Genomic DNA, 243,793 nt, shown 5'->3' on the forward strand with positions numbered 1-243,793 from the left:
AGCATCAACAACTGCAGCCCCAACTACACCTGGACCAACACCAGCAGCAACAACAACTGCAGCCCCAACTACACCTGGACCAACACCAGCAGCAACAACAACTGCAGCCCCAACTACACCTGGACCAACACCAGCAGCATCAACAACACCTGGACCAACACCAGCAGCAACAACAACTGCAGCCCCAACTACACCTGGACCAACACCAGCAGCAACAACAACTGCAGCCCCAACTACACCTGGAACAACACCAGCAGCAACAACAACTGCAGCCCCAACTACACCTGGACCATCACCAACAGCACCAACAACTACTGCCCCAACTACACCTGGACCAACACCAGCAGCATCAACAACTGCAGCCCCAACTACACCTGGACCAACACCAGCAGCATCAACAACTGCAGCCCCAACTACACCTGGACCAACACCAGCAGCAACAACAACTGCAGCTCCAACTACACCTGGACCAACACCAGCAGCAACAACAACTGCAGCCCCAACTACACCTGGACCAACACCAGCAGCATCAACAACTGCAGCCCCAACTACACCTGGACCAACACCAGCAGCAACAACAACTGCAGCCCCAACTACACCTGGACCAACACCAGCAGCAACAACAACTGCAGCCCCAACTACACCTGGACCAACACCAGCAGCAACAACAACTGCAGCCCCAACTACACCTGGACCAACACCAGCAGCATCAACAACACCTGGACCAACACCAGCAGCAACAACAACTGCAGCCCCAACTACACCTGGACCAACACCAGCAGCAACAACAACTGCAGCCCCAAATACACCTGGACCAACACCAGCAGCATCAACAACACCTGGACCAACACCAGCAGCAACAACAACTGCAGCCCCAACTACACCTGGACCAACACCAGCAGCAACAACAACTGCAGCCCCAACTACACCTGGACCAACACCAACAGCACCAACAACTACTGCCCTAACTACACCTGGACCAACACCAGCAGCAACAACAACTGCAGCCCCAACTACACCTGGACCAACACCAGCAGCAACAACAACTGCAGCCCCAACCACACCTGGACCAACACCAACAGCACCAACAACTACTGCCCTAACTACACCTGGACCAACAACAACAGCATCAACAACTGCAGCCCCAACCACACCTGGACCAACACCAACAACACCAACAACTACTGCCCTAACTACACCTGGACCAACACCAGCAGCATCAACAACACCTGGACCAACCACACCTGGACCAACACCAACAGCACCAACAACTACCGCCCCAACTACACCTGGACCAACACCAGCAGCATCAACAACACCTGTACCAACAACGACAGTACCAACAACTGCAGCACCAATTACATCTGGACCAACACCAACAGCATCAACAACTGCAGCCCCAACCACACCTGGACCAACACCTGCAGCATCAACAACTGCAGCCCCAACTACACCTGGACCAACAACAACAGCATCAACAACTGCAGCCCCAACTACACCTGGACCAACACCAGCAGCATCAACAACTGCAGCCCCAACTACACCTGGACCAACACCAGCAGCAACAACAACTGCAGCCCCAACTACACCTGGACCGACACCAACAACATCAACCACACCTGGACCAACAACAGCAGGACCGATAACTGTACTCCCATCCACAGCTGGACCAACAACTGCAGCACCAACAACTGCAGCTCCTACCATACTTGAACCAACAATAACTCCAGCCCCAACGATACGTGAACCAACAACTACCGCAGTTCCAACCACACATGGTTTAACAACAACTGCAGCTCCAACAACACCTGGACTAACAACTGCAGCACCAACTACACATGGTTTAACAACAACTGCAGCTCCAACAACACCTGGACTAACAACTGCCGCACCGATAACTGTACTCCCAACCACACCAGCTCCAACAACACTTGGACCAACAACAGCAGCACCAACAACTGCAGCTCCTACCATACCTGAACCAACAACAACTCCAGCCCCAACGATACCTGAACCAACAACTACCGCAGCTCCAACCACACATGGTTTAACAACAACTGCAGCTCCAACCACACATGGTTTAACAACAACTGCGGCTCCAACAACTGCAGCTCCTACCATACTTGAACCAACAACAACTCCAGCCCCAACGATACCTGAACCAACAACTACCGCAGCTCCAACCACACATGGTTTAACAACAACTGCAGCTCCAACCACACATGGTTTAACAACAACTGCAGCTCCAACCACACATGGTTTAACAACAACTGCAGCTCCAACAACTGCAGCTCCTACCATACTTGAACCAACAACAACTCCAGCCCCAACGATACCTGAACCAACAACTACCGCAGCTCCAACCACACATGGTTTAACAACAACTGCAGCTCCAACCACACATGGTTTAACAACAACTGCAGCACCAACTACACATGGTTTAACAACAACTGCAGCTCCAACAACACCTGGACTAACAACAGCAGCACCAACAACTGCAGCTCCTACCATACTTGAACCAACAACAACTCCAGCCCCAACGATACCTGAACAAACAACTACCGCAGCTCCAACCACACATGGTTTAACAACAACTGCATTCCCCCCCAGATCAACTCCATCGCCATTAACAGCAGCATCCACATCAACAGCAGCACTAATCACAGCATCAAGCCCACCTCCAACAACATCAACAGATATAACCACAATCTCCAACATCTCTTCAATCACACAACCAATTAGCTCTTCTATTACGATCCAAACAAACAGAACCACAATTTCCCCCCTTAACACTACTTGTGGTGGTTGTCCGACAACACCCCCTCTGACTACTACCACTACACCGACTAACACAACTACTACTCCACTACCTGTTGTAATTACCAATACTGCAACAACACCTAACACTACTAATTCAACAACCCCTCCTACTATTACTTCAACAACACCTACTACTATTACCACAACAACACCTACTACTATTACCACAACAACACCTACTACTATTACTACAACAACACCTACTACTAATACTACAACAACACCTACTACTAATACTTCAACAACACCTACTACTAATACTTCAACAACACCTACTACTATTACTACAACAACACCTACTACTAATACTACAACACCTACTACTAATACTTCAACAACACCTACTACTATTACTACAACAACACCTACTACTAATACAACAACACCTACTACTAATACTACAACAACACCTACTACTATTACTACAACAACACCTACTACTAATACTACAACAACACCTACTACTAATACTACAACAACACCTACTACTATTGCTACAACAACACCTACTACTAATACTACAACAACACCTACTACTATTACTTCAACAACACATACTACTAATACTACAACAACACCTACTACTAATACTTCAACTACTACAACGACAAAATCGCTGTCAACCACAACTAAAGTCGTGGTTCAAGGTATGAAACGGTCCATACAAATGCATCCCATTAGAGTATGTGTAGTTCCCATTGGCCATATCGACAATTGATCATTCTGTAAAAAGCAACACCAAATCATTGGCATGGCCTTGCTGTGTGTTTGCAGCTCATGTGCTTGCATCGTCATTAGAAATTCACAAACTACAATTCTGACTATAATTCTAATTATTTTGGCAAGAATCAATTTGAGTTGTTTGTTACCAACAATACTGGCATTTTCCTCCAATATACACGAAGTTAACCAGGAGAGCCTCCCTGAGCCTCAGCACTGTTTCAGGAGAGCCCCTGCAAGTTCGCGGTCAGGGGCGATGTTGCTGCTGTGTGTAATCCCAATTGAGTAATTTTTCAGCATCTGAATGTTTGGCCAAATACCAATTGTTGTGTTGCTGAATTTACTTCCACAACGTTTGCCCACAGTGGAGAACGAACTGCTTTCCTATGCAAATGACACAAAACTTACTGTGTCCGCGTCCCCGACGTTTAACGTGCTCTACGGCTTTCCGCTGGGACCAACATTCTACAACAACGTCTACGTGAGTGTTCCCCTAGTCCTGTCATGGATTCTATCACCACCAACAAAATGGTTGTGCATTTTTAGTTTCAGGAAAGTCTGTTTTATTAAGAATGCAACAAGAGCTTATAGGAATACAGTTGTATCGAGAGATTCGTAGAGATCATTACAACAGTGTATTGCTCGTCGAAAAATATCATACAAAACAACCGCAAAAATCTACATTACAAGATACTTAATTGGGCCATCCTTGAGTCAGTCTTTCATTCATAGAACTCGCGTAATGTTCATCATAGGGTCAATTTAGGACTTAATCTGTCTAGGACAAGATTACGATGGATAAGCTTTAACTCTAATCTTCACAATCTGTACCAGTTGTATACTCTCCGAACCTCGTGGGTTTACATGCCTTCATAATCTACCGTCACATAGCTGCAATATTTAAGTTGACAGTTTGGGACAGTTACATCAAATGAAGAAAAATCCAAGTAACTTGACCTGTGGTTTTGTCCGAATGGTCCTACTGTATATGGATATATTAGTCACTTGACAGTTTTTAAATGAAAGACATGGAGAAGTGCTTTGTTAAATGTAGTCACACACACTATGCATGAAACTTGACAACCTCGGTACTGATTAGCTTATGAGTGATTTTCATATAGTAAAACCTGGGACCACTTAGGCAACATCTAGTAATGCATCAGAATATATGAATATCTTCAATCTAAGTTTTACCCACAATGTGATAGTTAAAATTAAGTATTTCTATTACTATGTTTCTGCAAAGTCTAAATGAATATTCCTTGGTGTGGTTGTTCTCTTTTTGACCCCCTTGTTTCGGCAGTTCACCAAGAATGGAGTGTTCGTGTTTTCTACTAATCAGTACGCGCCAAAGTTTCCATTTCCTTACCCGCCATCCATTGGCTTCCAAAGTGGCAGTGCCAATGCAATTGTGGCAACGTTTTGGGACGACGTAGACATCTCCGCAGGAATTGGAAACATTTACTTCAAGGTGCGGCAGACATATATAAACGATAGCATCACATACACCATCCCAGCAGTCCAAACAAGATCCATGTACAGTACATGACCTTCAATTAATTATCATCAGCTATCTTGAATCCACTGTTGAATTAAGTCTTCCCGAAGCCGTCGAAATCTATCACAGTCTCATGATGCAATAATCCATCTGTCACTTGCACGTGAACTGAATTAATTCCTCCATCAGCTGTCACTCCATCACTATTCTCAACCACCTGCCATTATCGACGTCCTGTTTAATTGACAGGAATTGCATGTATTATCTGAGCAATACAAGCCACATTATGTGCAATCATTACCTCTACCAATGGAATTAATAGTGTTTCCATCTTATTTAAATATATTTCTTCTATTTTTCACTTGTCATTGTGTATTGTTTTCTCAGGAATACATTGATGGAATTGATGCGGATATTAAGACAAAAACCAAAAATCTCATTAAAAAGGTATACGCTAACATGGGAAACTTTGAGCCTTCGTGGATGTTGAAAGTCACTTGGGAGGGAGTCCCTGCTTCGTTTGAAAACAACAATAGAGATCACGTGAGTAATAATCTTAACATGCAAAGGTGTGCATTAAATGAACCTTACGACGGTACCCCGGGGTCCCATAGTACCCCGGCTCTCGCATAATGTCCGTGATGCAGTCATTTTTAGTCTGTTGATGGTCGTCGATGCGGCAATCGACTCATCTCAACGAACTGTACACAATGCACGATTCAAAGTTGAATTTTTCGATAACGGATTTTTTATGCTGATGTTTGGCGTTTCGACATCGCGGACGCGGAGTAGCACTGATTTCGGATTGATTGGTACCCCAGTCGCGGAGTTAAGTACACCCCTGGAAAAATGTGTCCCAGAAACTAAATATTTAATTGTCTCGGCCATTTAGTATTATTTAGTACCCTGGGGTACCGCCATAAAATGTGCAAAAGCACATTTACCCTGTCCACCAGCTCAAAAGAGCTGAATGTGTGGCCATTACTGGCTTTTAGAACCACCAACTGAACATGAAGCAGTGAAACAAAGACACAACTGTAGAGCAGTTCCTTCCTCGTTAGGACTCATCAGTATAATGCAGTCATCAATGTTTGCTGCTGCCATACGCCTCTGGGAACTCTATATACCGAGATAACTCTGTAACCTTTATGCTATGGGGACCCCATTAGCACTTGCCTAACGCCAAACTAAATTCAAATCTATAAATGACAATAAATAGGATATAAACAGTACACTACCATATACTACACACACTGTATATGTTTTAAGAATCTTGGAAATACATTAGTTTAGCCAACCTGAATCGCTTCAGTTAATTATCAACGTTCTCCCCTCGTCCCACCTTGGAGAACGTGTTCATCTTTCCACATTTACCAAGATTCAAAGTGTGACAATGTGATCTATAAATGTCAACAAGATAAAATTCAGAGCCAATAAAAATCATTCTCCTCTATTGTTAGATCAGCACCGGCAAATTAATTCCCATTCATGAGATAGCTAAATCCAATGCGAATCAAAAAGGGCATTCTGGCTTGAGTGATGTCTACCGTGATAACTTATGCTATTTATTTCACTGCATCCACCTGCTGCTAAGTCAAATTAATACAGCTTTAACATGTATAGCACTCTAATAGAGAATATTTGTGGAAAAATCTGCAACATGGCAGGGTGGCGTTAAAGGGCCAGAGTTTGATTCCTGACTTAGGTGCCTCTCTGTGTGGAATCTATAATTATGTTTTTCCCCTGTTCTTGATAAGTTTCCTTCGGGTTGCCCGGTTTGCTCATATATCTTCTAAAACATCATACAATATAACTGCTATTGGACAAAAATCCCAATAGTTACAAAAATACCAGCAAATTACTCATTTTGGATTGCACATAGTAACATCGCCTGCTACTGCAAAACCATGGAAGGACCCTCCTAAAACAGTCTTGGACCAAGGCTTCCCTGGGTAAACAAGCAACATTAACACTCTCCTGCCATCTTGTTGAGAATGTAAACACTTGAAAGCAACGTCCGTAACATTGGCCGCGTCGTGAATGAATGTGTGCTCGCCCCACCCTCGACAGACGAACACGTTCCAGGGCATCCTGGTCACGGATGGGGTGTTCTCGTTCTGCATCAGCATTTTCCAGAGGATGAACTGGCAAATATCCCGGAGGGCCAAAAACGCAAACAACGCCCTCATGGGATACCACACGTGAGCACTCAGCACTAACTATACGGGCTATTAGTAGCAGGTAGAGGGAGGCGGTCCTTTATGTCACATAAAAAAACCGTTGAAACCACCACTCGTTTTTAAGGGAGAACCTTTGTTGTATACATTTAACCCAACATTGTATCTAGTCTCGATGATAAATGTTTTTTTTTATTAGATCGCGTACATATAAATGTGTCGTCTTGTGTCAAACCATGACCCATAATCCTTCATGGAGGGTGCTTGCTTCTAAACATCTGGCAGTTCACCACCACCATTGGTTTAAGCAACCCTGACCGCTGCTGAGAAACTGATTGTTTGAAGCCAGTCCAGAGTTTGCTTGTGTTGAACTAATACTCCGAGAAGAGCTTGTGGCTGACGAGAAGTGGAAACTACTAAATTTGTATGTGGAGAGACATGCATGGGAAGGATTCGTCGTATCTACTGCGATGGTGGGGGAGACTCAAAACCACGTGCTGTCACAGGAAACACCGTGAGCCACAATTTCCGACAACGTTGCCATAACGTTGCCCCACGGGATTATGGCGTTGAGGGAAGGGCTGCCACATTACAATGTGCCCCGGTTGGGCCTACCACACATTTGGTAGCCTTATATTTTCTTTTAAATACTCTGTGTATTTACAATGTTTTACTCTGGAAAATACACAAACGATGCAACAGCTCGTTTTCAAGGGTGTCTGGGGTACAACCACCTGTTTGGTGATGGGGTTGTTTGACCATGCTTCACCACGCTTGTCCGTTTGGTGAATGAGGTGGCCTAAGGCCTAGTTGAGATATCACTGGTGGCTAACATTGATCGCAGGCACGAATTGATTGGTTCATAGCGCAATCGGCTAACCACTGCGAAATTACACCAAACAGAATAGACGATGCCCATAACAGCCTCGTGAATGCCAAATAATCAATGGTGATGAGGAAACCAAACAATGCAACGTACAGATCACCTTGGAGGACGCGGTGTGCTGTTTTGTAACTGCTTCATCTGCTCAAACCACAGAGGAGTTTTCGGCGTCTTCTACAATAACGAGATTCGGAATCAGCCCGCTGAAGTGCGATACAAGCCCGACAACGTCACAGGAAACACAGGTCTGTCCACTCACGTGTGCCATTCATTATCATGATTCGGGGTCGCAATTCAAGAAGAGGTTTTTTTTACTATGATGCTGAATCTAGAACCTGCACTGACTGAATGGTTAATATGAACTAATGATACATAGTTTATATGAACTAATTATATACAACGTATAAAATTCTAAAATTATGTATTACATGCTCAGTTTGATGCCTGTTACAAGTCTTCAAAATAAGATAGATGGTATGCCGTGCCCTACATAACAGTATCACGCAAAATAACCATTCACATCGTTGTGGATAATATAAGTAACAAAATAAACAAGTAGACAATTCACCGACTTAACGAAGACAATAATTGTACACGTCCATGTAAAATAGTTTGTATGATGAGAGACCACGCGGCAGCTCGTCCCAGTTGAGTGCTGCTCTGCACGGTATCTGCTGTAGCAGTGGTTCGTGAGATTTGATGTGGCTTCAGTGGTGTTTGTTTACATGTTTTACTTGCAGTACATACTGTACATTTTGTGCAATATGATCATTATAATTGTTTGTAATTACCAATCGCAACATCGCCCCCTACTGACAGACTAAGCCCACTTGCAGGATGGTGTTGCGTCACCTGCTGCCGCATAGGGACAGCTTTCATCAGGAGGTCACCCCGACATCGAGGAACAATCCAGATTAGCATCAGAATGATTTTATGAGATGTCAAGGCACTTTGAGATTCTGGGACATTTAAGCCCTCGATAAATGGAAATGCTTCAATACACTGAACAGTATAAAACATTAAAAGGTAGAAGTCGGCTACGTTCGGTTTCGCGAGGCACACCCTACCCACAGATGAGGCCACGTGGCATCGTGAGAGTGAGAATCTATTCCACATCAATGCATCTGTGCATCTTTGCATGCGACCTGGTGTGTTCTCAAGTATTGCATAACAACATACAATTGGCTCGGTGGTGAGCACACTGCACCGTGAACCCGGCCACCTAAGTTCGAGTCCTTGCCATGGCTATGTGATCAGTGGCGAGTGATTATCTGCACCCGTCCGTGCCCCCACCGCCACCGCCCTTCAACAAGCAGCTGGCAAGTGGCGTGGGGAAGCCTTCCAGAAGTGGATTGACAAATGTCTGTAACCTAACGTTTATTGCGTCTTGAAAATGCTGTCTTTATGTGGGCCAGGTGTAAAAGGCATCTGGGTGTATAGACTGGAGAACAACACCCTGGTAACCGTGAACAGCAAGAAGAGCTGCCTCAACTGGGTCAATCACGAAACGATGCATTTCTGGGGTTCGACACCGTGCCCGTGCTCCTACTGGCAAGGAATGATGGACATGGAGTTCATAGACGAATACGTTATCCAGTACTACGGATACCAAGTCAAGCCTTTCCCAGGTAAGCAATGCGGCGGAGTGTACCACCTCGCGCCGTGGGCAGCAGAGGGCGGTGCAGCAAAAGCCATTGTTGTATGCCTCTGCTGTGCTCCCACAAGCGCGGATGCTCCCCACCTTTTCCAAATGTTGGCCGTGAGTTTGCCGAACTTGTGGAACTGCCTTCAACTAAACATGCGCACGCGTATCGTATTTGACTTGGGTTTGTTTTGCTGCCACAGGCGCGGCGTACACGCTGCAGAGCGTGTGGCAGAACCCCGACAGATCGGGCGTGCGCTGTTACTACGATTGGCGAGGCTCCCTCATCACGGGGCAGCACGAGCGCGAGCTGCCAACGCCCTGGGACCCGCCCATCAACCCCTGGTGGTTCTTCCGGAATGAGTACTGGTTCTACCAAATCTACTTCCAGATATACATTCCATGGTTGCGAACGGATGCCAACAATTACTACAGTAAGTTCCTGTTGTGTTTAATTCATTCTTTCATCATCAGCATTTCTGAAGAACTGCTTGTTTATATTTAGTTAGTTGTCCTTACCCCGCACCTCCAATTCGCACGGTTGGCTACGTACGGTGCGAAAGAAGTTCAACATGCATACGTACAGTATGCATAGCAATCAGGAAAGCCTCACTGAGTTTCAAGAATATTTTTAGGCGGATCCTGACAAGTTTTCATAGTAGGGGGCCCATGTTGCTGTGTGTAATCCCATTGAGTAATTTGTAGTTACATTTAAAAATTGGCAAATTTGAACCAAATCGCCACCACGCAATGGATGACTGTACTCCTTTCAAAAGACGTCACAGAATTGTTAACATCCACTTTGAAAGAGATGGCACATGTTCATGGTTAGTGTAACACGATTTTTTCACAAATCTGGCTGTCCGCCTGATGATGCTAGTTGTAATCACTCGCGAAACGTCGTACTCGGATTGTAAATGTTGTGGATTTGCTCTCCAGCACACCGGTGTGCTGTACTAGTAACGAATTGGCACGTTCTGTTTACGTGACAACCTTTACTAGTTGGCTGTGTCGGGTAGTAGCGGGTTTAACGACATTAATATTTACGCGATCTAACCCAAAAAAACGATATTGACCACAAGTATTGTGGTTAATGCAGACATGATTCCTCGTAAAAGGTTTCAGTTTGGTTGTTTTAACATGTTAACACTTGTTTTGTTTGCCAGAAAAAAAGGGGAAAACCTATTCTCAATGTTATAGACGTTTTAATTTTAAAACTCCATGCTGTTAATTTACACCATGCTGTCTGCTTCTCTGTGTGCTTCTGAACACTGCAGCCAACGAGGTGAAGCCGTACAAGGACTGTTGCCTGAACTCAGGAGACAACTACTTCTGCTCTTTGTACCAAACAAAGCGTCCCGCGGTATCCTGCTGGAATTACAGTCCCCCCTGGTTTGGTAAGTGGAGACAAAATTTCAACACACCCCAAGTTATGCACATCAAACCAGTTTCATGCGAGTATATCGATACTGCCGTGTTGTAATAATCATCACTTTGCTCCCCCGGCGTGGCAATTGAAACAATGTTCAAGTTTCTTAAATCCCCCGCCTCTCGCCACCCAGCAGTATAAATGGATACACCACAGTCGATCGGCACGTTGGCTGTGGTGTGTAAATTGTCGGTGCTCGCACCTCTTCCGAGAAGTGTGGCCAGCGTGGATGAGTAGGCCAAATACCCTATAGAGGGGCTCTTTCGAGCTTCCTCTCGGGGAGGCCCTTCCACCACCAGTGACGGAAAAAAGCAATTGCAGGGCTGCACCTCCACCTTTTGATATTGATGAAACCGCCTTTAAATAATTATTCCTATTTCGTGCCCTGTTTTGGATGTCATTTTGGATTGATGGCTTTTTTGTGGAGCATGGGCCCATTCTGAAATTAAGAATTCAGCAGAGGCTGATTTTACCATTAGAGGCACCCTTCTCGCTAGGGGATTGTATTGACTGCACTGCAAGCACCATCACAGCAAAACTAATGATTTACCTCCACTTGTGTGTTGTGTCTTCTTTGAAAAGGCTGGATGTTTGGCGAGCCACACATCGCCACACTGGACGGAGTGGACTACACGTTCAACGGCCTGGGCGAGTACGATCTGCTCATCGCTAACGATGGAAACGTGACCAAGTTCGTTGTACAGGGGCGCACGCAGCGCGCAGGGGAAAACCACACGTCCATGGCTACGAGCTTCGTGGCGCTGGTGGTGATGCAGACAGGATGCCCAAGGGTAAGGAACGGGCCTTTAAAAATACTGCAAATTACTTAATGCTCCAACCCATCAATAATGATGATTGTGATTTGTTATTGAGACACACTTTATGCCAGTGTCTCACAGTGCGTTATTTGCGATAAGTGACTTACATCACATTTCATATCAAACGGTTGAAAGGGCACCCCCAGTGGCAGCTGCACCTCGCCTGCAATCAGGCAATAGTCTGCCTATAGGGGGCGATGCTTGCTGTGATGTCCAATCCAAAATGAGGAATTTGCAGGTAATGATTCGATTTTGGCAAATGGCACACCATACGTATTTTTATTTAAATGGAATTAGGGAATCTTCAACGGCCATTATGAAGCAGACTGAACGTATTTAATGGTTAATACAGACACAGTAATTATCAGGGCGACCTGCTTGGTTCGAACCGCAAACCTCTGCAGTAAATGATGAACATGCCACCATTGAGCTATGCCATCCAATAAAACTATAAACCCATCAATAAAGGTGTCGATTTTTCTCACTCATTTTACAGAAACGATGCTAACCTAGGGGTTTTATTTACAGATTTCCCCAGCCATAGCTATAATCCTGTAAACAACATTAGAGCTTCAATCAATTTACATTGTGTTTTAACATTTCATATTGTCAAGGAAACAACTCTTTGCTTACCACTTGCAGCGCAATGGAATACTAATGGCGCAGGTCACAGATTTGTAACATACCCATGTTTTTACTCAACAGGTGGAGTTGAAACTGGATCAGGAGAACACAACCTTGCTTTTCATTGAAGGATATCAATTCAATGTTTCAGGTAAATTCCATAATGCATCAGCTGAATTAACGGCCTCGATCGACACAAGACGTACTAATGTTTGCCACTCTTCAATTAAGTACAATGATGGAAATGATGAGATATACAACTTCTTAACGTTGTGTTTCAAACAGTGGTCAACCTTTATCCAGGCCTAGTGCACCGCTGCAAGCTGATGAGATTCTCTGAATGTGGCCTCCTACACTTCATACCTTGTCCCTGGCTTAGGCATCCATTTACCAGTTATTTTAGCTGCTTAGTACATAATGAATAAAATTATAATTCACTGCCCACTTTTGGGTGAATGCCTCCCCACGCCACGTCGGTAATGGCCGTTGTTTGGCCACACTTCACCACGCTGGTTAGTGCGGGTTGGAGAAAGAGGGCCCAGGACCATTACAGATATCACTCATCACTGATGTTAGCCATGGCTGGGAATCAAACATAGGGCATCATGAATAGGTCAACATAATTGTGCCAAGCACTCCATATTTAATATGTTTAAACTAACATAATATTCATACCACAACAGTATTGCTCTAAATGCTCACCATTGTACAATCGAAACACCGGAATTGTTTTTAACCCCTGCAGAAAATGCCACCACAATAAATGGGACCACGGTGATGTTGAACAACGGGAGCACTGTGGCATCGTTTAAGTCGGGCGCGTCCGTGACGGTGACGGCCATAATGGGGGCCCTGCAGTTCCTCATCTCCCTGCCAGAGAAGATGCGCAACAACACCCAGGGGCTGCTCGGTGAGCTAACTTACCCGATATCCGGCAGACTCTGTCACAACCCACTCACATCCAAAAGATCCTCATCGCGAGTGGTCATGTCCAATCAGATGGTAAGGTTTTCTGTAAGTCAGCCTTATTCTTTATTGTCTCCTAAAGTGTAGCCAGACTTTGGCTTCCCAAAATAAAGCATCTCAACCAGACAATACAGACGATATGCTTATAACATCAAATGTATGTACACACAGCTATAAAGATTGAGTGAAATGTAACAAATTATTGCATGTCTCCACTCCCATTGTCAGGATTTTGCCATCAGTGATTGTTAATTCTGCACAAGGCAACCATTAATGGCATTAGCAGCAAAGGCCGGAATAGCCATGTTAATAAGTCAGAGGTGGTGATCCGATCGTGTGTTTGCTACTATTTGCAGAGGTTCTGGGTTTGAACCAGACAGGCAACCCTGGATATTACTTTAGGGGTATTAACTATAAAAATACGACACATCAGCTTTAGGGTGAATGTTAAAGATCCCGTGACATAACTTGAAATGAGGCCATTATGTGCTAGTGCCATGGTTCAAATTTGCAAAGTAAAAAAATTACCTTTAAATTATTAAATTGGCATCACACATAGCAACATCGCACCCCCTACTGTGAAACTACTACAACCCTTGTCTGTAAAACACTGCGCCTCTGTGATAGCCTTGCACTGTAAGAAAGGCACACATTTCAAATGTATTTAATTATTATTATAGCTATTAAGAATCCTGACATGACGCAGTGACACATTCGTGTCACAGGCAGGTAGGCCAGCCACTGACAACGTGTGATGAGGGTTACTGACTGAAGAAGAAAACGTGCTCACTTGCTTTTGCCTCTGGTGATTTACATCTGAGAGTACTGTCCTCGTTTTTCAGGCTTCTTAATTTGTTTTCGTATCTGTTTTTCATGACATTTATAGGAGTATTCAATGGAAACAAAACAGATGACTTTACAGCAAGAAATGGCACCATTTTGCCATTCAATGGAGACAAACCTCCGAAGGATGACAGAATATTTTTTGAATTTGGACAATCCTGTAAGTAAAAAAATATGTATGCTAATTCACAAATCATTTATTACAGTAATAACACATTTCTTACCGTATTTGAGTGTTATGCTTCAATGAGGATATGCAAGGCTCTAATTAAAAAGACATGTAAAGGTAGAAAATATGCACATATAATAAGGGCTTAATTTTAGCCAGAGCTTTCCAGTGTTGGGCTCTGGAAAACATTTTCCTGCCCTCCTTGTTGGGGGAGATGGTAGGAATTGGGGGGTTAAGAATTGAGGTGCCTTCGAAATTAATCCATGAGAAATAAAACACATCTAACACATTGCACATGTTACATGCCTAACTTATCGCAGTTGTACAATGTCCGTTTCATTGAGCAAAATATCTTCTCACATGTTCCCCAGGGAAAATAACAAACGAGAGTTCACTGTTCAGCTACAATGGCAGTGAGAGCTGGTTAATATTCAACAACAACACCTTTGTGCCAAGATTCTTTGATGATCTTTTACAAGAAAATGCAACCAAAACAAAGGAAATCACAGCTCTCTGCAATGGCAGTGATGCTTGCATATTCGATGCCCTGAGCACAGGAGACATACTCTTCGCCCTTGAATCCAAGAAGGCCAACTCAACGTTCGAGAGGATTAACACAGTTGTCCGTAAGAATCCCAGCTTTGTGCACTTTAAGTTCTGTTACAAAAAACAGGGTGACTGCTTGAAACATGACCTGCTCTTCTTGATTTACCTTCCCTCTGGCTGCGCACACAGCTAACTCTGTTGCTTATTTAAAGTCCAGGCTGTAGAACATCATATTCTCCTCTGCCTATAATTGACAGTCTCCTCTGCATCTGATATCAATGTCTTTCGCCAGTTTCCCCCCCCCCCTCCTCGTCTACTTGACCTTTTAACAACAAAAATTCTCCTGCTTTTCCCATATTCATACATTGGTACATCATATGTATTGACAAGCATCTTTCTAGTATTTAATTAATCTGTTTTTTTTTAATTATGATGAACAGGTAACTCGCTACCCAATATTACCGGCAGTTCTGTGCTTGAGACGCGCGTGAAGGAGGCCAAGACAATCAAGTTCAACATCACGGATCTAGACGGAGACAGGATCACCCTCTCCATCTCCTCAACATCTCCAGATATAAATATCACAGGTATCCAAGGGACTGAACGTAGCCCTGTGTTATGCCATAGTCTCGGCTCCAGCTCCTCTCGGATGTACGAGGCGGCCGCCATGGCAGTCATCTTTCCTTAGCGGTATATTATACCGCTAAAGAACGTGGTCTTGGGGGGCCAAATGGACATTTGGTCGTGCTCGTCCCACCCCAGAGCTGCCCGAGTGTCAGCCATGGTCTACTGGATGTTCCATTGAGGATACGCTCACGGACATACAACCTTAAATGCTTGATATTTCAGGAGAGTTCACACATTATTGGATCAGATTCAGATCGTGACAAAACTGTCAAAACACTTCACCATGGTGATTTACCCCAATTTTCGTGATGGACACATCGGCACGCTTTCGCCAAAACTCGGATTAAATGGAAACTGGCAATGTGTGAATCCTGCCTCAAGAGTTCCCATGAGAGAGAGACCGCTTCTGCAGTGGGCGCTCTCCTGGTTTTATCTTTAATGGAACATTTTAATTACAATGACGTACAGTAAATGCATGTCACCAACCTTGAAGATTAAATATAATGCATCAAATAAATACGATTAGTACCAACCGCAGTATGTTTTAATGTCCTAATAAGTTGAAATAAAACCCTAACTATTCCTCAATCCAAATCATGTTTCAGCATTCTGTATTTATGTTCCACAGTGGCTAGCTTTACATATATATGGTTCTTAAAATTCCTCATAAATCAGGGCACTTTCCATTTCTAGGACAAATTATAAATACCATCATGGTATGATTTAATTAACAAAACTTAACTTATTTTGGCCAAACATCCGCAAGCTAAAAAATGTCCTGCATATTACTTAATTGGGATTACACACAGCAGTAACATTGCCCCAGACTGCAAAACTTGCCAGGATCCTCTTGAAACCGAGTCTTGAGACTCAAGTGAGGCTTTCCAAGTAAACAGCGAAATAATAACAATACATTGTAATCCCCCTAAATTCACTGCCGAAGCGCAGGTCCAGGGCTCAGGCTCCCTCTTCCCCATCCCACCACAACCCCCCTCCTTGCCTTGCAACACCACATCCGTACTAGGGATCTTGAACCATAACGTGAGAGAGGAGTGGGTGTCTCTGACCATAGTTCAACATGCTGGGCAGAGCAGGTTGGACCAGTCCAGATGTCACTCTCCACTGCCGGGAATTGAAGTTAGGTCGCCTGGTTTACAGCGCAATGCGCAAACAACCGTGCCAACTCTCCACCCAGATGTCAATTCATGGAACGTCCCTCCACCCAGCTATCAGTCAATGCAACCTACAGGTTGGAGAAGACGTTTCAGCCGCTGCGGTGTATCGCGTTAACATGGCCGTCTCTCCGCAGCGGACGGCGTGGTGGTGTGGCTGCCCACCTCTTCGCAAGCGGTGTTCGCTTCTGTCGTGGCTTCGGACGGCGTAAGGGCCCCAGACGGCACCCTGACCCCGACGCTAATGCCACTCAACCTCGCGCTGTGCAACTGCAGCGCCAACAGCACCTGCCTGTTCTCGGAGCCAATGTACAGCGAGCAACAGAACCAGTCCACCTTCCAAGTGAGAACTTGTACTTTTTTAAACAAACCTCTCCTGTTTTACAGCAGTCGGCGCGGTCTGATTGAGTTATGACAAGCGGTGACTTGTTAGTTTCTTAAATGGCCGCTGTTGAAACTACGGCAAAACCTCTCTTATCCGGCACTTTACCATCCAGAATGCTCTATTAACCAGCATCTCTCACAGACGAAAATATCAATCTTCCTTCAGGCAACCATAGAAATTCCCGACAGCCATCCGGCATCTTGGCGTGCGCTTCTCAGAGATGCGCTGTTGCTCACGGGAGCTTCGCGACGCTACTAAATGACGGCTCTCGCGACTGTCTATTCATACAGAACTGTACAGACTGTACCACTGTGTACTGTACCACTGTACGTTGTGTTATTGTACTCTAAAGGGCCCCACTACTTCTCCACAGTCAACTTGTCAACTTAGAATGTGCCACAACTGGCCGGTGGGTACATCTGTAAGAGAGTTTATTATTTATTTTGCCATTGTTAGAATGTAAGTTTAGTTTATTTCTTGAAAAGTTGTATTTACTCAGAAACATGTGGTGAATCATAAGTATAACTCTCAGATTATAACCGGCGTGTTTGATTAACCCACGGATGCCGGCTAACAGAGCTCTTGCTCTACTTAGGTCGATGCTTGAGTACAGTATTCTACAATTACAGTACTTTGGCATTTTCCGTCACAGAGAAACACAAATAGCATACAGTGTATCAGTCTTAATATAATAAGCAGTGTGTGTGTATCAACTGTGTGTGTGTGGAGGTGCACACAGTCCCGTTACTCATGCCACGCTTGCTTCTTCATGTCCACGTGTCAGGTTGCCAGCTGCAACTGCTCGGCCGGCTACACTGGGCAGTTCTGCGACGAAAACTTGAATGCCTGTGTGATCAACCCCTGCTACCCGGGCATCAACTGCACAGACCTGCCCCCTCCGTCTTTGGGCTACAAATGTGGTCCCTGCCCTGCGGGCTACACTGGCGATGGGGAGAATTGTCTTGGTAAGTCCGCAGAGAAGTCCCTTGGGGCCTGGCCTCTGATATCCATGAATGTGCAGGAGTGGTGTTGGATCTTTAAGTGACCGAATGTGACCCCGGGTCTTTTCTCTCTGTATTTCGCCAGACATTGATGAGTGCAACGTCACGTCCCCTTGCGGTGGTCATGGAAGCTGCACCAACAGCCCAGGATTCTTCAACTGCAGCTGCTTCCCCGGCTACAGAGACCCTCCCACCTGCCGGGACATCGACGAGTGTGCGGAGAACACGTCCATCTGCAACAACGCCACCGAAAACTGTCGCAACAATGAAGGGAATTACAGCTGCTTCCCCAGGCCAGGCCTCCCAGGTACGGCTGCAGTACTCGCAACTGACAGGGAATCCTGCAGCACAACGTGAGCATGAGGGCAGCTTTCGATGAAAACAGCGCAATCCATCAGCGGCCTTGTGATCTGATCGCAGCGATTTGTTTTTGATGGAGCACCCTTCACACCGCAGCGTCTCAGAGCACCTTACACGCCATAAGTGGCTTGCATCTCATCTCCAATTTTTGTAAGGGCACCCCCAAGTGGCAGCTGCTCCTGTGGGCAGAAGATCACTGACCACCTGATCTACAAACCGGCGTTGGTCTGCCAGTAGGGTGGAGATGATTGCTATTTGTAATCCCATTTTAGTCATTTGGTAAATTTGAACCATGACGCCGGCACATAATGGTTGATTGACATCCGGAGATCTTAAACATTCACTGTGCAGCAGACAACTTGCCTTTTATGGTTTATGCCACCGCATTAATAACCAGGGTGGCCTGTTGGATTCGAACCGTGAACCTCTGCAACAAGCAGTGAACGCGCTACCACTGAGCGACGTCATTGTCCCATGATATTTACATTAAACGTGCACGTAATTACAAACATTTGTACTGATAAGCATTTTACTGCACGTATTTATATAGTCCATTCTTGAGACAACACTCTCACTGTCAAACGTTCAAACCCAATAAAATGTTGCACTAAAGTAAAAATGTATTGTCTAACACATCAGACATGCATTGTATGTCATGTCTTTCTCCCCATAAAAATACTGCTCTTCATCACGCTCCATCCTCTACTAAACAGGCAACAAGCCGCCAACTATCAACGGAAGTACCGAGGTTCAAGCGCGGTTGAATGAGTCGACGATTCTACAGATCACGGTGGTGGATCCCGAGTCAGACCCCATCACCCTGACGATCACTCCGAACTCTTCAGACTTCACAATTTACGGTAAATATATCATTGTCATAAAACGTTTATCCACCGTGTGTTAGACAAACCTTCGTGGCAGGAAGAGTCGGAACTGTACTCTGGGTAACTGCTTCCCAGCCATGATGCATGTCTTCTTTTGTGTAATCACCATTGCCTGTTACCGGCTATGACATATGAATCATAAAGATGAAAACTGACTAAGAAAATGAAACAAAAAGCTGATAGTTGCATAAATACGTGCGGAGGGGTGTATGCTCAGGATAACACTAAGACACAGGAAGTGGAACAAACAGATCAGGGGCCAAATACAAATTAAATACATCATATTTAATGTTCAGAAAAATAAGTGGGTTGAGCAGGACCCACCATGGCTAGGAGGGACGATGGCCAAGAGATAAGACTGGTGATGGATGTGAGAAAGAGACCACCACGGAGATGGAGCAATGAGATCAGTGCAAGCGCAGTAGTGAGTGGGATTGTGGCATTGCAGAGCTGTGTGAGGTGGCAATGGCAGGTGAAGGCCTTCATCCGGCAATGGAATGGCCGTGGTTAATGAAATTACTTGTTGATGTAGATGTCTTCTTTGCAAATGCGACAGTCGTTAAATTAAACCGACATATTTATCAGTGTCTATACATTGTGTAAATATAAGATGTTCATATATTAATTTAAAGGAAGCCCTACGTGGGCACAATTGCCAGTGCATGCGTACTGCAATCAGATCTCTGCCGCTGCCGTGCGTGAGGGACAGACAGCAGCTAAACGATCGCCCTGACCACTCTCACCCTCCACGTGCGGTCGCTCTCCCCCAGCCAACGGCTCGGTGGGGTGGCGGCCCAGCTCCACGCGGGAGGCGTTGGTGTGGCTGGTGGCCTCGGACGGAGGGAGTTCATCGCGGGTGGCGCTCTCGCTCACCGTGTGCAACTGCAGCCGGAACGCCGCTTGCAACTTCTCGCAGCCGCTGCTCAGCAGCTCCAACGGCTCGGCATCGTTTCAGGTGCCACAGGACCTCGAGGATGGGTGTTGATATTCTCACGCCTGTTAGATTTAGAATAAGTGTGTGTACTCGCGTTATTACTCGTGTGCTGTGTATGGGACAATCAACACCCGGGGATCGCCTTGCGAATGAGATGTTCGACCCCAAGTGATGATTACCCAGGTGAAATATTTTCATGAATAGAAACAAATACAATTACATAAAAATGAGAAACCACATTCACGTTTCCGAGAGGAGGCAGACAGACAACTGAAACAATTGGAAAAAAATATTCTCTCATTTACAACCCGCCCTTGCACGTCGGTGCTATATCAACATGTTCCCAATGGATGTGGCCTCTCTGTGCGCCCGTGGGTGTAGGTCGCGAGCTGCCTGTGCTCGAGCGGCTACGTTGGAACCTACTGTGACCAGGACTACGACGCCTGCTGGAATAGCCCGTGTTTCTCCAGGGTGACCTGCACGGACCTGCCCGCGCCATCGCTGAACTTCACGTGCGGACCTTGTCCTGTCGGGTACAGCGGCAACGGGAGGTCCTGTCTGGGTAAGCAACATCACGTCGGCCTTGTGACGCGTCCCAGCGGGAGCGCATTCACCGCTTGTTGCAGAGGTTTGCGGCTCGAGCCCCGCGGCCGCCCTGGTTAATACTGCGGTGTGCTTATTAACTATAAAATGCTACATATACCATCTGCTTCACAGTGGATGTTAAAGTTCCCCTGACATAATTCGAAATGAGTATGACATCGTGTGCCAACGTCATGGTCCAAATTTGGCAATTAAAAAAATTACCTGCAAATGACTCAATTTGGATTACACGTAGCAAACGTGGCACCCTACTGGCAGCCAAATGCCTGTTTGCAGGCCAGGTGCTCAGTCACCTTATGCCCACATTGACCGCTACCACTGGGGGTGCCCTTTTGAATGTATGAGATGAGATGTGCTGTGACCCGCTCTGGGTTACCATATCGGCTGAAGTTCTTGGCAAAATAAATGATCTTATTCTCGCTGATGCTGATATAGATTTGCAGATATATCAGATTCATAATAAATTGACACTGACGGTAATAAATAGGTGCAGCATTTTATTTTTAAGGACATCTTCACGTACGAATCATGAAACACTTACACTATGGGGACCTCATTTGCCAGTAAAAATATGATAATTGGTTCTTTACCCTTCTATCTGGCAACAAAACTGACACCTTTTTACAAGGAGTCATGTTTGCATAGACCACAATACCTGCAGTCATAAATACAAACAAAAGACATAACTCTGATAATGTGCACTGTCCTTGAAGTTGATTGGTCCACACCCGAGACAGCTTTCCTTCGAGCCTAGTCTCACTAGGGTTGGACCAGAAGACGCCAAAAGGCGCCTTCTGGTCCAACCCATGTGAGACTAGGCTCGAAGGAAAGCTGTCTCGGGTGTGGACCAATCAACTTCAAGGACAGTGCACATTATCAGAGTTATGTCTTTTGTTTGTATTTATGACTGCAGGTATTGTGGTCTATGCAAACATGACTCCTTGTAAAAAGGTGTCAGTTTTGTTGCCAGATAGAAGGGTAAAGAACCAATTATCATGAAACACTTGTTATGGGGTTGACTTTAAAATCAATGATCGTTGATCTCAATTACGAGTCCAGCAGTTCACGTGCCTTGTGGCCTGGCCTCTGATATCCATGAATGTGCAGGAGTGGTGTTGGATCTTTAAGTGACCGAATGTGACCCCGGGTCTTTTCTCTATGTATTTCGCCAGACATTGATGAGTGCAACGTCACGTCCCCTTGCGGTGGTCATGGAAGCTGCACCAACAGCCCAGGATCCTTCAACTGCATCTGCTTCCCCGGCTACAGAAACCCTCCCACCTGCTTGGACATCGACGAGTGTGCCGAGCAGCCAAACATCTGCAGCAGCAGCCAGCTCTGCGTGAATACACTCGGCAGTTTCAAGTGCAACTGTAAGCTGGGCGTGTCAGGTGAGGCCCTTCGGTGTATTCCAGCGCACGGTACACACTGGCACATCGGACTCCAGCCGTATTCACTCACCCAGCAGATGAGTTTGGTTGAGTTGAATAAATAATAATGGTACACCTCACAAGATATGCTCACATGCTCATAAGAGTGAGGGCATACGCATATGCTTTGTACGTATGTATGTTGAACTTCTTTCGCGCCGTACACAACCAACCATGCTAGTCGGAGATGCTTTAATTCCATCAATCACGACAACCCGCTGATGATTTATGCACCGTTACTGACCATGTGCAGGCCTGTGCCCACAAATGGTTTGATGTGGATCGCACTCCATTGGTACGATGGATATGAAATGAATGAACCAAATGTACTCAGAATTATTTGGTTTGATGTGTTAAAATCACAACCAGGCAGTAACAGACGCAGCTGTTCACTGTGCTGTGACATCACTGTCAGTCACCACTGACTTCAAACCAATCCTTGAGTCGGGTTGACAAGAACCTGGTCACTTTCAACTGAAGTAAAAGCTAGTCACTACCTGCAGTAATGGTTATCCGAACACATCTGTCAGTGTTACTTTTCTCCATATTGGAGTCGTGATTATACCTCGTACGATCACTGTATATGACATTGTGGAACAGGTACGGTACATATTAGGCTCCGGAAGCACTGATGAAGCTCAAAAGCCTGGTTCATCTCTCGTCAGCCGCTACTGTACAAATCGCAGATCTGGCCAAGGTGGAATACTGTTGTCACGTTTGTGATGGAACTCCCTAGTTCCTACCTGACTGTGCTCAATGGAATCCAACATTAATCATCTGGGCAAACCAATGAAGCTGCGCTCATTGATCAACTCCAGCCACTCTCTCACCGCCATTCAGTTGGTTGTCACCCTTTTGTTGCCACGACCACAATCGTTGTTCCCATGAGCGTCACGAATTCATACCTCCTACCCATGTCAAAGGTGCATTCTACCAGTTAGTTTCCTCTCATCCATACTCTATCGTAAATGTTGCATCCTATAGCATTGTAGGACACAACATGTCTTTTCCTCACTTTGCTCGACTTTGGAACTCCCTCCCCATCCTCTTTCCCCCCCTCATGTTCCGAAACCCTTGCTCAATCACAGAAATGTGTTTGTTGTACGTATGTAGATTGGACTTCTTTCGCACCGTGCGTAGCGAACCGTGATTTCTCAACTACTTCTCTGTCATGCAAAACATTAAGACATTGGCCAAATATCCCTATGCAGCACCCACCAAGAAAACAATATTGAGTGGATGTGAGGCGTTCCTGATTACATAGAGCGTTATTTACATTTCATTAAGAAACTTGGCAATACGTGTTTACTGTAATGCAGTGACCCTCGTGTTTATAACAACCGTAATTTTATCTGGAACAGATGGCAGCTGCAGTCTAGTTTGCCCCGACTCGAACTGCCCCGAGAGCTACTGCAATAAACACGGCACGTGCAGCCTCAACACGACCACGTGCAAGCAGCAGTGCGCTTGTGGAGACAGCTACAGGGGAGACAACTGCCAGAACGGCAAGGAGATCTTTCAGGCGAAGTTAAAAGTCACAGGTGAGTCCACAATCTACATCTCCACGGGACACAGACGCCACCGTGACAGCAGCAGCAGCACAGAGCCACGTTTTCTCTTCACTACTAGGCCTGGCAGTCATGCTATTGGTGATTTGGATGATGCTTGAGCTCTTGGAGGCTGTTGCTCCCCCAGTGTGAGTAGTGAGTGAGTATGTATGTTAAACTCCCCCGATGTGAGTGGGTGAGTGAGTCGCTCCCTCGATGTGAGTTGAGTCGCTCCCCATTGTGAGTGAGTCGCTCTTTGCTCCCCCAGTGTGAGTAGTGGGTGAGTATGTATGTTAAACTCTCCCGATGTGAGTGGGTGAGTGAGTCGCTCCCTCGATGTGAGTTGAGTCGCTCCCCATTGTGAGTGAGTGAGTCGCTCTTTGGTATGAATGGGTGAGTCGCTCCCCCAGTGTGAGTGAGTTCGTCCCGCACTTCCGATTTGCACAGTTGGCTACGTACGGTGCAAAAGAAGATTAACATACATACGTGTCACTCCTCTATTGTGCATGGGGTGATGCGTGGGGATGTTTTGTATTTTTTGTGATTTGTGTGTTAGGCGATTTGAGGTGCCACGGTATTTAAGCATCTAATTCATTAATTTCCTTATCGTGAATGGCAATTGATTGAGCAGTTGTATCGGCGGCATCCCTTTGATCTTTAACTGACACTGCCTTGTACACCGCTGTGCGCTGAGCCAAGTGCTGCGGTCAGCAGTAACGAGGGTATTGTGGATGAGCAGTGGATCCGTGCTTGAGTGGTTGTGCTTCTTTGCGTGCAGGATTAAATGCAATCTACCGGCTGAACCTCACCTTTCAGGGCGAGACGTACGACAGCTATTTAACGGACAGCGCCAATCCGGAATACGTGGCGCGCAGAGATAGCTACATCACAACTGTAAGTGGTGGGTCACCAACGTGAGGACGGCCTTCTCTGGAGCTCTCGGACGTGGGGGACTTGTTGGGGCTCGTATGTGGGGGACTTGTTGGGGCTCGTATGTGGGGGACTTGTTGGGGCTCGTATGTGGGGGACTTGTTGGGGCTCGTATGTGGGGGACTTGTTGGGGCTCGTATGTGGGGGACTAGTTGGGGCTCGTATGTGGGGGACTTGTTTGGGCTCGTATGTGGGGGACTTGTTGGGGCTCGTATGTGGGGGACTTGTCGGGGCTCGTATGTGGGGGACTTGTTGGGGCTCGTATGTGGGAGACTTGTTGAGGCTCGTATGTGGGGGACTTGTTGGGCTCGTATGTGGGGGACTTGTTTGGGCTCGTACGTGGGGGACTTGTTGGGGCTCGTATGTGGGGGACTTGTTGGGCTCGTATGTGGGGGACTTGTTGGGGCTCGTATGTGGGGGACTTGTTGGGCTCGTATGTGGGGGACTTGTTTGGGCTCGTACGTGGGGGACTTGTTGGGGCTCGTATGTGGGGGACTTGTTGGGCTCGTATGTGGGGGACTTGTTGGGGCTCGTATGTGGGGGACTTGTTGGGCTCGTATGTGGGGGACTTGTTGGGGCTCGTATGTGGGGGACTTGTTGGGGCTCGTATGCGGGGGACTTGTTGGGGCTCGTATGCGGGGGACTTGTTGGGGCTCGTATGCGGGGGACTTGTTGGGGCTCGTATGTGGGGGACTTGTTGGGGCTCGTATGTGGGGGACTTGTTGGGGCTCGTATGTGGGGGACTTGTTGGGGCTCGTATGTGGGGGACTTGTTGGGGCTCGTATGTGGGGGACTTGTTGGGGCTCGTATGTGGGGGACTTGTTGGGGCTCGTATGCGGGGGACTTGTTGGGGCTCGTATGCGGGGGACTTGTTGGGGCTCGTATGCGGGGGACTTGTTGGGGCTCGTATGCGGGGGACTTGTTGGGGCTCGTATGTGGGGGACTTGTTGGGGCTCGTATGTGGGGGACTTGTTGGGCTCGTATGTGGGGGACTTGTTGGGGCTCGTATGTGGGAGACTTGTTGGGCTCGTATGTGGGGGACTTGTTGGGGCTCGTATGCGGGGGACTTGTTGGGGCTCGTATGCGGGCGACTTGTTGGGGCTCGTATGTGGGGGACTTGTTGGGGCTCGTATGTGGGGGACTTGTCGGGGCTCGTATGTGGGGGACTTGTCGGGGCTCGTATGCGGGGGACTTGTTGGGGCTCGTATGAGGGGGACTTCATGATCGTTTATTCAATGGATAAACTAGTTCTGCATTGGGAAGTTGGAGTTGTCCACGAACGATCTTCTCTTTCTTCTTTCGTGTGGATTAATAACATCGGATTAAAAATGTAATCTTAGATTTGTTATCACTATTGTCAGCGTGACTTCTACTTGACCGTTTGCTGCTGGAATGTGTTGCTAGACTGGAATGTACTACATCCTAAAACAGGCATTTGTTGAGTTAATATATATTTATACGTATATACAATTTAAACAATTTTCTATGTATTTAGCCTATTTCACAGTGTCCCCTTGCTCAAATGAGCTTTAGGGCTTCACTAATTTTAATGTTTATGGAACTAAGGGGTGAAAATGACACATTCCTATGTTATCAGTCTCTCCATACAGTGACTGCTGTAGACTTCGATAAGGTGCTATTTTGTCAGGGTATGTAATTTAACACTTATGGTAATGGTTCACGTGTTGGTCATCTAAGTCATCATGAGGTAAACTGCGTGTTTGTATTGTTCATGTATGCATAAAAATATGCATTTAACACCACAATTGATGCCTCTCTCAACAGGTTAAAGGCAGGCTGTCAAGCGTTTATTTATTCTATGATATCAGCTTGAAAAGATTTCTGTAAGTGACTCGTTACACAAATTTATTTGACAAAATCTGAATACCTGTACTCAAATTAGCATTAAGCAGTGCTCATATGTATTTATAGTCCTGATGGGCGCCACGGTGATGAGATATTGGCTTCCTCGCCTGGTATGCGGGGTCTTGAGTTCGACCCGATCCTGACGCCTGCTCTATATTTGGAGTCTGCACATTCTCTCCGTGGACGCGTGGATCTCCGGGTCCTCCGTTTTTTCCTCCACATTTACAAAACAAGCGTTTCGAGTATTTGGCTGCTATGAATTTCCACGTGATAAACCACTTCGTTGAGCTATGATTTGTGGCCAGGTCGCTTCTGACAAAGATCTACACAGCTCAGTAGAGTTGTAAGGCTCACTGTTGGGGACCAGTGTTGCCCTAAGCCGACACAGCCACTCTTGACCTCCCATTGGATGGGATGGTGGACCTTCATTTTACACGTCCGAATCTTGTGATCTCAAATTCGGGATGTGCTGCACTACCAACAGTATCGTTACTTGGCAAGAGAGGTTGTGTATATACTTGAGCATGATCACACTGTAAGAGTTACTAGTGGCTGGCAGAATGGCTCTTGTGTTGTTGTTGTAGAACCCACAGGAATAAATGTAGTTCAGTACACGGTGTCATCACTACCCCACCAGCTGGCTCACCGGGAGGGCGAGCGACTCACAATCTAAAGATTGCGAGTTCAAATCCTGGTTAGAAGTTAACTTAGACCATCATCCTTCCGGGGTCGATACAATTAGTACCACTTTGTGGGGAAGTCAACAGTGATTATCCGATGGATATACTCGTCGCTGTCATAGGAATGTGAAATATCTACCACGGGCAGAGGACTGTAAACTGCAGTTGAGTACTGCCTTAATGCTTGTTTGAGCATGAACTCACTTTGATTTGTATTTGAGTGGCAACCACATGCTGGAGGTGCATATTCATTTGATGCTATTTCTACATTTAAATACTAAAGCTTTTAACAAGCTAAAGGTTTATACCACAATTGCTATGTGAATCTCTGTATAATACAACGCCTGTAAAGGGATTGTGTGTATTATTCATATCTGCAGTGACCAAGGCAACAAGGTGTTGTTAACAGAGATGACAGCCAAGTACAACTACACCTCCACCAAGGATGTCATAATGTTCTACGACGGCTCGCTCACGCAAACAATAACAAACAGTTTCAACAAAAGAAAGCGATCAACTGACGTCATCTACCTTGATAATCTGGTGGAAGACTTAGTGGGTGAGTTTCATTGGGTGACATCACTTCAGAAGTGTATGTTACTAGAGAGTGAAGTTATTTTATCATTGACCACAACATGAAATTCTGTATTTTTAAGATGTCCAATTTTACTTTTTAAAACCTTTACAATCATGTTCTATCTGAAGCCCTACTCATCATGAGTGCAGCCAACACGTCCCCCTGTATTAACCTGTCCCTCCCTCCTCTACGTTGCCACAGTTCCCAAAGACGTACTCCTCAACTACTACAGCTGCGACACAGAATTGAATGGCTATGTCGTCGTCTTCGACAGCGCACAGGGGGTCATCTGCAAGTCCCCGTGCAACAACACCAACTACTGCAAAAACGGTGGCACCTGCCAGCACCTGGCAGCTGGTGTCCAGTGCACGTGAGTTATGGAATTCAGCATCATCAGCCATAATCAATCCACTGCTGGATGGAGACCTCCCCATTTCTTTGCTGCAATGCAATGATCCATCTGCCCACAAACCGATCTCATCGCTCCATATCCTCGGTAGACGTCTTCTCAGACGCGCGTCCATTCGGATTAGAATTTGCGATGGAATTGTGCACATTTTAAGTAAATACGTTGTTGAATGCTGGGCTGAAGGTTCATAATGCAAAGTATCCAGCAAAATCGAGCACAATAGATGGTAATGCAGATGCATTTCTGGCACTTATTGAATTGAGCTAGATAATAGGGATCCATAATAGAGGTTTGGGGGTTAGATCATGTAAATATATAAATGTGTCGTTAAACTCGCCACCACCCGACACAGCCAATTAGTAAGATTTGTCACGTAAACAGAACATGCCAAATCGTTACTAGTAAAGCACACGTGTGTGTTGGTGAGCAAAGCCACAACATTTATAATCTGAGGACGATGTTTTGCCAGTAATTACAACTAGCTTCATCATGCGCCAGCTAGATTTGTAGAGAAATCCTCCTGTTTCGTTCCTTAAAAAGAGGGGTAGATGTGATGACAACACTTATGAGCAGCTTCTTGCGCGAATTGGGGGGAGGGATCAATGAATGCATATACATGACTATCGGTATCCAATGCCAATAAGGTAATTTGTATGGGAATCAACGTAAATTATGCATGCGCATTACGCAAATCCATTGCTCTTGTACTTCCTGTCAATTGTGTGCACTATTGTTCAATGATAATCCCTATTGAAGTATGGTGACCTGTTTAGGCATGCATTTAAACAATGTACTACTTGATGATTCGCTTCCAAGCAGCACCAAGCCTGTAGCTATCTGAACGGTTAAAATTATTTTTATTTCTCTCAATTTCGATAGATTCTCTAATTAGCCATGGCCAGTAGTAACTAGTTTTGCACAGAACTTCAACATTATCAAAATCAATTGAACGTCCTTGTTGGCACGCGTGTTCTGCCTCTGCCGATAGTTGTATTTGGGAGTATTTAATATTTATTTGGTGTTCTTTTAGTCTCGTGCTGATCATTCGTTCTGACTGCCCAACATAGCATTGCCACACGTGCAATGAATCCAGTACACACCTCCTGTTGATAGCTTTGGTAATACATCTTTTTACCAGATATTATTTTCTGTATTTTGTGTACGGTGCCAAATCTGACTCGGATGTTTTGTTTTTCCAAACATCTGGCTAGTTTATCAGTTACTCCCGCAATGTACAGTATTTTAATATATATAGATATTGGTCGCGAAATCCTACGTATTAAATTAAGCAACACCGTTGATTTGTTGTTGTGTTCCTTTGACAGATGTCCTGCAAACTTCAACGGGCAGTTTTGTGAGAATGATGTGACTGGAGTGAGCCGTGGAGTGTTCTTTGGCGTGCTGTTTGGGGTCCTGGGAGGATTGCTGCTGCTGCTGCTGGGGCTGCTGGCCTTCTGTCTCTACAAGAAGAAGAATAGCTCACCCTTTGATGACAAGTAAGAACCCACACACATTTTCCACTGAATATGCACCGTCTTTATCAAGTCTACAGGGTACATGGGCATATACACTCATCCACGAGCATAGTTTTACTGTCAGATTTAATGATGGAAATACGAATGCATGTTACACAGATTATTTTCTGATGAAATCGGTGGCATTCGTTCCTAAGATATGCATTAAATAGTTAAATTTGCTTGAAAAATAGGTGCAGTTGAAATTTCAAATGATGTGATTATTTTGCTTTTTATCTTCATTCCAGACACAGCATCCTGCGATCTTCGTCAAGAGGAAGCTATATACCCTGTAAGTATTACTCTAATTCACAACACATGTAGCTCACATGTTTTCCTGATTTCTACTCCGTGTGTTGCAATTACATTTCGCGTCATTATCATGTTGTGCACTGGTCATTTAAAACTACTCCTTAAGTTTAATTTGGAAAAATCCTTTCTAGGGCTGTCATCAATGAACGAATCAACTCTGCAAGAAAATGTACCGGGCATTACTCTTAAAGGCTTGAAAACCAAACTCGATAACATCGATATAAGCTCCAAGGTAAGGCACATTCACACACAGACAAAAGAATCTGCAGGAGGATTACTTGTTCAATGCAGATGTGGATGTTGAAATGTAGGGTCCAATAAAAGGCTTTCTGTTGAAGGCCTCCAGTCAACCTTTGCTCAGTGGAAAGTCTCCTCTGCTGCCCCATAGTCTGGATCTCCCTTCGCCCCCAGACGTCCTTGCTGTTGACTTCCTGCCCTTGTTCAAGTCCGGGCTCAAAACCTCTCTGTCTATAAACGAGTGCCTCTTTCACTCTTAAAATAAATGCATATTTATTCTTGCTGTGCAGTCTTGTAATACAGTTGCATTTAGGTTTTGTATGAATCTAAATTAAATTGTAACTGTGTTGTATTTCACATCACTGTGTGATATATCGTTAGCAATATTTGTGTCCAGGTATAAGCACACAAAACAAAATATTAATGTTGCCACTTGGTCTTCACATACAGCCTAAGTCAAACCTCTTGGCCACTATGTCTTGTTATCATTTTATGGTTTCCTCACACTGCAATGTGGTCTGAAAGTAGCATCTTGCCATTACAAAAGTATAGGCAGACAGCACTTTGCTCGACCCTGTGGAACGCCTATTCGTTATAGCACACTTTATCCTGGAGAACATTTTGACTCACAAAAATAAAATGAAATAATCTCAAAAGCTCTTATGAGTGAGAACGAGAAAATATGCCCCTCCCCCCCTCTTATACGCTCAGCCAATGAGAGCGACTTGCGCTCTGATGCAATCAGACCCCAGCCCCCGTGATTCGATTATAACGATTCGTATTCACAAGATCACATTGAAAAAAACTATTTTGTCTGGTCAGGTGAGAACTGACAAGACTGGGATAGTCTCTGGCTCCACCTAAAAGCAGCTCCCCCACCACTGCCTTGTAGGACAAGTAAAGTAGAGTGCACATGCCTCAATTAAGTCCTCATATATTGCTCATACGAAAGAAATAACACCGTTGGGAATGCATCGCGAAATATATGCAATTATATGACTTCTGTTAGTGCTGATTCCATGAGCGTTTCTTGAATGCTAAGCGAGATCATGCCTGTAAGATGTTTGTACATTTTCCTTGTCCAGTTAAACCAAGAACTCATTAACTAGCAAACAGTTGTGTCTTCAATATTATGTTATGTTATTATTATGTTTGTTTACCCAGGAAATCCTCACTGAGCCTCAACACTCTTTTTCGGGAGGGTACTGCTAAGTTTGCGCAGTCGGGGGCGATGTCGCTGCTGTGTGTAATCCCAATTAAGTAACAACGGTATTGGGGATTTTCTTTTAATCTGTCCAATGCGCTATCTAATATCTGGTTTGTATGTGGAGCAGTTTCAAGTTTGCACGTGAAAAACTACGCTTTGTTCATTGAAGATGCAAAAATAACAGAAATTGATCTCACTAATTGCTCTGCCCTGTGCATATTTTTCCATGACCAGATTTTTACCAAGCGCCCGACCATTGTGCACCCCAAGCCAATGGACCAGGATTCAATGAGCAGTCAATGAGGAGACGGTTTCCCCGTGGTGACGGCGGATGACAATGACTCTCAAGCCAAATCAAGACTGTGACATAATCCCTGAAACGTGACGACGCACGGCGAGGTCCCCGAGGGCCCGCCCAACTTGAGCAACGCCGTCACATTCCCATCGTCCCATAAACACCGCGAATACAGTTCTACAAATATTTTAAATAGAAAAATACATTCTTCAAAACTGGAAAAATTCCTTATAAACCGATGCAAGTGAATGTAAACTTTCATTTTTACTATAAACTAAATTTCTTTCATGGTTATATCGCATATATCTATAACATTGATATTATAAGCCAATAATATATTTTAGATACATATATTTCTGTATTGGAGTGCATAGATGACGAAGTGAGAGTTTACCTGGCTTTGGTGGTTTAAACTCCGATTGCGGCAACATTTTTGATAGTGCTGAAGGGAATCTGTAAAAGTACTGCTTTTGCTGACACCCTGAATGTTAAAGTGGTCTGGGACATTATTTTCCAGATTTTGTCACTGTTACGGCCAAAACTAAAAACTTGAATTTTTCAGATTTTTCTTGTAAAATTAGTCACTTTGTTGGGTTTTTATCATTTAGGGCACTTCCATTGTGATATAGAAGCGTCCTCCAGTTTACCACACTGCCACAACGCTGACGTTTACTTTAGTTTTTAATTATCAGGGGAATCTCGTGGGTATCTGTAATTTTTTGAACTTTGTAAGAGATATTTTATTGACAGGCAATAGGCTGCACCCAAAACATTAATTATATGGAATCTATGCCATCGCTGAAGGGAGTAATGTAAATGTTCACGTGAACAACACTGAGTAGCAACAAAATACTATTTGCACATTATTTTCCAAGCTAAAACTTTTATCCATTGCACAATGTTTACACACACCAAATCAAATATTTCTTTAATATATTGAAATAAAATATATAAAAAAATGTAATGTATGTTAAATTAAGCACAAGTTACAAATAAAATTAATATAAAATAAACTGTTGTGGTGGATCGTATTGACAATACAATATGGGTATTGATGGCACATCAAAGACCGTTGCCAATGCTTTGAGAATTAATCACAGCATGTACAAGCAGAAGTGTATTTCCATACATGTGTAGTGACACAGCGCCGATTGCTGTCCAGCAGCGGCAACTGCGGTGACCTCATAGGGAGGCCCCTGGGACCCTCTGGTGGGTTCGAGAAGGGAGGCGCGGCTAGGGCAGAGCCAAGCGGCGCCGAGGGGAATAAAAGCAGCGGAGTGCGAGAGCTCCGGGCTGCCGGTTCCCGGGAGTGGACTCGTCTCGTCTCGTCGCCGCTTTCGTAGCTGCCGCCTTCGCCCGATCATTGCACAGCCGGACAGTGGTTGGCTGTCTCGGTCGACGCCGTCGGTGCAACGCGGTTAGGGTCGTGTCTAGGCCTGGCTGTACGGCAGCGTGGTCGAGAGAGAGGAGGCTGGAGTTGGTGTGGACGGTGCCTCCTGCAACTACCTCGTCTGAGTGTGTGCACCAGACACCACATGCACACACATGCCGGGAGGAAGGAGGACACTACACGTGCCACATTGACTCGATGCGTACATTCTTAGTGTACTGGATGTCCATAAAGGTCCTACCCATGAAAGTACTACAGGGATCTGTGAGCTCAATCGGTGTTCATATTCCTTCTCTGCAGTGTGAACATTTTCTCGTTTGTTAAGCCTCTACAGTCTACACCCCACGTGTTTGCCAATGCATTGGCGACACGTATCGAGATGTGAGAGTCCCAGGTGTTCCCAGCATCGCAGGTGTTTACAATGCCTCTGCAGTTTGAGATCACGCAAGCTATTTGTTATCCTTTTTTTGCAAACACGTTTTCTTTCACTGAGCCCCCCACTCACACACACACACGTGTCGTCGTGCGCCGAGTTGCGGTGTTCTCACTCTAGGCTGCAGGTGGCGCTAATAGCACAGCGCAGAGCTACCACAGTGGCATTACGGTACAGGCTGATCCACATGTCTTGTGACCACCATTAAATTATCTAAAACGTAATACTGTATATTTAAAGTAATGTTTATTTAAAACAAATGAATATGCGAAGGAAAACAGGGGTCAATTCATTGGGGGTCACAAGACATTTGCACCACAATGGACTTGCAATCCAGAGGACGCCGGTTCGATTCCTTCTCCCGGCGTGGCAGTCAAAATGATGGGGATAGTTTCTCAAATCTCTCTGCTGCTGCCTCTTCTACGGTGGCCACACGCCGTGGCCACCGTAGAAGAGGAGGCCAAATCCCCTCGAAAATTTGCTCGAGCGGAGGCCTGGCCGTGGTGTGAGCAATCATTTGCAGCTCTGCACCTTTGCCCGGTTTTGGCAATGCGTCCACATTGTACCCTGAGCTCGCGGGGAACTGGCCTTGAATGGCGTGCCACAATGCATGCTTTTAGTTTAGTATTCCTTGTATAGGAGTGGTGGGAGGGAGGGAGTGGAGGAGCATCGGTTAGCGTATTGCACTATAAGCCCAACAACCTGAATGATTCCCGGCCACGGCAAACTAACATCAGTGCACAATGATATCAGAACCCATCTTCACTAACCCGAACTGACCAGCTTGATGAAATGTGGTCAAACAATTGCCATGACCGGCGTCTGTATTCGTTCAGCAGGAGTTGACCTGTCCCGAGATGTGGCACCGATGTTGCTGTGTAGGACCAGTTCAGGAGACTGCGCGGTTTTCATAACAGGCTCAGGTGCTCACCGATAAATGTCCGGCTCTGGTTCTGAGTTACTCAGAATCCGAATATTTAGACTGCAAGAGGAATCCGATTACATATGAAGCTCTTTTTCACAGATGTCGAGTACAGGGGGGGGTCAGTCTAACCCTAACCCCATATTGTATTATCTCCCTTCTACCCCCCGTCCACTCCGCTGCTCCCTTCTGTTCAAGGCCCCCATTCCATCCTCTGCCCATAACGCACACACAGAGGATGTCAGGCAGTCCAACATCAACACGTGACCCGATGGCAAACACTTGATTTGTAGACCACTGCCATGCGTAGGTGATTCATCTTTGACCAAAATACCTCGCCAACCAGTGATCCTGTGTCATTACTTTTGGTTACTGAACCAGGCATTTCATGCGCAATTTGAAAAATATCGAGACGTCACGGCACATTGAGAACATTGTCAAGAGCTGCCCGCCTCTAAAACACAGCGCTGGCATCATTCCACTTGCAGCGCACACCCGAGTCCCCTGGTGAGTGGTGGGTTCCACCCACCGGGGACTCCTTGGTTGTTGTAGTTGTTGTAATTGTTGTTGCAGTTGTTGTTGTAATTGTTTTCATTTGTATTATTGTTGCGCCCCGCGCTGTGCCTCAGTGTTGTTTTGTCGGCTCTAACCAACCTCCTTTGGTTGCCACCTGTCCAGGTTTGACCCGGATAGTTCGTAAATGGACGCGTGTGTTCGGGTGATAAGAGCTGATTGTACCGAAGTCGGGTACCCCCGTCGCGTTGCGCGCGAATATTCCATAGGCGAGCACAGATGACTGATTGAGGTCTATGGTGGACAATCTGGCGACCCTAGCCCCCCCCCCCATCACTCTGCCCCCCACCCCTCTATGCGGATAGCTCTACGATTGTAAAGGATCATCTTGAGATACGATTGCAGATCGTCTCTCGATGCCACGTTGACTTCCGCAGGGCTCTCTAAATGGACGGCGGCTTATCGTCAGGCAGGCCAGACGTAATGGTTATGTATTGTCACTTGCTCCACTCATCACCTAATCTGGACGCATACCTGAGTATTTTGTAACGTCGATAGGAAGAATGCACGGCATTGCATGGCCCGTGAGTGAGGGTGTGACGACATGCGGGGCGACAAAGCTAACCCCGGGACGACACCTCCCCTCTCTCCAGACCGCATTTAACTCAGAGCCAAGCAACACCTTAAATTAACACATTTAAATCCATTACGCGCAAAGATCGTAAACCACACCATGTCTAAGCTGAACTTCACAAGCAAGAATATTACAAGATGTGTTGTCTTCATTGTGACGCTGTGGCTTATTCTGCTATGCAGCGGTGAGTAGCAATCAAGAGTAATTATACACGGACAATTGAGACTAGTTGTAAATGGTTTGACAAGACAAAGGCTTTCTATATAATATCCATTTTGGTGAGATGTTATTTGTGTATTACCGTGATATATATACAAAATAAGGTACTTTAAATATTGTTTGAGTCCTACTCAGTATTTAGAAAATATTCCTTGTATCTTGTCACTTGTTAATTTGTAAAGAAAATAAGGAAAATATGTATAGTTTCAGATGATAAAATGCGAGCTCTCCAACAAGAGGAACAGAATGATCTCGAGACACAGGGCGCGTGTGTGATTAATGTGTTAGATGTTGGTTAATGTGTTAGATGTTGGTTAATGTGTTAGATGTTGGTGTATCTGTTAGATGTTGGTTAATGTGTTAGATGTTGGTGTATCTGTTAGATGTTGGTTAATGTGTTAGATGTTGGTGTATCTGCTAGATGTTGGTTAATGTGTTAGATGTTGGTGTATCTGTTAGATGTTGGTTAATGTGTTAGATGTTGGTGTATCTGCTAGATGTTGGTTAATGTGTTAGATGTTGGTGTATCTGTTAGATGTTGGTTAATGTGTTAGATGTTGGTGTATCTGCTAGATGTTGGTTAATGTGTTAGATGTTGGTGTATCTGTTAGATGTTGGTTAATGTGTTAGATGTTGGTGTATCTGCTAGATGTTGGTTAATGTGTTAGATGTTGGTTTATATGTTATATGTTGGTTAATGTGTTAGATGTTGGTGTATCTGTTAGATGTTGGTTAATGTGTTAGATGTTGGTGTATCTGTTAGATGTTGGTTAATGTGTTAGATGTTGGTGTATCTGTTAGATGTTGGTTAATGTGTTAGATGTTGGTGTATCTGCTAGATGTTGGTTAATGTGTTAGATGTTGGTGTATCTGTTAGATGTTGGTTAATGTGTTAGATGTTGGTGTATCTGCTAGATGTTGGTTAATGTGTTAGATGTTGGTGTATCTGTTGGATGTTGGTTAATGTGTTAGATGTTGGTGTATCTGCTAGATGTTGGTTAATGTGTTAGATGTTGGTGTATCTGTTAGATGTTGGTTAATGTGTTAGATGTTGGTTTATATGTTATATGTTGGTTAATGTGTTAGATGTTGGTGTATCTGTTAGATGTTGGTTAATGTGTTAGATGTTGGTGTATCTGCTAGATGTTGGTTAATGTGTTAGATGTTGGTTTATATGTTATATGTTGGTTAATGTGTTAGATGTTGGTGTATCTGTTATATGTTGAGTGTGTTGGGTGTGGTTAATGTGTTATATGTTGAGTGTGTTGGGTGTTGGTGTATCTGTTTATGTTGAGTGTGTTGGGTGTTGGTTTATCTGTTATATGTTGAGTGTGTTAGATGTTGAGTATGTTGGGTGTTGGTTAACCCGAACCATGCACCACACCGGGCACTTTGTGGCTATTGTCCGAGAGCTAACACCAAGTCCTACTTCACTCGTGGGCTCCACGCGAGGTGGTTCTGATTTCCCTCGTGTGGCCGATGAGAGTGCGTTGTGAGATGACCGCTTGATTGCGTGGGGCTACAGAGTACTTCACTTTTATTGAGCATACGAATAACTGATGAGGACGAAGGTTCTGCTCCCAATGTCTGCTCGGGGTCACGGTCTAAAGCTCACAGTTAAGTTTGCCAGCTCGCCTCAAACAGGAAAGACTTATTACTTAAACAAACTATATTTGGTGTTAACCATTTGACCTTGGTGCACAAGGATAACATAAATTCCACACATTTGTGAATACATTCCTCTGAAAGGAAAACAACTCTATAGTAGCAACATTTCTTCATGGCACATGAAGAGCTATTGCCCGAAACGTCATCCATTTAATAGTTTAGTTTTTCCTTTTAAGAGTTATGGACGAGTGTTTGTTCCTCCCGCTAATAAGGACCGGCGAGTTACTCTCTCACTCTGAAGGAACATTTGCCCATATCAGGTGACCATGGATATTTCACTGTATCAGGATCATTACTGCAGTATTTGTATCACCGGGAATCTTTGCGTTTAAAGCAAGCGAAGGAATGTAGAGAGATATGTTCGCAGACAGCTCGCCAGCCTGACCCTGCTGATGAGACACTGCATGTCAAAACCCGCTCCAGCGTTGTCTTCATTTATAAACCAAGGGTGCCAAAATTATGCACTTCCATAAAATTATAAGGCTGAAGGGATGTGTAAATATACTGCTATTTATTTAATGGAGCGACAGATATGAGAAGCAGATGTCGCCTGTTTAGTTACTTTGTAACTTATACAGGTAGTCCCCGAGTTACGATGCTCCGACTTCCGATATTTCGATCTTACGATGGCGATAGCGATACGACAAAATTGCCATCAACAACTTAACATCGTTCAAGTGTGCAGACGACGGACGTAATCTTGGTGAGTCCAGTACAATATGATATGTGACGATACGTTCAATGCATGTATAATACGTAGCTTTAGCGATTTCATTTGAAGGTTAACACGATACGATAGGCTCAATGCATGTTAAACGTTTTTATAGCAGATAGGATTGTTTCCTGAAAAAACTTTCTATTAAATTGCAGTTCATATAGGTAGGCTAAGAATGTACCTTTTTTTACTTTACATTTTACTGTGCAATACAGTATTGTAATTAATAAATACATACAGTATCTAGTTTATACAGTACGGCACTGTAAATTGCTCTGTTTCGCTAAATCATCACCATTTAAGACTCCTGGGTAGGCGAGGCCATCTTCGACTTACGATATTTTCGACTTACGATGGGGTCGTCGTAACGCATCTCCATCGTAAGTAGAGGACTACCTGTATTCGCCACAACAACCCGAATGCTGATTGTGCAATCGTAAGACGGCAATGCTCTTCTCTGTCACAGCAGACGCAAGCTCAACATCTGGCACGGAAGAGACATACACACCGTCTGCGGATGAATTCACGTTAGCGGGAACAGGTAGGCACTCTTCCCTTCTCACGCACGGCAATTTGTTTGGGAGCTCAGTGCCAAAGTCTGGGTCTGCTCGGCACTGCTGCTGCTGCTGATGCTGCTGCTGCTGCTGATGCTGCTGCTGCTGATGCTGCTGCTGCTGATGCTGCGTGTGGGCGCGACGTGCGAGGAGCGTTCGGCAGCACAGTGGGGAGCACAGCTGGTGTGCACCTGCCGGCCATCTCGATCAGTCAACCCAGAGCACATGGATCTGTTCATCCTGCCAGTGAGCCTTTGATACTTCACGTGGCCTCAAGGTGCACCTCGTCTGGCACAAGCGCCATGGTGACATCATCGTCACTTAGCGGCTGCTGCTGTTGTTGCTGCTGTTGTTGTTGCTGTTGTTGTTGTGCCTGTGACCGCCGCTCCTCTTCTCTGCAGACGCTACCGAGACGCCGCCAGCCGTGAACTCCACAGAGGAATCAACAGACGACCCGGGTGAGTAACCTGCACGACCCACGCGCCGGAAGGTCTCCATCTAGCAGCAGTACATTTACAGAGTTGCTCATCATTTTTTAACCCTAATGAGTCCCATGAATATAAAAAATAACAACCGACTGGTAATGACTCATTGTGCTTATAGACAGACGCACACTCATATCTAAACCGTAGGAGTTGCTGCAATGTTTGCTAACGTCACTTTAACCCAAGAAATATATATTGTACATGTTTATCTCATAGCTACATTATAATCATTAGCATCAACCATGATGTAGCCACTGCTGGAAGATGTTCTGCCCAAAGCCATCGCCACCCTCGTAGTGTCATGATGCATCAGTCCATGTGGCTGATTGTATCGCTCCATATCCACAGTGAATGTCCACTCGGACGTGTTCACGACTTTGGCCACCGCTCCGTAGTCAGTTTTGACCACGAGTCAATAATCCATGAGAAAATTGTTGTTTGGGGGTTATTGAATCACAGTGTTTATTTCCGCTTTCAAAAAGCGATCCAACCCACTTTTGTTGGCCTCTTTATTCCATCACGCATTTAACTCTCCGAGTATTGCATTGAATATTAAATTGTACCCAATACACGGGGTTAATAATGTCTACAACAGAACAGACACACACGCACACACTGCACCATTGCGAGTTACATTGCTGCCACCCACTGAGATATTTTACCATCACTGGGTGCCATGTTCATGTCTTCAGCATCTTCAGTTTAACAAATAACTGTTATCCATTAATATAATGATACTTTTTTTCTGAACCCACAGAAACAGATTTAACACAAGCAGTGACGGCAGAAGCAGGCGTCTCGGATACAACAAATGATGACGATGTCACTGTAACACCAGGTCAGCATTTTGAATGCATAATCGTGTTATCTGTATGCTTGGTCAGAAGCATCAAACAAATCCCACTGATCTTGCTCGCTCACATCATTTGACCTCACCACGTGTAATCGCACGTCTTCACCACTATACATTTTACAAACTTAATTGCGATATGATTAAATAGTAATAAAATCCGGTTGTTTAAAGCGTTTTTCAAATTGGTAATCTCAAAGCGCTGCACATGAAAGATAAAAGTAAAAAATAAAAATGACATAGATTTGAAGCTTTACGTAGGTAAAGAAAATAAAATAAATGAAAACAACTAAATTGAAAACAACTAAATTGAGTTGTTTCCATTTATTTTATTTTTTACCTACGTGACTTTACCGAAAAAAACCAAGAGTATAAATGATATAACTGTTATCCATTAATATGATGATTATCAACCTGCATGGACAGATTTTACAGAAGCAGTGACTGGAGAAACAGACGTTCCCGATTCAACAAATGATGACGACATCACTTCAACACCAGGTCTGCATTGTGAATGCATAATAATTATTGTTATTATTTTGTGTATGTTTGGTTAAAACCCACATGTTGCTGTATAATCTACAGAACCCACAGGCACAGGGCTTCCCTCCACCTTCTTTTCGCGTGCACGCTGTTGTAACTATACAACAATACTACTCTCTACTCCACAAAGACTATACACTTTAATTAATACGACTCCACTGGACTAATCCTATACGACACACTATACCACCCAATGATCGACTCCGCCACACTAATACTACACGATACACTACACAATAATGCGACTCTGAGACACTAAGAGAGCGACTGTTGGCCCCGCCTGTGTAAGCGAACAATGGACAGCGCCTCGTCCACTCTCAATGTGTGGCGGCAACATCACTCGGTACATTTGCCGTGTGCTCGATTCGAACCCACTGTCAGTCCTCACTCAAGGCCCTTCTGCAGCTCACTCAGACAATCTCACATCGCCAAGTGTACTCGGCACGTCTTCCACATGGGTAATTGATGAATTACACTCGTTGCTATTTCCATTCTTGCGATCCCAACGTCGAGGTCTGCTGCTGCTGCTGAGCACGACGCGAGGGCTTCAGCAGAGAGACAGAGAGAGAGACAGAGAGAGACAGAGAGAGACAGAGAGAGACAGAGAGAGATAGAGAGAGAGAGTTCGTTGCGTGTCGCTCTTCCTCCTCCTCTGCTGAAGGAGCGCAGACAGTGGTGCTGAACTGTGTGGGCCAGAGTTTGGGTTGCGATGGTAATCGAACTAATTGCTGCCTGCTCAACGTACATTTATTTTATTTTTCTGGACCCCCACTGACACAGATTTTACAGAAGCAATGACGGAACAAACGGAAGTCCCCGATTCAACAAATTACGACAGCACTTCGACACAAGGTCTGCAGCACAAAACAACTGATACTCCATACACGCCCATATTTACGGCCATGAGTGTTCTCAGTCGCGTAAAAAGGTGCGGGCTTCGCGGGTTGGGACGAGTGTTGAGAATTCTGCTGAATATTCAAGAGTTGTTTATATGTGGTGACATTCAGCATTCCACTATTTCATTCTTTAAATATACCCAACGAACACACAGACTTCCACCTCTTCCACAGTGAAGAACCCACCACACTCGTTTCTCCTGAATATATATGTAGCCTCATCGCCGGTGGGTACACGCGTTGTTAGGAAGGCAGCTGCCGCTATAACGGCCAGGGATACATTGCATCGATGTGTAGCTCCATCCAAGGACCTTCGCGTGTTTTCAGAACTACACAACCTCAACACCAAATCTACCACGGCGCTTACAAATCCCATCGCCCACACGTTTTTTGTGTGCAAAATTGAAAATTACATATTTGTAACGAGTGTTGCCTTGGTATTTGGCATGTCAGGGCAATTGGTGAGCGTGTGTTTGTACGCTCGCAAATTGAATTGGACATTGCCCACTCCTCACCCAGACGCGCGAACGAGACCAACCTCCCCTTAAAGCTCCGATCCCTCCACTGGCTCCAAAGAGAGTCTCAGATCAATATGAAGATCGCCCCCACTATCTTCAAAACCATCCAGGGAATTAGCCTTTCCCACCACTCCCATCCATCTTCTCCCCTCCATGCCCTCTCCACTCCATCAATCAAGGCTTTATGTCAAAACCCAAGTTAAGATTCACTCGGTTGGGAGGTTGCCAATTCTCCTCTGCTATGACCGCAGTCTGGAACTCCCTCCCCCCGGCCATCCGTTCTACCGATTCCCCTTGCCCATGTGCAAGTGGAGGGCCCAATGACTGAATGTCTGAATCCAAATTGTGCGTACTGTGTCGTGCGGTTGTGCGCACGCACCTCGGGATGCTCCCACACGAGCAATGGCAAAGACTGCCTGGTCTGCTACCACGTGTAGGTGGTTCGTGTTTGTACACAAGACTCGGCCGGCCAACGTGTTCCATGACGAGTATTATCACCTTTAGTTAGTGAACAAGCATATCGTGCTTGCTTTTTCATGTGTATGTGACTAAAACTAGTGTGATGAAATCTCACGAATGGACTTGTAAATGCATGTCTGGAAACATACGAAAATATTCTGCTTACAGCACTACCACTAAAATCTGATGCAAAAAAGCAACTTAAATTTATTATTTATTTTTGTTCGTATTTTTCCCCTACACATTTATTACAAATGTTCTATCCGCTTCGTGAGATGCAGAATCCATTCGTAAATCTCACCAAGCAGTGCAGATCCCCGTGTATCAGAGAATGAACGCAGCAAGTTATTTTGCAAATAAATTTTCCTGAAAAATCCCTCAAGCGATATTTTTTTATTGTATTCGGCAGGGGGCGCATAACAGTCAAATTGATATTGTCTCAAAGCTGGAAATTGAGCCAAATTAAGAAACAATTCAAACTTTAAGCAGTTGTTTTGTGCAGTCATTGGTGATTTGGCAGAGCATATCAACTGACTACACTTAAGAGCCCGGTTGAATCGTGATTATTCGCCTGGATTTGAACCCAGGATCTCAGCGAAACTGGCTCAGTGCTCTGAAAACCAATTCTCTGGGCCACCGATTTTTTTCGTTTTTGTGGACTAACATTTAGTTAATAGGTAGCGACTTGACCATGCATTGCTCTCTGGAACCAACAGACACAAAACTGGCACCTTTCCTTTTGAAGGCATGACTTGAAGATGTACAGGAATATCTCTAAAACCCAGACTCATTGCGGAGAGACCCTTTCTAGTTGTGAACGATGTCAACGATATGACAAACTAAGTAATTGAAACACATTCAATGTTAATTAATAGATTAATAATTAAAACCTTGTATATCTAATTCACACTTAATAAACGTATTAATTTCCTGAAATCAACGGGAAAGTTCGTAGTTCAAGCACTTCAGTATGCGGAATTGGGGTGGGGAAGGTTGACAAGTCACTGGTGCTTGTTTGAGTAACTTGAAACAAATTGTGAGTTAGCGGTTGTTTATCCCAGTTTTAAAAATTAAACACTGACAAGACCATGACAACGTATAAGAAGATAGTGTTTGACGAGCAGGAATCCGCGGAACTTCCGTGAGGCTTTTCTGATGAGGAGCAGAGTGCTACTTATCAGTAAACTCTTTAACACGCACACACAAAGACAAGTCCCCCGTAGAGCCGTTAACAGACTGTTGGGGCAAGTGCTGTTAGCGAGTACCGATGAAGGACGGCACGGCACACGAGGAGGTGGGTGGCCAACACCACGCCCGGCCGCCTCTGTCTCCCTAGTGGCGATGCTTACACACCGCACCAGGTACTCATTTGAGGCGGAATCGACCTACGGGAGGCCCATGCCCGATTCAGCTATCATCACTGGTGTTGGCCGTGCGGGAATCGAATGTTCGTAGCGTAGCGCTAACCGCTACACTACCGCTCCCCACACAGACACACATCCGCGTACACACACTCTCAACACACACTCCTAGCGTTGACGTTAGGACTTATTACAGCCGGCTGAGGATGGCTCCGCCAAACCAAATAGTTCGACGGTTCGATTCGCCAGTGCGAGTAGGCGTATTATTATATAAGAAGATAAGATTATAATGATATTATAAAGATAAGAGAGATGTTTCCTCAGAGCCAACAAACACAGACTTCTCAACATTACAAACAGTTGGTCCTAGCCCTACAGAAGATATAACTACATCACCAGCTATGATTATATTGTATTTTGAATAAATTTGACCAACTATCCGAACATATACGATGAAAAATAATTTTCAATATTTCCCTAGAACCAACAGACACAGATGTCCCAACATTACCTACTGATGAACCTGGTCCGACTCCCACAGACGATTTAATATCATCACCAGGTATGAGCATCATGTTATTCATAACACATTTGATGAACTATCTGAACGCATAAAATATTTTAATAATTTTGAAATGTTTCCCCAGAACCAACAAATACAGACTTCACAATATTACCTACAGATGAACCTAGCCCTACGCCTATGGAAGATATAACATCACCAGGTATGATTATCACGTTGCTTTCATCCATAAATTTGACCAATTACCTGAAACTATAAAGTATTAAAACTATTTTCAATGTTTCCCTAGAAACAACAAATACAGACTTCACAACATTACCTACAGATGAACCTAGTTCTACCCCCACGGAAGATATAATATCACCAGGTATGATTATCATGTAGTTTATATCCATGAATTTGACCAATTATCTGAAACTATAAAGTATTCAAACTATTTTCAATGTTTCCCTAGAAACAACAAATACAGACTTCCCAACATCACCTACAGATGAACCTGAATCTACTCCTACAGAAGATGTAACATCACCAGGTATGATTATAAAGTTGTTTTCATCCATACATTTGACATTATCTGAACGTATAAGATGTAAAATAATGGTAAATGTTTCCTCAGAACCGACAATCACAGAATTCCCAACATCACCTACAGATGAACCTGAATCTACTCCTACAGAAGATATAATATCATCAACAGGTATGATTATCATGTTACTTTTATCCATGAATTTGACCAATTATCTGAAACTATAAAGTATTAAAAAAATTTAATTTTTCCCTAGAACCATCAGACACAGACTTCACAACATTACCTACAGATGAACCTAGTCCTACTCCTACAGAAGAATTAACATCATCACCAGGTAGGATTATCAAATTTTTATTCTTAATACATTTGAGAAACTATCCGAACATATAAGATATTTCAATAATTTTCACTGTTTCCCTAGAACCATCAGACACAGACTTCCCAACATCACCTACAGATGAACCTGAATCTACTCCTACAGAAGATGTAACATCAACAGGTATGATTATGAAGTTGTTTTCATCCATACATTTGACATTATCTGAACGTATAAGATGTAAAATAATGGTAAATGTTTCCTCAGAACCGACAATCACAGAGTTCCCAACATCACCTACAGATGAACCTGAATCTACTCCTACAGAAGATATGATATCATCAACAGGTATGATTATCATATTACTTTTATCCATGAATTTGACCAATTATCTGAATCTATGAAGTATTCAAACAATTTTCAATGTTTCCTTAGAACCAACAAATACAGACTTCACAACATTACCTACAGATGAACCTAGTCCTACCCCTACAGAAGAATTAACATCATCACCAGGTAGGATTATCATATTTTTATTCTTGATACGTTTGTATTGAGTCAAACTGAGTCGCAGACGTTGTTCATTTTATAGGCATCACATTTATTATAACACCGTAACACAAAGCGATAACAGCTTCTTTTCCCGATACAGCCTAGGGTTGTGACCACCCAGCTAACTACGCCATACAGAGGGGTTACTGCTAGGAAGGGTCGGACCCTCACTCGGGTCTCCGACCACGTGGTTGCCTCGTAAGACGAAGAGCTTCAGCATGAGACGTAGAGCTTCCCGCTTGTAGGTATTGAGCTTCATGCTTGTCGAATGCAGCGACCCCGGTCCCTCTCAGGGACCCGCCTTATATCCCCCTACGGTCGGGTCCGCTCTGCCCTCGGCCCTGCCCGACTTCTCGAGCATTCTCGTTCCCTCTCGATCCTTCTCAAGAGCTCTCCCTGGACACGTGATCACCCACTAGCCCACCCACCTGGGCCCCTTGTGTGGACACTCTGGATCACGTGTCTACGGTGTCAACCAGAGTGCCATGGCCCGGGGCAACCCTGCCCCTGGGCTGACGCTCACCCACTCCCCCTCGTGGGAGCCCCCACCACACGATGTGCGTGGTGCCCGCACTATCCCAGTGCTCACCAAGCCCTAGTAGTGCTGGTATTATACACAGCCACCCACACGGTGCTGTCCACAATGTAGGAACATCAAACGGCATAGCCCTTCTGGGTGGTCACCATACAGTGACATCCCCCCAATGTCACTACACACTTGATAAACTATCCGAACATTTTAGATATTTCAATAATTTTCACTGTTTCCCTAGAATCATCAGACACAAACTTCCCAACATCACCTACAGACGAACCTGAATCTACTCCTACAGAACATATAATTTCGATTTTAAGCTTTCGTGACTGCAGGGATTCATCTTCTTGGTTCTTTCGGTAAAGTCACGTAGAAGGGAAGTAATAAAATAATAAAAATAAAACATAATAAAACAATTCTCACGACGTTTCGGCCACAACGTAAGCAGCCGTCCTCAGGTGAAGAATGAGACAATGCCATTGTCTCATTCTTCTCATTCTTCACTCTTCACCTGAGGACGGCTGCTTGCGTTGTGGCCGAAACGTCGTGAGAATTGTTTGATTATGTTTTATTTTTATTATTTTATTACTTCCCTTCTACGTGACTTTACCGAAAGAACCAAGAAGAAGAACATATAATATCATCAACAGGTATGATTATCACATTGCTTTTATCCATGAATTTTACCAATTATCTGAATCTATAAGGTGTTAAAACTATTTTCAATGTTTTCCTAGAACCAACAAATACAGACTTCTCAACATTACCTACAGATGAACCTAGTTCTACCCCGACGGAAGATATAATATCACCAGGTATGATTATCATGTTGTTTATATCCAGGAATTTGACCAATTATCTGAAACTATAAAGTATTCAAACAATTTTCAATGTTTCCCTAGAACCAACAAATACAGACTTCACAACATTACCTACAGATGAACCTAGTCCTACCCCTACAGAAGAATTAACATCATCACCAGGTAGGATTATCATATTTTTATTCTTAATACATTTGAGAAACTATCCGAACATATAAGATATTTCAATAATTTTCACTGTTTCCCTAGAACCATCAGACACAGACTTCCCAACATCACCTACAGATGAACCTGAATCTACTCCTACGGAAGATGTAACATCAACAGGTATGATTATAAAGTTGTTTTCATCCATACATTTGACATTATCTGAACATATAACATATCAAAATAATGGTAAATATTTCCTCAGAACCGACAATCACAGAGTTCCCAACATCACCTACAGATGAACCTGAATCTACTACTACAGAAGATATGATATCATCAACAGGTATGATTATCATGTTACTTTTATCCATGAATTTGACCAATTTTCTGAAACTATAAAGTATTACAACTATTTTCAATGTTTCCCTAGAACCAACAAATACAGACTTCACAACATTACCTACAGATGAACCTAGTCCTACCCCTACAGAAGAATTAACATCATCATCAGGTATGATTATCATATTTTTATTCTTGATACATTTGTAGTGAGTCCAACTGAGTCGCAGACGTTGTTCCTTTTAGAGGCAACACATTTATTGTAACACCGTAACACAAAGCGACAACAGCCTCTTTTCCCGATACAGCCTAGGGTTGTGACCACCCAGCTAACTAGGCTATAAAGAGGGGTTACTGCTAGGAAGGGTCGGACCCTCACTCGGGTCTCCGACCACGTGGTTGCCTCGTAAGACAAAGAGCTTCCAGCATGAGATGTAGAGCTTCCAGCTTGTAGGTGTTGAGCTTCCAGCTTGTAGAATGCAGCGACCCCGGCCCCTCCCAGGGACCCGCCTTATATCCCCCTACGGTCGGGTCCGCTCTGCCCTCGGCCCTGCCCGCCTTCTCGAGCATTCTCGTTCCCTCTCGATCCTTCTCAAGAGCTCTCCCTGGACACGTGATCACCCACTAGCCCACCCACCTGGGGCCCCTTGTGTGGACACTCTGGATCACGTGTCTACGGTGTCAACCAGAGTGCCATGGCCCGGGGCAACCCTGCCCCTGGGCTGACGCTCACCCACTCACCCTCGTGGGAGCCCCCACTACACGATGTGCGTGGTGCCCGCACTATCCCAGTGCTCACCAAGCCCTAGTAGTGCTGGTATTATACACAGCCACCCACACGGTGCTGTCCACAATGTAGGAACATCAAACGGCATGGCCCTTCTGGGTGGTCACCATACAATGACATCCCCCCAATGTCACTACACACTTGATAAACTATCCGAACATTTTAGATATGTCAATAATTTTCACTGTTTCCCTAGAACCATCAGACACAGACTTCCCAACATCACCTACAGATGAACCTGAATCTACTCCTACAGAAGATGTAACATCACCAGGTATGATTATAAAGTTGTTTTCATCCATACATTTGACATTATCTGAACATATAAGCTTTCAAAATAATGGTAAATGTTTCCTCAGAACCGACAATCACAGAGTTCCCAACATCACCTACAGATGAACCTGAATCTACTACTACAGAAGATATAATATCATCAACAGGTATGATTATCATGTTACTTTTATCCATGAATTTGACCAATTATCTGAAACTATAAAGTATTCAAACAATGTTCAATGTTTCCCTAGAACCAACAAATACAGACTTCTCAACATTAACTACAGATGAACCTAGTTCTACCCCGACGGAAGATATAATATCACCAGGTATGATTATCATGTAGTTTATATCCATGAATTTGACCAATTATCTGAAACTATAAAGTATTCAAACAATTTTCAATGTTTCCCTAGAACCAACAAATACAGACTTCACAACATTACCTACAGATGAACCTAGTCCTACCCCTACAGAAGAATTAACATCATCACCAGGTAGGATTATCAGATTTTTATTCTTAAAACATTTGAGAAACTATCCGAACATATAAGATATTTCAATAATTTTCACTTTTTCCCTAGAACCATCAGACACAGACTTCCCAACATCACCTACAGATGAACCTGAATCTACTCCTACGGAAGATGTAACATCAACAGGTATGATTATAAAGTTGTTTTCATCCATACATTTGACATTATCTGAACATATAACATATCAAAATAATGGTAAATATTTCCTCAGAAGCGACAATCACAGAGTTCCCAACATCACCTACAGATGAACCTGAATCTACTACTACAGAAGATATGATATCATCAACAGGTATGATTATCATGTTACTTTTATCCATGAATTTGACCAATTATCTGAAACTATAAAGTATTACAACTATTTTCAATGTTTCCCTAGAACCAACAAATACAGACTTCACAACATTACCTACAGATGAACCTAGTCCTACCCCTACAGAAGAATTAACATCATCATCAGGTATGATTATCATATTTTTATTCTTGATACATTTGTAGTGAGTCCAACTGAGTCGCAGACGTTGTTCCTTTTAGAGGCAACACATTTATTGTAACACCGTAACACAAAGCGATAACAGCCTCTTTTCCCGATACAGCCTAGGGTGGTGACCACCCAGCTAACTAGGCTATAAAGAGGGGTTACTGCTAGGAAGGGTCGGACCCTCACTCGGGTCTCCGACCACGTGGTTGCCTCGTAAAACGAAGAGCTTCCAGCATGAGATGTAGAGCTTCCAGCTTGTAGGTGTTGAGCTTCCAGCTTGTAGAATGCAGCGACCCCGGCCCCTCCCAGGGACCCGCCTTATATCCCCCTACGGTCGGGTCCGCTCGGCCCTGCCCGCCTTCTCGAGCATTCTCGTTCCCTCTCGATCCTTCTCAAGAGCTCTCCCTAGACACGTGATCACCCACTAGCCCACCCACCTGGGGCCCCTTGTGTGGACACTCTGGATCACGTGTCTAAGGTGTCAACCAGAGTGACATGGCCCGGGGCAACCCTGCCCCTGGGCTGACGCTCACCCACTCCCCCTCGTGGGAGCCCCCACCACACGATGTGCGTGGTGCCCGCACTATCCCAGTGCTCACCAAGCCCTAGTAGTGCTGGTATTATACACAGCCACCCACACGGTGCTGTCCACAATGTAGGAACATCAAACGGCATGGCCCTTCTGGGTGGTCACCATACAATGACATCCCCCCAATGTCACTACACACTTGATAAACTATCCGAACATTTTAGATATTTCAATAATTTTCACTGTTTCCCTAGAACCATCAGACACAGACTTCCCAACATCACCTACAGATGAACCTGAATCTACTCCTACGGAAGATGTAACATCAACAGGTATGATTATAAAGTTGTTTTCATCCATACATTTGACATTATCTGAACATATAAGATATCAAAATAATGGTAAATGTTTCCTCAGAACCGACAATCACAGAATTCCCAACATCACCTACAGATGAACCTGAATCTACTACTACAGAAGATATAATATCATCAACAGGTATGATTATCATGTTACTTTTATCCATGAATTTGACCAATTATCTGAAACTATAAAGTATTACAACTATTTTCAATGTTTCCCTAGAACCAACAAATACAGACTTCACAACATTACCTACAGATGAACCTAGTCCTACCCCTACAGAAGAATTAACATCATCATCAGGTATGATTATCATATTTTTATTCTTGATACATTTGTAGTGAGTCCAACTGAGTCGCAGACGTTGTTCCTTTTAGAGGCAACACATTTATTGTAACACCGTAACACAAAGCGATAACAGCCTCTTTTCCCGATACAGCCTAGGGTTGTGACCACCCAGCTAACTAGGCTATAAAGAGGGGTTACTGCGAGGAAGGGTCGGACCCTCACTCGGGTCTCCGACCACGTGGTTGCCTCGTAAGACAAAGAGCTTCCAGCATGAGATGTAGAGCTTCCAGCTTGTAGGTGTTGAGCTTCCAGCTTGTAGAATGCAGCGACCCCGGCCCCTCCCAGGGACCCGCCTTATATCCCCCTACGGTCGGGTCCGCTCTGCCCTCGGCCCTGCCCGCCTTCTCGAGCATTCTCGTTCCTTCTCGATCCTTCTCAAGAGCTCTCCCTGGACACGTGATCACCCACTAGCCCACCCACCTGGGCCCCTTGTGTGGACACTCTGGATCACGTGTCTACGATGTCAACCAGAGTGCCATGGCCCGGGGCAACCCTGCCCCTGGGCTGACGCTCACCCACTCCCCCTCGTGGGAGCCCCCACCACACGATGTGCGTGGTGCCCGCACTATCCCAGTGCTCACCAAGCCCTAGTAGTGCTGGTATTATACACAGCCACCCACACGGTGCTGTCCACAATGTAGGAACATCAAACGGCATGGCCCTTCTGGGTGGTCACCATACAATGACAATTCCCCAATGTCACTACACACTTGATAAACTATCCGAACATTTTAGATATTTCAATAATTTTCACTGTTTCCCTAGAACCATCAGACACAGACTTCCCAACATCACCTACAGATGAACCTGAATCTACTCCTACAGAACATATAATATCATCAACAGGTATGATTATCACATTGCTTTTATCCATGAATTTGACCAATTATCTGAATCTATAAGGTGTTAAAACTATTTTCAATGTTTTCCTAGAACCAACAAATACAGACTTCTCAACATTTCCTACAGATGAACCTAGTTCTACCCCGACGGAAGATATAATATCACCAGGTATGATTATCATGTAGTTTATATCCATGAATTTGACCAATTATCTGAAACTATAAAGTATTCAAACAATTTTCAATGTTTCCCTAGAACCAACAAATACAGACTTCACAACATTACCTACAGATGAACCTAGTCCTACCCCTACAGAAGAATTAACATCATCACCAGGTAGGATTATCATATTTTTATTCTTAATACATTTGAGAAACTATCCGAACATATAAGATATTTCAATAATTTCCACTGTTTCCCTAGAACCATCAGACACAGACTTCCCAACATCACCTACAGATGAACCTGAATCTACTCCTACGGAAGATGTAACATCAACAGGTATGATTATAAAGTTGTTTTGATCCATACATTTGACATTTTCTGAACATATAAGATATCAAAATAATGGTAAATGTTTCCTCAGAACCGACAATCACAGAGTTCCCAACATCACCTACAGATGAACCTGAATCTACTACTACAGAAGATACAATATCATCAACAGGTATGATTATCATGTTACTTTTATCCATGAATTTGACCAATTATCTGAAACTATAAAGTATTACAACTATTTTCAATGTTTCCCTAGAACCAACAAATACAGACTTCACAACATTACCTACAGATGAACCTAGTCCTACCCCTACAGAAGAATTAACATCATCATCAGGTATGATTATCATATTTTTATTCTTGATACATTTGTAGTGAGTCCAACTGAGTCGCAGACGTTGTTCCTTTTAGAGGCAACACATTTATTGTAACACCGTAACACAAAGCGATAACAGCCTCTTTTCCCGATACAGCCTAGGGTGGTGACCACCCAGCTAACTAGGATTTAAAGAGGGGTTACTGCTAGGAAGGGTCGGACCCTCACTCGGGTCTCCGACCACGTGGTTGCCTCGTAAAACGAAGAGCTTCCAGCATGAGATGTAGAGCTTCCAGCTTGTAGAATGCAGCGACCCCGGCCCCTCCCAGGGACCCGCCTTATATCCCCTTACGGTCGGGTCCGCTCTGCCCTCGGCCCTGCCCGCCTTCTCGAGCATTCTCGTTCCCTCTCGATCCTTCTCAAGAGCTCTCCCTAGACACGTGTTCACCCACTAGCCCACCCACCTGGGGCCCCTTGTGTGGACAATCTGGATCACGTGTCTACGGTTTCAACCAGAGTGCCATGGCCCGGGGCAACCCTGCCCCTGGGCTGACGCTCACCCACTCCCCCTCGTGGGAGCCCCCACCACACGCTGTGCGTGGTGCCTGCACTATCCCAGTGCTCACCAAGCCCTAGTAGGGCTGGTATTATACACAGCCACCCACACGGTGCTGTCCACAATGTAGGAACATCAAACGGCATGGCCCTTCTGTGTGGTCACCATACAGTGATATCCCCCCGATGTCACTACACACTTGATAAATTATCCGAACATTTTAGATATTTCAATAATTTTCACTGTTTCCCTAGAACCATCAGACACAGACTTCCCAACATCACCTCCAGATGAATCTGAATCTACTCCTACAGAACATATAATATCATCAACAGGTATGATTATAACATTGCTTTTATCCATGAATTTTACCAATTATCTGAATCTATAAAGTGTTAAAACTATTTTCAATGTTTTCCTAGAACCAAAAAATACAGACTTCTCAACATTACCTACAGATGAACCTAGTTCTACCCCTACGGAAGATATAATATCACCAGGTATGATTATCACATATTTTTTTCCATGAATTTGACCAATTATCTGAAACTATAAAGTATTCAAACAATTTTCAATGTTTCCCTAGAACCAACATATACAGACTTCACAACATTACCTACAGATGAACCTAGTCCTACCCCTACGGAAGATATAACATCAACAGGTATGATTATCATATTTGTATTCTTAATACATTTGAGAAACTATCCGAACATATAAGATATTTCAATAATTTTCACTGTTTCGCTAGAACCATCATACACAGACTTCCCAACATCACCTACAGATGAACCTGAATCTACTCCTACAGAAGATGTAACATCAACAGGTATAATTATAAAGTTGTTTTCATCCATACATTTGACATTATCTGAACGTATAAGATATTAAAGTAATAGTAAATGATTCCTCAGAACCGACAATCACAGACTTCCCAACATCACCTACAGATGAACCTGAATCTACTCCTACAGCACATATAATATCATCAACAGGTATGATTATCACATTACTTTTATTCCTTGAATTTCACCAATTATCTAAATCTATAAGGTGTTAAAAACTATTTTCAATGTTTTCCTAGAACCAACAAAAACAGACTTCACAACATTACCTACAGATGAACCTAGTCCTAATCCTACAGAAGATGTAACATCACCAGGTATGATTATCACATAGTTTTTATCCATGAATTTGACCAATTATCTGAAACTATAAAGTATTCAACAATTTTCAATATTTCCCTAGAACCAACACATACAGACTTCACAACATTACCTACAGATGAGCCTATTCCTACCCCTACGGAAGATATAACATCAACAGGTATGATTATGATATTTATATTCTTAATACATTTGATAAACTATCCGAACATATAAGATATTTCAATAATTTTCACTGTTTCCCTAGAACCATCAGACACAGAACTCCCAACATCACCTACAGATGAACCTGAATCTACTCCTACAGAAGATATAATATCATCAACAGGTGTGATTATCATATTACTTTTATCCATGAATTAGACCAATTATCTGAAACTATAAAGTATTACAACTATTTTCAATGTTTCCCTAGAACAAACAAATACAGACTTCACAACATTACCTACAGATGAACCTAGTCCTACCCCTACAGAAGAATTAACATCATCAGGTATGATTATCATATTTTTATTCTTGATACATTTGTAGTGAGTCCAACTGAGTCGCAGACGTTGTTCCTTTTAGAGGCAACACATTTATTGTAACACCGTAACACAAAGCGATAATGGCATCTTTACCCGATACAGCCTAGGGTGGTGACCACCCAGCTAACTACGCCATACAGAGGGGTTACTGCTAGGAAGGGTCGGACCCTCACTCGGGTCTCCGACCACGTGGTTGCCTCGTAAGACGAAGAGCTTCCAGCATGAGATGTAGAGCTTCCAGCTTGTAGGTGTTGAGCTTCCAGCTTGTAGAATACAGCGACCCCGGTTCCTCTCAGGGACCCGCCTTATATCCCCCTACGGTCGGGTCCGCTCCACCGTCGGCCCTGCCCGCCTTCTCGAGCATTCTCTCTCAATCCTTCTCTAGAGCTCTCCCTGGACACGTGATCACCCACTAGCCCCCCCACCTGCGGCACCTTGTGTGGACTCTCCAGATCACGTGTCTATGGGGTCAACCAGAGTGCCATGGCCAGGGGCAACCCTGGCCATGGGCTGACGCTCACCCACTCCCCCTCGTAGGAACCCCCACCACACGCTGTGCGTGGTACCCGCACTATCCCAGTGCTCACTACACATTTGATCAACTATCCGAACATATAAGATATTTCAATAATTTTTACTGTTTCCCTAGAACCATCAAACACAGACTTCCCAACATCACCTACAGATCAACCTGAATCTACTCCTACAGAAGATGTAACATCAACAGGTATGATTATAAAGTTGGTTTCATCCATACATTTGACATTATCTGAACGTATAAGATGTAAAAATAATGATAAATATTTCCTCAGAACCGACAATCACAGAGTTCCCAACATCACCTCCAAATGAACCTGAATCTACTCCTACAGAAGATATAATATCATCAACAGGTATGATTATCACGTGGCTTTTATCCGTGAATTTGACCAATTATCTGAAACTATAAAGTATTCAAACAATTTTCAATGTTTCTTTAGAACCAACAAATACAGACTTCACAACATTACTTACAAATGAATCTAGTCATACCCCTACGGAACATATAACATCACCAGTTATGATTATAAAGTTGGTTTCATCCATACAATTTGACATTATCTGAACGTATAACATATTAAAATAATGGTAAATGTTTCCTCAGAACCGACAATCACAGAGTTCCCAACATCCCCTCCAGATGAACCTGAATCTACTCCTGCAGAAGATATAATATCATCAACAGGTATGATTATCATGTTGCTTTTATCCATAGATTTGACCAATTATCTGAAACTATAAGGTATTAGAACAATTTTCAATGTAACACTGGCATAGACTAACTGTGAGTACTGTTTCATTACGCTATCATTTTAGTATCATTGGCATCATCACCTGCAACAACTGCCCAAGCTACAGCTACACAAACTACAGCTACCCCATCCACAGCTACAGCTGTGTCAACTCCATCGCCGTCATCATCACCACGTGTAACAGCAGCAACAACTACAGCAGCACCAACTACAGCTGCACAATCAACAGCAACAGCTGTGTCAACTGCATCGCCAACATCATCACCACGTGTAACAGCAGCAACAACTACAGCAGCACCAACTACAGCTGCACAATCAACAGCTGCACAATCCACAGCTGCACAATCCACAGCTACAATTGTGTCAACTCCAGATGAACTGAGTCCTACCCCTACGGAAGATGTAACATCACCAGGTATGATTATCATGTTGTTTTTATCCGTGAATTTGACTAATCATCTGAAACTATAAGGTATTAAAACAATTTTCAATGTAACACTGGCATAGACTAACTGTGAGTACTGTTTCATTACGCTATCATTTTAGTATCATTGGCATCATCACCTGCAACAACTGCTCAAGCTACGGCTACACAAACTACAGCTACCCCATCCACAGCTGCAGCTGTGTCAACTCCATCGCCACCATCATCACCACGTGTAACAGCAGCACTAACTACAGCTGCACAATCAACAGCCACAATTGTGTCAACTACATTGACAACATCATCACCACGTACAACAGCTATGCAAACTACAGCTGCACAATCAACAGCCACAATTGTGTCAACTACATTGACAACATCATCACCACGTGTAACAGCTATGCAAACTACAGCTGCACAATCAACAGCCACAATTGTGTCAACTACATTGACAACATCATCACCACGTACAGCAGCAGCACCAACTACAGCTGCACAATCCACAGCCACAATTGTGTCAACTACATTGACAACATCATCACCACGTGTAACAGCTATGCAAACTACAGCTACCCCATCCACAGCTACAGCCGTGTCAACTCCATTGCCTTCATCATCACCACGTGTAACAGCAGCACCAACTGCAACTGCACAAACTACAGCTGCACAATCAACATCAACAGCTGTGTCAACTCCATTGCCTTCATCATCACCACGTGTAACAGCAGCACCAACTGCAACTGCACAAACTACAGCTGCACAATCAACATCAACAGCTGTGTCAACTCCATTGCCTTCATCATCACCACGTGTAACAGCAGCACCAACTGCAACTGCACAAACTACAGCTGCACAATCAACATCAACAGCTGTGTCAACTCCATTGCCTTCATCATCACCACGTGTAACAGCAGCACCAACTGCAACTGCACAAACTACAGCTGCACAATCAACATCAACAGTTGTGTCAACTCCATTGCCTTCATCATCACCACGTGTAACAGCAGCACCAACTGCAACTGCACAAACTACAGCTGCACAATCAACATCAACAGCTGTGTCAACTCCATTGCCTTCATCATCACCACGTGTAACAGCAGCACCAACTGCAACTGCACAATCCACAGCTGCACAATCAACAGCCACAATTGTGTCAACTACATTGACAACATCATCACCACGTGTAACAGCAGCACTAACTACAGCTGCACAATCAACAGCTGCAGCCGTGTCAACTCCATCGCCGTCATCATCACCACCTGTAACAGCAGCACTAACTACAGCCGTGTCCTCCGCTTTGCCATCGCTTCCGTCTACAACAGCTGCTAAATCCACAGCTGCCACAGCGGCAGCAGTGCCATCAGCTTCATCAGCCATGGCACAGCCGACTAATACTCCCCTTGTACACAGCAGCAACAGCAGCACCGCGGTCTCAGGTAGGGGATGTATCTCGATTCGTTTTCGTGTTGTTCATCTCCTTCATTATTCAAAATCCGAAGATTAATCCATTTAAGTTAAGATCATTACCGGTGAGTGTACAACACGTGTACTAAACAAAACAAATATAAGAGGGACATCTCTGTAAAATACAGTAGGGTATGGACACCGTGAGCAATTACTGAAGAAGGATCAGGAACAAAATGATGACAAAGTCACATAGAGCAGCTCGCAGCGATTTTAGAAAAGGACATTTGATAAAGATGTAACATACCACAGTACCTCAAGAAGAACGTTTTCAATCACTGTGTTGTACCCACTATGACCTAACGAATCAAACACGTGGACAACGTTAAAGTTAGACACAAGTTCAACAATTGTGACAAGTTGAAGCAGGCATATTTGCATGCTCGGAATTATACTGAGACAAAAATAAAGGCACGGGGATCAGGCAACAAACACGACTCAGTTAAAGTGAGATACCTGAAAATTTGGGAACGTTTGAGAGCAGGTCACAGGCGGGCCTCTCTCGAGTCCATGCTCCACTCATCATCTTTATATTGTAAGCGCTTAAGAGCTGGAAGCACAAATGACAGCAGCGCTCCAGTAATGTGATTGCCATTAAATTGGAGCGATCGTGTTGAACGTGAAGGAGAGTGCGGGCTTGGGCAGGATGCGCCGTAGCTCAGAGAGACGATGGACGAGACTGGTGACGGAATGGCAGGAATCTGAGAACGCACCAGAGAGAGAGAGAGGAGAGCCACGGTGGAGATGGAGCGCCGAGATCCGCTCGTGTGCAAGCAGTGAAATGGATTGCAGCGTCGCAAGGCCATGGGGAGGCCTTATTTCAGCAGTTGATAGACAAATGGCTGATGATGATGATGATTAGATAAACACACACTGGTTGATGTCAATGAACTACTGTGTTTACACTGTGATGTAGGGGCGTGCATTGACAAACCTTTGAACATTCCCATAAATTGTCCCTGAAATAGCGAATACCACAGTGTCACATCCATCATCATGATCACCAGCCTCGTCTTCCACAGCCCTTCCATCTCACGCACTCTGTATCCAACGCCACTGGATTAACAGGAGGTGCTCCATCGGAGAGCACTCCTCGCACCTCCTGCCAATAGCTCGCGTGTGACCCATGACATTGGGTACTGTGGCACGGTGGTTCGAGCAATGCGCTATGAACACAGCGTACTTGAGTTTGATTCCTGGCTTGGGCTATCATCTGTGGAGAGCCATATCTGTACTGGTCCTGGGTGCACGCCCTTCACCAGCCCACACTGGCCAACGTGATGAAGTATGGTCAAACAACCCCCATGGCCATAAGGAATGGGAAAGCCTTCACCGAGTAGTAGATTGAAAATTATAATTTTCCATTATTATACTCTTTGGGTTTTTCGGTAAAGTCACGTAGATAGAAAAAATAAAGTTGTGTCTGTGTTTATATATCTGGATGGCTTCATGGACAAATCTTTGATGATAGGCAGTGGGTTTGCATAGTACTTTCGTGCCCACAGCGTTAAAACAATGGTCAGCCACTGCCGAGGTATTGGTCCGACCGTGTTTCAGATCTGCCTTGTGTTCACGAACACGGTCCGAGATATGTCGCTTAGTTTCCCCAATGTAACTACTGCCGTAGACACAGCTTAGTTTGTAGACACCGGGGTATTGCACGTCAGGGATCACATCCTTCACAGATGGGATCAGATCACGAATTTTATGTACTGTGTTGAATCGAACCTGGATCTTGTGTTTATTCATGATTTGGGAAAAAATTTTGGTAACCTCTATGGACGTGACTTTACCGAAAGACACAAAGAGTATGAATTCCTGCAATCACGAAAGCTTTAAATCAAGATTTATCCATTATTATATTATACAAATTATGCAAAATGTCCTTAAGACGTTGCACCAACTATTCCGATGATACTTCATGAAAACGGGGAGCCCAAAACCGGTTCAGATATCACTCGTCACTGCTGTTAGCCATGACCAGGTATCGAACTGAGATATATATATTAATAGCGCAAGGGTGCTAACCACTGCTCCCCCGCTTTATGACTACTTTGTTCCATTTCCGTGCCTGCGAGCATCTGTGCCACACCTACCGAAGCAGCAGCATCTGAGAACCCAGATAGTGGTGTCAGGTAACCGTGGCCTCGACCTTCTCGACTTCTGGAACCTCTTGAATGTTAAACAAATGTGGGGCACTTGGCGCCACATCCATTGTCACACTCACCTGTGCATACCTGTGCCCACCTGCGCACTCCGGCTCGTGTGAGGCAGCCAAGGCTGCAGACGAGTTCTGCATTGCTGGGACAGGTGCGGCTTGATGTGGCGCAAGCCATTCCAAGCCCAGTTGTGGCATCAGCAAAATCAGCAATGCGCACAATTCCAGCACAGCATTTATCAGCAAGAATTTTAATCCAGGAGCTTATTTCGTTTTCATTTTGTTCTGCACGAGATTGGTCACAATATCTTGATTATCAGCCATCGTGGAAAAATGGGTGTTTTGTTGCCCAGGAGAGATTTACTGAAAGATTACAGATAACCAAAATAAAAAAATACATAGTAAACAAAAGCGTTTCAAACAACGAATTGTTCCGGCAATGAAAGTGTTACAAGAGTCGCTTCATACTTTATTTACTTGTGATGCCTATATTGCGATGGTGGGTCAGTCAAAACAGTTAGAATGTTATCATGAGTACGAATTTGAATAAAAGTTTAAAACGACGCTCTGAAAATTTGGCCGAATGCCACACTTCATGGCATTTTAGTGACGCTTTCAAACCTCATCATCAAATTCATCACCCCCATCGTCATCATTTGCTGCCACACAACCTTCAACTACAGCCACAGCCCCATCTTGGTCTCCCACAGCCGCCGTCAATTTGATGGGCGAAGTTGGTCCAGTGGACCATTGTCAACCATCAAAACATGTTCACAGACTACCATGCACCATTGACATGTTTAGGAATTAAAACCACTCTAAAATCACTGTAAAAGTGAATTCAGAGGCCCCAAAAAATGATTGGCTGGCTTTAAGGGCGCCGCGGTGGTGAGGTGTTAACTACCTTATCTGGTGTGCAGGAGGTCGTGGGTTCGTGCCACACCATGACGCCTCCTGCTGTCTATTTGGGGTTTGCGTGTCTGTCTCCCCGTGGTGGCATGGATTTTTCTCCAGGTCCTCCGATTTCTCCTCCACATTTCGAAACATGCGATGAGAATATTTGAGCTATGATTTGTGGCCAGGTCGCTTCTGAAAAAGAGCTAATAGCTCAGTGGACTTTACCTAGGGAAAAAAAAAGTTTTGTTTTAGCTTATATTGACAATTGTTAATAGTTGCACGATGGGCATTTATAAAACATGGTGTTTGTCAAAAAACTGTGGTGCCTCAGCATTTTCATAGTCCACTTCCCACAGCGCTGCAGAGCGCAAAAGCGTGGACCACTAGCTTGGAGCCCCTACTCTAGCGATTCTAAAGCACCGCTCGGTACAAATCTGCATCAACTACTGGACTTGTGGCATACAAAGTTACGCATCGTCGGCTCTTTAAAACCAATATTGCCTTCACCATCTACTCCAGCATTTAAATGACGCGGCAACTGATATGTGTATTTAGCATTTATCATCCTGCATGGCCAGATTATTATAAAAAAAAACTATCAATCTCAAAAGTCTCAAAACCTCTTCCACAAATGCCCAATCTCATGTCTTCATATTGTGCATGCATGCCTTGTAGCAACCGAGTCTAAAGCTGCATGAACCAGACTCTTTCACGGCACTGCTGAGGTATGGGGTTTATCGTCTCTCGCGATCAAGGGAGGGCATTTGAGAGAAAGCATTTTCCCTTCCTGGCAAGGGTCGCTAAGAAATTTGAATCGAAACTCACAAGGGCAATGCAGTGAAACGCTCAGGTTTCTAAAGCTGCCTTTGTATACCTCAAGAAAAACGCATATTTGTCTTGTGTCAAGTTGACCTTAAACATTGGACGCAATATTATTTTAGGATTGTATCTGGAAATTGTGAAACACAGTAAATCCCATGTTGTGCTTACTCATCTATACTAGTTTAGCTGGGCTGAACTGGATGGAGATATGCTACTCATAAGAGGTGACAATCTCAGAAAATATGTAACAATCTAACAACAAAAATTCGCCTGCTTTGCAACTCCGGTGAACGTGGTTGGCCACGTACGGTGAAAAATAAGTTCAACGTACGTACATACATACATACTTACACGCGTACTTACATACATACTTACACGCGTACTTACATACATACATACTTACACGCGTACTTACATGCATACTTACACGCGTACTTACACGCATACAGACTTATCCCTGCAGATAAATCAACCACTCGGCCGTCATGAGAGTGAAAAATTTCAACAGGATTAGATTAATACCAGTTTAATACTCGTGTCATACAGTAAACTGTGGACCCATATTACCATTTAGTGTCTCAAGAAAGACAGGCTTAACTTTTGACTTGAAACTTTCGTGACTGCAGGAATTCATATTCTTTGTTTGTTTTGGTAAAGTCACGTAGATAGAAAATAATACAATTAAAATAATAAAAAATAATAACATTTATTCATGAAAACCAAAAACCCACGACGTTTCGGTCGCAGTCGTCGAAAAGGGGACCAACCCTTTTCTCTCCACCTGATGATGACTGCCTGTGTTGCCATCGAAACGTCGTGAGTTTTTGGTTTTTATTATGATTATTTTAGTTATATTTTTCATTTTATTTCCATCTACGTGACTTTACCGAAAGAACCAAAGAAGATAAAGGCAGGCTTGTTTAAACAAGTACAGGTGAAATACCAGAAGTGGATAGGCAAGGACTCACTTCGTTAGATATGGGCATTAGTCCACTCTGGTCAATGCCAGGGCTACTGAAAGACAAGAAGGTGCCAAGCCATGTACTGTATTATTATAAAATACTTTTTACATTATGGTTTAATATTTTTGCTTAATGTCAATTTCGTATTCCAATGCCTCTCACTTGACTAAATGAAACGTGTTATTTTATATGTTTCTTTTGTATTTCAGTTACACAAGCAGTGACCAGTATCGCAAACCCCACCAACGAATCTAGCACTCTCCCCATAGCAACTGCCCCCATCACCATGGTAACTGCCCCGATCAACACAACTACCCCTATCACCATGGTAACTGCCCCTATCACCATCACAACTACCCCTATCCCCATCGTAACTGCCCCTATCACCAACACAACTACCCCTATCACCATGGTAACTGCCCCCATCACCAACACAACTACCCCTATCCCCATCGTAACTGCCCCTATCACCAACACAACTACCCCTATCCCCATCGTAACTGCCCCTATCACCAACACAACTACCCCTATCCCCATCGTAACTGCCCCTATCACAAACACAACTACCCCTATCACCATGGTAACTGCCCCCATCACCAACACAACTACCCCTATCACCATGGTAACTGCCCCCATCACCAACACAACTACCCCTATCACCATGGTAACTGCCCCCATCACCAACACAACTACCCCTATCACTATGGTAACTGCCCCCATCACCAACACAACTACCCCTATCACCATGGTAACTGCCCCCATCACCAACACAACTACCCCTATCACCATGGTAACTGCCCCCATCACCAACACAACTACCCCTATCTCCATCGTAACTGCCCCAATGACCAATACAACTTCTCCTATCACCATGGAAACTGACCCTATCACCAACACAACTTCTCCTGTCCACATGGTAACTGCCCCAATCACCAACACAACTACTCCTATCACCATGGTAACTACCCCAATCACCAACACAACTACTCTTATCACCATGGTAACTGCCCCTATCACTAACACAACTACTCCTATCACCATGGTAACTGCCCCAATCACCAACACAACTTTTCCTGTCAACATGGTAACTGGCCCAATCACCAATTCAACTTCTCCTGTCCCCATGGTAACTGCCCCAATCACCAACACTACTCTTATCACCATGGTAACTGCTCCTATCACCAACACAACCACTCCTATCACCTTGGTAACTGCCCCAATCACCAATACAACTTCTGCTATTCCCATGGTAACTACCCCTATCACCAACACAACCACTCCTATTAACATGGTAACTGCCCCTATCACCAATTCAACTTCTCCTGTCGCCATGGTAACTGCCCCTATCACCAACACAACTACTCCTATCACCATGGTAACTGCCCCTATGACCAACACAACTTCTCCTGTCCCCATGGTAACTGCCCCAATCACCAACACAACTTCTATCACCATGGTAACTACCCCAATCACCAATACAACTTCTGCTATCCCCATGGTAACTGCCCCTATCACCAATACAACTTCTGCTATCCCCATGGTAACTACCCCTATCACCAACACAACCACTCCTATCAACATGGTAACTGCCCCTATCACCAATTCAACTTCTCCTGTCCCCATGGTAACTGCCCCTATCACCAACACAACCACTCCTATCATCATTGTAACTGCCCCTATGACCAACACAACTTCTCCTGTCCCCATGGTAACTGCCCCAATCACCAACACTACTCTTATCACCATGGTAACTGCCCCAATCACCAACACAACTTCTCCTATCATCATGGTAACTGCCCCTATCACCAACACAACCACTCCTGTCCCCATGGTAACTGCCCCTATCACCAATACAACTTCTCCTGTCCCCATGGTAACTGCCCCAATCACCAACACAACCACTCCTATCATCATGGTAACTACCCCAATCACCAACACAACTTCTCCTGTCCCCATGGTAACTGCCCCAATCACCAACAGAACTTCTCCTGTCCCCATGGTAACTGCCCCTATCACCAATACAACTTCCCCTGTCCCCATGGTAACTGCCCCTATCACCAATACAACTTCCCCTGTCCCCATGTTAACTGCCCCAATCACCAATACAACTTCCCCTGTCCCCATGGTAACTGCCCCTATCACCAATACAACTTCCCCTGTCCCCATGGTAACTGCCCCAATCACCAATACAACTTCTCCTATCATCATGGTAACTGCCCCAATCACCAACACAACTTCTCCTGTCCCCATGGTAACTGCCCCAATCACCAACACAACTTCTCCTGTCCCCATGGTAACTGCCCCAATCACCAACACAACTTCTCTTGTCCCCATGGTAACTACCCCAATCACCAACACAACTACTCCTATCATCATGGTAACTGCCCCTATCACCAATACAACTTCTCCTATCCCCATGGTAACTACCCCAATCACCATCACAACTACCCCTATCACCATCACAACTACTCCTATCCCCAACACAACTACTCCTATCACCATGGTAACTGCCCCAATCACCAACACAACTATTACGACAGCCACTACTTCCGCGGAAATCTCTACCACAAGAAACTCTACGACGGCCACAAGCACCACGACTCCCTTGACAACGAATGCAACTGCGGCACAAGGTATTGAACACATCCAGTTGAACACGTCACACTCACTCATCAGCTGGAACATTCGCACCAATCCATCAGGCTCACAGCCTTCCACACCGCTCCACTCACTCGCTCGCAGTTGCATGCTGGGAAAAAGCAGTCACGGTTGCAGTCAGCGCTCCAGATATTGTGTTGGGTTTCTGGGTCATTCACCCTGCAATTTTAACTCTCAAAGTAATTTCCCTCTCAAATGAGATTAGAGGTGGTGCGTATCCCCTATTAGCTCTGAGCCAGTGGTGGAAATTCCACATTCCTATGGTGGGGGTGAGTCTATGCATAAGACGACCACTGTTAACTTCCCCCACATAGTGGTACTCGCTGGAGTGACCCCCGAGGGATGATGGGCTGAGTCACCACCCAACCAGAATTTGAACTCGCAACCTTCCGTCGATTGCGAGCGGCTCGGTCTGCCACTGAGCCACCCAGCCAATGCGACACTTTGTGGGTACGATGTAATGTTCCGAGGTGAAACATGGCCTTACCTGTAAGTCATGAATAACTTTAGGCACTAAGTCTGAACATTTGTTATCACGCACTCTCATGAGTCCAGTCCATTTTGATAAACGCCGTACAATCCGGTCGCGTAGCTAACGAGTGTGCAGCCGTTGTGACACACACAGAGAAGAGATGAATGCTCCTCACCATGCTGCTGTGAGGTGTTAGGAGTGGATTCGTGGTTAAATCTGCTTCTCATAGAACTGGCTGAAGCCATCAATGCCACATTATCTCCATGCAATACATTGGATGTTATCTACTTATATGGCAGATTAGGAGACCAACACATGTGATGTGTCATTGAGCAATACACATTTCTGTGATACAAAAACCCACACCCTACCGCTAAAACATTCAGTCTGACAAATCAAAAGGATCAGAAACAAGCCCTCGGGTTTAACATTTTCCGGAATTGGCATTGTGTATCACCCCGAGACTCAAAGCTGAGCCGTTGATGGAATGCGGGCAGAAGCTGTATGTGCAGGGCGTTACCCAGTAGGGGTTAAATGTTTGCCTGTGTCCATCCATGCGTTCCAGACCAGGAATTGGCCGTGTTATGACGCATACAAATTCCTGCGGCTATGCATTGTGCCCCGTGCCCTCTGAGGGCTCTCTAAGCCTGCACCCAGGCATCGTCATCATCAGCAGCCATGGTCTATCCACAGCTGGATGAATGCCTCCCTGCTTAGTATCACGGTTTTATGACACCAGAATCCATCTCACTCCTGCACGTGAGCTGATGTCATCGCCTTTTCTCTGTTGTGGTCGTCCTCTTGGGAGCGTTCTCGACTTTGACTGCCATTCTGTCACCAGTCTCATCCATCGGCCATCATCACTTCCAACAATGTGTCCGAGCCAATCCCACTTATTCTCCTCAACAATGTGACATATCTGACTTGCGGTTGTTCCCTGGTCCACAAGTTCCGAAGTCTGTCTCTCGATTCCAAGCATGCATCTCTCCATGTTTTTTTTACACTTTTCAGCTTTTATTTCATTTTCTTCATCAAATCTCAACACTTCTGATGTACATTGCGGCGGGTATTTTCTATGTATATATGTTAAACGTCTTTCGCGCGATACGTAGCCAAAAGGGCTAATCGGAGGTGCACTGATTGAAAACCTTCATTTTCAGCCATATTACTGTGTTACTTTTCATTGTGAAGTTCAGTTCTGTGATTTGGAAGGACACAAAACAAATCACATGACTCTTACAAATGTAAGCGCAACACTTAGGGAATGCGTGGTAACCCGTGCTTCTGTGGATGCTGCTCATGCATTGTTTCCTGCAGTGGAAAACCGGCTCTTTGCCTATGGATCACAAGTCGGAGATGTCCAGATGTCCCATGGAGGAAATGACTTTGTCTCACCGACTTTTAACATTCCATATGGATTTCCATTCGGACAAACATTCTACAATTACCTCTATGTGAGTTTTTTTCCAAACAAATCACGTTTCTCCTTTGTAAAACAAGTTTTACACATATGTCTGTGTTAAGGTAATTCTTACAGAATCATCGACTAAATTATCCTGAATGTGCCTGATATAGTCAGATCCCAGAAGCCAAGCAGAGTTGAACCTGGTTAGTACTTGGATTAGACACTGACCTCTATCTCTTGGTGAACAGGAAAAGTCAGTACAACAATGGATTCTAGTATTCTATGGGTCTTTCGGTAAAGCCACGTAGATAGAAAAATAATAATAAAAATATCACGACGTTTCGATCACAACACAAGCAATCGTCTTCAGGTGTGAGACAGAGAGGAAGCTGCTGAGACAAGGTCTCATATAGGCCTGAGATGGGTGCATCAATGTAGGTGGGTGGAGCTAGAGATGGTCCAACCACAGAGGCTGGGGCAGTGGCCTTTGTATTGTGAGAGATTAGCCTGTAAGGTTATTTTTCTATCTACGTGGCTTTACCGACAGACCTATAGAATATGTATTCCTGCAGTCACGAAAGCTTTAAGTCAAGATTTAATGTATTCTAGATTCAATCTTCGTGGAACTCTGCGGGTTATCTTCCTGCATTAGTGGGTTTACTCCTCACACGAAGCCAAACCCTCATTCATTGCATTGGCCAAACATTCCAATGTAGCATCACCCTCCTTAAAAAGTCTTGAGAGTCAGCGAGGATTTCCTGGATTATTAAAGGGTATTATTATTGTTGATTCATGCACTGAGCTTTCAACCCACTGACCTAAGTTCAGTTTCTGGTGGTGGCTGACATCACCAGCGAGGGATATCTGAGCCGGTGCTGGACCCTCCACCTGTCTCGCAGAGCACTGACCAAAGTGGTGAAGTACGGCGGTGAAAACCCTGACTGACACAACAAGGACAGTCCTTCATCCAGCAGTGGATTGACAAAGAGCTATAAATTACGGTTGTTAATTTACGATTTGATTGCTTAGGTTTATTCCGATGCTTTGTGATATTCGTACATGTCTGCTGCCTGTGAAACCGTAGCAGACGTCCGTCCAGCAGGAGCGCGTTGCTCAACGTCTCGTTCTCATCCACAGTTCACGGACAATGGGGCCTTCATACTCCAGGACAAACGCCACGCTCCAAAGTTCCCCTTCCCCAACCCACCGTCCAGCGGCTTCCGAAGCAACAGCGCCAGCGCAATAATCGCGGTGTTTTGGGACGACGCAGACTTGTCCGCAGGGATTGGGAAAATCTACTACCAGGTACGGCAGCCCACGCTGAGCTCACGCACACAGCTCACAGACAACACAGCCTGCATTGCGTAAACACTTACACTTTTTTGTACATTACATTATTACTTTAGAGTGTTCTTGCTACAGCAATCACAGTGTACGGATGTGTGTATTTTTTGTTAATGTCATCAGGAATACAACTTAGACGGTTCTCAGAATCTAGTGCCGGACATAGTGACCACACTGAAAAATGTAATCGCGCGCGATTACAGTGCAGTAAACGCGTTTCAACCATCCTGGATCCTCAAAGTAACGTGGGATAATGTGCCGGCCGTGACAGAAAACGACAACTCGCAACACGTGCGTACACTCCTCGCGAAACACTTCGCACTTTTGTGTCTGCGGCAATGAGTGTGTCACGAGTGGACTGAGCGGAGGATCACAGGTAAAGCGTCTCCCAGCAGGCCACCTGCAGGAGGAGGCCAGGTGGGTGAGGGGTCATTGCGCCCGACGAGCCCCGCCACCGCCAAGATCTAGTGGGTTCGAGCCGCCCCTCATTAAACTGGCTTCGCGCGTCAAAATGGGAAAGCGTGGCTGCACGAAAACATGAAATCACATTTATTTACACTTTCACTTGATTTAGTTTTAGCGTTAAGGAATTGTCATATCAGCATTATTGACATGGAATGAACACTCCTTGAGAGGTGTGTAATAGGTGTGCCCCTATTGTGGAAAAATAGCTCAATTGTAGGTCAGACGTTCTATAACACATGGTGATGCACTGCTCGCTGCAAGAGTTCTCACAAGGGAAGTACGATGTGGTGCCAGTAGCACAATTGGAATATAATTCGGGGGGAGATAGAGCCCCTTGCTGGCACCTCGTGCTGTAGACTTGCCAGAGGACGGTGTCCTGGCGGAAGCGCGAGCAGACTGCTCGCTGTTCACTTCCAAACATTGAAGGAAGTCTCTGATGGCTCTTACACTGTGGTGGCTATTACACTCCTGTGATGGCTAATACACTCCTGTGATGGCTATTACAGCACTGCAGGTTAAATTATTCTGAGTTTATCGTTGATTTTGCATGCACTATTGTTTGCCTTGGATATACACAGCACATTGTTTTTTTCACACAAAACAATAATTCTATTTACAATTCACTAAATAATCCATTAACGTAATTGGCAGTTCACCTGCATTGGTGCGATACTGCGTGTCAAAACCGGTCCATATTTTGCTCGATTTAAACCAATGCGGCTAAAAACATTCACTTGCAAAAGGCCGTGTGGCTGGTGAAATGTGGACAGAAATACTTTTGTTTTTAATGCGGAGAGATGCATATTGCGAGGTGTAATATCAGCTTGTTTAGATTGTTTACAATATTCGTAACGATGTCAAGTAAAATATTTGTGCAACTTCACGTGGCATCGAATGTTGGTTGTGATGGAGTGGTGGCTCAGTGGTCTATGAACCTTGGTGTCTTGAGTTTGAGTCCTGACCACGGCTCACATCAGTGGAAAGCGATATCTTAACCGGTCTGGGGCCCCTCTTCCACTAACCTGCAATGACCAGGACGGTGAAGTATGATCAAACAATATCCATGGCTGACATGGCATGAGAGACCTTCATTTGGAATTGTATTGAAAAAGAGTTGTAAGTTCATTATTATTATTTATTACATATATCAATATATTAAATTAAAAATAAAATTTCAGTTATACAGTTCGAACCTTTTAAGTTGTTTTATTTGTTTGAATTCTAATTACAGTATCGTTCTCTGTTGTCATTTCCATACGATACACCTGCCACTTTAAACGTGAACTTTATATTTAAAGAGGAAAAAACTGCTTTTAAATAATGCCTTAGTCACTGGAATGTAAAACACAGGCCATGACAGAGGCTGTTGGTCTGGAGAGGTATGCCACGTGTGACGTGTCAGTGTAGTGCATCAACAATAAACGTCCCTTTGGCTGCATAGTTCTGAGCTGTGCATACGAAGGCAGAGAGAGGATGTTTCAAGAGCACAGGCAGATGCACGCAATAACAATAATTATCAGCCCTTTGTCAATCCGCTGCTGGATGAAGGCATCTCCTCGCTGCGTAAGTCATGGCGGTTGTTTGACCACAGCTCACCATCGTGGTCAGTGCAGGATAGCGAGGTGGGGTGCATAGGGCCGGTTCGCCACTGATGCCAACCGGGGGCAGGAATCAAACTCAGGTTGCCTGACTCTGAGCGCAGTGCGCTGGCCATTACTGTCGGACGTATTCACCCCCTAAATTAGTGGATGTATCACTGCTGGTTCGGTAGACCCCCAAGCAAGGCCACTGGGTCCCCGTGCTCCCAGCCCCCCATGCCCCCCTCCGCAGGCTGTGAAACCACAATGCACACACGGATCACGTGTCCACGCCCCTTGTCAACGCGGTGTTAGTTAGGCATTCGTTTCATGTTGCGTGTCAGTGTGTTCTGTGTTAGAAAGGCATTCGTTTCATGTTGTGTTATGTTTGTGTTCATCGACCCCACAGACCAACACGTTTCAGGCCATTCTTGCAACAGATGGAGTGTTCTCTTTCTGCCTAAGCATCTTCCAGCACAACAGCATGAAGTGGCAACCGCTGAACAGGGACCCGAACCTGAACAAGGTTCTCATGGGTTACCACACGTGAGTAGTGCATACGGGCCTGGCGTGCGTGCCACGGTCATCTCGTTCGACAGAAACAAGCGACGGCTGCCACCGCTGCTGCTGCTGCAGCACAGACGGGCACAGCAGCGTGAGGGCTGGACACCATGACACTCCCGATGACGACGACTATCATTGTTGTTTTGCGTGCGTACCTCGCCTCGTCACAATAGGGTCAAATTCCCACTGCCGTTGACGACCATCTGCTGGCCGCAGTCGAACCTCCTCATTAAATGAAACAAATGATTTGTCACTGGTGCATTGGCAGTGGCGCACAAAAGACACTAACTCCACACATTCATCCATGGCACACCGTTCAAAGGAAAAGCGATGTGATGGGCATTGACCCTTCCTCATCGCATGTACATGAATGTTTAAAGAGGCAGGAGTGGTGCCTCATCTTGTTATCTCGAGATGTTATCACGTGGCAGTACCTTTTGGGGTTGCACTTTCCTCTAAGCTGAGCTTCCTCTTTGCTGAATTTTAACGAGCCATCTGACTTTCTATTTTGTTACGCTTGACTTCATCGAGCTTGTCCTGATGATGTTTGATATCGTTTAAAGTGCAGCGCCACGTATCTAATTGCTACACAAGTTGATTTTAGAAATGTGTTTTTCAACTTCCTGGTGAGCTGAGTATCAATTGTCGTGTTGTTCAACACTCGTTCAGATGACCATTAATTAGTTTGGCTGTGTCGGGTGTACGTATGCACGTTGAACTTCTTTCGCACCATACATAGCGAACCGTGCTAATCGGAGTTGCGGTGGAGAGTTCCTCACGACACGGATTTGCTCCGATTAATTAATCTATCTTACGTTTTACTCACCCTCCCTCACCTCTCTCTCTGACCCATCTCTCACCCATCCTCACCGATCCTCACCCAAGGGGAATATACAACGTGTTCTACAACGACCCGATCATGACCAAGAGTGTTGCGGTGCGCTACAGCCCGGACAGCGTGGTGGGCAACACAGGTGGGTCGCCCTCGCTGAGCCTTCGGCTCGCCGCGCTTCATCAAAATCTGAAAGTGGCCCGGCTCAAATTAGCATTGAGCACAGCGGTGCTCTTCTCCGGCTCAGAGCCCTGAGCCAGCGGTGGAAATTACACATTCCTATGGCAGGGACGAGTCTATAAGTAGGACAGCCACTGTTGGCTTCCCCACAAACTGGTATATATTGTATTGACCTTGAAGGGATGATGGGCCGAGTCAACCCCCAACCAGGATTTGAGCTCGAGGCCTTGTGATTGGGAGCCGCTCACTCTGCCGCTCACGCCAAGGTGCGGGTGAAACGGACATGACTTACAGTATGTTGAATATTATTTGGGTCTTTCGGTAAAGCCACGTAGATAGAATCATGATCAATGTAGAGCGTTGTGGGATGTCATTAGTATGAATGGCACCGTATACAGTGAAATTGTTATTATTGACAAGACAAAAAAGCCACAACCGATGCAAACGGTTTTCACAAGACCATGGCTTTGTGTCTTTTTCCTCTGGCAGGCCAAATGGGCACGTGGTTGTACCGACTGGAGACCAACAGCATTACCAACGTGAACAGCAAGCGGGATTGTCTGCGCTGGGTCAACACAGAGAAGAAGAGTAACCTTTGGTTCTGGAATCCATGTCCCTGCTCATACTGGCAAGGGAGGCTCGACTCTACGTTCATCAATGGGGACTTCATTCAAAACTATAACTTTCCTACCAAGCAGTTTGATGGTAATTAATGCAGTCAAATTATCTTCACCTCATTTCCATCAAGACTGATTTTTACGATTAATTTATTTTGTTTGATTGTTTTAGTCTCTTCTTCTTTAGCAATCCCTCAGAGTGTTGAGGTCGACAGTGTTCCATCGGTGTCTGCGGGTCTGAAGATTGGCGATCGTCAGACTCTGTCGTCGCAGTGCTGGTGCTCCACGTGTTTCCCCGCAGGACGCGTCGCCCTGGCTCGCTCGCGTGGCCTGCGACGCGCTGCTGTTGCGCCTGCAGCTGCGCCTGCAGCACCCGTTTTTCCTCCTCCTGTTGTCGTCTTAAGAGTTTCGGTTTGCTGAGATCCTGGGCAGTATTCTGGCCAGTGTCATTGTTGCACTTCTTCACATTGGCCTTGAGGACATCCTTAAAGCGCTTTTTCTCCCCTCCTCTTCCCCAATCTATCATTGTATAACTGGGGTGCAGCGGCGATTGCACGAGTGAGCGCACTGTGCTACGAACCTGGCGACCTGTGTTTGATTGCCAGCCATGGCTAACATCAGTTGTTGAGTGATAGCTGGCATCCCCAGACCCCTCACCAACCCACACTCACCGGCGTGGTGAAGGACGCCGGAGCAACTCCCACAACCGACGTCGCGGCACAGGGGAAGCCATCTAATAGGCGTTCACAATTCCTGCGAAGCCCAACGCTTTGGAGGTTCGCGTTTGAGATGACACTGGCGATCCGTTGGCCTTGAGATGATTTGGTGAGGTCGTCCGGTGAACCGCCGTGCTGCCCCTCTTTGTCAGGCGCGGCGTACACGCTGCAAAGCGTGTGGCAGAACCCTGACGGATCGGGCGTGCGCTGTTACTACGATGTTCGTGGCTCCCTCATCACGGGCCAGCACGAGCGCTTGCTGCCAACGCCCTGGGACCCGCCCAACAACCCCTGGTGGTTCTCCGACTACAGCTTGTTCTACTACTACTACAATGTGTACATCAGCCAGTGGCTACCGCGCGAAGCCAACAAATACAAACGTAAGCTTCTCTTTTAGCGCAGCCACTGAGTGCAGCGCCAAGGGAACAATGTGTCACGTGGACACCAACAGACGGAACTAGCAAGGTTGTGATAGGCAATGGTTAGAATGTTTCTTGAATTCAGCATGCTAATTATGAGGACTTGGGAAAAGAGATGATGGGAGGGATATCCAAAGTGCAGCTGTGTGAAGTGTAGTAGTGGGGTGGGTGAGTGAGTGAGTGGGTGAGTGGTGGATGAATGAATTAGTTGTGACCTTAAGTGTGGTGGTTGGGTGGGTGGGTGAGTGGGTGGATCAGTGAGTGTGTTGTTGTGACCTGCAGTGTGGTGGTTGAACACAGAGCACTTGAGTAAAAACAGTATGGTAGAGCGAGTCCCCAACATAGGTTGAGGAATCAATGAGTGAGGTTTACAGACACAAACAGGAACCATCGTAGTAGCAATATAAGAGTGATGATTACGCTACTGACCGCCCTTGACTGTAGTAAATCAGCTACCGGTGGTGGCAGTGTGGGGATGTGTTTATGAAGAAGCGGATTTACCGTGGCCGACGGCGATGATTCATATATTTTACAATCTCGCAACTAATGCACAAGAACGTATAACGTTTATGTTGTTTTGTGTTCACTTAACGATTCTGTGAGCCCACACATTCAGCCGAACGTTGTTCACTGATGCGCGACAGTCCAGGAGGTGCAGCCGTATAGCGACTGCTGCGTGAACTCGGGAGACAGCTCCTACTGCTCGCTCTACTACGAGAAGCGGCCTGCCGACTCCTGCTGGGGCTACAGGCCCCCCCGGTTCGGTGAGTGCTGCAAAAGCAGCCGGCCGTGTGGCTCACGGGACGTGTGGCTCACGGGACGTGTGGCTCACGGGACGTGTGGCTGACGGGACGTGTGGCTCACGGGACGTGTGGCTGACGGGACGTGTGGCTGACGGGACGTGTGGCTGACGGGACGTGTGGCTGACGGGACGTGTGGCTGACGGGACGTGTGGCTCACGGGACGTGTGGCTCACGGGACGTGTGGCTCACGGGACGTGTGGCTCACGGGACGTGTGGCTCACGGGACGTGTGGCTCACGGGACGTGTGGCTCACGGGACGTGTGGCTCACGGGACGTGTGGCTCACGGGACGTGTGGCTCACGGGACGTGTGGCTCACGGGACGTGTGGCTCACGGGACGTGTGGCTCACGGGATGCGAAATACACTCGAATTATTTTGGGAGCGGGGCCAGCTGTGCCTAGAAAGCTTGTCATTTTATCAGTTAAATTTGATTATTGTGGTCATGGCGCGTGCATGATATAATGCGTCTAAGAATTGATTCTTGGAATTATTTGAATGTATTTGTTGCAAGCTAAACACTAATACACCTTTAGGGAGGAGTGAAATGCCATTCTGCCAGCAGTGGCAGGGCTGCACCGTTACCTTTGTTTATTGGACTTGCTGCTCAATGCCCGTTTCATGTGAACGCTCGCGCCGCTGTGAAGGCTGGATGTACGGCGACCCGCACATCACGACCATGGATGGCGTGGGCTACACGTTCAACGGACTGGGCGAGTACGATCTTCTCATCGCCGACAATGGAAACGGGACCAAGTTCAGGATCCAGGGGCGCACGCAGCGCGCCGGCTTCAACCACACGTCCATGGCCACGAGCTTCGTGGCGCTGGTGGCGTGGCAGTTGGGCAGCCCCGCGGTGAGCGCCCAGCGGAGTGCTCCCGCGTGCTCCTTCACCCACGTTAAAGAATTTTCGCCACCTGAGAAACTCGACAAACTTGTTGGGGGGTTTTTTACGTTAAAAAAAACTTAACAAAGGCATTTTTTTTCATGTTGAAACGTGAGAACAGCACAATTGGCTGGCTGACTTGGCTCAGCTGAAGCCAGTCGTGCCTGCTCTTCAAGGTCCACATTGTGCCCAACCACCAATCACGCACCCACCTACTCAATTCCATAACTCACTCACCTGCAAAGACAAACATCCCCCGTGTAGCTTTCTCACAGATTGTCGGGGCAAGTGCTGTTACCGAGCACATATGAAGGCCGGCACAGCACACGAGGCGGTGGGTGGCCAGCTACATTTTTGCTGATGTTTACTACTTATTTGAGGCTGAGTCGACCTAGGCGAGGCCCAGGACCGGTTCAGATCATTGTCACCGTTGTTGGCCATGAGCAGGAATCGAACTCGAGTCGCCGGGTTCGTAGTGCAGTACGCTAACCAACGCCCCACCACTCCTCACACTCATTCACAAACCCCCTCGCTCACCCCCTCACCACACTGCAGGTCACAACTCTTCTCTTCCTGTTTCTTCCATCGCACTGCTCCACTTTGGAATGCCTGCCATTGTTCTCATTTCCCAAAAAAATGTATCTTGCTCAATTGAAGAAACGTGTTCAGTCTTTTCTATTACAACTTTGCTGGGGCTGTTTGTTTCTGGCCGCTTAACGTGTTGGGCCTGTGAGTCCGTGCTCCGGTGGTGATTTGAACAAAAGTAGATTGTTCTGCCCCCGCTGCTTCCACAATATCCACTGTAGGGTCGCGTTGCAGATTTAAGCATTCTGACATTCAGATTGAGGACAATTTAGGATCTCTTTTCAGATTGTGCATGTACTCATGCAACAAGTCATCGTGCTAACAGGAGAGACGTCGCCCAATGCCGCACGATATTTATTTCTGGAGGATAAAAGTGATTTCTACAGGATAAAAGTTTTTAGCTAAAATTGAGATCTTCCAAAATGTTGCGTCTTGGTCTAACTTGTGGATCTCTGCCTGCACCTAAAACCAGAGCCTACCCCAACAGCTCTGCACCTCACAGTCACAGTCAATTGTGTCTGTTAAATATTACAAGCTTTACAAAGTGCATAATTATTGTTATATATAATAGTTTACAGATACCTTCATCCATCCACTGCTGGATGAAAGCATCTCCAAGCTATGTTGATTGTATGACCATACTTCACCATACTGGTCAGTGCCCAGGACTGGTTCAGATCTCACTGGTCACTGCTATTCGCCGTGACTGGGAATCAGACGCAGGTCCGCGAGGTTTATATCCCTTGATTTAGCCCCAATACTAATAATCAATGATTTTAAATAGCAAAAAAGTTTCAATAATAATATTTTAGGCGCAATAACAATGCTCTTCATTGTTATTATGATTGCTTCCTTGCCCCCGCCAAATTTAGCAAGATATAAAATGCCCTTCAGCATTCTTCACCATGGCGACAGCTGCAGCAAACCCCAGACTGCGTTGTCGAAAAAGTGCCATTGTGCAAATCGCTACATTGAGCGGCCGGTTTCTTACTTGAGATGCCAATCCGCATGCTTTACGGTGTCAGGACAAGTCTCAGCTTGACAACCAGCTTCCTTTTAATCAACAGGTTGAATGGAAGTTGAATGTGGACAACACGACTTCCCTTTACCTGAATGGCGTTGTCTTCAACGTGACAGGTAAGTTTCCCTCTAACCACTTTTCCTGTAGCAAAGCAATTAGCCAACGGCAGAACACCAAGCCCGGCTGCCTTTGTCTCCCTCGTATCGATGTTTTACACCAGGGACTGTGTGTGCAAACATCTATCAAAATTGTGTATAAATATACAAAGACAAAGAGATCTCCCGTATAGCCTGAACAGACAGTAGGAGCAAGCGCTGTTACATATACACACAGCGGTGTCAATGTTTCTACCCCCGTAGGGAATCCCACGTCGATAAACGGGACCACGTTGATGGCGACCAACGGGAGCCTCCTGGCCTCGTTCTCGTCGGGCGCGTCCGTGACGGTCACGGCCACGGTGGGAGCGCTGCAGTTCCTCATCTCCCTGCCGGAGGCCATGCGCGGCAGGACCACGGGGCTGCTCGGTGAGGAAGGCCGTCGCGATGGCAACGAGAGGATGCTGCGTTGCGAAGGGCCCCGGCAAGCGCGTGACAACCCCCCCCCTCCTCCTCCTCCCTGCCGCGTGACAACCCCCCCCCTCCTCCCTCCTGCCGCGTGACACCCCCCCCCTCCTCCTCCCTCCTGCCGCGTGACACCCCCCCCCCTCCTCCTCCTCCCTGCCGCGTGACACCCCCCCCCTCCTCCTCCCTCCTGCCGCGTGACACCCCCCCCCTCCTCCTCCTCCCTGCCGCGTGACACCCCCCCCCCTCCTCCTCCTCCCTGCCGCGTGACACCCCCCCCCCTCCTCCCTCCTGCCGCGTGACACCCCCCCCCTCCTCCTCCCTCCTGCCGCGTGACAACCCCCCCCCTCCTCCCTCCTGCCGCGTGACACCCCCCCCCTCCTCCTCCCTCCTGCCGCGTGACACCCCCCCCCTCCTCCTCCCTCCTGCCGCGTGACACCCCCCCCCTCCTCCTCCCTCCTGCCGCGTGACACCCCCCCCCTCCTCCTCCCTCCTGCCGCGTGACACCCCCCCCCCTCCTCCTCCCTCCTGCCGCGTGACAACCCCCCTCCCTCCTCCTCCTCCCTGCCGCGTGACACCCCCCCCCTCCTCCTCCCTCCTGCCGCGTGACACCCCCCCCCCCCTCCTCCTCCTCCCTGCCGCGTGACACCCCCCCCCCTCCTCCCTCCTGCCGCGTGACACCCCCCCCCCCCTCCTCCTCCCTCCTGCCGCGTGACAACCCCCCTCCTCCTCCTCCTCCCTGCCGCGTGACACCCCCCCCCCTCCTCCTCCCTCCTGCCGCGTGACACCCCCCCCCCTCCTCCTCCCTGCCGCGTGACACCCCCCCCCTCCTCCTCCCTCCTGCCGCGTGACACCCCCCCCCTCCTCCTCCCTCCTGCCGCGTGACACCCCCCCCCCTCCTCCTCCCTCCTGCCGCGTGACAACCCCCCCCTCCTCCTCCCTCCTGCCGCGTGACACCCCCCCCTCCTCCTCCCTCCTGCCGCGTGACACCCCCCCCTCCTCCTCCCTCCTGCCGCGTGACACCCCCCCCTCCTCCTCCCTCCTGCCGCGTGACACCCCCCCCCTCCTCCTCCCTGCCGCGTGACAACCCCCCCCCTCCTCCTCCCTCCTGCCGCGTGACACCCCCCCCCCTTCTCCCTGCCGCGTGAAACCTTCTAGGAGTGTTCAACGGAAACAAGACCGATGACTTCCAGGCTTCCGACGGAACCATCCTGCCCTTCGACGGAACCACTCTTCCTTCAGAATCCAAGATATTTTACGAGTTTGGATCAACGTGTAAGTCCGTCTACGGTGTCGGGATCTTCAGACGCATGTTCATACGATTATTCGAGAACCCCCTTCATAAATCGGACCCTTATTTTCTCATAGACAGTTGAAACAGTAGAAACATCACTTGCCGATGTATGTTTTTCGTTTATCAACAATATTTAAAAGGGTTTAATCGGTAAAAATACACAAAACACTTGAGAATACAAAAAGCTCCACGCCAAGTCACATTGGAAACCAGACCGACTCTGTTCAAATTTGTTCAGAGTTGTGTCGATGATGCGTCGTAAATCAATCCAGGGTGGCACTGTATAAAAGTGGTAAATGTGGATCATCGTAAATCAGACGGCGTGAACTAGAGGCCGCCTGTATATATATCCATGCATGTCCCAGTAAGTCAAAGTGATTTGCTGCTCAAATGAGCATGTAGGGAGTGCTCACATCCTGATCACATCACTGAGACAGGGGTGCAAATTCCACATTCCTATAGTGGGGTGAATCTGTCCATAGGACAACCACGTTTTACTTGATCTCGCAACCTTCCAATTGCGAGCCACCTGGCCTGAGGCATTTTAATTCGCTACAGCTCTCCAGATTCACACCACATTTGTCAATACAAGCATCTGTGTGGTCAACTTTAATCAGCACCTGACGTTCATTTCCTCAGGGAAAGTTACTCCAAGCAGCTCCCTGTTTCAGTATGGAAGTGGAGAAAGCTGGGACATCTTCAACAACAACAACTTTGTTCCAACCTTCTACGAGCAGCTTCTCAGCGAGAGCAAAAACCTCGACACAATTACAAGCGCCTGCAAAGGCAACCAGGACTGCATTTTCGACGTTCTAAGTACCGGCGACCTTGATTTCGGCAAAGCAACTGTACAAGCCTCGGATGCTTTTATAAGCGAAAACAAAATCATCAGTAAGTGCCCAACCTCCGTAGCATTGTCATTGTTTTAACGTTAAAGTGTATTGAGATAAACTCGTTGGCTTCATATGCAACATTGTGTTTGCCAGCAACAACAATTAAATTGCATTTGTCTGACGGTGGCATTGGTTCTCTCAACAGGCAACTCGCCACCCAACATCACGGGACGCAACGTCATCCAAACGCGTCTGAACGAGGCCAGCAGCGTCCAATTGACCGTCACGGACCCAAACGGGGATAATGTCAACATCAGTATTACCCCAACGTCTGCAGATCTCAATATTTCAAGTACGAAAAGCACACACAAACAGGTTTTTCTACATCACACCCTAAGGGTGGGTGACTTATCACAAGCACGTGGAATTAATAGCCCATTATTTGCAAGTTAATTTGCATGTGTAATCTTAAATGACGTTTACACAATGTGTTTACACGACATGTGCAATGGGCAAGTCTCAGACAAGAAAGATGTCTTGTTATCCTCATGTCGCCCTTGCAAAAGAGATGTGACGTTTCAAAACGTCGTTAAACAAAGTCTGCGGTGGAATTCGATCGTGTAATTATCACTCAGAAATTGTAACCCACAGTCACAAATCTGCTCTTGGCAGCTGCTTGCTGGTGGTTCCACAAATGGCGATTGTGAAATCGCGGGAAGATAAACAAATGCTCTTGAATCCACCAACGATGCTGTTGACCACGACTCCCACGATGGCGCAGTGGTGACACTTGTGCCTCACAACAAGGGCCTGGGTTCCTGACTCGAGCCCGTGTTCTCTCCCCCTGTTATGCAGTTTGTCTGGTTTCTCTCATTTCCTCTCACAGAAATCACCATACCGTGCATTGAGCTGGGAGCTTCTGTACATTCAATGCACACCTTTGCGTGTTGTCATGTCTGTTTGTTTCCCGGCCTGCGCACATTTTTCTGTCATGGGGTCTTTCGTCATTTACAGATTTGGATATTTTGTGGTGGTTTGCCAATTTATTGAAATGTAGATGCGCCCTCCTGAAAAAGAGTATTCGGACTCAGCGTAGCGTACCTGGATAAACGCATAATGATTACGACTATGATCATCCTTATTTTACGTTGATCGTCGTGTGTCTCGCCAGGCGATGGCTTGGTGACGTGGCGGCCCACCTCGTCCCAGGAGGTGTTCGCTAGGGTCGTGGCCACGGACGGTGGCCTGGCCCCGACACTGATGGCGCTCAGCCTCACGCTGTGCAACTGCAGCGCCAAAAGCACCTGCCTCTACTCGGAGCCACTGTACAGCGTGCAACACAACCAGTCCATCTTCCAAGTGAGAGTTACGACAAGCAGTGACTTGTTAGTTACATAGACTACCGCTGTTGAAACCACTTAGTTAAATTCTTGATTATAGTGTTTGGCAATTACAGTACTTTGGCATTTTCAGTCAAAGACAAACACAAATAACATACCATTATTCAGTCTTAATACAATAAGCAGTGTGTGTATGTGAATCAACTGCGTATTTTTTTTGGAGGTGCACACAGCTCCGTTACTGAGGCCACGCGTTCTGCTGTCACGCTTGCTCCGTCTGGTCGACATGTCAGGTCGCCGGCTGCAACTGCTCGGACGGCTACGCCGGGCAGTTCTGTGAAGTGGACGTGGACGCCTGTGTGACCAACCCCTGCTACCCCGGCATCACCTGCATAGACCTGCCCCCTCCGTCTTTGGGCTACAATTGTGGTCCCTGCCCTGCGGGCTACACTGGCGATGGGGAAAAGTGTCTTGGTAAGTTGGCAGAGAAGTCCCTTGTGGCCTGGCCTCTGATATCCATGAATGTGCAGGAGTGGTGTTGGATCTTTAAGTAACCGAATGTAACCCCGGGTCTTTTCTCTATGTATTTCGCCAGACATTGATGAGTGCAACGTCACGTCCCCTTGCGGTGGTCATGGAAGCTGCACCAACAGCCCAGGATCCTTCAACTGCAGCTGCTTCCCCGGCTACAGAGACCCTCCCACCTGCCGGGACATCGACGAGTGTGCGGAGAACACGTCCATCTGCAACAACGCCACCGAAAACTGTCGCAACAATGAAGGGAATTACAGCTGCTTCCCCAGGCCAGGCCTCCCAGGTACGGCTGCAGTACTCGCAACTGACAGGGAATCCTGCAGCACAACGTGAGCATGAGGGCAGCTATCGATGAAAACAGCACAATCCATCAGCGGCCTTGTGATCTGATCGCAGCGATTTGTTTTTGATGGAGCACCCTTTACATTTGTACTGATAAACACTTTAACTGCACTTATTTATACAGTCCATTCTTGACACAACACTCTCACTGTCAAACGTTCAAACTCGATCAAATATGTTGCACTAAAGTAAAAATATATTGTCTCATACATCAGACATGCATTGTATGTCATGTCTAGCTCCCCATAAAAATACTGCTCTTCATCACGCTCCATCCTCTACTAAACAGGCAACAAGCCGCCAACTATCAACGGAAGTACCGAGGTTCAAGCGCGGTTGAATGAGTCGACGATTCTACAGATCACGGTCGTGGATCCTGAGTCAGACCCCATCACCCTGACGATCACTCCAATCTCTTCAGACTTCACAATTTATGGTAAATATATCATTGTCATAAAACGTTTATCCACCGTGTTAGACAAACCTTCGTGGCAGAAAGAGTCCAAACTGTACTCTGGGTAACTGCTTCCCAGCCATGATGCATGTCTTCATTTGTGTAATCACCATTGCCTGTTACCGGCTATGACATATGAATCATATAGATGAAAACTGACAAAGGAAATGGAACTAAAAGCTGATAGTTGCATAAATAAGTGTGGAGGGGTGTATGCTCAGGATTACACTAAGAGACAGGAAGTGGAACACACAGATAAGGGGCCAAATACAAATTAAAGACATTAAAATGTTCAGCAAAATAAGTGGGTTGAGCAGGACCCATCATGGCTAGGAGGGACGATGGCCAAGAGATAAGACTGGTGATGGACGTGAGAAAGAGACCACCACGTAGATGGAGAAATGCGATCAGTGCAAAAGCAGTAGTGAGTTGGATTGTGGCATTGCAGAGCTGTGTGAGGTGGCAATGACAGGTGAAGGCTTTCGTCCGACAATGGAATGGCCATGGTTAATGAAATTACTTGTTGATGTAGATGTATTCTTTGCAGTTGGGGCAGACATATACCTATCAGTGTCTATACATTGTGTAAATATAAGGTGTTCATATATTAATTTAAAAGAAGCCCTACGTGGGCACAATTGCCAGTGCATGCGTACTGCAGTCAGAACCCTGCCGCTGCCGTGCGTGAGGGACAGACCGCTAAACGATCGTCCTGACCACTCTCACCCTCCACGTGCGGTCGCTCTCCCCCAGCCAACGGCTCGGTGGGGTGGCGGCCCAGCTCCACGCAGGAGGCGTTGGTGTGGCTGGTGGCCTCGGACGGAGGGAGTTCATCGCGGGTGGCGCTCTCGCTCACCGTGTGCAACTGCAGCCGGAACGCCGTTTGCAACTCATCGCAGCTCAGCGGCTCCAACGACTCGGCGTCGTTTCAGGTGCTGAGGCACCCCGAGGATGGGTGTTGATATTCTCACGTGGCCGTAGCGTACTCTTGTAAAGCCGACCACGTGCACTGTGAGATGTTGTTGTGCATTCACAGCGATCGTGCCACTGACATGATGGGAATAACAAAAAACTATTACAGCTAAAGTGCATTCTATTTGCACTGTTCGGTATAGGCTACTTATTTATATATATACATGTATTTATGCGTGTGACTGGGCGTGTTCTTCACTGTAGAAATGCATAGAATATACGTGCTAGATTTAGAATAAGTGTGTTTACTCGCGTTGTTACGTGTGTGCTGTGTATGGGACAATCGACACCCGCGATAGCCTTGCGAACGAGATATTCAACCCCAAGTGATGATTACCCAGGTGAAATATTTTAATGAATAGAAACAAATACAATTACATAAAAATGAGAAACCACATTCACGTTTCCGAAAGGAGGCAGACAGACAACTACAGACAACTGAAACGATGGAAAAAAACATTCTCCCATTTACAACCGGCTCTTGCACGTCGGTGCTATATCAATATGTTCCCGATGGATGTGGCCTCTCTGCGCGCCCGTGGGTGTAGGTCGCGAGCTGCCTGTGCTCGAGCGGCTACGTTGGAACCTACTGTGACCAGGACTACGACGCCTGCGGGAAGAGCCCGTGTTTCTCCGGGGTGACCTGCACGGACCTACCCGCGCCATCGCTGAACTTCACGTGCGGACCTTGTCCTGTCGGGTACAGCGGCAACGGGAGGTCCTGTCTGGGTAAGCAACATCACGTCGGCCTTGTGACACGTCCCGGCGGGAGCGCATTCACCGCTTGTTGCAGAGGTTTGCGGCTCGAGCCCCGCAGCCGCCCTGGTTAATACTGCGGTGTGCTTATTAACTATAAAATGCTACATGCACCATCTGCTTCACAGTGGATGTTAAAGTTCCCCTGACATAATTCGAAATGAGTATGACATCGTGTGCCAATGTCATGGTCCAAATTGGCCAAATAAAAAAAATTACCTGCAAATGACTCAATTTGGATTACACGTAGCAAACGTGGCACCCTACTGGCAGACAAATGCCTGTTTGCAGGCCAGGTGCTCAGTCACCTTATGCCCACATTGACCGCTGCCACTGGGGGTGCCCTTTTGAATGTTTGAGATGATATGTGCTGTGACGCGCTCTGGGTTGCCGCAGTGTAAAGGGCACTGCGTACAAAAATGCATATTAACGAAACCATATCGGCTGAAGTTCTTGGTAAAATAAATGATCTTACTCTCGCTGACGCTGATATAGATTTGCAGATATACCAGATTCATAATAAATTGACACTGACGGTATTAAATAGTTGCAGCATTTTATTTTGAAGGACATCTTCACGTACAAATCATGATACACTTGTTATGGGGTTGACTTTAAAATCAATGATCGTTGATCTCAATTACGAGTCCAGCAGTTCACGTGCCTTGTGGCCAGGCCTCTGATATCCATGAATGTGCAGGAGTGGTGTTGGATCTTTAAGTAACCGAATGTGACCCCGGGTCTTTTCTCTATGTATTTCGCCAGACATTGATGAGTGCAACGTCACGTCCCCTTGCGGTGGTCATGGAAGCTGCACCAACAGCCCAGGATCCTTCAACTGCAGCTGCTTCCCCGGCTACAGAGACCCTCCCACCTGCCGGGACATCGACGAGTGTGCGGAGAACACGTCCATCTGCAACAACGCCACCGAAAACTGTCTTAACAAAGAAGGGAATTACAGCTGCTTCCCCAGGCCAGGCCTCCCAGGTACGGCTGCAGTACTCGCAACTGACAGGGAATCCTGCAGCACAACGTGAGCATGAGGGCAGCTATCGATGAAAACAGCACAATCCATCAGCGGCCTTGTGATCTGATCGCAGCGATTTGTTTTTGATGGAGCACCCTTCACACCGCAGTGTCTCAGAGCACCTTACACGCCATAAGTGGCTTGCATCTCATCTCCAACTTTTGTAAGGGCACCCCAAGTGGCAGCTGCTCTTGTGGGCAGAAGATGACTGACCACCTGGTCTACAAACGGGCGTTGGGCTGCCAGTAGGGTGGAGATGATTGCTATTTGTAATCCCATTTTAGTCATTTGGTAAATTTGAACCATGACGCCGGCACACAATGGTTGATTGACATCCGGCGATCTTAAACATTCACTGTGCAGCAGACAACTTGCATTTTATGGTTCATACCACCGCATTAATAACCAGGGTGGCCTGTTGGAATCGGACCGTGAACCTCTGCAATAAGCAATGAACATGCTACCACTGAGCGACGTCATTGTCCCATGATATTTACATTAAACGTGCACGTAATAACAAACATTTGTACTGATAAGCATTTTTACTGCACTTATTTATATAGTCCATTCTTGAGACAACACTCTCACTGTCAAACGTTCAAAACCGATCAAATATGTTGCACTGAAGTAAAAATGTATTGTCTAACACATCAGACATGCGTTGTATGTCATGTCTAGCTCCCCAAAAAATTACTGCTCTTCATCACGCTCCATCCTCTACTAAACAGGCAACAAGCCGCCAACTATCAACGGAAGTACCAAGGTTCAAGCGCGGTTGAATGAGTCGACGATTCTACAGATCACGGTCGTGGATCCCGAGTCAGACCCCATCACCCTGACGATCACTCCGAATTCTTCAGACTTCACAATTTACGGTAAATATATCATTGTCATAAAACGTTTATCCACCGTGTGTTAGACAAACCTTCATGGCAGGAAGAGTCTGAACTATACTCTGGGTAACTGCTTCCCAGCCATGATGCATGCCTTCATTTGTGTAATCACCATTGCATGTTACCGGCTATGACATATGAATCATAAAGATGAAAACTGACTAAGAAAATGAAACAAAAAGCTGATAGTTGCATAAATACGTGCGGATGGGTGTATGCTCAGGATTACACTGAGAGACAGGAAGTGGAACAAACAGATCAGGGGCCAAATACAAATTAAATACATCATATTTAATGTTCAGAAAAATAAGTGGTTTGAGCAGGACCCATCCTGGCTAGGAGGGACGATGGCCAAGAGATAAGACTGGTGATGGACGTGAGAAAGAGACCACCACGTAGATGGAGCAATGAGATCAGTGCAAGCGCAGTAGTAAGTAGGATTGTGGCATTGCAGAGCTGTGTGAGGTGGCAATGGCATGTGAAGGCCTTCGTCCGGCAATGGAATGGCCGTGGTTAATGAAATTACTTGTTGCTGTAGATGTCTTCTTTGCAGTTGCGGCAGTCGTTAAATTAAACCGACATATATTTATCAGTGTCCATACATTGTGTAAATATAAGGTGTTCATATATTAATTTAAAGGAAGCCCTACGTGGGCACAATTGCCAGTGCATGCGTACTGCAATCAGAACCCTGCCGCTGCCGTGCGTGAGGGACAGACAGCAGCTAAACGATCGTCCTGACCACTCTCACCCTCCACGTGCGGTCGCTCTCCCCCAGCCAACGGATCGGTGGGGTGGCGGCCCAGCTCCACGCGGGAGGCGTTGGTGTGGCTGGTGGCCTCGGACGGAGGGAGTTCATCGCGGGTGGCGCTCTCGCTCACCGTGTGCAACTGCAGCTGGAACGCCGCTTGCAACTTCTCGCAGCCGCTGCTCAGCAGCTCCAACGACTCGGCATCGTTTCAGGTGCCATAGGACCTCGAGGATGGGTGTTGATATTCTCCCGCGTGCTAGATTTAGAATAAGTGTGTGTACTCGCGTTGTTACGCGTGTGCTGTGTATGGGACAATCGATACCTGGGATAGCCTTGCGAACGAGATGTTCGATCCCAAGTGATGATTACCCAGGTGAAATATTTTAATGAATAGAAACAAATACAATTACATAAAAATGAGAAACCACATTCACGTTTCCGAGAGGAGGCAGACAGACAACTACAGACAACTGAAACGATGGAAAAAAACATTCTCCCATTTCCAAGTGGCCCTTGCACGTCGGTGGTATATCAACATGTTCCCAATGGATGTGGCCTCTCTGCGCGCCCGTGGGTGTAGGTCGCGAGCTGCCTGTGCTCGAGCGGCTACGTTGGAACCTACTGTGACCAGGACTACGACGCCTGCGGGAAGAGCCCGTGTTTCTCCGGGGTGACCTGCACGGACCTGCCCGCGCCATCGCTGAACTTCACGTGCGGACCTTGTCCTGTCGGGTACAGCGGCAACGGGAGGTCCTGTCTGGGTAAGCAACATCACGTCGGCCTTGTGAATGAGTTCTCAGCACAGCCTTAGGGCGCTCTGAGCCGGCGCAAGGAACTGGTGGATCCTATAGGGGAGCTGATTTGGACACCTGGGTGTTCATTCCCCGGAATTTCTCTGATGTCGGGAGTTCAAGTGTTTACTTTCACCCCAACTGCTTCGCGCCGTGTTGACCGCGTACCCTGGATCGTGTTTGAGTTGTATCTTTGGCGTTTTCTTTGGTTCGTGTCGTGTTCACTGCCAACCGTGGACCGTATGTGTATGTTGAACTTCTTTAGCACTGCACGTAGCCAACCGTGGTAATGGTGGAGGGACAACTAAACACTAAAAGCATTCTGAATGTTAGTGTAGTGGCGCTCTTTTCTCTCAAATGATGCTAAAATGTTGCTCTCAATGTTCAGCATTTTGAGGTGCAATTTGAATGTATGACACACCATAAAATAAACATCACAACATGTGCGCACTCCCAGAAGGATGTGTGGCGGATGGCATGTGTAAAAACACCTTATTTTTGTCGATGCGGAGACACATGCTTGTGACGGAGGGGTTTGGTCTGCTCGAACGTGGCCCTCGCATCTTTCCTCTTCTCGTTGTGCCAGACGTTGACGAGTGCGACGGCACTTCGCTTTGTGGCGGAGGCGGAAGCTGCACCAACAGCGCGGGCTCCTTCACCTGCAGCTGCTTGCCCGGCTACAGAGGCCACCTGTGCATGGACGTGAACGAGTGTGTGGAGAGCCCAAATGTCTGCAACAGCAGCCAAAACTGCATGAACACGCTCGGCAGTTTCCTGTGCACCTGCAAGCTGGGCACATCAGGTCAGGCCCATTCGTTGATATCTTAAGTCTTACATTCATAAGTGTGCAACTCTTATAAGCCAGGTCATCACGAGTGTGCAATTGCAGCAAAATCATATCAGTGAGTCCTAACAACAACAACAACTTGTAATTGTAGAGCATCCATAAGGTAACAGGAGTCTCGGAGAACACAATCGCACAGGGAGATCGGAAGAAAATGGGATGGAGCGAGCAAGGGAAGAAAGTTGCTTGCTCACCCACTCATTAATCCACTCACCCACACATTTACTCATCCACTCATTCGCTCACCCACTCACGAATCCACTCACCCACCCACTCACCACTCACTCACCCACCCAATCACGAATCCACTCACCCACCCACTAACGAATCCACTCACTCACCCACTCACCACTCACTTGCTCACTCACTCATCCACTCACTCGCTCACTCACCCACTCACGAATCCACTCACCCACCCACTCACTCGCTCACTCACTCACTAATCCACTTACTCATTCACCCGCTCACTTATCTACCCACTCGCTCGCTCACAAACTCACGAATCCACTTACTCACCCTCCCACTTGCTCATCATCCCACTCGCTCACTCACGAATCCACTTACTCGCCCACCTACTCGCTCATCCACCCACTCGCTCACTCAGCCATTCACTCAAAAACAGGAAGCAATTAAGGGAGTGTGACGGCTCGGGGTGAGAAAGAGGGTTTGAGGAGAGACGTGAATGCAGAGAGAGAGAGAGGGGGGGGCTGCATTGTTTACTGATAATGATGTTCCAGACGGCGACTTTCGTTAAAAGAGAACATAAATGACGAAGCGCTGTTGATGTGATTTTGCAATAACATAAAAATGTTGAGTCTGTTTGCAATTTCAATCCACGTGTGTGTTTTGTTTGTGTGGAGCAGGTAGCGACTGTACAGAGTCGCCGTGCCCCGGGCTGAGCTGCCCTGAGAGCTACTGCGATAACAACGGCACGTGCAGCGTCAACACGGCCACGTGCAGACTGCAGTGCTCTTGTGGAGACAGCTACAGGGGAGACAGCTGCCAGAACGGCAAGGAGATCATTCAGGCGAAGTTAAGATACACAGGTGACCGTGCGCACGCTGTACATCGCACGTGGGCAGAAAGGCGTCTGCGCTGGGCATGTACGATTCAGCCGTTTATACCGATTCTTATTCTCATGATACGTGCTACGAATGGTACCCAGAAGGATCGACCGGTTACGGTCTATGTCAGGGGTCCCCAACCCCCGGTCCGCGGACCGGTACCGGTCCGTGGCCTGTTAGGAACCGGGCGGCACAGCAGGAGGTGAGCGGTGGGCGAGCGAGCGAAGCTACATCATCTGTATTGACAGATGAAGCTACATCATCTGTATTGACAGATGAAGCTACATCATCTGCATTGACAGATGAAGCTTCATCATCTGCATTGACAGATGAAGCTACATCATCTGCATTGACAGATGAAGCTTCATCATCTGTATTGACAGATGAAGCTTCATCATCTGTGTTGACAGCCGGTGAAGAGGTCACAAGCAGTGGGGTTGGTGAGCTGTGGATGAACATGAACACGTTGCCAAAGTTCATCTCCTCCTCTTGCCCACAGATCTGAAAGCGAAATACCGGCTTGTCTTGGAGTTCTTAAATGAAAATTACAGAAATGAGTTAAATGATACCACAAGTGATTACTACACAGTGCATTCCAAGAACCACACCATGGCTGTGAGTATATTTCTGTGTAGTCTATGTTTCTGTAGCTTAGTTCTGAATGTGTTCTGTTCAATCTGGAGGATATTTGCTTGAGCCAATTTGCACTTATGGAATTAAGCTTTAATGATGAGACTGCATCCAGATCTTCAATGATATCTGTAAGCTGCTCACACAATCAACACAATTAACCCAAAAAAATCTATATTATGGATCACACAATCAAGTCTGGTTAAACCCAGGATGGACTGTAGGCAGGTCAGCCTGAATGTTTTAAACTGGCACAGATGTTCTTTTAAAGGGCTTCACATTTCACAAGCATAGAGAAGTGAGGGCATAACTTTGGATGAGAAGACCCTGGCGTTTCATTCGGAGTGACAGGCCAAGTAGCTTCCACACAGCGTTACACGACTGATGAGATATAATGTCACTCAATCGATTCAGAGTGATGTGTCACAGGGGGGAAATGCTTCCTCAGAATGTTGAGGTACGGCAGCCCCAATAGGGTCAACCCTGCCTTGCCCCGTGATGTGGCCACAAGGAGCACACACGGAGCACACAAACCACCAGGCCCACCTTGCATGTTTACTTATTGCTACCTTCAGGAATGAAATGCACTATCTAGTAATTATCCTGTCCTGAAGATGCTTGGCAGAGTTTCAAGTGAAATGTCATATCGAATTGCAAAATACATATTCTAGCAAAGTAAATATTTGTCAATCGTATGATGGAGATGTTTCCCAAATTACAGCTGTGTCCATGTCGAAGTAAATATATGTATTTAAACATCACTCGTCATCTACATTTGCATTGTTGCTGATCAAGATGAAATGTAGCGAGTAAGAACACCTTTCTTTCTGCAGGTTGCAGACAAACTGGGTGCGATTGAGATCTATGACAGCACAGCTCTCGCGGGCTTTAGGTAAGTGCTTTAAGCAAATACTTTGAGTACGATGTTTTACTTCCTGTCCTGAAGGCGAACTTAAAATAATCTCATGATTTAACTTCTGGTTCTGCATGGATTTCATCCGGGTTCTCATAGCCAAAACATTCCGATGCTGAAAAAGTACTCAATTGCAATAACACATCATAACATCGCCCCATATCGTGAAACTGCTGCAGACTGTGAAATGGAGCGCCTTCCTCCATGGACAGCCTTGCGCTATAAGAATGTCGCATCCACCACATGAACTCAGTTACTATTATTATTCTTGTTGTTCTGCTGTGCGTGTGAAACTGACTGCTGCGTTGTGTTTTTGTCCACACCAGTGGAACCAGTGGCTCGCAGCTGACAACCGTGATCATAGCCAGTTTCAAATATACGTCCCAAGCAAATGTGTTAACCATCTACAACGGCACACTCGAGCAACGCATTAATGCCTCGTTTAGCAAAAATAGAGTACTGGAACCCATCCACCTGAAAAATCTTACAGTGGAATCAATCGGTGAGTAGGGCTGTGTGACGTTGATATTCATGAAAAATTCAATCGCTGACTTAGCAACAACAGTGTTATGAAACACATCGGCTTTCACAGCCAATGTTACGATTCACAGTGGATTTGTGAGTTAGGCAACGAAATGAACCAGCCACATTTGCATCGTTAAGACCCTCCACCACCTGAAATAGACAACCAGAATCAAATGGCTCACCGGCAAGTTGAGAGAACAATTCTAAAAACCATATTTAGCGATTAGATATGACGTTCGCTTGAGAATAGATTCGGGAAGTCGGAGTAGAGTTCTAAAATAGTCTGACATCCTGGATTTTTATTCTGACTTGCTGGATTTTTTAGTGAGGACGTTTGATGCATCCTCAAATTTAACGTCCTGTCTAGTTGTTAAATTAGGTTATGAAGATTGTTCTCCAACTTAGCGGTTGGTGAGCTGAAACACAACGAAACGGCACGTTGAATGCTTGTACACATGACAATCTAATCTTGTTTGGTTATATCAGGTGGTGGAGGTCGCAACAACACAAATTTGGTCAGATCATCGCATGGCCTATGAATCATAATCATAAGGAACTCAACATCTAAAGAAACTGTTCTTGGAGGATACATATTTTTTTTAGTTTTCAGAGAACACACAAAAAAGTGAAAACAAATCAGATTTTTTGAAATATCTGTATTTACCGAAATGAATGGACCTTTGTGTACTGAACGGGACATGCCATTTCCTTAACGATCACAGCATGCAATTTAGAGAGTCTGTATTTACAAACATGAATGCAAAGTTGTGTTTCTATACTCATCATGAATGCAGCCAACACGTCCCCCCAAATTAACCTGTCCCTCCCACCTCTCCTTTGCCACAGTTCCCAGAGACGTCCTCCTCAACTACTACAGCTGCGACACAGTCTTCAAAGGCTACGTTTTAATCTTAGACAGCGCACAGGGAGTCATCTGCAAGTCCCCGTGCAGCGACACCAACTACTGCAAAAACGGTGGCACCTGCCAGCACCTGGCAGCTGGAGTCCAGTGCACGTGAGTTATGGAATTCATCATCATCAGCCATAATCAATCCACTGCTGGATGGAGACCTCCCCAATTCTATGCTGCAATGCAATGATCCATCTGCACACCAACCGATCTCATCGCTCCATATCCTCGGTAGACCTCTTCTCATACGCGCGTCCATTCGGATTGGAATTTGCGATGGAATTGTGCACATTTTTTTATGATAACGTTGTTGAATGCTGGTATGAAGGTTTATAACACAAAGTGTCCAGCAACATCGAGCACAATAGACAGTAAAGCAGATATATTTCTCGCGCGTTTATTGAAATAAGCTATATTATCGGCACTTGGGAAAAGAGAGGATGAGAGAGAGTTCCAAAGCTACCAACCAAGAGCATGGGTGATACAACAGCAGAAGAGGGCATGTACATTTCTTAAACACAGTACAGATGAAAGGAAACAACCTAGGTCATAGTGTCCATGAATTCCAGGCATTAGACAAAGTGAGACACCTGTCATACTGACAATCACATTGACATGAAGCAACACCGTTGATTTGTTGTTGTTGTTCCTCTGACAGATGTCCTGCAAACTTCAACGGGCAGTTTTGTGAGAATGATGTGACCGGAGTGAGCCGTGGAGTGTTCTTTGGCGTGCTGTTTGGAGTGCTGGGAGGATTGCTGCTGCTGCTGCTGCTGGGGTTGCTGGCCTTCTGTCTCTGCAAGAAGCAAAAGGATTCACTCAACTCTGACAAGTAGGAACTCTTTTTGACGTCTCGAAAAGAACGTGTGCGAGCCTCCGTAACCCTCACTAGGGCCTGCGTCGTTGACACGACTCGCATCAATTGCGCGTCTATGCGCGCCCCATTATTAAACAATTGTATTCGCCAAATACTTTTGTTTGCCGAGGCCATAAAATAATGCAAACATTCATTTTTTTACTTCAACGGAGCGGTATTTGCCCTAAAATATCAGCGCTTTGCAATGGTTTGAGCAAAGATGAAACTAAAATGGTCCCCTTGAGTGTCCTCTGCTTAAGCTGGCCCTACAGCCACACTGACAACCAAACACAATCGCTTTTGTTGCAGGTGCTGACTATTTCCATTGTGCATTGTTTCCAAACATGTTTGTTTCCTTTTTTACAGGCATGGCATTTTGAGGTCCTCTTCAAGAAGCTCCTACGTGCCCTGTGAGTATTATTTAACACGCCCTTGAAGAATGTGAATTCCGCATGACGTTTACATTTAGTTTGTGATTATTCGCAACGTTGGTTGCACAGCTTGAGTTCTCGTCACGTTCGTTTCCCCTGTAATAAAGCTTTGTGATTTTTTTTCTTCTTCTCCAGGGTTAACATCAATTAGCAACACCAATCTTGGCAGCAAACATCCGGTCATCCTCAAAAGCTGGAAAGCCAGACAAGAGCCCATCGATATCACCAAGAAGGTGAGTACTGCTGCATTCCGTGCTGACGACGAACATGCATTTCTATCGAGTTCGTTTCATTCCAGCAGTGGGCACCTGTCCTAAACATAATACCATAGAGTACAACAACAAGGCGTTCATGGGGAGGAAATCGAAGCTCCCAACAGGACGCAGGTGAACACTTTCCACTGAGCAAGACGATCGCACGTAGAGTAGAACTACATATTCAGCCTCAACTTGTGAAAATCTCTCAGTAAAACTCACTCGCACAATGTCTGCAACTGGTACAGCTGGAGTACATTCCATATGAACCGGTGGTGTGCGCCATTAAATGCTGTACATGTGTGTTGACTGGCTTTGATATTCACGCCCGGGACAGCCTTGCAAACGGGATGTGGCACCTCAAGGGATAATTACTCAAGTGAAGTATTTTTTTTGCTAAACACAAATAAAGCATAACGCAATCCCTCTCGTGGTGTTCCCGCTGCGCAGATTGTCATCAAGCGGCCAACAGCAGTACATGCCGAGCCAGTGTACAAGTCCTTCTGAGAGCCGCGGGGGGCGTGCTGGGGGCGTCTCGAGATCTGGGCGGATCCGCAGTGATGCTACAGCTGCTGATCTCTGGCGGCGATAATATTTTAAGAATTTGAACGCATTGAGACGCAACCGGCTCGCGTTTCTTAAACAAACCTGGGAGTAATACTTTGATCCATGCATCTTTGACAGCATCCTTGGTGACCTTGTTATCTTCAGCAAGACCACTATCAACCTTTGTATCACTTACGATTTACCGTTGCTTTGCATCATTTGATACATGTACACGTACGGCCCTTTGCCTTCTTATTTTACTGCTGGATGATGGCCTCGCCACGCCATACGGGTCGTGGGGGTTGTTTGAGCATTCTTCACCACGCTGGTCAAGGCAGGTTGCTGAAGCTGGGGAGAGGGAAGTGGGAGTATCGAGGTACAGTCTAAATTATGTTTTGGAATGGAATTTGTATCGTTGTACACACTCCCGAATCTTTGTTGCTCCAGAACGTCTCGTGCAGTTTTCCACATTGCGTCAGCTCAGACTTGTCACAACTCCAGCACCATTACTCAGATGCCGATTGTCAAAGTCAATCGATAATAAGTAAAATAACATAGTTACTGCTAACATAAGTATTAATAACACGTTTATAACAAATGTAATCAACATTAAAACATTATTACCGCAGCCACAGCATTGCAAAAGTGCGTGGAGCGACGACGTCACACCGAACGCGTTGCACGGCGTTGTCTTCCTGACAGCTGATTGGCTGGTGGGAGTGACGACGTTTTCCCTGGCCACCTCTGACGTGTCCACAGCATTGCCATCTGACTCGGACTCGCTTATTTACTTACATTTTGTCTGTACGTTTTCACTAACGGCATTACGGATCTTACTACAATCGCTGCCTGCCCAGATTGTATGAGCATTTTCTAAACTCGTGCCCCAGGTGACGAAGACTTGTTAACCTGACTATGCAACTATTATATTGATGCCTTGGAAGTACTGCACTTTAAGATAACACTGTTGCGCCGATGTTGAATACGGTAACCGTCAAATGTATGTTCATGTAATTCCGGTATATGTAAATGTACACATATATATGCTGAGACAGGCAGCCGATACGACACTGCACAGTTGTTGAGTGTAACCACTTTGTGATGGTGGTGGTGACATCACCACTGCATCTGTGGTAGGGTTTGTGTACAGCGGAATCACAAGTTGTGGTTCGAGGTCTCTGCCAGGTGGCAGATGAACTGGCGAAAAATAGTGGAGTGTTTGTATGTGTGGTTGCAGTGTACTGCGCGTCTTGTATGAATATGGTATACAGCCTATGTAGTTTATGAGAAAAGAATACATGACACCATATTGTACTTTACCGCACTGGTCATTGCGAGTGGGAGAAGTGGGAAGGCCCAGGACGGGTTCTTGATATGATCGGCCAAGGATGTTGGCCAGTGGCTGGGAATCAAACTCAGGTTGCCGGGTTCAACGCACAGTGCACTAACCACTGTTCCACCACTCCACCCCCTCCCCAATGGTGACGCTTACACAGTGAACATGCACACAAACATCGGTCACCTTTATTCCCAGTGCAACCAGCTGGATTCAAAACATAGTTCGCTCTGTAAGACCACCTCGGCTGCTCTGCTCGTGGAATACCCTTCAAACCCAGCCATCTTTAACCAGGAAAGTCTCGGTCACCTTTGAAGCGAGAGACACCTGCTGCGGAACTTTGCCTTTGCAGGTTCAAAGGCAAATTGCAGTCCATATGCTCGATGGCAGGTGCAGCATCCTCCCGCTGGTATTCAAACAACCCCCATGTTATCCACTAATACAACAAAACGTATACAATGCACATCCTGCACTTATCTGTCCCTCTACATATACAACAAAAGTATGTTTTGCACATTCCATAAGCCAGCCTTCTGGGAGTACATCATATTAGCAGCATTTGGCAACACAAGAAAACTCTAGACCTCTCCGCGCCATGACATGGGAGCTAGTTGACCGTACTTCACCGTGCTGGTCAGTGCAGGTGGACAGGATGGTCGTAGGACCAAACCATTATAGAACAGTGGATGTGCTGCTTTGGCACCCACGTAGACACGAAGCTGCCGAGAACAACCCGGCATGTGCAGTGGTCAACCCATCCAAGCACTATCCAGGCTCAAGGCTGCTGAGCCTCTGGGGTCTGACGAGATTGGGAACATTCCTGGAGGTTTAGTCCGAGACCCTTTGCCGTGATTCGTCAAATGCCAAACATGCAACAGGCACTTTTTAATTGGGGAAAGCATGTCAACCAATTATAACTGCAATTCAGATGAAAAAAACTTGCTCACCTTTCTTGAAAAGGGATGCTATTTAATCGACACTGGGATGGTGATGGGAAATTCAGTTTCACTTCTTTGATGTAGTACATAATTAAGCTATATTTATGAAACCAATCAATAGCAACCCTTAACATCAACACAGAATGTCTTTCTTTCGATTGTTATTTTGACTGAGATTTCCTAACTTCTGCAACAGCCTACATCATATAAAATTGGAGATCCAAAACTGAACTCGTTGGGTAGACTGATAATAATTCAGCAATAACGTTCACAATCGACATTCGCTCTTTTCCTGGAAATCATGCCGTCTTGGATAATGATCACAAATGAATTATAGTCAACTGGGACAAGGGAAAAAGCAGTCCACGTGTCAGATTTAACACAATTCAAAAACTTTAACACATGCCATTACAGTTAAAAACGTCAGTTGGTTTATATTCTAAATATTACCTTTGTAATTATCTGTCTACACATTGATCGAGTCGGTGAAGTCTTCATTGTGTCTCCATGCTTGCATCTGGTTCAGAAATACCGGGCTCGTTGCAGTTTTGGGATACAGTTAATCTACAATTAAGAACCAAAATAAGTGATTGTGATGATGTGTTTTATTTCCAATTAAAAAGGGCTCGAGAAACATTTTAAACATGCGTAATCTTTTCTGAAATGTGCTTTCATGTCTCATCCATCATGCTCAATGTTACGCAACCGAATAAATGTACAGATACAAATGCAAAAAGTAATTTTACCTTACAAAAAACAATGGGTAAGTTGTGCAGCTCAGATACTGTTTGTTTTGTAAATTTGTGTAACCTCCACGAGCTTCGGCCAACAAGTTGAAGCACTCGCTGAACACATAACAAGGCACTGCGATGTGGATTCATTGCCAGAATAAGGGCAAGCTGGTCCCCACGCACGGAAGTCGTTGTTGGACCCCAATTCTTAACATATACAACACAAATAAGTCACCATAATTTACGGGGTCTATTACATTTTTTCTTGGAATGTACCACGGTCTGTACTCGTTTACCAAGAATAAAAAAAATAAGAGTTCCTTTCAAAGCAGTCGCCTCCTACACTGATTCTTCATCATCGCCACTGCCAGTGATGACGCCGTTTCAGGGAGCAGTGATGGACGCGTTCAGTCAGAGTCTCTCTCGGTGGCCTCGCCACGTTTGCTTTTAACCTTCTCGATATCTTCACAGCGATGTCCTGTCGGCACTTGCAAACGCACGGCGCGTTTGCAACATAGGCTGGGGTAACAATGGTGAGTTTCGGGGAGAGGGGGACTTTCAAAATTTAATGCGAATGCTGTCACCTGGTTCCTCTTTCTCCACGATGACTGCTACCGAACGCATACCGAGAGGGCTGGCTTTGTATCACACCGTGCAAAAGTACGTTACGCTATTGCATAGGGAAATGCTGAGGGGGTACGGATGACTTGCCACATTCCATTCCTATCATATCTTCACTCGTAAGAATATCCCGGGAACCTTTGACTTGACCCCATCATCAATGGCGTCCATATTACATCCACGGCTGTATGAAGCACTGCCTACATAATGTCCAACTCTCATGGCGCAGTGCATCTCCCCGTGTGCGTGGGCTGATCTCACATCGCCAATTCTGCAGTGATGGTGGTCATCCCTCTTGGGCTTGTTATCGACTCCCAATCCGTCTCCAGTCTCATCGATCTTGGCACGTGTCCTGGTTAAGCCACCTTATCAATGGCGGAGCCAGAATTTTCAGGTAGGGGGGGGCAACCCCTCCAGCAATGAAAAATGATAGGAGTTATTAGTAAGTAAGGACTTGTCTCTGGCTTTTTATTCGATGCGTGTGCGGCGATGGCGCAGCCATCGATCGAGGGTCGAATTCGAACCGCGTTGTGTGATCGGCATCGTGCTCGCTGAAGGTGAATGCCTTCAGGGAAGTCGTGTACTGTATACGCAACTGCGCACAATTCTGAGTCACTTATACCTGCTTTGCCGTTACTTATTGCCAATTATGGACTCAGACTATTGTCCTATCATCTCATAGAGTCCCTGGCACAATAATATGCTACACAGTGGCAGTGGGGGTCGCAAAATGCCGATTTATTACACCTCCGATGACTGGGACCGTCTCACATTGACATGCTAATCTCTCACATTTACATTTACGTACAAATTCCTTCTCTAGCTCCGCCCACTTACCCTTGGGTTGAGCCCACCAAAATCCTATATGAACTCTTGTTGCAGCAGCTCTTTCTCCTACGTCAGCAGTCCTCCTGCTGTATCTGTTCCACCTGATGACGGTCGCTTGTGTTGCAATTGAAACGTCGTGGTTTATTTTATTTTATACCTATGTGACTTTACCGAAAGCGCCAAAGAGTATAGTAAATATAGGAGTCAATTACAATACCCCCCCCCCCCTCATCTACCTCTGATCTCTGCGCCTGATGGGTTTAGTGATTACGTCATCTTTCTATATTTAAAACCGGAAGCAGGTGGATTGCTTCACTATTCTGGCACGCTGCCCGATGATGCTGGATGTAATTACCAGCGAAACGTCATATTCAAATTGTAAATATTGTAAATTAACTCTCCAACACACCGGTAGGCTGAAGTAGTACACTACACTATATACTACACCACTGTACACTACACTATACACGACTATATACTATACTATACACTACTATACACTATACTAGTAACTAATTGCCATTGTTTACGTGACAAACCTTACTGGCTGTGTCGGGTGGTGGAGGGTTACGACACATTTATACTTCCGCGATCTCACCCAAAAACCTTTATGAAAATAAAGTCAACTTCGTAACCAGAAACATGAAGCGTGATACATCGCAGATATCGGTAGGCTGCAGCGGGCTGCGCTATGAACCCCGTAATCCGAGTTTGATTCCCGGACAGGACTAACATTGGTGGTGAACGATATCTGAACCGATTCCGAGCCTCCCCCCTCCTTCAACAATCCACCTCATATCTGACACGGCACGGGCAGACCTTCACGAAGCAGTGGACTGACAAAGGGATGTCAAGCTGCGATGATCTCTTGATCTCGCTTGCCTCATCTCCCCACTCTGGCTGTAGCTGCCCACGCAGTTCACGGGGTGCAGAGCTGCTGACATTCATGGCCGCTCGCCCGGTCCAATTGTGACGGGACGCCGTTGTGACGTCACACCATTGTTGTGATGTGGCCAACGGCACGGTTGAGTTCCCGTGCGGCACCTTCAAGCAGCTGTTGGCCGGATGTGACGACCCCGTGCGTCTGTGGCCAAAGCGCAAGTGACGGAAGGGCAGTTTTTGTTTGCCACAACTGACGCATCAATGCAAATAATCACTCTACCAAACACACCTTTGTGATACCACAAAGACTACGAATAAAGCTAAAACCCATAACAAAACCTAAATTACGTCAATCCCCATCTATTTTTTTTGGTTCAGCATTTGCTTTGGTGTATTTTATTATTATTTAGTTCCTCGCCTTTTTGCTCTTTACCTTCTTGGCATTTCGAGTTTCGTGTTGTATTGTTGTGCTTTGTTTTCTTCCACTGCGTCCCAAAACATAAAAAATACAGCACTGCCCTCGGTGTCATTCACAGTGGAAATCCGCAATTAAAAATAAACATGACAGATACATCATTGCTTCATGGTAGTAGAACAACAACATTTAGACAAGTTACATTCACCTCAACCAGTGTTGAATGCAGTCCATTTAAATGCATTCTCTAGATTGGGATGTTGGTCGATTTGTGTCGTGATAAACGACCCAGAGACAAAGCTACAATTCCAATCGTATAGGTGTGACCATTGCCACACTGGTGTCTACGCGTCTTTCTCTCAAGCTGAATAGTTGCCCCATATCATCAAAGTCCATGAATTCATCACACATTTTAACTGGTATTTATATTAAATCAATGGAAGTATTATTTCACAAATAACGATATCCAATTTGATATCCATATCAATACCTCAATCTTTATATGCTGCTATCTACCTGCAGTGAAACAATATTAGTTGAAATTATTTGTGTCTTTCGGTAAAGTCACGTAGATAGGTTAAATAAAATGTTTCTTTTATTTGTATTAATTTGAACCTATCTACGTGACTTTACCGAAAGACCCAAATAATATGAATTCCTGCAGTCACGAAAGCTTTAAGTCAAGATTTAATATTAGTTTATGTCCCAATGTATGATCATGTCCAGAGGCGACAGGTGACATTGCGAATTAAATACAACCCCTATTCGTCTTCACTACCATTTTTGAAAACAGGAAGCAAGTTGCTTCTGACAGCGCTACTTAAAAAGAAACACTGAGAAATATGAGCAGAAGAAGAATGCAAAAGAAATGTCCCTTAAATAGACAGGTGAAATTCAAGACCAGAAACAAAAAAAGATTATTTTGACAGCCTGAAAATGTGTTTGGGAAAGCACGCGCAGGCACGAACTATGACAATCAACGATTCCTCTCATTCAATAATTTGCCACATTGATATTGATTACAGCTACTGCTTGTGTGTCGGAGCACCACCAGAAAATAAACATAACTTTCTTACTGCTCATTAACCTACTCTTCATCTTTAACCATGCTCTCATTATTCATCGATAAAACAAAATCTAGAAACGTGATTTGTTGATGCTTAAAATGAAAAAGATATAACAGGCGACATTTTGGGCAATGGTCCTTCATATCACGAACATGGCGAGGCTAAGAGAGCCGGAGTGTGCGATGATGTGGAGAGCAGGTCTGAGTCTGAGTATGTTGGTTTGTATGACACAGATGTGGCTAGATTATCCCCTTGGATGGACACTCTGTTGTCCATAAAGTAGACGCTGTCTTCTCCTATTAACCAAGTTTATTTTATTGCCAATGAACAATTGTGAACAACCATAATAGTGTTTTTTGGGTTAGATCGCGTAAATATATAATTGTGTCGTTAAACCCGCCACCACCCGACACAGCCAACTAGTAAGGGTTGTCACGTAAACAGAACGTGCCAATTCGTCACTAGTGTAATGCGGGCGTAAATGGGCGGGGCGGATATGACGATCCGAGAGGGAGGAGTCAGGGTGACGTGGGGGAGAAGTTATAGCGGGGAGACAGGAAGCTATCTGGGTCAGTCGGAGGAGTGAAGGGTGGTGAACACGTTGGGTGGTCGCCGTGCCTCAGCCTGGTGGCTGAGGGGCTCATGACGGCGCCAGCCAGCGGGGTGGAAGAGAGAGTGGAGGATTGAGGTTGGAGATGGCGAGATAGCCACAGAGGCCACAAAGGGCTGAGGTAGGAAATGGCGAGATAGCCACAGAGGCCACGAAGGGCTGAGGTAGGAAGTGGCGAGATAGCCACAGAGGCCACGAAGGGCTGAGGTAGGAAATGGCGAGATAGCCATAGAGGCCACGAAGGGCTGACGTTGGGAGGTGGCGAGATCGCCACGCACGGAGGAACAGGGAGCAGCGATGGAGCTGCTGTGGGGGCAGCCGGAGGGCTGCACCAAGAGCCTGCAGCAGAACTGCAGGAGCGTGGAAGGCTACGGGAGCGAAGGCAGATGTGGGGCTGCCAGGGAGAGAGTCTCAGGAGGAGTGCCGTGTGGGAAGGAGAACGCGAACCCCAAATAAAGGACACGGAGTCAGCGAGAAGCGTCTGAGTCCTTTTATTACACTGGAGTCAGAAGTGAAACGGCATCTCAAAACAACTGAGAGAAAGAAGAAAAAAAGAATATTCCTGCTACATCATCCGACGACGACGACCTTCCTCAGACGGTGGACCTGCCTGCGATGGAAGAGGAGATCCGTTCTGGAACGAGTACGGGTCCGGGTGAGCAAGGTGTCGCCGCGTCGGTGGACCTGTCTGTGCCGGAGGATGCCAACTTACGATGGAGACAGATGGTGATGCAGATGGGGACCTTGAAAATCGTGCTGGCGCGACTGTGTGAGTTCACCACGCCGAGGACGACGACGGGGAGGCCCGGTGGTGATCCGCAGGCCTCTGCCTTTCCTGCGCTGCCAGCGCCATTGCCACGTGGCACGAAGACGCCATCTTGGGCGTGGCAGGGGAGAAACGGCGGGAAGCCGCCATCTTGTCTTCACCGCGGCGGGAGGACGCCGCCATCTTCAACATCGCGGCGGAGAGGCAGCCTTGCGCTGCCATCTGGAGGTGCCGCGGGGTGAGCAGCCTGCTGTGAGCTGCTGTTTTTCGAGGGGGTGCTGCGAGGAGAAGACGCCGATGCTGCAGCTGCTGGGGCGGGAGCTTCCCGTCCTGGCTCGGGTGCGTGACAACGGAGCCGTCAAGTCGCCGAACGAGTTCTGCGAGGCGTCTCAAGTTGCCACCCTGCCGTCCTCTTCTTGCTGCAGCCCCGGGCGAGTCATAACGATACGCACCCGGCCTTAACACACACCTCACTCATCTTTCGAGGGCCGGGGGGGGGCTATTTTGGTTTTCTCTTATGACTCGATTGTGCGGAGCGCGGTTCGGACTGTCTGTATGTGTGTGTAATAACGATGAACGCGCTATCTGCTTGTTGCTTGGTGTCAATATAAGTGTGTGTGTTGAGAATGGACGGAGAGTCTGCTGTATTTGCTGAGTGTCAAATTGTGTGTGTGCGCTGCTGCGTGGAGTTGTTATCTTGATGGTGAAGTTAATTATTAACTTGGGAGCGTCGGGTATCTTGCGCTGTATTATTTGTGGGTTACCTTGTGTGATGGGCTTAATTGGAAAAAATATATATATTTTTTTTGGTGTATTGTGCTGCGAGGTGCTGTGTGCGATGCGATTGTTGCAAGAGAGAGAATAATTGTGTTGTTGCTGCAAAGTTACGACAGGATTAATGGTGTGTTGGTTGCCTGCAGATCTGCTTGCTATTGTGTTTAAATGTACGTGTGTGATCGCAATATGCTGATTGTATGTGCTGTTATATCGTTCTGTATGGTTATGGGGTGCGATGCAGTGGTTGATTATTGGAATTGGGATTGTTATTATATTGTGCGTACCTGTTGGAAATTGGTAACAAATTCGAGGGGGACCCAAATATTTGGTTGTATGGTTGTTGTGCACACGAGATTGCGTGTATATTATAGAGGGGGACCTAAACATTGGTTGTATGGGTGTTGTGCACACGAGATTTCGTGTATATTATGGGTAATTGCGCTTTTTGAGAGAGAGAGCGCGCTTTGAGGGTGCGTGATGACGCCGTTGTGGGTGTCTCAAAGGTTAATGCTAATGGGACCGTAAATTGGCGCCAAGTGGCGTCGCGTATTCGGTTGATCGCATGCAGCCACGAGTTGCTTGGCGAGTTGGGTTGTGTAACCAATGTGGTTGGTAAAATATTGGTTAAAAATTCCACGATATGACAGCTGTGCGCAGCAAGCTGGGGCTGTGCGTCTATCGTTGGTGGGGTTGTTATAACGTGACGGGGGATGCGTCTTGTGACCCCCAGCTAAGGGAAGCTGGGGTGCACGAATGGAGAAAACTGGCCACGTGTTCGCACGCTGGGCCGCCATTTTGCGCGCACGCGGGGTATGGCGACGATGCGCTTTGCGGAAGGGGCCGCCATTTTGAGTGCGCGCGAGATATTGCGCGAACGCGCTGGGCGAAGGGGGACGCCATTTTGAGCGCGCGGGAAAAACCGCGGTGGGGCAAGTATTCCATCTGTTATGCCTGCCATTGTTGATTGGGTGATGCACGAGTTGTGGTCACATCGGCCTATGGCTGATGGCTGACCTGACAGCCCGGAGGCGAAACCTCCGTGGTATGTCTTAAACTAATGGGCCATGTGCTCATATGGCTCGGGGAGTCATGGTTCAGTTGTGCGGTGGCAGACTGAACCTGGTGTGCCGGGGGCTCACGGGATCTCGGTTAGGGTGTTATTGTCTCTATAAGAGAACATTGCCCCGTGGGGGGAGTACATCCCCGAAATTGCACTAGCTGAGAGTATGGTCAGTGGATGTTGCTGTGGGTTGACGACCACGGTGGGGGTTAGGGCGAGTTAAACGTTACCGCTGGGGAGCGTGGCTCTCTCCACGCGAGGGTGTGCGATTAGGTGTTTTGTTGGGTTGCTGAGAGTGACCGTGGGTACATGCTGTGTACGTGCGATGTCTGTGCTGGTCCTCAAGGGAGGACTGCTGGTGGGCAAGAGCAGGAAATGTTGTTGTTGTTGTTGTCACGTGTAAATAATATTGTTGTTAAAATGTAAATACTGGGGCATCCATTGCGTTATTTTGGGTATTTATGGGGAGTTTTTTTAAGCGGGCTGGATTTACATCATCTCCACTACCCTGAGGCCGGGTGGCTGTCGTGTACGACATGCGGATGTGCGTTGTTGTGCTGTGCCTCAGGGGATTGGATTCTCCTTCTCGTCACAGATTCTTCAGCTCCCGTCGCACTGGGTGTTACCTGGTGTGCTAGCTGGATGAGGACTTGAAGGAGCAATTGAGCGCCGTTCGTCATTCTGCTCTACCACTTGCTCTTTGACGTTGGACTTGAGCCGAGCGGATGGAACTGCAACATGGACACGCACTAAAACATCACATTTCTGGGTTGTGCGCGTTGGCCGTTCTTGCGTGTCAGTTGCCGTTTTTGTTCATTGTGCCATTCTTATTCTTGTTGATGTTGCGCGGAGGACAGGCCGGTGTTCTGTTCCAGTTCCTGATACCTCCCCTTTCGTTGCTTGTGTTGTTGTTGTTATAATCTCCGTTGTGTCTGGGGGACTCCTGATTGTGATGCCTTCGCCCGCATTATTTTGTTCTGTTTCAGCCGAGGACGGCTGGGATTTTCTCTACGGGGGAGGGTAGTGTAATGCGGGCGTAAATGGGCGGGGTGGATATGACGATCCGAGAGGGAGGAGTCAGGGTGACGTGGGGGAGAAGTTATAGCGGGGAGACAGGAAGCTATCTGGGTCAGTCGGGGGAGTGAAGGGTGGTGAACACGTTGGGTGGTCGCCGTGCCTCAGCCTGGTGGCTGAGGGGCTCATGACGGCGCCAGCCAGCGGGGTGGAAGAGAGAGTGGAGGATTGAGGTTGGAGATGGCGAGATAGCCACAGAGGCCACGAAGGGCAGAGGTAGGAAGTGGCGAGATAGCCACAGAGGCCACGAAGGGCTGAGGTAGGAAGTGGCGAGATAGCCACAGAGGCCACGAAGGGCTGAGGTAGGAAATGGCAAGATAGCCATAGAGGCCACGAAGGGCTGACGTTGGGAGGTGGCGAGATCGCCACGCACGGGGGAACAGGGAGCAGCGATGGAGCTGCTGTGGGAGCAGCCAGAGGGCTGCACCAAGAGCCTGCAGCGGGAACTGCAGGAGCGTGGAAGGCTACGGGAGCGAAGGCAGATGTGGGGCTGCCAGGGAGAGAGTCTCAGGAGGAGTGCCGTGTGGGAAGGAGAACGCGAACCCCAAATAAAGGACACGGAGTCAGCGAGAAGCGTCTGAGTCCTTTTATTACACTAGTACAGCACACCGGTGTGTTGGAGAGCAAAGCCACAACATTTACAATCTGAGTACGACGTTTCGCCAGTAATAACAACTAGCTTCATCAGGCGACCGCTAGCTCCACGGTCAATGTGGCAAGAGAGAGCACTGTTATCAGATATTATTGTTACGTGTTTACCCACAGTTATCCGTAGATACACCTAGAGAACAAGACGATGCTTTTACAGCCACTTTCAGGTGACTCCTATTGCCTGCAGAACACAACAGTAGGACTCCTATTAGCTACAGAACACAACAGTATGAATCCTATTGTCTACAGAACACAGCAGTAGGACTCCTATTGCCTACAGAACACAACAGTAGGACTCCTATTGCCTACAGAACACAACAGTAGAACTCCTATTACCTACAGAACACAACAGTAGAACTCCTATTGCCTGCAGAACACAACAGTAGGACTCCTTCCAGAGACGACAAGACCCCCCACCCACCCCCATGGATAAATTGGAGGTAAGCAGCAGATATTAGGGGGTAACAGATATTAGAGCCACGGATAAGAGGAATGATGATGATGATGGTTGTGAGTTGTTTGATAGAGCGGCCCTCCTACACGCCACGGACTCTCAGAGCGCTTTACAACATCCCAGCACATTTGAAAGGGCACCCCCAGTGCCAGTTGTCCCTGTGTGCACAAGATTGCTCACCAAATGGCATGCAAATGAACATTAGTCTGCCAGTCAGGGCGCGGTGGGGGGATTGCCTTGTGCGATTCCAATTGAGTCATTTGCGTTGTCGTCTTCAAATTTGGCAAATGTGAAGACCATGCTACTGGCACACTGGTCTATTCTTATCAAAAGTCAGGGGACCTTTAACGTCCACTTGTGAAGCATAGACAAGTGATGTGTTAATACCTCCATGGTTAACACATACATCGTCACCACCGCAGGTCTACACCTATTTGTTTGCTTGGTTGTTATCGTGGCATTGCCCTTCGCGTGGCGCGTCACGTCCATTGGCCGAGGGGCGCAGACAGCGACTGGCAGGCGGCGGTAACTTTGCGATGTTTGGTACACGCCTTCACACCGCTTCGGTGATGCTTATCTGAGACGCCTTTAAGGCAGTGAACTTTTACGATAATTCCCTGTGTTGCAATGACCGTGGTCTTATCTCGGTTAAAAATAAATAAATAAATAAAATATGTATGCATGCTACAAAAATCGGAACAATCTTCTCACTCTGTCTGCAGTAAGCATTGCTCTCCCCGTGTTGTTGACGGGAATTACATAAACACGTACACACGTGTGTTAACAGTTCATTACAAACACGTGTTAACAATTAGTTGTATACACGTGTGTTAAATATATGTAGTGACATCACTGGATGTCAACAGGCTGTAAGTGCCGTGCCGGCCCTACAGGACAGGGTGTGTGGGTGCCAACTGATTGTGTGAGGCCATGGCACTCTGGTTGACCCGGGACGACACGTGACCGGTTAAGTTGACAGAGGGGCCCCAAGAGGGGGCTGGGGGGGGGTCACGTGATTGGGACACAGATCCTTCCAAAGGATTCTGGAAGGTGGGCGTGGCCAAGGGCGGAGCCGGCCACGCCGCAGAGAATATCAGCCGGGTCCCGAGAGGGACCAGGGTTGTTGTTCATCCTGGAAGAAACCCTTCGTCTACGATCTTCATTCAACGAGTCTCCAACACGTGGACCCGGGCCGAAGTCGTTGGTCCTGGTCCGTAGTAGCAGTTACGTTGTAACGAGTGTAGTTAGCCTGGTGGTCACCACCTTGGGTTAAATTTAGATTTGAAGTTTTCGTGACTGCAGGGATCCATACTCTTTGGTTCTTTCGGTAAAGTCATGTGGGTATAAAAAAAAATCACGACGTTTCGATCGCAACACAAGCAATCGTCATCAGGTGAGACAACCACAGCAAAAAAAACTGCTGAAGTAGGCGAGATAGCTGCCCTGACACGCGGTTATATTGGTATCGGCGGTGGGGGGGGGGGGGAGAGGGGGGTGGGGCAGAAAGTGGGGTTGTGGAGCTGAGAATTTCAACCGAGGAGATGGATGCAAATTTAGCAATGTTGCGTTAGCCAACTCTCTGAGTTGCATTACATTTATACATTTTATTAAGTCTGTTATCTAAGCTTCCTTGTCACATTTCTTTTCTCTCTCACCCAAGCCCTCTTTGAATGTTATCCCCACCCTCTCGCCCATTTACGGCCTCCCCCTCCTATATAATGCCTCGTCACAGAGGCAAGTTTCTCTCTTTCACCTGAGGACGATCGCTTGTTGTTGCGATCGAAACGTCGTGAGCTATTTATTTATTTTTCTATCTACGTTACTTTACCGAAATTACCTAAGAATATGAAATCCTGCAGTCACAAACGCTTATAATCAAGACACATTGCAATTCCTTACAGGTGAATCGCATGCCAAGTGGCTGATTACTGATCTATTACATAATTGCATACACCCCGCCTCTGATCTCGAAACCTGATGGGGTACAACGATGATGACGTCATCCTGCACGATTTAAGACCGAAGCAGGTGGATGGCTTCACTATTGTTAACACACGTGTGTTAACAATTGATTACATACACACGTGTGTTAACAATTGTTACATACACACGTGTTAATTGCCAATGGACATGGCGCGTCACGTCCTTTGGCCGAGGGGCGCAGACAGCGACTGGCAGGCGGCGGTAACTTTGCGATGTTTGGCACATGCCTCCACACCGCTTCGGAGATGCTTATCTGAGACACTTTTAAGGCAGTGAACTTTTGCGATAATTCCCTGTGTTGCAATGACCGTGGTCTTATCTCGGTTGAAAATAAATAAATATGCATGCAAATAAAATCGGAACAATCTTCTCACTCTCCAGAAAGCATTGCTCTCCCCGTGTTGTGGACGGGCATTGCATAAACACGTGTTAACAATTCGTTACATGCACACGCGTGTTAACAATTCATTACATGCACACGTGTGTTAACAATTCATTACAAACACACGCGTGTTAACAGTTCATTACATACACACGTGTGTTAATAGTTTATTACATACACACGTGTGTTAACAATTCGTTACATATACGTGTGTTAACCATTCATCACACACACACGTGTGTTAACATTTCTGATAACAAAACCGCAAAACTACGTCTCGGTGTTCTCACGATATTTTAGTAACTAGTGCCGTGTGTGACCAATTCCAACATTTAGGAAAGGCAATACAATAACAATGCACCGTACTTTTTCTATCGACTGCTGGATGGAGGCCTTCCGACAACCCTCTCCCTGTTCCAGTCGAAGTGTGGTCACTCGTTGTGAACTCAAGTGTTACTCTCACACGAGTACCGGCGTTGGTAGAAGATCGGGTTCATTGTCGTTCACTGGAACCGGTAGGAACTCGTCTTGATGAACTATCTATTTTACGATGATTTTACTGGTAACGCCACTTGTAAGGCGATTGAAGTTTTCTATTTGCTTGGAGGTGTTTTTTTTCTTCATTTTAGAGGCGCGCACACTGCTCCGTTGTTGTGACTTCGCTTAACTTAACTGTGTGATCGTCTTTCTCTCAAGCTAAATAGTTTCCCCCATGTCCTCAAAGTGGCTAAATTCATCACACGAGTATTTATTTAAATGAAGTCAATGACTTGTATCTTGGTGACACTGATTTAAACGTTTTTGCGTCGGAAAATTGGTAATAAACCTTGTACACTTTACAGAAGAAAAAAACCAAGATTTTCAACATTTCGTAGATACTTGTAGTGTTGATCTTAACTCTACTGGCATAAGGAAATTCACAATGCACGTGGGTACACGTTTGTGTACTTCATTGCATTGCGAAATATTTCAACACGTTGTGTAAGTTTTCATTTTGCGTACTTTGGGTTTGAAAGCAAACGCTGCGGGTGTGCCGTATGATGGTGACTCCGCCGCGTGTTTGAGGGTGGCGCTGCTACGTTGCGTGTGGTCGGGAATCACCATTGTCACCATCAGCCATGCTCTTTCCGCTGTTGGATTTGAAGGCTTCCCGAAGCCGTCGCTACTGAAGAATCCATCGAGCTTCCGCACACGAGACGATTTCATCGCTCCATCTCCACAATGGGCGTCCTCTCGTGCGCATTCCCTCCTTTGGCTGCCCGCTCCTCTCGAGGAGAGGTCATCGTCACGCCTCGGCCTCTCACAGCCACGTCTCCTGGTCGAGCTCACCTTTGTTCAGACTAAGTTATGATGTCTTGAATTTCCTCGGGTGTGATATATACACGTTGTTGGATCTTCACTCTATTACAAAATAAAACCCTGTAGAAAGGAATGGTTGAATTTCGGAAGTGATCCATGGAGCCTGTGCCAGGTGACTGAGGCACACCGGCTCTCGGCTCTCACGATAACAGGTACTGCAGGGCACGTACCAGCCCTTGCACAATCTCTGGAGGAGGTAGTCAAATACCGCTTCTGAAATCTATCCCGTGGGGTTTCACGTCCATTTTACAGACGCCAGGTGCCCTAACCGGGAATTTCCATTTCAAGTTCGACGCAGAAGCCGTGATTCGGCGGCGAGGAATGTAAAGGCAGTGGCATCTCGTCGCGCAGAGCTCGAACCCAGACAATGCCCCCTTCACCTGCCTGCCTCTCCAAACAAAAGTAAATATACAAATCTATTCATGGAAAAACCAGACGGCGTTCTAGGAGAACAGGTTCCTAGGAGAGGTCGGCAGGACTCTCCCAGGTCCTTGTGGCTGCGTCACGTGCCACAGATTCAGTCGCGCGTTCCACAAACAGCGCGGAAAGCTGCAGAGATGGATTGTGTTGGCTTCACAAATTCACAAGCATCGGCAGCAAAATCAATCCCTTCTGGCTCTCGTGGCGCAGCTGCTCCTCTGCAGTTGTGACCTGGGCGCAGACAACCTGCAATGCGCTCGGGGGAGTCATTTTAATTTGAGACGTTAGACCAGAGGCGCACACAATGGTCGTTGTGTGACTTTGTGCAATACCAACAGGCAACAACCTCACGTCCTTTGGAAATGACCATGCTTCGGTTCGTCCCCTCCCTGCAGCCAGCCAGCCAGCAACACTGTTGCCACGCCGTATATACAATGCCTTTTTGAAATAATTGTGTAGGGCAAGGTCTCTACAACTGTTGCATACTTTGCATTTTGCGTGTTTCAAGTTGTAAAGAAACACTCCGTATGTTTGCTCACCTGGGCGTGCGGGCTGCGATGATGCTGGCGAACGATACGTGCGATTATAGAGTGCGGTATATTGTGTCTGCGTCCTAGCTACTATGTTGGTACACGAAGAAATGGAAACGTTTTTGGGAGTCAAGAGAACGACATGTTCTCGACATTGCATGCTCCGTATGCACGGGATGCCATTGAGAGTTCACCTTGGGAGGGCGGCACCACCAAGGTGGTGAGGACTGCGCGACCACCACGGGAGGGTCTGGAAACACGAGGGGGAGCGGGTGAAGAGGTCTGCACCTTCATTGGGGGTCGGCATTAATTAATGTCGACTGCGATATTTGTGTGGCATGTGGTGTTCATGCGTATGACTACAATGTGCCGTTCATGCGTTATTTTCACAGTTTAAAGCTACTTTTCATCCGCAATCCATTGTATTTTTTCTGTTCTACTCGTGGAAAAAGCAATTGTAGCTGAGTTTAAGGCTGGAGTTAGCAGATAAGTGCTGTCATCTGCTGTTCCCATCGCGTCACTGCAGCTCGAACATTAAATCTGCGGTAAAAAAAATTAGACTTAACTTTCGTGACTGCAGGAATTCATATTCTTTGGTTCTTTCGATAAAGTCACGGTAGAATAAAACATAAAATAACCACGACGTTTCGATCGCAACACAAGCGGCTGAAACGTCGTGGTTATTTTTATTCAACGTGACTTTACCGAAAGAACCAAATAATATTAAAACTGCGGTTAGCGTTGCTGGCTTCAATAATGTAGCCACACGTTGCCTGTTTCTGGTACGGCTTGTTCATGTGTGACTGGTGTTTGAGTGACGTTTGATGTTCGTGTGACATGCGATGGTCATGCGTGGGACATGCGACGTTCATTCGTGGTCAAAGCGATTGGCGCTGGGTTTCAGGCTGGAGTTGGCGGACATGTGCTGCCCTCTGCCGTTCCCATCGCGTCATCTCAGCTCGAACATTAAAACTGCATACTCTTTGGTTCTTTCGGTAAAGGTACGTAGATAGCAAACTAATAATACAAATATTTAAAAAACCACTAATGTAGTACTCACCCAGCTTAATAACCATTGCTACATTCTACATTATAGACTGCCAGTACTCACCCAGCTTAATAACCAGGCGACAATCCATATTATAGATTGCCAGTACACTCACCAAACTTAATAACCAGGCTACAGTCTACATTATAGACTGCCAGTACTCACCCAGCTTAATAACCATTGCTACAGTCTACATTATAGACTGCCAGTACTCACCCAGCTTAATAACCAGGCTGCAGTCTACATTATAGACTGCCAGTACTCGCCCAGCTTAATAACCATTGCTACAGTCTACATTATAGACTGCCAGTACACTCACCCAGCTTAATAACCAGGCTAGTCTACATTATAGACTGCCAGTACTCACCCAGCTTAATAACCAGGCTACAGTCTACATTATAGACTGCCAGTACTCACCAAACTTAATAACCATTGCTACAGTCTACATTATAGACTGCCAGTACACTCACCCAGCTTAATAACCAGGCTAGTCTGCATTATAGACTGCCAGTACTCACCCAGCTTAATAACCAGGCTACAATCTACATTATAGACTGTCAGTACTCGCCCAGCTTAATAACCAGGCTACAATCCACATTATAGTCAGTACACTCACCCAGTTTAATAACCAGACTACAGTCTACATTATAGACTGCCAGTACTCACCCAGCTTAATAACCATTGCTACAGTCTACATTATAGACTGCCAGTACTCAAACTTAATAACCAGGTTAGTCTACATTATAGACTGCCAGTACACTCACCCAGCTTAATAACCAGGCTACAATCCAGAGATTGCCAGTACACTCACCAAACTTTATAACCAGGCTAATCTACATTAGACTGCCAGTACTCACCCAGCTTAATAACCATTGGTAGTCTACATTATAGATTGCCAGTACACTCACCAAACTTAATAACCAGGCTACAATCCACATTAGAGATTGCCAGTACACTCACTCCGGTTAAGAACCAGGCTACAGTCTGCATGAGTGGTTTTTATTATTTTTATTCACTTTTTTATTATTAGTTTTCTACGTGACTTTACCGAAAGAACCAAAGAGTATGATTTATACACATTGTGGGAGACCAGTCCATCAACCTTCCACAAATGAAGAGCAGTGCATTTTAAATTTATTGAGAGGAATGAGATGTAGAATATCCTTCACGTGAAATCAGTGCAATTAAACAGCAGTTCTGAAGCTCAAGTACTCGCACCCCTTGTTTTAAACGTTCACCAGCCTACTCGGTGCAGGATGAGCATTAGACTCGTATCACGCTCCCCGATTGGCTAAATCAAGGCTGTAAAACTCAAGTGCTGTCGTGTTGTGACCCTCACCCTGTCAATAACCAAACACTACAAACATCAAAAAACGCATCACACACATGTCAACACTTAACCAATGTAACTAAAAACATTCCTTGATTGTACGCACATTACAAAGCACTTCTTAATCCCATCAGTTTCCACCGTTTCCATTATGTTCAGAAAACCTTTATATTTGAGCAATTAAAACAAATGGGACCAACAAGAGGCTTACACTTGAGGCCAATGTGTGGCGGCTACCTTTGCTCATTCACCTCGTCACAGTTATATCCCTGGACAATGAAATGGTTTACGCAAGACTGCACATGGAACAAATTAACGAGAAGCCATCTAAGAAAATGAGAATTCTGCGCATGTTCTCCACAACCGCCGGCTCGAGCAGCACGAGTGGCCGCGTGCAGGAGGCCTCAAGCGTTGTACGCGGACGAAGAGACGGAGCCACCGTGGCCCGTCCAGTTGGTGTGCACGAAGCTTCCCGGTTTGCTCAGAAGTTCGTAGGTGTGGGCGCCAAAGTAGTCCCTCTGTGCCTGGGGAGATTACAAATTAAAACAAGATTTAGGAAACGCCAAGTCAAAATCAAACCATTGGCACATTTGGAAACTCGCGCCGTTCCTACAGCGCAAGGCTACCATGGAGGCTCTGTGCTTCAGTCGGCAGCAGTTGTGGAGCAGGAAGCAATGGAGCTGTGTCATCACAATCGAGTAGTGTGTGGGTACATTTAGAAATTTTGGGAAGTTTGGAACATGATGCTGACACAGAACGGCCCATTCTTTTCGAATGACATCACAGGAGTTTTTTTAACCGTTCACTATGAAGTAGATGTTGCATATTATTTACGGTGAATACACCCCCAATATTACCAGGGCAGCCCATTGGGTTGAAACTGCAAACCACTAACAAGCGGCGAATGTGTTACCACATCACCGCGCCATTCATGACTAAGCAGTGGATGTCAATTAAGGAATGTTAATGGATACCCACCATTAAAACGCTTCCCGTTTACCATCTGCATTTGCAACAATTGATCTGTGTTTACAAAACCAATTAAGTTTCTTTTGCATATTTTTATACTTTACGCGAGAATTTGCCTGTTCATTTGAAAAGTTATAACCATTAATATGAGATTCCCTCCTTACCCGTTATTGTTGAATAACTATCATGCACAACAATATCAATAAAATGTAACGGTTCCAATGCAGAAAATAAATCATGTTATTGCAATGCTGCACAGCTTGTACAGCCGCACAGCTTGTACAGCCGCACGCCTGTGAGGTGGGGACCACCTGAATGAGGTTGGCCGGCAGCACGCCCTGCCTGTAGCCGTCGTAAAACGCCAGGGCGGTGCTGAAGCAAGGCATTGGAATGCCAAGTTGAACCCCTGTTCCTACCACCCTGCGCCAAGACTCCTGCAGCACACGTACACATGTTCACACTTTCACATATACACGCGCACATACACACGATTGCGACCACAAGACTGCATATCAGCAAGGCTCTCCAGATCACCTTGCTTAAGATTGTAAACAATTATATCGAAGGCATCAGGGTTTGATTGACTGCACCAATTATGATCTGCACACGAAACTAACCTGACAATCTTTAATAGCATCCTTGAAGAAGTCATCCAACAAGAGATTCTGTAATTTGGGGTTTCTGTCAAAAGCTTCCTTGATTTTCCCCAGGAACACGCTGTAGAAACACAATGATGCCACAATCTTTACACTCAAACAAAAAAACAACCGCAAACTAACGTTAATGTTGCCAGCGTCACTCAACACAATCGCTGAAAAGACACGAAGAGTTTTACACAATCGCACAATGTTGTACAAAGGTCACCGTGTGTTCATTGTCCGTGGAGGTGAGTGGGTCACCTGCGAATAATGCATCCTCCACGCCACATGAGAGCAATGCCCCCATAGTTCAGACACCAGCCAAATTCAACGGCAGCCTGCCGGAACAGCATGAAGCCCTGGGCATACGAGATGATCTTGGATGCATACAGGGCCTGCGAGACACACAAGAAACGTTTACTCTTAAAAAGAAGCAATGTATGTGTTAGTCAACTTGGCAGATATCATACGTGCTTGTCAAGCTACTGATTTTCGTTTGACAAGACACCAGTGATAAATGAAGATCACATTGGGCATGAAACAACATGTAAAGTGGTCTCTACTTTTGAAACCAATGCATATCAGATAACCCGATTTTAAAACGCATACAAATTACTTGGGTTAAGGTGACCTCCAAATCCTTCAGAATGGCAGACACCGCGACCGATCTTGGAATCGGTGAAAGTGAGTCATGCTAAACGAGAGTGTACAGACCTTGCGGACGTCTTCAAGAAACTTCTTCTTGTCTCCCTTGAACTCCGTGCTCTTGGGGCCAGGGAGCAGCTGGCTGGCCACAACTCGCTCGTTCTTGAGGGCCGAGAGGCAGCGCGCAAACACCGACTCCCCTGCAATGGCGAGCGCACACGCGAAATGTAACGTTGCCGGCAGGCGGCGAATACAGAATAGTATCGTGAATACATGGAGGAGCTGGGCGTGCATGATATGGGCCAGTAATCCAGCGCTGTGTATAGAGCCAGCAGCGAGGGTTGCTGGATTGCACGCTGATGTTGTCAAACTCTTCCCGTGGGTGTCGCACATGTGCCCGGCTCGCCAGGGGAAGCCAGTACAGCAAGTGAACTAATCGCGATCTGTTTCCATCTGTACGGGGAAAGACTTTTGCCCCCTCACTTGTGTGGGTTTTCTCTGGGTGTATAAATATTCACCATTTAATGAGCTGAAAACATCTTAAAATAAAAATCCAATGCAAGACAGTTCTGAAAGAAAGTCCTCCGACTCGTTCCGGACAGACGTAGAGATAACGCTTTCGACCCCGGATGGAGAAAGTGAGTAGCCACTGACCAATGAGCGTGACGGGCACCCCGAACTCCAGCGAGGAGATCGCGGTCCACTTCCCAGTGCCCTTCTGCCCGGCTGAGTCGCGGATCTTGGGGACCAGCGGTTTCCCATCCGTATCACGGTACTTGAGAATGTTGGCGGTGATTTCAATTAGGAAGCTGTCCAACTCTGTTTTGTTCCACTCTTCGAATGCCTGTAAAAGACATCTCACCGCATTTTTTGGCTACTAACACTTGTTCACAGGTTAAATTATTTTACTACAGTACACTATATTACTACAGCAGCAGTGTACAAAACTGTGAAAATATGTAAACACGGTAATAGAAAACCTTTGGTTGTAGAAAATCCAACATGTAGGGAATTTAGGTTATCACTCGAATTTGTGATCAGGAGCAAATTCCTGTCCACTGCTGGATCAAAGCCTCCCCATGCCGTCCATTCCTCGTGGTCCTCATCACATGATGAGTCCTGTGCCCAGGGGGACCTTACTTTTCTTAACATATGGCGTTGCTGGTTAGAATTCGTTCACTGATCCGAGTGTAAATCTTTCTGTCTCTTGGTGTCATTTATCTAGAATCTAAATCTACTGGGAAATAAAGGACCTGCATAAATACAATGAGTATTCTTGGATGCAACGGCCCCGAGATGGGATTACAAAATGAGCTGTGTATATAACCATTAAGCGCTCCTCCCTTCATGGGTTCTAGGCCTACTTAAGCCCATTGTGACAGCGAGGAAATCCATGTCATTCCCAGAACGCACCTCTCCACAGTTGTCCGTGTGCAATCTCCTAAACATTCATACAATACAGATACTGACAATAAACCCAGGATGTCTTTTAGTTCATGAAATTCATTGTAATACAGAGGATTCACATTAAGAACTGTGGGATGTTTTTGTACAATTGACTGCGGACAAAAAGTACAAAAATCCCCCGTATAGCCTTTAACAAACTGTTGGGGTAAGTGCTGTTAGCGAGCATCTATTAAGGTCGGTATGGCACACAGAGGAGGCAGGTGGCCAACACCATTCCAGGCCACCTTTGTCTCCCCAGTGCTGATGTTACAGACTGGACCAGGTACTCATTTCAGGCGTAAGCCGGGAACCGGTTCAAATATTTGCCACCGTTTATCGATCGTGAGCGTGAATTGAACTCGGGTCGCCAGCTCCCCACACGCACGTGTATGTACACACACACACTTTGTAAAAAGGCAGAACTTCAAGATGCAGCGCATGGGAGGCGCGGTATAAATAATGAATAACTTATGATGGTGATGACATCGCACCTCCGCCATTTCATCGTGGTTCATCCCCAGCACGTCCTTCATCAGGTGGTAGGCCTCACAGATGAGCTGCATGTCACCGTACTCGATGCCGTTATGAACCATCTTCACAAAGTGGCCGGCCCCATCCTCCCCAACCTAAACAAAGGACGAGAGGCTCAGAAAATTTAAATAAAAACGCACTCTAGTTAACAAAACGTATGGGATTGACATATGCCAATTGGTGTCTGTCCTGTATCGAGTGAGCTATCGATAGCTTCCTGTGGCGTCTTGAAGCTGCTCACCCAATCGCAGCAGGGCTCGCCCGTCCCGACTTTCGCTGCAATGCTCTGAAAGATGTCCTTAATGTGAGGCCTGGTGGGTAGACAAACGGCCGTCAGTTCCCAGGCGCCATCGCCTTGGGTGGCAACGCGCGCAGTGCGCACCACCGTGTTCCAAGTGCACCACATTACCAGGCCTCGGCGCACCCTCCAGGCATGAGCGAGGGGCCGTAGCGAGCTCCCTCCTCGCCGCCGCTCACCCCGCTGCCCACGAACAGGAAGCCTTTGGACTTGAGGGCTTTGCACCTCCTCTGCGAGCGAAAGAAACCCACAGCGGTATGTTCAGCATCTCCTCGTGAAGTAACACGTTTAGGTGAAGCAAAATCTAAGTGAAGAATAAGGCATGACTCTGGATTTGGAGATTGTTACGCAACCGATAGATTCACAAATCAGGCACAATACAGAGGCTCATTCGACACCAAGCATGAGAAATTAAAATAATTCTTACATTGGTGTCGTTGTACTCGGAGTTCCCTCCGTCAATGATGATGTCACCTTTTTCCAACAGAGGTGTCTGCATAAAACAGTGAGAGTTATCAATCTGTCATGCATGTTCTTCTTGTTTTCTGTGATTATCCAATTTTTTATCCCCAAATCTGCTATCAGCACCACATCACAAAACAAATATCCATCCAGATCTCTTACAGAGTAGTGTAACCCTTCGTGTTGGAGAAGGGCCCACAGACGTAGATATCACAGAGCTCTCGGTCACATACAACGGAGGCGAGTATTTCCCACCCAATCTGCGTAACGGTGATATTCGTGGCATGACCATCAAACCGTTTTGTTAACTCTCAGTTCTGGAAATTTGCCAAATTAAGTGCAGAATAAAATTAAACGATATAGATGTTTATGCAGACATTGGAGAACACAAATTCAGTCCACGTTTTGCAATCGGCGTTTTTGTTTTTAATTTCCAGCTGATGTACCATACAAAGGGCGCGTTTGCTGAAGCGGCACCTCAGGAGCATACCAGCTTGTCAATGAAGTCATCCACGGCCTGCCCAGCCTTCACAAGCAGCACAATGCGACGCGGCTTCTTCAGTTTAGCCACCATCTCCTCCAGCGAGTGGGCACCCACCACCTTCGTGCCCTTAGCTTCATTGGCCAGGAACTCGTCCACTTTTGAGACTGTGCGGTTGAACGCGCACACCTGTGGATGTCAGGCACACACAATGTCATCATCATCGCATCAGCAATGTCAAACGCTTGGTGTGTGGTCAACTGCCATATGCAAGTAATTGGTGTTTGTACAAAAGGCTCCACCAACCTACTTGTCCAATGACTATGTTTTTTATATGCGTTACTGAACAAGCATTTGATGCTGAAAAAACTTGCGTGAAAAAAATCTCAAGGAAAGAGAGAATCTCTTATCCGTGGCTTCTCCATCACATCATTACTCGACTAATGCAACTTCTCCACTTAACACTCACTATCTTCAAGACCATCCATGGACTTGACCATCCTTAACCTCTCTCATCTCACTCTACTACATGATATCTCCGCTCACACAATCAAGGATTTTTGTTGAAGCCCCCAGTCAACTCCGCTCAATGACAGAAGGTTGCTCATTCTCGTTTGCCTTCCATATTCCAGAACTCCTTTCTCCCATACTCTTTGGTTCTTTCGGTAAAGTCACGTAGGTAGAAAAATAATAGATCACGACGTTTCGATCCCAACACAAGCAATCGTCATCAGGTTGGACAACTACAGCAAGTAGGCGAGAGATCTGCCGTGGCACGAGGTTATATAGTCCTCAAGACGTAATTTTTTCCCGCTATGACCACCTTGCTCCTCTATAAAACAAACGTCCACTTTCTGCAGTGTCTTAATATATACTATTGAATTTAAATGCTAAATCCAAATTATATTGTATTGTATATTACATTTAATATCATCTTTGACCAAGTTGCAATAAAAATAAATAAATAGAAACGGATGACTGTCAAACACATGCGCTTCTCAATTGGCCCAGGCTTGCTCACCACAAAGCCATGGTCGTTCATATTCAGGACGATATTCTGGCCCATGACGGCCAGTCCAATCAGGGCTATATCAGCTCTGTAAAAGATAAACACAAGCCCACATTAACAAAATAGTGACAAGGAACATTTAACATTAAAATTCCTTATAATAAGAAACCATGTGATGGAGATTACTGCCATTTCCAATTACTGCAATTCAAAATCATTCCCATTTCGGTGATAACAATTTTGGACGGCAGGCGCACAAACACTGCGTTAGCAGATCCACGTGAATAACTTCCATTGTCGCTGCGCAGTCAACTGCATGTGGGACGTGATGTCACCACTCATCGGATGTCACCAGGGCTGATATTATTCAATTTAATTTGTAAAACTTTAATATCTGAATTCTATATATGAAGGTAAAGAACCATAAGCTGTCACCACAAAGACAAATATCCCCCGTATAGCCTTAAGATACTGCTGGGGTAAGTGCTGTCCGTAAGTACCTACGAAGGCCGACAATATACGAGGGGGTGGTGTGTCGACGTTTCCCCAGCAGTAATGTTTCTCGCACCACACCAGGTACTAATTTAGCTCAGGACTAATTACAATCTTCATCATTGTTTATTGTCCATGAACGGTAATTAAACTCGGGTCGCCGGGTTCCCTCCTACACCACCACATTTGACTTTGCATGAGGTCCCACCTGTATGACCCTATCTGTACAGGACCGTGAATAACGTCAGGTCATCAGCAACGTGGAAGGGAGGGGCCAGGCTTGCCTCAAGGTTTGTTTACAGAGTGGGGAGAAGGTGCAAAGGCACATGACCGACCGGCCAGTCACACCATCAAGCGGCCCCTGCTGCTGCTTTATCCCCGGGTCTCCTATATTTCAACACCTTTTCCAGGGTTAATGGTGCAAGAGCCACATCACGGTTCATATAATTTCGTGCGACAACATTGTATTAACTCAAACCTTTAAAAGTACCTCCGATTATGACAGTTGGCTATATACGATGCGGAAGAAGTTCAACGTACACATAGCGCCCATTGGGAGCTATTTATTTTCCATGGGATTTTTTACAGATTTAAATGACACACACTGGTGAATACGTATGAAAGGAATTTATAGTTAACCAGCCTCTTTGTCACTGCACTGTGGGACGGCGGGCTCCCACTATGGGGGTGAAGCACACTTCACCACACTCGCCCGTGCAGGTTTGTAAAGGGGTCGGAGGGGGGTAGGCTTGGTTCACTGCTCTGTGCCGTGGCCAACAATCAAAGATCAATTCATGTCACAGTGCACAAACCACCTACAAGTTAATTACAGGCTCCAGAGTATTCTATACTGTATTCTCCCAATCTTTGCCTGCTAATGTTGTCACTAATGTATTACGGGAAGGATATCTGCACCCCCCGCGGGATTAACGCCAGATTACCACGGCTCAGACTCAGCGATGTGTGGGGAGAACAGATGAACTCGGGCCCCCAGTTCACCTACGCTGACATGTTGACATGTCAGCGTGTTAACTGACATGTCGACATGTCCATGCTGACATGTTAAACTCGTCTAAGCAACACAATCGCGCTGTCACCATCATAGAACCTCTTCCGAGACCACCCAGATTCGCAGGGACGCTGCTGCTGGGCCAACAGAGCGGAGCCACGCGGACGTCCAGAATGAACTCCTCACTCGAGACCCAAACATGGTGCCTCCTGCTTTGGCATTACTCGACATCACCGGGAAATCATCAACAGAGTGAGAACATCAACACGCTAGTGGGCACATCTCCTTCATTGATGTGACATTAAAGACACAAGCCATGGTAGTGCGATTGTGGCCAAGCAACCCAAACCGTGGGCCACAGTGAACCACTGGAGCAGGAGCAACACCGCAGATCGAACTCTCCTGATGCCCTCTTGTCGCGGCCAGCAGACCTCGCCAGCACAGGGAAACTATTGCCGGGGACTCAAGAACGCCTCTATGAACACCCCGCCCACCCGTAGCACTGGGGTGCGATGTTGCAGAGGCCAAAGTGGCTGCCATGAAAGCGTGCCGAATAAAAGTCAGATTTTGTATGTATCCGGTAGGAATCCGATGAGCTATGGAGCTCTTTGTCACAGATGTACAGAGTCAGATCAGGTGATGAGAAAACAGCAACGGCAGCGAATGATGATGGCAAGCTCCCAACCCTTGCCACGTGCAGCGTGGATGTATGGATCTCTATCGAGAGAGAGGAACACGTGGATCGTAACGCACAGCATCGAGTCACAGTCGGCAAGCCCAACAGAGCGCGACTCAACGACGAGTGAAACATTTTTATAGCTCATCGGATTCCTGCAGCGTAAATACAATGATTCTGATTCTGGCGTCACAGCCAATGTCAACGACTGCCCTCAACGTCCACGCGAGTCACTGTCACAGGTCACGGGTGCGGCCCCACAACGTCCTGCTCACGCCACCGGCGGCACGAGGGTCAACTCGAGAGCGCGAAGTCGCCCACAGGGCACCGGGGCCCACTCGACTACCCACGGCTTACCCCACCACCGCACGCCAACCGACTGCAGTGTACGTGCCCATCAACACGCCTGGGTGTACAGGCGGTGAGTGTTTTGAGGGATTGTAGAGACGCTCCCATTGGTTCAGCTGCCGCGACGGGAGATCGAACGGGAAGGAGATCGCGGCACCTCTGGGTGGCCAGGCCGGTGCGCGAACCGTGACGCCAGGACGGCTCCCACCGGCCACCGTGCAACGTTAACGCGCTTCACATTAAACACGGAGGTGACCGACAACAGCGACAGCATTGGCGTTCACGCGGAGCGACGACTCACTCCGCCATGCTCCCGGATTCCCCGCCGATGCTCCCGGATTCTCCGCCGCTCGCTCCGGGATGTCTCCCTGCTCGCTGCTGCCGCCGCCTCCTCGCGGATTCTTCTCGCTGCTTCCGCGTCCAGGATCCCAGCCCAAGCGCGCATTCCCATTGGCCCAATGACAACAGCGCCGCGAGCCAATCACGCGCGAGTACGATGGGGCGGGGTGGTGCCAGGGTGGGGCGAGGGGTGGGGCGAGGGGTGGGGAGGTTGGGGCGAGGGGTGGGGCGAGGGGTGGGGCAGGGGGGGCGAGGGGTGGGGCAGGGGGGGGCATCCATCGCGCGCCGGGCCCCACGAGGCTACTGGAGGGGATGAATCCGCGGAGTCAATAAGATCAAAGCGGCTGTTGCTGCTGATGCACAAAGCACCACATCGCTCTACTACACTGTGGTGCAGTAGCGCCACAAGCCGAGTCAATGTGTGTATGTTGAACTTCGTTCGCACCGTGCCTAGCCAACTGCGCTAATCGGAGGTGCGGGGAAGAACACCAAACTAAACACAAAGAAATGGGTTTACTGTGGCCGTGAAAGGAGATAAATGTGCTGTACTGTAGTAGGCGACGTTTCAGGCAATGGCTCTCGCTTTATGTGCTACTCAACTTCGCCTATTATACTCTTTGATTTTTTTTCGGTAAAGTCACGAAGGTCGTATGAATCCTTGCAGTCACGAAAACTTCAAATCTAGACTTCGCCTATTATAGATGATACTTTTAAGGCCACGGTGTTATTGCAGAATGTGTAGATTTACTATGACTACCACACTCACTCAAAGTGAGTTCCTGCGCGAAACAGCATTGAGGCATCGGTGCTCATCTCCTGTTTACAGCCTCACAGAGTCAGAGGTGGAAATTCCACATCCCTCTGATGGGGGCGAGTCTCTCCATGACACAACCTCAGTTGGCTTCCCCAGGATTCCAGGAAGTGTAACTCATCTCATAGAAGACACCCTGAGCAGGTTCTGAGCTGGCACCCTTCTCAGGACGAGCCACTCGCTCGGCGGCCGAACCTCCTGGCCACGTGATACGCGAGGGCGTTGAGCTCGGAGTCACCGATACAAGGTGGCGATCGAGCGGCACTTTCTCAAATGTTTACCGATGGCGATTGTTGACGGCAGATTTGGGTGAATGAAATCAGAGGTGAACGATAGGATGGGGATGCATTTGGGGAGCTGAATTTGATCTCGGCTAATGCGCAGCAGTGCCATGGATTGTGGCATCAGCAGGGCCACGAGGGGCAGGGACCGTGTGGAGTGTGGATCCGTCTTCATGCACTGCCGATTAGAGCTGATGATCAAGACATTATAGAAATGTGCAATGTTTTGTACCGAGCAATGTTGCCCCAGTGGAATGTTGTCATAGAATCACACTCTGTATTGAACCTGGAGGAATCCGATGAGGTGTGAAGCTGCTTTCACAGATGTCCAGTCGGGGACGGGTCAGCAAGTCCAGTTGGGACGCGTCCATTCATTATTCAGCAACAATGAATTCAGTATTCCCGCACAATGCCAAGGATTTCCTTGGTGTCAATGCAAAACGCGAGTTCAATGTTTATTGCGTTCCGATGCAAATCGCACCCTCATGCACGCACACACAAGGAAACGCCAATACTGAAACAACCTTGACACGATGCATCGTAACCGGTAAAGAGAGAGGACTTCGCTTCCTTTCGGCAGAGGAATTGGTTCACTGATGATGGTGATTGTAAAACGTGTGCTGAGCAGTAAACTTATAGCGAGGCAGATCTTAAGGCTGGCCCTGAATGAAACTAATCACCCTCGGGGTGTTACATTATTGAGCCCCAAAGATGGTTGTCAGAGTTGTCTAGTTATAATCGTTGACTGTGTGCCCAATATTAGCACTGCACTTCTATAATCTCGACTCGAGAGCATCATTCAGATATGTAATCAATCAGTCTCAGCAGCCAATGCCTGGAGACCACAAAAAGTGGAACGTGACTGATATTTACCAGATAAACCATCCTGGATGTGTTTTTGTAATTCATATTCATGTCGGGAGCCCTCTTTAAATAGCTGGGTATTTCGAGAGCTGCCCCTGCTTGGGACGTGTTTAGATCCGCCTCTGGACGGCCTGATGAGTGTCTCGAGTGGATTCACCATCACCAGTTACCACGCGCGGGTGATCGTGCAGCCGCTGTCCGCAAAGTCGCAACCACGTGGCGATGCAGGCTGCCTGCCGCACGCTCGGGACGCACCTTGCACACGAAATGTTCCATCTCGGGGGATTTTCCAGGTGATATGTTTGAATAAATACGTAAAGTCAACTTGTTATTTCCGTATTTCTAGACAAACAACACGCCTACTGCAGGAGGACAAGTTCGTGAAAGGTTTAATTAATTAAGTAGTTAATAACAACAATGTGTGTGCGTGTGGTTTCCCTTCAAGGGCGCCGATTTTCTTCTCGCGCCTGGCCACAGCGCGTTCGGGAGCGAAATGCGAATGTCGAGGTCTACTAGCCACGACGAGAGGGCTTGAGCAGAGAGTTCGTGTCGGTTGCGAGGCGTTCGATTGCAGTCGCCTGACTCTCGTTGCAACATCGCCCCTGGGAGTGGCGGGCGTCATCGCGAATGCAGTCGACTCGACGTGACTTTGCAAATAGGGACCGTGATTTGCTTAGCGAAGCCCTCGGAAAATTCCCAACCAATTGGTCACCACCGCAATAGCGCAAGTACCCCTCGCCCTCCCCCCATGCTTTGCATTCGCTACGCCCACATTAACAATTGTGAGGGTCCAGTGAGTGTGAGATTATCCTTTAAACATTACTGGGTGTGACTTCAGCGTCCGAAAACCCCAAAACCTCAAGCCCCCTGGGTAAAACACGCGTCTTGTGTCCGACTAGCGATTGATAGGATCTCCGCTCCTACGAGATGTGTTCAATGTGCACACTGGACGTCTATGTTATTCTTTCGATTAGCAGGATGGAAAAGCACCCGAGTCGAAACGCGTTCGAGTCGAATGCGATTCTTTTTTCAACCGGTCCGAGACGGCGGCGGCAGCAGCAGCAGGAGGCGCTGTGTGGACGCGGCGTCAGGCGACGATGCGTTGTTTGGTGGCTTCACGACAGCGGCAGTTCGACGATCCTGAACATGACCAGACTGATTCCGGCCAAGGCATGTGGAATATTCCCAACTGGCTCAGGAAGAGCACTGCCCAAAGCTTGCATACGCACGGATTTATGTTCTTGTATAAATAGAATTGCAGACGCCCCTGTTTACGCTGATCGTGGATAGCGTTTATTGAACAGTGCAACGTCGTCAAAGCGAAACGAGATCTGACAACTCCAGTTCTGCTCCACCCCACCAACCGTACAGCCATTTCCCCAAGCAATCAACACGCCCTGCGTATGCTGCCGCTCGTTAACATTAACTTGCTCATTAGCCACACACCTCTGCGAGGGGAGGCGCGAATGAAGAACACTGGACGTGGGAAATCACTGTGGGCTGCAGAGACTCTGGCTGCCCCCGCCGAGAGGGGTTCAAAGTTTAGACTTATGTTTACTTCTGCATTAGGTTGTTTGGCCAACACGAATGACTGTACATCGTGCGTGTTCAGCTATGGGAGGAAACCGAGGAAGATGCATACTCCACGCAGAAAGTCTCCAGAGTGAGGAATCGAACCCAGGTGCTTATTGCTGCGAGGCACGCGTCACCAAAGCGCCACCACGCAGCCGCAAAAGGCACGGGGCTTCAGCAGGGCGCTTCACTGAGGCTGCTGCAGGGCGTCGTGCGTGTGGAAGGCAGCGGCTGCTGCTGCTACTGCTACTCGTCCACTCCCCCACGGATCCGTGCACCCACTCGGCCTGGCAGCCTCAGTCACGTGGCCGTAGCCTCAATGACCTCTGCGTTGCCGAGTGCAATGCGGTTTCGCGGGAGCACTTCAACCTGCAGGCAGAAGCACGCTCATGTTTCGTACACACACACACATGGGCTGTGTCCTGGGATATCCAACACGAGCGTCTTGTCACGAATGAGGAATTATGAAGCACGCTATGACAACATCATTGCAGTGATGCCACTGTACGGAGCTCTTGATGCTGATTTTCAATTATATTATTTTATGAGCTTCAACCTGTTGTTATCCAGCCCAGGATGCATGTCCTAGGTACACAAAACAAGAGCGGTTTGCTCTTTGGATTGTTCCCTTTAAGGTATAAGGTATCCCAGAATCCATCCGATGGAAACAGATGGGGATTAGTCCACTTGCTCTACTCCCAAGCCAGGGTATGGCACCGACGCCCACAGGAAGGGAGTTTCTGGACATCTGTGCGTTGATTCACCAACCCTGGCTGCCTCCACAGCGCTGGATTAGAGGCCATGTGCAGGGAAACCACCGCCATCCAGCTTCATGTCCGTCAGAAATGTCGTGCACGGACTTTGACGAAAAGCGACAGGAATTGTGGGAGGGCTGGAAGCTCCTCGCTCAGAGTACGAGTTGAGAATATGCCAAGATCCGCAGCCCCCACCCCCCAACGTCATTATTGCAGCTCCAGTGTCTGTGGTGGCGTGGGATTTCACTGCTGCATCTGCTTCGTATTTTTCCCATTTTACTCCGATTACATAAGCTGGATGGTTCGGAATATTATACTTGGGTGGATTAGAAATCAATCATCAGACGATCACACCACTCCTCACACGAGCCGTTGCGTTGTGCAATGGCGCTCAGCGGCTCATTGTTGAGAATGGCGAGCGTGGCGCTGCGTGCCAGCAGGCAGATCGCGCGCAAGCAGGGCTTGCTGAATAATCAGCCAAGTACATTTGGTATGTGCGCCATTGGCATAATGCAAGGTTATCAGGAAGGTGCCGTGTTTCACAGTCCACAGTAGTTTCACAGTAGGGTGGCAATGTTGCCGTGTGCAATCAAAATGGAATAATTTGGCTAATTCGGACTTTTTTTCGAATGTCACGGGATCTTTCACGTCCATTGTGAAGAAGATGGCGCACATTTCGCCGTCAATGCACCTCCAGTATTAACCAGAGTGGCCTCGCGGCATCAAACCGCAAACCTCTGCAACCAGCAGTGAACGCGCTACTCCTAGGCCACGTCACCGCCCAAGTGTGACCTGCTGACGTTACACGCCTCCAATATAACAACGCGGGAGGCAGGGTTGGTGGATCAGGTGGGGATGGGGTCTTCTACAAGATATGGATTTGTAGGGCAATCTGGTGCCATAGGAAGTAGCTTTCAAGCCACCTGTGCAGAGTACGGGCGTTCTCCACTCATCGTGAGTGGCTTTCCAGACACTTGGTTTCTCGCACGTGCGAAACAGTCAGATCCATATAAACAAAGCCATGGATCTACACTATGGGGACCTCATTTGCCAGTAAAAATATGATAATTGGTTCTTTACCCTTCTATCTGGCAACAAAACTGACACCTTTTTGCAAGGAGTCATGTTTGCATAGACCGCAATACCTGCAGTCATAATACAAACAAAAGAACATAACTCTGATAATGTGCACTGTCCTTGAAGTTGATTGGTCCACACCCGAGACAGCTTTCCTTCGAGCCTAGTCTCATATGGGTTGGACCAGATGACGCCAAAAGGCGCACAACTCAAGGACAATGCACCATCAGAGTATGAGAGCTCGGGGCAAGCATCTACACTATGGGGACCTCATTTGCCAGTAAAAATATGATAATTGGTTCTTTACCCTTCTATCTGGCAACAAAACTGACACCTTTTTGCAAGGAGTCATGTTTGCATAGACCGCAATACCTGCAGTCATAATACAAACAAAAGAACATAACTCTGATAATGTGCACTGTCCTTGAAGTTGATTGGTCCACACCCGAGACAGCTTTCCTTCGAGCCTAGTCTCATATGGGTTGGACCAGATGACGCCAAAAGGCGCACAACTCAAGGACAATGCACCATCAGAGTATGAGAGCTCGGGGCAAGCATCTACACTATGGGGACCTCATTTGCTAGTAAAAATATGATAATTGGTTCTTTACCCTTCTATCTGGCAACAAAACTGACACCTTTTTGCAAGGAGTCATGTTTGCATAGACCGCAATACCTGCAGTCATAATACAAACAAAAGAACATAACTCTGATAATGTGCACTGTCCTTGAAGTTGATTGGTCCACACCCGAGACAGCTTTCCTTCGAGCCTAGTCTCATATGGGTTGGACCAGATGACGCCAAAAGGCGCACAACTCAAGGACAATGCACCATCAGAGTATGAGAGCTCGGGGCAAGCATCTACACTATGGGGACCTCATTTGCCAGTAAAAATATGATAATTGGTTCTTTACCCTTCTATCTGGCAACAAAACTGACACCTTTTTGCAAGGAGTCATGTTTGCATAGACCGCAATACCTGCAGTCATAATACAAACAAAAGAACATAACTCTGATAATGTGCACTGTCCTTGAAGTTGATTGGTCCACACCCGAGACAGCTTTCCTTCGAGCCTAGTCTCATATGGGTTGGACCAGATGACGCCAAAAGGCGCACAACTCAAGGACAATGCACCATCAGAGTATGAGAGCTCGGGGCAAGCATCTACACTATGGGGACCTCATTTGCTAGTAAAAATATGATAATTGGTTCTTTACCCTTCTATCTGGCAACAAAACTGACACCTTTTTGCAAGGAGTCATGTTTGCATAGACCGCAATACCTGCAGTCATAATACAAACAAAAGAACATAACTCTGATAATGTGCACTGTCCTTGAAGTTGATTGGTCCACACCCGAGACAGCTTTCCTTCGAGCCTAGTCTCATATGGGTTGGACCAGATGACGCCAAAAGGCGCACAACTCAAGGACAATGCACCATCAGAGTATGAGAGCTCGGGGCAAGCATCTACACTATGGGGACCTCATTTGCCAGTAAAAATATGATAATTGGTTCTTTACCCTTCTATCTGGCAACAAAACTGACACCTTTTTGCAAGTACTGGCAAATGAGGTCCCCATAGTGTAGATGCTTGCCCCGAGCTCTCATACTCTGATGGTGCATTGTCCTTGAGTTGTGCGCCTTTTGGCGTCATCTGGTCCAACCCATATGAGACTAGGCTCGAAGGAAAGCTGTCTCGGGTGTGGACCAATCAACTTCAAGGACAGTGCACATTATCAGAGTTATGTTCTTTTGTTTGTATTATGACTGCAGGTATTGCGGTCTATGCAAACATGACTCCTTGCAAAAAGGTGTCAGCTTTGTTGCCAGATAGAAGGGTAAAGAACCAATTATCATATTTTTACTGGCAAATGAGGTCCCCATAGTGTAGATGCTTGCCCCGAGCTCTCATACTCTGATGGTGCATTGGTCCTTGAGTTGTGCGCCTTTTGGCGTCATCTGGTCCAACCCATATGAGACTAGGCTCGAAGGAAAGCTGTCTCGGGTGTGGACCAATCAACTTCAAGGACAGTGCACATTATCAGAGTTATGTTCTTTTGTTTGTATTATGACTGCAGGTATTGCGGTCTATGCAAACATGACTCCTTGCAAAAAGGTGTCAGTTTTGTTGCCAGATAGAAGGGTAAAGAACCAATTATCAAAGCCATGGATCTCAATGGAATGTCTTTTTTATCACTCCGATAAATGGTACAATTATACAATTAAGTGACTCCCACAGACCGGTGTTCTGCGTTACACAAGAACCACAAGGTTTATTTTCTCGCTGATCATTTCCAGCACATGACTTTTTTAAGTTTGGTGACAAGGTCATGTGACAAGGTCAGTATCCGTCACTACAAGACAGCGTACAACACACGGACTGGCTATACAGACACCAGGTGAGGCGGCAGAAAGGACAGGTGCTGCTGCTGCTGCTGCGGTTACTGCTGGACACGAGCCACTCCAGGCTACCACCCACCCATCAACTCCTAATGACGTTCACATCCATCTAAATATCAGTGGTGCTGCATAAGCATTTTTTTGGAAGCACAAATAAAAATAACGTAAGGTTAAACCAAGGAAGAACACGGAAAATAAAACCAAGTTACGGCCACACCACTGTCAACTTTGCACGGGTTTCCATTATCCCCCCCCCCCACTCTGGCGAGGGAGGAAATGGGGCCGAGTGTGTTTTAACCAAATGGCTACTACCTACTGCATGGGATACGACTACATCACTTCACATCTGAGCAAGCAGCACGGAGGCAGCAGAGCAATGCTGCTGCTGCACCTTCTCGACCTAAGCCACCTGCGGTGCGCACACCCTCACCCAAAAGCTCGACAACCACACACAACAGGCATTCTTGATATTCATTTATGTACACACGAGGACACGAGTTCAGCCGGAGAGCGTGTGAACCTGGCGCAATGTGGATATGTCCGAATCGTTACGTAAATAATGGAATAACATCAGGGCTTACCTGAAATGTAAAAAGTGCTACATATTCTCAAACACGTGAATACAGATATGATTACAATTGGACGCACTTCAGCTCGCCGCCGTGGATGTGCAGGGCCCTGTGCAGCAATCGTTAAGGCATCCCCCCTCCCCCCCAAACGGAACTCCCCGGTTGTGACTTAAGCACAGATAGACTCGAGTGAAACTGCCGAACCTAAAGGGCGAGGGGTGTAGAAGTTAAACGTTGCACTCGCGTTGCGGTCCGTCGAGTCCCAGATCGAACAGTGCGTCGCTCGGAGCGCTGCCGATCCACAGAACTTATCAGACTGCCAGATGAGTCTCCTCTTTGCTTGCTTCCGGGGCTCGATGAGGCGCCAAGTGAAAGTTCTGATCGATTTGCCTGCAGAGTAAATCAGCTGCGATCACACCCTTCGTTATACCACATCGCAGGGTTAGAACGCAGCAGCACGCGTGTGTGTACGAAGGTTTCCAAGTTTACTCCAACATTACTGCAGGTGCCTTCAACATTTACCACCACAATAACTTGCACATGTTCTTCCTAAGCCGGATGATGCTGTACATGCATTTCAGTTGCTTTTATCCATGGGTTTCGGTTTCCCTTTAACAACAAATTCACAAACACGCGTAAAAGTCATGCACTAAAGGTTGATTGGCCCAAGACATGACCTATACCTAGACACGGTGACAAGCGCCTTGGCTAATGTCAGCCAATGCACACAAGCAGAGACTCGTGTGTGTGTGTGTGCCATGCACTGGAGGTATTGTGGCCTAAAGCACACGCTGGGCCATGGCACAGCCATCAACTCCGTTCATATTTATTCGGATATAGCGTCAACATCGATACGCTGCGAAGATGCAGACTTGTGTTTTAGGCCGGTGTTAACCCTGTGACATTTTACCAGCAAGCCAGTGCAGTGGGCAGCGAGAGGCAATTACCATTGCCAGCCTGAGATATAAATTACACGATTTCACAGATGCCTTCCCTGCCCCACCCCTACAGTAAAGCAGCTCTCCTCTTTGCATAAATAACATCTCAATACACAACTACCAGTTATGAATAAGTACAGTAATTTTCTTAACACAATAAACAAGCATAAAACACAACATTTAAACCAATATAAAAATGTGCATGATGGTAGCCAGTTATACGTAGCTACGGAGATTCTGCAATGTGCAGAGTTTGGCTGTGATGATAAGGTGAACTGAAGAGCCATTGGAGATCCTCCCGACCCATCCCTAGAGAATGGCGCAGCATCTGGGAACCTGCATTATATGTCTGTGGAGCCCCAGAATCTGTATAGCAGGTTTTTAAATGTTATCAACATGTCATCTTATCAGAAGGTAATACAGCTTTACAAAATATCACCCACAAAGCTGTAAGTGTATTAATAGCGCAATTTAAAGCTAAGTTGTTTATTATCCGTATTTTAGTCTAATACTTTGTGGAGTGATACAGGTCGACTACGCATGATACTGTGATACTGTATATTTCAGCTTCCAGGAATGATAATAGGCAGGTGGTGGTCGCGGAACGTTAGACGTAGCTGTGCGATATCCGCACGTTGCGTTTTTAATAACATGAAGCCATCAGGCGACCGGCACCCCCCCCCCCCCCATCCGTGTGTGATTCAGCTCCTTCCAGGAAGCTCGAATCTCTACAACAGATCAATGGTGCACGTCACACGTCATGATTTCATATATTCTGAAGGTTTCCACTTTAGGGGAATGGTTGGACGCATCAGAACTCAGCGGCAGCAACGACGCTGCGGCCCAAGCCCAAGTCTCGGAGCCAGAATTGAGACCTCGCGACTGCTGCGGCCCGAGAACCTCTCCGTGCAGAAGTCTGCGAGAGGTGCGTTGGTAAGCGTGATGGGGGAGAGCAGCCCCTGTTACAAGTATTACCTTACAGCTGCTCACTCCAGCAGAGTGTGACACCACAAGCAGAGAACGTCACGCGTGGAGGCGACACGGGGGCACGGAACAGAACACGGCGGGGTCGAGAGCAAAGCGTCCGGTTTCAAATCCCACAGCCGAGCGCGCACGGTCAAAGGGAGTCCGGGGTAAAGGGACACAGCGGGGAAGGCGCTAAGGGACCACAGCCAAAAGGAGGATAAATCAAATAAATACATGAAAATTTAAAACGATTACAATTTGCTATATACAAACACAGTCTGCATAAACGACCAGACTTCCGAAGTGGGCTTTTATACACTGACCGCAAGCAAATGACTTTGCTGCAAAAGAACAAATAAATAGAAAATAAAGTGATCCGAGTTTAGTGCGGAGTGGTAGGAATGGTGGTCGGCAGACTGAGTTTTTTCTCCATTTGTTTTTCCCGTCGTTCGGTCGCAACTCAGAGTCTCAGCTGGAGCCCTTGGCCTCTTGACTGCTTGGATCTGTAGAACACGCTCACGGACGGAGGAGCACACAGTCATCAGGAGAAGAGACACGCTGGGCTATCACCTCCAGATATTGTTACGCAAACTCAGATTCTGCCATAAAAATATAGACCTGCTACTGCTCACTCAGAAAACATTTGTTAATTGTAAAAAAAATAACTTTATTCACGTGAGCCAAGGGTGAGGGCTCAGTTTTCAGTTGTATTTTGGTATCTGTGATGAAATCAGTGCAAGTAAAAACATGACTACACCTGTTCACTTAATGTTGCAAGTTGTAACTAATTCTAGACCAGTTTATCCCTGACCAACCATGGCCTTTAATAGCAACGAGCTCTCCTGGTGTGCTAGAGGCAGGGGAGCGCACCGCACGGACATCATCATCATGTGCTCTGCAATCTCACACTGCAGGGCTACAAAGCGTACATCAGATGACAGAACAGCAAGGTTACTACTGCCGACCCAGCTGTAAGGGTTATTCAGTGTTATCTATTCACATTTGTGAGTTTCATTAAAGAAACTGGACACTCATCTCAATGCAAGATCCTCCTGAGAGATAACCTCGAGACTCATCGAGGCTCTCTAGCATAGACAAGGGCATAAACAATGCCCTCATCTCCGAGTCCGCAGACGAACGGAAGTTTGGCTGCACGGGCAAGGGCATTGTGGAGATATTCCGAGTGTAATCTGCCGTGCAGGCTGCGGTGGCAGGAGGGGCCCTCACCGGATGGTGCCGGCCAGGAGCGGGTTGAAGGCGTAGAGCCAGTCCTGCATCTCCTTGTCGTTGCACGCCTGCAGTAGCAGGCCGCGATGCTGCGTGCACACCGCAAATGTGTTCGCCGTCTGCACCGACGGGCGCCACCATCGCCGCCGTGGGGAAAAGGGGCAAGAATCATTTTCCCGCGGCAACTGGCACTTCTTCCACGGACTCGAAATTATTCACGACGGCCAGGGGAATCGCTCTCTCTCGCCTCAGAGCCGCTGGGGGACACCCACAAGGCTAGACACCGGGATACTCGGCCAACACTATCCGTGCAACGGAGAGATTCAACAGGTAACTCCCATTCATCGAGTAAACATTCACAAAAAAATCCCACACCATGAAGATTAATATTATAGCAGCAGCACATACAAATTAAGGCCAGATTGGCTCAGCCTGTCCCATGCCAGACGTAGTGACGCGTGCATAAAATCCAGGGCTATTGGAGGCCTGGGTCAGTGAATCACGCAGACTTGTGATATTTCCAAACCCACCCGCTGGGTTGTACGGGGGCCATGAGTTTGGCAGTACAGCAAGTGAGGTTGTGAATTAATTTTATACAACCATTGTGTTATCACACCGCAGGCATGGGCTCTCTCTGAGTTCCACCACAACGATCTAGAATAATGAAACAATCATTGAAAATTATTTTGGCAAATAAATATTATATAAGACTATGATCAAAGTTTTAATACTCATTCTGCAACACTGTGCAGTGCTCATCTCTACTGGTGGACCAGAGCCGGTTTTTGAAAAACACAAATTCCAATAAAAAAAATATCGGTGGTCTCTGCACCGTCATGGTGTGACAATGCATATGACACAATGGTACGATGAGACTCTTGAACATTGCGACGAATCTTTGTGCCATTTGCCAGGCAAATGCCTGGTGTCCCGGTAAAGGGCCCAGTCCTATCCTGGCCTTACCCTGCCTCCCTGAGCCTTGCCCGAATTTCTCTCAGGAAAGGCATTCATCGCCCCATCACGTCACAAGATCCATCGTCAATTTAAAGCTGAGTATTACACCTCAACGTGTCACCGCCCCGTACATCGCCCACTGCGCCCCGAGTCAGGTGCGTCATTGCGCTGGCGCCGTGCCGTTGGCCGCTCACCTTGAGCATGGCCTGCTGGTCCTCGCTGTACTCCACCTGCGCGTTGGACAGGTTGAGGACGCCCCTCTCCACGGGGTCCTTGTCGCTGTTGTAGATGTAGGCGTAGGGCCGGCGCACGGCCACAAAGCGCTTCAGCCACGAGTTGGTCTGCGGCTCCAGGAAGTGCAGGTAGCCCTTCTTGGACACGACGGGACTGGGAAGGGGCAGACGACAACATTGGGTGGCGTTAGCTCAGGGGAAATCTGGAAAAGGGAATTTTCTCTGCACAGGCTCCAGTGTGCTTAGACACAGAGTTCATGCTTTGTACGCAAGTCTTTGATACGTAAGTTAAGTTATTCCCGATCACAGATCACTTGAGGTTTTTAGCGAAGGGGGCGATGGTTGCGGTGGAGACCTGGCTCGTATCTCCTCGATGTCCGGCACAAACTTGGCGATGGTCTTGTCGAGGTTCGGCTTGCTGGGGGAGCGACCGACGCGGTGTGGGGCCGGCAACACGAGGCTGGGAGCCACCTCGGTGTCCGGGGACGGGCTGGGCGTGCGCGACACTGCTTCTGGGGTCCTGCAGAAGCAGCAGCAGGAGCAGCAGAAAATTACTCTGCGTTATAACAAACAGCAACCCAATGGCGTTAAACAATATGCTTGAATACTAATTAAAATAGTTACCATGTTACTTGGGTTAAAAGGTTCTTTATTTAATCAAGTATGAAGCCATTGTGACATATCACCCGTTTTCCAATGGAGACCCTAATGACCGTGATTACGCAGGAAGCCCTACGCCAGTTGTGGAAATTCCACCTTCCTATGGAAGCGGATACATTAGCTATTGGAAATCCACTGCTGACTTTCTCACAAAAAAGGAGAAACCATTTTACCGACCCTGGATGGATAATGGGTTGAGTCAGCCACCAACCAGGATTTGCAAACCGTTCGCTCCAGTGCCGGTCAATAATCGTCAACGTGATACACGCTCGCCGAAGTGATTGCGAGGCAGCTCGAGCCGTGGCAAGGACGCTTGGCCGCCCGGCTCTCACGGCTGGAGACGTCGCGGGCTATCGGCGGTGCCGGCCATGGTGCGGTGCTCACCGCTGGTCCATGGAGCTGTAGCGCGTGTCGGCTAGGGAAGGGCAGGTGGAGGAGGGGGTGATGGTCGTGCTGCTGATGTCCGAGATGGAGAGGTCCCGCGTGAGGGTGGACGCCGTCTCCGACAGCTATGGTGGGGTGGGGGGGCGGTGGAAATCCGGCGTCAATGCCGGGAGGGGGAGGCAACGAGGGCGTGCTCGCAACAACGAGCAAGTTTGTGAAGCGAGGCTCGTGAGGGTCAGCTGGTCTCACCTTGTTATCACTGACACTGTTGAACACCTGGCTGAACTCTCGGTTGAAGGTGTGGGTCAGAATTCGCAGACACTGGAATGCACACATAGACGATAAAGAGGCATTGCTTACGATTATGCTTGGTCGTCTCATTCAGCAATCTGTCTATATCATATTCATGCAGCATAGAATGTGTATAAACTTTTGCTTAACCTACGCATCTGGTGCTGTGTGAGTCACGTGTAAAAGCAATCATGAAACAAACTAAACGCATCTGAAGGCGCTTTTGTATTTTGCGCAGGTTAAAGGTATCTCGGGCATGAAGCATCATGGGAAATAAATACTAGGAGAGCTGCGATGCTAATTCTCGTTAGGCAGCGCACACAGCAGCCAGGGGCGGAATGCCGCCCAGCCCGTGGATCTCTTTCTCGTGCTTCTCCTCCGGCTGCGCAGCGCTCGCATCGCCAAGGGCTGTGGTCATGAAATTTGAACCTTTTTAAACAGGTCTCGACATTGGTTTATTTATTTTCTCTCTAAATATCAACGACGAGTGTTTCAAGGGGGCGATCGCCCCCATCGCCCGCCCCTTGGATCCACCGCTGCACGTCGGCGGGAGGCCGACTGGGGGAGACCGGGCCCGGGGGACAGGGGTGACGGGGTTGACGGGGTTGACGGGGTTGACGGGGTTGACGGGGGTGACGGGGGTGACGGGGGCGACGGGGGCGACGGGGGGGCCGCGCGCGCGGCGCCACCTTGGCGGCGAGCTGCTTCTCGCGCTCCAGCAGCGTCTGCGTTAGCGGCGAGGCGTAGCCGCTGCTCTCGCTGGGCGTGGGCGTGTCCAGCGAGGGCGTGGCGGCCTCCTCGGCCGACGACGAGATGTGCGACGAGCAGCTGGTGGACGAGCTCATCATCCCGGCTGAGGCCGAGAGGGGGGACGAAGACGACGACAGGAACGAGTCGCAGCCACCGGCCGCCACGGCGCCCCCCGCCGCCGCCTGAGGCTTGTGGGCGCCGCCCTCCAGGCGCTCGCGCAGCAGCAGGAAGTGGCGCGTCTTCTCCACCTGCGCACGGCGGCACGCGGCGGGGCTCAGGGACTCGGAACGCGAGAGCGCGGGTTTGGACGAGTGAAGTGTCGCGCGTAGTTGCCACGGTCTGTGCGTGTGGTTAGTGACGCTTGATACTTTAAATCTGACATCTGAGCCTTCTACGTAGCACACGTGTGTGACTCAATTCCAACCAATGAGCTCTTGAGTCTCTAATGTCACCCACAGGCAGAGGTGCCTTCACGTTGTGATTACAAATTAAGATGAAATGCAGAATACACGACACAGACTTTCGAAAATAATTACATCGTAGAAGAAATTATAATTAAATACATAAATCAGTGCTGCAAGCTGCCTTCTCCAACCCACGCTAACCAGCACGGTGAAATAGTGCCCACGACCAACACCGCAGACTGACCGGAGGCCTGTAATGTACTATAATAATGAACATATTATTGACGGCAGGGATGGAGGGCGGTCGGCACTGCGCACCTCCTCCAGGTGGCTCAGGCGCTGCAGCTCCCACTGGTGGTCCAGGATGAGGCTGTCGCTCCGCGGCCTCCAGCCCGAGAGGTTCTCCTCCCCGCGCACGTATGCCACCGACGTGTCCAGCACGCGCCGCCTCCGCCTCTGCATGCCTGAGTGGATGCGCGAGCCACGTCACGACGGCGCAGCAGCTCCCCCAGGCCAAACTGGGCCACCGTGAGCTAATGCCGGAGCTCAAGTAATATGATGGGTACTTGAAGTTGAGATTTAAGTTAAGTTACGCAGAAAAGCCTCAATGGGGTCTCGAGTCCTCTTCAGGAGGGTGCTTCAGTTTTTTCAGGAGGGGGACAACGATTGATGTGTTTCACAATTAAGTGATTAATAAGTAATTTTTCAAATTTCCACAATGTTGCCCACACAGCCGACTGCTCTTCAAATAACATCATAGAATCTTTAACGTATACTGTGAAGCAGATGTCACTGTATGTTAACGTTAACACATCCGCACCGATAACCAGGGCGGCCTGGCGGAGTGAAACCGTGAACGTCTGCAACAAGCAGCGGACGCTCGACCGCTGAACCGCATCACAGCCCCAGTGGGCTGAGTGGGTGGTGGCCCAGCTACAAGACCGGCCTGCCAGGTGATTGCCTGATAGGTCTACAGCCCAGTCCAATCCTGACCTGACTCCCTCTCTCCAAGCCTTGCCCTGCTTACCCCAGTGACTCCTGCTGGCTGTCCTATGCAGATTCATGGTGGGGGGGGGGGTAGCAGGGAGTGCAGCTGTCGCCCCTTCATGATGGAGATTCATCATCATCAGGTCATCATTTAATATTACACTATCTCAAACCTTGTCCGTATAAAAAGGAATTATTATTTGGATGCAACATGAGAGGCATCTGATCCTTTAACTCATAAAATCAGGAAAGGGTGCCACAAGTTCAGTACCACCAAACCAACGGAACTGTGGTGACAGCTGCACCACCTGCCTTGCCTACACATTTTCTAATTGTTAGACAACTTGACCCTATGAGCTTCCAAATATTGCTGTCAAATAAAATCAAAGTGATCTGCTTAACTCGTGGGTGAACAATGCGAGGTCGTTCGGCATGGGACTTCATGATCAGTCCGGAAAAAATCAAACAGCGCAAATGCCTCGGCCGCTTGCTGCGGCACGATGCACCACACTCGCAGTGTGGCTGGGAAGAATCTGCCCGCGCAGTATCGCTCACCTGGGCTGCCATTGTCAGCCTGTCTGCAGAGGCTCAGCTCGTACAGCCCAGTGACTCGGTTACTGTCAAGAAGAAGCAAACAACGACACAGACTTTTAGAGTCTTTATAAATTATGATGCAGAGTTCACGGCAAAACAACTGCCCTGCTTGCCGAGTGTTGTGTACAGCATTAATTATGTATTTAACACAGTGGCTGAGCAGTGCGAAGGAAGAAGCAGAAATAAGAATTGTGACCTGCAGTGTGATGGTGAGCAGGTGAGTGAGTGGGTAGATGGGTATGTGAGTGATTGTGTTGTTGTGGTCTGCAGTGTGCTGGTTGAACACAGATTGAAGGAGACTGAATCCACAACATCTGTGAAGTGATGAGGAGGCGACTGACTACCGGTGATTGTTTGATTGGAGTGAATCAGTGATTGTGTTTGGTTACGAAGGGGAGCTGTGCCTCTTGGTAAGTACTCGCCAACGCTCTCTCACCAGTCAGGCGAGCGGCTGTACCCACTGCCGAAGAGGCTGCGCAGGGAGCGTGGTGGTGTGATCTTGGCATCACGGGCGTAGAACACCATGCAGAAGTCCTTCGTGATCACAGCCGGCTGCGAGCAGTTTTCCATCTTCGAGAGGAATGCACCCACACACGTGCACAAACACGAAACGCACACACGCACAAATACACGCACACATGCACAAATACACACACGCATGCACACAGTGAGCAATTCAGACCCTTGATGATGGTGTCATTTTCATTGGGTTTGCAATAGGCCTCCAGGTTATTACTAGAGACAGGATTCGCATGGAAAGACTTGGCCTGCAACATAAAAAGATGGAATTTCCACTCCTGGTTTAGGGTTACCAAAGGAGACATTGCATTCAACACCCATTTGAGCACTGTATTGGGAAAATATAAATATAACTTTTACTCTATTTACTTTGTTCATTAAAATCGTAAAGCAGCATTATATACTACAGCTTCAGACATGTGTTTGCCATGAAGCCCTGAATCAACATTCACACAGCAGTGGACCAATGCTGTTTCTTGCGAGTCAACTGTGCCCAAGGATGCTGCTCTCCACGCCCCCGACCCCTCACCTCCAGATAGGCTGACAGGGTCATGTAGATCTTCTCCCCATAGGGAGTGACACGGTTCAGCTGCAGCGAGTTGTGCAGCGAGCTGTCCCACACGGCCTCGAAGCGAAAGAACGTCCTGCGGTAGCGGGGAACGACGCGGTCAGCAAGACGGCCGGCTGTCCGACGAGCCGGCACCGAGCAGAGCGGCCGCAGGTGTTAGTGTGCCGTGGTGTGCCGCGTGATGGTGTGGATGGCACAACATGACGTGTCTGGATTCCTTCAGACCTAATTTTATTTTACCCGTACTGCTCCTACACATGTACTGCCGCTGCTGCTGATGCGGCCTAAGATTTGGCGCGAACAAAGTTTTTGCGAAGCGTACCTTTAATAAAATACGAACACGGCAGCGAAACCAAATGCAAACTATAGAAGCAAAGTATGAAGCGAACTTGAAATGCAAGTGCTTGCGGGAAGCTTGCAACATGAATTGCATAAGACGCACGACAGCACAATACCTAGGCATGTCGGAATCAAGACATTGCCTGCAAGAAATTAAACACAAACGTTAGTACCATCCTTGCGATGGAAAACAAAATAACATAAAAACACCAAAAAATGCAAAGCGTAAAACAAAAGACTCCGCGCATTACATAACACCGTCTGTAACACTTCTGTGCTCAAGATGACATTAACATGTGCCCTGCAATATATTCTTTAAAAAAATAAACAATTCGTATAACAGTATATCTATTAGATACGTGTGCACTTTTTCCCCAACAAAGTACAATAAAAAAAACTCCAAGTGAAAGGCATTCACCCAGACACTGCTCAAATTGTCAGCAGCTCTGAGTTTTGTTGGATGCACACAGCACAGGAGGAGTGTGGGAGCAAAGGCTCATGGGAGATTGGCAGGCGTGTGGGTGCACGTGGTCGGGTGCGGACGCACCTGTCGTCCCCAGCGGGGGAGATGTACTGGGAGGAGAGGATGTTCAGGGACAGAATCCCGGGGTCTATGGCGGCGCTCTCCTCGAACTCGGGCGACGTGCGGATACGACCTGACCACCGCACACGCAACGCGCACACGCACGTCCTCAAGTACAGCCGACTGAGACACAGGGACCCCTTCCCTCTGTCACTCCACACAATAGCGAGCAATTGTTTTTCTAGCAAGTGCCGACATGAGCTCGTGACGACTGGAGAAAACCCCCTACGGACGCTGCCTTGCCAAACCAGGCCGGAGTTTGTTCCATTCCAACCTTCCTGTTCGTGAGCCAAGCGCTCTCGCCTCCACGCCATCTCTCATCTAAACAATGACTGAATGGCAGTACTCAGTTGTGATGAGCGTGCACCATTGAAGTGCACTTTGTGTAACCACCAGGTGAGACCTCCAGAGTCCAGGATAGAGGAATCTCATTTGCAAGAGTGACCTGAGGGTGACCTGGGTCCCCACAAGGACAAAAGCTAAAGCATGAAAGAAGTGCCACGACACAGCATGTAGAAACCAGAAAAACAACGCGTTACAAAATAAATAAAAAAAGACTGTACAAACACACTTTTAAATACATTTTTAGTAAAATTAAGAAACATAAAAGGAAATATAGATTTTGGGTGATTTTTGCACAGGTGTGTAAACAGACAACAATTGTACAATAGCATCACACAGAATCGATGGCTCGCCATCACACTGTGATGAGACAGGAGAGTAACCAGGGCCGCCGCTTCTGAAGCAATGGCGTTCCGGGTGTTCAGGGCGCTAGTTATCAAGAGGCGTGCCAGCTTCCCGACTCACCGACGACGAGCTCGCGCACCTCCTTCCACTGCACCTCACTCTCCGTCTCGTGGATGATGGTCACCACGATGCGCCTCTGGATGCCCTGGTGGAGCGAGGGGGGGGGGCATGTGGTCATCAATACGACCCTGCCGCACCGTAGCATTCGATCGGCTACAACCGATTTTACACAATAATAATAGCTAATCAAAACAGACGGACGTGTGCATTGAGAGAAGGGAGTAACGGATAGGAATCTCTCAAGGTAGAGAGGAAAAAGAAATGGAGAGGTAAAAATGTAGACACTTTGCAGAGAAGGTCAAGGCCCCAAGCCTGTGTTTACAAAAAGATGGAGGGAAATTAAGATCATAGCAGGGAAAACCAGCTTCCCATTGAGTGGATGCTGACTGGTGGATTTCTCAGCATATTGGAAAATTCCTAAAGTGTCAGGCAGCGTGCGTCACGGTGAATTTATATTTCATTCCGAGTCCGGTACCCTCGTTAGTGGCCATGTAATAAATCCCCCTTGGCAGCTTGTCGAGTTCCCACAATTAATGTCAAGGATGTACGTCTTTGCGTTCTGTTTGGACTACCTCAATACATTGCCTCTGGTTTGTTGTCTGGTTTGTACCGTCTCATCGACTCAAATGGTCAAAATATAACATTGGCATATGATTTGCATGCCAACAGAAAACTGTCAATTATTACACGCACAATTTCATGCACGAGGGTCTGAACAGATTTAAATGATTAATCGAGAGTCGTTACACAGACACACGAGTGGGTGGATTCACCAGACAGGTTAGGCTGCTGCAGCGTTGAAATCTGCACGAGCGCTTCCGCGATAGCGTCGGTAAGGTGATTGAGCAGCGCGACGCTCACCTGGTGGAGCAGGTAGACTCCATGGCAGGGGATCCCACTGCTGTGGTCCACCAATGCGGGGATGTACCTGCACACACGGGAGGGAGCGTCGATGACCATCGCTCGCACCGCAGCTGTCCGTCACGGCAGCTCCTCGCAGACACTGTGCTCTCAAACTCGCCAAACACGAGGCCTCGCATTCTGCTCAAGGGTACAGACTGCTTCTGACTCCGGGGAACAATGAATCACCCAGAGATACAACTGAAACATAATTGTCTCTGAACCCATCATCATCATCATTAACATCAGCCGTGGTAAATCCAGCAAGGGATTAAGGTCTCCTGAAGTCACCACAACCTCTCACTATCCCGAGATGTTTTCCTTGGCTGCCACTGACCATCGTCCATCATCCCTTATAGCTGCGATGCGTCCTGCGGTTTGTTAGATGTTCTTAATCGACGTATCTTCTCTAATTCACGTGGCCTGTCTTTAAATCGTGCATTTCTCCACACTTCTTTGTGCACTGTTCAGGTTTTGTTTTGTATTTTTTTGTTATTAACCACGTTTTGTTTTTGAAGCCATCGTCCCCAGTAAATGCTGAGGTGGAAGCTGGCATTGCCAAGCCAAATACTGCAGTGAACAGGAATTATTAATGGATAGAGTCTGAAACAACAAAAACCTGGCTCTCACTCTACATCACGCATTGCACTTAATTCAGCATCGATGCGTGACCAACAAACTGCTGCCACTACAAAAAGTAAAATATACAGAGAAGATAAAAAATGTACGGCGTAACGTCCGCCGGAAAGTCGTGCGTTTGCGGCGCCCTAGGGAAGAGCGGCATGCGCTCCTCCACGTAAACGTCCATGGCCCTTCCTGTTCTACCCACAGGTGCACTGCCTTCACTCTTGACGTTCCTACGACCGCAATTTATTTGCGAACGTTAACAGAGAATTGGAAATTTCCACCTTTGTAAAGTAATACGCCGTCCCCTTTTTGCAGTGGGAGCATTTCCTTCAACTTTTATGAAACCAGATCAGAATTAAACGAGTGCAGTGGGAGCAGTGTAAAAGTGCAACTAACAAAAAACCTCGCCACCACCTTCAGCGCCAACACTGCCGCGTGGCATGAGCACAGGACGCCGCGTAAATGAAGAATGCGGTGAGTAATGAAGGTCTCTCAGGGAACGCCACACTGCGCTCGCTGTACTGCTCATGGAGGGCAGCGCTGAAATGGATAAGTGGCAACCGCTCAGGTGAAAGCAGATGGAAGGGGCGACGTGTACAGCATGGGCGCACGTGTGAGCGTGAGCGTGCGTCTGCCGAGCCGGCACGCGACAGCGAGGCTACTCACTCCCCAGTCGGCTCCAGCTCCGAGATCTCCACCCACAGCAGCAGGTCGTACTTGCAGTGGCACTGGCCCGTGTTGGGCTTGCTCACCGTGTTTAGCTTGGTGGCCGGCACTAGGAAGAGAGGGGGAGAAAGTCATCGTGCCCACCTGGAACGTCGTTGCCGACGGCCGCGGTGCCGACGGCCGCGGTGCCCACGGTGCCGCCGCCGGAACGCCGGAACGCCGGGCGAGCGTCCCGCACCCTCTCCTCTGCACGAGCGAAACCGCCATCGGGTCGGATCGATTTGCGCGTCCCGCCCGGTAGATTTTGCGGGCAGCCACTCGACGGTGGCCATTCCACTCGGAATTAGCAAAGCGTACAAGCGCCTGCGGTGTTTACAGACGGCAATTGGTGGGCAAGGAGGGAACTGCTCATCGGCGCCAAGACGCCGGCACATCTCCTCTAACACACCGCATCACTTTCGTAGTCGTCTCCCAATCCGGGCTCTGCCGGTAACTATTTAAAATAGATTTTAATGCGTGGATTTATAAATACGACTGTTAACCGTCAACTTTGAGTTTTTTTTACAATGGTTTAACTTTTGGCGGGCGTCCCGTTACCATGGCGCTGCAGGATGACCGGCGGGGCTAGCAGCAGCATTAGCGGTGGGCGGCCGCGGCGCCGGCGAGGGCCGCACAGGGGACGCTTCGGGGCGGCGGCCGGAGGACCGGGGCCCACCGCTGGTGCCGGCGCCGTGGGCAGCGCCGGCTCCAAGCTGTCCAGCAGCCGGGCGGCGGCGGACACGGCGACGTGAGCCGAGAAAGCGCCCAGCACGCACGAGCTCACGCAGCCGGAAACCAGACACTTAACGAGCTCTATCTTTCTGTCGTGATCTGCAGGCGGCGGTGGCGATGGAGGCGGTGGTGGAGGTGGTGGCGGCGAAGGAGGGTGGGTGCGCCCGAGGTGGAGGGTGATGAAGTGAGAATGGGGGGTGCGGCGGGTAGGGGGGAGAAAGGAAAAAAAACGAGACAAACAAAAACATCCATGCGATGCGAGACCATGCGGGGAAACGGAAACACAAAAACGCAATGTTTGAAAATCAAAATAACGTTGGTTTGGAAGCATGAAGATACTAAACAAAATCATGCAGAGGTTTTTTTTCCAAATTAAATGTTCAAAGTAAGCATTTTGTATGAAAAAACCTTTACGTGAGACACGGTAGATGAAAATGATGTTTTTCCAATGATCCGTGAAGACTTTGTTATTATTCTGCTCTGCAGGCCATCATCTACTCTGCTCTGCACGATCCACCTCAAGTGGAATCCTGGGACTGTCGACTATGCGGGTCCCCACACGACTACGCGTCGCCATCCTCACGGCGACCCCGCGGCCGGGGCGCTTCTGTTGCGCGCCGTGCGAGCCGGAACGCCGCGGAGCGCCCGGCGGGAGCAGCGAGTGGCCTACCTGGTTTGGAGAGCGGCATTGCCGGCGGGAAGTTGCGGCGGGAAGGCGGGATGGGGCTGCAGCAACACGTTGAGAAAGCAACGTCAAAGAGGCATCCTGGGAGGCACTGCGCGATATTCTGAGTGCGCGACTCAGTGTGCGCGACTCCGTGTGCGCTGTCATGGGTCCGTATCGCCCCTCCATGTTTTAAAAAAATCTTTCTCCAATTTAATCCTAACCCTGGATTGTGACAATGCATAGAATGTACCACTAACATACAACTCTTGTGTGTGCGTATCTGCTTGTGTATGCACGCCCATGTGACCGTCTCTGTGTGTACACACACCCACGTCCTGATGTTTGTGTGTGGGGAGTTGTGGTGCAGCGCTATAAACCCGGCACTGCGCTATGAACCCGACAACCCGGGTTAGATTCCCGCTCATGGCCAACACCAGTGAAGATTATCTGAACCGGTCCCGGTCGACTCAGCCTCAAATGAGTACCTGGTGCGGTGTGTAAACATCGCCACTGGGGAGAAAAAGGCGGTCGGGCATGGTGCTGGCCACCCACCCCCTCGTGTACCGTTCTGGCCTTCATAGGTGCTCGTGTTCCTTTGTGTACCCGTTTGCGTACACAAATCCATGACTGTGTACATGCTTGTGTATACATTTGCGTACACACCCCCATGTGCCGACATTTGAGTGTACAGGTTTGTGCACACACACCCATGTCGCTGTGTGTTTGTGTACACACGCCCATGAGACTGTGTACGTGTTTGTGTACACAGGCCCATGAGACTGTGTGTACGTGTTTGTGTACACAGGCCCATGAGACTGTGTGTACGTGTTTGTGTAAACAGGCCCATGTGGCTGTGTGTACGTGTTTGTGTACACAGGCTCATGAGACTGTGTACGTGTTTGTGTACACAGGCCCATGAGACTGTGTGTACGTGTTTGTGTACACAGGCCCACGTGTGCCCCCACCTGCTCAGCTCCCCGCTCTGGTTGTGCAGGGGGTGTTGCTGGTAGTGACCGAACACCTCAAACACGATCGGCTGGCTCTTGATGTACTCCACAAACGACTTGGTCACTTCCACGGCAATCTGCAACAGAGACCAGAACACTGAACAACACCCTTCGTCAACACCCGAGGGCCTCACTCTGTGTCCAGGCTAATGTTCAGGAAAGGGCAAATGTATTTACATTCATATTTATGTTTAGTTGTTTTTGCTCTAATCACCATTTGCGTCTGCACTTTATTCCATGCTAAAGCCTCCGTCATTTTGGTGACCCCACATCTGTCAATTTTGTAAATGAGACGATTCTGAAAACCTCGCTATCCTTGTAACGACGATGACAATGACGTTGATGATGATGTGAGAGGTGTCCTCACATTCTGGACGTGGTAGAAGGCGAGAGGCGGCAGGCCTCGTCCCGAGTTCTTGAGGGGCTCTGTGGAGAACGCCTCGTCGTGGCAGTGCAGGAAGCTGCCGCACGGACCACAGTTTTCAAACCGATTACACGACGGAACACAATTTTAGTTCCTGGGTAGTAAGTGTCATTTCGTAATTGCTTATGCCTATAAAGTATATAAAATGGCTATTATTCCCCACAAACTTTGATTCATATGTTGTTTTTTCTGACTTATTGTGAACGAAAAGACACAAATTCACCCGTTTTATCATTGAAAATAGGTAAATTTCAAAACATCACTGTCCTGGTCACAAAGGCAAAGTGTGTGGGGAATAATAGCCATTTTCTATACTTTCGAGGCATAAGCAATTAGGAAACAACACTTACTACCCAGGGACAATAATAAAATTGTTACACAGTGTTATCTTTGAGCACATTCATATCTATATTCAACACGGTTGCTGAGCACAAGCCTTAGAGGCCCAAAACGTCAAACGGCCAGGAACAAACAGCTCTATCAAAGATGTAATCGATGAGTCAACTCGTTCATTGAATGGAGTACTCATGAGAGATTAGGAAAAAAGATGGGTGGGGATTCCGAAGAGGAGCAGTGGTTCAGTAGAAGCAGAACGAGAAGTGGTTTGCCCTGAAGTGTGGCGAGTGGTTGAGAGTGTTGGTTGTAACCTGCAGTGTGGTGGTTGAAAACAATGCGGATGCGATGACAGATTCGGTGTCAATATGAGTGGAGGCATCAATGAGTGAAGTTCACAGGGACAGTCATCGATTAGGAGCCATCTGACTGCTGGTGAGCAAGTGACACGGGTAAAGTAATGTTTTTAAAATGTGATTTACCCATAGCTACGGTATGTTTGGTAATTTTCGCAGCGCTGAGTATTGGGCAGCAGAGAGCAGTGCAGCAGATGCATTGTTTACCGTCTGTTTACTGACATCAACGCAAAGCCCCCTTTCTCGTGGTCATGTGTGCCATGAAGATAGGCACATTCCTCGAGATATCACACACAATAGATTTCCCTCTGATGGCCAGTGTTATTGATAAATGTGTCGAGCTGTTGAATGTTTTTTTACGGAGCACCCTTTACGTCAGGGCATCTCAGAGAGATGTACACGCGATAAACAACAAACATTTTGAAAGTGCACCCTCAGTGGCAGCTGTCCCTGTGCGGCAAAACGTGACTCGGTACCTTGCCCGCGAGCGGCATTAGTCTGCCGGGGGGGGGGGGGGGGCGACAATTGCCGTGCGTGACCCCAGTCGAGCAGTTGTTGATGTTTGCCTGGCGCTCGACTCACTTGAACTGGCAGAAGATGTCGGCGTACTCGGGCGGGATGCCCGAGGCCTGCAGCACCGTCACGCGGAACGTGAAGGTGCTGCCCAGCGCCAGGTGCTCGCCGGCGCGCTCCGCCAGCGCCCCACGTAGCACCCGGGCGGGGCTGCCCAGCTCACTGCCCGACTCTGAAAGCAAACGTCGTTTTATTGTTCGTTGTTGTTGTTAGAAATGCCGTTGTGCAAGAGTTGGCACATTTGACTTCATCGTATCCAACACGTCTCTGATCAATGTGGAGGAGTTGACCAAATAACCTACAGGGTTCCCTCTAGGCCAGTTCACTGGCAGTGACATGAGTGAGCAATTGCAGGTTTGCAGGTTCGCGCCTTTACCTTTATTTAGTGTTATTATTATTATTGCAAAAGTGACCAACGTGGCAGTTAGTTTATACACTTCTTTGTATCATGAGTGAAGCTTCAAAGTTACACCCCAAGCCAGTCAATTCCATATTTCTATGGCATAAACAGTTATTTTTGTAGGGCATCCGCTGCTGACGCTGGGTGCACAAATGTGACGTCACGGTGCGAGTGCACACTGCCGACCGGACTGGCTGCTGGCGACGTTGTTGTTGTTGTTTTCCTCCTCGTCCAGGGAGTCGGTGTCCATCGGGGGACCCTGCCCCTCCACCACACGCAGCTCCTCCTGCGAGGCGCCCACCTCCGCCGGCAGCTCCTCCTGCAGGAAGGCCTCGCGGTCGCCCTGGCGGCGGCAGAAATTACAACGTGACGTTTCCAGTGCACGTAGAGGAGCCGGGGCGAGATCCCAAGAGACCAGGAAAGAGTCACTTGCAAATATGACTGAACTGGGTCACCAACACGATAGCTCAAAGAGTAGCTGGTCTAAACGACAAAATGGCCACACTTCTTTGAGCTTGTGATCTTTTGTACATGCAATGTTGCACAATTTTGCGTGTTGTTATATCTGGGTTTTTTCCCGCCTGCACTCATGTTTCTGTTGTGATGGGTTTACTGATCAGATACAGATGTGGATTATTGTCATCTCTCACACCACCACCGCCACTGTATTTTTTTACATGGTAACGCTCTGCCAGGAAAGCAACATGGGTGTTTGCGCGAGGACCTTCCAACAGCACAAGCACACAAACACATTTCTCGCATCTTGATGCCACAGGAGACTACAGAGACCTCGGGCACTTAAGAGCAGGTCGAGTGCTTTATTACAAGGCTCCTTCTCTGCTGACTGGCGTCTCCACATACATCACAAGTAACCCATGGCAGCCATCGTAAAATGGCTCTTTAGCTTTGGACACAATAAAAGGGTGGACTTGAATATCCCTGCCGCTTGGCTGTATCGAAATGAAAATAAACATCTTCTGGAATTGATTTCGGGTGGATGATATGTAATAAGGATCGGTCTCAAGAACACGAGGCGATCATTTATCTCATGGGCTGAGCTATGGTCCTGGCGGTGGCAATATCCTGGTGTTGTGTATGTCTTTGATTAACAGGCAGCCGGGTCTGTCAGGGGCTTTGAGTGTCATTGCTTGTGATAAATGTTTGATGCGACGAGACGCAATGTCAAAATCACTTTGCTAGGATGTCCGATTAAGGCCGGGGGTTTGGACAGAAATAATTTGAGCTTCACCTTTTTCAGGTCAAAGAAAAGGGTACAGTAATATTTTAATATATGAAGTTATGAATAAATTCATAAGAGAACATAAAATTGGATGAGCAATTTCTTTGTTTTATGAACATTTGGCTTTTGACATTGAGGGTCAGATTCAAACAATACATGTAAATAATGACAATAAATATTCTTAGCATTTCAGTTATTGTTTTATGTACAGGAATGGACTCTATTTGGCAAAGCACTCACAAATTGCATTCATAGAGCATCTCCACGTGGGCTGCATCCCCAGGGAATGTACACGGCTGGGGGACACGTGCATAAGCGAGACGCGTAACAAATGGGTATTGTTTATTTAGGAAATGCATCTCTGCCCCGTGGGGGAATGTCACAAAGATGATGGTATGCAAGTAACAGAGTAATAGAAAGAGGCAGTAATAGTCTGCAGAGGGAAGGAAGATCTGCAGCATGGGCCTGACCAGAGTGAGGAACTCTGCCATGGAATTCCAGAGCACGGGGGCACCGCAGAGACGGAGCGACCACGAATGAGGATTGTCCCATTCCTGCATTCCCACGTTGCGTCTGCAATGCGAGGAGCGCAGCACGCGGTCTCTGTATTTGCTTAGCAGCCGTGCCCAAGATCTCTGCCCCTACCCTTCACCGGCGGGGACCGCAGACTTTGCCAAAACAAAGACGCGCAAAATTGCAAAGCGTGCCCCTCGCGTGCATTCGCACCGCCCGGCTTGCCACGGGAGCTCGCCCAGCGTTCACGTGCGTCGGAGGGCGGCCGCCTCCGCTCTGCGTTGCCGCGGAGCAGCCCACAGGAAACGCAGCCCCACGTTTTGCTCCCCACGGACTGCCATTAGGCCTAAAAGCTTCCCGGCTGCCCCTGGTAATCAGATGGACTTCATGAATTTAAAATGAACAACAGTAGTGCGCCTGTGCAATGAAAATTGATCTTTTAAAATAAATAATTAAATACCCCTGATTCATAAAGGCAGCTTTAAATTACACTTACATTTTTTGGTGTCAAAGAAGTAAATATACATCCAGGTAAATTAATGTGCAGCAGATTAGGAGGATAACAGTGTGCAGTCTTGGACCATTAATTGTGCAGAGAATCCACCCCTCCTCCTTTGCACGTGACCTTTATTTTGGTCATTTATCTACAGCCCAATTCTGCAACCTTCATTATTTGGCAAATCGTTCCATAATATGCTGTCGTGCAATCCTATTGGTCATTGTAATGACTATATCTATAGGGTATTCATAGCAGATAATATAAATGAACCAATAAACGAGACGTTAGGAATCGATTCTTGAACGAAACTGTGGCCCTGCAAGGTGCCAATGCACGAGGTCTGTGGCGGGTGAATCGCTGCACGCAAACCACCAGGCCCGGCGCCTCTCGGCTATGGGGGGCAGTAGAGCAGTAGAGCTGTTGTGTGCACCACCACGACAGCAATAAATAGCAAAGGAGAGCGACCTTGGGTGGTCCCCAAGGGACAGCTGCTGGTGCATGGGGCCCGGCCTGGCACCCATCAGCTCTGGCCCTGCACCGCCACAAGGTAAGGACCTCACGGCGCACGGAGACGCCGCTCAATGCGTCGCCGATCTCACCTTGCGGAAATATTGGTCGTCAAACGATATCTTGGCCGTGCCTGACTGCCGCACACCGGAGCCGTAATCTGGAGCTTCGTCGTCCGCTGCCAAAACAAAAATCCACACCGAGCCCGACGATTCCAATGTGCTGACCAAACCCAGCTTTACATGGAATTTGTTGGATAAGTAGCCACATAGGCAGAATGAAGAGGTAATTTGGCCTCCTCCATCAAATTAGATAGATTTAGATACCGCTTGGCTGAAGCACACAAAGTGTCAAAGCAGTTTCCTGCTCAAATGAGCAATGGGGCAGTGCTCATCTCCTGTTTACAGCACAGGCTCAAGGCTTCCCATTGTGCAGGGGCAACAAAAACAGATTCTCATAATCAAATCCTCAGCATGACTTGTGACAATTCGTCAAATAATAGTAAATTGTTATGCAACTATTATTAAGCATTGACAAGTAATATTGTGTATAATCACAGGACTGAGGGTAAATTGAAATAATTAATAATGTCCAGCCCTCTGCCCATTCACTGCTGGATGAAGGTCTCTCCACACGGTGTAGAACATCGGGGCTGTTTCACTATACTTCACCACACCGGTCAGTGCCAGGTGGTGAAAGGAGAAGGCGGGCCCAGGACCAGTTTAGAAATGACTCGACCACCGGCTGCAGCCGTGACCGGGAATCGTACTCGGGTTGCTGCAGTCGTCACGCAGTGAACTCATTGCCGAGTCGCTCCTCTAACTAAACTAAACTTCATGGATCGTGGCTCCTGAGAAAGCAAGTTTGTGAAGCTCATTAAGTTGCGATTCAATTCCTAAAACCGCTCCCCTAAAATGCACTGCAACAGCCATACCATATTCCGAAATGATTCTGCACACACGCACGATAAATGTGGCACTAAATTGCATAAACGGCTCATTAAAAGTAATCAGAGGCCCATAAAAGAAAATAGGTTTCAAGGCCATTACTTATGCATCTCATTAAAGAAGTCACCAAGCTGCACATTTAAAATTTTCACATTAACGTGACATTATTTTCACCCCATGGGTGAGGGCGCAAGGCTGAAGGTTCTGTGCAGATCATGCCAATTAGAAAATTTCAGACAAATGAAAGCTGTGCTGAAAAAAAATTCGCAGTTGTACAGTTTGACACAATTTATCCGTAACAGTGCCAGAGCATTTACATCCAAGGGACAGGACCACGCTGACAAACCATCAGATCCCAGCCACATGACGCTCACACGTGGAGGTTATAACGTCAATGCCTGCTCTATATAAACCAGGCACAATCACCCCGTGGGGCTCCAAGTTACACAAGTTGTATGCATGTTGGTCACCGTTAAGGCAAATTAAAAGATTCATATCACCGAGTCAACTAACCCATCTGCAGGACGGTGTGCAGGCTGCACGTCGATACATTTATTGTGAATTTTCTTTAGATGGTGGTGATGACGAGGACGAGGGAACCAATGATGGTGATAACGATTGTAATGGCAGTGGTGATTCTGACGATGGCAATAATGGTGATGACAGCGATGATGAACACGACTGAGAAAGCGATGACATCGGTGACGATGACGCTAACAATGAAAGTGACGACAATAACGATCGACAATGGGACTGGATCTTCCCGAAGATGGCAGAGATGAGGACGATGCTGGGGACGCAAGAGGAGGCGGCGGGCCCCACCTGTGATAGCCTGCACGGCGACGCGCAGGAACCCCTTCACCTCCCCGCGCTCGTTAGCCACGGCGGCGGTGTGCACCAGCGGCACGGGGTAAAGCAGGTTGCTCAGGTACACGAACGCCCTGGGGGGTGGATGCAGCGGGAGGCGGGGCGGACAGACGGAGGGCATGGGGGTCAGGACCAGCGGGTGGAAGCAGGTGGTACACGAGGCATTGGGGTGATGATAAGGGCAGCAGCGGATCACCAATTTAGCGAGCGCTTGCGTCACCCACACAACAAATGCCCTTTTGTTCAGTTAATACATTTTTGTTCACATTATGGTAATTAAGAAAGTAATAATCATGAGTAGGTACATTAAAACTAAGAAAAATAGGATATGGCAGTCAAAAAGTAAACAATAAATTTACGTTGCCAAATTATTATTAATCACCATCATAAGCACATTTTGTGTTAACGCCAATCATACGGTTACCACCAAGAAGGAAGGCGCTGCTATGCTTGACAGACGAAGTCTGCACGAGTCTCACAGGAAAACGCGATGTCGCTATGCGTAATCGCAATGGAGTCATTTGCGGGTAAATTAAAAAATTGGTAAAAATGCGGACCGTGACGATGGCAAACTAAATTAATCCACAAGGGGAATGAGCATGGCATTTGGTGTGCAGAAAAACAAATGAAACAAAGCGGCCATGAAGACGAGGGTCAAACACGGCAAATGGAATTGTGCGACTCCACTGTGAGAACGCACGCAGGCGCCGGTGCGTGACAAAGCGCCCTTGGTTGAATTTCGATTTAAAGCTTTCGTGACTGCAGGGATTCATCTTCTTGGTTCTTTCGGTAAAGTCATCTGAGGATGGCTGCTTGCGTTGTGGCCGAAACGTCGTGAGAATTATTTTATTATGTTTTATTTTTATTATTTTATTATTTCCCTTCTACGTGACTTTACCGAAAGAACCAATAAGACGCCCTTGGTTGGCTAAACAAAGTGTGGGGGAATGGATGGGGCCATCAACAACAAACAAAATATGAAAATCAACTGAAAAAAATGATAAAAGACAAAAGTCACAGTCAACAAAAAAAACACTTTATTTTTTATCAAATGTAAACGAACCAAAGACACAAAATGAAACTCAAACAGAAAATGTGTTTTATTTACAATGATTGAACTTAAAAACGAACACATGAATTGGATAATAATGTAATGGATTAAATTAGCTCTTAGCAAGATGTATAAACACCTAAACATGTTTTTTATAATTGATAAAATGAAGTGCTTTAAGTATTTCTTTAAAAAATTGTGAAAAAATTGGCATTTTCCATTTTTGGCAGAAAAATAAACAGGCTGTGATGTTACCCAAAAAGGAGTAGAAACTGCCTCTCCCAATGACACGTTTTATCGAGGAACCCCACCAAGGGAATGTAGAACTTCCACCAGCAGCCCAAAGCAGCTATGAAAACGAGCAGCATCGCCCCACTGCTCACTCAGCCGAGAGCAGCATTGCGACATGGCGACACAAGTTTGGCGATTCGCCGCCGTCGATGGAGACATCGATCACTGGACAAGAGCAACCGCAAGCGGCGACAAGTGCAGCCGAGCGCGTGACCGCGACCTCGACGGGAGGCGCGGAGGGAGCACGAAGTGAGTGCAGCCGGAGGCCCACGGACCTCCCGAGGAGGCTGAACCACGGCGATCGGTCGTAGAATGGGTCGAGCTCCCCGTGCAGCAGGCCCGAGCCGGCGGCCCCCGACGGCCCGTCGAGCGGCCCGTCGTCCAGCGAGCTGGCCTCCGAGCCCGTCGTCTCGTCGTCCACGAACGCCTCGTCGTCCAGCAGCTCCAGCGCCTCCTCGTCTTCGTCGTCGTCGTCGATCCTGCGGCCGCGAGCGTCCCCGTCGCAGTCGGAGCTGCCGCGGCCGGCGCGGCCGGCGCGACCGGCGCCGCGGCCGCCACCGCCGCCCTCCTGCTCGTCGGCTAGCTCCGTGATGTCGGACTCCCCGCCCAGCGAGAAGGTGGGCGACGGCGTGAGGTCGGCCAGCCGCTCGCTCACACACGTGCTGAAGAGCGGCGAACTGGCGTCACCGTTTCATTCATTTCGAGCGGGGAGAGGGTGTCGTGTTTTTGTTTTTATAATAATTTGTGTTATATTTTTGTAATTAATTAAGATTTGATGATGAATATGTTTGTGATTTTTTTGGTAAAAGCAATTTTTTAAATGTTTTTGTAATTAGTTAATTAGCACATTCATTTCATTTTGTGGATTTTGTGATTTTATAGTACAGTGCAAAGGGAAGAGTGGGGGGGCATGGAAGGAGGGAGCGGTGTGAGTTTGGAGGTGTCAGGGCAGTGGTGGGGAGGTGGAGGAGGGGAATGAAAGGGAATCAGTGTGAAAATAGTGGCCTAAACGAGAAGCAGCAACAGGGAGTGTCATCGCTCACACAGGTTTAGACGCACACAGAAACGCAGGCGCCACCGCGTGCTTCAGCAGCGGCCCGCTCGGTGCGCTGGAATCCTTGTTGCCCGCGAAACCCCGAGGCACTATCGGAGCGCGTCTGTGACGGACTCTGTGGCCGGCGTTGATGCAACGTTGATGCAACGCTGGCCGTGAAACACCGAGCTGGCCAGACCAATGGGGAGCAGACCTCTTTCCGTACAACATTGCAAAGCGGTGCGGAATTGGAGAACGCAATAGTTATGGCGGCCCGGTGGACCAAATCGTCAGAGGCAATCTCTTTTGTACGTAGAACCCATGCAAATTTTTTTAATCAAACCCAAGCACACATGGGGGGTCACACGAGGCCAACTACAACTTCTGGCAGAGACAGAGCCAGCACAGGAGCCAGCTGCACCACCGACAGCACTTGTCCCCGTCACCGCACCGCGACGCCCGACTCGCACACCAGAAGCGTCGGTTCCTCGCGACGGCGCTCCGGGGAGCAGCAACCACAGGAGGCGTGAGCGTGGGGGGGGGGGGGGTACAGCAGTAGCAGCAGCACAGGGCTCTCACCTGCCGACGAGCCGGAACCAGGGAAAGCGGTCGTAGAAGGGGTCGTGGCCCGTCATGCCGGGTTCCCCATCCTCGGACGCGTTGGACGATATCTCCCCGGCGCGGTCGTACATCTCCCGCATCGTGCCCAGCCGCTGCCTGCCAACGCCAGTACGATGTGAACATCTCCGACATTGATTTAAATTGATATTGTTTACCCAGAAAAGCCACACAGAGTCCTTTTACAGGGAGATTTTTGCCCATTACTAGTTTCATTGTATGTTTGTTTAGCCGTGGTAAACCCAAAAGAAACCCATGCAGAAAAGGGAGAGAATATGCAAACACCTCAAAAAAAGGTGCTCAAGGGAGGAACTGAACCCAGATCCTCATTGCTTAGAGGCACGGGTCTCACCACTGCGCCTCTGCATCGGGCGAGCGACACCTCTACACCCACCCCGACCTAGCCTTCACGACCGGGTGAACCATTATGATCTGGGGTCTCGTTTTTATTTTTCAAGTTATTCTACATCATGTGGGTTTTTTCATTTGCCTAAACGTAAGATTTTCATGCAATTTGCAGACAATTTGCACACATGACGAACCTGGCTGAGTAACTACACGCAGTGCCCTTAGGCGCCTGTAATGGAGCACTACCGACTGAGCGGGGAGACGATCGTTTGACTTTCAAAACTATCCGAAACAAACACGAGGAGCTAAACACACAAGTCACTTTCTGACTTCCTAGATTTTATTAGGACTTCCTGCATTCTCTCCTGAAGATGCTTGGCACCTTTTCAAGTGAAACGTCGCGGATCTAATTGCCAAGTGTGGCTGTAAGAAACGTTCTTCACCTTATCATTGTGAGCTGAAACAATCATCAATGGCGCGTTAAACGCTTCTACACCACGTGACCATTTCACCTTTCTCTTTTCGGGTGGTGGAAGGTCTGGCTTGATCGTTACTTGGCTTTCTTCAAAAATAGTCTTCGAATTACAATTTTGGTTGCCAAACCTACGTGTTAAGTGTAATGTCACACAAGTTCACGTGTTCACATGTTCTGTGTGCGAAACCCCCCCCCCCAGGCCAAACACTGGTTTGGCCTGGCCTAGCGTGGCCTGGCCGAGTGTGGTTTATCATGGCCTGGCAAGGCGTGCCCACTCGCCGGAGCTTGTCGAGGCTCCAGTAGTGCGTCGCTCCGTTCTTCAAGTCCTGCACCTCCACGGCCACCACGGTGCGGGGGAATGGGCGGTCGCCGGCGTCGTCGCGGTCACGCTGGCGCGCCGCCTCCGGAGACAGCAGCTCGGAGGGCAGTGGCGAGTAGGCCGTGTCGGTCAGCAGCACGAACTGGAACTGCACCTGCACACGCGGTGCGCAGCAGCATGGACGCGCTCACTACTCGGACGTGACGCGGCTTCCACACGCGACGCTGTCCTGGCAGTGACGCGATGGGCGGTGCAGCAAAGACTTTGTAACGATTGTAACACCGTGCGGTGTTAATTAGTGCTATGCTTGTTTACTAAGGGAAACCTCACCGAGTCTCAAGACTCTTTTTAAGGAGGTTCCTGCTCAGATAATCGCAACAGGGGGCGGCGATTACGATTACCTTTTAAGTAAATTTGTGAGTGATTTTTATGAATGTGTCAAATTTTGGCCGCTGACGCTGGCAGTGTCATATTCTTCTTTGAATTACCTCACCGGATCTTTAACGTCCACTGTAACCACAGAGTACATTGATTTAAGATTAATACACCCGCAGTGTGCATCTCAGCGGTCTGCCGGATATGAACCACAAAGGTCTGGCAAACGAATGCCCACTTGCCGGCCGGGTGCCCAGTCACCTTGTGCTGCACAGGGACAGCAGCCACTGGGGGTGCCCTTTCTAACGTTTGAGATGAGACGTCACGCAAGTGGCTTATCATGCGTAAAGCACGCCGAGACGCCCTGGCGAAGAGCAGGGGGACGATTAAAAGCCAATCATCCTCGTGGGCATCGTGGGCATCGTGACGTACCCTCTTCCTCAACTCCACGCTGATCGCGTTGGCCTCCTTGAGGAAGATGGCGTTTCCCCAGAGTTGGTCGCGCAGGGATGTGAACTGGTGGTACTTCCACTTGCGGAAGGCCCACAGCGCCAAGTTGAACTCGCCCTCCGTCCATTGAGCTGCCGACACAATGGGGCCACGGAGGGAAAACGCGCGTACGCACACATACGTTTACATAACAGGCACCGCTGCGGATTTAGAAAGCACAAGATACGCCAACGTTAGAATCCTGCTGCTGTCAAATCTCGGGTGGAGCACCCAGTTCCTCGCTCACTGCACTCGGCAGCATTCAAAGCAGCAGTCAGGGCGATCGATGATCCAGAACTCACCACTTCACTCTAGTCACTCACTTAGCGGCAGTCAGTCGCCTCCTCATCACTCTTACATCACTACCACTACCCTAGTTACTGTTCCGTGAGCCATCGCTCTACCAGACTGACTGTCCATACCATGTTAAAGCACCACACCGCAGGTCACAACGTTTACCCACCCACCGACCCATCCACTCACCATACCGCAGATCACAGCACTGCTCTTTCTGCTTCTTCCCTCGCATTGATCCACTTTAGAAAGTCCCTCCCTTCAACTTTTCCCAAGCTCTTATAATAACCTTTCTCCATTCAAAACATGTGTTAATACTTATCTATTACAACTCTGAAAGTGCTTTTTGTTGCTGGCTGCCTGACATATTGTGCCTTTGAGCCTGTGGGCCTATGCTCTGTTGAAACAAATTGGAATGCGGGCACCATATATTCTGGCATTTCCATGCACATACAGACACAAATTCACACAATCAGACATGCACACACAGACTGCTGGGGCAAGTGCTGTTAGTGAGCAAGTATGAAGTCCAGCACGGGCACACCATGGTCGGCTGCCTCTGTATCCCAGTGCTTTTGTTTACACACCACACCAGGTACTTATTTAAGGCTGAGTTGGCCTTGGGGAGGCCCAGCACTGGTTGAGATATTTGCCACTGTTATGGGCCCTGAGTGATCGCCGGGTTCGCAGTGCAGAACTAATCACCGCTCCCCGTATATGTCCACACACACAAGAAAAAACGATAATTTTATGCGAGTAGCAAATCGTGGCTCCAGTATGAGAAGGAACTAATTAAGCTCGCGGTTTCACATTCCAATCAAAATTTTTCAATTGTTTTTCAAAATTCTTTATAAATGCCTAACTTGGCTTGTTGTTTTCCAGATGAATATTCTCATCAACAGTATTTAATCGTAACCTTCCCTTGTTTATGCAACTGCTTGTCTTGAATTGAATCACGTTTTTATGTTAAGCTATTCTATTTTATCTTGCCATTGTAATGATCCCGTGCGTTACTTTGAAGCGATTCTCCACTCGAGACGCGATGAAAGAACATCATCATCGTTAATCCATCAGCAGGCTGTACTTGAGTCCGAGAAACCAGACATGGACTAAGTTGCCTCCTCAAACTGGATTAAGGAGCAGACACTGGACTCGGTAATTGTCTGAAAGGTCACGGAAGGCCACGGGCACAAACACAAAGCACGGAGAGGAAAAGTAGCAACTCGGAGGATGAACGTCATTAAAGAGGCACAACCATAAATTCTGTTGCGCCTGGCATATGCAGCCTTGGCTGCTGTGTTGTCTCGAGGGGCCTTGTGCCTACATCTCCTCCCAATTCGCTTGGGCGTGGGAGGAAATGGGAGGCGAGGTCCGAGTTTGGGGGAAGCAGAGGACGAGCTCCAGAAAAGAGGCACATGCAGGGATTTACTGGAAACGCTCCGGGAATTTTCGACGGAACAGGGCCCGCGGGAAGCGATTCATGCGCACCTGTACGATGCCAACGGGAATCTGAACACCGCAACACCGTTGTGGGAAAATAATCAAACGACACGCGATTTCTGAGATGTATAAAATCGGGGACGTTAACATATAGCCAACGTGTGAAGCAAACGTAACGATCTGGCCACGTGTCGTTAAGTTCCTCGACCACCCAATGCAGACAACAAAATGTAAAAGTTGCATGTACACAGCGTTTAACGCACCAGGTAATACTGTCTGGCCGTCACAAATCTAGCTGTCGCCTGTTGAAGCTAGTTGTAATTACTGACGAAACGTCGTACTCCGATTGTAATATTGTGGCTTGGCTATCCTACACACACGTGTGTGCTGTACAAGTAACAAATTGGCACGTTCTCTTTATGTGACAAACCTTACTAATTGGCTGTGTCGGGTGGTGGCAGGTTTAACGACACATTATATTTACGCGATCTAACGCAAAAAACCTGCATTAAGGTAATAGTGTTTTGCCTCACTACTGAGTTAGCGAACAATTCTCACAACCTAGAATTTTAAATTCAATTATGAATCATAGTATTGGCTGTGAAAACCTTTATCTCGTTGAAGCAGAGGGAGGGGAAGACATTTGAAGGGAAAGATGAGAGGAAGCAGGTGCTTGGTTCGTTGTGTAAATCAACTGAACACAATTCCTTGGTTTCCCCAGAAAAGCCTCACCGAGTCTCAGGACACTTTTTTATGGTCCTGCAAAGTGTCGCAGTAAAGTTGGACAATTGCTATTTGCCAATTAAGTACTTTTGCAGTGTCATTGTTTTAATATGGACCACTCTTGCAAACACACAATGACCTACTCTTTTTTGAATGATGTCACATTGTGAATCAGGCGGTGCATAGTATTACTTTAATATACCTGCAGTAATAATAGCCAGGGCAGCCTGCCAGATTCAAACCGTGAATTTTACCAACAAGCGGCAAATGAGCTACTGCTGGGTCCAGCGCCACCAGGGCGGTGCTCCCGGTGAGGCTACCAGAGGAAAGTAACCCGTGGCTTTGCGTCGCGCCGCCGCAGAGGGGCGGCTCACTCACCCTCGTCCTCCGCGTCATCGTCGTCCTCGTCGTCGACGTGCGGATCCCCGGTCAGGTGGGTGTCCACCTGCCGCTGCAGTGCGAGCAGGCGGTTCTCGTATTCCTGACGCCATCCGTGCAGCGTGCGTACGAAAATACACCACAGGCGTAAAACATCCGCCACGGGCGCCGGGTGGGCGGCACGGAGCGAGAACAGGCGGTGCGCACGCCACCGCTGCCGTGCATGGGTTCGACTGTCACCGTCATCCGTGCGGCGTGGCCTGCTCGACCTGGCATCGCCGTGGTTTTGGCAACGTGGCACTTCCGAGAGAATGACTCACCCCGATGAGCATGGCAAAGTCAATTTGTTGAAGCTCAAATGGCTCTTTTATAAGATTCCATTAGGTGATGTGCCTAACCAGAAAATTAGTTCCAATCTGGGTATCGTTGGCAAAGAACATACGTGTGCATGTGTGTGTGTGGCAAGTGATGGCGAATGGAAGGTTTTGGAGCTGTTGCTTGAGTGAGTATGGATGGCGTACACTGTCGGAGAAACCAACACCTGTAGAAATGAACACAATGCGCGCTCGCCTCTCGTGCCTGCTCAATTTATTTAACCCCCAGCTCAACACGCGACGGTGCTCGCAACGCCACTCTCACTCCCTCCCACGGAGACGACGCACAAACCATGCACGCTGGCACAGGACACGGGCGGACGGGGGGCGGGGAATGGGGGGGTCACGAGCGGATGGGAACGATGCATTGTGGGGGGCAATGGACCCCACATATTTCTCCTTCGTTCCCCTCTGAAATTGGGAAACTCTTCTTAAGTGTGGGATGGTGACCCTGTAACAGGCCACCAGTGGCGATTCTGTTGAGGGGTCAGGGGGGACGACGTGCCCCCAATATTAAGAGCAGCGCTCCCCCATTGCCCCCACCCCCTCCATATTGAGAGGCAATTCCACTGGGTGGCGGCTTGAGGGATACGCAATCTCGAGGTAAAGATGAGTCATCATGGCCAAAGCCACTGATGCCATCGCTTCCTTCCTTCTGTTAGATACCACACCAAATACACATTTTCCCCCTGACCAACTTTATTGAGGGCGATATTGGCACGTAAAATAAAGATTGATTGACCTCCAAGATCGGCTCCCTATATGCGAATAGAGGGGCACCCACTGCCCCCCCACCACCCATATTAGATGCCCCCTGTTGGTGCCTCCCCAGATGAACGCGTCATAGACTCGCCACTGCACGCCACGGCAACACACGGGGAAGACGTGCCACGGGGGGCACCACACAGAGAGGGGGGTTCCAGAAAGTTACGCACGCCGAACACCACAGACCACAGAAAACAACATGAGGATAGTCACGGCGCGTGACTACGGTAACCGTGACTACAGCGCCACACAACAGTCCTGGGAGTGTCATAAAGATCTCCTTTGCATTTCCTGGATGATAAAACAAAACCTTTCCGGTCTTGTTTGTTCCATTTTAGTTGTTTATGAAATTTTAAATGTTGCATTTCATTCGCTAACGATCGTGGTTAGGCATTACAAAACATAAAAACTGTGTATCGTCTCCTTTGTTTATAGGTCGGATCCCAAAATGCCTAACGAGTCAAGAGGTTAGTGTTTAATGTTTCCTTCGTGTTCAGACTTACACTCAGCAGTCCGTCTCAACTGGACATCATTCCCGCACCTTGCTGCTCATCGCTGGGCACGATGGTTATCGCAAGCCCTGCCTCGCGCGCCCCTTGCCCCCGTGCAAGTGGAGGGGCCGGATCACGCTTTTCCACAATTCATTCCCGACCCCACTCAACCGGTCAACATACCGCGCACACCTAACAATTCCGCTCCTTATGAACCGTAAAGTTTCAATCGGATGTGATTTTCCCAGTGCACCTGGATGGGACAAGGCCTTGATTTGGGAGTGGCAAGGGTGCCCGCTCAGGGCGTTGAGTGGACCGTCCAGGATTTGAGGTCCATTTCGACTCTTGCTTGCACATTCCCCAATACTCTCAAAGCACAATCGCACTAAGCTATAAAACAAATAACAACCGTCATCTGCAACTCCCGCCGTCAATTCACGCCGCAGAAAAATATTGCAGTCGTTTGCGCGTTTATAATTCAGCTCACACTCTGAAATGAAAAGTAAAAAAAAAGTAAAACTGTTATGCCCCACCTAGTTAAAATCTAAAATGTGATTTAGCAGCAAATGAAGCTGACAAAAAGTACTACAGCAAAGATTGTCTTCACTCTCAACGCGTTCGCAAGTGCATTCTGTGTCGCCTTTTGCCTGGCACTACCGCTACACAAACCGTCCACAAGGCAGCCCAGCACCCATCGACCTCACTGCAGCCCTTAGGGAGTTCACGCTCAGTGGCACTATGGACCGAACGATGCGCACGGCTTACAGGAGGCCAACTGTGCTGCATTTTTATTTACTCGTGTCACCATCCACAGCCAACGCCTCGTGGAAACATGATCAACAATCCATTGCAGCTCATCATAGAGTTGGACAGGATTTGGGGCAATCTGGTTGTATGTACCGTGCATACAAACACACACAGTACATGTGTATATACACAATTCGAAATCTTGTTCTTGAGGCCAAGCTGTCTATCTGTAAATGGGTCCGTGAATGATATCCCACATGGAGGTGCGGCTCCTTCGGTTGACAAAGTTCAACGAGGTGGCCTGGCCAAGTTCTCGTCTTACAGCGCCCTCCTGCTAAACGGCACAAGGCTTGCCAATCTGCCCTCGCCGCCCGACGACTGCCCACTTGGCACGATGAATCGATGTGCACTGCTACCCATCGGTGAGCCCACCGCTAGCGGCCCCACGGGCCCTCAATGCGTTACGGTCAGAGAGTATAAAGTTATAGTGCATCAGTTTTAGAAACCGTAGATCAGGAAAGGCACATGGATCTTGTGAAACCGAGAAATGTTTGCCAATCCCCAAAATATGTTTGCAACTCAAACTTAAACATGTTTACACAGGTCGAACAATTTATGATAAATATATTTATAATATTTTTTTTTATCAGTATTGTAAAACAACAGTTTCTCAACTGTTTTTTCTTCCTACTCATTTAGTTTTGTCCACTTGTATACCAAGATTGTAAAAATTCCATGAACATGACAGAAGTCCAAGTTCATTGAAAGCATTACCCAGGGCCCTGCTTCCCAGAAAAGCCCCAGCAGCACAGCTTAGAGGGCTCACACCACGGCCCCGAAGCAAGATGAGCCACCCCAGTCTGCACCGACCTCCCAGGAGTAAACCTCAGGGCCGAGGGGGCTGGCGACCACCACCAAGACCCAGTGCCGAGTAAGGACCCAGGGCAACGTCCGCTCTCCTCCACGAGAGCGAGACAAACCGGGGCAGAGAGCGGCACGCGCTTTCACGAGCGCCAGTGCAGTCGGGGCCACCGCGGCGACGCCAAAACCTGAGAGGTTTTGGCTTCTGTGCATCAGAGGGCGGTTGCTCGTTCGCCCGTGAGCGCCGGGCATTCAAGGCGACCGCGTTGCTCACCGCGTCTTACGGCGCCGGCGCGGTTGGACCGGCAGAGGTACAGTAAGGCACGCGACGTGCATTGAGGTAGGAGTGTCCCTCCTAGTACCTGTGTACAAGAGACGGCGCGATGCAAACAAAGCAACTCGCCTGCACGTTTCCACTTCAACGAGCATTACCTGGGGTACTTTATAATAAAAAAGAAATATGCAGCTGTAAATACTGGTAAACCTACTGTGTTGTGTATTGTGCAAGTCTACGAAATGCTTCTAAGTGACTGCAAACGCATCGCTGTCAGCCCAGGCTTGGTGCAGTCGTGTTGTTGTTGTTGTTGTCATCATTGTTCATTTGGCTTTCGCTTATTTTGGCAGCAAACGCTGTGCAGAGCGTGCCAGACCCTCCTCCCCATTGTGCAAACAAATATGGCATCCTTCCTGAACATGAACAAAAGCAAAATACTTAAGCTAAATCCAAAACATTTGTCTTGTTCTTGGGCTGTCTCATCTTTTTTCTCCTCCCTCCTCCACATCACCTGCCTTCTCTTCTTCCTCCTCCTGCACCGCCAGATGCTCGTCAACCCCAACGCGGCATCCTAGACGTCCGTTTCACGCGACACCTTCAGGTCTGGCGACGAGTACTGCCGGCGCATGCGCGGCGGCGTGGCGTACGCGCCGTGGGGGACGAACGGCCTCGCGGGGCCCCCGTTGCGAGGGGGGTAGCGCGCCGTCACTGCCGCCGGGGACTCGTTGTCCGACAAGTAGCCACACTCATAGCGGGGGCGGGGCGCGTGCCAGGCCTGCGCGTGATGGTGCTGCTTCTGCTGGTGCTTGTACGGCGGCGGCGGCGGCGGCGGAGGGGGGAAGTGTGGGTTCGAAAAGTCGATGGTGAAATCCCCACTGTTCCAGGAGCGCCGGTGCTGCTGGTGCGAGCGGTTGCTGGTGCGGCCGGAGAAGGAGTTTCTACGCCACGGCACCTGGTTCGGGTGGTGATGCTGGTGCTGCGGTAAGTTCGGCTGGTGCGGCACCAAGTTCTGGTACGGGTTGAAGGGCCTCTCCAACTGGTTGTAACCGTAGCCCCCTCTCGGGTGGATGTGGCTCTGGTGGGGCTGGTGGTGCTGGTAGCCCCGGTGGTAGGGGCGCCAGGCCTGCTGGTGGAACTGCTGATGCCTCTGCTGGCCATGTGGCCGCTCCGCCGGCTGGTCCGCCGCATCGCCCTCCTCCTCCTTGGTGCCATCCTCAGTTTCTTTCTCGTCCTCATTCTCCTTCTCCGTTGTTTTGCCATAGCCTTTCTCTTCCATCCCCGCGGTCCACGACCGCCGTTGCTGGTGGCCGCTCCGGAACGGGAAGCGCAGCTTGTGGTTGTAGGGCGGAATGAAGCGGCCGTGCATCACGTAGTCCGGGGCGCCGCTCACGCTGCCGCTGCCGCTGCTGCTGCCGCTGCCACTGCCGGCGGTGGTCACCGGCCCGGTACTGCTCTGTCCCTGCTGCGCGCGCCGCAGTTTCTTCGCAATCTGCTGCTGCTGCAGGTTCTGCAGACGTTGCTGCTCCTGCTGCAGCCACCGCAGGCGGCCCCGTCTGAAGCCCGGATCCTCTTCCATGAGCTTCACGATCCTCTCCTCGCGGCTCAGGCTGTCCTCACCGTCCTTCCCGTCGCCGTCATTTCCCTTCTCGTCCTCGACGGCCCCTAGGATCAGCTTGGCAATTTTCATGAGCTCCCGCTCCACCTTCTGCACGCCGTCGTCGTCGTCTTGCGCGCCGTCGTCGTCACCCCGGTCGTTATCGTCGTCTTCATCCCCGACGTCCCCGTTCTCGGACGGGTCCAGGCCGGGCAGCACCTTCTCCATCTTGATCATGCGGTCCCTCAGCCGCCGGATCTCCTCGTCCTTCATGTTGTTCTGCTGCTTCACCTCCTGCAGGATGTCCGACAGCTTCGTGATGTGCACCTTCAGGTCGTCCACGTCGCCCGGTGGGCGCACCACGCCGCCATTACCGCCGCCGGGCACGGCCACGCCGCCCGTGCCGGGCTCGGGGTCCTCGATCTTGTCGTCGCTGACGCCGACGGTGTCCCAGACGTCGCGGGCGACGGCGCGCCACGTGTCCTTCTCGTTGGGGTCCTTCTTGCCGTACATCCGGCAGAGCTCCTTCATCTTGACGATGGCCATGGCCTCGATCTCCTGGCGCGTGTGCCGGAAGTCGTTGAGCGCCACCTCGTAGCAGATCTCCTTGACCGCCTGGATCTTGAGGTCGGACATGGTGACCCACTTGGGGTCCTTGGAGATGCGGCGCCGCTGCGGGATCTGGTAGACGCGGAGCGGTTCGCGCCGCTTGCCGCTGCTGGGGAGGCCGCACTTGCGCACGATGGTCTGCAGCTTGCTGGCCGGGAGCTTCTCGCGCAAGGACGTGATGAGGCGCCAGCTCTCCTCGCACGAGCGCTTGTCCGAGTCGTCGCCGCTGTCAGAGTCTCCGTCCTTGCGGCGCACGGAGTCGCGCGCGGGGCGTTATGTCCGTTGGGCATCACGTTTAAATCGTTTGGAGGGTTCGCAATTGTTTTTGTTTCCGTGTTTTTACGTCATAATAAATTATGTTTATAGGACGGTTTTTGTTTGGGAGAAGGCCATATGGTGGTAGAGGGGGATGAAATGGCCCACCACCGACACCACAACACACACACAAAAAGAAAATGAAAATTAAGTCAAAGAAATAACAAATTAAAAGAAACAAAAAAAACTATCACAAACAAAATCACACACGCACCAAACATAACTTGAGATTTTGAATAATAATAATAACAATGCCGTTATTGCCACAAAGGGTAAATTAAATGACTCAATAAAAACTTAAATGAGTGGTGGCCATATCCCAGAGCGATTTAAACGATCGGCAGGCTCAACGCAGGTGTGCGAGACGACCGTATGGGGCGTGAGTGAGATCGGCGGTGAGACTGTTAGAGAGACGGTGGAGAGGAGGAGAGGCAGCTGCCACAAGATGCGAGCGAAGATTGCAGCCAGCAACAGGAGGATTCGCCGCGGCAGTAACGTTCGTGACACTGGGCGGCAGCCACCACCCCCGCCCCCGCCAAGAGCAGGGCACAGCGCTGGCAGCGAAAACGTTAGTTTTGTTATTGTGCAGTGCGCGGCAGGAGACACGGAAGTGTGAGTGGGGAAACATTTATTATGAAAATTAAAACAAACAACCCAAGGCATGGCCGGGCTCAGGCCTGGCTGTGAGCCGAGTGAGCCGGCTCGGAGCAATGCTTAACTCGAGTCGGCTCTGAGCATGGTATGAGCCACGCTCAAGAATCCCCCGAGTTGAACCATGCCTGAGCAATTTTACTCAAGCATCTTGGGGAAGCAGCCGAGCGGTTTGAGTCCGAGCATTAAGAAGCTGAGCCAGAGCCGAGCCGCGAGTCAGAATGTGACCCTTAGTGCCCATCATTAATATACAACTTAATCGAAGCAAACAAGTGATAATCATGGCCGAGTGACAAAGAGTACATCATTTTTTCTTGCTTTTACAAATGAGCAGTATGACATGTTTCCATGGTTACATATGCTCTCATCGTTTAGAGATTTTATTTAAAGTGTGTTCAAAGGCAATGTTGCCTCTGCAGAAACGATTTTGAATGCACATATAGTTTACGCACAGTGTGCACAGTAATAAGATACTAATTTAACACGTTTTGTACGTCGTATCAAATGCTAAAACTGCTAAGTTTACTGGTATTCTTGCTATTAAGCTTGTTTATCCAGAAATTTCAAGACTTGTTTGAAGGTTGCTATGTGTAATCCCATTTAAGTAATTTGCAGGTACTTTTTCAGCATTGAGATGTTTGACCACTACCAGCTACACTGTATGATTTTAGCCATGGGATGAAACCAGAGAACGTAGAGGAAACCCATGCAGAGCAGGCAGTCGAACCCATGCAGAGCAGGCAGTCGAACCCATGCAGAGCAGGCAGTCGAACCCAAAATCGTCTTGCTTTATTTTAGCCAGTGATGCCGTTTCCACAGACAGTGTCAGCACCAGGGTCTTGGCGCAGTGTCGCCACGGCCCATTTGGGCAGTCTAGCAACCAAGTCGGCACATTTTCCACTGGCCGTGGAAACAAGACATCAGGCTGTCACCGGCTCATTCACTGCCAACATAATTGTCAAAATGAGTAAGAATCAAGCAGGGCAAGTGGAAGCGGACAGATTGTGAATGCCAAGTGCCTTGGTAGGCCGCGTGCTCATCGCAAATTGACAGCACCGCCGGCTAGCTTACAGACAACGCAAGCAATGAGACGCAAGCACCAAGAGCGTAACCAGTCCACGCACTCGCAGAGCAACACACCACGCAACTCAGACTTAGCAGGTTATGAAAGCAAGCACAAGATGGTCAGTGACATTCCGTTAAAATATGCGAGGGAGAAATTGTCTCAGCACACACGCGTCGCCTTCAATACAAATGTGCGGAAGCTTGTTGTGGTGGCTCAGGTTTTGCATCTTCATATATAAAATGTAAAACCTCAGTACTACTGTTGGTTTTAATTTAGCGTAATTCACACACTCACCCCGCTTATATAGCGCCTTGTAGAATACTCGTGCAAGTACTGTTACAGTGTTCCCATGAAGGCCAGAATAGCATACACATATAGGGTGGTGTGGCCGATATCACACCTGGCTGACTTTGCCGAGGGCTGATGTTCATACAACTGTACCAGGTACTCATTTAAAACAGTCAGATTCAGATACCACATGCCACTAATGGCATTCCATGGGCCGGAAATGAACCCAGGCACTTGGGATTGGAGCCCAGTGTGCCAAGCACTCCACCACTGCTCCCCATCTACACCCACACACACATATACACATCCAAACACGCGTGCATTGTACAAATAAAAAGATGGGCACTCACAAGTCTTTGCTGCTCCAAGAGAAGATCAGCCTCCTCCTTCTCCCGCTTGTACTGAAGCTCCATCTCCTGCAGCCTGGGTACAGCAGCGTGCAAAATAGCAAAGTGCCATTAGCGCTGGGACCTGCCCCGTGTCAGTGTGAAACGCTCTTAAACCACAGCAGCATTGGCCCTGACGCCTGCCCTGCAGTGGCTCTGTGTCGGGAACACGCGACACCGAGGTGGCAACGTTCGTGCAAGTGGCCCAACGGCTCAGTGCACCGGTGCGCTCTCTTTGGGCACTCGCGTCGAGGTTCACTTCCGGCAGCCACGAACAACAGCGATTTCCTGCACAAATGAGCATCGCAAGGCACTGGTTGTCGTTTGTCACCTACAGCCAAGCCACAAGTGGCAATTGTGCATCCCTATGGCAGGGGCAAGTCTCTCCATAGGACAACTGCTGCTGACTTGCCCGCAAATTAGCACTCACCGCTTCTCCATCTCCTGCTTCATGTCGATGCCCTGCTTCTCCAGGAGCTCGCGCTGGGCAAACGACCAATCGACGGGCTCACACGGCGTCTCGGCCGAAGGGGTGCGCTCCCTCTCGGCGCGTGCCTGCTCCGGGTGGTTGAAGCGGAACACGTGGCTCTTCCCCAAGATCAGCCGAGTTCCTGTAGCAGCAGCAACAACATTGTTGTTGTTATTACGCCGAGTTCACCCAGGAAAGCTTCACCGCTTCAAGACAATTGTCAACCCAATTGAGTATTTTGCAGGTAAATTTCAGGTATTGGAATGTTTAGCCAATACCAGTTACACTGTGTGGTTTTATTTTTATCTATGAGGGGAAACTAGAGAGGAAACAAACTCCACACAGAGGCACCCATGTCAGGAATTGAACCCTGAACCTTCTGACTTGAGGCATGAACATCACCACTGTGCCACCATGCTGCCCAAAGTGGGTTTAAAATTCAAAGATCATTCCTGAGTTCACCGAGGATGGAATGGTGGCACAAGGCTGCTATCCGGCACTTGACCGGCAAGGGTTGGTGGATCAGTCTCCTCTCGAGAGCGCTCGAGTGCAAACGTAACACGCAGTGTGTCACCTCTGTCATGGTTTGTTGATCCGCAATCAAGAACAAAAACAACCATTGCTTTATTTATAGATTCTTGGTTGAGAAATCTCAGGCTCACCCGAGCGCAGCACCATGGGCTCAGTGACATTCTTCCCATTGACGTACGTCTCCGCCCCCTCATACGGCTCCATCGTCACCACCACTGCAACGTGAGAACCACAACCATCATCACCATCAACTAGGCCACCACCATCATCGTCAACATCACCACGGCCACCACCATCATCGTCAACATCACCGCGGCCACCACCATCAACATCAATAATCACCACCACCATCATCATCATGATCAACATGACCGCCACCACCTTCAACACCATCTATATCACCGCCACCATCCTCAGCATCCCGTGCACACCACAGCGACCGCGAGTGATCGGAGCGGCTCACCTTCACCCGTGATCTTGGTCTCGCTGCGGAAGATGCAGTGCTCCTCGCGGATATTGGGCCCGCTCAGCACGATGTCCTGCCGGTTCTCGGCACTGTCGCGGCCCACCCTGCACACGTGCACAGCCCCGTGCGGGTACCCGCGTTATCGTGAATCTCGCGACTCCGGCACGAGATGCAGGAAATCGTGCGCGACATCACATTTGGTGCCGAGCGTGCAAGTGACATCGTTTTAGTAATGTAACTTCTGGGATCAGAAACAAAACTTTTTTGTTGATGCAAATTTGACCAGAGCATTACGTGGCCTAACCTGAAAGTCAACTATGAATGAGTTAAACTATGAACGAGTTATTTGCATGCACAGATACCATGATGGTTTCATTGCCATCTACAAAGATATGTCCATGGAGGAAATTAACCGATCGCTTTATTAACGATTATGCTAGTAGCGCTCTCAAACTCCACACTCACCTTGTGATCCCGTCTTTAATGTAGTACAGGAGGCACTCAGACATCAGCGGGTCCTCGTTAAGGTTGACAAGATGTGGGGTCTGCCGGGCGGGTGTTGGAGGAACAGGGCACGTGGCAGCGGCGGCGGCGTCAGTGTCAGAACGCGCAGCGTTGTCTGTCTCTACGCTCCTCAGCAGAGCCTGCGCCTCTTTACCAAGCGCCGCGGTCGCAGGGCTAGTTTACGATCCACACAAGGCCACCCCCATCCCTTTGGTCTATCGATTAGGGAGCTTTAACAACACACAGAGGTGCGCTGCTCACAAACAGCAGGAAGGCACAACTCCCATCGTGCGTGTCATGTGATCACGACATTGCATGTGCAATGCTCTCATCGTTAACAGAAAGTTTATGTATACTCTGCATAAACAATGTTTAAAACATTTATACATAGTTAACACAGGCACAACTGCCATCATGTATGTCAACTGATCACCGCATTGCATGTACAATTCTGTCAACCTTAACCAAACCACCAGCTCAAGAACTAAACTTGTGGTCGCATTGTTGTTAAGGCCACCGTCTGTTTCCGGCCTGCGCTCATTGTTCTGGAACGATAGGTTTCTAATCATTTACACACAGAGTTGGGTTTAAATAAGAGTCACGAGTGACATTCTGCAACTGACATGGCATTGACTCGCAGTGACACATGGGGCTCCTGGCATGCTATGCATTAATTTGCCACAAAGGAGGTTGTGTCTGGTTGGTTGTGCATGCCCAAGGGAACATCACCAGAGCACTGCACGGCACGCAAGTTAGAGATGACACTCAGACATATCGAGGAGAGGGGGCTCCGTGATGGGAGTGGGGAAGGCTTAAAGACATCTCTTGTGAAAGTGCCTTCCTCTCAAGAATTCAGGGCCCTGGTACGTGGCATTAGTTGGTTCGGGTCAGTTCGCCACTTTGCGTCGTCTACTCCGGGAAGCATTCAACAGTCGGCTGGGGAACAGGAGAGGTCAGACAACGACCCTGATTGATGACATTACAGTCCAAATAGTCCCCCTTTACCACACTCCCTTGATACAAGTCTTGCAGACAGTATTTTGCCATGTGTATCCATTTCATGCATATGTTCTGCATATACAATGAAGGATATAAAAATGGGGCCTTCATAATAGGGCTGCACCAGATTGAGATACAAATCAAATAACAACGGATGGGATTTTGAGCTCAATGATTCTCTCGAGAAGCGGGTTCCAAATTGTGGCCTTGGGCAGGTGCTGCTCACACGGAAAGGAGCCAGACTCCGTTGTATAACTCTGGCCGGACTCATGGCCCACTGCAGACCAAGTGCACCGTGAGCACATGCTCACCAACAGTGCGCTGCTGTCACTACCAGGGCCCCAAGGCAGGAAGGGAACACAGAGCTCAGCATTGGGGGTAAAGAATCTAGTTTGCAGATCTGGGGGAAAAAAGGACAGATTGATGCTCACAAAGGGTTAAGCAAGAAGGACATTTTAAAAGTAAAACTTCAGCACACTAACAAAAATCGCTTGAGCAACCAACCTTTTTAGGGGAAAATACCCCAACGGGGTCCGTAAACAGCTTGCACGGTCTCCCAGTGAAAAGCTGTCACAGGTAGTTTGGTTTGTTTGGCACATGGATTTGCAAGCATTTTCAGCATTAGGAGGGTTACAAGAGAACATTGGGATGAAATGAAAAATGAAATGTGAGATTAGTGAAAAGTTAATTGACAGAAAGCACACAACTGCGCAACACAAACATTGAAGCACGGTGCATCGCAACGCCGCTGCAGGCTTTTGTTAACACAAGCGGTATTCTCTCCTGCCACGTGGCACACTGCCACAAAACAAACGTCTCCAGCAACTAATAATGTCGAAGCAAAACAGTACCAATTGAAACTCACTCACACAAATGTGCAAAGTCAACCAATGAAAGCAGCAGCACCAAAAGCAATGCCGCAGAAGGCAACATAACGGTAGCCCCGTGACCATGGAACTTGGCGCAGAACGAAGGAATCACCTTCTTGGGAGAGAAGACTCCGAGCGTGCCACCGTCCTCGCGGATAGCCACCCCCATCTCCGCCAGCAGGGCCTCTCTGGAGCCGCAAACCGAAGTTGAAACAATCGCACAACACCAACCACGACAACGACATTACATTTACATAGTCCCCTGGACGTGCATCCCCCGCTTGTTATAGAATTTCGTCGTTCGAATCTAGCAGGCCGTCCTGGTTATGACTGCGTTGCATATTAACCATACAATTTTACATGCCGTTTGCTTCACAGAGGACTTTAAAGGTCCCATGATGTCATTTGAACTAAGTAAGCGATTGCATGTCAGCGTCATAATCCAAATTTGCCTAATTTTTTTAAATTACCTGCAGATTATTCAATTTTGATAACAAAAAGCAACATCGCCCCCGACTGTAACTACCACAGACACCCTTGCACGATAAGAATGGGGAAAATACCAAATGAACTTAATTGTAATGACATATCTGTCAACCCAATATGATTTACCCGTATTCTTGTATTGGGAAATTGAGTTTTCAGGTCCATACGGCGTACAGCTGTTTCAATACGGGCAAAAAAAAATGTTGTCTATTTTTTTGTATTTCTCCCTTGTGATGTGACTTTGTAGGATGAACGTTGAGATTTATAAAGGCGCAGGGTGACCAATAAGATCTGAATTGGTCTGTAATAATGTAGGGCACTGATAAGGGGTTACCAGGTATGTGATGATTACATTGCCTTTCAGGATCAGGACAGTGCACACACAAGTCTACTTCATGGTAGCCTTGTCACTGGGAAACAGGAGTCCTAACACGCAGGGGAGCAGCGAAGAGCACGCACCTCTCGCTCTTGATCGCCTCCGTCCGTTTTAGTTTCTCTTCCCAAGTCACGTTCAGCTCAGCGATTATCTTCTCCGTTTCCTGTGAAGGACAAAACGAGCCGGTGAGAAAAAAAAAAGTGTAAAACGGCTCCATCAGAGCTCAGCAACCAAACGCATCTCCTGTAGTGGCAGTGAAGGTGGAGCCACAGACCGAGTTGAGGTGTAGGAGGTGGTGTGATGCTCCATACACGATGAATCCCCTGCCGATAAGAAGACGACACCTGTCCAGGTGTGGCTACAGTGAGAGAATTTAGCTCAAATCAACCTCTCAAGACAAATCAAGCGATAAATGCCTTGTGGAAGTCAACATCGGTCGTCCTATTGAGGAGCCGACGTTCACCATGGTAATGTGGAATTCCACTGGCTCATGGAGACAAGGGGCACCGCTCGTCGCTCAAATGGGCGGAGAGACAATGTGACCGGAACTCGAACGCGGGGACGCTTCCGTCAAACCAAAACGACACACCAGCCTATAGCTCTTCCGTGGCGCCGCAAACTGGCGATCCGGCCACGCCACCACCATCTCCCGAACGGCGGAGGCCGCGTACGCCGCGTACGCCGCGTACGCGCTCACCTTTAGCCTCTCGATGGCCTCCTCGCTGCCCGGCGCCGACATGATGCGCTCCTGCAGGGTGGCGGCCGTCACCGCGGCGGCGTTGGCGATGTTGATGAGGCCGGGCCCGCCGATGCCCAACTGCCCGCACAGCATGAGCGGGGAATTGGTGGAGGCGGCCAAGGAGGCGAGGGCAGTCGTGGCTGGGGAGAGAGCATCAGGGCGGTCACTGTCGGTGGCGCTAGCGTCGCCCGCGTCGCCCGCCACCTGCCCCTCGGTGTTATTGTTCTCAACGTCTTTCATGTCTGCCTCGGTCCGGGTTGGGGGGGGTGGAGACGGGATGAGGGAGGGCGGAGAAAAGGAAAAAATGGGAGGGGAGGAAAAAAGGAAGGGAGAAGAAAAAAAAGTATGTGAGAAAGGAGTTTGTAAAAATATGATTTTAACTGCAGATTAAATAAAAGCAATAAAAATTTTAAAATGTGGGTTGAGTACATTGGCATTACTTTCACACGGTGAGTTAATGCGAGTCTAAGGGATTGTCACATTAATCAACAATGACTACTAGCACACAGGAAGTCAGCTTGTGGATTTGGATAGCCTATAGAAGTTCTTATTATAATTCGTGATAACCAGATGGGGTTTTTGCTCTTTAAGCGTATCCAAAGTTACATCAGCTGCGTGTTTTATGGCAAAAATAAAACAAAGAGCCAGGAGTTAAGGGGAAGCAGTTGGGCAAACATGAAAGGCAAACAATAACGTGGCGGCATAACACCCCGCGCGAGAGCTTATCCACCATGAGTGCGATTTCAAGCAACATTTACTGCAACATTAGCGCCAGTTCAACAACAACACGAGCTGATGGCCGTGCACAGGGAGCAAACCTTGAACCGGAACAGGGCGAGAAGGGTGTAGGGACAGCAGGCGGTAGTGGGGGGGGGGGTCAAAGCAGGCCACACGCACGTGTGTCACAAACTCGGGCCTGGGTCAGGTGCTCTCCAATCAAACCACCACGATCCGACACGCCGCAGCTCTCCGCGTCCGGGCCACACGCCTGATCCTGATGCCCAGCGGGCGTACGGGATGTGCTAGGCTTGGCGGGCGCGAGGAGCCATGCGTGGACCGGGTCTGCGAGGGCCTGTGTTGGCAAAGCGCCGAACTAGGCCGTGAGGCGGTGTGCACGAGGCAACGGGGAAGCGGGTTTTGGGGGAAGCCGACGATACACACATTTGGGTCCGCTTCCGATGTACGCGCACTCGGGGTCAACTGAGGGGCGGCATGAGACGGAGAGGACAGAGAGGGCACGGTCAGAAAGTCAAGGCAACAACCGCACACCACCACGCCACCTGCACACCACCCGGCACACGACTAACCACCAACACACCACCGCACGACTCAGCGCACCACAGCATCACAAGCTGCATCAACCGACAACCCACACCTCCGCCCAACCAAACAAATGATCTGCACACGACCACCACACCCACAAAGCTGGAAGGCAGCCCTAAATAAAGTACATTTGTGAGAGACTCCTGCTGTTCACACCATGCAGGTGAAAATAATGACAGTGCAGCAATAAGTTAGTTGCATTGGGGGTGGTCACAATAAACCCCCACCCCTCTCTAACAAAGGGGAAAGACAAAGCAAAGCAGAGCTTCTGAAAGCTCTGGTCTTCACGGACTAGCGCGGTCCAACTTTAGTTACAGCCAGTCCTCCTTTCACACAAATATGCCACATGCAGTGCTTGCAAACGCAGATGGGTGAGTGGGTGTGGATGCTTGACCGGAATGGAATCCAACGAATGGAGTTTGCGAACTGTTACGGTATACAACAGCTGAAGAGATAAACAGAACAGATTCACAATCGATTAAGGCCGGTTTACGACCGCAAGCTGGCTCTGTACATGTGCACCACATTTACATTAGAAAAGTAATAAACACAATTTATAATGTGCGCATATTTCGTGAATCGGAAGCAATGTTCGATCGAGAACTACAATAAAACTCAGCGCAATGCGTCGCCTCAACCTCAGTGCAATTAATGATTTTCTAAAATTGTTCTTATTCCTCAAATTATTACCATGTTGCGACACGCACGGTGAAGGGGGGGTGGGGGATAAATGACGGTGCAGAGCAGACGCCAGACACGGCGCCGCGTGCGATATTATATCTCATGCCATTGCACACACAAGTGCCAAGGAGACTAACTGAAATATGCCAACCCCCCCTCCCGGCCACCCGCCCCCCCCGGCTCTCACATCATCATCATCTTCTGCTTTTATTGTTGGGTAAATAAAGAGGGTCCACGTTGGGTCACTGCACCACGCCTATCATTATGGGATAGCCACGAGGCCCAGCGGAGGGCGTTCACCACCCGTGGCAAAGCTTTGCGGTTCGCATCTGGCAGGTCACCTTGGTTAATTCTGCGGCGTATATATATTTTTCATGATCGTCTGGTTTCTGGTGGAACCGCTCACCATGTGGAAGCATACGTGAGGCACTGCCCATCTGGCTAACGTGAAAAGTATGACTCTTTAATCGTTTCTTATATTTTGCAAATATGAAACGGAATGATCATAAAAAAATAGGCCAGACAATACTTTACCAGCATCTTCATTATAAACAACAATCTTACATTTGAGAAATATAAAGTGAATATTCTGGACCAAGGACCTCCCTCCTTCTGAGCTGGCAAGGCATAGTAGCAATGGAGGAAAAGAGAAAGAGTCTCCAACATTTCAGGTGGCGCTCATCTCCAATGGCAGACGAGAGCCAATAGTGGAAAGTCCACATTTCTATGGCGGGGCTAGTCTCTCCACGGAAGACAGCAGTAAAGAATTTTCAAGCCGGTTCCATCGGCACCGTCACTGGGGTTTTAACGAGCGAGTGTTGGCACGTTGCGGAACGCAGGCGAGAAGCCACTCACGGTCGACGATGTCGCCTAGGCCCTGGGACAGCAGCAGCTCCTTGAGCCGTGCCACCTCCTCCTTGAGCTCGCGGATGAGTCGCGCGTTTGGATCCTCGTTGATCACCGCGTTGCACTTGATCTGCTTGGCTCGGTCTGCGTACCTGCACACACGCAACGGTGCCGGCGCTCACCGTCACCTCCGCTCCGTTCCAACTTTCCCATTAGAGAAGCCTCAGTGGGGAATGTCGATGGGAAGAGGAGTGGTGTGTGGTGTTGTTGTTTTTATGCAATTTCTGAGCACAGGCCCAAAGGCCCAATGTGATGAGTGGCCAAAAAACATCAAGGATGGTGTGACAGGGTAGGGCAGCAGTGGGTTTAGAAGTTCAGCAGACCAACTCACTCAACGTCACTCTCCTTAAGGGAAAGCAAGAATGTGGACTCGAAACAAAAAACGTTTAATTGAGCAAAACTAACGGGGTTACATGGACAAACGCTGCATTACTCTTCGGTGTTGTTTCATTGATGAAAATTAAATCTTACATTCAAGATACATGTATAGATTTCTGTATGTAAAAAACTATTTGTTACAATTCTTCTTCATTGCATTTGACTAGGGTCGTGAACACCTGTGGTCACTAAAGATTCTGTAATTACAACGGACGTTGAGCAAATCTCAATTGTATCCAACTGTGACTGCACGTGAATCAAATCATGGCCCCAAACTGTCATCATAGACGAGTGGTCAAATGCTACTCGCTAGTTTCTCAAAGGAGACGCCACCTCCTCCTTCAGAGCCACAGACGCCCTCGTAAAAATGTCTACGCAAGTGGAGCCAGATAAGGTCTGGCACGAACTCCTGACCGCTCCCATCGACTCGTGACCGCTCGGTGCATGGAAGCGGTGCCGGCATGGGGGGAGCAGCAAGCTACCCAACCCAGTACTCCGCGTCCGGCTCGGGGCAGCCTCCCCCACTGCCTCTAGACCGGGCGATGGGACGCATTTGGTGGCACGAAGGGAGGGAGGAGGGGGCGCAGCTGGGCCGCGCTGCCGCTACCTCAGCGTGCTGAGCGTCTCGTCGTAGTTGATGTCGGCCGGGCTGAGCGCTGCCACCATGGCCGTGCGGGAATTCCCTCCTGCACAAAGGAACAATTGAGCAAAACAAATTTTTTTATCATAAATTTATTTGCGAACGCGTCTCATTCTCGGGGTTTAATGTACAGCCAGGAAGTCAGCTACAGATTGTTATTGATATTGTCGTTCAGCTTCTTTACCCAGGAAAGCCTCACTGAGTGTCAATAAACTTTATCAGGTCGGTGCTGCCATGTGGTTGCAGTAGAGAGTGATGTTCCTGCTTTGTGTGATCCCAATTGAGTAATTTGAAGGTATTTTTTTGCATTGGGATGTTTGGCCAATACCATTAAAATGATACGGTATTGTAGCTGTACCGGACAGGGGGAAAACATGAATGCCAGACAAAAAGGGCACCCGAGAAAGGAATCAAATCCAGACCCTTCTTGTTGTGGGGCACAAGTGTCAACTCTGCACCACCACCCTACCGCCCGAGGCAATGAAACGTGCTTGTGGTAACGGTGTGGCGAGAAGAAGCGTCTTACGAACGCGCCCCACTCACCCAGGTTCTCTCTCAAAAGCCAGGTGAGCACTGAGTCCCGGTAAGGGATGAAGTCCATCTTTTTCTTTTTCTTGCTTTGCTGTGGAAAAATAAACATCGGCGAAGATAAAGCAACACGAGCAGCAAAGCAACACCATGTAAGACAGGACATCATCATGTGACCACCTCAAACGTACGACCGCGGCATCAGCATGCGTTCCTCCAATCGGCAGCATTCTTCAGAGAAGAACTCCATACGTGTTTATCTTTTAAAATAACGTGGATTATCTTGTCTACTTGAATTTATTGCTAATTTTAAGATGTTGCGTGCCTCAGTTTCTCTCTGAGCCTCAGCCACTTCCTATGAACCCTGAGAATGCCAAGCATTAAAAAAAAGTTCAAGCAAGCGTTTCCAGATTAAGTCAAGGTGCGGAATGCAATAACTGTGTCAAAATAAGTATATTTGCTTACGCAAAAATGATCACTGCAGTTGGTTGGTACAAAATCTCATCGCCATCAGAATATTAATGTGACCAGTGGGGTCAACGTAGTGGTGCTCCGTACTCGCGCTTCTCAGAAGGGGCCCCTATCCCTACTCTGCGGTGTCTCCGTGAGCGGCTGGACGCAAGATATTCATACGGGGACTTCTACATTTACATTTCGATCGCTGACCGTAAAAAGATAAACAAACAGGACAGGTCTGCGGACCGGCAGGCAGGGCTTTGTGGTACCTTGATTGGTCCAGAATCCTAAGCGAGGGAGGCCGTGTGTGAAGCAAGCAAAAACACAAGAGCCAGTTACTCAGTTCATCAATTCATATGTGCGGTGACAGCAAGAGCAGCCTCCAAACACCACCCAGGCACCAACATTAAAAACGTCATCGCACAAATGTCATTGTAATTCGTACAAAAAAACCCAGCACACAATAACAAGGTAAAAAAAGACATGGATGGTTCTGTTGAGAGAGGAGTAAGATGGGTGGTATTGTGTTAGAGCAGTGGTTCGGACCCCGTAGGGCATGCTCCCCGATAGTCTTTAGGCTGCTGCATGGATAGAAAAAATATGCATGTGTGTGTTGAAGGTGAGCACCTTGTTTGACAAAAATATGAAAACACAACTTGGAACACAGGCCTTACCAACACAAAACACACTAATACACAACACTAGAGGTGTGGACATGTGATCTCCCTGTGTAATGTGGCTAAGTTGTGTTTATTGGGCGAGTGGAGAAGGGGGGGGGGATGGCACATCAGTCGTCTTGATTGGGGGGGCTACCATTGAAAAAAGTTTTCAAACCGCTGTCTTAAGAGAAAATCCCACTTGGGATCCTTTCAGCTTGTCATCCATTGCATGATTGATAAAAAGATTACCACTTTAGGGGAAGTGAGCAATGGTTGTCTATAGGAACACTGGAAACTATCCACCACAGCCATTTGGAATTTCTACCACGGACCCACAGGCACCATTAGAGATGGATGAGTGCTGCCCCAGTGCTGCTTGTATCAGAATAATATTCATTATTATTGTGATGATGCACGATCACACAAGTCTTCCGAGTAGGGGGCGGTGTTGTTGTATGTAACCCTCGATCGAGGAATTTGCGGTGTCATTTTTCAAATTTGGACCGAATCGCCAGCACACAATGGCTGACTCGTTTCAAATGACGTCGGGGGATTGTTACGGTCCGCTGTGAAGCAGAGGGCGCGTTTTTGTTTGAAGATGCCCGCAGCATTTTCCAGAAAAGGCGGTAGCAACATCGGTGGCAACAACGCACAAAACCTGAGCCTGGCAAACGCAGCCTGATCGGCATCAAAGAAGCTCCTCGCTCACCACTTCGGCCAGGGCGGAGATCACCTTGCCCAGCGTGGTGAGAGACTTGTTAATGTTAGCGCCTTCCTGTGTGCGGCAAGGCATTGGACGGGTGAGCAGAAACACGAGACGACCACGAACACTTGCACTTCGGGCTTGCTGATTATTATTTATTATTATTACTACAAGACATTTTTACCCAGAAAACTCTTAGAAAATCTCAGGACTCTTTTTCAGGAGGGTCCTGTCAAGTTTGCACAGGAGGGGACCATGTTGCTGCTGTGTGTAATGCCATCTAAGGTCATCTGTCAGCAGTGGGATGTTTGGCCAATACGAGTTACATTGTATGTATAAGTTTAGCTCTGGGAGAAAACCGTGAAGCCCAAAGGCAACCCAGGCAGAACCGGGGCAGAACATACAAACCCCACAAAGAAAGGCACCCCAGTAGGAAATCGTACCCAGGGCCTCCTTGCTGTGAGGCACGAGTGTTACCACTCTGCTGCCACCGCCACCACCCTGCCTAAGATGAGCACTGTAGAAGGTTGAGCTCCCCGGCAGGCGGTGCAGGAGGTGCCGTGTGCCGAGAGGGGCAGGACCACGCAGGGGCGCGGGTCTCTCTCACCTTGAGCCGAGTGCCCTTGGCTCCCGTGGAGTCGGCCCGCTCACTCCCGGCCAGGTCCACCAGGCTGATCTTGCTGACCTGCACACATGAGACAAAATCATCGCTCGCGGCGCCGTGGAGAACAGAAGCCACGAAATAAAACACGCGCACAACAATCAAATATGCACAGACACATAAGAGCACATGCCTATAAAAACCAAGACGTGCACGTGTACGTATACGTGCACATGCAAATTGACACACACACATACACTCAAGTAAACTTATAAGCAAACGAACGCAAATGTAGATGCTCACGCAAATGTGCGTGTGTGTTCCCGTGTGCACCTGGCCTGGCACAGGCGCCATGGTCCCGTCACTTAGTGGTGATCGGCAGTTGTGTTGGCTGTGTGCTCCCTGTGTGCTCGTTAACAGGCGTTCACTCGGAACACTTGTCCCACCAATTTGTTAAAAGTGATGCACGGAAGGATCTTTGTCTCTGGAGCCATGCGTGGGTGCAACCGCTCATGGGTGCAGCCTTGCGTGGACTCTCACCTTCTCGGTGCACAGGTCGGTCTCCACGTCGTGCCGCTTCTGCGTGAAGATGATGGTGAAGACGGCGTGCGAACGGCTGCTGGTCTCGTTCATGTTGGTGGCGGCGACAGTTCTGCAGGGGAGGCAGACGCCACGTTCAGTCCCCGCCCCCCTCGTCGAACCCAGCCTTCCCACCCGGCACGTAACACGCCATTCATTAATTCATGTCTGTCATTGCAGATTAATTCGGCATGGATAGTCACACAAACGCAAATCGTTTAAGTGATGACCTTTAAACGCCTTTAATTAATTCTGCTCGCGTTATTTCATTATTTAATCTGGTTCGTCTTGTGATGTTGTTCTGCAGAGGGATTGTGTAGAAGCTGCCCCTACATACCCTCGATGATACCACGTGCACGGAGATACAAACACGCGTGACCTGCACCTAACATGGATGCCATGCCGCCCTCTCCTCTGGCCACATCGACTCAAGCCTGGGCCTGGGCCAAGGGATGCGGGCCATAGTCACCCCCGTGCCCGTGCATGCCCGACCTGGCCTTGTTGCCGGAGTCCATGAGGTCAGCAATGTCCGTGTAGGAGGTGACGGCCAGCTTTGACAGGTCCTCCACATAGGGCCCGAGCAGCGGGTGTTCCCGCACGCGCAGGTTGCCCTTGTTCTTGGGGTTGAGCAGGTCGCGCACGCGCTCGCAATAGATCTCCATGTAGCTCACCTGCGGGCGGCAGCGCGGCACCGTCACATGCGGCGGTGGCCCCTCCCGCCCACCCACCCGTTGCCTTCTCCTGAGATGGCACCACCGTCGCGAACTCAGCGTCACCGTAAACAGTGAGTGCGGCCCATTGCCTGAACGTACGCATGCATCTGAACAGTCGTCCGTCGGTTGCTTGTGGCCTAAGCTAAGCAAGCGAGACGGATTGTCGCATCGAGATTGGTGATGGGCATGGCATTCCGAGAGCCTTCATCCAGCAGTGGATAGATCAGGGCTGGGGATAATGATACAGTCAATGCCTAGGGACACTGCACGTGTTGTCACAAAATATTGAGAAACGAGGAGAATGTTTTGACAGTCAATTAAATTGTCATTTTGGAAAATTAAAAGAAAGTGCACCTAGCATGGCTCAAGTGCCACTGAGTGGTGAATGGCAGTTGTTGTTGTTGTGAGCTCCATTTGGCTTTCCAAGCTTCATCAGAGTTGAAGTTGCGCTGTTGAGGGTTACGTGCATGGGTCAAAAAGGGCTGGCGTGACTTGAAATCCTTTAAATTTGTGACTAGCCTAAAACCCTCATCCACCAAATGTACTCAATTATGTATTAATATTATTAGAAACAAAATCAGCAGTCCAATGTTTTTAAATGCCAAAACAGCTTTCCATGACTGTCATCATGAGACAATAAAAATGTGATGCCATATAGATTTATTGATTGCACACTGAAACATTAATATGACTGAATATGTGAATTTGTTTGTGTTGACAAGGGAGCTTACAACCAAGTTGAGATCTCAGAGCCGTACGCATCGCACCAAGGCTGAGTAACAACCTGTAACGATTCACGCCACCTGTCCACGTCCGCCCTGTGGTTTAATTGTCGCGATTCGGGGGTCACAAATGTTTGTTTACCCAGGAACAGCTTCATTAAGTCTCAAGACTCCTTTTCAGGAGGGTCCTGGTAAAAAAAATTAAAAGGCGGGTCATAATTACTATGCGTTTCCCAATGAAGTAATTTGTAACTTTTCCAATTTGGTCAATTTAGGCCACAACGCTGGCACGCAATGGCCTATTCTTCTTTGAAAGACGTCACGGGATCTTTAACGTCCACCGTGAAGCGGACTGCACGTAATATTTTATGGTTACTACAACACCACAGTATTAGCCAGAGTGGCCTGCCGATTTCATACTACAATCTGCTGCGACAAGCAGGAACGAGCTACCGCTGGCCCATACCGCACTTCGAATCACGCAATATCTCGTTGATGCCGTCTTGTTTATAGTTGCCGTCAAATTGTTCTGCCTTGATTGTTCTGTCTAGTTCACTGCATAACCCTAAAGGCACATTTGCATACCATTAAATTAATTGGTAAATCATCGATTTTCAAATATAATGGATACCTGTATCACGAGTGCAAAAGTCCACTTTAGTCGATGCTTGAGCCCGCCCAGTGTTTACGAGCTCAGTGCTCGCGTTTCATTTCACATCCTCTTAGGTTTTTTCGGTAAAGTCACGTAGGTAAAAAATTAAAATTAATAAAAATAAAATAAAAATCACGACGTTTCGGAGGCAACAAAAGCTTCTGCCTTCACGATTGCTGTAATCGTGCTGTGGCGGTTCCACCTGAAGACGGAAGCTTGTGTTGCCTCCGAAACATCGTGATTTTTATTTTATTTTTATTAATTTCAATTATAATTTTTTACCTACCTGACTTTACCGAAAAAACCTAAGAGTATGAATCCTTGCAGTCACGAAAGCTTCAAATCTAGAATCATTTCACATCGTTTTGTCAGCATTCATTGAAATCCCTCTATTGTTTTTTCCCAACGAATGGAAATATAAAAAAACAGCGTCGTGCCACTCAGCCGAAAGAAACACCAAATTAATGACATATAAGGCTGGCAGGGTGGTGCAGTAGCAACACTCTTGCCTCACGGTAAAAAGTGCCTGGGTTCGATTTTCAACATGGGTGCCTTTTCGCTTTTGAGTCTGTATGTTCTCCCAGTGTTCTGTACGAGTTTCCTCTGGTTTTCTCCCATAACTAAAATCATACAATGCAACAGGTATTGCCCAAAACCTCCCAAGACTGAAAAAAATACCTGAAAATTCCTCAATTGGGATTACAAACAGAAAATTAATCCTCAACTGCAAAAACTTGGCAGGACTCTGCTAAAAATTAGTCTTGCGACTCGGTCAGGTTTTCCTGGATAAAAAAGTAAAAATAAACAGAAAGGAGAAGCACTTCACGTAAGTAACGATCTAACTCTTGACGTCTCGTGCGTCTGGTATGCGGGACTCAGTGTTTATTGCTTCACGCTATCGTTCCTGCGACCTCACGAGGCAAAGATGCGGTTGGCCTGCGGGTGAATCCCAGCTGTCAGCTGCAGCTCAGAGCAATGAGCTAATCTGGCAGCTATGAGCCTCACCTGCACAGGTGCGACTGCTGAGCGCGGCATGGTGGGATGGGTGGCACAAGGGGTAGGGGTGGGGGTAGGGGGGGGGCGCTGTGCTCACCTCCACAGAGTAGGCCATGTCCGTGTTCCCATTGTCGTTAATGCGGAGGAAGAGGTCTTCACAGAGCTGCACACGAGAGACAATGCAGCGTGGTGGCGCAGTGGTGGCACTCGTGCCTCACAACAAGAAGGATCTGGGTTCAATTCCCGACTCGGGCGCATTTTTATGTGGACTTTGTATGTTCTCCTGTTTTATGCAGAGTGTGAGTATGCGAGTATTTGAGCATATGAATGTGTTTAGTGAATGTGTGAATGGGCGTGGCACTGGCCACCCATCACCTCGTGTGCCGTGCTGGCTTTCATAGGCGCTGCGACAACCTGCTAACAGCACTTGCCTCGGCACCCTGTTAGGGACTACTCAGGGGAGCTTTGCCTTTGTATTTGTATGGAGTTTGTATTCTCTCCCCCAGTTATGTATGGGTTTCCTCAGAATTCTCTGGTTTCCTCCCATAACCAAACATTTTATTTGTTAGGTGGCATAGGCATCTTAAAATACACAAATTTGGTCAGATCTTTACGCGGTCCAACGCAAAAAATAATTTACGGACGATAATATCGGCTGTGAAACTGTTCGTGTTAAGGCCGCATTCAGTGTAATCACTAGGCCGTTAACCCTGCCGTTGCGTTGACGAAGGGCAAGTGTCACAGCTTGCAGCGAGGCCTCACCTGCGGGATGATGCCCTCCTGCCCCTTCTCCTGCTTGCCCATCATGGTGTAGGACTTCCCGGCGCCCGTCTGCCCATATGCGAAGATGCACACATTGTACCCCTCGAAGGCATGCTCCAACATCTCCTCCCCGATGTCATTGTACACCTGCTCCTGCGACGCGAAGTGCGAGTCGTCCGGCTGCGTAGAGAGAGCCCGGCGTGCATCACACGTGGAGAGGGAACGGCACGGCAAACAACACAATCATCATCACAGTAACAGCAGCGATTTGCATTTGATGCAGCCGCCCCCCTTTACACTGCTGCGTCGCATGCGAGAAGCAACTTGCATCCCATCTTACTTAACATTTGAAAGGGCACCCCCAGTGGCAGCAACATTGCTCCCCTACTGCCAGATTATATAGGCCTGTGAACCGTAGCGCCTTCGCGACAGCACTGCGCCATTTTAACCGCGCAAATACCACATTGTGATTATGATGAGAAGAGGCATGCGGAGGAACACACCGTGGTGTGAGACCAGTACGAGTAGTCGAAGCTGAAAGTCTTTGGTGGCTCTTTGGGCTGCTTGGGATTGAGAATGGCTGTAAACGAGACAAAACAAAACAACATTTAACACAACAGCGACGTCATTCCCATCATCATCATCATCTCCACATGCTGACATCGCCAACTCGTCGAGCAACCATTATTTTACGTCTGAGCAGAATAAACAAACAACCAAAGTCGTCTTCCCCGTACGTTGTTTGTGTTAAAGGGTGTTTTTGTAAATCCACTTCAAGAAATTCCGAAAATGCACAGCAATTCCACCCCCTATCTTGCCTCACAGCAGTCCCTGCTGAGCTAATTGCACATCGCGGAACGCATTAATAACCCAGCAATTTTGTTCGGCTTTCACAGCCACATATAAAAAAAGTGCTGCGCATACACTATTATTCACACTGATTCCCTGATATGAGCAAACCCGTAAGTAAACACGCCTTGCAGGAAGGATGTGTACACAAACACAAAGATTAGTTTTGATCAGGTGTCACATCCACTGCTATTACAGTTGGAAACATATCCCAGGGCCTTTACGTGGCACACAACAGATGGCATTGAGCAACGAGCACACGCCCCACAGCTGCCCCTCATACTGTAAGCGCCGCTATTTACTTTGGGTAAACATGGCCTTAACGTGGCAGCAAGACCTCATTTTGACAAGACCGTTTGATGTTTGTTCCTCATCTCTAATTTTCACACCAAACGCACTCGCTCACGAAGCCACGCACGGAGCCGCGCTGCCAGAACGCTGCGTGCATCCACCAAAGCCAATCGAGTTGAGAGGCGTTCAGAAGCTCTCTGCACCACCGAATGGCTACGGGGCCCATCGGAAGAATTGCGGTGGTGCAGGTGGCTTCGATTAAATGCTGGGGAAATCTCGATACGTTCACTTCCAAACCAGCGCAGTGACAATGCCAGAATCTCGCATCAATAACCATCAAGCTGGCCACGTAACATACATGCTGATCAAATCACTAAACAGACAATACACATCCTTCACATATCCGTGCCACCCCATTAATACAAAAGCGCTTTTTTGCACATCTCAGCAGCCGCACGGCCTTCTGGAAGTGCATAATTTAAGCGGAGCTGGTTCAACGCGCGCAAACTGTCCCGGTCTGGACATTCCGTGTGTAATCGGCAGTCAGGCTTGCTTGAACCAATGCTGGTGAACTGCTAGATGTTTACAGGCAAGGCAATATACAAGATGATCGGTTTGTAGGCACAGGAATACCACAAACACCTTGACCTCTGCAGCGCACGGTTCAGCAGAAAGTTCTCAATAGTGATGCGAACCATCATAGATGGTTCGCATTTTTTTTGTGAGGAGTTGCGTGGCAATGACATATGAGAATTCAACGAATTTAAAGCAAATAAAAAGTATGTTAAATTGTTTGACCCAGGAGACGTAAATTTAGAATCCATTTATATCAGCCATTCCCAACATTCACAGAAGCCAGGGCAACACCAGCAACACATTCTGGTGCTGCAATTTTATTTTTACAATCCAAACGGGGTCATAAATATTGGAAAAGCCATCATGTCATCAAGAAGGTCAAGCGCTCGGCGTCCCATAGTTGTCACGGAGCACAAAGGAGAAGCCTCGACGAACGTCCCTGCTCGGGTGCACGAGGCACGCCACGCGCAGCGCGCATTAAACACGGCGTGCTCCAGCTGGGAGCCACCAGCAGGACCCTGTCACGGCAGCCTGCGCTTTGCAGCGTTGACGTGACGACGCCGATTGACTCGCTTCCTGTGCACATCAATTGTTGAAATTCCTCCACCCATGTTGAGGACTTGCTCTACCAGCCACTGTCTCGTCTCATCTGGACTGTGTTCGACCACCACACTGCAGGTCACAATAACAAATTCGCCACTTACCCACTCACTCAGTCACCTAATTGCACTTCACAACACTTCTCTTTCTGCTTCTTCTCTCGCACTGCTCCTCTTTGGAATTCCCTCCCAACACCTCTTTCCCAAGTTTTGACAAGAATAACCTCGCTCAATTCAAGGAACATGTTCACTCTTATCTATGACAACTCTTACGGTACTGTTTGTTGCTGGCCGCTTGGCCTTTTGGCCCTATGGGCCCTTGTGCTCAAAGCTGCTGCTGTGTTCGCTAGCAGGGAAACGCGTGCGCACGAGGCAGCCCAGCAGACACGGTCGTGACGCGTACACACAGCGATCATCCTTGTGAGATATTTAAAAATAACATTTAGTGAAAACTACACCCAAATGTCGCACAAAATAAATTTCATTTGCTTTAAAGTAGTTTAACACGTAGGCTTTCGCGACCCAAAAACGTTGATTATGAATTGTTTTAAAGTAGGTTTCATGTACTGCTGATATCAATGAATTTGGAATGTTACTATTTTATATTTAATAGTCTCTCTCCAAAGTGTTCGATTTCCATCATGTGCACCTTCGCCCTCATTGGCCGAGCTCTGGCTGCAGCGCCAGCAGCAGCAGCACCACTCGTGCCGATTGCCGCGAGAGAGGGGGGAGTGGGCGTGCGCACAGGAGCTGTGCATTCCCTCGTTCGTCACCAACTTGCTGATTAGGAGAGAATGTGATACGAGAAAGTGATGTATTATTTACGTATTTATTTAGAGTATTTAATTTTCCGAGACCAATATCATTATCCGCAAAACGTGTGCCTGTAATCTCAATCAGCCAGCAACATAACACCTGGGTCTGTCCTGTAACCTCCTGTGAGCAGCAAGCCTCCCACACTTCACATTAGGACTTAAAAGTGCAAGCGCTGTGGTGACGTTTATCGCCACTTGGTGGCAAATAGCGACTATTGTGTGCAGAGGTGGTGAAATTGTTCACACTGCTACAATCCCAACCACTCGGATTCCATCCCTGCACGTGCGTAACAGATGGACGTTGGTGTCCGATCCCAGCCTGGGCCTCCACTCGAGCTCAGCACAGTGCCTGGCAGGCAGGGTGATGTCGCCACTGAGGAACAAAGGTTGCGGGCACTCCCTGCGTGAGGTGGTTTCCCAACGGTGCCTTCCCTGAACCTCGTAAACATTGAATTCATTCATACCCTTAATGTTTAATCAGGTGAAAGTCCATTGAGGAAAAAGGAGATAAGAATTGTCATTTATTCGGAACTTAGATACTCCAGTATCTCAAAGCATCCTTACATCTCAGCTCAAGCATTCCAATGCCCAGCTGTAGTTTATTTATTTAGCCGAGGGGGACCCCCAATGGCAGTTGTCTGTGTTCGGCACAGGGTGACACGCAATGCGAGTGGACATGAGCCTGAAAGAGAGACTTCTAGGCTCTCTTACAGGTGATAAACACCAGCACAGCACAATAAAAAACTGAGTAAAAGCATATTACTTTTTGACTTAAAGCTTTCGTGACTGCAGGAATTCATATTCTTGGGTCTTTCGGTAAAGTCACGTAGATAGGTTCAAAGAAAATATAAAAAATAACAAAAAACTACGACGTTTCGATCACAACACAAGCAATCGTCATCAGTCGTCATCAGGAGAAAAAAGATTCGTGATCTGATCCCATCTGTTCAGGATGTGATCCCTGACATGCAATAAACTAAGCTGTGTCTGCGGCAGTAGTTACATTGGGGAAACTAAGCGACACGTCTCGGGCCGTGTTCGTGAACATAACGCAAATCTGAAACACGGTAGGACCAATACCTCGGCTGTGGCTGATCATTGTTTTAATGCGGTGGGCTCACGCGAAATTGATTTCTCTAAGACGAAGGTACTTTGCAAGCCCACTGGCTATCAACAAAGATTCGTTCATGAAGCCATCCATACATTTCGACAGACACAATTTCAACCGAGAAGATGGGTACAAACTGAGCAATCATTGGAAGGACGTTATTAACCAGTTTAAGTCATAACTGGCTGTGGTGTTTTACATTAACAGGTTAAATGGCAGTGACTCTGCGATCTTACATTGACATGCTAATTTCTCACTTTAACATCACTAGCCCCGCCCACTTCGTTTATGACCCTTGGGCTACACACATTTCAAACCTTTAAAACAGACTGCCTCAGCAGCTTTTCTCCTGGTGCCGATTGCTTGTTGCGATCGAAACGTCGTAGTTATTTGTTATTTTTGTTATTTTCTTTGAACCTATCTACGTGACTTTACCGAAAGACCGAAGAATATACAAACTACTTTTAAACATTTATCATATGCCTCGAGTTTCCTGGCTGGCTGCGCTCCCTCTCCACCCCAACAATTGCTGGGAAGCTGGCAAAATGGGATTTTCTGGGGAACAAATAATTGTTGAAGTGAAACGATGGAAGAAGTTCAGAAGACATAAAATAGATGGTGACACCGACAAGCCAGGAGTAATAAATACAGAAGACTGACCACATGGTCTACATGAAATTGCTCTAACTTTTCAATTTGTGCTCCAATTAATGTAATTATTTTGTCAGAATATTCTTTAAACCACAGAGATTATAAACAAATCCGTCACAATACATATTATATTGGCATTGTATTATTACATTTAAAAGCATATTACTTTCAGTGCTGAGGACAGCATTTTGAAAAGAGTACGAACATGATTGCTGTTATTGTCTATTGCAGAGCGACGGGTTCTCTACTTGTGCAATATTAAAAACATCCATGAGGTTTTTTTTGGGTTAGATCGCGTAAATATATAAATGTGTCGTTAAATCCACCACCACCAGCACAGCCAACTAGTAAGGGTTGTCACGTAAACAGAACATGCCAATTCGTCCGATTGTATGTACTGTTTACAAAGTGTGTTAACAAATCCACACTGAGAAACACGATGATTGAGGGGTGTAAATTATTTTTTCAAAAATGTATTTAAATAGAGGTACTGCAGGTAAATAGTTCAGTTTTAAAGCCATAGTTTAACAATACAACACTTGCCACCATCCTTCAAACCCATTGGTGAAAAAGAGCAAAGTTTGTGTTTACATTATAATGTAATGTTTATGCGAGAGCCGGGGGCTTATGGGACCCCAGGGTCCCGCCATAAGGTTCATATATGTACACACACGTGAGTGCACGTGTTCATTGTACACAATGTGGAGAGCAGTGGCACAGTGGTTAGCACACTAAATAATGAAAGCAGCACACATGAGTTTGATTGCCGACCTTGCTTTTATCATCAGTGGCACGGGATATCTGAACCCGTCCTGTAACTCCCCTACATCGACCAAGCCTCAAATGAAAAGTGTGCAAACATCAGCACTGGGGAGACAAAGGCGGTTGGGTATGGTACTAGCCACACCACCCCATCGAGGAAAATGACAGCCTTAATAGGTGCTCACTAACAGCCCCTGCCCTACCAGTCGTTGTAGGCTACACAGGGAATCTTTGTATTTGTTATATCCAGTAGTGCTCGTTTACAAGCCTTTAGATTGCCGAATATATAAATTGCGCACATACGTGTGATTGTGTGAGTAAAATAATGCATAATTCATGTATTTACTCCTTGTGCTTGCAGAAGAGTGGCAGCATTAACAATGGCCCCACGCAGCACCTACATAAGCAGTGCCCTAGATTGATTGATTAAAACTTTCACTTCACAAAACCCAACAAAAGCAATCAGAGCCACTTGACCCTTCGTGGGACACACGGACGCTCACTTGCAAGTACGTTGAACTTCTTTCGCACGGAACGTAGCCAACCGTGCTGCACGTTATTATTTTGTTCCAATGTTTATTTTTATTGTTAGGGGCCATCCATAAATGACGTCACGTACCTAGGGGGGGGGTCAGACATTTGTGACGAGGTGGGGGGGGCGTTTGAGAAATGTAACGTCACATCAAAATACGCAACTTTAAATGAAAATAGAATTGTTATAACACTCATTTTGATCAATTATCATTATTAACTATTTGATTATTTAAATTGACTAAGGTCACCTTTTATTTATTCCATTAAGGAGCATTTTGCTTCTCCATGGGAGAATGAAGAAGCTTACATTTTGAACATTTTTTTAATGATTGTTATTCAACATTTAGATTCTAATGATTCTACCAGGGCTTTCCATTCTGTGGAATGAATATGTGATTGTTATAATTGTACTCTCCATATTGCTTCGTTCTAATACGAAGTTTAAAGTATTTTTTATAGTTATAATTACTTAGACGTTGAATATTTTCAAGTGAATTTTATGCTAAATTTAAGCTTTCCAACGCCTCCTTTTTAATACGTGTTTTCTCCTACAACATCAAAGTACAGCGCCACATTAAATACGCACTACAATGACAATAGTTGAAAACGATTTGAAGCATGTTTTATTTTCAAAATGGAAATATGGTTTTGGGGGGGGCAGGGCTTTGACGTCATATTTGAGGGGGGGTCTGACTTTTTGTGACGCCGTGTGACGAGGGGAAGGGGGTCAAAAATCGTCCAAAATCGCGTGACGTCATTTATGGACGGCCCCTTAAACTTATTTATCCACAAAAACTTCGCCAAGTCCCTAGACTCGTTTTCAGGAGGGCCCTGAAAAGTTTTTGTAGGAGGGGGCGATCATTGCTCAGTGTTTCCCAATCAAACTATTTGAAACAAGTTATTAAATGTGAGATATTTCCTGAAAATGATTAAGTATACAATACACGCCCATCTGCTGAACAATGCGGACTAAAGAACACTTCATGTCATTCAAGAAGAATCGGACATTGTGTGCCGGCGTCATGGTCCAAATTTGATACTTGACATGGCAACTGACTGTACTCAATTTGGATTACACGGAGCGGTCATTGCCCCCTACTGGGAAAACGTACCAGAACCCTGATGAAAAAGAGTGGTAAGACTCCGTGAAGCTCTCCTGTGTAAACAAGTATCACATTAATCACAACAAATGAGGCGTCCCCACCACATTCACCGTGTCCTATAATCATAACAGAGCAGAGTACTACTGTACAATCAACTCGAGAGCACTCAGCGCTACCCGTGCAACCACACGAGCAATCACAAGCCGGGGTCCTCGGTGCCGAGTCCATTTACATTCCCAGGGCTTTCGTGCGGGCATTTGACCGTGCGACGTGACCGCGTGGAAACGAAAACAAAAGCCAGAAAGAAATTGCTGCTGAGTGGCGACGATTTTTAAATCCGCTCTTTACCAACGAGAGGCTTTGTGCGATTTGGAAGCGCATGCACAGGGGGACAAAGCAACACGATTTCAATCGTTTCTGATGACAGTGCCCCGTTCACTTCAAAGATGGATTCGTTTTCAAAGGAGTCAGCTCTCAGGTCTGCACCCGGCTGCTGCCGGCGTTGCGCGAGCCGGAGCACACACAGCTGCTTTGGGTTATTAATAGCCTCTCAACTTCAAACAGATACTCCCGGAGCCAACACAATCCTCAAATCCCGCCAACAGCGTCGCCAAGCAAGGCCTGCGCAGGCAACAGCAGCCCCACAGACTCGAAGGTATTGCCTCCGATGATGATGATGTAGACACGCATCATAAACACGGTTCAAAATGTGTGGCAAAACCTTCCCATCACCCAACAAACTAATTTACGTGCTATGGGGCCATCCATAAATTACATCACGCGATTTTGGCCGATTTTTGACCCCCCCCGTCACACGACGTCACAAAAGGTCAGACCCCACCTCAAATGTGACGTCACAAAGCTCTGCCCCCCCCCCAACCATATTTCCATTTTGAAAATAAAACATGCTTCAAATCGCTTTAAACGATTGTCATTGTAGTGCGTATTTAATGTGGCGCTGCACTTTGATGTTGTAGGAGAAAACACGTATTAAAAAAGAGGCGTTGAAAAGCTTAAATTTAGCATAAAATTAACTTGAAAATATTCAACGTCTAACTAAAACTGCAGATGTTCAGAATATTATATTAAAATGATCTTATAATTATAAAATATGAAAATTAACTTTAAAAAATACTTGAAACTATGTAGTAAAACGAAGCAAAATGGAGAGTACAATTATAACAATCACATATTCATTCCACAAAATGGAAAGCCCTGGTAGAATCATTAGAATCAAAATGTTTACTAACAATCATTTAAAAAAATGTACAAAATGTATGCTTCTCCATTCTCTCATGGAGAAGCAAAATGCTCCTTCATGGAATAAATAGAAGGTGACCTTAGTAACTTAAAATAATCAAATAGTTAATAATGAAAATTAATCAAAATTAGTGTTGTTATAACAATTCTATATTTATGTAAAGTTGCGCATTTTGATGTGACGTCACATTTCTCCAACTCCCCCCCCCCCCTTCGTCACACATCGTCACAAATGTCTGACACCCCCCCCCCCCCCACTAGGTGCGTGACGTAATTTATGGACGGCTCCTATGTATACGAGCGTTTAAACGCACCAATTATCATTGTTTCAGCTCACCCAACGGTGAGCTGGAGAGTACTTTGGCCAGATCAATGAGGCCCAAATCAAAATTCTGAATCACAATACTGTGATCACTAATTATGTATATACCCATCAATGCATTTCAATCTTAACCACTAAACTAACAATGACGACTACTTTGTTGGAAGTCAATCATGGTCGTTATCTGGAGAAAAAGGTACCTGCCATATTAATGTAAAATTTCCATCACCGACTCAGAGCAACCAATTAATACGAGCCATGCCCTACGTTCGTTTAAGCCAAAAATACTTTGATCTTTTGAGTTGAATAATCTGCAGCCACGCTCTATCTGCTGCTGGATGAAGGACTCTACAAGCCCCATCTCCCACAGTCTTGTGATGTAAGAATCCATCCAGGACCTGCAGGAAGCCTCTCTGTGGTGGAGATTATTTGGTGTTCCCTGCATTGGCTGCCACTCCATCGAGTCTCGACCACCGGCTATCATCCTTGCTTTTCGCAGTGTATTCTGCCAGAGCCCGCTGACTTTGTAAATAATGTAATCTTGCATATGTTCTCTTATCCACGGGTCTCTCTTCCTCCTTTCTCACCAAGCTTCTTTTCAAATTTAGTTCCATCCTCTTTGTAAATATATAATCATCTCACGAGGGAGTCACGTGCCACGTAAAGAAGTGTCGTGTTTAAACGGCCAAGGTAACAGACGAACGCTGCTGTCGCTGTAGGGAATTACTTTGTGCAGACGCTGTCCCTTCTCCCCCGCTCCCTCTCGCACTCCCTCTCACACCCGGACATTCCGGGCACGGAGCCCCATCCCTGCACATGAGCGTTAGCAGTGGAAAATCACACTCTCCATTCCCACAGCCAGGCTGTGCTGCTGAATGGGCCTCACGATACCCAGGTGCCAGAGATCTGGCCCAATGCTTCCACCCGAGTCTGTGGCCGCACGAGTATGGCGTACCATCAGAGCGGCCTCGTCTTTTCGTCCACTCCATTGCATTTCCGATGGGGAGGTGACATGGCCCAGCGGTGGAGCGTTCGCCATTTGTTGCAGGAATTCGTGGTCCAAAACTGGCAGGCCCCCCTGATTAATACTACGTAAGCGGCGTCTGCTTCTCAGTGGACAATAAAAATCCCGTGACTTTATTCAAAACGCGTGGGCAATCGTGCGCCGGGGACAAGATAAAACGTTTCCAAAATCTAAAAAAGTACCAGTAAACGACGCAATTGAAAAACACATAACAGCGTTGCCGCCTACTGCAAAACTACTGCAGCCCATGTCTGTGAAATACAGTGGCTTCCTTCGTGATGATAGCCTTGCATTATGAATGGTGCAAATACGAAATGCACGAATGATTCTAATTGAGAGTGGTTCATGGGCTAGCTTGTTTTTAAGCAGCAAGATGGGCATTTATTTCGGATTTATTTTTAGATAACAAATCTGCTGATTATAGGCTCGAGTGATAAATAAACCAGGGTGGCAGGAAATGAGCAGGAAGCAATTGAATGCCACTCTCGTGACACTGAAACAATGCCTTGTTGCTGTGCAGCAGAAGCAGCAACACTAAATAAATGGGTTGATCAGCGAGTCGTGTGATCGATGGGGCGGACTGCAGTGTTGTCTTCCCGGGACGTACAGCGTCCCTCAATTTCCCGGGAATGTGCGGCCTGCCGCGTGGAGCTATTGGACTGTTGGCCTTCCCTGCCCCTGTCAGTGCGGCGGGGTCGCGTTACAGAGACATTCACCTTTAGCCGATGTTCACCCACAAGGTTTTTTAAATCTTCAAGCAAGCACTCCCACGTGCGCGTCCCTCCTTGCCCCTGTGCAGTAAGTCTACACAGAAAGTAATCCCGGGGTGATACAGCCAATACATTTCAAGGACAAGAGAAAATGGAAGCAGTAAAATATATAGACTGTATATACACACACACATACACACTCGTGTGTGTGTATCAAGTGAGTTAAGTTGACCGATGCAGCGGCGTCTTTCTCTGAGGTGTAAACCAGGTCAATAAAGGATATTATCACATTAAGCCTGAGAGACAATTAAGCTAAACAAATATAAAAAAATATTTGCTCAGTAGAATCGTGAACCCAGCCAGGTGGCTCAGCAGTGGAGCTAACAGCTCACAATCGCAAGATCGCAAATTCAAATCCTGGTTGGGGGGGTTAACTCGGCCCATCGTCTCTCCAGGGCCAATAAAATAGGCACCACTTTGTCGGGAAGTCACCGGCGGTTGTCATATGGAGACACTCGCCCCTGCCATAGCAATGTGAAAATGTGACCACTCGTTCAGGTCCGTAAACTGAAGATGCTGTGTGTAATCCCAATTGAGTAACTTGCTGTGTAATTTGTAGAATTTAGCAAACTTGGACCAAAACACCAGCACACAATGTCCCCCTCGTTTCAAATAACGTCAGAGAATCTCTAACATCTAGTGTGAATCAAGACATCACGCAGTATTTTAAGGTTAATACGCACCGCAGTATTCACCATAATATGCACTGCAGTATTACCCAGGGCGGCCTGCCGAGTCCGAACCGCAAACCTCCGCAACAAGCGGCGAATGCGCCGACACTGGGCTGTGTCACCGCCCCAATAACAGCCAAGCCGTGGAAGGGGTCGCCACTTAACAAACAGAGCGGCGAGCGAGGCACACGCCGTCCCCGTCTATATTTAAGTCTACGCCGCCGCCACGTTGCGTGCAACTCACAAGCAGCTGCTCGCGCGGCCCGCTGAGCCAGCCGCACACTCATTGTCATGACGAACATCGCAGTGTGACATTTCAAGGCACACGTGGTCTGTGAGCAACCCACTCTTTTTAGCTGCCTGCATAATCACGTTAAAATGTGTTGCTGATTGGGAAGGAGGGGGGCAGTACAGCAAGTGAGTTCGGAAAATGTCTGTGCGTATCTTCCTAAGGTATACCCTCTTCAGCATGGGTTTTTCTGGGGACTCCCATTAACTGTGTAAATACTCAATGGAAATACATTCAAATGCAGAGCCCTCCTGAAAAGGTCTCGAGTCTTTCCTGCATACATAAACAAATACATTTATTGTTTAAATATTAAATTCAAAATTTTTTTATATAGCAATGTTAAATGATAATCGGATGCTGCTATGATGGTGAGCACAATGGACTTGCCATCCAGGGATCACTGGTTTAACGCCATCTCCCAGCACCCAACCAAAACAATTGGCGCTGAGAGGAGGGAGGGAGGCGGAGGGCACGGCCGCGCGGCAAGCCACCCCGTTTAGTGAGTGAAATACGCCACATGCTGTTCGCAGCTCAGGGTGACCCAGTCCCAGGTCGATGGGGAGCGTTTGTAAAATTTTACAGCCAAGACGAATCTCGTGCTCGCTAAATCAGTGCCTCCAAGCATTTGGAGCGGCTCTTGAAACACCGTGGGGCCCTCTGTACAGGGTTCAAAGTTCATGGTGCGGCACACAGCGCACACCGACGGGAGTTTCTTCGGCATCGTGACCGCTGCAACGTTTCACCAGACGTGGCTGAGTAAGCGGACACGCGAGACTTATGGCGTGCATCAATATGATGAACTCCCACCACCGGCATGAGCCAGCAGGCAAACGTGTGAAAGGGCCCATCAGGAGCGGTCGGTCATATGGCTTCCGAAAACGACACCGGTCGTTCGCCAGGACAAACCTGTGACACGGCATGAGCCAGAGGCAGCTACAATATAAACGTATGGAACTTGTGTCTTTAAATACATGGCATGTGCTATTAAATGGCAGTCTGATGAATATGAAACAATGATTGAGGGAAAGTCCAACTTCATGGATGGTGCCCTGAAGATGTTTGGCACAGTTGTAAGTGAAACGTGGTATCCAATTGTTAAATTAAGTGCCTTCAAATAATGGCACTAACAAAATCAAGATAAGACAAGACATTGCTGTTTGTTGCTGACCGCTTGACATTTGGGGCATTTGTTCAGTAACCGTGTTAAAATAAACTGCATTAAGTGAGCGTGTGCCTGTGTGAGATTCCAGATGAATTGATTGGCTAAAAGCCTTGGGAGCTGAGCGATAGGGTCGTGACGCATCTCTCCGTGTGCTCCGTGCTGGGATTACGATATTTCCAGTTATCGACCGTCCACTTTCTCCAGGCAGTCATTGCAACCGGAGATTGTTACCATGGCTTCATTTGAGCGTTTAAAAATTTATCGGAATTTAAATAGTCCGTTTGATTCAAAAACATGCGATAAATGGAAAGTGTGGCATATATTGTACGTAAAGCACCACATGTATTGATGTAAGTTTAGACGTTAGAAAATTCATGAATTATGTACTTTATCATGTGTACAGATAAGGTTTTGAACCTCAAGAGCGGCCATGCTAGGAAATGGCGACTCCCACCCCGCATATCACATGACCCATGGCAGGAAATCCTGCTCGACACGGAGCGCGAGGAGGGCCCAGCGTGCCGTGAGATGTCAGCTGGCGCCAGGCGCGAAGGCCACGGCTCTCCCATAACGCGGCCGCGCTATGGGAGAGCAGGAAACCGCTCGTCTCAGCGGCTATCAGGAGCACCTTGTAGCTGTGCCAGGCCACGCGGCCTGCGCCGGCGCCGCCGCCGCTCTGCACATGAAACCGCCACGTTCTGGGCAGGCGTCCGCTTGTGGCCGGTGCCCAAGGCAGGAGAAATGCCTCGCGTGGCGCTTCTATCCATTTTAAACTTAGCCCCTCATGGGAAGCATGTTTAGGTGCCATGCGGGTTAAAAAAGAACAGTAGAGAGACAGGAGAGGAGAGATGGAGAGGTATGGATGTGCCCCTCCACCCCGTCATGTTATTTCTATAGTTTTAACTTCAGTTGACTATGTGGTTCAAACCCATTCTGCATCCGCCCCAAGGTGCAAAGAAACAAGTGAGGATTTGTGGGTAAAAGGCGAGGTGACAGACATGCCACAAACCTTCTTGTACACACATTCTGTGGCCCTGCGTGAAGATGCCCAATGAAGGAATGAAGAATAACAAACTCCGTGAATGGAGGCAATTACATACAAAAATACAGCAAGACACTATTGTTTCTCTTTTCCGAGTTATTCCAACTTGGGAAAACAATTTTAATTCCCAACATCCTTGCAAACGTGCATCCAATCTCACGACCTGATTTTTAAACAGTTGTGGTCTGCACGACCCAGTACAATTTGGCTTCCGCCAAGGCAATTCTAATGAAGCTTCTCTACTGCGTGTCGGCGGCAGGCTGGCGCAGTATTAACACTCGTGCCTCACAGCGAAAGGAGTCTGGGTTCAATTCCTGACTCGGGTGCCTTTCTGTGTGGGTATCCTTCGGTATCTCTGGTTTTCTCCCATAGGGAAACAAAAACAATGTATCTGCTGTTGGCCAAATATGGCAATGCTGAAAAATGACCTGCAAATGACAAAATTTGGTGTAACACGTACGGACATCACCCCTTACCAGTAACAAAAATAATCAAATTACCTCCTTCCCTACTCGTATTGTGGGTCACTCTCAATCTTAGTTCTCCTCGACAGCACTGATCCAGTGACGGACATTCCACATAATTCCTGAAATGGAGGCCAGCAACTCCACGAGCACAACGACAGTGGTACTCGACTTAACCAAAAACCCTCAAAGGATGAGGGTCTGAATCAACCCCAGACAGGGAGAGCAACTTGACAGGAGTCAAAAACACCAGACCAACAAAAACACAAAGAGAAAAGTGCCATGCTTCCCAATTCTGATGTCAAACAATAAGAGCCTACACCAGACTGTTTCATCATGTCCATACCGTTCATCCACCACACAGGTCACAATAACACACGCACACACCCACCCACTCACCACACAGTACGTTACAACACCTATCTCTCTGCTTCTGCGATCACACTGCTCAACCACTTTGGAATTGCTCAATTCAGGGAACGTGCCGACTCTTATCCATGACAAATTTGACAGCGCCGTTTGTTGTTGGCCGCGTGGCGTTTTGGGTTTTTTGCCTTGTGCTCAACAACAGTGCTGTTGTTGTTGTTGGCGACCGTGGCGGTGACGGCCACGGTGCACCTGAGGGTACAGTAAAGGGGGAGCTCGTCACGAGGAATAATCCCGCGCGGCAGCCAGCGGCTCGCGGAGAATGCATCCTCCCCCGCGGTGTCATAATTAGCCGTGTGCACTGGCCCCGCACGCATGACTATATATAGCGGGGACGAGAAGGGCCACCATCCTCCTCCTCGACGCGCGCCTCGCCAGATTCCAAACACGGAGCGCCGCCGCCACCACCGCTGCAGCGCTGCACAACAAAACAAAATGGAAGGCAGGCGGACACGGCGGCAGGCGGGGAAGCAGGACAGCAGGAGCTACGCACGGGTCGGGGTTAATGAACCGCGCCGTTAACAATGCAGCGCCACGCAGTTTTTAACAAAGAGTGTGATTTGAGTTTGGCAAGCGAGTAGACAACAGAGCATAATTTTAGGTCTAAAAAATACTCATTATCCAAAAGTCGTGTTTAATGAATGGGATAAATTATTCGACGGTAAACAATGTGCTGCGACTATCGCGATTCCAAATCTAGGATAAACAATGATGCAGTAAAACATATGTATCTGCTTTACCAAATAGGCCTGGTTAGGGGGATAGATTTTTTAAGGTGAAATTCCTTTGAGTTATTTGACGTATGTGAGGAAACCTGAAAAAAAGCCCATACATACAGGGGAAGGCCACTCAAAATACAGACATCTAGGCCATCGACCTTCTTACCGTACTGGTCATTGTTTGTAATTGAGAAAATAATAAAAACAAGGGACACTTGCTCAGGCCACACATTGGGTCACCCAAATATACGACGTGCAACAAGCCGCTGGCTCCCAGGTGATCTGCACAGGGGCCGGTGGCCTGGCACAAGTCAGTGGCGAGAGGTGAAGGCGTGCGGCGGCGCTAGGAACTCATCCGCACATCGTCGCGCACGTCACGCGATCAGGCATGAGGCATGCATGTGCTTGCAAAGCCCTCGTGCTCCTCGTTAGATGAAACCTCATCGCAGTGTGTTTTCTTTGACGGGCACGACTCTCGCCCACCGGCTCCATGGACACGCTGCGCTACCCCAACAGGCCCCCCTCCCCCCTCACCTACCCCCCATCACTCACCCGCCCCCCACCTTTTGCAATGCAGCTGCTTGGATTCATCCAGACGGAAGGAGCCCTCTGCCCCGGTCTTAATTTCACATCACATTTCATCTGCATTGCTGGAATTCGCAAGGAGCAGAAAGAGCCTTGAGCATGCTGCGTTCATCACTCTGGTTGGGACAGAGGCCTCCGGGAGCCATCTGGGCCCATGCCCATTTGAACGTCTCTCGTGAACGAACGCCTCCCGCACGTCCGTGTGTGAGTTTGAGCCAAGCGAAATACGATTAAATATGTATCAAAATCAAAGCTAGTGAGCTTAATTGTGCATGGACTGGGCCATCCACTGCATGTGGTCAGAGCTCCTGTCGCCATGGAAACCATAAGAAGGGGAGAGGGAAGGGCCAATGGCGTGGCTCCGGGGTTGCCACGGAAACGGAATGAGTGCCGAAGGCTGAGGAACGTTAATGGACTCAACGAGGTCAGCCGAGGAGCCTCTTGTATCCGATACCATAATGGAGAATTAAACCCCGGGGCTGGAGCGTCGCCGTATGTTTTCACAAGGAAATAAAACGGTTTTCCATGAACGTATTTCTCTACCGCCCGATGGTAGTGCTGACAAAGGGGCCAAGGTGTCGATTCCCCCAGCACAAAGTCTCGCTGAAACACAACGCACGGCGTGCCCCGCTCTCTTCTCGTGTGGGGCATTATTTTAGATTTCTGGTCGACATCTGGAGGAGAATTTATGCGGCCGCCGTCTGCTTTTCCTGAGGGATCAATCAGGCGACGTGTGCTGCACATTGTAAACAGGGCCTAAAAATCGCAGCTTGCGATAGGAGACATTTGTAATTCTGGTCTGCTTGCGCGGCACAGAAGAGTACGTACTGATCTCGCCTAGAACACAGAAGTAAATTCTGTCCTGATCCTAACAGGCGCGGAGCAGGGAATGAGAGTCTGTGTGTGTAACCACGTGGGGAGAGGTGTCACGGTGGATGGCACACAGTGCTGTGATCCCAACGACCTGAGTTCAATCCCTAGATGATGATGTGAACAGTAAGCTGTACTTCCCATTGCCCTGTGGCTCCTCCAGAACGACACGACACGACTGATATTCTCCACAGTGACGTGAACGATGATGTTGTGTCATGAGAGGCAGGCCGGGATCTACCTATCGAGTGGAGCTGTGCCTCTAAAGTAGAGTGCACAAATTCCACGCGGAGCTGCAGCAGCAGTTGCCAGGGCTGTAAACACAGCCCCACACTTTCCATTCTGAACATTCCTTCAGTCACTGCAAGCCACCCTGCACACAACCCGAACCACATTTTTCTTACAGCACTTACAGATGTGGCCACCTACATGTACCTTCATTATGAATCCCAAGTGTAAGTTGTGCTATTATTATTATTTTTTACGATGCTTGTTTACCCAGGGAAGCTCAGGTAAACAAGCAGAGTCCTGGCAAGTTATTCAAAGGAGTGGGCGAGACAATTGCTCTCATTTTCCCAATTAAGTCATTTGCAGGTAATTTCTCGAATTCGGAACATGACGCCAGTGGACAACAGTGGGCCCTTCTGCGAATGACATCATTTTAGCCTCCGTTGTGAAATGATTTTGAATTCAATAACAACCAAGGCAATTATTTGGGAAAGTTTTGTATGCTCTGAATTCAGTCCGCACAAGGAAATATCGAGCTTAGGAACGCCCCCAGCATCTGTCTTCCAAACAAAATCCCATTGTTTCAATGGAGAACAAAATTATTTGCCACTTGCAGCTTGCAATGCTATATACAGTGTATTTTAAATTATGAAAATATACATGTAAGCAATGAAAGGTGTAGAAACACAACTGAAATTTCGGAATGTCACAAGCCAATTCTGTAAGGCATAAGCGGTGCGTGCACGGTGCAGGACTTCACTGGGGCCTGCCTCGCACGCGGCATGGAGACAGCGCCGCTGCTATTGGCGACATGGCGGCATCTCTCTGCACCGCTGCTCAACGTTTCCATCTTCACTCAAAAGATTTTAATTTTTTCCCTATTGATTCAACTTTGTTTTTAGGATGTATAAGAGAGACAAAAAATCATTCAATAACCACACACAATAATAACTAATGCAACTTCTGCTGGCTTTTCTCAGTTGTGCAGATTAGATACAGGAATCCAGGCTGCCCTTGCAAGAGGCAATTTTGTGCCTATTTGGCATTTGAACATATTAACACCTCCTGTATTATTTCCGGAAAGGTGAAGTCGATTCTTTTTTTTCATCACAGCCGAGTGTGTTAAAGGATCGTTTTTTATGTCCATCTCTTCGCAGGGTTTAGCAGAGCGGGTTCGGGCGGCGCAAACATTGGAGGGAAAGTGGGGCGGGTGTGGGCGCGTGAGACGGGCCCTCTGACGCTGGTACCACACTCTCTGAGCGATGCATCACACGGAGCGATCAAACGCCCTCGGTCTCCCAGCGCACGCCTCCCCCCCCCAATCGCACCAGCTCAACCATGCCGACACCCGTGTTGGGTGGCTCCACAATTTCGAAATTACATTTCAGGCAGTTCAAAGATGCAGGTTATCATAAGTCATATAATGCTTGTAAGGGCACAGGAATCATGAAGTGGCTTTCTTGCAGAAACAAAAGCATTTTATGCCCAGTGCAGACCTATCATGATGTCTAACACAAAACATAATTAATCTAAATATCATGCACAGTATTTAAAGACTTCCCCAGTGAATTCGACAAGTTGCTTCTGCATAGATGTGCACATCTATGATGTTCTGGAACGTTACATGGGAATCTACTTCCGACCGCTTATGCACCACAGAAAGGTTTGTTTGTGTTGGTGGCGCCCGTTATGTAATTTACGCATATTTCATGACCGCCCACTGATAAAAGATGCAAATTATCCATGCGTTGCACATAAGACAATATAATTTGAGTTTGAATCAAATCTAAATGGGAATCTCAACACATTGAAAAGAGCGAAACAAAGGAAAGTAGTCATTATTACCACGAACACAATTTATAATTCAAGCCGACCTCGGGAAGGGCCCGGAGGCATGACACATGCAGAGCAGAGTGCAGCAGCCTCGCCTTCCAGAACAGCCTCGATTATCGATCACTGGATAAAGGTGAAGAGGAAGTGGAGAGGGAGGGAGCCGTGGGGGAGCGAGGGGAGCGAGGGGAGCGAGGGGAGCAAGGGGAGCGAGGGGAGGCGGGCACGGCTCGACGTGGACACCGCTGCGAGTCACCCAGCAACACTATCTTTTCATGGAGAGGCAGAAGATGGAGAAGAACAGTGGGGGAGTGAGGGGCAGCGGGGCAGAGCGCTGCGTATCGCTCCGCATCGCTCGCCATCATCGCTCCGCATCGCTTTGCATTGCAAGCCAATCCCAGTGAGGAAAATCCTGCTGGCTGCTCTGTGCACAAATGCATTTGCATTTCATGAATACATTACAAATCACTCGGCCGATTGATTTGCAACACGGTATGTGTGGGTTGATTTTTCAACATCCGAAGAAAATTTACTGCTAAGTTGTTTTAATAACCTTAAGTGCAACCACACGGTAACAATGGGCCCTTCAGATTTTAATGGAAAATGTACCTGTAATGTATTCGGAGGATAATTGGCTGTAAATATGAAACAATCTGTCCATGCTAACAATATTCAAGATGACATTTCAGATTAATTGTTTTGCTTTGTTTGCAAGGCCGAGCATGTATTATTTTAATTCACGCACATACTGTTCATTCTTAGAAGAACAGAATCCTGCGTCAATGCAAATTTCGTTTTTAACTTTGTTAAAACAATCGAGTCGTGTGGGGGCGGCAACGGTCGGGCAATCATTAATGGGGGAACGCACGGAGCGCTGGCGCTGTGACGCACACACGGACTGGATGCACCGGCACACAGTCGCTCTGACGCCAGCGCTCGTCACCGAAATAAAAAAACGATTAGTCACCAACGTCGGCATTGCACTGCCGCCCATCGGCGTGCGCAACGGCCACGCCACGCATGCACGCCGAGTGATTGAACGCGTGCGCGCGTTTAAGCTCATGCATAATTGCGCAGCCCGTCCGCTCGTTTGTGGGCTCAGGGGCTCCCGTGGGACTTGCGCGCGCGCGCGCGCACGCACGCACGCCTTTAGAGACATGACACTCTGGGCACCGTCACCACCGCACCGCGTGGGCAGGGAAACATAATATTTCGCTTGATTCTATGTTTACTTCTCAGAAACGCTCAGTTACAGGATGCACCACAGAGGCACCTGTGTGCATGTGCTGTTTTTGTTTTTGTGAATCACGTGGACTCATGAGGACTTCCCACGTGGATGGCACCGACGGGCAAGAGGAAGAACAAGGATTTCTGGATAATGGGGTCATCTCGCAGGCTGCTGCTGGGGCAAGCCAGCATGCTGCTGCGCGTTGGCGGCGACGTAGCTGGCCTATCGGATCCAACCGGCATGTGAACGAACATTCCTGTACGGGTGCCAGCGGCAGTCGCAGGTTCATCCAACCACAGTCCCTACATAAACGAATACCAACACAGCACCTTGACGGCACAGCAGTCCATGCACATCTCTGCCGATATTATTATTTCAATGCTCGAACGCTGCGCTGTTCTCCAACTATTTTTAATCACTGCACCGAGCGCGGAAAATCATTATTCTGTATCCACCAAGGTCGGAGTATTATATTTTATGAGTCCAAGGAATATGAGAAAGAGCATATCTGCACTAATGTCAAAAAGCCAGTGTTTGGAAAGTCCACATTCTAGTGGTAGGAATCAGTCCCACCATATGACAAATCACCATTGTAGTCATAGGCAGAGTATGATGACATTATAGATTCATGTCACAATAAGAGATCATTGTATATAAATGTGATAGAATAACCAGCAGGTGCGGTGAGAGCGTCCCCCCTTCGTGAGTGCCAATCTTGAGGGTTGAGGGCAAGCGGTGTGCATCGCGTAAAATGGCAACGGGAGGTGCCCGTGACCGGCAGCGTCTGCGGAGCTCGGTCGATGACGGCGAGCGAGGGGCCCTCCCGGTGGCATCGCGCGCGTTAACGAGCGCCAGGCGTGCCGCCGTGCCGCTATTCGGACCGTCTCATCCCCAGTTGCGTTTTACATTACCGCGTGAATGCCAGCGCGCGCACTTTAACCCAGGACTTTACAAACTGATCTGGCCTGGTAGTGATATGGTCAGAACTCCAGACTTAATTATCGGAATATTGTAAAGTTCAAATCTAGGTCAGGGTGTTGACTCGGCCCATCATTATCGCCAACATTCTTCATCCGGGTTAAATTAAATAGGTGCCAATTTGTGAGAGATCAACAGTGCAGACTGACCTAACCATAGAAATGTGGAATATCGTTTTGCTAATAAAATACTTTTTGGAAAAAAAGAAACGTGGAATATCCACCAACGGCAACTATCACACCAGCAACCTTCACCAACAATAGATGCCGGAACATTTTTATTTTATTTTGTAAACAAAACTCCACCATTCGATGGTGCTTCAGCACAATATGCCATAGCAGCTCTCAGAGTAAATGTGTTGCTAGTAAAGACTGCTTCCTCTCATACTGCCCCAGTGTGCCAGGGCCTCGAGGGCACAGACAGATGTGCAGGATGCCAACACTCAATTCACCATGGAGACGTCCAGACTCGAATTCATTCATTACAAAAATACACACGGGAAGTGGAAGGCACGAACGAGTAGCCTCTAAACCTCCTGCTGTTCCGGGCTTTAATTAACCAGCTGTAGCAGCTGCTACGGGTAGCATGGAAGGACACACATAGGAGAAATACAGTAAGGTTTAACAGGGGAAAAGATTTTACATTTCCTACATCGGGAGCAAAGGAGGGCAGCAACGCGTGACAGATACGGGCACGCACGACTGGGCCGATGCAGGTGGGATAATAAGAGAGCCCTTATAGTTTTAAGTCGTTTCCCCCTCAAATGAGCATTGGTGCAGTGCTCATTTCCAATTTACAGCTTTGAGCCATTGCTGAAAATTCCATATTACAATGTTGGGGTGAGTCTATCCTTGGGACAACTACTTTTAACAGTTCAAGAAATGAAAAGATTCAACAGAGACACGTATATGATAATTGTTTTTTTACCCTTCTATCTGGCAACAAAACTGACACCTTTTTACAAGGAGTCATGTTTGCATAGACCGCAATACCTGCAGTCATAATACAAACAAAAGACATAACTCTGATAATGTGCACTGTCCTTGAAGTTGATTGGTTCACACCCGAGACAGCTTTCCTTAGAGCCTAGTCTCACATGGGTTGGACCAGATGACGCCAAAAGACTCCTTGTAAAAAGGTGTCCGTTTTGTTGCCAGATAGAAGGGTAAAAAAACAATTATCATATTTTTACTGGCAAATGAAGTTCCCATAGTGTAGAGACGTATATGTTTAGCTACATCACACAATGTATTTTTTACACATAAAGGCAGTATAAATGGCAACACAAAGCAATGAAGAGGCTACGATGTCGGTCTCCATTGCAGCTTTATGAAGGGAAGCTGCACTATCTCTCCCCGCTGCGGGACCAGCAAGCTGCTGGGGCCGCGACGCCGCATGGGAGCGGGCGACACGCGGCGCCACGGTCAGCTGTTTCTGGCTGGGCGAACGCAATCAAACGCCCATCGGGCACAATCAAGGGCTCTTCCTCCCAACAGAGGGCTTTGTTTATGCAGCGCCTTATTTATTTATATCCTCGGCTCCTGGCTCACTTTCACTTTTTGCCACTGTGCCCGCCTCACCACGACCGCCCTCCTCTCCCTCGTCGGCGGGGGAGCGAGTCGGCGCATCTGCCCGCGGGTGCCGTCGTCGCGTAGGAGCCGAGCTAACGGGCGATTTACTGCAGCGCTTAAAGCCTCGCATCCATCGCTGGACGAGCTCAGGGCTAGGGGGCGATGGGGTCGGGGAAGGGGGCGGCGGCACGGAGAGAGTGCAGAGAGTAGACGGACGGATGCTTTACGGCCACGTAGCCACCGGCAGAGAGAATAAAATCGATCGAGCTCGCTTGCTCGGTGAGACTGTCACAAACCCCACGGTTGCGTGGCGTGCAAAGCTGCAAGCGGCCATCAGAGCGTTTTCCCAAAATGTGACACGAACACAACAAAATGTCACCAGCAGAAAACAAACAGTTGCTCTCTGCAGCCGCCACCTTTAAGCTCTCAAACAAAAAGTGTCCTTGATTTATTCCAACAGGCGATGACTTGCATCTCTATCACGAGTGTGAATCACTGGCTGACAAATGTGTACCGACGTTGAAGTTATTAAACCTCTTAACAGTATTGGATGTGAGAATACACAGTTTAACACGTAGGCTTTATAATGAAGAATACACACACTCGGACATTGCGGATTGTTTTTTCTGATTTCCAGAATGCTGCCCCCACTCACGAGACTTTACGCAGTTTCAGGCAAAACAAAGCGCATCTAATCGGTAAATTTGGCTGCAAGAGTTGGGGGCCGTCCATAAATGACGTCACGCGATTTTGGACGATTTTTTACCCCCCCCCCCTCGTCACACGACGTCACAAAAAGTCAGACCCCCCCCCCCTCAAATATGACGTCACAAAGCTCTGCCCCCCCCCCCCTCCAACCATATTTCCATTTTTTTAATAAAACTTGCTTCAAATCGCTTTAAACTATTGTCGTTGTAGTGCGTATTTAATGTGGCGCTGTTGTAGGAGTGTTGTTATAACACCCGCCCCCCTCGTCACACATCGTCACAAATGTCTGACACCCCCCTAGGTGCGTGACGTCATTTATGGACGGCCCCTTGTCCTTCCACTCACCGGTGTGAGCTGAAGCGATACAAGCGGTGCGTTAAGCACCTGCACGCCGTGACAATTTAATTTGTTTTGTTACGTCAGGCAGTGGAGAGTCTTTATGATACAGATTTGACAACAGCTCATTACGTGGCCTAACTCTATTAATAAATTATGAACCATATTCTTGGCTGAAAAAACTACTTTTCGCATTCTATTTTGCAAATCCTTCACCATTCCATCTCTGATGTGAAGTTGACATGAAATCGCAGCTGCCTCCCGCGTTCAGGCGCAATGATGCAGCAGGAAGGAGGACCGAGAGCTCTGCTGCTGCTGCTGCACTTGTGGAGCGCGTCAAGAACGTTCTCTACGCCCCACCTCCAACCACCACCAAGCAGCCGCCCAGCAAACCATGAATATTACATGGCGTCTCGAGTGTTCTCTCGAAAAAACTAACGGGTCAAGGGTTAAAGTCACCTCCCTGCCCGGGCCCCACGAGCGCACACGCGTGCCGCTCGTTTGACCTCTGCCGCGATCGTCCGGAGCCGTCCCATTTGAAGTTTAATTTGCGTTCCGCCATAGGCACGTGCCAGACCAAAAGCCACCATCAAACGCGAGAGAGCCGTACAGCACCGGGCCTTCGCAAGTGCCAGCACAGCTGTGGATCAATGTGGACCATTTAAGAGATGTAAGTGGCACATTTCAATGTACACGCGTGTGTCCGTTGCCATGTACAAAGAATCTCCACTCGTATAAAACCGTGAACAGATGCACAACTCCGCAAATGAACCCAGTGTGTAGAGAGGGGAACGGCGTGGCTGCCGATCAGAATGTTGTCCGTGTCCCGTGGACCACCGCTCGGTACACGCTGTGCCGCAATCGGTGCCAGCAAGCGTGGCACCAGGACTGCGGATTCAGCAGGAGCGGAAACACCGCAAGGCGCCACGCATTCCCAGAAATTGTGCCAGAAACACAAGCACACGCACACACGCACACACAAACACACAAGCACACGCACACACACAAGCACAAAAACACACAAGCACAAACGCATGCACACGCACACACACAAAGATCCCCCGTGTAGCCTTACCAGACTGCTAAGGCAAATGCTGTTAGCAAGCACAGATGAAGGCCAGCACAGCACACGAGGGGGTGAGTAGGCAGCACCACGCACGGGCGCATTTGCCTCCCAAGTAACGATATTTACACCACACGAGGCACTCATTTGAGGCTGAGTCGACCTAGGGGAGGCCCAGAAGTGGTTCAGATATAATCGTCACCTAGTTTGACCATGACTAGGAATTGAATTCTGGTCGTTGAGTTCATAGAGCAGCGCACTAAACACTAGAATAACGCTCCCCGTAACACACACAATCACAAAGACAAACACGTGTATACAAGCGCACAGGCACACAACAACAAAAGCCGCTATTTTCTACTAGATAATGGTGACATCACCACTGCTCGTGCCAGGCTAAGTGCACTTTGAGGCCTTCACCTGACGTCAGGAAAGCTCGCTGATAGGGAGGTCATGGGACAGCCCCATGTGTTACGAGACGACAGAAATGACTGGCAGATGATGCACCACCTCTCCACTGTGCCACCCTGCTGGGCTTTGTGCGAGTCCCACCACCCGCCATCAAACTGTTTAAGCAAGCCTGACTGCTGATGAGACACTGTATGTCAAGATCGCTTGTGTTGAACAAAAGCTGCTGAAATTATTCACTGCCAGAAGGCCATGTGGTCGATGGGATGTGCAAAACATATTTGTAAGTTTTCTGTGAAGGAGGTGAATTGTCTGCTCATTTATTTTGTCACTTACATTCTCAATAAGGACACGGAAAAAGAAAACATGTGGTAAAAAACATTCCTATTTTCAAACAACATTTTGTAGAATCAGTATGAATAATACAACAAATGCAGACGTGCACACAGGAACGAATGCATCCGGTTGCGCACACATGTCCATACAAGGGCACCACAGACAGCACAAATATTAACACGCAAACACTTGCATGCACGCGGATAGTTACAGACGTCAACACAATCTAACAATCAAACTTCCTCGCACAAACGTTCACCCAAAAATGTGGCAGTGTTTATATTTTCCATTTGCTTCGTAAAAAAAAACTCTACATTGGCCGATGACGTGGTCTTAATTGGCTGTTTAATCATTTGCTTCATCCCAGCCATTAGGTGATCGAACGCATTGATTTTGCGCGATCATATTTTCTGGTGCTTGCATTGCTTAGCCCGATGTGCTATGCAGCTGCCTATGTTGCCGGGTCCTCTACTCAGTGATTTATGACTCATCGGCTATTTATAGCGCGCGTGTGGAGAAGCGGCGTTTGAGAAGGCAAAGAGGAGCGAGGGATCCGGCGTCCAGGACGCGGTTCCTGCGACGCTCCCCATCAACGCGGCCACGCGAACCGCGGCGCTCGCTCGGGCCGAGTCACCAGGCCCACGCTCTCGGCTCACCTCGGCCTCGAATACTCCGGCTCGAGCCGCTCGGCTGCTTCCACTGACGCAGGAGCTCGGCTCAGCTCACGGGAATCCTGAGCGTGATACCGTGGCTAAGAGCCAGTTCAAGTAAAGCGAGGGTTTGAGCCGGCTCACTTGAGCCAGACCCGAGCCCGAGCCAAGCCGTGACGCAGAATACGGTCCTTCCAGTCCAAGGCTCGGCATGAATAGCCATGGCAACCTTCAAGTCCATTGTGACATGCAGTACAATACGTGACGTCGTGATTATCCCAGAGGAAACTGCTCTATGACAAATGCAGGGAGCGTGCATATATAGAAACAATATATGACTTCGGGATCAACAACTATACAACATCTTCTTGGTTCTTTCGGTAAAGTCACGTAGAAGGGAAATAATAATGAGACGCTCATTCAGACACTGTCTTTCCGACAGACCTGTTCTTCACTTGAGGACGGCTGCTTGCATTGTGGCCGAAACGTCGTGAGAATTGTATTTCATAATGTTTTATTTTTATTATTTTATTATTTCCCTTCTACGTGACTTTACCGAAAGAACCAAGAAGATGAATCCCTGCAGTCACGAAAGCTTTAAATCGAAACTATACAACAGTCTTATGTGAAAACTTCACAATGCAAAGTAGCAATTGTCAAAAGTCAAAGTGATGTCCTGCTCAAGTGAGCATTGAGGCAGTGGTCATGTTGGGCCATTGGTGGAAATTACACATCCATATGGCAGGGGGCGAGTCTTTCCATAAGACAACCACTGTTGACTGTCCCACTAAGCGGTATTAATTTTTATCAACCTTGGAGGGATGATGGGAAGAGTCAACCCCCCACTGCGAGCCATTCACTCTGCCACAGAGCCACCTGGCCGGCAGCTCAATACAAACATCAGTTCCTGTGAAGCGCTTAATCTAATCTTACGGTAATGAGACGCTATTGAAATACTAAATATAATTATTAAAACCATTTTTGTATCAAGGGGAGACAAAAAAAGATATGGTTTCAAAAACCAAATAGACTGAAACACAAAAGGTAATCGTCACGAATCGCAATATCCGTCGGCACACACACCGTCACACACACACACCGTCACACACCGCACACACCGTCACACACACACCACCGTCACACCGCACACCCTGCACCAGCGCCACGGCACCACCGGAGCGACACCGCGTGGCTCGTTCAAGTGGCTGGAGAGAAAAACTGGGTTCGGCCGTGGAGGAGATGGAGAGGCAGGACAAGCGATCCTCCCACTGTGAGGGTGCCTTTGTGAGTGGAGTTTCTCTGTTCTGCCCGTGTGAGTTTGTAAATGTATGAGTGTGCGTGTAAGTGCGTGAGTGTTATGCGTGTGCGAATGTCAGTGTGTTCTGCATAGGTTTCCTCCGGGTTCTCCGGTTTCCTCCCATTGCTAAAGACACACACAATGTGATTGGTATTGGCAAAACATTCCAATGCAGGACCCTCGTGAGTCGTCTTCAGACTGGGTAAGCAAGTAATTGCTAAAATACCCTGACAGCATTTCGTTGCCTGCTTGTGACCCACCTGCCTGATAATATCATACAAAGCCCTTGCCTGCTTCAGAGGCCTGAGCTGGGAGTCAGTTGAGGTGTCCGCCGAGCGTGAATAAATGGCTAATCAGGTGCAGCGGGTTGATGGCCTGAGCCCAGTCACCATGGACTGTACAAATAAAACATCACATTAACCTTGACTTCTCACTGTTCTATGGCTCTAACAAATGTTGGTTTTGTTGATATCCTATCAACGATTTTGCAGGGCATTAAAAGGTGGGCCCATGATGCAACGGCAGATGCGATGTCCACTTCCGGTTGAAGGTCAACTCAACCCATCATCCGTTCAGGGTGAATAAAATTAGTGTCACTTTGTACGAAGTAAAAAGTGGTTTTCCTTTGAGGAGAAACTGGTTCCCTGCAGGGGGAAATGGAATTTCCACCTCTAGCTTTAACGTGCCCAGGAAGACGTCCACCGCAGAGGTCAAGGATGGATGGTGCGTGAGATGGTGACGGTGTGGGGAGGCCTTCATCCAGAAGTGGACTGATCACAGCTGATGATGGATGAAGGGTGCGCGTAGGGTTTGTTATCTGTGCAAGCCGCATCTGTACCCCGAGATGCGCCTTTCGTGTTCCTCTCTCCCAAGATACTCAACAGCGCTCGCACGCCTGTGCCGAGCAGCGCTGCATTGGGCCAGGGCTGGTGGGTTGGGCGTGCGCTCTGACGCGAATCAATTTCCTACAGCCTGATAAATAATGAACCACAAAGGAATAAACAGGGCGTCTCCGCCCGACGATGTCAGACAACCGCCACACCTCGTACCTCCTCCACAGAGCCACTGTGAAAACAATGTGCCCATTAATCCAGACTCCCACGCCGCTTCATCGCAAATGGCTATTTCATTTCCAAGTTTGGCCTTTCGAAACATTTTTCTTTGCCTCTCGAAGCCACAATTTATGAGCCACCGTCTTCGATACGCAGTGAAACGTTATTCGCCAACGGAAGACAAATGAATTATTTATTAACTTTAATGCAATTGCCTGGGCAGTGTTCGGCGGTTCCCTTGGCTTCGCAGCGGCTTTGTGCAATATAAACCGACTTGCGGCGTTTGGGCTTGCGACTGTGTATTATAGAACACGTCTTGAAAACGCGCTTACGCCCCCTCCGCACACGCAGCGACCTGAAACGCGGACATTCTGATGAGCACGGACATTGTGAGCTTCCCACGGCAAACCACGTCCAGTCTCTCCAACTTGTCTCTGCTGTGAAGATGGAACAGACGTTTTGGAGAGCGGCTGTGTCAAGCCGCACGGTCGCTTGCTAAACACTCGGCACCAGGACTTTGGCTCCATGCCATCGATCCTCCAGGCTCTCGGAAACGACACTCGATAAAAAACCTTTTTAAACACAACGTTTGGACGCTTCATAGATCCAAATCTGAAGTGTTCATTCCAAGCAAGTTCCAAATATATTCTTATAATTATTACGATACTTGGTGACCAAGGAAAGCCTCACCAAGTCTCTGGACTCGTTTTAAAGATGATCCTGCCACGTTTTTGCAGTAGGAGGTGATGTTGCTGCTCTGTTCATAATAAAAGACTTTGGGTTAGATCGCGTAAGTATAAATGCGTCGTAACCCTCCACTACCCGACACAGCCAGTAAGGTTTGTCACGTAATCAACGCGCCAATTAGTTACTACTTCAGCCCAGCGGTGTTGGAGAGTAAATCATCAACATTTCCATTTTGGTAACGTCAGACTGCACACAATTTGAAAACGACGTTACCAGCGAAATGTATTTCAAATTGTAAATGTTGTGGATTTACTCGCCAACACACCGGTGGGCTGAAACAGTAAGTAATTGGCTCGTTGTTTACGTGACAAACCTTACTGGCTGTGTTGGGTGGTGGAGGGTTACGACACATTTATACTTACACGATCTAACCCATGAATAATATTGGTCGCGAAAGCCGACGTGTTTGCTGCTCTGTGTTCTCCCATTTGAGTGATTTGCAGGTAATTTTCAGCATTTGCATTTTTGGCCAATACCAGATACAATACATATGTGTTTTTTAGCTCTCGGATGAAACTGCAGATCCTGGAAGAAGCCCATGCAGGACAGGGGCATAACAGACAAACTCGACACACAAAGCCACCCGAGTCAAGAATCTAACCCAGACCCTCCTTGCTGCGAGACACGGGCATTACCACTGCATCACCTTGCTGCTCAAGTAAGACCTGTATTTGCATGATAGATGCCTTTAATTATAACAGTAATAATAATTAACAAACAACACTGACTGTAAATGACGAGAAAGTGTGCACGCTAGACACCATGAAAATTCATAACATGAGTTGTGATGCATCGCAAACAGCAGGAACGCACGACTCCAATCCGTCGCGTGACCATCACACAATGCGAGTACGATGCATTGGTGGATCACAAAGGATGGCGACGGTGTGAGGAGGCCTTCAGCCAGCAGTGGACAGACCATAGCTCATGAATGCGATAGTTATAGGCATGTTTATGCCAATATGGATTCTTGCTGCTTCATTTCATTATACTTTTGTACCATAAATATTTAATGGCTTGCAACAAAACACCATGACCATGAAATTAAAGCCAATGAGATGAAGCTACTCAGCCCTGGGCAATTTCCATTATGGCCAATGACGTGAAATAAACAAACAAAAAATATATAACCAATCACTAAGCACCACCGGCTATCACTTACAAGCAGCTGTCACCTCGCACACATCCCACACGAAGCGCTTGTTTTGAAAGGCAAAGCAATCTGGTGCATTTTCGACCTGATGTCCATTCGGAAATTGAAGCGGTTTTCAACTTAAAAATAAATATTGGAGAACAAAGCAGCCCTTTCCCTCTGGCCCACGTGGTGCCTGGCAGAGTTCACATGGAGAGTTCTGGTGGAGGCGTTTAAGATGCGGCGCCACGATGCGCCCAGGGACCTGTGCAAACTCGTTAGGTGGCACACGCGAAGAGGCTCGTGCGCTCTCCGCTTGTGCTCCTCGCCGTTGTTTAGAGCCTTCTGCTCAAAACACTTCGTACATTTGCTCTTGCATTCCAGATTCGATTCCATCTTCCAGCGTGGCTGTTGAAACAATGGGGCAAGTTCCTCCAATCCCTCCCCACATGGCCTCTGACCACCTAGCAGTATAAATGGGTTCGCCGCGGCTAGCTTTTGGCAAATCGCGTGTGGCGTGATAAAGTGTGGGTATGCCAACCTCATGAGACGACCAAGTCATATTTCTCAGCTCCTAATTGTGAGCCTTCAGAGTGGCTATTGCTCGAGCTTGTTTGCTTCTGAGGAAAACGTCGTTCAGGTCATCAAACGCACACAGACACCAGAACCTTGCATTCTGAACGCAAGGAAGCCCCGGATAATTGTGCAGCAACAGGCTCCGGAACACGGCCACCCCCCGCTCACAATCTCTGCTTTCAGTTGCCTCATTCTTATATTTTCCATTCCCATCCTCATTCATTCTGTCCTTTAACAATAAAGAGGCCTTCACTGCAGTCTTGGCGTGTTACAGACGACCTGTGTGAGCAGCACAAAGGGCCGTTGTGGGAATGGTCCCTGGGATATTCCATAGGAATTTCTGAGGTCAAGTTAAAAGAACAACTCTGACTTGGGATATGCTTTGTTTATATTCACGAGACTTTGTCAATAACAACAAAACACAATTCTACAGTTTCAGCGCAGCTTGCAAACTACACCACAATTTTGGCTCATTAACAACTTTCTCTTGCTTACCACTGACACCGCTCACAAATCTCGACACCCACGATCTAAACAAATCCACTACCCCCACCTAACCTTGACCATTCCGCGACCCTGAAACTCGCCCCCCCTTACACCCCCACGCACCTCCGTTTAGCATGGTTGGCTATGTACGGTGCAAAAGAAGTTCAACATACATCAAACGGACAATGATAATCACCACCATCAGTGTTTTAGACAGCACCACACATGCAAACTGCATCTCACAATGCTGTACAATTCCGCAGCAAAGGGGCGTATAGATTGAGATGTTATCAGCCAATTAATGATGAGTATTTACACAAATGTGAAATATATGGAAAATATGATGGCTCTTGACTTTGAATGCTCATTGATTTTGCTGTAACACGTTTTGAAAAACGTAAATGTTTTTTTACTTGTGTGCGCAGTCTTCTAAAAGAGAGTTTATCCGACTGCCCTTTTAACCAACTGGAGATCCAAACGACACGGCGCTCTGTCCAAGGCCACAGCGCCTGTTTGACACGCACGCTGTATCAAACCATCCTCTGTAGACTGTACTTTATTACCCTAAGCAAACATCCCACGTGCAGAAAAAGCTGCATGCGGCTAAATGGAGTTACCGTGCGTGAAGTAATACTCTGCAAAAACAAGCGGGACCTTTAAACAAACAGCAGGCTGAGCCGCTTATTGCCAGTCCTCTGTGTACAAGGCGAAGTCCTGCAATCGCTCGCTCACGCCACTGTTGGCGGAGGGGAATTGGGCGACTCTTCCATCCTCGCCGTACGCTCACCACGCGTGTCGGAACAAGGGGGCGTGCACACACTTTGTCCCCATGCACACCACTTGCCAGTCGACTGGCTGCTGCTGCTGCGGTGTATGCCCATTTATGCTGCTGCTGCTGGGTGGACAGAGGCAGGGTGGGAGATTTGAAAAGCCTGCACGGTTGCTTTAACTACCGCGCCGGGAGCTGGAATCGAGCCGACGCACTCCGGATTGCAACCCCAGCGTGCCCTACAACGTCGACACGCGCACTTAACACACACAATAAAGACGCACGCCGCGAGCACTGAGCAACAACGCTCACAAAAATGCCGTCTCTTTTAAAACGCCAGAGGCAAAAAACAAGTGGTGTGTTGCACGTTGCAGTGAAGCAAATAGGACACTCAGTTTCACGCGACGCACCATAAGCGAGCAAGAAGAGACACCGCCTCCATACGTCATCTCCATACGTTATCTCCATGCGTTATCTCGCCCACGTGGCAAGGCGGGCGCTTGCCACGAGAGAAAAGCGTGAAGTGGTCAAATTACACCGCAGGACAAATACAAGTTGGTAACGGCGAGGACCGCATCTGGAACGAGGCGAATCGCAAAAGGGCAGCGCTGGACCGTTGGTGGGGGAGCGGAATGAGGGGGGAGCCGGGCTCGGCTTTCCTGTCCGTGTCAAATCTGGGGTGGAGCACCCAGTTCCTACACCTCACTGCACCCGATAGAATTCCACACGAAGCAGTCCGGGTGATTGATAATCCAGCGCTCATCGATTCACTCCATTTGCTTACACACTGGCAGCCAGTCGCCCCCTTATCACTCTTCTATCACTGCAACTGTGAACTTCACGAATTGAATGCTTCACCCATGTTAAGGACTTCATCTACCAGACACTGACTTTCATTGCATCCAGTGTTTTCAACCACCACCTGACAGGTCACGGCCACACGCACACTCACTCGCCACACTGCAGATCACCTCACTTCTCTTTTGCTTTGTCCCTCACACTAATCCGCTTAAAAATTCCCGTCCATTGTTTTTTTCCCCCAAGATCTTTCAATAACCTCACACAGTTCAAGTGACGCCTGTTTGTTGTGGCCGTTTTGGTCCTTTGGGCCTTTGCTCAGCAACTATCTGAGAGCTCCAACTGTGACCCTCGCTCTGACAGACGGAGCCACGAGGGGCCACTGAGAAGGCAGCAGACAATCCAGACCCCCCATGGTGCCCGTCCTCGCAACGTGAATAAGAACCACCCAGGCGCAGCGGTGAGAGTTGATCAACCAACAACGAGGCAGGCAGGGGTTGGTGGATGAGATAGAGATGGAGCTCGAATAAGAAACACACCTGCAGGACCGCGAGGTGCCGATATGGTAAAGTATATGGAAAGAATGTGCATTCTTTCCACATATCTCCCATTGCACACATCCCATCAGCCACTCAACATTCTGGGAGGTTATATTTGAGCAGAATTGGTTCATTAAAAGCAAACTGTGGACCGCTTTCAACAAACCTGATGAGATACTGAATATCGAATCCGATTCAGAATTTTCTTGAGGCATTGCTGCTGAAATTATGCACTCCCAGAAAGGCATGATTTTACACAATATTTTACACAATATATCCGGGTAGTTTTCTTGGCGTGCTACACGTAATAATGTATATTTTTAGTATTTCACACATCAGCAGTTTCCCACCTGGATACATTGCAATGAAGGGACCGGGTTAACGTATGAAGCTGATGCTCACCTTGGCATTAGGAAACCCAAACAACGCATTTATGTGTACTCGATAAATGAGTGAGAATGCACAATGGAGCCACTCGTGCAAAAACAAGAGCGCGCGTGTTTACTTCAAACACCCACCAAGCTATAATCAGTGCGTGGCCTGCAGATTGCAGAGCAATTACCGCGATGGTGAACGCACAAATGGAGTGATGACTGCTGCTGTATGAACCACAAGAATCCTGCGCCGGCCGCTTCACGGTCGACGCGAACGATCCTCCATTGGAAACGTGTTGGCGTCACCGTCCAAATTTGCCAAATATGATAAGTTACACCACAAGTTTACTCAATTGGGATTACACATGGCAATACCAGCCCCTACTGGCAGATGATAGCCACCTGTGAAACATAGCGCCTTCGTGATCAGCCCTACGCCACGAGAATTGTACAAATCGCAACTGTACTGAAGTAGGATTAATCTTTATTAATCTATCGCCCTCGAACCAATGACAAACATGACCTCTTTAGTCATACTTTAATTATAATCTTTTATGCTGCTGCTGAGATGAGACTTTAAAACTCCACCTGGTTCCCTGTTGCATCTCGCTTGCACGGAGCACAAAAGCAACCTTTAAAGCCCCTTGGAAGGCATCATCCTGGTCAACTGTAATAAGCTCCCTAACAAGGTCCCTCGTAAAATTATAATGGAAATTACATTTCCTTTGATAAGAGAATGGTCAAATAACCGTCACGACTGACACAGCATGGGGAGGCCTTGATCAGGCAGTGAATTGACAGCTGTAAATTATTATTAGTTATCAACAACATGGCTATTGTTTGTTACAATCATGTACATCAAACGATTGATTTTCAGTGCGTTCAAAACAAAAAGATCGTTAAATAGACGGAAATTTTCGTACTGTCGTTTCAAATTGAAAGTAAATTGAAAAAATAAATTCTGCTGCAGCAGTCGGTCTAAATTACGCCTCGATTCATCCATCTGACGTTTCAAATTGCTGCATGCGAGTCGCGGGGCTGGTACGCGAGCACCACGCTTTACAATCCCACCACATTCGCGTTTTGGCAAAAACGTGAATTTTTCATCTTGAATCGGCGAGGGGCTCCAGACAGACAGCGCGACCGCGTCGGAATCCTAATGAACAGCTCTCACACCTCCTGTGAAATGGCGGCTTCCCTTCCGCAGTGCGTTACGCTCCTATGCGCCACACCCAGCCCCACGCTGGACAATCCAACCTCCACGTAATGTTACACATCTATTCACAGCTACGACACGCAAAGCACAGCAGAGCATATGGCATGTAACGTGACATTGCTGATCCCAGGCCCCAGAGCCAGTACCCAAGGCCTCCTGTCATCACCGCCACTCAACCTCCACTCAGTGGGTGGTCGCTGCTTCTCCTCTGCTACCCCTAATGATAATGATAATAATAATTATTGTGAACTCGCCTTTTGCCTGTCCAAGGACGGGTGTATTGCAGAGAAATCTGAAACTTGCAAGCGAAAAGCAGACCGTGACGTGATATTCATTGCACCCATTCGTGTGCAATGTGTAAGGGCGCGGTGACAAGAGCTTTTTCATGTAAAGGTTAAAATCCCTTGTTCATCATGACGTCCTTTTTACTTCTATGTCTCAACAGCGTCCCGGAGATCGCGTGACGTGAGGGTTCTGCCTTTGTCGTGAGGGTTGTAAGTTGACGCTGAGGGAGGAGGAGGCGCCTCGTCCCCCCATGTGGAGTGACGTCACCCGCTAATTATTATTAATGGTGGGGTGTCCATTTGGAGGACGTCACCCACTCATGATTATGAATGAGGGGCAGGTCCATGTGGAGGGCGTAACCTGTTCATGATTATTAATGAGGGGGGCTAGTAGACATGGAGTAACGTCACACGCATCACACACTGACATTCTTGGGTATAGTAGTAAATTTGCTATTTGCGCCATTCTTGTCGGGCAATGATCCCACAAAAGGAATTGTTTCACAGACACAGGCCGCGGTAGTTTCACAGTAGTAGGGGTGCGATGTTGCTATGTGTTATCCTAATTGAGGTAATTTTTCTAATTTGGCAAATTTGGACTACGGCACTGGCACACAATGGCCCACTAACTCTAACCCTACTCATATCGAATTACATAATGGGATATATAATATCCAGTGACGGCGTGTATTTTACGGTTAATACACCTGCAGTTTAACACGTAGGCTTTCGAGGCCAAAATTATTCATAATAACCCTCCACCACCCGACACAGCCAATTAGTAGGAGATTTGTCATGTAAACCAAGCGCCAATTAGTTACTACTTTAGCCCACTGGTGTTGGACAGTAAATCCACAACAGTTACAATTTGAGTACAATGTTCGCTGGTAATTACGACCAACATCATCGGGCGATTTGCCAGGATGTAATTACCAGCGAAACGTCCAACTACTCAAATTGTAACGGTTGTGGATTTACTCTCCAACACACCGGTGGGCTGAAGTAGTAACTAATTGGCGCGTTTTGTTTACGAGACAAATCCCTTACTAATTGGCTGTGTCGGGTGGTGGAGGGTTACGACGCATCTATATAGAAGGGAAGTAATAAAATAATAAAAATAAAACATAGAAAAATAATTCTCACAATTTATTATTTTATTATGTTTTATTTTTATTATTTTATTACTTCCCTTCTACGTGACTTTACCAAAAGAACCAAGAAGATGAATCCCTGCAGTCACGAAAGCTTTAAATCAAAATTTAGACGTATTTATACTTACGTTATCTAACCCAAAAACCTTTATTATGAATACACCTGCATTTGAACCGCAAATGTCTGCAAAACACGGCAAACAAATCAAGGCAAGCATTGGACAAGAGGGTGACGTGGCTAGCACCACGGCCACACAGCCGCCATTGTCTCCCATTGCTATTCACATACACGCACCAGGTAAGCATCTCATTTATCTTTGCGTAGGAGGGCCAATATCTAAGAGTGGGTCCTTGCATATACACATCTGGCAGCTCAGCACAATTGCGTTAAGTAAGCCTGACTGCTAATGAGAAGGTCGCGTGGCCAAGTGAATGCATAAAAAACTGAAATTTTGTACATGGAGGGACAGATACAGGAACGAGGCATAGTCGGCTCATTTGCGTTAGCATTGTAATCAGGGAGGGGGGAGGGAGAATACGGACGGGGGGTGGGGTGTGCATACACTTGTTAATTTATATTTTGTTGTCAGCATCAGGACTTGAGCAGAATCGGCTCTCGATTTTGGGAATTGAGTCACGACGTGGAGGATCTAGGAAGCTCAGCAAGGTCACAGGGATGATTGGTCATCGCGCGCAGCACACGGCACCCTTCTGATTGAGCACGTGACCCGTGCTGCCGTGGCGGCTAACGAGGTGAACAATGAATGAGCTTCTAACAGGCGCGGCGGCTGTCAATACTCACCTGCACTGGCACAGTTTATTAAACAGCGCAAATTAATTGAGGGGCGGCTCGTTGTTTTCTAATATTTGGAGAGAGTGTGAAAACTGAGAGACAGAAGTCAAGTCATGCACCCAGGCAGTACTCTTGCTGGGGAATGTATCCGCGTGTGTAACGCGTGTTAATACAGAGCAGGGTGAGAGCACAACACTAATTTACTAATAACTTATTTTGTTTGATGCATTAGCTCAAAAGTTACCTTTTCATGTAGTTACTAATCATCGTATCTTAGCCATTTTTACATGTATATAATATAACGCATTTACAAAGAGTATAATTGACGATGACATGCTTGATGCTCCAGCTGACGTGATGTCGAGTGGTGGCTTGCGTGAGCAGTGGCTGTACTAATATAGTAGTAATAAGTGAGTGCATCCGGTATTTTCGCCATTCGCATAGCGACAACGAAGCTACTATGCTTTACAGACAGTCTGCCAGAAAGGGGTGATGTGCAATTGAGCAATATGCGGGTCATTTTTCAAATTTGGGAAATTTAGACCATGACAGTGACACACAATGGTCTGATAATTTGAATGAAATTACGGGATCTCTAACCTTCACTGTGAACAAGACAAGTAATGCACCTGCAGTGTTACCAGGGTGGCCTAATGAATTCAAACCGCGAACTTCTGCACCAAGGGGCGAACGCGCCACCGTAAGGCCGCGTCACTGCCCCAGTGGTGATGGCTGCGCTCACCGTGACACACTCTGCCCTGCAAAGGAAGAAAAGTGAGCGCGTGTGGCTAGCAAGACAGACACTAGGAGTATAACTTATGCTGTAAATTGTAATAATGCTGCTTTAATTAAACTACATTTAAAATAGGCAAAAACTTTTAGTGGAAAAAAATATGCGTAATGACAATGCCATCGCCACAAGCGTCCAAACTGTGGCATGATCACAAATTCAAATTCTCACGATAATTGTTTTTAATTGGAAATATCGGTAGCTCATGAAAACATGGAGGCACGTTCTATGCAGGCTCTTTATCTTTCCGTGAGGAACGGCAGCCTTTCAATTAGCTAATCGAAGGGACCCTTCATACGAATTTCCAGAAATCCATTATGATAAATGCCCTGGCACAATCGTAATTGCTTGACCAGCGAGCTGCCTACGGAACACGGCGGTGCGTTAGCGACCACGTCACCAATCGGCCCCACGACCGTCCGGCCCCTTCTCTGCGCCAGGACTGAACAAACGTGCGGCCTCCGATCTCCGCGGCGGACATCACGCGTCCATGCCGCACGCCAGGGGGGCGGCGGGCATCATCGATGGCCAACTGCTATCGTGGACAAATGCGGGGCTGGAAGAAAGAAGACCGCTCTCGCTAATAACGGCCTCGTCTCCAGCGCACTCAAAACAAAACGGATTGTTGTTTGGGCGCGTTGCCACGCCGTGGCCACCGCTTGCCAATGCCGTGGGAGCTATTTGCGACAGTGGCGTTAATATTGCAACGTGGAGTGATGCTCGGCAAGTAACGACGATGTTGACAGGAACCCTGTTTGTCCTGCCGTGTCGCTTCCGCCCGCGGCACTGCGCACACAAGCCATTTGTTTGTTCAGTTTTCCGAGAAAAGGTGACAATATATAAAATCATTTATTAAATCAATTGTATTGTTTTTCCTATTTTCAAGAATGATTTAAATTTCCTACGTTTTCTTTTACATTTTAATGAGCATTGCTTGCTATTCTCTCGGATGTATCCATTTACCACCTTTTATTCTTTCCAATTTTGTTAAATTTTTCTGCGAGTGAAAGGCACAATACAGAAATAAAGATTGATCCATTGATATAAGAACAACACAAACGTGACGCTCGCATGACCACCAGGGCCCAGCGCGGCCACGGGCGCAGGGCGACTGCCACGCAGCCGCTGATGTCATCGCCGCGCGGTCGCCACGGCGACGCATCGCGAGCCCGTCACGAGCGCGCGCACGAAACGCAATCGGAGCCACCCCTTCAGATCCGCACGGTGAATTAATGAACGTCTTTAAATTACACATCCTTTAAGAAGGATTCAAACTCTGTTTCAGAATTGTTGCATTATTATAAAGAAGGAGAACTAAATATATACACGTATCTTACACACACAATGTGAATATTCTCAAAATACAGGATTATTTTTGGGAACAGCGTTGAAATGTACGCAGTGACATTTAATGCAATAAAGAATACATGAAGGCGTTGTAAATAGAACATTCCATAGACATACTCTGTGCTTCTGTAACAGCAGGGGTTTGCTCTCAATTACTGGATTCTAGGTTGGAAAGATCACCAGTCGCCATGGCACCCAGACACTGCCAAATGTCTAAATAAAAGCCCAGCTCTGCCAGCAGCAATCCCGGCAGGGGGCTTGCAAGGGCCACCATTTGGTGCGGGAAACGCCGAGTGGAGAGTGTCACAACTCGTTCACATCGATTCGTGGTTTACATGATCTCTGCCACTTACCTCAGAAAATCCAGACAGGTAGCCATTGTAGTAAGATGCGAAATTCCGTAAAATAAAACGTAAGCAAAAGTTAAAAGGGAATGTGAGTTCGAGTGACATAGCGACGCTTTGGGCGTGGCAGCGGTTGCTAGGGACGATGACGGCTCTCCCACCGCTCCAACCAATCAACTGCCAGGAAGACAACCCCATGCAAGATGGCCACCATGAATTCACCCATGCAAGATGGCCACCATGAATTCACCCATGCAAGATGGCCACCATGAATTCACCCATGCAAGATGGCCACCATGAATTCACCCATGCAAGATGGCCACCATGAATTCACCCTTGCAAGATGGCCACCATGAATTCACCCTTGCAAGATGGCCACCATGAATTCACCCTTGCAAGATGGCCGGCATGACATCTTCGCTCTATGTGCATTAGCCAGTCTGTTGCAGAGGTAATTATATTGATGTTATTGATGGTGCTTATACTTGTTATTAACGATATTATCAGTCGTTAATAGGTTGTACAAGTGTTTAATGCGCCGATTATTATTTCAGATCACTGGTAACATGAACAATTCTCACAATCAAATTTAGCAATTGGGTACTATGTTAAACTTCAAGGAAATGGGATTTTAGAATGTTAATAAAATATCATATTATTATTTAGCCATCCCAATGCTGAAAATTTATCTGCAAATCACGCAATGAGGCTTACACAACAACAACATCGGCCCTACTTCGAAAGCTTGGCAGGACCTTCCTGAGAAAGAGTTTTGACACTCCATGGGGCATTCTCCTTGACAAACAGGCATACTAGTAACAAATACTAATGTAATAACAACACACAGTTGTTGCGAGTCACCTACAGAGGGCATTGCGGGCGGCAGCAAAGCATGATGCTGGACACCCAAGAGCAACCACCACGACGAACCCGCGTGCCCTCGCCCGCCGTGCCGCACACACGTGGCCGCGTGGCCGCGCTCCCGGCCACGTGGCCACGCGCGCCGACGATCCACACGTCACGTGCAAAGCCCTCACTGATCTACACGTTTCCTACCCACTGAAGGCTGCCATTGAGTGCATCGTTATTTTGAGTGTGCAGACATTTCGTACGCCCGTCTCAAATTCATATTGAACAGAAGGTCGCATGTCTCTGGCGCATCCGTCTGCTTCTGAACATTTCATTTTGGATATTAGGATACTGCAAAAAGACTACATCAGGACCGTTTTTTAGTTGTCGCACTACGTGTTTGGCAGGAATTTTATTTATTGGCACACGTGTCCGTCTGAAGCCAAAATGTTTAACATTGTAATCTGCACTGCATTTCATCTAAACGTTACGTAACCTACGTGGATCAGCAGGAGGACACAGAGAGATGCCTGCCCACATGCGAGCGCCTCAAGCCAGACACCTCCAGCCAGACACAGGGACGTGGGGGTGGCCTAAATAGGGCGGGCAGCGAGCCCGAGCGGGACACGTGTGGCAGAGCTGTTCCAAGCAGTTCTGCGACAGCGTGGCAAAACGGGTAAAACCCTCGTCTGACACACACACAAAGAGAAAGATACCCCATAGAGCCTTTAACTATTGGGGCAAGTGCTGTTCGCGAGCACCTATTAAGGCCGGCATGGCACAAGAGGGTGCTGGTGGCCAACACCATCCCCAGGAAGCTGGCATTTGTCTCCTCAATGCTGTTGTTTATGCACTGCATCAGGTCGTAATTTGAGGCCAAGTCGACCTTAGCGGAGGCCCAGGATCGGTTCAGTTATTTTTCACCGACGTTGGACATGAGCAGGAATCAAACTGGGGTTGCCGGGTTCATAGAGCGGGGCGCTAACCACGACCGCTCCCCATATCTCCACACGAATGCTCCAGCACAAGTTTCACTCGTGAACGTACAACTGGTTGCCATACTCGCCCCGCAAAAATGTGGCATGCGCTGGCGTGAATAATCCATTTTGTGAGGGTATCCCATTACGGTCAGGCTGTCTGCATTAGGTCCGCTCGGGGCGATTATGATGCCATGCAGTATTTACCAATTAAATCGGACAAAAACGTATATATATTTTTATTTCCCTTCTACGTGACTTTACCGAAAGAACCAAGAATATGAATCCCTGCAGTCACGAAAGCTTTAAATCAAAAATGAAACACACATAGCGAACAGTGTAGGACAGTATATCCACACTTAACGATAGAACCCAGTGATCAGTGAGATTGTTTATTAAACGTGTTGCCTCCGCTAAAAAGTGTGTGCGCCTCAGTAATTACACACTACAAAGGTAAAGTAATGTAGAGCTTGGTTGAGAAAACCATCAAGCAGCGGAGCTCCTTAAAGCTGCGTCAAATGCTATATATTATTTTTTACATAGTTGCGGAGTACAGCTCACCAGGCCCAAAACATCAAATAGCCAGCGACAAACAGTACTATTAAAGTTGTCAGACAAGAGTTAACACGTTTCTTGAACTGACTGAGGTTGGTGGTGATGGTTGAAGAGTGTGGTGGATGAGACAAAACAGTCGGTCTGGTCGGCTGTGTCCTCAACATGAAAGGAGGAATCAATTAGCACCGGGTGTTACAGCATTTGTCCTTGTAAGGCGCTCAACGGAAATGATTATCAACCATAGCCACCGACCTGGGAAATTGGTAAATCCTCTTTAAAAACTACCAACCACCCACCAAGCCTGTCGTCTAACACCGTTTATATGGCTTCACGGCATTAATAGCGAAGTGTGCATGTGTTGGCGTGTGATTTTACATCACACACACGCTGAGCAGTGGGTTATTGTGGTCTGCAATAACCTGTGCATGGCCTCGGGAAAATAAACATCTTTCAATAAACCGTAGAAAATGTAATTCATAATGGGTGCAAAACATGTGCATGCACTTTGTGTAGAGATATTTGTATTTTGAGAATGTATTGCAATCTCTTTTGGTCGTGGTTTTGATTCATCAAGACATCTAATCCCTTAATGTCATCTTTGCCGCAGCATTTGCTCCAGTACACATCACCCCTGATGCCAATATTCCTCTATTAATGCCACTGGCTGGCCAACGGACAGCCTTTTGTGTTTTGACTCATGCCTATGTACCCAGCGATCTCTAACTTGAACCCGTGGAGATACACGCGCTTCGCGTGCTGCCCTGCCATCATTAGATCCCCCGACGTCATTCACAAGAGCCACCGTCAGGGTCCAAATTTGCCAAATATGAAAATGACACCACAAATTACTCAATTTGGACTCTACACAACAATCATTGCCCCCTTCTGGCACCAGATTAATGCCCAGGTCGCTTTTGGAATTGAGACTTACTCTGACCTATTGATTTCTCAAGTGGTTAAACAAGATAAACAAATCATATATGTACCTATGTACACAGGATACACGTGATTCTATGGACTACAGGCTGCATTCGTACAACGCTAGTTGATACAGCTGTGGTGTCCGATGCGGCAGCAAGATGTCCGAACGCCGCGGCACAACACACCAAGAGCATGGTCGCCCCGGTGAGCAGCACTGCCTTCTGGTTGTACAGTATTGCTAGTTAGTGCCTCTGTTGGGGGTTATCCCCACAATCACATGTCAATACAATAATGGCATGCTTGAGAAGCCAGCCAACGAGAGTGGTTAGGCAACAATGCTTCTCATAACTACCTGCACAGCAATGGAATCAAACGAAAATAAAAAGCTGCAACAGCTTTTATTCCCATGTGCACGAACCGAACATCATTATACATAGTGTGACAGCATGTCAGCATTACTGACACATTTGTGACACTATTTTTGTGTTAGTTTCTATTTGTTTCATTGATATTTGATCTATTTTGCATTGGATAAATTCATTTCAAATTTACAAATGCAAATGTCTTCACTCCATGACACCTCTGACAATTCAGTTAATTGAGTAAGTTCAGTATTCACACCACATTTATGGTGCAAGGCTATCGTCACAAAGGCGCTGCTGTGTTTGTCTACGGTAATTTCACAGTAGGGGGCAACGTTGCTTTGCATATTCCCATTCCGAATAATTTGCTGGTAAATTAAGGATAACAGCATCTTAAACGTTCACCACGATGCAGACGGTGGATAGTATTTTGCGGTTAATACACCCGCAGAATTAACCAGGGTGACCTCCCGGTTACCAAACCGCAAACCTCTGCAACAAGCGGCGAACGCACTACCGCTACGCCGCATCACCACCGCGGGAAAACGTGCCAAAAACAACGTAAGGTAGAAATGCTCTTGAAATGAACAAATGTTTCACAACAGTGGCTGTGCGGCATCACGTGAATATGCACGCAGTGCCTTCCCAACGCGGAATGTGCAGCTGGGGCGAATTCCACGGATCCTTAGGATTCAATACATTCCCGCGAAACCACTGCACTGTAAACACGGAGAGTGACGCTCGGTGCTCGAGCCGGATCGCCTTCTCCACTCGGCTGTCTCGAGCCGGGTCGCCTCCTCCACTCAGCCGTCTCTCCACACTAACAGACGACAGTTCTTCTACTGACATCCAATGGCCGCATGGCCTTCTGGGAGCGCGTACTCTGAGCAAGCATTGGCTTTCAATCAAGCAAACTCTGGACAGGTTTAAACATTCAGTGTCTTATCAGCAGTCAAAACTGCCAGACATTTGTAAGCAAGGACCCTCTCTTAGATATGAGTCCTAGTTCAACAAAAATGGTTAAATACCAAACCACAAGGTTTCAGCAATTGAAATCGTGATGGAGCTTCTGAATTAATACTGTGATATTCAAACAGCCATTCATCTGCTGGCAACATATTCTTGTGGCATGCAGAAAATCGTCGTTGTTATTACAAAGTAACATGATAGGTCTCAAATTTCACACTGAAACTGTATGCCTAATGCAAACTAAGACAATACGTCCACAGAATTACAGCAAATCCAAACGGCTTTGAAAATAGAGTTATGCGAAGCTGATCCGTGATGGAGAGAGGTGGAGAGATTAAGGCCTGGTATTTATTAATACCAGAGACTCCATTCATTGCTACAATAATAAGAATCAACTTCACTTATATGGCATTGCTTATATTCCTGGGTAAAATAAAGCGCCTTGCAACACATCTCATTTAAACATTCTAAAGGCACCCCTAGCAGGAAGCTGTCCCTGTGCGGCACAAGGTAATGTTTTAGAATTTTGACGAGTTTTGATCATGAGGCCGACACCCAATGGCCTGCTCTTGTGAATAACGTCAGGTGATATTCAAGTAGAAGGGAAGTAATAAAATAATAAAAATAAAACATAATATATGTTTTGTTTTATTATTTTATTACTTCCCTTCTACGTGACTTTACCAAAAGAACTAAGAAGATGAATCCCTGCAGTCACGAAAGCTTTAAATCGAAAAAAGATATTCAAGTAGTTTCATGGTTAATATGCCCGCAAAAATGACGGAAGAAGAGTGATGTTTCATATGCATCTGTCTACCTAAAAGTCAGTTTGCATCGAACCTTCATGAATGATACAGTATAAGCGTACACCAATTAAACACCATGTATTTTTGTATTTGTTAAGTACAACTAATATTTCACAAAGGTAGAAAACCACTGCAATGTTATGGGCTGACAAACACCGTTAAAAACACAGCAGGAGGTTTCAAGCAACTGGCGGGGTGTGCAGTCCACGCGGGCGCTTGCGAGTGAGCCCGGGTGGCACAGCGGGCACAAGCGCCAGCAGGAGACAAGCCACCACACCCCACCACATCTACTTTCCCTCTGCCTAGGACACGCAACGACATTTTGGCAAGAGGATTAGGACTGAGAGTGGGGCTGTTCCAGAGGCTAAAGTTAACTCTTCTCCCACTGGGTCCGTCACTCACCACCGCGCAAGGCCACGCTACAGCTCCCACCGCACAGCTGCCATGCTGCCCGGGAGCAGGCCTGAGCCACTGACAGAAGGCCGGGCAGCGGTACCACCTCCTCCTGCATCACTTTGGAGTAGTAGTACCTGTACTGTAGTTGTTGGGTTGCGGAACACGTACAGCATTCCAACCACCACCACCACGCTGCAGATCACAACAACAGTTCTCATCCTGCGTCTTCACGCTACTCCACTTTAGAATTCCCTCCCACCTTCTCTTTTTCCAAGCATGTATGATAATGATAACCTTGCTCAACTCAAGTAACGTGTTAAAACTGTTATCCAGTACAATTTTGATGAGTGCTGTTTGTTGCTGGACACTTGGCATTTTGGGTCTTTGGACCTGTGCTTGGCAACGGTTTTTAAATAAATATATTCATGTATACATGGGTGTTTACAGCATTCACGAGTAGGAATAAAAATGTATTTTCATAATACAATGATTTCTGTGCAGCGGCATTCACGCAAGTCGCATCTCAGAATGCTGTAGAACTTGTAATGTCCACAATTTCCGCAGAGGTGCAGGAAGCCAAGAGGTGAGAAGGCAGCCACAACCGGCACCAATAACTACAGAAGCTCTGTGTTCCTATAGAGATGTTTGGCCAGCTCCATGCATATGCTTGTGATACCTGCATCAAACTGTGCATGTGAGAAATGTATATTTATGATTTATGTACAGTGTCGGATTATGTTATACTGAGGCTAATGGTGTGACCCAGACTGTACAAATGAGACAGAAACAACAATATGTGATACAAATAAATCAGTGTGAAATTAAATAATCAAGTCTGGAACTGAATCATGGCCCGGAGTCATGACAACTCATTCAATCGCTAGAGGGTCAACTCCGCACGCCAATTTACTACGGCACACCCGGGAAATGAAAACAGATTCAGCATTAGTCGGTTTTGCCTGCAATGGGGCAGCACTTGTCTCCATCACTAGCCCTGAGCCAGTGGTGGACATTCCACACTCCCATGGCAGAGGCCATTCACTGTTGAATGACCACAAACTGCAAAAAATAAATGCCAAGTTGATCCACGAATGAGAGTTGAACTCGCAATATTCTGACTGAGAGTTCATATAAGTGCAAGTAAACACGTTAAAAAATGTTGAGCCTGCGACATTATAACGTTCCATCTCACTACCATGGGACTGCGTGGTCGTGAAGAGTTGAAAACCAAATAGGTTTCCTGTGGCTGTTTCTCTTCCCGAGCACAGCTAACATTGGCTGCTTCTCACCTTTCACAAACACTGCAGAGATTCTAATTCACTGCTGCCTCCTCTTCGCGTGGCTATTTGTGATGTGTGCTTAGTAACTAAGATGGAGGGAAGTAAATATTCCTGTTGCCAGCGCAAGGTGGATGAAACGTGGCAAAATCAAATGGAAATGGTGAGCATGGGTTTCCTAGCAACAAGTGTGTAGGTGCTTGATAAATGATCGCAAAGTAAACATTCATTTTAAAAATGTGAAATGGCATACATCGTCACTAATTGTATGACGGTAAATTACACGGCCCGACAGCCACGAGCAATCGAGAAGAAATGTCTGAGCAGACGACAGATAATTCCAAGCCGAGCCAATTGGTAATTACAGCCCAGGTGGGTCACCGCAACCTTTGTCCACAATTTAAACATTTTCCCCTTCTAAATTTGTCAAGTTAGCGTGCAGCTCCTCCACTACGCTTGCAACGATAGAATTTATTTTTCTCACCAGAGTGCCCAATTTTGCTGGCTCATTGCCCGAGCAGCCATTTCTGAGCGGAGGGCTACTTGCAGGCTTGCCTTGCACACAAGGTATCTTTAACCCCTTCGTGTGGCGCCCGGTAGGGCGGCCGACACCGGTATCGTTACCAGAGCGCGTATTGCTGCGTTAAAGAGGCCGTGTCAACGGTGTTTATAATGGGATCGAAGCTGAGAACGGGGCAGCAGGACGCGGCCATGAAAGGCAACGAAGCTTATGCTGCAATGGAATGATCGCAAAATGCAGAGCACTTGACATGATACAGGCATACTCTTGTATATACACCAGAAAAGCCAGCAAAATTTGATAAACAAGCCACACTCTGCTGATGAGACTGAAGAGAGGCAAAACGGCAAAAGGCTGCTACATTAGATTTAGCCACCAACACAATCAGATGCAAAAACTGAATATCATATGTGAAAGCATCCCCATGCACAAAAGAGCATAGGCCAGTCCTCTCCTTCTTTGCCATTCCTAGGTTAGCTGCATAAAAATTCCATGTTCCTATGAAAGGGACCAATATATTCACATTCCTTGACTTGGATTTGAACTTGTACCCTTCCTGTGGCACAGCACCTCTGGCCCAGACGCTGATTACATGCTACAGATAAGCGAGAGGCAGCGCGAAGAGGTTTCAGGTTCACAGTTGCGGAGAGTCTGGAATCTAACGGCTGCTCCATTAGCATGCTGCCACAAACGTGTTCTAAAACACTGCAGTGACGCGGAGGGAAACGCCACAAAGACTCGTGCTGCATCATCCCAACCACATCCCAACCACCATCCTTCCATTTCCCCACTCCCTAGCAGTCTCCCCCCACCCTAGCCAAGCCCACCCCACCAAAAACAGCCACGCCAAATTAAATTAGCAGAGGCCGTGCAAGTCAGTGCTGCCAAGCCCCACTGATCAATCAGCTGCCGCGAGACTGCCGGCCCAGCACTCTACAAGATTGCACAAAATGGACGCCCGTGCCAGCGTTCCTTTGGCCATCCCGACAATGGCAATGTCGCATTCGCTGGCACAGCTTGCTACGGCAGATACTGTACGCTAGCACCACATTTAATTTAAAATTTAGGAAGACACAGGAGATGGTGAAAAGTTTCACAAGGAAAAAAGCAGCCCCGAATATGGTTTCCAGTTATTGTGTCAGTATTTCTGCACAGCGAGCGGAACACAGAGGAGATGAATAGCACTTTTTGAAATGGGATTTTTCATACACCGTAAATATCTCTCACTTACCGGAAATACCAACCCTGGCTTGCTGCAAGTGAACAAGCAAGCCGCTTAGCACCAAGCTATACAAGTCACACATTCGACACAGCAACGTCCTGTTGCACGCTCAAAACCCAATTCCCCATCTGAAAAAAAACATCCACGACTCCAGAAAATGTTGAAAACGATGCCAACTACTGTTTTGCTGCGTTGAGTATTTTCGCGCCTTGCAAGTTACATATGTGTATAGAATACACCACAAGGCGGTAAGTGCTAGAGTAAAATAACTGCAGAAAGTTAAAATCAAACATCTCATTTGATAAAAGTAAATTTTTGGGTTAAGCCGTGTAATGAGCTGGCCAAATGCGTGTTGTCAAGTCCTTCCACCACCCAACACAGCAAAACACATTTCAATAGTCACGAGCACAAGCAATTAATGTGTCAATAATTATTCTTTAAGCTCATTGGTAATTTTAAGAGCAAGTCTTGATTGATTGAATTCTCACAAGCAAATTCAGCAATTAGAATATAAAATTTGCTTGGCTATGTCAGGTGGTAGAGGCTTTTATTTAGCACAAATTTGGACAGGTCATTTACCTGACCTTAGTCCAAAACTCAATTATGAATCAAAACCCTAGGAGCTGAATCTATCATTCATTCTTAAAATTCCCAAAAGCTCCGATGGGCATCAATGAGGCTCCGAGCCGGGGAAAGCTAACACCACGAGCTCATTCTACCAGGGCCTTCCAGACGCCAGTTGCATCGTGCCACGCGTGTGGATTTGTAAACGCGAGCCCGAGCTGTGGCGGAGCAGATCCCCGCGTGCACGATCACACCGACTCACTCGTGGTTTTTCCAATCATCTGGATGATGCACTTGGAGTCGCGGCTCGTCTCCCGGTTGTTAAACGGCCGCACCCGCACGGCCACTTTAACCGATGCCCCCGCCATCTTGGGCCACGTAGCCAGGCGCGGTCGCACTCGTAGTCGGCCGCGGTGGCAGTGGCGTTGGCGGGAGGCTTGAGGAGAAGCCTTTCAATCCTGCGGCGGGAACGGGGGATGAGAAATTTTACTCGATGAGCTTCATCTGCAACATTCTGCAAGTTTTACGATACAAAATCAAACCACAAAAGTATGTGATTTGGTGCAAATAACCTAAAAATCACACTTTTAAATTGCTCTGTAGTGTACCCATCCTTAACAAACTTGCAAACATTCTAGTGGAATTAAAATGACAAGAAAGTACTGTGCATTTAAAACACTTTGGTGCAACTATTTTCAACAAGAAAATATTCGCACCTCCGATTAGCACGGTTGGCTACGTATGGTGTGAAAGAAGTTCAACATACATACAGAAAACTGAATGGCCAACAAGCATGCTCCACAATTCTGTTTGTCTAATTTTGAGATTTTTGGTTATTATTCATTTTTTTATGCAGGTTTTGTGGCCAGAAAATCGACACCCAGACAGTGAGCCAGCTGACAACTCAGCAACATCTAAATACCCGAGCCAAGGTAAGACATCAGATTGATAGATACGTGGCCAAGGACCCAAACATAGCGTGCCTCACCCACAACCAGATGACATACTACGACATTTGGGAGATTCCAGGGCCCAGTGGTCACGTATGTAGCTTGCTGCAAAAGGTTCACAGTTCGAAAATTACCAGGCTACCCTGGTTCACACTGCTACTTAATCACATAGAATGCACCGTATGCTTCACATTGGACGTTAACACTCCCATGACATCAATAGAAGAAATATAGGCCACGTTTGAAAAAGGAATCACAAAATTACTTATTTGGGAATCACATAGCAATAGTTGTCCCCCTCTTGTGAAAACCTAGCAGGACCCTCCTAAAGAGTTTCGAGACTGGCTAAACTATTAGTCAAAATAATAATAATCACATACGTGAGCATACACCCTGCCAGCAAACATCCATCTCACCTACAGACACCGAGTATGCAACTATAGTAATCGAGCACCCAGATGTGGCTGTCAGGGAGACACCTGACCCACCCTCGCAAAAAAGCCAACGTTGTTTCATGTGTCTCGATGGGTTCCATTCATCTCCTGGTTAAATTATGCATTAGAACTGACTCACTGGCATACCCAACAGTTCTCCAACACCAAGCGATCCAGGTGGAGCATACAGGCTGCTGCTGCACTGTAGATACAGTGGGTGTCCATGCGTGTGTGCGGAACGGATTCCCAGAGCAGCGGGAGTGGAATGCAGTCCACGCGTGCAGCAGCAGCAGCAGCGTTGTAATTACAGGGCGCGTGTGCGGCACGGCCACAGCGTGCACACGGCCACCGCTGGCACAAATGCTGTCGGCTGCCACGGCACTATCGTGAAATATCGATGAGGGACTGGCATTCGGCAAGTCCGGCTCCCTCCATCTCCCCACTGCTAATCGGTGCTCAAACGACCAACTCCCCAGGTCAGAGATGGATCGAGAAACTCCTCATGAGGTGGGGGTGGCCACGGAATATCAATCATTAATGGACAACACATTAAATATATTTTCTTTCAAGAAATATCAACAAAATACCAATTGGCAGGGTCTCAAGGAGGGGGGGGGGGCAATCACCTCCATCACTCCCACCTTGGATTTACCACTGCATCAGGAACTCCCCATTTTAGTTTGAGTCAACATAGTGGCAGTCCATAAATAATTACCAATTTCCGATCGTTCTGTGCGTAGCCAGGAACCGAACCTGTACAGCGAGAATAATGGTGCATGCAGTTCGCTGACCGATGCGCCATCAAGCACACACATCTATCAAGCAAAGCACACAAATTAGCAATGTAGACAGGTGAATTACACAGGCACACATCAACCACGCAGACTGATCAACTGCAGACGCGTTAACCACACTGACACATGCCCCACGGTGGCTAGGAGATGTTAACTACCTCGCCTGGCATACAGGAGGCCGTGGGTTCGATCCCGACCCTGACCGCCTGCTGCTGTATATTTTGAGTTTGTATGTTCTCCTCGTGGTCGTGTGGATTTTTTTCCGGGTCCTCTGGTTTTTCCTTCCACGTTTAGAAACATGCATTTAGAGTATATGGCTGCTATAAATTCGCACATGATAAGCTATCATTTGTGGCCAGATCGCCTCTGAAGAAGAGTTATATAGCTCAGTAGGCCTTACCTGGTAAAATAAAACATTTAGTTTACATGCGTAACCGCACGGGCACACGTTACATCCACATACATCAACATAAAGCACGCAACCTCGAGACATCCCAGACACTGAATACGATGATGTCATACAGAAAAAAACGCATCGCTTTATTAAGATGATGCTGATGATCAACCATCATGCAGACGAAATGCACTACAAAGCACATATAGTGGCGAAAAATAAACAAGTCAACGTGATATCAAATGAGCATTGAGGCGTTGGTGATTATCTCCTGTTTACAGCCCAAAACCAGTCATTGAAATTCCACATTCATATGGCCGGGGGCGAGTTTATCCGTTGACTGTTTGACTTCCTCACAACGTGGTACTGAATTTATCAACCCCGGAAGGATGATGTGCCGATTTAACCCACACCCAGGATTTCAATTAGCAATCTTCCGACTGCGAGCTTCTCGCTCTACCGGCGAGTCGCCAGAGCAATATAAACGATGTCCACCGTCGATCTGTATAGATCACAGACTGTAGACAGACTGCATCGAGTACATATTCAGCGGTGCGTTATCTAATGCCTGCAGCCACGTTCGTTGACGCACATGGCTCCACATTCGCTGCCCGCTCTGTGCGCGTTCTCGGGGAATGACTGACTCGCGACAGAGGCCGGTGGCTTCCAGAACCAGCCCAGGTCCTTGTCTCTCTCCCTCTGCCAGGGAGATGGTGGATTCATCTTGTTGATGAACATCAATCTCCATCTGCGTGATGGGCCGGGCACGGATGGGGCTGGCTGCTGGAGGTGGGGAACCCACAACAATGAGGCTACGCCCAGAATTTACCGATGCCGGAGATGGAATTTTACGTGGAAAAATGTGAAACGAAAATTGGAAAATAAATCTGGATTCGCGTTCAGGATAGGAAAAGGAAGGGCGGTGTGGCGGATTTTTCCTTCCATGGTTAAAACAACAAACAGCGCAACGATTGTCACCCCCACAGCGGAATGTTGTTTACCACCGCACCGCACGATGCGGTGCGGTTAGGGGATGACGGGGAGGTTAGTCGCGGTGTACTTTGGTGTGATGATGTGGTGTGTGATGATGTGGTGTGTGATGATGTGGTGTGGTTGGTATGGTGGGGTGCGGTTCAACGTGGTGAGGGGTGGTATGATGACGTGGTCTATTGCGGTGTGACGGCGTGGTAAGGTGAAGTATGGTCTTTTCATGCCGCACTCAATGGGCGTGGAGCCGCTATCCGCGAGAGGTAACGGTGGGTGGGGAGCCAATTCTCTCCCAGAGCGGCACCACGACCCGCGGCACCCCTCAAGCCGCTGTCGCCTCCCGCCTGACGGGGCCACCACCAGAGGAGGCGGGAGGTGACAGCGGCAGGGGCGAGACGCGGCGTCGAGACGAGCTGAGGACAAGGGGCGCGTTAGGAACACGGCCACGGGATGAGATGGAGGCCGGCCGGCAGGCATGGGCGCTGCATAGCCCCCAGCGAGAGACAGAGGCAGGAGAGAGAGAGAGACAGGGATGATGCTGATGCTGCTGCTGCTGCAGGGAGAGAGGAGAGACTCACCTTCCAGAGGCCGGTCCCCACCCGCCCTGCGTGTCCGCGCGTCGCTCGCCGCGGGGTCTCTGCGAGCCCGCGGACCCGGCCCGGGGCTTCTGGGCGGGGTGGTGGGTTCGGTGGTGCCGGGAGGAGGAGGAGGAGGCGGCGCTGTTGCAAAGAAGAAGCGGCAGGGAGCTGGGAGACGGCAGCGAAGGGGATGGGGGCGGAGCAGAGGGAGGGAGGGGGGAGGAGCTTCGCGGGTGATCGTGGTGATGGTGACGGTAGTGGGTGGTGACGGTGGTGGACGGTGGTGGAGGGTGGGGGAGATGGGCGGCAGTGGTGGTGGTGGTGACGGTGGTGGTGGGTGGTGGCTGTGGGAGTGGGTGGAGACCTGCTGGAGGCGACGAGGACCGCTCGAGCAGCAGCGCTGTGGCCGGGCAGTGCACAGCACAGACAGCAGATCAGCTGATTAAACTCCCCCACTCGCCCCCCCCCACTCGCCCCCCCCCACTCGCCCCCCCCCACTCGCCCCCCTCCCACTCGCCACCCCCCACTCGCCCCCTCCCCACTCGCCCCCCCCCACTCGCCCCCCTCCCACTCGCCACCCCCCACTCGCCCCCCCCACTCGCCCCCCCCACTCGCCCCCCCCACTCGCCCCCTCCCCACTCGCCCCCCTCCCACTCGCCACCCCCCACTCGCCCCCTCCCCACTCGCCCCCTCCCCACTCGCCCCCCCCCACTCGCCCCCCCCCACTCGCCCCCCCCCCACTCGCCCCCTCCCCACTCGCCCCCTCCCACTCGCCCCCTCCCCACTCGCCCCCCCCCACTCGCCCCCCTCCCACTCGCCACCCCCCACTCGCCCCCTCCCCACTCGCCCCCTCCCCACTCGCCCCCCCCACTCGCCCCCCCCCACTCGCCCCCTCCCCACTCGCCCCCTCCCCACTCGCCCCCCCCACTCGCCCCCCCCACTCGCCCCCCCCACTCGCCCCCTCCCCACTCGCCCCCTCCCCACTCGCCCCCCCCACTCGCCCCCCCCCACTCGCCCCCCCCACTCGCCCCCCCCCACTCGCCCCCCCCACTCGCCCCCCCCCAGTCGCCCCCCCCCACTCGCCCCCCCCAATCGCCCCCCCCCCACTCGCCCCCTCCCCACTCGCCCCCCCCAGTCGCCCCCCCCCACTCGCCCCCCCCCCAGTCGCCCCCCCCACTCTCTGCAAGCGCCAGCAGAGGCGCTGTGTTGCTGATGATTTCAGCTCCGAGGCGGGGGGGGCAATCGCTTCCTCCAACCCCGACAACGAACGATGTTTGCTATTGACGAGAGGAAGTGCAGTGACTTTGTGTTTTATCGTTAATGTTGTCGGGGCCCTATGCCAAAGACCCGTGACATTTTGCGACCACCACGACGACCCCCACCCCGTCCCCTCTGGGGAGCGCCTCGCCCGCTCTGAGTGGGGAGGGGGCGCTGGGGGGGGGTGACGTCAGTGTCCGCTGTGGTTACTGTGCGAAAGGGGCCGTCCATAAATGACGTCACGCACCTGGGGGGGGGGTCAGACATTTGTGACGATGTGTGACGAGGGGGGGGGGGGAGTACGAGGGGGGGGGGGTGAGGAATGTGACGTCACATCAAAATGCGCAATTTTAAATAATAGTTTAAAGCGATTTGAAGCTTGTTTTATTTTCAAAATGGAAATATGGTTTTGGGGGGGGGGGGCAGAGCTTTGTGACGTCATATTTGAGGGGGGGGGGTCTGACCTTTTGTGACGCCCTGTGACGAGGGGGGGGTCAAAAATCGTCCAAAATCACGTGACGTCATTTATGGACGGCCCCAAATGCCATTTCCCGAAACGTCCATTTGTGTTGTTTTTATCTTCGAGGGCCACAGCGTTGACAACCGAGCCGGGCGAATTGTTCCGCAAGCTGAGGCAGATTCATCAGCAGCAGCAGCATCGTCATCGTCACTGCGCACGGGCGGCCATGGCGGGCGGTGAGGTCAGGGAGCGATGACGGCATCGTGTTGGTTGCAGGACAATGACGTCATCATGCGGGAGTTGTGGCGTCATCGCGCGGGTGCCGCCAGCGATGACGGCATCGTGTTGGTTGCACGACAATGACGTCATCATGCGGGAGTTGAGGCGTCATCGCGCGGGTGCCGCGAGCGATGACGGCATGCGACGCGTCACCGCGAAGCGCAGGTGGAGGCGTCACGTGATCACGAATGCGGCGGTGACGTCGTGCCAACTGCAACAGCAGTGCGAGAGCTGTGGGAGTGCGTTCACGTTGTTCGTCCTCCCAGCAGGATGGACGATGTCGTTAACTTGCCTGTGCTTTCTAATCCACGTGTTCCTCTTTCTGTCTCAGTGCAACGCCAACCCATAAAGTTGCCGTTGCACCAACGACATTTTCAGTTTTCCATTTGTCTGTGTTTCTGATGTCATAGGGAGTTTCGGTTGTTTCATTTAGGCACAGGCAACCCCCATTGGGCAATGAAAGCTCATTTTCGATGGGAACCTGAATACAGAAAGGTGATTACAGAAAAAAACATTGAAACAAAACGTAGCCAAGTTCCAATAGGTCACCCA

The 243,793-nt window shown here is 47.8% G+C and overlaps 4 protein-coding genes across 36 annotated transcripts; 2 read left to right on the top strand and 2 right to left on the bottom strand.

The window, feature by feature from the left end:
* The first annotated feature begins 1,730 nt into the window (after window positions 1-1,730).
* Window positions 1,731-33,101, top strand: LOC133351194 (mucin-like protein). The gene is made up of 31 exons (XM_061566221.1): window positions 1,731-3,467; window positions 3,906-4,021; window positions 4,844-5,011; window positions 5,426-5,581; window positions 7,109-7,239; window positions 8,255-8,343; window positions 9,514-9,726; window positions 9,944-10,174; window positions 11,018-11,137; window positions 11,752-11,960; window positions 12,693-12,762; window positions 13,357-13,521; window positions 14,464-14,580; window positions 14,961-15,215; window positions 15,576-15,722; window positions 17,072-17,277; window positions 18,104-18,284; window positions 18,406-18,627; window positions 19,394-19,540; window positions 20,335-20,519; window positions 20,880-21,060; window positions 22,274-22,492; window positions 23,893-24,072; window positions 24,857-24,972; window positions 26,794-26,852; window positions 27,935-28,113; window positions 28,333-28,501; window positions 29,866-30,036; window positions 30,303-30,346; window positions 30,498-30,598; window positions 32,045-33,101. The coding sequence occupies exons 4-31, from the start codon at window positions 5,498-5,500 to the stop codon at window positions 32,111-32,113; spliced, it is 4,260 nt and encodes a 1,419-aa protein (XP_061422205.1). The 5' UTR covers window positions 1,731-3,467; window positions 3,906-4,021; window positions 4,844-5,011; window positions 5,426-5,497; the 3' UTR covers window positions 32,114-33,101.
* A 2,923-nt stretch (window positions 33,102-36,024) lies between these two features.
* Window positions 36,025-98,669, top strand: LOC133351196 (mucin-4-like). Of its 17 annotated transcripts, none has more exons than XM_061566224.1 (85): window positions 36,025-36,181; window positions 39,066-39,140; window positions 39,555-39,611; window positions 40,396-40,476; window positions 40,915-40,989; window positions 41,812-41,883; window positions 44,747-44,827; window positions 44,913-44,990; window positions 45,078-45,155; window positions 45,243-45,320; window positions 45,405-45,485; window positions 45,571-45,651; window positions 45,739-45,816; window positions 45,901-45,981; window positions 46,069-46,149; window positions 47,458-47,535; window positions 47,623-47,703; window positions 47,791-47,868; window positions 47,954-48,034; window positions 48,122-48,202; window positions 49,014-49,091; window positions 49,177-49,257; window positions 49,345-49,422; window positions 49,510-49,590; window positions 49,678-49,755; window positions 49,841-49,921; window positions 50,009-50,089; window positions 50,894-50,971; window positions 51,057-51,137; window positions 51,225-51,305; window positions 52,116-52,196; window positions 52,284-52,361; window positions 52,449-52,529; window positions 52,617-52,694; window positions 52,780-52,860; window positions 52,948-53,028; window positions 53,818-53,898; window positions 53,986-54,063; window positions 54,150-54,227; window positions 54,315-54,392; window positions 54,478-54,558; window positions 54,648-54,725; window positions 54,812-54,889; window positions 54,977-55,057; window positions 55,145-55,222; window positions 55,906-55,983; window positions 56,069-56,149; window positions 56,401-56,481; window positions 56,613-56,963; window positions 57,095-58,408; window positions 63,485-65,908; window positions 67,723-67,859; window positions 68,948-69,115; window positions 69,278-69,445; window positions 71,606-71,742; window positions 72,646-72,734; window positions 73,262-73,477; window positions 74,258-74,485; window positions 75,169-75,288; window positions 75,972-76,180; window positions 77,863-77,932; window positions 78,176-78,340; window positions 79,535-79,651; window positions 80,310-80,561; window positions 80,709-80,855; window positions 81,675-81,862; window positions 82,137-82,317; window positions 82,439-82,660; window positions 83,009-83,155; window positions 83,927-84,105; window positions 84,694-84,874; window positions 85,667-85,888; window positions 86,657-86,803; window positions 87,600-87,784; window positions 88,153-88,333; window positions 88,950-89,165; window positions 90,071-90,253; window positions 90,771-90,886; window positions 91,735-91,793; window positions 92,141-92,316; window positions 93,186-93,354; window positions 93,908-94,081; window positions 94,472-94,515; window positions 94,672-94,769; window positions 95,241-98,669. In XM_061566224.1, exons 1-85 carry the CDS (start codon window positions 36,097-36,099, stop codon window positions 95,295-95,297), a joined length of 13,227 nt encoding a protein of 4,408 aa, XP_061422208.1. In that variant the 5' UTR covers window positions 36,025-36,096; the 3' UTR covers window positions 95,298-98,669. The 17 variants fall into 17 exon arrangements, with proteins under 17 accessions (XP_061422208.1, XP_061422210.1, XP_061422209.1 ...); XM_061566226.1 differs by having other exon boundaries at window positions 54,514-54,558; XM_061566225.1 differs by having other exon boundaries at window positions 39,069-39,140.
* A 15,590-nt stretch (window positions 98,670-114,259) lies between these two features.
* PGD (phosphogluconate dehydrogenase) lies at window positions 114,260-124,047 on the bottom strand. Its single transcript, XM_061566262.1, has 13 exons — window positions 123,904-124,047; window positions 121,090-121,165; window positions 120,078-120,257; window positions 119,553-119,618; window positions 119,237-119,355; window positions 119,069-119,138; window positions 118,788-118,922; window positions 117,505-117,694; window positions 116,920-117,050; window positions 116,467-116,600; window positions 116,185-116,284; window positions 115,879-116,001; window positions 114,260-115,122 (listed from the first exon to the last, which is right to left on the bottom strand). Exons 1-13 carry the CDS (start codon window positions 123,909-123,911, stop codon window positions 115,003-115,005), a joined length of 1,452 nt encoding a protein of 483 aa, XP_061422246.1. The 5' UTR covers window positions 123,912-124,047; the 3' UTR covers window positions 114,260-115,002.
* Window positions 124,048-131,550: 7,503 nt separating this feature from the next.
* Window positions 131,551-241,432, bottom strand: KIF1B (kinesin family member 1B). 17 transcript variants are annotated; one of them, XM_061566250.1, is made up of 52 exons: window positions 241,246-241,432; window positions 237,371-237,566; window positions 188,271-188,347; window positions 187,768-187,947; window positions 187,103-187,168; window positions 184,415-184,593; window positions 183,884-183,995; window positions 183,350-183,427; window positions 182,749-182,814; window positions 181,650-181,667; window positions 180,940-181,018; window positions 180,364-180,442; window positions 179,328-179,470; window positions 178,186-178,236; window positions 177,630-177,668; window positions 176,427-176,608; window positions 175,813-175,892; window positions 174,980-175,055; window positions 172,961-173,040; window positions 172,493-172,599; window positions 172,161-172,244; window positions 171,460-171,640; window positions 170,994-171,066; window positions 162,609-162,711; window positions 159,717-159,865; window positions 158,870-159,063; window positions 157,729-157,866; window positions 156,392-156,793; window positions 154,730-154,848; window positions 153,053-153,138; window positions 150,388-150,544; window positions 149,811-149,973; window positions 148,483-148,576; window positions 148,074-148,192; window positions 147,112-147,167; window positions 146,268-146,540; window positions 145,671-145,779; window positions 144,339-144,405; window positions 143,478-143,562; window positions 142,635-142,743; window positions 142,204-142,230; window positions 141,710-141,824; window positions 141,098-141,231; window positions 140,623-140,684; window positions 139,399-139,544; window positions 138,616-138,924; window positions 137,885-137,956; window positions 137,636-137,760; window positions 136,947-137,111; window positions 136,553-136,745; window positions 135,405-135,523; window positions 131,551-134,680 (listed from the first exon to the last, which is right to left on the bottom strand). In XM_061566250.1, the coding sequence occupies exons 2-52, from the start codon at window positions 237,474-237,476 to the stop codon at window positions 134,638-134,640; spliced, it is 6,069 nt and encodes a 2,022-aa protein (XP_061422234.1). In that variant the 5' UTR covers window positions 237,477-237,566; window positions 241,246-241,432; the 3' UTR covers window positions 131,551-134,637. The 17 variants fall into 17 exon arrangements, with proteins under 17 accessions (XP_061422234.1, XP_061422228.1, XP_061422227.1 ...); XM_061566244.1 differs by having other exon boundaries at window positions 156,392-156,778; window positions 176,427-176,710; XM_061566243.1 differs by having other exon boundaries at window positions 176,427-176,710.
* Window positions 241,433-243,793: the final 2,361 nt, after the last annotated feature.

The sequence above is a fragment of the Lethenteron reissneri genome, chromosome 36 (assembly GCF_015708825.2).
Source record: "Lethenteron reissneri isolate LAM-NWPU_2019-01 chromosome 36, ASM1570882v1, whole genome shotgun sequence".
In the NCBI taxonomy this organism is placed as follows: domain Eukaryota; kingdom Metazoa; phylum Chordata; class Hyperoartia; order Petromyzontiformes; family Petromyzontidae; genus Lethenteron; species Lethenteron reissneri.

What these genes read in the sequence shown, in the direction of transcription:
- KIF1B (XM_061566243.1), bottom strand. Translation starts at nt 237,476, where the DNA reads ATGGCGGGGGCATCGGTTAAAGTGGCCGTGCGGGTGCGGCCGTTTAAC. An exon ending in GGTGCGCGAGCTCGTCGTCG is followed by an intron (nt 142,744 to 143,477) that starts GTGAGTCGGGAA and finishes TGCGGTGGTCAG; the next exon opens with GTCGTATCCGCACGTCGCCC. An exon ending in ACAGTGTCAGTGATAACAAG is followed by an intron (nt 137,761 to 137,884) that starts GTGAGACCAGCT and finishes ACCCCACCATAG; the next exon opens with CTGTCGGAGACGGCGTCCAC.
- LOC133351196 (XM_061566224.1), top strand. Translation starts at nt 36,097, where the DNA reads ATGTCTAAGCTGAACTTCACAAGCAAGAATATTACAAGATGTGTTGTC. An exon ending in CGACATCACTTCAACACCAG is followed by an intron (nt 40,990 to 41,811) that starts GTCTGCATTGTG and finishes CCACTGACACAG; the next exon opens with ATTTTACAGAAGCAATGACG. An exon ending in AAGAAGCTCCTACGTGCCCT is followed by an intron (nt 94,516 to 94,671) that starts GTGAGTATTATT and finishes CTTCTTCTCCAG; the next exon opens with GGTTAACATCAATTAGCAAC.
- LOC133351194 (XM_061566221.1), top strand. Translation starts at nt 5,498, where the DNA reads ATGGGAAACTTTGAGCCTTCGTGGATGTTGAAAGTCACTTGGGAGGGA. An exon ending in TGCAGACAGGATGCCCAAGG is followed by an intron (nt 11,961 to 12,692) that starts GTAAGGAACGGG and finishes TTTACTCAACAG; the next exon opens with GTGGAGTTGAAACTGGATCA. An exon ending in ATATCAATTCAATGTTTCAG is followed by an intron (nt 12,763 to 13,356) that starts GTAAATTCCATA and finishes TAACCCCTGCAG; the next exon opens with AAAATGCCACCACAATAAAT.
- PGD (XM_061566262.1), bottom strand. An exon ending in ATGACTTCATTGACAAGCTG is followed by an intron (nt 119,619 to 120,077) that starts GTATGCTCCTGA and finishes TGTTTTATGCAG; the next exon opens with ACACCTCTGTTGGAAAAAGG. An exon ending in GGAGGGTGCGCCGAGGCCTG is followed by an intron (nt 119,139 to 119,236) that starts GTAATGTGGTGC and finishes TCTACCCACCAG; the next exon opens with GCCTCACATTAAGGACATCT.